This window comes from Mustela lutreola, chromosome 7, assembly GCF_030435805.1.
Source record: "Mustela lutreola isolate mMusLut2 chromosome 7, mMusLut2.pri, whole genome shotgun sequence".
NCBI classification, from domain to species: Eukaryota; Metazoa; Chordata; class Mammalia; order Carnivora; family Mustelidae; genus Mustela; species Mustela lutreola.
The window spans coordinates 128,069,923-128,358,280 of record NC_081296.1 but is presented as its reverse complement, the minus strand read 5'-3'; the positions used below and the strand labels follow the sequence as shown (position 1 = coordinate 128,358,280).

The 288,358-nt window shown below is 35.0% G+C and overlaps 1 long non-coding RNA gene and 1 other non-coding gene across 3 annotated transcripts; both read left to right on the top strand.

The window, feature by feature from the left end:
- The first annotated feature begins 46,588 nt into the window (after window positions 1–46,588).
- On the top strand, window positions 46,589–46,752 carry LOC131837685 (U1 spliceosomal RNA). Its single transcript, XR_009356280.1, has one exon. It is a non-coding gene; the product is annotated as a U1 spliceosomal RNA (small nuclear RNA).
- Window positions 46,753–99,624: 52,872 nt separating this feature from the next.
- LOC131836794 (uncharacterized) lies at window positions 99,625–241,350 on the top strand. 2 transcript variants are annotated; one of them, XR_009355784.1, is made up of 4 exons: window positions 99,625–99,701; window positions 185,754–185,833; window positions 237,347–237,481; window positions 241,070–241,350. It is a non-coding gene; the product is annotated as an uncharacterized LOC131836794 (long non-coding RNA). The 2 variants fall into 2 exon arrangements; XR_009355783.1 differs by lacking the exon at window positions 185,754–185,833 and adding an exon at window positions 173,316–173,479 and having other exon boundaries at window positions 99,640–99,701.
- Window positions 241,351–288,358: the final 47,008 nt, after the last annotated feature.

Here is a 288,358-nt window from a genome sequence, read left to right as displayed (position 1 = left end):
CACCCCCCACACACACATTCTCCCATTACTTTTTTGTACCTTGTGCCTAGCAAAACAACTTTCACAATAGGAGAATGAGTGTTACATGAATTCTACACCAAACAAAACTTGCAAAATTGTGAGGAAAACATAAATAAAATATTTAAAAGGATACTGTACCATCCAGCAGGGGTAAATGTGTGGGGGTGGGAAAGGACCATGAGATATGAGCAGTTAAGAGGAAACTAATGCAGACATCCAAACACAAATCATGATGGTGTCACTTTTAGTTCTCTTACTTGAAAACTGATTAAGATTTGAGTCAATTCCAGGATATGTTGTGGATAAAGGTGACCACAATATGCTTTCCACTTCTCCCTTCAGAACATGGAGACCACTTTTGATGCCCTTGAATTTGAACTGGACTTGTACCTTGCTTTGATTACTAGAATGTGGTGAGGGGGTTCCTAGGTAGCACAGTCGGTTAAACATCTGCCTTTGGCTCAGGTCATGACTCTAGGGTGCTGGGACCCATCCTACATTGAGATCCTGGCTCATCAGGGAGTCTCTTTCTCCCTCTCCTCCCTGCTGGTGTGCTCTCTCTCTCTCAAATAAATGAATAAAATGCCTTAAAAAAATGGTGAAATAATTTTGGGTAGTTCTGAGCCTACCCCTCAAAAAAGCCTGTTCAACTTCAGTTCTAATCTTCTGGAAACATTGAAGCTACCACATGAAGAATCCCAGGCTAACCATCTTTAGGATAAGAGGGCTGCAAAAGGGCCTCCACAAAGAGTCAGCAATACCCAACAGGACGATGATGGCCAACTTGGACTACAGAGTCCCAGATGAGCTGCCAGATGCCAGTGCCCACCATGCCAGGCAAGATCAGCAGAAGAATAGCCCAGCTGAGCTCAGACTCATGGGCAAATAAATGTACTGCTATTTTAAACCCCTTAGTTTAGTGATTGCTTTGTTAGTGAGAAACAAAAGTTAACAGGCAGAAAGAAATGAACATGCAGACAAGGCATGGGGTATTTGGTTTGTTGGAGGAAATGCCTGTAACTGTTTTCTATAATAGAGTGTTTGCAGTTTCTCTGGAGGTACACAGTATGCCTACTGTAATGTTAAATGCATCACAGTCAAGCCATTGTGCCACAGTTAAGTTCTTCTTTGTGCAGTCTGCAAGTTGTAGCTTCTGTCTAAAAGGTTTGACCCTTTAATTTAAAATGATCACACTTGCTACTGGCGGGTGTGGGGCGGGACAGATATTAATGACACACATTTTACATTTCCTTTAATCTAAATTTTAATTGCATCAAAATAATATATGTACAAAAAATAGTATATGTACAAAAACCATTTTTCACTCTTCCTGGTATTAATTTCCACTTCTCAGAGACAGTCACCCTTGAGTTTTTTGCTCTTTTCTGGCTATTCACTTTCACATTTTCAAATAACATGCTTACAAATAATACATTTTTATTTTCAATTTTGGATATACCTCCTGATTTCTGACCATAGACGAAGAGGTTTTAGCTTACACATACATCCTGACTTTATCCACACATACTTCCCCTCTCCTCTTTTTCCCAATATGTTACTTTGTGTTTAATTAATATCCAGCATTAAATTATGATTATGCCATAAACATTCTTCAAAGTAAAACTATGCAATGTGCCCTTTTTAAAAAAATTGTCGTCCTTTTACTTTCTCCCAAGTTAATAATTGCTTCCATTATTCATTTTCTCAGTCTTCAATGTCTTCATTGCTAATGGATTATCAGAATTGCCTCTGCATTTGTAAAACTTGTCATAAAATGATAACACACATCTGGGAATCAACAAATTCAATATTTTTCCTTGCAGGAAAACAAACAAACAAATAAACTTGGCTTCTATTTCCTTGTTCAGTATGGGCTTGTTTTCTCTTGAGGCCTCACGGACAACAGATATCCTAGACTTTCAACTTAACAGGAATCCTGGGAATTTCTTTTCTTCTCTGCCATGTGGGACTCATTTTGCCTAGATCCCTGGTCTTTTTCTCTTTCTTGGATTAATGCCTTACTTTGTTGAGCCCAGTTTCCAGTAACTTAATCACAAAGGATGAATGCAAACAGCATGATCTTGATGTAGAAATCCCAAAGTTCCAGACACTCTGAAATCTGTGTGGATGGTAATATCTAGAGATGAGCAGTGCCCAGTTGGCACAGCTCTGTCAGCAGCTCTGACATTCAAGAAAATTGTTTGAGACACTGAGAGTATTTTAAATCTCTGCTCACATTTGATTGTTGCTTTTTATTGGTTTTGGTATTACGGAATGCAGATCGTTTTCCCTCAGAATTTTGAAAGTAATGCTTCAAAGTGATCCAACTTCTGGTGTTAATATTTTCTGAACTGAAAACCTGATATTTCTTTTTTTCTGCAAACATTTAGAAACTTTTACTCCCAATTTTTGAAGATTTCTAAGACTTTGAAGCTGGTACCTGACAGAAGTCACTTTTTATTTTTAACAGAGCTTCCTGTGGCCCTTTCTACTTGCATATGCCTGTTCTTTTGAGTATGAAAAATTATATTTATTTGTTTGAAAATAAATAAATTTTTCCTCTCAATTTTCCAAACTCTTTTACAAGTAGCCTTCTTAATCACATTCTGGGTTTATTCTCTAATTTGCACATCTTTGTCTTCAAATTTATATCTTTTTATATCTCCTAAATTATTGTTTTACAGGACTTTTTAAACTTGTTTTCTCACTGTCTAGTGTACTTTTTAAAAATTTCCACTGTCCTATTTTTAATTTCCAAGAGCTTATTCTTGTTATATTAATGTTCTTTTAAAAAACATTATGTTGCTCAGTTGATGAGATATTTTTATTACTTTCAGAATATTAATTATAGTATTTTTGTGTATTTTTCTGCTCCAGGCATTATCTCCATTTTTTTGAAGTTGCTTTACTTTGTAGGCTTGGCTTGTTTTCTTTCATCTTAGAAGCTTTCCATAAGCACCTCCTAATCCTTGGTCAGGTTTTATTTCCAAGAAAGAGGTCTCAAAAAATTAAAAGATAGATATGTGTGAACAGGTATGTCAATTGGTAGGAAGATAAGATTGCAAAAACATGACTTTTGTTTATTGGAGGATGCTCATATCTCTTGATCTATAGGTCTTTGACAAATCTCCGTCTATCTGAGTTTTGGGTGTGAATTGCAAGTTTACCTCTGTTTTACAAAGGCTTGAATCTCAGCTTTGAATCGTTTTCTAACCATTTCCTTATCTATTCTCCAATTTGCACATTTTATGATTATCTCCCAGTTACCAAATTATCCTTTCTCGTCCATTCTATCTATGCTTGTAGGCTTATGTTTTTTTTTTTTTTTTTTTAAGATTTTATTTATTTATTTGACAGAGAGAAATCACAAGTAGATGCAGAGGCAGGCAGAGAGAGAGGAAGGGAAGCAGGCTCCCCGCTGAGCAGAGAGCCCGATGCGGGACTTGATTCCAGGACCCTGAGATCATGACCTGAGCCGAAGGCAACGGCTTAACCCACTGAGCCACCCAGGTGCCCCTAGGCTTATGTTTTTAAAAGCACTGGGAGGTTCTGAGAGACTGGAGAATTACATATATGTTCAATCTATATATTTTACCAAACATGTTTTGATACTTCTATTTTTGGTCAGATGAATATATATTTTTTTTAAATACTGTCATCAGGCAATACATTCAAATGGCATAGAATTGAAAAGTTACAAATTAGAAAGTTTCTCATTTTCACTCCTGAATTAAATATTGGATTCCCCATTTCTGGAGTACCTGTGGTTTTCAGTTTTTTATATGATCTTTTGAGTTTATAAGGCATTCTACTGCCTTTGATTTTTTAGCATTGATCACGAAAATTGGAGAGCCTATCAAATCAGTACATGTAGAAGTGTTCCATTACATTATTCTAGCATTGAAGGCTGTACCATCCATTACATTATTCTAGCATTGAAGGCTGTACCATCATTTATATAAACATATATCTATCTATACATTGATGGATATTTCAGATATTTACAGTTTTTTGATATTAATCAAATAATCCTTCAAATATATTGCTGTAGAAATATCTATATCTATGTGGTAATAAACTGGAGTAGGAGAATATTTTAAAGCTGTGAATTTCCATGGATGTCATTCAAGTGAGATTAGTGATTCCAAAACCATTGTCAATATTGGAGTTACAAATCTTTTCAATTTCTGCTAATTTGATAGGCAAAAATTCACATTTCATTGTAGTTTATATTTGCATTTGATTTTTTAAGAAAGTGATTGAATAGCTTTTCATGTTTTAAAATCCATTGCTTTTTTCCTTTTCTATTAACTGTCATTCACTTTTCTTTTGTCTTTTTGTCTTTAATTTTAGACTTTTTTCTTGTTGATGACTGGGGATGTTTTATATATCAAAGAATTGTGATATGAGTTGCACATTATCCACCAAATTCATTGTCTTTCAACATTGTTTATGTAAATATATAGGCTTGGCAAAATTTTTTTTTTCATTTTGATATAGTTAAGTTTATCAGTCTTTTCATTATGGATTCTGGATTATTTTCTACTCTCTATATAAAAGGTTTCCTCACTCAAAAGGATTACATTTTTCTACATATTATTTGATCCATTATGCTGATTTTATTTCTTTTTGGAAATATTTCTAGGAGCACCTGGGTGGCTCAGTTGGTTAAACATCTGCTTTTGGCTCAGGTCATGATTCCAGGGTCGTAGGATCAAGGTCCCTTCTCCTGGAGTAGCCTGCTGCTCCTTTTCTCTCTGTTGATTCTCCTGCTTGTGCGCTTGAGCTCTCTCGAGCTCTCTCTCTCTTTCAAATAAAGACAATCTTAAAAAAAAAAAAAAAAAAAAAAAGGAAGTATTTTGGTGGGAGATACAAAATAGAAATTCAATTGTTATTGCCTATGGTTACCACTTTCCCTGAAACCATTTTGAATACCCCATCTTCTCTGCCACTGCCTTAAAATCTCATATGTGAGATATCACATACCGAATTCCCATATGTGTTTTGAAATATTTCTTAGACATCTTGTTTTGTTCCATTGTTCTGTTTGCTAATTTTTCAAGTGATGACATTTTGTTTGCATTATTTCTGCTTTTGATAAAAGTAAGAGTAATGTTACTTTATAAAAAGAAATTTTTGTTTGGATTTGTTTATACAAAATTTAATGGGGAGATTGTACTATGTGAACCATCATATACACACAATAGTTTCTGTTATCATTTAAGTTTTTCTTTGTGTTTTTTAATAGCATTATGCATTTTTCTTCATATACATACTGCATATTTCTTCTTAAGTTTATCACTAGCTCTTTTATTATTTCTGATTCTATTATAGGAGCATTTTAATTTTTCTCAGTGATTGTTGCTTATTCATCAAATCTAACTTTTTCTATGTATTAACTTTGTTTCAATCTACCAACTAAATTACATTATCATATATATTGCTTTGCCACAAATTATATATATTCTATTGTTGTTCTCTGGTTGCTAATTTTCCCAACAATCTTTTAACTTAACTCTTTGATCAAACTAAATTAATATTAAGAAAATTGGGATAATTGGAAAGCCTGACTTTAAGGACATTAAATTACTTAATGGTGAGAAAGTTCACAAACAGTTAACATAAAAAGAGATACATAGGTAGATACTTGACATAGATCTACTTTCTTTTATTACTACACATAACACTTTACCCTTTTGAATGTGTTGATGTGTTGTTTGTTTTTTTTCCCCCATTATCAATCCCAAAATACTTCCTCCATGTATCTTGAGAGAAGGATTTATATTTTCTTGTTCTTTATCTTCACACTTAACTCTTCAGCATTTAATTCTGTGCAAAACTCAATCATTCATGTGGTAGAGAGTATTCCTTTTTTAGTTAGGTGTTGGATTAGGTGAAAATTATAAGGACTGTGATTTGTTAATCTGTATAGTTTTTCTTTTTCTTTTCTGGTTCTTGTGTTGGTCAGCACTTAGTTCTGTTAACTCCACCCTTAGAGAAGAAGAGGTAAATCTTATCATTAGAGACACTGAAAGTGAGTATATATTGTGCCAGAGAGGAAATAATGAGAAATGGATTAGAAAATTTCATATTCTGAACATGCTTGATCTTAGTTGATAAAGATTAGGAATTTCCCTATGAAAATTACACTTATTCTTTATTAGGTGCATAAGGGAAGGAATGTGTGTCTTTTGTCAGTCTTTTGTCATTGATGCATCTTCACCACCTGGAATAAGTGTCTAGGACCCAATAGGAACTCAGTAAATACTACTTGTGACTGAATTTCTTTTCTAGCTATTGCATAGTGATCATGGTGCTCAATGGTGGTTGGAGATGCTTTTACAATAAATCATGTGCTGTAGGGAGATCAGGGCTATGAGTCTGAGAGAAAAGAAAATTCAGAATAAAACTGGGTAAATTAAGTTTGGTTTATCATCAGCCTTAAGGTTTATCTGTTATTTGGGAAACTCCATCTTCGGAAGGTAGCTGAAGCAGGCCATACCTACTCGAGACAGTATCAGAAAGCAGAGTGAGATGCTAAGGAGGAAAACTTTATCAGAAAAAGAAAATAGTAATTTCCAGGTGAAATGTTCTTGTAAGTACTATCCCAGGCATCATACTGGGCCAGCATATGTGTTGAACATCTCCACCGAATACCTTAAAGTCTCTGAGAAAAATGATAACTATTAATGATATTATAAAAATAGTTATTATTGTTGTAGTCACCATTGTTGAGCATTTAACATATGACAGACAGTCCTAATCACTTTAAACACTTTACATAACCTTTACAAAACCCCTTGTGAATTATTATTCCCATTTTAATAGAAAAGAGATCTGAGACAAAGAGTATATAACTTGCTTGAGTCATAGTGAGTAAATGGCAGAACCATGACCCAAAGCCCAGGCTTTCTGATCTTCACTCATGCTCTTCAGCACTAAATAATTTGGCTCCACAAAAATAAATCCCTAATGAATGAACTGATGGTTTCCAGAGGGGAGGAGGATGGGAGATGAATGAAACAGGTGACGGGAATTAAGGAGTACACTTGTCATGATGAGTGGGGGGTGATGATGTATGAAATTGTTGAATCACTATATTGTGCACCTGAAACTACGATAACACTGGATGTTAACTAAATAGAATTTAAAAAAAAAAAAAAAACCTTAAAAAATACACTTCTGATAATTTTTCTTTTTTTCCTCAAGTTCGGTCAACTCAGAATAGTTTGACTTCACCTTGAATTACAAAATTTTCCCACAGGTTGAAAATTAAGCTTTCTGGTTTGTCAAGCTCTATCCTTTCCTCCTCCTCCCTCTTCTTCTTCTTCTTCTTCTTCTTCTCCGTCTTCTTCTTCTTCTTCTTCTTCTTCTTCTTCTTCTATTTTATTATATTTTGTATTTTTTGTATTTTATTGTATATTATTGTATTTTGTTTTATTTTTTATTTAAATTCAATTAGCCAACATATAGTATATCATTAATTTCAGATGTAGAGTTCCATCATAGTCCATCAGTTGGATAGAACACTCAGTGCTCATCACATCACATGCCCTCCTTAATGCCTATCACCCAGTTATCTCATCCCTCCTTCTGCAGCTCTCAGTTTGCTTCCCATAGTCAAGCTATCTTTCTTAAAAAGAACCCGTTGGCATTTTGGATCAATGGGAAGATGTTTTCAAAAAAGTGTTAGAACTATTGGAATTGATCAGTCATCCCCAGAAGTTTTAACTCTGGGATGCAAAGGCGTTTCAAGTCAAACAACTTAGGTCTCTATAAATAATGGAATGGTAGACATATCGTGGTATGGGAAAAGTCACCAGAATTGCATTGTGATTTCTGAGAAGAGGAGTTATTCAATCCATTAAAGAAAGCAGAAACATTTAAACATTCTGTGTGCTAGTCAGGATCCCAAAATTGCCTTTATTACTTATGAATTACTGGATCCTTAATATTTTTATATTTTTGTTAATCATCACCCTTCTATCTTTGAATTATTTTATTATCTCCATATGTGTATATAGTCTTACTACTCAAATTTTATTTTGTTTCCTTTTAAATAAACTTAATAATATTTCAGATTATGCTCTTCATCCCAAAATATCTGCTTAACACTAAGAATCTTGGGTTTTCATGATGAAAGAAAAAGTAGCTATTCAGTGCTTTTATGCATGCTGGTGACTTCTTTGATAAGCCCTTGACTATGTTACTGCTTTCCCTTATAATTGCAGATTAACACTTTCTAGGCATCAGTGACCTTTCTAATATCACTGATGCCTAGAAAGTGTTAATCTGCAATTATTCAAGTAAACACTATTTCTGGAATATTCAGCACTCCTATTTGGTAGTTTGACAATCTGTCTGTTGAAAAGGGAAGACAGTCTTTTGAGAAGACTATTTGTAGTAACTCGTAACATTGATTATCTATGTTTGCCAGTGCCTGGAAAAAGGGAAATCATTGTGATGATTCAGATTTCATATAAATATGTTGATAAATATGTTTGACAATGTTGAAATTTATTTTTCCCTGTACTTGAAAGAAAATTATCTGCCAACCCAAGAAAGAGGACAAGTGTCATATATGACAAACTAGTTCTTTATCTTTCTTTATTCCCATTCAAAGTTAATGTTTATACTTCTCTACAAGAAAACCTCCCTGTGCATACTCATAGCATCCTTCAGCCTCCCCAACACTCCTAAATGTCTCTGGAAATTTCCATGAGAAAGAGATTTGCCTTACTCCCAAGCACCAGAATGACTCTGACACTGAGCACATGTAGGGACGGTTGAGTCTCTGGATTCTCTGAGGAGTTTCCCATTTCTGATAAGTTATTCTCTTTACACATACACTAGATTCTCTCCCAGATAACAATCTGTGTGGGGAGGAAAAGAAGAAAAGGACAATTTGGATCTATAGGGATACTCTTCTAGCAGTATTCGATGCACCCAGACCTTGGAGAAGGGCTGAGACTGCATTAATTTGTGTCAAATGTGAATTATTGTCTTTCTATTTTATATTGTTCACATCTTTTGGTAACATAGTGGACAATATGTGCTCACAGTATTTATCACTGCACTTAACCCCCTCTGAAAGAAAACTCTAATACCCTTAGGGACAGGTTCCATTAACAAGATATCCAATATTCATCTTGCCCTAAGTGCAACCTCTAAAGATAAAGCCCTATTTAAAATAATCAATTTTTCTAATCACCCCACCCAGCAATGATTGGAAATGACTCCAAAGAGAAGAGGAGAAGGATAATCAACTTTGAAAGAAAGTCCTTTATATCTTAAATTTAGAAAAACGTTTTTTTTTTTTTCACACTCTCATCATTTCTATTTGCTGTACACATTGTAAGCAAACATATGCATCAGCAAACACCACTCATTGAATTGTGGATCATATCAAATCCTTCTATGCGGAATTGGTATTTGTAGAGCAAAAAGAAAAAAAAAGGGCGGGGGGGAAGACAAGTAAAAAACATTGAGTTATAAAAGGCAATTTATAATGTAGGTTAATATCCATTATTATTTTATTAATCAAGTCAATTTTATATTGAGAGAAGAGTTTTGAGTGTGTTCTCATTGTTGGACGCAGGTCAAAGAATGAAAATTGACTCTTGGTGTTACAAAGTTGAAAATGAAAAAAAGTTTAGAAAATGAACTAGTTGTCCTGACATTGCAAAAAGCCCAACAAGTCTGTATTCACAGTGAAATAAACAATGTTGGGGGCCTGGAAGAGCTCCATTTTTTGATGAAACGTGAATTACCTTAGTTTGTTATTCTTTATTGATCAAGAAACTTGGCAGTAATGGCATTCTGCTTCATTATGGTGTTGTGTCGCGAAAACCACAGCCAGAGCAACAACAATCAGAGGAATAATTCATGATTATAATAATTTCAATCTTTTCATGACACGTTGCCCTCTATTCTTTGAATTGATACTTATACAAATTGTGTGGTTTTGGCAAGGGAAAATAAGGATGTACCGATGGTCTTTTAGTGCTTCATAAAAAGTCTGTTTTTCCTTAGTTACATGGATATATGTGACATTTGCATTGCACTAGAGTCACTCCAGAGTGTATTAGAATCATATGCAGCAAATACTGGTAAATCTGAATTTCTGTCCTTTTGTATTCTATTTCAACATATCATACTAGCATGTCTTGTACTTTCTGAAATGCTAGGTCAATCTGTAATCTGGATTTACAGATTGGTATGGTGGACCCTAAGACAAAACTCTACTCCTTCAAAATCCTGGTCACTTTTCCAAAGAAAACTAATGTCTTCTCCCTGGACTTCTAGTCACTCATGGGGCTCCTCTCGACTCAAAGTCAACAACCTCCTTTTCTAATTTTATTGTGGGAGGATAAATAAAAGACAAACTCCTTGAGCATGTGGCAAATCTAATTTTATTTTTGTAGCTTCGCATCTCATAAAAGAGACTCTTTTCTTTTTTTTTTCCAGAAAATCTTGAGATTAAGTAAAACACAAGATACATTTGGAGTAACTAGTCCTGACCATTACAACTCTTTTTTTAAAAAAATTTTATTTACATATAATGTATTATTAGCCCCAGGGATACAGGTCTGTGAATCTACCTGTACACTTCATAGCACTCACCATAGCACATACCTTCCCCAGTGTCCATACCTCAACCACACTCTCCCTACCCTCCTCTCCCTGGCAACCCTCAGTTTGTTTCGTGAGATTAAGAGTCTCTTACAGTTTGTCTTTCTCCCCATCCATCTTGTTTCATATATTCCTTTCCTACTCCCCATGATGCCTCTCAACTTCCTCATATCAGGGAGAGCATATGATAATTGTCTTTCTCTGATTGACTTATTTTGCTAAGCATAATACCCTTTAGTTCCATCTATGCCATCACAAATGGCAAGATTTAATTTCTTTTGATGGCTGCAAAGTATTCCATTGTATATATATATATATATATATATATATATATATATATATATATATATATACCACTTCTTCTTTATCCATTCATCTGTTGATGGACATCTAGGTTCTCATAGTTTGGCTATTGTGGACATTGCTGCTATAAACATTCAGGTGCACATGCCACTTCGGATCACTACATTTGTATCTTTAGGGTAAATACCCAGTACTGTGATTGCTGGGTCATAGGGTAGCTCTATTTTCAACTTTTTGAGGAAACTCCATGCTGTTTCCCAGAGTGGCTGCACCAGCCTGCATTCCCACCAACAGTGTAGGAGGGTTCCCCTTTGCATCCTCGCCAGCATCTGTCCTTCCCTGACTTGTTAATTTTAGCCATTCTGACTGGTGTGAAGTAGTATCATTGTGGTTTTGATTTGTATTTCCCTGATGGCAAGTGACATGGAGCACTTTTTCAGTGTCTATTAGCCATCTGAATGTCTTCTTTGCAGAAATGTCTGTTCATGTTCTCTGCCCATTTCTTGATTGGATCATTTGTCCTTTGGGTGTTGAGTTTGATAAGCTTTAATAGATTTTGGATACTAGCCCTTTATCTGGTATGTTGTTTGCAAATATCTTCTCCTATTCTGTCAGCTGTCTTTTGATTTTGATAGCTGTTTACTTTGCTATGCAAAAGCTTTGATCTTGAGGAAGTCCCAATAGTTCATTTTTGCCCTTGCTTCCCTTACCTTTGGCGATGTTTTTTAGGAAGAAGCTGCTGTGGCTGAGGTTGAAAAGGTTGCTGCCTCTGTTCTCCTCAAGGATTTTGATGAATTCCTTTCTCACATTGAGATCCTTCATCCATTTTGAGTCTATTTTCATGTGTGGTGTAAGGAAATAGTCCAGTTTCATTCTTCTGCATGGGGCTGTCCAATTTTCCCAACACCATTTGTTGAAGAGATTGTCTTTTTTCCACTGAACATTCTTTGTCAAAGATTAGTTGAACATAGAGTTGAGGTCTATTTCTGGGCTTTCTATTCTGTTTCATTGATCTATGTGTCTGTTTTTGTGCCAGTACCATACTGTCTTGATGATGGCAGCTTTGTAATAGAGCTTGAAGTCTGGAGTTGTGATGCCACCACCTTTGGCTTTCTTTTTCAATATTTCTTGGCTACTCAAGGTCTTTTCTGGTTCCATATAAATTTTTAGGATTATTTGTTCCATTTCTTTGAAAAAAAAGAAAAAAGGATGGTATTTTGATAGGGATTGCATTAAATGTGTAGATTGCTTTCAGTAGCATAGCTATTTTCACAATATTGGTCTTTCAATCCTTTAGCATGGAACATTTTTCCATTTTTTTGTGTCTTCCTTAATTTCTTTCATGCGTACTTTACAGTTTTCTGAGTATAGATTCTTTGCCTCCTTGGTTAGGTTTATTCCTAGATATTTTATGGTTTGGGGTGCAATTGTAAATGGGATTGTCTCCTTAATTCTCTTTCTTCTGTCTTGTTGTTGCTGTATAGAAATGCAACTGACTTCTGTGCATTGAGTTTATATCCTGACATTTTAGTGAATTTCTGTACAAGTTCTAGAACAAAGAATGATAATTTGACTTCTTCTTTGCCTATCTGGATGCCTTTAATTTCTTTTTGTTGTCTTATTGCTGAGGCTAGGACTTCTAGTACTATGTTGAATAGCACTGGTTATAATGGACATCCCTTCTGTGTTCCTGACCTTAGCGGAAAATTTCTCAGTTTTTCTCCGTTGAGAATGATATTTGCTGTGGGTTTTTCATAGATGGCTTTGATGATATTGAGGTATGTGTTCTCCATCCCTACACTTTGAAGAGTTTTAATCAGGAAGGAATGCTGTACTTTGTCAAATGCTTTTTCAGCATCTATTGAGAGTATCATGTGGTTCTTGTTCTTTCTTTTATTAATGTATTGTATCACATTGATTGATTTGCAGATGTTGAACCAACCTTGCCACCCTGGAATATATTCCACTTGGTCGTGGTGAATAATCCTTTTAATATACTGTTGAATCCTATTGGTTAGCATTTTGGTGAGAATTTTCGCATCTGTGTTCATCAAGGATATTCGTCTGTAATTCTCTTTTTTGATGGTATCTTTGTCTGGTTTTTTGGATCAAGGTAATGCTGGCCTCATAAATGAGTTTGGAAGTTTTCCTTCCATTTCTATTTTTTGGAACAGCTTCAGGAGAATAGGAATTAATTCTTCTTTAACTGTTTGGTAGAATTCCTCTGGGAAGCCGTCTTGCCCTGGGCTCTTGTTTGTTGGGAGATTTGTGATGACTGTTTCAATCTCCCTATTGGTTATGGGTCTGTTCAGATTTTCTATTTCTTCCTGGTTCAGTTGTGGTAGTTTATATGTCTGTAGGAATGCATCCATTTCTTCCAGGTTGTCAAATAGGTTGGCATAGTGTTGCTCATAATATGTTCTTATAATTGTTTGTATTTCTTTGGTGTTGGTTGTGATCTCTCCTCTTTCATTCATGATTTTATTTATTTGGGTCCTTTCTCTTTTCTTTTTGTAAGTCTAGCCAAGGATTTATCAATCTTATTAATTCTTTCAAAGAACAAGTTCCTAGTTTCATTGATTTGTTCTAGTTTTTTGTTTGTTTGTTTTGTTTTGTTTTTTTGTTTTTGGTTTCTATCCATTGATTTCTGCTCTGATCTTTACTATTTCTCTTCTCCTGCTAAATTTAGGCTTTCTTTGCTGTTTTTTTTTTTTTTTTCTCCAGCTCTTTTAGGTGTAGGGTTAGGTTGTGTATTTGAGACTGTTGATCTGTAAAGTCTCCGAGGAGAGTGACCCCTCCCAGCCTCATAGATTAACTTTTATAGAGCAAAAGACTGGCCACACATAGGTGGCCAATGAGATTGTAACATTGCATAGTCATTTTAGGCCACATGCAGGTGGCCTATTGAATTACAATTTACTCGATAGTAGCTGTTTGAACTAACCTATTACTCTGGTCAGAATTGGCACTCAAGTTTGGTGCCTGTAGGCGGGGTTTACATTCTTTGGTGGTTAGGGAGATAATATGTGTGCTTTTACTGATTGGATGTCTCCACCTGGCCTGACTTGTCCTTATATTCTGGGCTCCGTTATTAGGAACTGGCCAGCCATATTTTACTGGTTTCCCAGACTTGCTTCTGCATAAGTTTCTCTCGGGGGGAGGTCAATTTAAGTTTACTGCACAAGAAACAAAATGGATATTTAACCAAGATGGAGTTTCTCTGGCTAAGTAGGTCCTTACAGAGACCTTTCTTGTTTCTTGAGAAAGGCTTGTATACCATATATTTTCCATTCAGGACTATCTTTGCTGTGTCCCACAGATTTTGAATGCTATGTTTTCATTATCATTTGTTTCCATGATTTTTTTTCAATTCTTCTTTAATTTCCTGGTTGACCCATTCATTCTTTAGAAGGATGCTCTTTAGCCTCCATATTTTTGGGTTCTTTCCAAATTTCTTCTTGTGATTGAGTTCTAGCTTCAGAACATTGTGGTCTGAAAATATGCAGGAAATGATCCCAATCCTTTGATACCAGTTGAGACCTGATTTGTGATCCAGGATGTGATCTATTCTGGAGAATGTTTCATGCACACTAGAGAAGAATGTGTATTCTGTTGCTTTGCGATGGAATGTTCTGTATATATCTGTGATGTCCATCTGGTCCAGTGTGTCATTTAAGGCCTTTATTTACTTATTAATTTTTTGCTTGTATTATCTGTCCATTACAGTGGGGAGGGTGGTTAAGATCCCCTACTATTATTGTAGTATTGTTGATGCATTTCTTTGATTTTGTTATTAATTGGTTTATATAATTGGCTGCTCCCATGTTAGGGGCATAGATATTTAAAATTGGGTTTTGTTTTTTATCCATTCTAAGACCCTGTGTCTTTTAATTGGGGCCTTTAGCCCATTTAAATTCAGGATAACTATTGATAGATATGAATCTAGTGCTACTGCATTGCCTGTAAGGTGAATATTACTGAATATTGTCTCTCTTCCTTTCTGTTCTACTACATTTAGACTCTCTCTTTGCTTAGAGGACCCCTTTCAATATTTCCTGTAGAGCTGGTTTGGTGTTTACAAATTCTTTTAGTTTTTGTTTGTCCTGGAAGCTTTTTATCTCTCCCTCTATTTTCAGTGATAGCCTAGCTGGATATAGTATTCTGGGCTGCATGTTTTTCTCATTTAGTGCTCTAAATATTTCATGCCAGTTCTTTCTGGCCTGCCAGGTCTCTGTGGATAAGTCTGCTGCCAATCTAATATTTTTACCATTGTATATTACAGACTTCTTGTCCCAGGCTGCTTTCAGGATTTTCTCTTTGTCATTAAGACTTGTAAGTTTTACATTAGATGATGGGGTGTGGGCCTATTCTTACTGATTTTGAGGGGGGTTCTCTATGCCTCCTGTATTTTGACGCTTGTTCCCTTTGCCATATTAGGGAAATTCTCTATAATAATTCACTCCAATATATCTTCTGCTGCCCTCTTTACAAGAAACTGCCTTTGGTATTGCCTTTTTTTTTTTTTTTTTTTTTTTTTTTGGTGAGGATTTCTGCCTTGTTATTTTATCCAGATAAGAATGTATGAAGGAGAGAATAAAATAACAAAAGGGCAGAAAAGACCCCAGAAAAATGCGTGTTAACTAAATCAGAAGAGACCCCAAATTGTAGGGTGAAGAATGAGGGTATAAAGAAGCTTAAAAAAATTAAAAAGAAAAAATAAGAAAAAAATAGATGTTAGACTGGTGAATAGAATAGAACCACCCACTTAATTTTGGAAGTACTTTGGTCTCTTAGAAGAAACTAGTTACCAAAATTTTAAAGAAAGAAAAAAAAAAAGACAAGAAAAAATACACACACACACACACACACATACACACACACACGTAAGGATAAACACGATGAAGGGATGGAATATGACTGTAAAGTTGAAAATTAAAAAAAAATTTAAAAAAAAGGAATTGATAAAATAAGTTGGTGGTGAAAAGAAAGAAAAAATAAAGTGGAGAAAATTTTCTCAGGCTGGAGACTAGAACAAAGCCCTGTGCTAGATTTAGGGTATATTTTGAACTATTAGAAGAAGTTGTATCCCAAAAATTTTTAGAAGAAATAACCCTATGTGTAAATGAAAAATAAATTAGATACCAAGAAGGATAAAATATGACTATAATAATAAAGTTTCAAAACTTTTTTTTTTTAAATGAAAGGTATTGTTAAGATAAACTAGTTAAAAAAATTTAAAGAGGAAATAGTAAAAGTTAAAAAATAGAATAAGAAAAAAATAAAATTAAAAAAATCAACTTTGCAAGATTAAAGAATCACTGGGAGAAAGCCATGAATTCCATGTTTTGCTTTCTCCTCCTCTGGAATTCTGCTATTCTCCTTGATAAGTGAGCTTGGTCTTGGTTGGATTTCTTGCTGATCTTCTTGGGGAGGGGCCTGTTGTAGTGATTCTCAAGTCTCTTTGACTGAGGCGGAATTGCACTGCTCTTGCCAAGGGCCGGGCTAAGTAATCTGCTTGGTTTGCTCTCAGGAGTTTTTTTTTTCCCTGATCACTTTCCATAAAATTCTGGAGGATGGGGTTGAAAATGGCGGCCTCCCAGTCTCCAGCCCAGAGGAGCTGAGAGCTCAGGGCCCCACTCCTCAATGCTCCGTCAGAGAAAAGCTCTCAATCACTCCCATCTCCCTGGCCTCCAGCCACACACCAAGCTCACCCGTCTTGTTACCAGCATCTCTGTCTCTGGCACACAGCCCCACCCAGAGTATCCAAACCCAGCAGATCACTGCTGCTCTTCCAGGGAGGTATCCCTGGATCTGCCACTTGTGGGAACCCTGCTCAAAGAACAGTGGTCTGATTGTGCCCCAGATCACAGTTTAAGGTAACCCTGAGTTGAGAGCTCACTCCTTGGCTCTGTCTCTGTAGCCGGCTTCCCCACTCTAATACCTGTGAGCTCTGTAATACTCAGACACCCCCAATCCTTTGCTGACCCCGTGGGACCTGAGACCATGCTGTCCCAGCTAGAGCTTCATCCCGGCTAGTCTCTAGAGTGATGTCCCTCAGTGGAGTGATGTTGTTCTCCATTGCTCCTCTGCTTGCCAGGAGCTGGTCCCTCCCCTGGGGTCTATCTTCCTGTCGTTTTGGATTCACTTCTCCGCAGGTCTTACCTTTCAAAAAGTGGTCAATTTTCTGTTTCTATAATTGCTGCTTTTCTTCTCTTTGATCTCCTGTTGGATTTGTAAGTGTTTGCAATGGTTTGATAAACTATCTAACTGATCTCCTGCTACCTGATGTCATCTCAGCCTGTTACTCCTCCGCCATCTTCAAAAACTGATATTGATCATTATAACTCTTATCAAGTGATTTTCAGTATAATTGTGCATGTATTTTTTTGGTTGTTGTTTACCAGTGATGTGTTTCATTATTTCTTTATTTACCTGGGTTTTGTTTGGTAACAATTGTACAGTTAGACCAAAATGTAACTAACTGTTACTGTCTAACTCTGGTTAACCAAATAACTTAGTGTTAGGCATTGTTAGTTCCATGGAGGTAGGTTGAGGGAAAGGATTTTTCTTTTTTTCTGTTGTAACTTTCCTTATCTCATTTTTTTTTTTATGATTACCTGTGAAGTTATCTACACTCTTTCAAGAAGGAGGGATATGTATTCTGAAGGTGTTATATCATAGGTTAATCCAGGGTTATATATTTCAGACCCTCAACTTTTAAGTTGCATTGAATTTCTGTTTAGGGTGATCAAGGTCCATCCAGATGGATGTTAGCTACAGATGGACATTGGAGAGGGATATAGGCAGACACCTGCCCCCTGCTAGGTCCTTATTTAGTTTGAATATGAAAAGAGAGAAAAAGTGTCATCAAGAGCCATGTAAAGAAAATTGTGTTACTTGTATCAGTTGAATGGCCTTATCTAGGGTCAATCTATGAGCTGAACACTGTAACAGTCCCTTATTCTCATTCTAGACATTTAAGGATGTCAATGGAGACAAGAGAATGGACTATGTGGCCTGTGTATTTCATGTACAATTCTCTCATTTTTGGATTTTCAAAAGCAATAGCATCAGTTGGATACATACAATTTTCTCATGTGGGTATAGAGGCTGAGAAGTCTCAAGATCTTCAGTTAGCAAGCTGGAGACCCAGGAAAGGTGATGGCATAGTTCTAATCTGTGCCTGAAGGCTGAAGATCTGTGTCCCAGCTGGAAGACAATCAGGGCAGAGAGCTGATTCTCCCATACTCTGCCTTTTGTTCTATTCAGGTTTCAAATGGTATCTTAGTCTATGTGGGCTGCTATAATAAATTACCATAGACTGGGTAGCTTATAAGGAACAGAAATTTTATTTCTCAGAGTTTTGGATGTTGTGAAATATAAAATCAAAGCTCCTATAGATTTGGTGTTTGATGACAGCCTTATTACTGGTTCATAAATGGCTGCTTTTAATTGTCTTCTTAAATGGCAGAAGAGCACAGGAGTCTGCAGAGATCATTAAAAAGGCATTCATTCTGGGGCGCCTGGGTGGCTCAATGGGTTAAAGCCTCTGCCTTCAGCTCGGGTCATGATCTTGGGGTCCTGGGATCGAGCCCCATATCAGGCTCTCTGCTCGGTGGGGAGTCTGCTTCCCTTCCTCTCTCTCTGCCTGCCTCTCTGCCTACGTTTGATCTCTGTCTGTCAAATAAATAAATAATTTTTTTTTTTAAAAAGCATTCATTCCAAGGGCCCACCTCAAAATATCAAATAGGTTTCAACGTATTACTCGAATTAGGGGGAGGACAAACATTCAGTCTATAGAAGTGGATAGATGATGCCCACCTGCATTGGGCAGTGCAATCTGCTTTACTCAGTTTATTGATTGAAATATTAATTTCAGGGGTGCCTAAGTAGCTCAGTCCAGCAAGCATCTGCGTTCAGCTCAGGTCATGATTGAGCCCCATGTTGGGCTCTCTGCTCATCAGAGAGTCTGCTTCTCCTCTCCTTCTGCCTGCCACTCTGCCTACTTGTACTCTCTCTATCTCTGTCAAGTAAATAGATTTTTTAAAAAATCTTTAAAAAAAGAAATATTAATTTCATTCATAAATACACTCATAGACATACCCAATAAGATGTTTAACCAAGTATCTGGAAAATCTGTATCTCAGTCAAGTTGACACATAAAATTAGCCATAGTGATGGGAATAATCACGGTCAGGGTTAAGGTCTTTTAAAATGGCTTGTTTAACCTAACATCTTCAAGGTCACTTCTCTTTGGAAGATCCATGTACATTGCTATGGAAAGCAATTTGTCTCAGATGAATTAAATTCACCACACATTTGTTCTGCTCCTGCATTTACAGGATACAGTGTTAAACTGTACGAGAAACGGAAGGGACACACTTTAGAGTTTATAATATGGCATTGAAAGACAAATGTCACCTAATCAGAGTGAGAGGCAAAATATAATGAGATGTAGGGTAGGTGTAAACTGTTTCCAAAGGAAGACAAAGAGAGGAGAAATTATGTCTACTGAATCAAAGGCTATATTAAGGTAAGGTCTGAATAGCCTGGATTTGGAGGATAAAAACAAGAGCTTAAAATGGTTATTTTATATTATAATAACTAATCCACTTTGAAATAAATTTGTGCTGAAGCCCAATAAATTCACTGGATAAGTAACAGTGAACTGTGGCCAAAGGCAGGCAAGGATCAGGATCCTATCATGGGATTTTCTATCCTACCAAGGAAGACACTTGGGGAACTATTTTGATGTAATCCTGAAGGAATTCTCTGGTTATCCATAGTAAAGGTATTTCTTATCTCCCAGTCAGTTCCAGCCATAAATGTGGTTATTTAGAATGTGTGGTGCTCACTGAATACCATTGACCAAGGAAAGACTGTAAGTATAAGAAGAGTCTTGAAATGTAATTATCGACTGTTGCTCTATAGAAAGTGTTCTCTGTGAGCATCTGTGTGGTTCAATCAGTTAAGCATCATACTCTTGGGTTTGGCTCAGGTCATGATCTCATGGGTTGTGAAATCATGCCCTGTGTGGTGATCTGGACTCAGCAGAGAGTCTACTTGAAGATTCCCTCCCTCTTTCCCAGCCCCCATTCTCGCTTTTTAAATAAATAAATAAATATTTTAAAGAAAGTGTTCTTTGTACTGTACAGAATTAATGTTATTTTCTAAAGAATTAAACCTGGAATAATGGTACAATGAGCCTGTTGGTTACCACATAGATCTGTGATAAGTTGTAAAATATTTATTCAGAAAACAATTTTTATAACTAGCTTTCATATTAAGTGGAAAATTATTGCACATTCTTCCTATTTTGTAGATTATGATAGCATAAGACTGCCTCAATCAATACTTTTGTAGTTATTAATATTTAATTTTTATTGATCCTGCCTCATAATTTTGATCCTTTATGATTAATGATTATAGTAAATATGTACAGGATGGCAGAAGAAGATATAAAAGTAAGTTTTTAGCAGAGTAATAAAGACAAGGAATAAACAAGATATAGATGTTCTTCATCATAAATGAAGTCTAAAAGGGGAAGCAAAATTTTTCTACTAAAATACTTAACAATGGATATCATTTATTTAGTATCTATTATATACTAGGTTTTGTGCTTGGCACTTCAACACTAGAACTACAGTATTATTTACCAAATTCGTGAGGAAGAATCTGGGGCTGGGAGAAAAATTGTTGCCTTTTCCTATTTATACAGACAACCAGTGATGGAGCTGATACTCACATGCAAGTTCAATCTCTCTTCACTTGTTCCAAAAGTCATATTCTTTTCAATACATACTGGTCCCATATAGGAAAGACAACACCAGTCTTATATCTTTTATCATTGAAATATTTCTGGCCTTCCTTCACCCCACTGACACGCTTTCTCTGTCTTTGCTTTGGTCTGAACTGATCCTTTCCTATTACAGTAATAATCTCTGAATTGATTTTTCTTACTCTTATTTTCCATTTATGCCAGTTATCAATTTATCACCTTTCCACTTCAAATTCACCCTTGTTTTCCTTCTCCTGGCCATTTAGATATTCCCTTCTTTGTTCCAACATTTGCATTCCTTTTCAACAGCATAAACCGATCACGTTTGGTCAGAGAGATGATTTACTTTCCAGGACCTGGAGGAAATCTTTTTGGCTTTTAGAGTTTGAAGAATTCGGTAAATTCCAAATGGGAATTTATACATCAGAACTGGCCAATGGTCCATTCAGTCAGGCATCCTGCTTCCTACTGAGTCTAATGATCGGTATTTTGGGAGAAAGTGACAAACTCACCATGATGTACCTAATTGAGAGACATAGCATTGCCAAGGAAATTTCTTCCTAAATCTGATAGCTTGTTGGTTTACGCATGGTGCCTGAGGCCTGATAACTATTTATCTCTATATTACCGTTACAGAGAAACTCTTATATTTTCCTAAGAACACATTATTAAATTTCTCATAAGTATCTAATCCTTAATTGAATCTTATTAACCTCTTCTGATTAACAACCCACTGTAGAATGAACATGTAATCACATTCTGCATTTTAACTTCACTTAAAAACTTCCTGCCAAATGTACATAAAATAGCTGTATCTCTCTACATTATGGGTTTCTTAATACTACTCTCTCTCTCTCTCTCTCTCTCTATATATATATATATGTGTGTGTGTGTGTGTGTGTGTGTGTGTGTGTACACATATACATATACACATACCCCTGGAAGTCAACAACAAAAAAATACTCTGTAATTAAAATACAGAATGTATTCAGGTTATTAAGATACAGGAAGAGAAAGTTCAATGCATGACTTGTGAATGTTTCAAGTGCACTCTGTATTATTTGCTTAAACCTTTCAGGAACCCCATATTTCTTTAGTAGAAGAAAATTGCCACTGAACTAGACTACATTAATATGAAATATGTTTAACAATGTCCTTGCTTGGAAACTACTAACAACGTATTAACAGTTTTCCAGGACACGGTGGACAGTGTATTTTATTTTTTTGACAACAGGGCTGCAAACCACTTTATGCAACTCTGTACAGCACTGTTAAGCTGTTGGTGGAGGGACTGTAAGTAAACAATCTATGTCATCAAAGGACTCAGCGCATTGTCATCACCTATTAGAATTTGAGCAATGAAAGCAAGGTCAAAATCTTGCATTAGTACTTTGTGCTTCTGTAGGTTAACTGCTACTCGAGCTTGGAGAATTAGCATTTGTATTTGTTGGTGGACTAATTAAGGGGAGTGATATGCCAAAATAATTCTCTCTTTATCATTTTTTATACTTGTATTTTTTCATAGTATGCTTGGGTTAGTGGAGAGAAGGGCTCGAAGAACTATGAATTCCTTCATGATTCTGATTCTTTTTTTCTTTTTTTTTTTTTGCAAAGGCAGCTGAACCTATTTTGAGTGAGAAGCTGTAAACTATTCCTAAGAAATAATAAATATTCAGTCATATGCTACAGGCTGATTCTCTGCATGGTAACATGTCAACTATCCAATATTTTGTTTATTAATATGACCTACAAGACTAAATGAGGGTTAATTTAAACATTATAAAATGAGCATCTTAAGTGTGGGTCTTCCAAGTGGATGCCCTGGATTTGAGTAGTTGACCTAGGTTGTCATTGCTATATGGCATCAGGCAAGCTACAAATCTTCTATTAGCCTACTTCTCATAAGTGCTATTTGATGGTTAGAAATCTAATAGCACTTTCTAAATCAGTGTTCCTATTATTATTACTGTTTTTAAAATTAATTTTCTAAATGGCATCGTTAACATGTATCAGTAAATTACGTAGACATAACTTAAGCTAGTTAATTTTGAGAACGAGTATGAACTGTGAGTTGTTTAGAAATAAAAAGGAAAGAAAGAAAATCTTGATAATAACACTATGTTGTACTTAATCAAGTTTCTTTAGGGAAATGATCTGGAATTCTTTTGTACTGTTACCAGGGAGCACTAGCCTCATAAAAAGGTTTCCACCATGTCCCTTCTTCTATACATGGGCATAACACTTCTACTCGAATGGCTTTGGAGCTTCAGGTTTCTGAGAGTGTCCTCATCAAATTATTTCTAAGTGCTTATCATTATCTTTATGCCCAGAATGCATATGTATAGATCTCCTAGTAAGTTTAAACAGGTTGACTAGAATTTTTTTTTTATTCAAACTTTTATTTATGAGGCAAATCTGCCATACAGCCACTGCTCCATGTATCTGAAGAGAAACACAGAAATCCACAAATGTGAAAACTCTCAGAGTCAACAAAATTTTAAAGTTTAAACTCAGAATGCACAGGCATAATTAGCATAAGGGCCCTTGGATGCATACTGCCATCTAGGTAAACAGAATCTCCAGGGTTGAGGATAGAATCTGGCATAAAACCAACACTCTTTGATTATTTCCTTGAAAGCACACACACACACACACACCCCACATATATACCACATCATTATACATACCACATCATTATATATCATGTTTTTAGAGGATAATTTCTTGACCGATATATTTACTAATATTTTAAATGTTAAATGTGATTTGAAAAATTATTCAATCATTGGAAATTTGAAGATAAGGAAATCTAAAAAAATCACCCACAACACAGTTGACTTAAAGATTTCAATGTTATTTATACTTCAGAGTATTTTCCCTCAGGGCTATTATTATTTGCATTGAACAATTTTTTTTTGTAATGTCTGCAATATTTCATACATAACTTTCATATTCCCTTTTCTATCATTGAAACATATGCACATTTATAATAAAATTTTGGAAACAATATTATATTCTGTTTGGTGAATGGACGTTGAAATGTGTGTTCTCTGGGTTTTGCTTTATAAATAAAGTTGAGGGACACCTTGGTGGATCAGTCCATTAACCATCTGACTTCAGCTCAGGTCATGATACCAGGGTCCTGGAATCTAGCCCCACATCAGGCTCCCTGCTCAGCAGGTAGCGTGCTACTCCCTTGCTCCTCCTGCTTACAGTTTCTTGCTCTCTCTCTGAAAAATAAAGTCTTTGAAAAAAAAAAAAAAAGTTGAGGTACATCTGGGTGGCTAATTTGGTTAGGCATCTGCCTTTGACTCAGGTCATGATCCCAGAACCCTGGGATCTGGCTCATTTCTCAGTGGAGAGCCTGTTTCTTCCTCTCCTTCTTTCTCTGCCTGCCATTCCTCCTGCCTGTGCTCTGTCAAATAAATAAATAAATAAAATATTTAAAAGAATAAATGAAAATTAAAAATAAGGTTGAACTTAGATCTTCAGGAAAAAAAAAAAAAGTTTTTTTTTTCTCCATTGCATTTATTTTCATAAACTTGGGTTCCAGAAATGTAATTTCTGATAAAAAGTAAGAACAATTTAAGTTTTTGATACATTAACTTTTAAAAGCTATTCTTTTTTTGTACCATCATTTCTTAAATATTGCAGCCCTGGAGGGGTGAGTCTTTGTTGAGTTTGGGTAACTCAGTCACAATCATTTGAATATTATAATATTTGAACACTTTTCATGTATTGTATTTCTATTATTTTTCTTCTTCAGGAAATTACATATTTTCTTATTATCCTCAGTGTTTTTCTTATCGCTACTTCTTAGTTTTTCTACATTAAAGGTATTAACCCTCAGCTACTTGTGTTGCAAATACATTTCTCTAGTTTTATTCTTTTTGTAATAATTTTTGGCATGTAGACAATCTTGATCATTATGGAATGAAACCTGATCTTTTGAAATAAAATCTGTGATTTGAAAATTATATTTTATATGCTTATCAATCATTTTTCTCTAGAGTCTACAATAGATATATTTGGGAAAAATTACATATTTTCTTCAAGCTTCATATGATTTAAGTCGTATTCAATTCTTTAATCCATATGAAATTATAATATATGATGAGCCAAATTGTTTTATTTTTCATGTTGTTGCTCCCTTTTGTTGTGGTCCTTTTCCAGTGGTCACTCTTTTAAGTTTATTTATTTAAGTAATGTCTACACTGAACATGGGGCTCCAAATCACAACCTCGAGATCAAGAATACTACACTCTTCCAATTAACCCATCCAGTGCCCCTTCAGTGGTCACTTTTTAAAACTTGGATATTGGGGCACCTGGGTGGCTTAGTGGGTTAAAACCTCTGCCTTCAGCTCAGGTCATGATTCCAGGGTCCTGGGATCGAGCTCCTCATTGGACTTTCTGCTCAGCAGGGAGCCTGCTTTCCCCTCTCTCTATCTGCCTCTCTGCCTACTTGTGATCCATGAGGAGCTCGATCCCAGGAATGTAGATGCCACATAATTCCATTTCTTAGGTAGGCATCTCCGGGTTGTCATGATGGCTGATGTTCAGTCACAGGTTAGTGAGAACTATTTGGAAATGTCAGTGTTAGCAAAGAAAAAGAAATGTATAATTGAAAATTTGCCCAGAGGTTTCAGTGAGGCTAACTCTTCTGAGGTCTGCAAAAGGCAGCATGCCAAGTCCCAGCGCTGTCTAAGCAATCAGATAAACACACATGTTTGCGTGTGACAGTGACCACTGACAGATGACCTATGAGAGCCTGTCAGAAAATATGTCTCGATTAGCAGTCAACTGGATGCTCTCCTTTGCTTTGTGCAGTGGACTGATTTTTGTTTGGTAACAAAACACACTTCCTTGTTTTACTGGTGTGCAGCCACAGTTTGGGCCTATTTATTTCACATTCTCATCAGTTTCTTTTTAAGGTGCAATAATACTTGAAGGCTTTATTTAGACCCCTAAGTTAAACAATTTATATAATAAACCTGTGAATCACATGACTAAAGACTAAAGACTAAATCACATGACTTACTACCATGTAAGAAATAATTATCAGGATTCTAATGTTAGGAGTTTTCTATTTATTTTTCTTTCATTTTATTCTTATCATTGAAATGATAAGAATTTTTCTTATAGGAAATATTTCTAAGGCTATCTTTATTCCCTGATCATGGTGACTATCAGAAGGGACAGCATAACCATGAGAATAAAAAAGAACAAAGAGTCCTTAGGCATAACTTGTAGCCAGTGCTTTGAAATTACCCAGCTGGGTGCTTTCTGCCTAGTTTACAGGTTTAATATTCAGTGATATGAGAATTAAATGATCACTAGAGGTCTGTTTTCTCCTCCTTAATCCAATAATATGTTTTTTTCTGAAACAACATTCAGCATTTCTAAAAAGATCATTCTGTATACCAAATATAATAGCTTTATGGAAGAGAAATCTACAATTCCTAGTAACCTAATTTTGGGGGTATTATGTGGGTTAGTTCTTAGACTTAAGTATTTTTGTGTGTTTGAAATACTTGATGTATAATAGATGTCCTTCAAAGAAACAAATTTCAAGCATTAGATATTTTAATCTATCTTTATTAGATATCTTTTATTTATCTATTTCATCTATCTTTTTTCTTCTCCTTTTCCTATGTAAGTAAAACACAATAATGTAAGAGTGAAAAGTATTAAAATTTGTTAACATGAATTTCATAGTTAGGAACAAGTCTTCTGAAACATCTGCATCTGACTATGATAATTAGAATCATAGTCATGAATCATCCAGTCATTGAGCCTATATCCTGTTATTATAGAATCATAGGTATGGATTATCCAATCATTAAGCCATTTATATTATTACCATTATCTAATCATGGATAGCACTTTTTAATAATGTAGCTCTCTGAAGGCATCAGCATATGTTCAAGGAGCCAACACTCAAGGGCACAAGATACTAGAATGGTGAGACATGCACAGCAGGGAGCCTGCTTCCTCCTCTCTCTCTGCCTGCCTCTCTGCCTACTTGTGATCTCTCTCTGTCAAATAAATAAATAAAATCTTTAAAAAAAAAAAAAAAAGATTCTCACTCTCCCTCTGCCACTACCTTGCTCTCTCTCTTAAAAAAAAAAAAAAAAAAAGGAATTGAAAGGTAATGTCATTTATAGTTGAATCCAAACAAATACTCAATAATAATTCTACTGAAAATCATGTGGTGTACAGAAAACTGCAACAATTTTTGAGACTAATTAAAAAGACTCAAATAAGTGAAGATATTTACAAGTCTTGATGGGAGGTTTCCATATTGTAAATATGTCAATTCCTAAATGATCTCTGTAATTCCAATCAACATTGCAATAATTTCTCTTGACAAGCTGATTTCAATAATTATACAGAAATTCAGAGAGCCAGTGAAGCAAAGACAAAGTTAGAGAATTTACAGTACCAAGTATCAAGACTTATTTAGAAACAGAAATCACGATAATATGGTATTGGCCCAAGGAGAGAAAGACTCATGAATCCAAATACAGAGTTTAGAGAAATGAGAACACATACGTACTTACTCCATATGTGAGAGATGTCACTTCATTGCAATGAAAATAGAATGGCCTGATAAATGGTGCTGGGACAACTGAATCATCATCATCATCATGGTTCCGATCTTAAACTTTTCACAAAGTGAACTGAAGATAGCTCTTTAACTCACATGAAAAAAAAAATGCAAAATTTCCCAACTTCTAGAAGAGAACATTAGAAAATGTATTCATAACTTTCAATGGACAAATATTTCTTAGACCGAACATGAAAAGAACTGGCTATCAAGGAAAAGATTGGAAGTTCTCGCTAAAAATTTAAAAACTTCTTGTTTATCAAAGAGCAATGTTGAAAAGATCAGAACACTTGCCCTGGAATAGGAGAAAATATTTGTAATGCAAGTGTCTGTCAAAGGATATGTGTGAATAAAGATATCATTAGTCATTAAGGAAAAAATAAAGAAATAATTCAGAGTCAAGGACTAAAAGGTCACTCCACAAATAAGTATTTTCAAATATCCAATAAATATTTGAATGTGTTCAACTTTGTTATTCTGCAAATGCAAATTAAAAGCACAAGGATATATTCCCACATTTGCCAAATTACATAATAGAATAGCAAAACTGCAAAATAAAATAAAATACTTAAAAACACCATGTATGGGGTGCCTGGGTGGGGCAGTTGGTTAAAGCCTCTGTCTTTGGCTCAGGTCATGATCCCAGGGTCCTGGGATTGGGCCCCACATAGGGCTCTCTGCTCAGAAGGGGATCTGCTTCCTCCTCTCTCTCAGCCTCTCCCTCTGCCTACTTGTGATCTCTGTCTGTCAAATAAATTAAAAAAAAAAAAAAAAAACCTTTAACAAAACAAAACAAAACAAAACAAAACACTATGTATAAGGTGCCTGGGTAGTTCAGTCAGTTAAGCATCTGCCTTCATCTCAGGTCATGATTTTAGGGTCCTTGAATGGAGCCCCTTGTTGGGTTCCCTTCTCAGCGAGGATTCTGATCCTCTCTTCCCTCTGCCCACCCACTCATTTTCCCTCTCTCTTAAATAGATACATAAAAAACCTCAAAAAGACCCACAAGAAACAAACAAACAAACAACGCCATGTATTGGTGAAGATGCATCTCTTACAACAGGAACTCTTATAAAATATTACTTAGAAATTCTAGTTGGTACAACCATTTCGATAAGTTGTTTTTTGCTCTACATTTTAATATGCATACCCCATGACACAATAAGTACACTTCTATGTAGGTGTTCAACATAGGTACATAAATATATCACTGATGGATCTGCAGTGAGAAGCATTATTGATAAATATTCGATGGGGAAAGAATGCAAGTGTATGCTATGAGTAGAACAGGTGATAGAATTTGAGGCACACTCATTCCATATATAAATCATATTATGAAATTAGAGTCAACTACAGCAATAATATGCACAAATCTCACAGACACAAATCTGAGTGAAAAAAAAAAAGTGAGAGAATGCATGCTCTGTGATTTCTGTCATGTAAAAATGAAATGGGCAAAACAAATCAATGGTTCTAGAAGTCAGAATGATGTTTGTTTTTCAGAAGATAACACCTGGGATGGGCCCAAGGCAGGCAGTCTTCTGGAAAGCTGCTAATATTTTATTTCTCAATCTGGTAGTGGTTACATAAATGTGCTTACTTTTCAATAATTATCAACAATAGTATGATTTGTGGGCCTTTCTCTATATGTGTTATATTTCAAAAATAAAATAAAATGGTAAATATTCTTCCTGGAGCAAAAAGATCACATTATGAAGAGTAATCAGTGTTGTTCTCTATAAGCTTGAAAAGCAGTGGGATTGGGTATTTCTAATCCCTAGTAACGAATTACAAAATGGAAAATTATCTTGCTGTGCTTCATTGGGAATTTGTGGATAACCAGAAGGTTGGAATTGAGCTAATGTCCTGAAAAATTGAAACTGTTTAGCTGTAGAGATTCAGCCTGAAGGAAGTTAAATAGCTTAGCCAGAATTTTTAAAAAGATATTTGGCCATTTTTGGGGTAGACGTATGATCAGTTCAAGGAGATGGAGGACATTATTTGGAGAAAGAGGGAGAAGTAAATCGTAGGTAAAGGAAACCGCATTGGCAGTAGAATTATGCTTTATAATCAAACTGAAATTATAACCATTTTCTCTTCTGGGTATAAGTAAGGAAGAGAAAGTAATAATTAATAACTTTATAAATTTACACCAGAAACTCTGCTTCATAATTGATGTCCCTCCCTATTCTTGAACTTAAATCTATTCAGAAATCTATTTCTTGAACTTAAATCTGTTCAGAAAAATAGGAAACATACACAATCTCACTCACAGATTATGTTATGCAATACTCATATTTCACTTCTCCATTCATCAGTTACACGATACACTGATACACTGAACCAGAAAATGAATAACAGAAAGTCTTATACAAGCAGAAGAGATGTCAGCACTAAACTTAATTAATTTGCTCATAGGAAAGTACCTCTGGATCTAACTCATGTCCTGAGTCTTTATTATTTTCAGTTATCTGCTTTCCGTAAAATTATGACCCCAGGGTTGAATGTTCTAATATATTAGAATGCCAGTTTTTTTTGCTTATGCAAGAACTTTATTTTAGACATTGAAAAGTGGCCTCGGTCATTCTTTTTGACATGAAAGACTTTGGTTCTTTTGCCACTTCTGTCCTTCTTCCCTATGCCTGAAAACACAACCCACTTCACACTGTCATTCAGCCACAAATTCCTCCCAATCTCTTCTCCCATCTTGCTCACTGTGGCGGAAAGACTTTTGCTCCAATATTGTAGTAGTACCTCTGAATTAGGTAGATCTTTCCATAAAAGAAAGATGAAATTAAGGCCATCTCTCCTACGTTGGTGGGAAGGGAAATTAAAATTGTTGGACAGAAAAGCTTCCCTGAGGTAGTGGCTCTGAGTGATCTGGCCAGGGAAGATGAACCCTGCAGCAGCACACTGGACAAGGGCCGTTGACACAATTATGCTGAGAGCAGGCAGAACTATTGGGAACAACAGCAGAACAAAGTAGGGAAAGCCAGTAGGGCTAATACTTTCTATAAAATGATTATGCTTGTTAATCATTCACTATATAGTAAATTCATGTTTTTATTGTAGCTTTGAAATGTTTATACCTTTTCATATTAGAAATGTATTAACTTATTGCCTCATTGAATTTGTTTCATGAATAATTTGCTTTATGAATTACAAACATAGAACACTTTATATTTATATATTGTAATGATATAAAGATGTTTTCACATTACAATACAAAAAGATATAAAGATGTGAAAATATTTGTATTTATATAAATATATAAATAAAGCATCAATATTTTGATGTGATACAAAATAGATACATATATGTATATATGTATATATATTTGATAGACGTGTGAGTGTGTGTGTGTATACTTGATAGGTCACATAGGTGGATAGATGAATGCAGATGAATGCAGGTTACTACAAAATACAGAATATTTAAAGCAAAAAAAGAGAAGATAGAGGCAGATTCAACAGAGGCAGTGAAAAGCAATGGTGAATCCAACAGTGATAGAGGAGAAGGAAAATACATCAAAATGAAACATAAGAAATAAAATTGAAGCCATTTGCTTAAGGGCAAATATGATCTCCTAAAGACATCACCATAGCCTAGAAAAATTTTGACATTCATAGTGATGAGCCTAATAAATATGGAAAATATTTATTGCACTTTTTTAAAGGAGGCATCAAATACTATAGTTCTGGGTTTGCAATATATATATTTATAGTTCTGGGTTTTCAATATGTCAAGAAAACTTGCCTCATTAAAATGTGATTTGTAAAGCAATTTTCTAAATATTAAAAAAAATGCATTCATCTATGTCTCACTTTTAAAACTATCCCCTGGTGGAAATTCATTGAGTTTTTCTATTTAAATAGAAGAGGCTTCCTTTTGTTAATGCACTTTTGTTAATTGCACGCTTAATGAAGCTCTGTGGGAGGCCCACCATGAAAAAGGCAGCATGTTATTCCTCAAGGAAATGTTTCTCAAGTTTCTATTGACATGTGTCCCCAGATGAACCTTCCTGCTTCTACCAGGTCTCTAATATTGTGGAGACTTGGAGAAATCCAACAGAAGTAATACCTCTCCGTTTTAAGATATAAAAAATATAGAAATAAGTGAAGTTGCTGCTTCATATTGATTACCAACTAAAGGAGATTTTATGAAGTAGCAGAATATTAGTGATTTTGTGTCTTAATCTAAATATTATAAATAGTTTTATGTTATTTACTATTATATTTTTATTAGGATTGGACCCATGAGGACTTCTATTGGCTAGAGAAGTGTCAGCAAAGTACACAGAATTATAGCACCAATTAAATGATAAGCTTCACATAACTTCTTTAGATAAATCTGTAACCATGCAGATTCTCAGTATTATCTGGAAAGATGAGTAGAAATTGATGAGCACATGTATTTTTCACTAGTCACTTGAGATACTAGTTAATGTATAACTGCAACATTGTTAACAAAGTAATAAGAAGTAATGTCTAATACATTTTTAAAAATTTTTTAAGATTTTTAATTTATTTATTTGAGAGAGAGAGTGTGGGAGCAACAGCAGGGGTAGGGGCAGAGGGAGAAGGAAAAACAGACTCCCTGTTGAGCAGGGAGCCCCACTACAACTCAGGGCTAGATCCCAGGACCCCAGGATCATGACCTGATTGAATACAGACCCAACTGAGCCACCCAGATGCCCCATCTAATACCTTTTTATTAACTGGGGGAGGAGAATAGTGTGATTTTGTGACATATTTCAATTCTATAATGCACATACTAAAAACTTTATTGTTATGTTATGAGTAATAACTCAAATTGGCATTATAAAACAATGATTTGGAGGGGTACCTATGTGGTTCAATCGGTTAAGCAACTGCCTTTGGCTCCCTTCTTAATCCCAGGATGGATCACAATCCCAAAATCTTGGGATCCAACTGCATCTGGCTCACTGCTCAGCGTGGTCTGCTTCTCCCTCTCCCTCTGCATCTTCCCCTGCTTGTGATTTCACTCTCTCTACCCCCATCAAATAAATGAATAAACTCTTAAAAAAAATGATTTGGGGGCGCCTGGGTGGCTCAGTGGGTTAAAGCTTCTGCCTTCGGCTCGGGTCGTGATCCCAGGGTCCTGGGATCGAGCCCCACATCGGGCTCTCTGCTCCGCAGGGAGCCTGCTTCCTCCTCTCTCTCTGCCTGCCTCTCTGCCTACCTTTGATCTCTGTCTGTTAAATAAATAAAATCTTTAAAAAAATATATTAAAAAAAAAGATTTGGAGAATTACTTTAATGAGTAACTTGTAATTATCACATCCTTAATTATGACTCCTAGTGTGTTTAACAATGACCTTTTCCCTAAACTTATTCAGCATACCAACTGAAAATGTCCTTAAACTCCTAATTCTCTTGCTAATTTTTTTTACTAAAAAAAAAAAAAGAAAGAAAGAAAAATAGTGAATTCTAGCCAAGCCAATTTCACAGGTATTAGATTTCAATTAGTGGAGGCCTGACGTGTGCGTTTTCGCTCAAGAGAATGTAGTTAAAAATAGTAAAAATTCTACTGTATAAATATCAAACATTTCAAACAATTCAAACATATCAACAATTCAAAAGAACAGTAATGATAGGTGAGTGAGTACAGACTATTAAAGTGTTTAGCTGCCCTTTGAGATAGTACTTGGGTATAGAATTGCTATAAGGGCCCCTCTTGAAATGTCAGTAAAGGAAGGACTGGATGCATTTCGGTAGGAATCACCTGGTTTTTAAGACTTCGTAATTACTGTTTCTATGTGTTCACTGATCTCCAACTTGTTTGATGGGTGCAACTGTTCAAAACAAAACTAAAGTCGAGCAGAGATACAAGGTTCTGTCGATTGATGGAGTTCAGGTTGGTTCTCTCTTTAGAAGTAATATAAAGTTGCTCTGCTAAGTGGGACTCTTTCACATGAACTTTGCAGGTGGAGTGAGCTGAGAAGCAAAGGACATCCAGTTATCTATGGAGTACTCATCCCCATAGCCCCACAGCTCCAGCTTACAGCTTTGTGTTTTTATGATAACATAAATTATAGTTTTAATATAATTAATATATTAAATTTATTTACAATTTAAATTTATTTAAAATTTAATATAATATAATATAATTAAAACTACATTAGTAAAGCACTGCTATGGGCTCTCCCATTTTGATAAGATACTTTATTATTCCAAATTTATTGCTACCACTAGTTAGGCACTTCCAAACTAGAAACCTGTGCTCCCTATTTTTCTCATTTGGGTCTTCTAATTTTATTTGCGTGTGTAACATCTGCTTAGTTCAGAGCAGTGAACAAGCTATTAAGACTTTGCTGATAATGGGAGCTTCAAGATTTTTTATTTACATATGTCTCAGTCTAAAATATACACTCTTGGGACATGCATACACATTAATACAAATGTGCACCAGCAAGAGTTTTACTTCTAATCCATGTAGATGCTTCATAATTATTTTTAACACTTATCACTACCAGTAATTTGCTTTTTGCTTATTATCTTGTTCCTCAAATGTAATGTAAATATCGTGGGAGAGAGTCATAGAATGGGTTTCTTACAGATTCTGAGATGAAGGGTGACTTGTCGATTTACTTGGAAGTATTTTTGAGAGATTGACCACTAAAAAAGTTGGGAAGACAAGACTGAATCCAGGGCAAAACTGACAGGAAAAGCAGTAGCAACTGGGATTTAGCAGGTCTTATGAGCTTTAGAGCTGAGATGACCTTTCAGAGTGGTCATTCCTCCTGGGAGCAGACTGGAGGGTGAGAAGAAGGAAAGGTAACCTTGGGTCAAGAATTTCCTTTGGACAAGAACAATTCCCAAGGACAGATGCAGTTGTGAGCCAGTAGCATCAGATGTGGCTGACAAGTAGGACACATCTTTTATCTGACCTGGCACAATTTAATGACAGGGGGTTTGGGCTTTATTTGCATTGCTCCTTCCCATATTCCCAAAGCTTAGCATAGTGCCTAGCACATAACATGTGTTTAGTGAATAACTGCTAAAAGAAAATAAATTTTTTATCACAATCTTGTAACTTATATGTTATTAGAGCTACAAAATCCTGACGAAATCAGTTATAAATAACAGACCAGACTGAGAAGGAAGAAAAATTGTCTTAGTGTTCTCCCAATGAATTTAAAGCATAGATATAACATTTTGTTGAATATAAAACAAAATAATTGTAGCATTTTTCTGACATATAATCGAGGAACACTTTGGTAAATATTAATATTATATCTAAGGAGCTCTCAGTGTTAAATGGGAAAATATAGGATAGGTTAGACTATTTGAAATTTTGTAGATCTCAATCAGTGTCTGTGAATCTGGTAAGTTCAGAAATAGATATACCAATATATTCTAGCATACTTCAAATAAAAGTGTGTTAGGGAACTTCAGTTACATAACAATTACATATGAAACTTTTAGTATCTTAATTTATTATTCAGAAAATTGTGGTGGTTTTGATTAAATCTACTAAAAAACTTGGTGCTCATTTCTATAAATACATGATAAAACTGGAATAATATAGAAAAGCACATCATTGCCCAAGGGCATGCACAGAATATAAATATGTGGAGCACTAAATGCATATAATTATAGAGGAGCAAAAATATCAGGCTGGTCAGTTTCTCCTGGTAGCCTTTAATGCCATAAGAGAATGGAAGATCAATGAGATATTAAGGGAAAATTTGTATCAGCCATGAAATAGATAGTGAGACAAGATTTTCTACAGTTATCTGTAGGGTGTTCTGTAGCTATTAGAAATCAAGGAAAATTTTCCCCATGATCTCCTTGTGAGAGCACTATTTAAGATAAACTACAGGTAATACAGGGGTGTCCGGAGGAGTGAAATATAGGACTGACATTGGACATTTGAAAAATGTTTAAGCATAAAGCTAACATTAAAACAAATGTAAAATTAGATTGTAAAACAGAATATAAATGTAGATGCTATGACAATGTAAAAACAGCAGAGCACAATTTAGAAAACAAAGATGTAAAGAACTCATGAGTAAGTTCAGCATTTGTCTTTTCTTTAATTGCAGACAAGTCAAGTGATAGATTCATAAACATTAGAAGTACTTAAAAAGATAGGGACAGCTACGTGGCCTAGTTGGTTAAGGATCTGACTTTTGGTTTTGGCTGAGGTCATCATAGTCTTGTGGTCCTGGAATCAGTGTGCTTGGCACAGAGTCTGCTTGTCCCTCTGCTCCTCCCCCTGCTTGGCAATCTCTCTCTCAAATAAACAAATAAAACCTAAATAAACAAATGAATAAATGTACTTTAGAAAAATAAACGCTGAGGAAAAAGGATGACTGACTTTCTATATAATAGAATATATTATTATTATATTTTTATAATACTGTATAAAATTTAATTTTTTAAGTACAGAATAAATACAAGTATTCCTATAAACTGTAGTGATTACACACACATACAACCAGCAGACACAGACATGGCAGTGAAAACCATTTTGTTTGTTAAAAATATAAAAGCCAACATTATAACCCAGAATCATTTGACAGAACTAATATGAACTACATCTGCCATATGAAAATTATAAATTGAAGACATACATTAAAAGAAAAGATTTATGAAATGGTACATAAACCCCAAATTTAGGTTAAAAATCTAGGATATAGTAAAGAAATGCAGATAAAATAGTGATTGAGGAAATTTGAAAATAAAAAGAGAAGTAAAGGTGTATTAGACAAATGCCTACAAAAAAGAGATTACAACTAATGAATCATTGAACACTATATAAAAAACCGATGATGTACTATATGTTGTCTAACTGAACATAATAAAAAAAAAGAAATGTCCAGTTTACATGTTATCCCAGACTTTTGCATAATTATGTACTAGATAACATCAACATGCATAAAGCAAATATTAAAGGTAAACTTGGAATACAGAGAAACTCACTAGTAACAGGAAGCGTTAATTTTCTCAGTTTGTGAAGGATTACCTGTGTAAAAGAATAAAATAATCAGCACTAATGATGTGTAACTACTCTGAAAATCATAAAAATAAAAAAATAACTTCTCAGGTACTCATGGAATATTCAGACATTAACAATACATTATTTTGCAATAAACTAATCAGACTGCCCAAAGAAATTGTGCAAATTAATAACAAAACTAGAAACAAAATGGTCCTTTCACAAAGAAATTAATATGATAATACACTCTATGGTAAATGACTATTTAATGAAAAAATATAAATATAAAGATCAGCTTTTCAAGAAAATCAAAATAATTAAAATTGCATTACTCAGAACTAATGGGACTCAGCAAAATTAGTGCTCTGGGGGAAAATTCATAGTCATGAAAAGTACATTAATCTAAAAGTAAAGAAAAAAAACTTTCCATACAAAAAAAAGTTAGACTAAAAATAGCCAAAAACATAAAGATAATATGAAGAAAATAATGAAAAAATATATGAAAAATATTTTAAAAGAAGAAAAATTGATAGAATTATAAGTAGAAACAAAAATTTGCTCTTTGAATAAAAATAAAATAAAAACACCAAACCTAACCTATATAAGAATAATGTAAAATCAAAAAATGCAAAATAATAAAAAAGGGGAGGAAAAAAAACACAATTTAATTTATTTGTTCTCTGTTTATAGATCTGATTTTGTTTTTCTGTTTGATTATTTTTTTGTTTTGCATTTTAGATTTCATATATAAATGAAATCATATGGCATTTGTCTTTCTCTGTTTAATTTATTTCACTTAGCATAATACCCTCTAAGTCCATCCATGTTGTTGCAAATGGCAAGAACTCATCTCTTTTTATACTGTATACTATTCCATATACATATACTACACCTTCTTTATCCATTCATGTATCAATGGACACTTAAGTTGCTTCCATATCTTGACTATTATAAATAATACTAGAGTAAACATAAAGGTGCATATCTTTTCAAATTAATATTTCAATTTTCTTTGGATAAGAACCTAATACTTAAATCATATGTTATTGCTATATTTAATTTTTTGAGGAGCTTCCATACTGTTTTCCACAGTTGCTGTACCAATTTACATTTCCACCAACAGTGCACAAGGATTCCTTTTCTCATTCTTATAAACACTTTTTCTTTCCTGTCCTACTGATTCTAGCCATTCTGACAGGTATGAGGTGATATCCTATAGTTGTGATTTGCAGTTCTCTGATGGTTGGTGATGTTATTTATTACTTCTAATGGTTTTTTAGTTGAGTCTGTGGGGTTTTCTATATACAGTGTCATGTCATCTGCAAATAGTGACAGTTTAACTTCTTTCCTACCAATATGGATGACTTTATTTCTTTTTCTTGTCTGATTGCTAAGACTAGGTTTTCCAGCACTATGTGGAATAAATAGGTAAGAGTGAACATCTTTGTCTTGTTCCTCATCTTAGAGGCAAAGTTCTCAGTTTTTCACTATTGAGTATAAAGTTAGTTTTGTTTTTCTCATTTATTGCTTTTATTATGTTGAGGTATGTTTCCTTTAGACCCCTTTTATGAGAGTTTCTATCATGATTGAATGTTGAACTTTGCCAAATGCTTTTTCTGCATCTACTAACATGATCATATTACTTTCATCCTTCATTTCATTGATGTAGTATATGGCATTGATCTATTCATAAATATCAAAACTGATAATTGCCAGAGAAAAGGGGGGTTGTAAGGATGGGAGAAAGGTGGAGGGATGGGAGAGATAAAGGCTTCTACTTATGGAATGAATAAGTCATGGGATGAAAGTTACAGTGTTCGGAATATAGCCAGTGTTATTATAATAGCATTGTATGGTGACAGATGATAGCTACAATTGTGGTGAGCCAAGCATAATGTATACAGATGTTAAATCACTACATTGTACACTAGAAGCTAATGTAACATTGTGTGTGGACTATCCCCAGATTTAAAAAAATAATAATAACCATAAAAGTTAAAAGAAGGCTACATTGAACAATGCAAATAAACTTGGAAAAATGGTTCAAAAGGATAAGGTAAGGAGATTAAGAGTACTGAGTAATGTAAAAAGAAAAACAAAAAGTTGATTTTAGGAAGCTATACATTACCAAATTTGACCTCATAAGAGATTAAAAGTCTAAAAAACAAAACTTCTAAATTGGTCGTGGAGAGTGTGTTAAAAAATAATTAAAGAGAAAGAATTTATATGATGCAAATTTTATTTAACACTTCATGAAGTGAATAGTTTCCTTTTGTAGAACTGTAAAGTGGATGGAAGGCAAGAAGTTTTAATAAAATAAACAATAAAGAACAAGGAAGCAAAACATAGAAAACGTGTGATTGGCTGAGGTCACACTGTCAAACTTGTTTGGGGTGACAAGGCCAGAGTTAGCTGACTGAATATACTGTTTCTGTTAAGCAGAATGTTTACAGGGATACAAAGCTTATTAAGGTTTTATTTTGCTAATGTGACACCCCATGCAGAGGTGACTCCATCTTGGGCCTAGAAATGTATTTCAACAGGTATTATTAAAGATCTAGTCTTAAGCAAATACTACCACAGCCAAATCTTTTACAAGAAATTTTTATCAAACATTTAAACAGAAGATGATTCTCATGTTATTTAAACTATTTCAGAACATAGAAAAAAGAAGGAAAACCTCCAAACTCTATGTATGAGGCAAGTATAACATTGATTCCAGCATTTAGCATACAAAAATTAGAATAATTTTCACTTATCACTAGTAGAAAAAATCATAAAGAAAAGTAGTGGGAAAATCCTGTTGAACAGGAAAATAAAAATACTTGACTAATGTGGCTTATCCCAGGAATACTAGCATATATCAACATTAGGACAATAAAATGGCAAAGGACAAAATGCAATAATCATTATTAATTTAAAAATAATCAGTTTTTAAATAAGAATAGATGGATATTTATTAACATGAAAAAAACATTCCTACTTCAAGCACAAAACCAAGAACATGCTTAATGTAGAACAAACTTGATCAAATCCCACTAGAGTCAGAAACAAGAAATGGATGACCAAGCTGACCACTAGTATTAAACATTGGTGGCACATATATTAGACAGGAAAAAGAAAAAATAAAGTATAAACATTGAAAAAAAATAGGTAAAACTATCTCTATTTACAAATGATATAATTGTATGGTAAGATAATTAACTGAGTAGCAGGCCATAAAATTACCATATAGAAACAAATTGAATATATTTTAAAAAGCTAGTAGAGTGATATAATAAATCCATTTATAACAGAAATAAATAATTATTAAAAAGTAAACATCTGGAAATAAACTTAATATGGAAGAATTTTTTTTTTTTTTTACAAAGACTTTACTGAAGAAGAAAGAACAAGAAAAAAAAAGAAAAAAGCTTGAATAAATGGAAAGATATATTACATTTTTATTTAAAAAAAAACAAAATCATAAAAATGTCATTGTACTTTGTAAGTATAATGGAACACAATTAAAAACACTATTTTTGCCTGTTATTTGGAAAAAACAGTTCTGAACCTCAAATAGAAAAATTAAAAGACTGGAATTCTGTAGAATTTGGAAACTGTCATTGCTGTTCTTATAAAAAGAAAAGAAAACAAAAAAAAACAACTGTCCAAAATGAAAATCAAACACTTTCTATTAGAAATCTGAACAGCCTCATCGATCCACAGAGTCACAGCTGAAATCTGCTTAACTTTGGGCAGAAACTTCTGGGGCCAAAAACTGGTGGGAAAACTCAAATGGTAATTTTGATGAATTTCTAGAAGTTGAATGTGGAGAGAGAGAAATTTCTCATGGTTACTGTCTTAGAAGAACCCCTATACTATCATAAACTTTTCTTCCTAAATTCCCACCAGGTTCTCATGGGCACAATCTGAAAACATCCCCTCAGATGTTTCCTTGTTGCTGGCAGGGAAAAGGGAAGAGCAAAAAATTTGAAATATATCCAAAACTTTCTCCACAACAAAGGCCTATACTATAGGAGAAAATAACTTGTCAGAACTCTGTTCAAGAGCCATGGGCAAAGGACATTCTTCTCTTCCATGCCCATTAATCTCCAGTCTGCCAAAGGGGAAGGGGAGACATTATACAAGAAAAACACTCATGGAAGTAGTAGATCAGAGACCAAGGTCTATTAAGACTGGGATTATATCATAAGATTACAGAATGCTTCCCCTCCACCATGTCTTACCACTATGCCATCTAGTCTGCAGTATAGTAGTGTATTATATCTGATTAGGTGGCTTAAATAAATTTGTTTTCTCACAGTTCTGGAGACTGGGTAGTCCAAAATAAAGGTGATGGCCAATTGGTTCCTGGTAACTTACTTCCTGGCTTTGGATGGCTATCTTCTTGCTGTGTACTTACATAACAGAAATAAAGGTCTCCTTTATTTCCTTTATTTCTTCCTCTATTTCGGTCTGAGGTCTCCCATTTCTTTTCTTATAAAGACAGTAGTCCTGTTAGATGAGGCTCCATCCTTAATGACCTCATTTAATCTTAATTCCTTACTCTAAATAAAGTCACATTAGGTCAGACAGCATATGAATCTCAGCAGAAACAATCCAGTCCATAGCAGTAGAGCTCAAATTCAAGAGGAAAGACAACAACAAAGGTAGTAGAGGAATTTAAAGTCTCTGATATTTATAACTACAAAGCCCAACTCCTGCCCAGATTTACATAAAACCTCAAACTAGATTATTTACCTCAATTTGTATTACCTGATACAATATATCCACCTAAGAAAATTGCAAGATAAGAAAACTATGGAACAACATTCCTTATGAATATTGATTTAAAATCCCTTCACAAAATATCGGCAAATTGAATTTAACAATGTAGAACAAAAACAATAGATGGTTGCCAACTGGGGTTTATTCCACATATTCAAGGCTGGTTCAACATTTAAAATTCAATTAATAGAATACATCAAGAAAATCCATATGATCATATCAATGTGGAAAAACATATTAAAAAATTACAAATTTTTCATGATTAAAAACTCTCAACAAATTAAGAATGAAGGGGAACTTCCTCAATTTAGCAATAAACTTTTATTAAAATTTATAGCTCACTTTAGACTTAAACTTTAGAGACCAGGCACTTCTCTAAGACTGGGAAAAAGATAGGGATGTCCCCTCTCACCACTCCTATTTGAAACTCTAACAAAGGTCTAGATAATGCAAAACAACAACAACACAATCTGGAATTAAAAAAAATAATATATCTCTTTTTATCAAGATGAAACCAATATCTCTGTAAAAAAAAAATCAAAGATTCAATAAAAAAGTAAATACTGGAGATAAGTGACTAGAGATTCTCTACCAACAGTGAACAACTGGTACCTAAAGAACAAATTTTAGCACCTAAAGAATTAAATACTTAGGTATAAACCTGGGGGCCCCGGGTGGCTCAGTTGGTTAAACAGCTGCCTTTGGCTCAGGTCATGATTTCTGGGTCCTGGGATCCAGACTTGAGTAAGGAATCCCTGCTCAGCAGAGAGTCAGCTTCCCTCTGCTTGTACTCTCTCTCTCACTCTCTCTCAAATAAATAAATAAATAAATAGCCATTCTGACTGGTGTGAGGTGATATCTCATTGTGGTTTTGATTGTATCATGCTTAGCGAAATAAGTCAAGCAGAGAAAGACAACTATCATATGATCTCCCTGATATGAGGAAGTGGTGATGCAACATGGAGGCTTAAGTGGGTAGAAGAATAAATGAAACAAGATGGGATTGGGAGGGAGACAAACCATAAGTGACTCTTAATCTCACAAAACAAACTGAGGGTTGCCGGGGGGAGGGGGTTGGGGAGAAGGGGGTGGGATTATGGACATTGGGGAGGGTATGTGATTTGGTGAGTGCTGTGAAGTGTGTAAACCTGGTGATTCACAGACCTGGGGATAAAAATATATGTTTATAAAAAATATATGTTATAAAAAATAAAAAATTAAAAAAAAAAAATAAAAATAAATAAATAAATAAATAAATAAAATCTTTAAAAATATTTAGGTATAAGCCTAACAAATATATATACAGGCTCTATACATGGAAAACTACAAAACACTGATGAAAAATAAAATTAAATGATTTAAATAAATAGATAATCCATGTTAATAGATTGTGATACTTAATAATTGTTAAGATGCCAATTTTTCTCAACACAACTTTTTATATAGATTCTACAAAATCCCAATGAAAACCCAGCAAGTTATTTTGTGGCACAAACACATTCCAAAGTGTATTTGAAGATCAAAAACCAAGAATATCTAATCTACTATACTGAAGACGAAGAACAAAGTTTAAGGACGTACACTAGCAAATTTCAAATCTTTTTATAAAGCTACAGTAATTGAGATATAATGGTGCTGGTGAAGAGAGAAATGGATGGATCAATATGACAGAATGGAGAGTCCAGAAATAGGCACAGCAATAATCAACTGATGTTTGACAAAGGAGTAATGGCAATGTGGTGGAAAACGGATATTACATATTGTTAGAACAACAGGATATGCATATTCAAAAATAAATTCATAAAATGAATTTATATTACATCCATTTTTTATATCATTCACAAAAATTTACTCACAATGGACCATAGATCTAAAATGCAAATGCAAACTGTAGAATTTCTAGAAAAAAACATGAGAAGAAATTTTAAATGACCTCGTGTTTGATAATGAGTTTTTAAATACATCAATGGTACTATCCATGAAAGAAAAAAAAGATAAATTTAATTAGAAGTTGAATACCTGCTATATAAGTTTTTGTTAAGAGAATGAAAAGACATATCACAGACTCTAATACATAGCTCATAAAGAAATTGTAATTAAAGTATAAGAATAATCCTAAAAACTCAACATTATGAAAATAAGCCACTCAATTAAAAATGGAACCACAAAATCTGAATGGATACTTTATCAAAGTAGATATGCTAATACATATAAGTATATAAGTTATGTTCAATATCAACTGACATTAAGGATTTGCAAATCAAAACAACAGTGAGATACAATTACATACCTATTAAAATAACTAAAATATGAAAAAAAAGGACAATATAAACTGCTTGGAAAAGACATGAAATAAGTTAACAGGAAACTCTCACTCATTTTTGGTAGAAATTGAAATTGTACAGCAATTTCTTATAAAGCTAAATACCATCTCACTATATGAGATATCAGTCATGCTTCTCTGATGTACCCAACTGATTTGAAAACATATTTCCACAGAAAAATCTATACGTGAATGTTTATAGGAGCTTTATTCATTATTACCAAAAACTGGAAGGAACCATGATGTCCTTCAATAGGTGAATGGATAAACTAACTGTGAAACATCCATATAATGGAGTATTATTCAGCAATAAAAAGAAATGGGCTATCAAGCCATAAAAGGATGCAGATGGATTTTAAATGCATATTGCTAAGTGAAAGAAATCAGTCTGAAAAAGCTTTAAACTGTATAATCCCAATTACATGATCTTCTGGAAAAGCCCATAATGTAGAGTTTTGCTGAGGGTTCGATGGGTTGGAAGGGAAGGTTTTAGAGGGGCTATTATAATGGAATGAAACAATTCTCTGTGACACTATAGTGATGAATACAAAATATTAAGAATTTGTATTTCACAAATTAGAGTAAACTTTACAAAATAGAGTAAATGTTAAGGTGTGCAAATTAAAACAAAACTTTACAAAATAGAGTAAATGTTAAGGTGTGCAAATTAAAATGAATGTATTTAGGAGGTGGGGATAGTTTATTGATTGAATATAGAATGTGATGAAGATTCTAAATGTACTTCAAGTTTCATGAAAGAATTTCGCTGAAAGAGCTGGGGAATTACATACTAAATTGAGAAATGGAATCTGTAAGTCTAATGGCAAAAGGAACTATACATAGCGCCATACTCTACTCAATACATTTGTTTCTCACAGAAGAGCATGACTCCCTACTCTTTAAATTTGGGCAGCCCACAGTGCTTCCTTCCAAAAATTATAGTATTAAAGGGGAATATAAAAGGAATAACTTAACAGGAGGAAAACCTCAAAAATACTGCCTCAAGCAGGGTGATCAAGGTTAAAATAAACAGTGATTAATTATGCTGATAGTATGTATTCTTAATACAATGTGATGAGAATTGCACTTTATCTCTGTGTTCTTCCTCCACAAAATATATTACTACAGTCTAATCATCAGAAAAACGTTAGACTAATCCTAATTGAGAGATGTACTAAAATACCCTCAAAACTGTCAAGGTCATCAAAAATAAGAAAAGCATATGAAATGCTCACCACCAAGAGGAAATTAAGGAGACATGACTAATAATTATAATATGATATACTAGGTGGGATCCTGGAAAATAAAAACAGGGTAATAGGAAAAACTGAGGAAATCTGAATAAAGTAAAGACTTTAGTAATAATAATAATAGATAATTAAATTTGACAAATGTTTCACAGTAATATGAGATATGAATAACAGTGACAATTGGTTAGAGGTCATACAGGAACTTTCTGTACTTACTTTTTTGTACTTTCCAAAGAATTCATAAATCTAAAACTCTTTTAAAATAAAAAAAGATTATCAAATTGAGATGTAAACTAATGAATTGCCAGACAGTTTGATGATGCCCTGTGTCCAGTATAATATTAAAACATATGAAAAGGGGCGCCTGGGTGGCTCAGTGGATTAAGCCTCTGCCTTAGTTCAGGTCATGATCCCAGGGTCCTGGGATCCAGCTTAGCGTAGGGCTCTCTACTCAGCAGGGACCCTGCTCCCCCCGACCCTGCCTGCCTCTCTGCCTACTTGTGATCTCTGTCTGTCAAATAAATAAATAAAATCTTTAAAAAAAAAAAGCACATGAAAAATTTTAATTATTAAAACAATGTTTTCTTTTCCATGTTAATAGAACAGTTGAACACAGAAAGAAAGCCTAACATTCAATTATATTGGACAATATGGAATATTAAAAAGGAGAACTCTGAAAAAAAAAAAAAAGGAGAACTCTGGAATCATTGATGAAAGGCAGAACTCAATAATATTTAATGCTGTACTTATCTGGTAGCCATGTGGAAAAGTAATGAAGTTAGATTCATACCTCGCAATGTACAGGGTAAGTTTCCAAAAGGATCAGAATTTAAATGTATAAATGAAATCATACATGTGTCAGAAAAAGAATATGCAAAATAATTTATTAGCTTTACAAATGGAAAGTTCTTTAGTTCTCAAAACTCAGTCGTGAAAGATAGGACTGATAATTTTTCTACATAAAATGAAATATTTCAGGGGCGCCTGGATGGCTCAGTGGGTTGAAGTCTCTGCCTTCGGCTCAGGTCATGATCCAGGGTCCTGGGATCAAGCCCCACATCTGGCTCCCTGCTCAGCAGGGAGCCTGCCTCCCTCTCTCTCTCTCTCTGCCTGCCTTTGCCTACGTGTGTTCTCTGTCAAAAAAATAAATAAAATCTTTAAAAAAAAATGAAATATTTTATACATGACAAAAAAGTTAAAGTATACGTAATAAAAGAACAACAAGAAAGGGAAATAATATTTGCAATTCATTAAAAACTCCCTAATATAAAGAGTATTTAGAAATTGTTGAGAAAAAGACTACCTCCTAAAGAGAAAAATTGAAAGACAAAAGACAAAAGACTTTTAGCCATATTTAAATATCATTAGGTTCTCTCATTTTACAAGAAAGACCAAGAGAGAGAAATGGAAATAAAAACAACATTGAGAACATTTCCACATCAGACAGGCAAAAGTTCAACAATTTAACAATCAGGGGCACCTGGGTGGCTCAGTGGGTTTAGCCTCTGCCTTTGGCTCAGGTCATCATCTCAGGGTCCTGAGACCCAGCTCCGCATCAGGCTCTCTGCTCATCGAGGAGACTGCTTCCCCCTCTTTCTCTGCCTGCCTCTCTGCCTTCTTGTGATATCTGTCAAATAAATAAATAAAATTATTTTTAAAAAATTCTTAAAAAAAGAATTTAACAATCAATTTTGTTAGTGAAGTTATGAAGAAATAAAGATTCTCTTGTATTACTATGGAGTGCATTAATTTGTACGGCTCCCATTTAGTGTAATGTATCAATATCTTTCATATTTACAAATGCATATACTAGACCCAGCAAACTTCACTTACAAGAATTTGTCATACAGATTTATTCACCTAGATAAGCAATCTTTTTACAGCGGTAGCCATCATAATCTTGTTTGTAAGAGCAAAAGATTTTAAAAAATATCTTTTAATACTTACCTGGCAGGGGAGATACCATGATCACGAAGGTGGTTTTCCCAGGGCGAGGCTTATCCATTGCACTCCGGATGTGCTGACCCCTGCGATTTCCCCAAATGTGGGAAACTCGACTGCATAATTTGTGGTAGTGGGGGACTGCATTCGTGCTTTCCCCTGAAAAAAAAAAAAAAAAAACTTTTAATAATGATTCAATTAAATAACTTCTAACATATCTATGTAATGGAATATTAGACAGCTATAAAGAATGAGAAGTTCTCTCTACACTAATATGAAATGTACAGTTATCTTGACTGATAAGTGAGAAAGGAAAGTACAAAATAAGCATTTTGCCATTTTAGGAGAATATGGTCAAAATTTCATATATAGGCATAAATAAACTCTGTAAGATGTAAAGAAGAGATGAATATTCACTAAGGGAAGAATTGATGGGAAGAAATGGGAACTGAAATATATATCTGTGTGTTTGTGTCTGTATAATTTTTAATAATTAAATGTGTGTCATTTTAAAAAAGTTATTTGACTTCTTTTTACCAATTCTATCAAAAGGACTGAAATGGTTTTTACCAATTCTATCAAAATGACCAAAATCACGCACTTAAGTCCAAACTACTCCTTGTCAATGTCAAAAGAAAACAGGAGTTAATGTTGAAATCACCAATATTAACAATATAACAAAACAAAACAGTGTTTACTATTATATAAAATTTTCTAGTGGATCTCATCTTAGAGCTATGGTTAAGGTAAAGTTGTTGTTCTTGAAGGCAAACATTATCACAAGATACACTTACTGATCTCCTACTAAATAAATATCTTACATTTTCATTTGCAATAATTCTCTTAATTAATTTAGGATGAGTATTTACTCCCCCTGCCCCAATGAAAACATTTTCTAATGTTAAATGAATAATGTTTTATTGTTGAAGAAAATGTTTACAATATAGAAAGGATAGTGCTTACAGCTTGCAGCATAAGTTTAGTGTACTTTGGTTTAAAAAAAATATATGGTATTTAAACTCAAATTTCTAAATCTGTTTTTATTTAAAACTTGTCAAATGTCTTAATTGTATGACGTTATCAAGTCACTTTTATTTCAATTTTTCTCAGTGGGTTGTGGCAAAGATTAGATGACATTGTGTGCATAAGAGCATTTTGTAAATTTTAAGGCACCAGATACTAAATTTTATGCTAGGATTCTCCAAACAATGAGTGGACTTTCTTTTAAAAAGTTCACCTTTGGCTTATTAGTACAGGAATTAATCACACCTTTAGCCTTGACGTTAGTTGTTATTAGATGCTGCTGACACGTCTGAGGAACAATCATATAAAAAAGATTTCAAAATGTGTGGGAGGACTAATAAGTGTGGAGGGCAGAACCATGGAAAGAGGAAATAAAAACTAAAGATGAAGAGAAAAGGGAAGAAGGCATAGAGTGACAAGAATCTATAATTTCAGGGCTCAGAACAGAGTTACTGGTATAGATTTCCAACTGGGGATTTTACATTTTAAATCCATTTAAATATTTGTTCATTGTAGTTATGCAGATCATTACAGTAACTTTCCAAAATTTGGTGGAAAAAATGTGAAAATTAATGAACTTTTAAGGGTGTCCTGAGATATACACAATGTTATTAGTAGAAACAGCAATGCATAGTCATAGTTTATGTTTGTATCCTGGTAAGTTGATTTAACTCTTTCTGATAGTACTATCTTACAAGATTGTAAAATGATACTTCAGGCTAGCGTAATATTTGTGCCTTACTATTTTCATGGCTTCTTTTCTATTCAATGTATTGATCCAACTCTATGGTTACATCATTTCTACTCCCTTTCTTCTTTATACACAGGATAGATGTTTTTTCCCACATTTGCAATTTGGTTTCTTTGACTTTGTCCCAGTTTCTGAATTGTTGACTGTCTTCTTAGGGGTTAGTTACTTCAGAAAATGAATAAAGAGACTGTAACTGCATGAGTTTTTTTTTTAGGGTAGATAAGACTTTTATAGGATTTAGAATTAAAATAATGAAGTATTTTTATTTTATTTTATTTTATTTTATTTTATTTTATTTTATTTTTTCAGTGTTCCAAGATACAATGATAAATTCTTAGGTACATACATGATATTATCACAGTAGAGACAAAAGAGAGCAAGAGTTGGTACATCAGTACTTCCCTCAGCGGATTCACAACGTTTTCACTAGTTTGGATTTAATCCAAATTGATCTTGGCGTACTTTTCATCAACTCAACTAGGCAAGTTCCTGGTAAACAGAGAAAAGCTAGAAATACTGAAGATGAAAGGGTTTCCGTATGTCTGGCCTAACCTTGGACAATGTCACTCCTAACAACAACAGATGGTGTTATTCCCTCTGAAGTCCTGTTTGTTGATGTTATAAATGACTAAATATTGGGATTTGGGGGGAAGTGCTGACAAAAACTATGCTAGATCATCTCACAAGATGGCATTAACTTGCATTCCTGGTAACTGTAAAGGCAGGTATTCTTGCTGCATTATAATTGCATGACTTTCCTTATAATCCAATATCCCAGGGCATTTCAAATATACATGAGAAAAATGGGAAGTTAGCATTTAGCAAATTGTAAAAGATTATCATATCAGCAAGATGTAGAGTCACTGATTTTTTTTTTTTCTGTGTACAATAAAACATGAAATGGTCTTTAAACTTCAAAAACACAGAAGTCAAGAAGGAAGAATTTTAAACTAGGACTCAGAAGAAAAGAAGTCAACTGGCCAGAAAAACTCTCTAGAAGCCTTTTGCTTGGGCCTGGTAGTTTCTGGGTTGGGTGTTAATTAGCATCAAATGAGGACAGTTAGAAACTGAGTGAGCAGAGACTGAACATACCTCTTTTGGGGAAGTTGTCATGTTCAGGAAGGTCTCTCAGTGACCGTTGGCCATTGACTGTTGTCAAATGTCAGTCATAGCAAATATCTTACTGATAATTATCATATGTTAGAATTCAAAGAAAATTTATGGGCTATAATTATGGCCTGTAATGATATAAATACGGTTTTATCTATGTAAATATAATAATGAAGAAACTGAGTGCCAGGAAAGATGAATGGATCTCTCCATATAATGTTATGCCTGAGCATTTGATAATAAGTGAATAGCTAAGTATGCCTACAACTTAAATTTCCTTATTCCTAGTTAAATAATTTTTTTTTTCAACTCTATCCTTATTTATACTATAAGGGTTGTTCTAGTACTAATTGTAGTGATTGTGAGTATTTCCATGAAAAAACTAGCACTTGAATTCGGCAAATTCTGCAATATGAATTATCTCATCCACAACCACTGAGGATTTAATGAATAGCTGCTTTCATTAGAATCCCAGTGAATCTAATTCAGAAACTGAGGAAATAAAAAAAAAAAACTAATATATATTATGTGCGTATATATATATATATCACAGTATGTGAGAGACATCACACATAAAACTATAAAATGTTATTCCATTTTCATAATAGTCCTGTATTTAAGTTTTTGTACTCATATTTTTATGCTCAAAGGAAACAAAGTTCAGAGAAGAAAAATAACTTATCCAAGTCACATAACATGTAAATAATGAAGTGAATTTGAATCTACCTTATTGTTAACTTTCCATCTGAGCAAGCAAATAATTTGTCCAAGGTTAAGCTGTAAGCATCAAAATGAGGTTTCAAATATAGGATTTCAGATTCTGTATCACTTGCATTTTCCATAGCATTGCACTTTAGACTTTTTCCAGAAGTTCCTCAGCATTTTTTATGAGGAGAAACTATTTTTCAATTTCTAAAACCTTGAAGTTCTGAGTGAGGTATACTTCTTGCCAATATGGATATTTGTGATGAGTCTCAGAAATGGGAATTTGGTAACATTAATCAGCTTGAAGGTCTACCCAATATAAAACTTAGATCTCTTTTTAAGATTTCTGTTGTTTGGTTAAGAGTTTTTATTATATGTACTCTCATGTACATTAAAATGACATACATATATATGTATCATATGTGCGTGTGCGTGTGTGTATCTACCTCTCATCTACCTTTTACCTATTGTCAATTTAAATCTAGTGGGTTGATATAGGATAAAAATATAAATACAACCACATTTCTTCATTTATTTTTAAAGATTTTATTTGAGAGAGAGACCATGAGCAGGGAAGGAGCAGAGGAAGAAGAACAGGGTGAAGCAGACTTCCTGCAGGGCAGAGAGCCCAGTGCAGGGCTGGATCCCAAGACCCTGAGATCATGACCTGAGCCAAAGTCAGATGTTTAACTGACTGAGCCACCCAGGAACCCTTCAAGGTCACTTTCCTGAAAAGGATGATCAAAAAATAGTCCCCAACATAAAGCACAATATATTGTGTGCCCCAGAATTAACAGGGCCACATCAGGTACATGGAGCAGAAACCTCTAGGCAGGAGTGATTTTTGGGGTCAGGTAAATCGAAGCTTCCTGTTTCCAGAGCTCTCTTTCTGAGTTTATTCACGGATGGGTGTATGGTAAAGATAAAAGATTTGTCTCAATCCTCTAAGCTTTCTGATATTTAGAGGCAAAGTAGGAGGAAAATAGTAAAAGAAAGAAGATTAGGACGTAAGTAAGGGAAAAACCAGAATGTGGACTTTTGGTAATCATGTGGGAAAAAAGTGCAGATTTTAAGAAGTAAAAAGTGGACACTGAGTGTTATATGTAACTGAGAAATGACTAAATTTTACTCTGGAAACCAATATTACACTATATGTTAACTAACTAGAATTTAAATAAGAACTTGAAACAGAAGGAAAGAAGGAAGGAAGGAAAGAAGAAAGGAGGGATGAAAGGAAGGAAGATACTAATACTGTTGACAGATGAATGAAAAAACCAAGTCAGAGTTGGCAATTATCCCTGCCATACTGAATATGAGACAGTAGGTTGATTTTAAATTCCACCTACTGTTGAGGAACAGATTCAATAATCCAACGCCAGTCTTCGTTGTGTTTGGTTCAATGACTGGATGGAGCTTGCACCAAAAACCTTTGGAGCTGGGAAGGAGTGAGGCAGAGAAAGCCTAGGAAGCAGAATCATTTCATCTATGCCCTGAAACTCCTGGTGTACTGTTACTGGCAAAGCAGTCACCTGATAAATATTTGTTGATTGATTACAACATCAATAGAATCAGGGAATTTGCATATGAGAATAGGGCTAAATATTTCATAGGACTCATTTGGAAAAATGAAGGGTAAATGATGTGATTAAAGTCTATGAAATTTTGGAGGATCTGAATTGAGTGAATGCAAATGTCCTCATTAAATGCTTGATTATTAAAATGTTGAGGATCTCCTTAAACTTGAAAGAGACAATTGTGAATAAATGAAGGTAATAAGACTAATGATAAAAAGGTTAATACACCTTTGGATCAAAAGTGGCAGGGTAAGCTGGATGTATAGGAAGGCTTGAGGAGAATTGAGATTAAGTTGATGAATGAAATATCCAGAGAGGAATTTAATATAATTTAATTCCATACACATTGGGAGACAATCCTATACCTACTTGAGTCTGACATTATGGTACAAAACAACATCCTTCTATAAATTCCTCCTCATTTTCCCTCTTAGGAGCTTAATGATGTTCTGAAATGATAGTGGTTCTGTCATTTCTCACACATTTTCATTGAAGGACAACTATTTAGAAGGAGAGCATGATTATTCAAGGACTTTGTAACGAAGAATATTTCTCCTCTGTTTGGGAAGACTGTTGTTAGATTCAAGGGCACAGCTTTGGAGTGTCCTTAGCCCCAAATCAACTGAACCGAGCTGGAGATGAATGAAGTAAGAGACATTATAGCCAAATAGCTTTTATCCACAGATGGAGGAAGAATATAGATTTTCCTCCTGGGTGAATGATTTGAATTCCACTAGGTAAAGCATCTTTGATGAAGAGAGGCAGTAGATTATTTCTATTGCTGATCTAAATCTGTGTCCAACTTACACCACCAGCTGAATGTATCTCCTCCCAATAAAATTCAGTTCATTTTGAAATTGTTTTGCATACAAAATACCCAACAACTTGTTGAACAAGTATTTTACAGAGTTGACTTTTTTTTTTTTTTGATAGAAATGATTCAATTATATATTAGTTATCAGGAAATGGCATAAAATAGTATTTCATATTCTGTTTAGTATTTTCTTTCATTAAAATTAATTTCTGTATTTTTACCTTGTAAATCACCAAGGAACAAGAGAATCCAGTTTCCAAATATCTTTTGGTTTTTATGTATTCATTTTTTAAAATATTTTATTTATTTGAGAGAAAGAAAGTGAGAGAGAATGAGCAGGGGAAGGGACAGAGGAAAAGGGAGAAGCAGAGTCCCTGCCGATCAGGAATCCTAATAAGGGGTCTGTTCCTGGGACTGTGGGATCATGACCAAGCCAAAGGCAGCCCCTTAACTAACTGAGCCACTCATGGACCTGTATGTATGTATTTTATATAGGTAATTTAACACATGACTCTTTGAGATATTTAATAGCTGAGTAGATATAAACGATGTCCATATTAAAAACCCCTCTTGCTAAAAAGCATTTCTTTCTTTCTTTCTTTCTTATTTATTTATTTATTTATTTATTTGGTCAAAGTTGTTTCATCCAAATCCCCTTTTAGAGCCCAGGTACTTTTACAAAAAATATGATTAAAATACAAAAACCTCAGTCCCAGGGTCCTGGAAGCTAGCCCCATGTTGGGCTTCCTCCTTGGTTGGAGCTTGCTTCTCCTTCTCCCTCTCCCTCTCTCTCCCCCTCCTGCTCTGTCTGCTTGTCCTCTCCAACAGATAAATAAATAAAATATTTGGAAAAAAAACTACAAAACTCCAGTTGGTTTGCAATTCTAAAAAAAAAAAAAAAAAATTAAGACTGTAGTTCTGAACCAATATGTGTGAATAGCTTCTATTCTCTAAAACTATCTACAGGAATAGATTCTTGCAACGGGGGTTAATTGCTAGTATTTTATTTGACCTGACAGGACAACCAATGTTTCTACAGTCCAGTGTCAATGTGCCAGCACCCCCTGGTGGGCACTGTTAAAAATAAAATTTAGTTCTACTGATAAGAAAGGTTAAAGGTGTTCACTGGTATTCGGTTTATTGTGCGGGAGTGCCTTTGGACAATTCAGACAGCTTTATGTTTCTGACTGAATACTGTCAAAAGAGTACTATGTAACTACAAAAACCCAATTTAGAATGACACCAGCTCCCATTGCCCTGAAATATCTTCCTATCTAAAGAGTTTACATGTGCATTTTTGTCTGTGTGTGTGTGTGCGCATGTGTGTGTGTGTGTATAAAGTAATATGAGTTATACATCATGTGTGCTTGCTCAGCAGCATTTTTTATTTAGGTTTGTGCTATGTATTCTTGCACTTACAGCCAAGGTTTTGACTCTATCCCAGAGTTATTGTGGTATAGAAAAAAGCATGGATTTCTACATGAGACTGATTTTATTTGACCTTTAATTCTCTCAAATATTAGCATTGTGATTTAGAGAAAATTACTTAGCCTTTTGAACCTAATTTTCTTCATCTGTAAAACAAAAGTAGAAATACACACTGATTGTTACAAAGTGGAAATGGTCAAGCCTCGCCCAGATAGTTTAGGGAAATTTTTCCTAGAGTCCTTCTGTGGCATCTGTTCTTAACAATACACATCTTTAAATGCATAAACAAGTACACCTTTTTATCACTGAACATCAACAGTGATGCAAAAAAACTAAAGAGTTTTAAGCATCAAAATACATTATAGATGGTGCTTTTTGTGAAACTAAACACAAAGTAAACAACTGGAGATTTATCTTGATAGGAATAAATTTTTTTTTCTGTATTATCCTAGGTACCTGACATAAGTTAATTATTGATAATTTTATAATAAATATTTATCAATTGATTGATATAATGTGCAGGAGCTCTAAAGATAGTCAAGTCAAGAGCTAGAGCCTATTAGTGAAATGACATTAAACTTGGCAGGTTTATATAAATGCTTTTCTGTGAAATTATTTATAGATGTGAAAAAAATCCTTTTAATATTCACTCCCAAAATATTAGACTATCTCTATATGTATGACTAGTTCTTCAAATTTTGTCTGAATTAACAGGTGGTTTTAAATGGTGAAGTAAAATGAAAAGGAAAACAATAAAGGAAAATGAAAGAAAATTTAAGAATACTAGGCAAGTTGTTTCCTGATAGCAAGTTTTTGAGAAGGATTGTTGAATGCCCCAAAAAGTTGGAAAAGAAGGATTGTAAGGCACAAAATACTCAAAGAATGCAAAGTGCAAAAAGAACATACAAAAAGCAATCTCCATTTTTTTGCAATTATGCTCTGTGATATCTGGAAACTATCTGGAACTGTTGTTTTGGTGAATGCACTTCAGAATTTCTTGGTTTCATGCTTTAGAAACAATCTGGTTTATGGTTCGTTGAACAAAGTAGATCTTCTCTGACCACAATGGTCTGTGGTGAAGGCTTTCACCAATGGATTCCAATGCTCATTTCCATTGGCTATGTTCTTAATTTACCATATGTGGCATGGTATATTTACATATACTTTAATGCTTCAATATTCTCCTCACAGCTAGATGGGAACTTCCTCTAGGCATGGACATACTTTTTCCTTTTAATGCCATGTGTTACAGATAACCAGGTCAGATTTTTCCAATAAGTTTGCAATTATCGTAAGGCTTAGTTTCTCAAACATTTGTGGCCATAAAACCACTCAGAATGGTGTGAAAGAATACAAATTACTCGAATTTACCCCCCAGAAAACTGACTCATAATTTTCCTTTGAAAGTGCTTAGAAATCTGTATTTATAAGAAACAACCAAATTTATTCTTATAGTTATTTAAACATGGGCCTATTCAATTGATTTGATTCAGAACAAATTTACTTAAAGGGAATGTAAGCACAGACAACTCAATTTAAAACATCAAAACAAATACTAGATAGAGGTTGCTTAACAAACAAATAGTGAAATTATAGTGGTTATTTCTTTCCTATAAATTTAAACATCCTTGTTCATTCTTTAGGATAATGAGATGAGCTTTTTTTTTTTTTTTTCTGTTTGAGCTAGGTTTTATGTAGGAAATGACAACTGATACCTTAATAATTTGTCTTTCTTTCTCTTATCTCCTTTTATTTTTGGCTGAGAGAACACTTCCTGCTGGAATGAGAAATCATTAAAATATCAGCAGTTTTGAATTTGTTAAATTTAGGTATGTAGATAACATGATTCTGTAAAAATAAATAGATAGTAGATAGATAGATGATAATGGATGGTAGACAGATAAATAGATAGGTAGATAAAGACAAAGTCTATTACCAAACGGCTGAGATTTCAATTGTTGTGTCACAATAATACCACAAATGTAGTGGCTTGAAATGAAAAAAAAAAAAAAAAAAAATCTCACAGATTCCTTGGGTCAGAATTCCAGCAGATTTTTAACTGGGTCTTCCACTAAGCATCTTATAAACTAGAAATCAAGGTGTCAGCCAACTGACTGGAGTCCTGGCTAAGGAAAAATATATCTTTAAGCCCCCTCTGGTTGTTGACAGAATTTGATTCTCTGTGGTAATAGTCTATGATCCCCACTATTTTGCTGGCTATCAACCAAGGAGCACTCTCAGCTCCTACAAGCCACTCACAGGACCGTGCCATGTGATCTTCACCATCTCAACAACAAAGAATTTCTTTTACATCATTACTTCTTATTTTTCAACTATCTCTGGTTCCCTTTTACTACCAGATGGAGAAATATCTGCTTTTGTAGGGCTCATATGATTACATCCATCTCACTCAAATAATCTCTTCTCTGTATCATAAAGTCAGTTGATTTGGGACTTGAACTATATCTGCAAAATTTCTTTACAGAAATTACGCAGAGTAGGGTTTGATTGAGAATGGACATCTTGGGATGCCATTTTAGAGCTCTATCAAAGCAGCTAACACTTGGAGCATTTTTTCCATAGGCAGAGGACTTAAAAATATGTAACAAAATCTAGCCCTAGAGTTTTACTGGACTTCCACAGTTTGTGTGAGTCAGAATAAAAGACGCAGTAGTTCTAAAGAACAGTTAAGTCTCATAGTGCCACGTTGGATGAAGGAATGCTTCTGCACAGAGGTATGTAACCTATTTATCAAGAATTCCTTTGAGGATCTAATGAACAATTAGAACTTATTCCCCACTTCCACAAATGTATACAGAGATTTCAGGGGTTTTTTGTATGCCAAATTAAAAGTTTCTGACCTAAGTAAAAGTGAATGGAAAGAGAACATAATTGGAGCAGTTTCGGAAAAGAAAGGAGGAATTAGATGAAAATGGAGAAAAAATATACAAAACAGAGTAGGTCTTTATGTGGTTTCAGGTAACAATTTATGGTGCAGGACCAGAAATTGCATGTTACTCTTTCAGTACATGATGGATTTAAAGATGAGTCAAGTAAAAATGTGCAGTAGTTTACGGGGCACCTGACTGGCTCAATCAGTTAAGCGTCTGCCTGCCGCTCAGGTCATGATCTCAGGGTCCTGGGATCGAGCCCTACATTGGGCTCCCTGCTCAGTGAGGACCCTTTGCCTTCTCCCTCTGATGTTTCTCCTGTTTGTGCTTGCTCTATGTCAAATAAATAAATAAAAATATTTTTAAAAAAAAAGTGCAGTGATTTGGAAGATTTTATTGACAATTTAAGTCGACCTTCTCTCATACAAGTGAAAGTTTCACTTTCTGTATACAAAACATGAGATCTACTTTCTGAAACTTCAGCGATAATTGAATGATTAAATGTCTAGCATGCTCTTTGGCTCATTGAAAGTGCTTTGCAAATGTGTATCTCCTTTTATTTTCCCAGGAGACTAAGTGCTGGTTAGGGCTAGTCCTGGAATTTTATGATGGTTACATCTTTGCTTTGAGTTTAATACCTCTCTCCAGAGGTTGTCAATTTAATACCTCCAAGATATGTCTCACTAATTACCAACAAGAGTCATACCTTATTTTGAAGTAGTCTCTTTTCATTCTTTAAAAGCTATGAGAAAGTAGAAAACATCATATGTAGGACTAGGTACAGGAGAAGGCAGAAATCATAACCAAGAGTTGTAACAATAATATACCTGGGTGGCTCAGATGAAGGGCTTTGAGGGCACATGTTACCTACTTTACAATTGAGCTCAGGACCTTCCTTATATGCTTTCGTCTATGTGCAAATATGGACATGGTTTAGTTAGTCTTTTTCTCAACTGTAATTTGTATTCTTCTTTTAGTAATTTCAAATGCATGTATTTTACCTACTTCCTTCATTAAAAAAATAAGCAGACAGGCATGTAAGTTATATCTTTGGGAATTGGGGTTTAGAAAATGTTGATCAACTAATGTTAACATAAGACTGGATTCACTAGAGATGCAGGTTGTACTGAAACATATATTTTAATCTAGCTCTCTTAGAAAACTTTTTTTTCTAGCAATGATGAAAAAGAAATCCCTATAATAAAACAAAACAAAACATTGGCTTCCAAAGACCATGATAATCAGATTGCCAATTTCAAATAACTGAGTTACCCCTCAGGACAAATCTTGTACCCAGATACATTTGTACTCATAATTTTTCTTTTAAAGGAGAAAACAAAAGACTGAATATAGCCTAACAAGAGACTAGTTATGGAGGGATAAAAATGAATTAAGTCTTCCTTTGTTTGCAAATGACTTTATGTGTCCATAAAGAGAAACTCTTTCTTTTCTGTTTCTACCTTACCAGTTAACATGTAGCTGTAATTCCTCACACCCTCACGACCCAAAATAATCATGATACCTTGGAAAGTACCTGAACCAGACATAAAAGACAGCTTGCTCATCGGACAGAATCACAGGATCTGGTTCTCTGTTTGTAAAACACTTAAGCTCTAAGTGCTGAATTTTCTCATGATGACCAAATAAAATAAAATAAAATATCACGTGGAATGAAGGCATGGGATTATGCTGGAGAAGTAGATCAAATATCCTCAGTGGATAGCTAGTGCTTGCCACCTCCAAGATCTATGTAGGAAGCTTTTATTTCTTTCTCCCAAGACATAAAATGGCAGGCCCAGGATGTGTGTTAATGTGCAACAGTGATTACCTTACTTCATTGCTCTGTGGCAAATGCATGCCTGGTTTGTGGAAAGTTGAAAATTAAATACAGGCATCAGAAAGATGAGGGTAAAAGGGATTTGTTAGGTGTTTGCACTGAGATACTAAAGAACTCCCATTAAGTTACATGTTGTAATAATTAAAACATTGCTTTGAATTGGTTTCAAAACTTAAGCAGATCCAGAGAAACTAGAAGGGGAATTAGGAACTAATTACATTAAAGTACTGAAGATCAAATTCTCATGGGCTGGTAGCTTCATGTTATTGTTTCTTTAAAACAGGAAGGCAAATATTATAAGGAAATATCAAAGGATGCTTTTCTAGGGCTCTGCATTATTCAACAGTATTAAGTATTTTTGTAATAGAGTTTAATTGAGTTAACTTATCTTGATTTTAATAATACATACTGCACCCACCGTGAAGTTTGCTGCTCCTCTTAACAACAAAATGCCGAAAGACATTTATTTAAAACATCATTTCAGAAGTGTAAAGGCTGGATTTCAAAACAGTATTTTCCAACTCCAAAAGAAAGATGATATTTATATATGATGAGTAAAATTTAATCAGGAAGCATTTAGTTTTAGCCTTTTATTTTCTTCTTCTTCCTGAAGAATAACACTGATACTTGATCAGATCAAACATGTTAGTGACCCCATGCTTCAAAATGAAATGAAATTTCAGTTAATTTCCTTGTGCTTTTGGAGCCCCCTGCTGTCCTCCCACACTGGAAAGGAAGAGAGGGTGAATGAGACTAGGATGACTCCCGTGCTGTGCTGAGCACCACCTTACCACTTATCTTGTGGTTTATTTCATTTTAAAAAATTGTATGTGCTCTACCATGCTGTGGAATTTCTTCCATCTTGTGGATTTTTATTCTTTCTCTAAAAGGTTGATCTGATTTTGTCACATAAGAGAGCAAGGCTCAAGGGTATTTTCCAGAACAATCCAATCCTATAGCAAAGACGACAATTTGCCTCCAGGCTTTCACCTAAAGTAATATGATGGAGAAAGGCTCCAGCTGCTTGCTGCATTGAACAGAAACTCATTAACATGTTGAACAGAATCTACATTTCTTATGGGCTCCAAGCTAGTGACTGAGCATGTCAGGGATATTATAGCAAGCTTGTTCTTGGAAAACTTAATACACCCCAGATGGCTGAGTAGATCTTGAGTAGATCAAAACTCCTTGATGACCTTGCCACACCTTTCAAGAGACTAGAACATTTAAAACATCTCTCCTTCCTTCTCTTCATTCAAGGTTAGACCGACACTGTGGTGTGACAATTGTCCCAATACTCCATGGCTCCTTTTTTATATTCTTTTTTTATTTTATTTTATTTTATTTTATTTTATTTTATTTTATTATTCTGTTCATTTCATTTTCTTCTTGAAGTTTTCTCCAAACAAAGCCATTGCATGCTTAATGTGACCTTAAAGTCTTCCTCACAGAAATTGGACTATCATGATCTTTTATTTAAGGTTATATAATAATATAATTTATAAGGCAAAGAGAAGGAAAACAGGAGTATTTTCAGGATTTTTTTTATAGAATCACAAAATATTTACAGAATTGTATATTTGTACAAACAAAAATGGATCTAATTATGGGAAGAAGCTTGAGAAAGTTCAGTTGTATCTTAGAGTGCCAGATCCCTATTGTGACAGCTTATTTAAAATTATGAATGATTCTTCTCCTACTTAGTGGACTTTATTAAGTTGCTTATCTCTAGCTCAGCAAACGAAAGGCAACAAAACCCAACAAAAGAGATAAAAGCATCCCCATCTAATAGGCTCTATTGACATTATTCTCTTCTTCATACAGAGAAAAAAAATTTTCAGAGTAATGTGGAAAATATGTTTTTCTGCTGAATACTATGCAAAATAGTGAGGAACAGAAAAAAAAAACTTGTCAAACTTATTATAAAGGTAGAACCCATTTATAAATAAAATTGCATAATTATAAATCCCAAGATTTACTTAAATAAACTGACTTAAAATATCACGTAACTCAGATTGAGTATGACAAGACTCTCTGGTTTTGTTTGTTTTTTGCTTTTGTTTTTTAATGGATAGTTTTGTTAACTCAAGTTAAAATAGTTAAAGGATACTCACCCAGAGACACATGTAATTTTGGCATGCATTACTTTGTGTATAACTTTTAATTATTCTGTTTTTAAATATACAAAATTTAGATATATTTAAAATTAAATTTGGGTCAAATTTTAGTGGAACATGAATTTATACCTTACAACTAGGAAATCACTGAACTATTCATATGCATGAATATATATGAAGATACATATATTTGCCATACATATAGCAAACATATATAACAAATATTTATGATATTTTTGATAGCATATTTTCTGTTAGAGAACTGTGATCTAGGCATATGCTCCTAGAGAGAGATAAAAATATATCCTAAAAATCAATTAAAAGGGGAAATGGAAAGAGTAACAGTAATTCAAATAGGTGTTTGTATTTTGCCAAATAATTTTTTCTTTAGATTAAATTGACACTGAATATTTATTATATACATTTACCAAGCCAAAGTTTGATAGATCTTTCCTTATGTCACTGAATTAACTTGATTTCATGTTACTGTGAAAACAGTTCTGACTCACTTTTAGTGCTTTGCAAAGTGGTATTCTCTTTTTCAGACTAGTTCTCTACACACAGAAAAGACAGATAGCAGAGTCTGACCTTGACTTCCCAAGTGTATATTTTTTTAATTAGGACATTTTTCCATACTTAATAATTATTTCAATATTGAATTTTATACCTAGCATATACACACACATACACACACTGCTACTGACTGGTTTTGATCAATGTCTGCTTGTGGTTGGGAAAATGTATGCATCATTAACAATGCTTCCCACTCCAAACATACTACATTTGTGGTTGCAGGAACTATTTGAAGAATCTGTTGTAATTTGCTCTTGTCTTTCTCTGTTTGGTGTGAAATCGTTACCCAGAAAGAACTAATCTATATTGAGGTCAAGTCTATCTCTAATAGGGAAGTCTGCCCTGTTACAATGTAGGGCATGCCAACCACTGGAGTAGAAAGGGCTGGCAGGATTGTTCCATTATTGTTGATCTTAATCCATCATTTAAACTGCAGTAGGATTTATTGAGAGATTAGACAAAGTCATACAAAACAAATTTGCTAAAGTATAGCATGGGGAGATAGAAATGGGCATTGGTGGGAAGGGCAAAAATAACATGACACTGTCACATTTTGATGAAATAAAATATGATTAAAACTCTTAATTCTTTTTTTTTTTTTTTTTTTTTGGGGGAGGGCATGTGATTTGGTGAGTGCTGTGAAGTGTGTAAACCTGGTGATTCACAGACCTGTACCCCTGGGGATAAAAATATATGTTTATAAAAAATAAAAAAATTAAAAAAAAAAAAACTCTTAATTCTTTATTTGTTAAACTACACATCCAGTGGATGCACAATGAAAGATGCAGTGTTGATCTTGTGTTACAATTATGTTTTTGAGTCTTCTGAACTTCTTAGTTAATAGATGGACATTGAAAGCACTGCTATTTATTGGTGCTTTTTGGCAATGACTCTATGCTGTTTCTACCTTCTAAACCCTCACAAATGTACTGTGAAGATTTACATTCATAACAAGTATGGAACCCTGGAGGGAGAGTTGTAGCTATGAAATTTACCTCTCAAACCCATAACACATCTTTGGCAAGGAAATAAGTTACATTAAGGTTCCCCCCAGACCCTCCTCACCTTTGAGAAAAATAATGTCCTTAATTCTACCAAAGCACTAGAAAAGCTAGGACAAGTCCAAGAATCTGCCAGGAGGGGAAAACTACCAGGTGTTTAAATGGCAAACATCCATGGGATACAGTTGAATACATAAAGATGAATGGGGATGAAACATTTAGTTTGAAATGAATTCAAGTGAAAATTAAGCCAGACTATGACTGAAATATAATTTAATCTGTTCATTTTGCTCTAGTTAACCCCCACATATAAAAATATGCACTGAGAAAACAGGAACATGGTATAATATATATTGTAAAAACATATGGTAAGTATCCAAAGAGAAGTGTCAACCTCAAAACCAAGCAAACATAGTGCTCCCACTGGACACAAATTAAACCTGGGAAGCCTGTTAAATCCATAGCCAGGAAAAATATGACATATATTATAGGAAATAGGAAAGATAAACCAAATTGGGAAAGATAAAACAAAGTTGCCAAACCTCACAAGACATTATACCAATGCAGGTCCCTTTTTTCACAGATAGGTAATCATGTCTGTAATGGAGAACTACAAACTAAGGATTGGCATGGAATAAAATACACTATAGCTTTTCTTTCTTTGTTTTTGTTTTCCTTTATTTTTGTAAGGAAACAAATTATGAATAGAAGCATAGTTGGAGGTGAGATGGAATAAAAGGATGAATCCTTTCAGAGATGATGCCTGTAGGGTGTTTTTTTTTGTTTTTTTTGTTTTTTTGGTCTCTAGTGGCAAATTATTGGAGGGGTTAATTATGTTGGATTTTCTGAGATTTGTAATTTCAAATATTTTCCTCTATGTCAGAATTTCAGATTTGGTGCATAGAAAATTTAGTATTTACTACTTTTTGAGATCATATATATGCATGTATATATGTATTGTATATAATTATAATATATACATAAATATAAATAAGGACAGAGAGAGGAGGAGAGAGACTTCTTTATTTTAAGAGGTTAACTCCAGCAAGAGTTGAGTTAATTTGAATTTGAAATCTTTTTTTTTTTTTTTAAGATTTTATTTATTTGACAGAGAGAGACACAACGAGAGAGGGAACACAAACTGGGGGAGTGGGAGAGGGAGACTCGGGTTTCCCGCCAAGCAGGGAGCCCAATGCGGGGCTCAATTCCCGACTCTGGGATCATGACCTGAGCTGAAGGCAGACACTTCATGCTTGAGCCACCCAGGTGCCCCTTGAATTTGATATCTTGAGCATAAGGTGGTCTAGCAAGCAGAATCCATTCCTCTTTTATGGGACTTCAGTGTTTCTTAAGAATTTCCAACTGATTGGATAAGGCCCACCCATATTATGTACAACAGTCTACTTTACTCAATGTCCACTGATCTCAATGTTGTTCACATCTAAAAACAACAACAGCACAGCAATATCTTTACAACAAAAGCTGGGTTGGTATTTCACCAAATCACTGGATACCAGAGCCTAGCCAAACTGATGCATAAAGATGACCATCCCAGTTGCCTAAGGATCAGATTTAACATTGTAAGTGGGATAATCTAGAAAACTAAACATTGTTGTAAACTTGTCACCTTTTTAAAAAAAATTTTTTTAAAGATTTTATTTATTTATTTGACAGAGAGATAGAGAGATCACAAGTAAGCAGAGCAGCAGGCAGAGGGAGAGGGGGAAGCAAACTCTTCACTGAGCAGAGAGCCCGATGTGGGGCTCGAACCCAGGACACTGGGATCATGACCTGAGCCAAAGGCAGCCACTTAACCAACTGAGCCACCCAGGCGCCCCAGCTTGTCACCCTTAATCCATAAGGTGTATATAGAAAGAATAGGTGTGTGTAGCAGAAAGAGTTAATATTTGGCAAGTATGTAGGCAATTCCCTACTTACATGGCTCAACTCATGACTTTTCAATGTTACAGTTATATGACTTATGTGAAAGTCATACACATTCAATACAAACTGTACTTTGAGTTTTGAGTTTTGATTTTTTTCTTGGACTTGTGATATGTGATACAATACCCTCATGATTCTGGGCAGTGCCAATGAGCCACAGCTTCCAGTTAGCCACATGATCCTGAGGATAAACAACACTACATTTACATCCATCTACACCTGTGTGGCCATTCTGATTTTTGCTTTCAGTATAGTATTCACTAAATATTATATGAGCTATTCAATACTTTAATATAAATTGGGCTTTGTTAGAAGATTTTGCACAACTGTGACTAGTGTAAATGTTCTGAACACATTTAAGGTAGGCTAGTTTAAGATATGGTGTTCAATAGGTTAGGAGTATTTAATGCATTTCCAACTTACAATGGATTCATCAGGACATAACTCCTCATGAGATCTGTATTTGTTCCTTGTGTTACCAAATTTCACAAGCAGTGATACCAAATTTCACTACCAAAACAGGCCAGTAGACTGTCTCTGTCTCATCTAGATTGAAGTCATTAGGAACTTGTGTGTGTTCTCCATTTCTTTGCTATTACAAGAAGGAGGAAGAGTGTTTCACGTGTGAGTAAACCTACATTTTTTTTTAAGGTAGCCAGATATCAAGGATTTTCTGTTGTATCACCTTGGTTAAGATGGTGGCATACATTTTTTATAAAAATAATCCATTTTTTATTGTAAAAGACATGTTCTTTGTTGAAATTAAAAACAAAAATCAAGAAATATTAAGAAGGAAATTAAGATCAGAGGAACATTAGTTAAATTTCACTGCATCTTTTGATATTTGAATCAACATATTAAATTAAAAATTGTTATTCTTAAATATTACATAATCACAAAGATACAAATATAAAACTAGAAAATATACACATGCATATAAGTTGTATCCTTACATTTAAAGACATAAGATTGCTCATTACCCTTAATATCATATTAAAATTCTTCAGAAGTAAAATTAGATGATCATGATAGGTATTCATAGGAAAATCTAAACCCCAATTATTTTAGATTTATGTGGTTTCCAACATTATTGTAATTATAAAATTATCCTAAAAAACAGTTATCATTGACATGATCCTATTACCAATTTACCCTTAATATCCAGAATATCACCATTGCTCATTTTAGTCAGCTTTCTAATCTTATAATTAGGAATGCTACACACACATCTCCTGACTTCAAAGTATTATTTAAAAATGTGAACAATTATTGGGATGCCTGGGTGGCTCAGTGGGTTAAGCCGCTGCCTTCGGCTCAGGTCATGATTCCAGGGTCCTGGGATCGAGTCCCACATCGGGTTCTCTGCTCAGCAGGGGGTCTGCTTCCCTTCCTCTCTCTCTGCCTGCCTCTCTGCCTACTTGTGATTTCTGTCTGTCAAATAAATAAATAAAATCTTTTAAAAAAAATGTGAACAATTATATACAGTTGTATTCTACATTTGCAAAAACTGATACAGTAGTTTTATGTTTGATAACATGTAATGGTTTTCAAAACATTTTATGACTGAATATAAAACATTATTGTACAAGTTCAGTATTAGTAATATATTTTTAAAACTTAAACATGAAAAGTCTACTTTATATATATTGATAGCCAGACTTTATATATTGAAGAAACTTTTACAATTGTAATGGAAGAGAGAAAGCTAAGCTTTTACCTGTGATTTAGTTTCTGCCTTTTAGCTAGAAAAACAAAACAATAGAGAAAAAATACCTTTCAAAGTGGATTGGTAAAAATTATATTATACAAATTGATGACACATTCATTTTCCTATGGTATCAAATAGGCTTCACCACCTCACACTTTCCATGTATTTCTGTGATTTTCAGGAGTTATTTTTCTTCAGGGGTGCCTGGGTGGCACATCAGGTAAACATGTGACTCTTGGTTTCAGCTCAGGTCATGGCCTCAGGATCTCAAGATGGAGGCGCAGGGTCTGGCTCTACTCTCAAGGCAGAGTCTGCTTAAGACTCTCACTGTCCTTCTCCTACCTCCTTCTTTCTCTCTCCCTTCAATAAATAAATAAATAAATAAATGAAAATAAGTTATTTTTCTTTATTTTCAAATATCCTGTGATTGATGACAGAATTTCTTGTCTTCAAAAATTGACATATTGGAATTTTACAAATTGCATTCTAAGATCTCATTTAGACTTCAAACATTTTGCATCGTATTTCATTTCAAAATCCAAAAATGTTATTGTTTTGAGAAAAATTTTAATTTCCAGAATTTTGAAATCATTATGAAAATTTCTCCTTTAGTTATTATATTACTAAAAATGTGACCGATTTATAGTAGGTTTTCATGTGCACATATTTCTTTAGAAAAAGTGTTCATTTTTTTTAATATAATTTTTTATTTTTTTATAAACATATATTTTTATCCCCAGGGGTACAGGTCTGTGAATCACCAGGTTTACACACTTCACAGCACTCACCAAAACACATACCCTCCCCAATGTCCATAATCCCACCCCCTTCTCCCAACCCCCCTCCCCCCAACAATGGGATTGGAGGGAGACAAACCAAAAGTGTTCATTTTTAAAGCTATTCATATTTAACAGTATGTATGTCAGTATTTTTTAAACTGTTTCAAATACAAATATAATTAAAAATTATATGGACTCTGAAAAACCACCTGAGGGTCTTGAAGGGGTGGGGATGGGAGGTTGGAGGAACAAGGTGGTGGGTATTAGGGAGGGCACATTAATTTCTTCTGAAAAGAAATTTTAAAAACTTTTAATAGTTATTAAAAATCTTAAAAGTTAAAAAAAGTTTTAAAAGTTAAAAATAATTAAAAGTTAAAAAATCATAATTGTGTTTTTCTATCTGTGAAACACTTTGTAAAATACGGTTCAATGAAACAAAGTTGTTTAAATACATCCTTAAAAAATGATTCCATGATCTCTTGTGCCACAATTTAAAATTTCAGCATGTAAATATCACTGGCTCTTTTCCAAGCAATGACAATTCACTTTAGTAATAAAGCTTTTGCTTGGATGGTTAAAACCTCCTGTTTGACATAATAAGAAATTTAAGATGAAAATTAAATAATTAGAGGGACCAGTATTAAATTTAAAAATTAAATGAAATTCTCCAGTTAAACTCAAATTTAATTATTAAAACTAAATTCATCATGAGGATACAGAAAGTTGTCAGACAAAAACTGCACACAGCTGAATTTGTAGCTGAACAAAGTGTCATATTTACTTTAAGTTTAGTTATTTGGATTCTGTATACCTAACATATGTGGCATATATAAACAGTATGTTTCAAAGTATGTGACCTGGTATTGCCAGTTGTAAATGTAAGTACAGATTTATTGTCATCAGATGTATTCTATCTAATATCCAACTTAGGTAAATTTAAGATCTCTTCATATTTATTACAATATTCTTAAAATATAAACAAACTAAGTGTTCTATACTTTATCTACGCAACAATTTAGTTATAAATGGAATATCAAAATGATTTAGGTAAATGAACTTTTAGAGTGAAAATAAAGTAATTCCATGTGGTACATATTTGTCCTTTACCTTGAAAATTTCAATAAATAAGCTCAATAAATAAAACTAAATAAATAAACAAAAGCTCAATAAATAAGCACTATGATCATCACAGAGCCTGATGTTTTTTCTCAGGCCCTGGATATTTGTATTAATATTCCCTCAATTTCACTATTAAATCATGAGAGAAGTAAATAGGAGATTTTGGTTGTCTTTGAAAGCTCAATAAGTAGATTTCAAAATGGCCATAAGGCAAATCTTCAAACTATACACAATAATTTCACCAATAAATCATGCTTCTAAATATTTTAACTATCTGGAGTATTCCTTTTATGACACATCTCTTTTCAGATAGCTATAACTTGTGCATACATTAACACTAAAAAGAATTATATCCAATTTTGTAACTAATTAGATATTTACTGTCTTTGGCTACTGACTAAGAAAGTACAGGCATCTGAAAGTGCTAGAAGCAAGAACCCCTTGAAGGTCACCCTGGAGATCTGTGTCATGGAGATGTAGCATGCGTACGCCCTAGTACACGTGGTGGAAAAACATGTGTTTAATTTTCCCAAGAAAAGGCTATTGAAATAAATTATATTTTGCCAGGTGAGTGATATGTTGACACTTCATAAGTAGCTGAATAGAGATGGAGAGAGAAGAACGTGATAGAGAGAGATGTTCAGTGAATGGGCTCAGATGAAGGTGCCTCATTCATGTGCCTGTTTTAACCTTGAGCATGTAGCTTGCCCAGCTTCCTATACAGATAGGACTCTAAAACCTATGAGATGATAGATGGAGAAGTAATCTAATACATGTGACTCAAAGGTGCATTCTGTTTAAATAACCCTAATGCAGTCTGACATATCCTTTAAAACAAATGAGAAAGAGTAAGATAATGAAATTCCTGATTGTAGTTATAATGTATTTCTCTATTCAACTAACTATTCTTTCTTTTTTTTCTAAGATTTTTTTTATTAACATATAATGTATTATTTGTTTCCAGGGTGCAGGTCTGTGATTCATCAGTCTTACACAATTTACAGCATTCACTATAGCACATACCCTCCCCAATGTCCATCACCCTGCCACCCCAACCCTCCCACTTCCTCTGCCCAGCAACCCTCAGTTTGTTTCCTGAAACCAAGAGTCTCTTAAGATTTGTCTCCCTCTCTTGTTCTGTCTTGTTTCATTTTTCCCAGTAATGCAAATGCTGGGTCATAGGGTAGCTCTGTTTTTAACTTTTTGAGGGAACTCCATACTTCAAAGTGGCTGCCCCCCAGCTTATATTCCCACCAATAATTTGGGAGCGTTCCCCTTTATCTGCAACCTCGCCAACACCTGTCATTTCTTGACTTAATTTTAGCCATTCTGACTGGTGTGAGATGGTATCTTACCCTATGACTATTTCAGGTCATGGTCTCCTCGACTTTTCTCAATAGAGCATGGTTCTATTTGAGTTTGCTGTTGTGGGAAGAGTTTTGGTTCTTAATGCATCCCATTGCTTCTTAAATAAAACCAACCTATGACATAAAGAGCTGCTTTTATCATTAAAACAAGCGAAAGACAAAGAAAAGAAAGAAAGTAGGCAAAGAGAAAGGAAAGAAGGAAAGAAAGCGAGAAAGAAGAGAAAAGAAAAGCAGAAATCATGGAATCATGATCTATGGAACTAATACCGGGAAAAGTGTCCTAAGATAAGGCACAAACATCATTGCCTTTCATTGCGCTTGAGCACTGTTTTAACATCCCAAACTAATCTGAGAAACAAAATATAAAAAACAATATAGGCACACAAACACACATTTACAGACTTTGACGAAGGGGGAAAAAAAAACTGACTCTGAAACAGATGTTTCTTTTCCCCCTTTTGAACAAACATTTTACTGAAATTCTTCACACCAGATTTTACTAATTAATCTAGAGAAGGGAGTGACGGGTGCTGCTGGTGCTAATCACAGGAAACAGAAACCAAACTGCAGTCCATTTTTCCTGCCTTTGATAGCAGCATCTGGCTCCTTGGCAGGCTCCCTCAACCTTTGCGTTGACATCCTAGGAGCTGCCTCAATTCTGTCAGTTTCCTGGGATGTCGCCGTTGGGCTGAAGCTCACCACAATCATTTTATTTCATTGTTAATCACGACGGATCTCGAGGAAATTCTTTCTTCTGTTTCTGGAATCATAGAAATAGTGTATATAAATTCAACCCAACCATGTGTTTCTGAGATGTCATCCTGAGATATCCATAGATGTGTTTTACTTCTCAAGGCTGAATTTCATCTTAGATATGTATTGAATTTTAGCCTAGAAGGAATGGCCAAATGGAGGAGAGTCAAATACTTCTCAAAGCAAATCAATAAATTATTTAGAGGATCATAAGAGTGTATTAGAAACCCATTGATATAAAACCAAGCTGAAAATGTTTGAAGGAAAGTGAGAAAGTGCTCCTAAATTAAGTCTCTCCTGAATTGCTTTGCTAAGGAAAAAGAGGACAACCTCAAAGTGGAATCAAAGCCAATGGATCAAGAATTAAAAATCTAGTACAGAGGAGGAAAAGGAACATAAAATGGATTTCTCTTCATAATTTCAAAATTCTTGTTATAATTAAATTTATTATACTGATGGAATTTCAGAATCTTTCAAGTGGGATGCTATGCATAGCAAATTAAGCTGTAAGATATTAGTAGCGATCTTCTTGAAAAGCTTGTGTTTGCTATGTATTTTATAGCAGATATTTAATTTACATAATTGATTTAGAAGTCCTGCTCATGCTCTCTGGTAAGAAAAGTAGTATGACTTAGAGGGTAATTAGTTACTAAGGATCTGAATATTCTCACATCAATGAAGGTTTTAGTTCTAACTTCAAAATGTAGAAATGCTTTTTAAATAACTTATTTTTTCCTTTTTAAGAATAAAATACATGTATTTCATGTTATAAAATATTCACACTATATTTTAAAACCTAAAAATGGAATATCCTTCATTTTCTTTGCCTCACACAATCCCTTCCAAAAAGACGTCTCCAATTTTGACTGGTCAAAATCCTTTCTATGCATTTAAAAGTGTGCATTTTACACAAATGACTTATTTTTTAAAACATGCATAGTTTCATAATATGTATGTTCTGAAACTTTATTTTTTGCTGAATGATATATTCTGGAAATATTTCAATGTCATTTCACAAAGACTTTATTGTTTTTAATGGTTGTGTCATATTCTGTATAATGAAGATCCCAAAATATATAATATACAATTCCCCTCTTGAAGGGTCTTAGGTTATATCAATATTTCAAAGTTATGGGACAATATCACAATAAGCTTCATATTTATATTATTTTGCACATGTGAAAATATTTATCAAGGATAATATTGTAGAAAAGAAATTTCTGAACTTAAAGATAGAGTCATCTAAATTTTTGGTGGCTTATTAGCCCTTTCTAATATACACTCCATCAACAACAGAGAACAGTTCTTATTTTCTCACATAATTTTTCAACCATTTGAATTTTTTGTTCATCTAATGAGAGACCTCACTGTGATTTTTAATACATGTCTTCCTGATTATAAACAAAGACATAAAAATTTAAATTTTTGTCATTTGTGTTTATTTGACTGTGAATTGACTAATTAAATCATACTCATTTTTATTATTAGAATATATGTAATTTTCTTAGTTGTATAGTTTGTATATTGTTTCTCTGCATATTAATTCTTTGTTTATTAAATGTGGTACAAATTACTTTTCCAACTATAATTTATATCTTAATGTTTTAGAAGTTCAATTTATCATAATAAAATTAAATATTTTGGCATGATCAAATCTGTTTATTCCTTTGTGGCTTTTTTTTTTTAAGATTTATTTACTTATTTGACAGAGAGAGTGAGAGACACAAGCAGGAAGAGCAGTAGAGGGAGAAAGAGAAGTAGGGAGCAGGGATGGGCAGGGAGCCCGATGCAGGGCTCCATCCCAGGACCCTGGAATCATGACCTGAGCTTGAGGTAGTCTCTTAACCAACTGAACCACGGTGCCCCTCCTCTGTTGCTTTTGATTTTGGTTCTTTTTAGGAAGAAGTTTTATAATTCAAAGTTATGTAAACTTTTATTTTACATTTTTCTTTAATAGTTGTTTTGGTTTTTAGTTCTTTAAACCATTTTGGTGTTTGTTGCTGTGTATGACATGAGGTATGATTCTAACTAAATTTTTTCTTCATTATAGCCAATATTTACAATAATTGTTGACTAGCTAATAATTTCTCAAATTATTTTTGAGGTTCTCCCATATCTTAAATTAAATCGCCTTAAACAAGCTGAGCGTTTTACTTTATTCTGTTTCATTTTTTGACTTTTGTATTACTGTACCTCAAAACCATAATTTTGTAAAAATGCCTAGTTCATTGGGACTGCTTGCATGGCCCAGTCAGTTAAACCTCTGCCTTTGGCTCAGGTCATGATCTCAGGGTCCTGGGATTAAGCTCCACATTAGGCGGGTTACTCAGCGAGGAGTCTGCTTTTCTCTCTCCCTCTAATCATGCACTTTCTCTCTCTCTCAGTTGTTTACTCACTCTCTCAAATAAATGAATAGGATTTTTAAAAAGTACCTAGTTCATAAGTGATTTAAGTAAAACATTGTTTTTAACCATAAATAATTATCCATTTTTACCTCATGTTTTTTAAATAGTCTCCACACCCAATGTGGAACCCAGTGCAGGATTTGAACTCACAACCCTGAGGTCAAGACCTGAGCTGAAATCAAGAGTTGGATGCTTAACCGAGTCACCCAGCTGACTTATTTTTTTATGTTAAAATAAGAAGAAAAATAAGTAGGCTTATAAAATGTCTTATATTTTTTATATCTTTAAAAAATTATTTTGATAGAAATATTATTTCAACCAAAATGGTAAAATTAGAGATGGTGCAGTAGAAGTTGGCAAATTCAAATCAGTATAGCTTTCTTTTTCCTTATGCTGAATCATTTCTAGCAAGCCAAGGAAAGCATGTATATATTCTGAATGAGTCTGAACACTTTGAATGTCAATCTATTGGCTTTCTGGTATTTTCTGTTCAAGTGGACATAGTTTCCTTAATTGCCATATTTAAAGCTAAATACACTGAGAAGTTTATGAGTCTTTTGTGCACAATTTATAAATTAACTGTTGAGACAGACAACTATTGTCATTTCATCAATGATGAAATTTCTCTAAGGGTAACTCTTGGCTAAGAAGAAACTTCAGTGGATGTTATTCATGTGTTTAAGTATGCCAGAGAGAGATCCAAAATACATCCCTACTTATCACACCCCATTAATAGTAAAAAGAAAACAAACCATTTAAATAGATTTCCTTATTTTTCTTAGAGTAACTGTTTGGAGTAATATATATTTATTGGGATAATTTGATTACATCAGTCAAAACTAAACAAGACTAGTCGTCTTGGGGGTATTTTTATTTATTTATTTTTCATTCATTGATTCGTTCCTTTGAAACACATTACCCGAACATCTAATATGAATGAAAATGTAATCAGGTAGTTATCAGGATTGAGACAACTATGCATATTTGTATGGAGAAGAAAATGCTCCTAAAGAGGTCACTACTGAATGTTAGAATATATTTCTTGGGGTGTAAAAATGGCTTGGAACACTTAAACTCTCAACATAAACTTTTGCTCCAGTAGCCCAAAGGAAGTCCTCTGGAAAAGCTCCCAATTATTAATGCCATTAGAGAAAAATAATGAGCAGTTAGGACGAGGGCATATAAATTGATTATGGGATAATGGGGTATAAAGGGATCTGCCCAGAGAACAGATAGTGTGTGTCACACCCAGAAGTATAACTTTATGTATAGGAATACCTTGTTTTTATTGCATTTGACTTTATTATGTTCTGCATATATTACATTTTTTTAAATATATTAAAAGTTTGTAGCAACTCATGTATAGCCAATCTAAAGGCACCATTTTTTCAACAGAATTTGCTCACTTTGTGTCTCTGCATCACAGTTCAGTAATTCTCACAATGTTTCTAACTTCTTTATTGTTATTTTTTATGGTGACCTGTGATCAGTGATTATTGATGTTACTATTGTAGTTGTTTTGGGACATCATGAGCTGTAGCCTTAATATAAGGCAGCAAATTTAATTGATAATTGTGGTATGTGTTCTGACTGCTCCACAGACTGACCATTCCACCTCCTCTTCTCAGGCCTCCCTATTCCCCAAAAAACAACAATATTGCAATTAAGCCAGTCAATAGCCCTACAATGGTCTTTACGTATAAAAGTGAGAGGGAGAGTTACATGCCTCTCGTTTTAAGTCAAAAGCTAGGAATGATTAAGCTCAGTGAGGAAATCAGGTTGAAAGCCTAGATAGACCAAAGCTAGGTCTCTGGTGCCAGTTAGCCAAGCTATGGTTGCAAAGGAAAAGATTTTGAAGGAAATTAAAAGAACTGCTCCAGTGAACACATGAATGATAATAAAGCAAAACAGTCTTATTATGGATATGTTGAAAATTTTAGTGGTCTGGATAAATCAAACCAGCCATAATATTCCCTTAAACCAAAACCTAGTTCAGAGAAAGTCCTCAATTGCCTTTATTTCTATGAAGGCTGAGAGAGGTGAGGAAGCTGCAGAAGAAAAGTTTAAAGGTGGCCGAGGTTGGTTCATGAAGTTTAAAGAAAGAAGCTGTTTCCATAATATAAAAATGCAAAGTGAAGTAGAACATGCTGTTGTAGAAACTGCAGCAAGTTCTCCAGAAGATCGAGTTAAGATATTTAATGAAGGTGGCTACACCAAACAACAGATTTTCAATGAGATGAAACAGTCTTCTATTAAAAAAAGATGCCAGCAAGGATTTTCATAGCTAGAGAGAAGTCAATGATTGGTTTTAATGATTCAAAGGATGGCCTGACCCTCTAATTAGGGACTAATGCTGTTGGTGACTTTAAGGTGAAGCCAATGATCAATGCCCATTCCAAAAATCCCAGGACCTTCAAGAATTCTGCTAAATATACCATGCCTGTGTATTATTCTATAAATAGAACAAGAAAGGCTTGATGACAGCACCTCTGTTTATAACAGAGTTTACTGAATATTTTAAGCACACAGTTGAGAATGACTGCTCAGGAAAAAAACAAAACAAAACAAAACAAAAACAAAAAACAAAAAACAAAAACAAAACAAAAAACACCAAAAAACAAGAAACAAAAAACAAAAAAACAAAAACAGATTTCTTTCAAAATATTACTTCTCACTGTCATTGCAGCTGATCAGCTGAGAGCACTGATGGAAATGTAAAATGAGATTAATGTTGTTCTCATGCCTAACACAATGTCCATTCTGTACCCCTTGGGTAAAGAGTAATTTCAACTTTCAAGTCTCCTAATTTAAGAAATACAATGGTAGCTACAGCTGCCATTGTACTGATGGATCTGAGCAGAGCAAATTGAAACTTTCTGGAAAGGATTCACCATTCTAGATGCAATTAAGAACATCTATGATTCATGGCAAGAGGTCAAAATATTAACATTAACAGAAGTTTGGGAGATGTTGATTCCAGCCCACTTGACTTTGAGGGGGTCAAGACTTCAGTGGACAAAGTGCCTGTTGAAGTGGTAGAAATAGTAAGAGAACTAGAATTAGTAGTGGAGCCTGAAGATGGGTGTGAATTGCTGAAATCTCGCGATGAAACTCTAATGGATGAGGAGTTGCTTCTTGTGGATGAGTACAGAAAGTGGTTTCTTGGGATGGAACCTACTCCTAGAGAAGAATTTGTGAGACTGTTGAAATAACAACCAAGATTTAGAATATTACATAAACATAGTTGATAAAGCATTTTCAGAGTCTGAAATGATTGACCCCAACTTTGAAAGAAGTCCTACTATGTGTAAAATGCTATCAAACAGTATGGCATGCTATAGAGAAATCATTTATGAAAGGAAAAGTCAATCAATGTGGTAACTTCATCTCTGTCTTATTTTAATAAAGTGCCACAACCACCCTAGCCTCCAATGACCACCATGCTGATCAGTCAGCAACTGTCAACATTGAAGCAAGATCCTCCTCCAGCAAGATTACCAGTCACTGAAAGGTCAGATGGTGGCTAGCACTTTTTGACAATAAAGCATTTTTTAAATTAAGGTATGTACATTGTTTTTTAGACATAATGTTATTGCACACTTAATAGACTACAATGTAATGTGAACAAAAGTTTCATATGCATGAGGAAACCAAAAAGAATATTTGGCTCAATATTTATTGCAATATTTGCTTAGTCAGTGATCTGGAAGTGAATGCACAATATCTCCAACTTATGTCTGTCTTGCAGAGAGACACATAGAGGTAAATCCTTTAATGCGCCTCTGTATTACTTTCCTATTGTTGAAAAAAATTATTTTGAATGCAGTGGCTTAAACAACACATATTTATTATTTTTACAATTCTAGATATCAGAAGTGTGAAATGGGAGTCACTGGGCTGCAACCAAGGTGTTGGAAGGGCTGCCTTCTTCCTTGTGGGTTTAGGGGAGAATGTATTTCCTTTCTTTTTCCATTTTCTAGAACCTGTCTGCATTCCTCGGCTTTAAGGCTCCTCCCTCTACCCCTGACATCAGCAATTGCGTCTCTCTGACTTGCAGTTCCATCCCCACAGGATCCTTTTCCTCTCTGTTCCCTTCAGCACATCACCTTCTCTGATTCTGATTCAGCTGCTTTGTTCTTTCACTGACAGAGTCTCTGGTGATTATAGTGGTTATATCTGTAAAATCAGAATAATCGCCCCATGTTTACTTCAAGATCCTTAATTTACATCTGCATAATCCCTTTGCCCATGCAAGGTAACAAATTCCTGGACCCCTGAGATTAAAGTTTGCACATCTCTGGAAGGCCACTTTCTGCTTGGACAGAAGTATTCTACTTTCTGATTACTTCAGCCAAAGTCAATTTCAGTTGTTGGCGATGAAGAACCATAAATAAAACACTAGTGTTTCTAAAAGTGTGTTCAATGTACCCAAAGACTGCCTCGTATCTCCCGAATGGGATTGTTTGAAAGTGGATCAATGAATTGCATTTTTTTGGACAGGTAATTATGATGCACAGTAAATATCTGAGTCCATGATTTTAATGTTACACTTACAAAAGAATAAATTTTAAGTGTTCTTATCTTTCAAGAATGTCCCTATGATTTTATTTCTTAAAGTAAAAAGGTTTAGGAAAAAAAGCCTTGGCTTTGGAACTAGACTTCAGTTTAGATTTTGGGTCTCATACTTTTCAGGCATAACTCTTCAGAGCTCTATCCATTCACACTCAAGACTGACCAAATCCTGTTCCATCTAACAATAATTTTATCAACCACATACAGAGCAGTATCATTGATCCCAATAGACTAATAAAAAGGTGGAAAAGACACTTCTATAGCAAGTAATAGTGTTTAGAACATGATAGGTATACAAGAAAAAGTTGCCCTGTTAAAATGCAGCACAATGAGTGTATCCATAAAAAAATAATTCCCACATTAATTTAAGGCACTGCTTAATATTCCTTTTACTGTTCCCAGGACTTTGTATTTTCCAATTCTTCTTTAGTCAGCACAGAGCTGTAGAGATTATTTTAACCCCTCCTTCCTGTCCAGATGTCCTTTCTCTCCACAGTTTTACTTCCACAACTTCCGGAAGCCGCCTCTGCTGCCTGTTGATTTTTGTTCAGGGTTTTTGATTAAGAGGTTGTGGCATGTTAATCTCTGTAATGCATTTCTCTGTGGACTTTTCCAGACAGCCCCTCTTTCATCTGGACCTCCTTTAGCCTTCAAAGGCACCGTTCAGGGCCAAATCTGAGGTAGGTTTAAGGTCTGGAGTAAATCATACTGGGAGGCCCCTTCTTTTTGGTTAAATGGAGAAAAGGGAAGTGATAAGGCATAGGAAGGGTTCCCTAGGCTTGAGAAACACAAAGGCAAAGGGATCAATATTCCAGGTGTCCCACCTCTGGGTCCTTTAAAATTTGTGAGATGATTGTTTATATTCACTATTGTGCTTTTTGATATTCAGCACAGAATAATTGTCAAATATTTCAATAAATAACCAACTTATATTGCAGTCTTTCTGATGGCATTTTTAGAAAACTGTCAGTAATTTTCACATTTTAATCCAAAAATTATTTCACAGTAAACCTTAAATTATTACCACTACTAAAAACTAACATATGCATTTATAGTTGACATCAGATGAGCTTATTTTTATAAAGAGTAACTATATTAGCATTGGAGGAAAAAGACTCAATCACAGCGCAATAATATAGCCAGCAAAATAAATAAAACATCTGGTCAAACAGCTGTATTTTGATGTATATAAGCCATAAGATTGAATTGACTAATTTTTATGAATGATTTTTCTCTACTTACTTAAAAATATTGATCATAATTCCATTTTCTTTGGAAAATTGATTTTCTTTTTTTCTTTGGAATACATGTGTATATAAATTTCAGCATCTGTGTCTATATTAGGGAAGGGGAATAAAGATACCCTGGCAGGTGGGTCACTGCAGTCTAGAATTTTCAGGTCCGATTTAGATCACAGAATATCAGTTATCCCACAGAAATTCACTCACCTACACTTTTTATAAAATACTTAATAAATCTCTTGAATAATAGATAACTAAAGTCCATCTCTGTTCCTCCAAAACCAAGTAATCTAACAAACTTTTCTTAAAGAAGATTTTGTGTGTGTGTGTGTGTGTGTGTGTGTGTGCGTGTGTGTGTGTGTTTGTCAGAGAGAGAGAGTATAAGCAGGGACAGCAGCAAGCAGAAGGAAAGGGAGAGGGAGAAGCAGGCTCCCCACTGAGCAGAGAGCCTGATGTGGGACTTGATCCCAGAACCCTACAATCATGACCTATACTGAGGACAGATGTTTAACCAACTGAGCCACCCAGTGCCCCCATCTAAACAAACTTCTAAATTATCAGGCTCCCCTCATTTCCTTAACTATGACCACCTTGGTATTAAGTGATGCTCTTTTGGTCAACATGTACAGAACTATCTATTTTGTATTCTCTAATTAACTACTTCCATTTTTCTTAACCCTATGTATAGATGAAATGCCCACAAAGTGGTAACAGTGATTTTAAAATCTATCTCTCAGTGTCTTATGTTGTGGAGAAATGACACAAATTCTTAGTTTCCACTTATAAAAGGATAAGAGCTACCTTTTCTAACTTCTCTTTCTAAAATTTTTGTTTAATTGAAAATAAAGCTGGTAGGCTAATGTAAGCATACAATGGAGATATGAAGATTTATTATCTATAAATATAAAATTGACAGTTGCTCATGCTTTGAATATTCTCTTTCCTTAGACAAGCTCCCCTTCTTCATTGTTCTGGAATATATGAGAACCAAGATGTTATTTTTAAAACCCAATAACTTCTTTCCTCAACCTGATGTTTATTTGCTCCCTCTTAATTGCTAAATATTAAGCATCTGCCATATGCCCAACATGATATGGGAGAAACAAACAAGAAAAAAAGGTCACAAACTAGTTTCTTGCTCTTGGGGAATAAATAAATAAATAAATGAATGAATAAATAAATAACTTACTTTCTTTCTTATCCACGAACTCCTTCAGAAATTACTAACAATTTGTATCACAAACTAGTAAAAAACTTACTCCAGACAGGATAGAGAGATGTTACCATTCCTCTTTTCTTTAATGTAACACCTTCAAGGTCTGTAAGAGCTTATAATCTGCCACTTTCCTGAAACACAAATTTAAATCCTGAGCTGCCCGGCAAAGGTGGGAAGGATTCACTTTCCCAGTAAATATGAGCAGAGGGTATAATGTGAATGGTGTATATTAGCAAAAGAGAGGTTTAGAGAAGAGAAAGAACATCTTCCAACTTATATTTCTCTATATTGAAACGGACCGGAATAGTTGGGCGGGCAGTAGTTACCATATCCCTTCCCAGTAAAGCTGGGAGAACAGCATTATATAAAGTGCCACCCTAATGAAAGGAGAGGGTTCAGACCATCAGCTAAGATACAGCTGGTTTGCTGTTTTCAAGTGAATATAGCAGGCGATGATGAGGGAGGAAAGGGGTAGTGGCCTGCAGAGTACCAGTCCTCAGGGGAGAGGATCGAGTATGAGGAAGATTCAACAAGGCTACTAGAGGGAAGACATCTGCATCTCATATGTTTCTGTTTTCCTAGAATTGCTGCCTTTAAGGGGGATGTGTGTATTTCAAGTTATATTTTAGCATGTAATTTCATCTAAAAATACAGTACACGGTTGATATCTATGGAGTCAGGAGTTGACATAGATGTCAAGGGTCTACTAGATTCTATACCTGTGTTTCAAACAGCAAGTCAGTACACCCCACCCATCAGTTTTATTGACATGAAATCCATTGCTTTTACTGTGTAAAATTTACACAGACATGCATGGCTTTCTGCCACAAGCTCAGTTTTAGGGGACAGAAACAAATTTGTCAGCACGTTTAGAATGAAAGAATAAATACAAAATGCCTCGCTCCTAACATGATGCTAAAAAAAGGAAATGTGAAATAAAAAGTGAAATATGAAAATACGTTGTAACTATAGTTGGCAAAGAAAAAGATTAAAATGTTGAAAAAAAATAACAGCATCCTCAAGATTTGAGATCTAAGTGGCGAATCCTGGGTTTCCAAGTGGAGGAAGTGGCCTTCGTGTTCACAGCAAATAACTGGGCTTTCTGTTATTTGTTGAGCAAATTACTGGGAGCTGAAAAATAACAGGCATGCAAAATCACCTTACAGCTGACTTGTTCTGCAAAGTTCAGTGGATGTAAGGGGTGAAAGCTGTGCCTGGCAAGGAATAAGAGAAATTCAGCAGGTAAAAAAAAAAAAAAAAAAAAAAAAAAAAAGGAAAGAAAGAAAAAAAAAAAAAAAGGCTACCACCCACTGCTGCTTATTAAATAAGTATTACAATATTGGCAATGGCACCTGGGTTTTACTCAAAGTCAGAGAGAGAAAATGGAATCTTGGCAGATTAAAGCAATAGTCGTGCTGAAAATGTAAACACACATACGGAGATACACATGCACACACACATACTATATAATTTTTTTCATTTGTTTCTTTTCAGGCAAATTAGAGTGTGGACTTCCCAGCTAATTAGCCTTATCCTGACTCCCAGAGAGCCGACTACCTTCTCAATAACTTACAGGTGACTTATTATTTTTTTTTTCCTGCCAGTTCTGCTCTGTGTTTAAATCAGAAGGGCAGATAACCCATTTGTATCAAATTATGCATGACAGTTTGGGGAGTGGGTTATATACTTCTATGAAAGGCACAAAAACCCCAAGCTGTTGCATTTCATTACCCATACCACTCTTTGTTCCGGAGGCAAAGGCTTTTGTAGTTTTTCAAGATAATTTCTTGCAATTCTGTTTGCCTCATTGTGAAGAATTCAGAGAGCTGTAAGGGGATTGGAAAAAATATGCCTCCCATATAGCCTGTAGGTTCCTTGAATTTGGAGGAACAGAGGAAAGCAGAAGACAAAACAATAACAGCAAAAACCAAACCAAACCAAACAAAAACAAAAACCACAATAAGTGAAACCCACTACAGTCATTCTGCCAATGGTGGAATTATCTTTTTCTTCACAATTAGCAGTTCCTTTTACTATGATGTGAGGCTATAGATAGATGTGATCAACTAGTGTCATTGACATCTCCTTATTTCAGATATGTATGCATTAATTCCTTTGTTTCTGGGCATCAGACCAACTAGGTTGGGGAGATGGGGAGGAAAGCAGCCAGTTCATGGCAGACAGTACAGGCTATATGGTAATATACACAGCGTCTAGTAGAGCCAGAGTATTGTTTCCAAAGAGAAGTTTGTGCCTGAGAAAGCATAGCTTGCCGCATAATCTTAAAACCTTCATACTGCCTTCATTCAGCAATTTAATCTGTTGTAGAATAGTCTGGTTTGTAAGGGTCAAGGAGAAGGGCTGCTTATGTTTTGACCAAAACCAGCTGCAGATACCTTTCTGGTCTTTGGACATACCCACAGTTGACAACCTTTTGGTCGCCTGGTTAATGTAACAAATGTACTTACCTGGATATGGTTACATATTGGCTCCAAAGTCAACTAGCCATGACATAACAATAGGAGGTAGAAGAGGCAGCAATGAGTTCTCTACCTTCCAGTAATGTCCTGATATCCCAGATCACTTGATCTCTAGAAACTTCTGAACAGGAAGCTCCTCTATTTTCATGGAATTTACCTCCCACCATCTTGAGAGTGACTAAGATATCTGCTTCTTGTTCTCTGAGGCTAATTAACATGTACTTTCAGTGATGTGTATTTGGAGGCAGTTCTATGGACTGTGAAGTGGTCAGGTTCTCTGCAACTAAATTGTGTCTCAGAGCCTCGGGACTGAGAGGATCCTGAGGCAAAACAATAAAAGTATGTGTTCCTTCAAAATTACAGCAAAGTAGATGGAGAGAAAAGAGCACACTTTAGATCAATAAGTGCATGCCAGGTATTGAGGTTTTAGTCATTTGCAGCTTCAGCTCCAATTGAAGTCTTTATCTGATTGTGTTCATTGATAGTCCTCCGCTAGTCCCCCAGATTTATCTACTTCTGCATCCACTGAGTTGGAGAACTAGAAGGGTTGCGACCAGAATCACTGCTTTTGCAAATTTCACATCTTTGATAGTGGTGGTGGTAATGACCGTGATTCCAGTAGGAATGCTATTATTCCTCTTTATGTTGACATAGAAGTTCCAGAGACTTCTATATGATCTTTCCTATGAAAACAGCCTTGTGGTCCACAGAATGCTGAAGTAGAAGTCTGTCAATTGCAAAGGACATATTTCAGAGATGCATTCAAGAACTGGGAAAGTAAATGTGAATATTTGGATCATACAGGCTCTATTATGTTAGAGACAAATATTTAAATCTCATTTATTACTATCCCTTTTAAGTTGTGTCTCTGGATCACAGCGAGTCTCTATGTACCTAGCAATTAGAAGCTCAGAGCTACAGGAAGATAAAAAAAAATCCACAATTTTCTGAGTCACTTCCCTCCCTTGCTTTTGAAGATTTAAAGAACTAGCAGTATTTGCAATTGTAGCAGTACCATCCTCAAGATCATCAGGCTTCTTTATTTAAGAGTCTGTGAGTTCGTGAAATAATTTAAGAATAGAAATTAGGGTGAGATGTCATAAGTCCTGACCATAGTTGGTTATAAAAATCAAGTAGGATGTGAGTAGGATGCCCCTGTTTTTGCTCTTCAGCCTCTATGATCAGTTAAGCACTGTCAACTACCCTTCCAATTACTATGGCAGAATGCTGCTCTCAAGATCCCCACACTTAGTGGCCCTCTGAAAGTTATACTGTCTATGGCCTCTGCAACTATGCTTACTGTCTTCTCATTCCCATTCTATTGGGAGAACATCTCAACTGCCCCTTCTCCCACTAGCTACTAATATATATATTTTTTTCTTTCTTTCTTTTTTTTTTTTTTCTAAGAAATGCTTACACTCCCCTCCCCAGTGTGTTTCAAACGGTCTTGGAGTAAGGGTATCTACTAGGTCCTTTGTGAGTCAGAGTTTGCTTGGGTGGAGACATGAACAAGAAAATTTCACTCATTTATTTAAATCTGTATAGATTTTGAATTCCTTTCTTTGGAATCTACCAAAGTTTTTATCATCTTAGTGCCGTCATGGGCACTGCACAGTCTGGGTTTTAGCTTCTAATTCAACACATGGGATCTAGACTTTTGGTAAGTTCCCCCATGTAGCTAAATCAGCTTAATCTGAAAATTACTGTTTTGTTTTGTTTTTTGGGTTTTTGTTGTTGTTGTTGTTGTTGTTTTTTCTCCTTCATTAAGTACTCCCATGATCTATTTCAGGTACTCATCACTACGTAGTAAATTACATTAACTATCTAATGTAATCTAATGTTAAATTACATTAACTAACTAAACTAGGAGCTGTTTCTAGTTATAGAAATGGAGACCAAGGATAAGAAAGGGAGAAGGGTCCAGGAAGAAAATTCCTTTTGTGTTGCAGAACAATTCCATCAGCTGAAGAAGGCACAAATATCTTCAAGGAAGGCAGAGGTTCTCTGGGAGACAAAGGCAGTTTAGGGGTGATTGGGCATTGCTGTATTGCAAAGCCAAGGATTGTGCCCGATCGGTCTGCTTCAGGATCCCATTCTTTTCTGGTTAATGTCTTCACTTTCACAAAAGAAATTAAGAGAGACAGAATTTGACTCATTTCAGAATGCAACAACTCTTAGGCTTGAATGTGGCATTTTAGTGGTGCAGCTGCTAAAAATTAGTTTCTTGATCATGAGTTCTAGAAAATTCCCAGGTTTTAGTTATTATTCTCTTACCCAGTATTCAAGGATTGCAGCATGCCATGATCTCTTTCTCTCTCTCTCTCTTTTTATTTAAGTGTGCAGTGCTCTCCCCAGCAACCACTCCACATTTAATTCTCCATATTTCATGTTCTTCCTACTTTTCCTATAGCAGTGACCACATTTTCTTTCCTTAAAGCCAACCCTCAATGAGCACTTCACTTCACACATTTCACACATTTCTCCACCAATGAGAACTTAACTTACTCTTCCACCTAATATCTCTGCTCTGAATATTAAATTAATTCTGACTTAGGGAGATAAATAATACCAGATTATCTGATTTCCCTGAAAGTTCCTTACCTGCAACTCACACCCTGTGCTGATTTCTATACCAGTTTGGGTCCTATAACGACGAAATCAGAAACAGACTCATGCTAATTTAAACAGAAAAGGGTTTTAAGTGTAGAACTTAGGTCACAGAATCCCTTTGAAGATTGAAGAGCAAATATCAGAAATTGAGAAAGAAACTAGAGATGTTGGATTTAGGATGACCAGCTCATCCTGGTTTGCCTGGGACTCTCCTAGTTTTAGCCCTGAAACTCCCACGTCTGAGGAAATCCCTCAGTCCTGGGCCAACAAGAAAGAGTGATCACCCTACCTGGAGGGCTGCAGTAACCCCTCAAATCATGCCACAGGAGCAGCCTGGTTATTGTTATACTGACACTAGATTTTGTAAACTATCCGTGATTCTACTGGGACCACGACCTTGAAATTATCCCGCTACCAAAATTCTAAATAGTCCTGTTGAGTCTTTTTTTTTTTTTTTCTTTCTTTCTTTCTTTCTTTCTTTCTTTCTTTCTTTCTTTTTTTTTTTTTTTTTTTTTTGTTTTTTTTTTTGTCAACTGGCTATAGATTCAACATTCATGTCCAGATCATCTGTTTTCATCTCTTATCTGACCCTACTAACTGTCAAAGGTCAGCTTTTGCAGGATTTGGGGCTTCACTTGGAGGCTTAGCTCTCAGATTCCATTAGGACTTTTATGAGGCTAGGAAGACAAAGAAAAAAAAAAAGGAAACAAATTGCATTAGAACACTAAGTAAACAATAAGATGGGTCAAAGAGGGGAAACCAAAATAATGCTGGTGTCATTAAAAAAACTTATGTCAGAAGGTGATAAGGAAAAAAGCATCAAAATTTGAGGAAGTTTTACACATCAGTTTGTTGCGCAGCTGTGGGAGCTGACAATATATTTATATTACATGTGATAATGAACACAAGGATGGACTGACCGAGTTTTACCACCCAAAGCAAATTCCTCAAAGGATCAGAATATGAGGTGCTCCAACCTAGATCCTTGACATCTTAGGTCCACTCGTCTTGCCAGCATTTGGTAATGTTATTTTCAATGAATATTGCTTAAATATTTAAGGAAAAGTAGAATACAAAATTAAAATTAAATCAGAAATAAGATAGCCTATGCCATTTTTTGAAACATGGAATCTGAATTCTGATTAGATGGTGTTAGAGGCAAGCATACAGAATTGCCAATCAGCTTGAAAATACTCTCGTCTCAGTTTCATCGAGATCTGTCTCCACCAAATTGTATATGTATGTTTTCACTTCTTTGACTCTCCTTTGTCACATGGTTCTAGAAGAATGGACAAGAAAAAAATATATATAAACAAAATTGAAAGCCTTTTTGTTCTTTCACAACTTCTAATTAGTTTTTGTGGAGTTATTATGCTACTGGTCAGACTGAATGAATTGTGGATTATAAGCAATAACCTCATTAAATGGCTTACTTTAAAATGTGCACTTCATAAACTGAAATATGATAATGACTGTGACACAAAGAGTATCTTCAAAAACTCAGAAAAAATACATTTACCCCATTTTCACATATTCCATTTCTAAGACATTTTTGTTGTTGACTTCAGGGGAAAATAGTGTGAATATAGCAACAAACATGTCATGCAACGTTGTAATGAAAATAAAATCTATAGCTATATGTGTCAGTCTTTAAATTCCAAAAGTGGGCATTTTTTTAAAAATTGCATTAAGGAGCAATATAATCCTTATTCAATTTTAATGAAATAACCTTCTTCATTCATGAAATCAGAAGGCATATTAATAGAACAAAGATGACCTAATGACTTTAAATCTTACACTTTCCTACTTGGTGAATTTTGTAATGAGAGTCTGATAATCCCAGCTTAACATTTTCAAACATAGAGTCCAGGTCAGAAAATATTGCTCTATAATCTTTTCAAACATTCATGTAGATGTTTATTAGATCTTTTAGTTGTCATGGCCACTGTGTTCTCTGATGCTGACCTCCAGCTTATATCTGAGAGATGTAGGTGAGATTTTGTTACAAATTGGCTTCAACCTTTGCCTGGGAGGACCAAAGATGTTTATAAATAGATGTTCTATACGGGCCTCCTGCATTGAGCTCCAGAAGAATGTGCATTTATTATCTCACTCACTGTGTGTGTTATTAAATGAAATACTGGAGAGAAGTGTAAGACATCAAGTATATGGTGGAGCCATTAATAGGCCAACAGCACAGGCCACATTTCCTTTTCATCAAATCTGACAGTTTTAGTGTCTACAATATCATGGCCTACTTTAAAAGAGTTGCACCTATTCAGGCTGAATTAAAGGTTACAAGTATCAAAGTTAACCTATCAACTGGTAAATACCCATCATCAATCAACCAATTAATATGTTATACCTATCTGGACACATCAGCTTTCACTGAGCGTTCCCCCTTTTTAACTGAGGAATCAATATAGCTCCTCGTTGTGGTAAAAATACTAAAGTGGAAGGGAAAAAAATGATCGACTAAATGTTTTTGACCCATAAATCCTAAGAGCTGTTACTAAACTAATTTTAAAACATTCAGTATAACAATGGTTCAGTGTTTACTAGATGATATTTCAGATCAATTTTGTGAGTTTATCTTGTTTTCTGGGAAAATTCAGATCCATTTTACTTTCATGTGAAAATAATAATCTATTTTACAATGATTATGTGGACAATCACTTAAAAATAAAATATAGCTATGAAAAATAATTGTTAGCATCTGTTTTACTTTAACAGACTTAGCATGAGGAAAAAATAAAGCAAATTGGTCATAGGGAAACTGTAGTTCTTGAGATCAGAGTAAAACATATAGATTAATTTCCTTTCCATTAACTTATATTTTGATACCTTATTTTCAGTGAAAACCTTCTATTGGAACATGTTGGAGACAGTCTTCATCAACTTTGAAAGTTTTATGAGCATTCTTATTTTACACCAAAAATCCAATAACGTGTTCCCTAAATCCTAATGCACCATTTAGTCTCTTATTTTAAAGCGTTGGTTATATTCCCATTCTCCTGGCATATAACTTTGTATTGGTAGACAGTATTGGCAAGAAGATGTTAGGAGGTAAGAATGACCTCGGGTTAAGAGCAAGCGAGAAAACAGGAACTTTAGTCCTACAACCATAAGGAACTGAATTCTGCCAACAATAGTGAAATTGAAAGGGTGTTGTGAACCTCAAATGGATTCATCATCCTGGCCAATTTCAGCATAGTGAGACAGAACAGAGGACTCAACTAACCAGTGAACCAGGCTCCTGACCCATAGTAAATTATGAAATAATACATTTGTGTGGTTATATGCTGCAAAGATTGTGGCAATTTATTATGCAATTTAGAAAGCTACTACAAAATATACACTGCTCCATGTCTCATGTATACATTTATTACTTATTAGAACACTGTTGGCCTAGATCAATGCAATAATAATTGTACCAAGACACTAAGACAAATGCAGTAGTAGTGACTGTTTTATTTGACTGTCATATACATACCATAGTTGTACACATATTTGCTATTATGTTGTTATGAATACATGGCAAAATACATTTTTAACATCTTGTTACTTTGAATAATAACTTTCAACTATTAAGATATATGGCATATAGACTTCCATTTGTTCTCTATCTCTGTATCCTGCCAATGTTACTGGTGGGCATGTGCAGTATCCTATCCTAATATTCACATTATTCTTCAGTGTTTCTAAGTAGGGTTAGAAGCTCTGTCCTCTGTGCTTCTTCACAACACAGTTTAAACACCCTGATATAATATGAATCATGTATAGTTATAATTTGTCCATTAGTTGGTCTTTTGAACTCTTTTAGAACTTTATCTCAGTATCTTTATACTGAGACTTTATCTCAGCTTTCCAATCAATAATACCAAGCACAGTGCTTAACACCTGATAGATGTTTCATAGATGCATATTTAAATAAAAAGATGACTAAAACTGACATAAAATGTTTAGTTTTATCTTTTTTTTAGTTTTATCTTGACTGTCAATCTATCACCCATTTTCTACTCCCAAATGCCCCAAAACACACATTTTTTTTAAAGATTTTATTTTTTATTTGACAGACAAAGATCACAAGTAGGCAGAGAGGCAGGCAGAGAGAGGAGGAAGCAGGCTCTCCAAGGAGCAGAGAGCCCAATGCGGGGCTCGATTCCAGGACCCTGGGATGATGACCTGAGCCAAAGGCAGAGGCTTTAACCCACAGAGCCACCCAGGTGCCCCAACACACATTTAAAATAGATGTAATTATCTGTCTTAATAAAGGGCTGAACCTTTATTTGTTTGCCAAACATGCTGAATATTTACATCAGATGGTCCAAACCATTGTTGTCACCCTGGAATTTGGTTGCCTGGTATTAAAGAAAATATTTATCTCTATTCCTTGAAAATTGACAGATAATTAGCCTTTGTTAAGTTTAATTAATTTTCCATAAAATTAAAATTGAGTCTTTGATTGTGCTATGAATGCTTTCTTGTCAGAAAGAAAAGTTAGAGATGGATATTAACTAACTTATTGAATGACCGTATAAAATTGCATTGTGTTGACCAAACTGGTTTTGACTAAGCCACTATTGTTCACTGTGACATAATATATATGTGTTCATGAACATATATATATATATAAGGAAAACCACAGTCAACAGAAATCTGCCCTCCCTAAACTGGGGTATACTAAGCTATCCATCAAGAATTGGGCACAATTCCATTATCCTAAGTAATCTAGACCCAGAGTCAACCGTTAAAAAGCAGAGAGAAATAAATACCACTTGGGATAGCAATGGAAAAGATTTTTCCTTTTTTGTCTCAGAGAAATTTGTTTGTGGCATTTTCACATCAAGAATCTCAAATGAACTTGACAAATATTTAACATTGCTTAGAGCTCACATAAATGCTTGCACTAATTGAGGTTACAAATTATTCTTAACTATTATTAACATTTGTTGTGGTTAATAATAATAGCCATTTATAACAGTAAAATGTCAACAATGAAACCAAAGGTATAATGAGGAAAATAAAGATCGCTCATGAAACACATGGCATTGTCATGGCTAGAAACATGGGTATAAGAACTTTTCTGGCTGGGTCCAACACTGACCTCAAACAAATAATTTAAACTCTTAGTTTCCTCAACATTTAATTAAAAAAAAGGCACACAGAATTATATTATCTTAAGGATTTAGAACATGGCCTTATACAACAATTACTCAGTATGATGTTGATGTTATTGGAATTTAAAAAGAAACGATTTTTCTTGAATTTAAATCAACAAAAGCTTTTTATTTAAAAAATTTAAAGATTTTTATATATTTATGACAGAGAGAAATAGTGAGAGAGGGAACACAAGCATAGGGTAGGGCTGGAGAGGGAGAGAGGGTTCCTGTCAAGCAGTGAGCCTGATGCGGGACTCAATCCCAGGAAGGAGGCTGAGATCAGGACCTGGGCCAAAGGCAGACGTTTAACAACTGAGCCACCCAGGCGCCCCCAATAAAAACTTTTTAGACTGTTATTATCATCATTATTATTGTCAAAAATCCAAAAATAACTATAAATTAAACTATTTACAAAAATAACTATAAATTAAACAGCATTACTAGGTTCTTAAAATGGCTTGATATTGACTTTTCTACCAATGGTGACATGGAGAATTAATTACATTTAATTACTAGAAAGATAGAAAAATCATATTTCTGAACATCTGATATATAAGTCTAAATTTCAAACCTGACAAACATTTATCCCCGTTAATTATCTCACCAGCCATGATTAAAATATCTCTCTTTGATATCTCATGGATGTCATAAAAACTTGCTAATGCGTTACAAATATAATAAAAATGTATTGAAATGTGACGTTACAATTATTGCAAAATACACAGATTATTTTCATGGAGTTGATGTTAGAAGACACATAGGGGTACACACAGAGAAATCATTGAAATAGATATTTTTTGCTTTTTAAAAGTGTAATTGAAATACAATGTTACATTAGTTTCAGGTGTAAAACATAGTGATTTGACAAGTCTATACATTATGCTATGCTCACCACAGTTTAGCTACCATCTGTTACTATATGACACTAAGACAATATCATCAACTATATTCCCATCAACCTTTTATCCCCATGGCTTATTCATTTCATAGATGGAAATCTGTATCTCCAACTACCCTTCTCCCGATTCCCTCTTGTAGACATCAGTTTATTGTCTGTATTTACGGGTCTATGTCTGCTGTTGGCTGGTTTATTCATTTGTTTTGCTGTTTAGATTTTATATATAAATAAAATCATCGAGTATTGTTTTTCTCTGTTTAACTTGTTTAACTTAGCCTAATATATTCAAGATATATCCATGTTGTCACAAATGCACAATCTCATCCTTTTATTGGCTGGGTAGTATTTTATTACACACACACACACACACACCCCACTTCTTCTTTATCCATTCATCTATTGATAGACATTTGCGTTGCTTCTATATCTTGGTGTTTGTAAACAATGCTTCAATAAATGTAGGGTGCATAAAGCTTTTCAGATTAATATTTTCATTTTCTTTGAGTAAATACCTAGCAGTGAGATCTGTACTATACAGTATTTTTATTTTTAATTTTTGGGGGAATATCCATATTGTTTTCCACAGTGGCTGGACCAATTTACATTCCTACCAACAGTACCTAAGAGGTTGTTTTCCTCCTCATCTTTGCCAGCACTTGTTATTTCCAGTATTTTTTATTCTAGCAATTCTGAGAGGTGTAAGGTGATATCTCATTTTGATTTTGATTTGTATTACACTGGTGATTAGTGATGTTGAACATCTTTTCATGTATCTCTTGACCACTTATATGTCTTCTTTGTAAAAAGTGTCTATTCAGGTCCTCGGCCAATTTTTTTTTTTTTTTTTTGTAATGGGATTATTTCCTTTTTTGGCATTGAATTGCCTAAATTATTTTTATATTTTGGATATTAACTCCTTATTGGATAATATCATTCACAAATATCTTCTCCCAACCTTTAAATTTTATTGATGATTTTCTTAAGTGAAAAAACTTTATTTTTTTGTGTAATTCTAATAGTTTGTTTTTGTTTTTCTTTTCCTTGCCTGAGAAACAGCCAATACCACAGAAATATAAAGGTTTATAAGAGAATACTATGAAAAATTATTTGCCAACAAATTGGACAAACTAGAAAAAACAGATGAATTCCTAGAAACATACAATCTTCCAAAACTGAATCAGGAAGAAACAGAAAATCAAATAGGCCAATTACTGGTAACAAAATTAAAATGGTAATTTAAAAATCTCCCAACAATGAAAAGTCCAGGAGCAGATGAATTTTTAGCTGAATTCTACCAAACCTTTAAAGAACTAATGCCTGTTGTCCTAAAATATTACAAAATTATAAGAAGTAGGAAAATTTCCAAATTCATTCTATGAAATCACCATTACCCTGAAACCTAAACCAGACAAAGACACTACCAAAAGAAAGAGAGAGAGAAAGAGAAAACTACAGGCTTATATCCCTGATGAGCACTATATGCAAGAGCTTAACAAAATATTAGGAAATTATAATTGATAATACATTAAAATATTAAAGGGAATGCTAGACATCAGCAAAATTGAGGATGACTGACTTATTTTTCATAAAATAGGGGCAGGAATTGTTATCTTAGGTAAGAAACATATTACTTGAAGTATCATTCATGTTATTATTAATAATAGCTGACTTTTAGTGAATGATTATAATGTACCAAGCATAATAAACATTTTATGTAGATAACATACAATAAAAATAGTTATCTTTGTGTAGTGATATTATGTATATTTTTTTCTTGCATAACGTATGATTTTAGAATGAATATGAATTATTTGGTTAAAAAGTTTCTACAGTCATTCTAACACTTAATACATGACACTTCTGAGTTGTAATTCATATGACCCTTTTCTCTGTGACACAACACTAAATACCTGTTGTAATTTCAACCCCAGATGGTATCATTCACTGGTGTTTAAAAGGAGCTCTCTTCATAAATTCTGTAAAGTACATAAAGATCCTTTCATAAGAGATATGGTTATGTGTTACTCTCTTTGATAAGTGTGAATGCACACATTTGTTTTTGTTGGGAAACAAACATTTTTCAAGGATGTGTGAATTCATAATTTATTATGTGGATGAATGATGTTTGTACATTATATTCTTTTTCTTTCTAAAATTTACTGAAGGACAAAAAGTAAATTCCAACTCTTAAATCATTTGTGAGAACTAGAATACAAAATTATGGCATCTTTAAATGGTGCTTCTTACTTAGGGAAAAAAGAAAAATGGAAGTGAAAATGTATTCCTGAGAAGTTCAATACAGTGATAAAATAATTCCTAACATGGAAGTTCACCAGTCTGGTGATGAAGAGGTTGGAGAATAAGGTTACAAAAAAGAAAATAAAAGCTGAGAAAAAAAATCTTACTAGTAAAAATGCATTGGAAATGACTTATAAAAAGAACCTTAGGATCAGGACATCCATTTACCCACTAAATTGATTTACACTGAAAACTAGATTCCTGTGGATCCTTAAGTATGTATCTGTGTCCCAAAAGGCTTTTAAATCTGTAGTACTATAAATATGGCACAGATAATTTGGAGCCAGTAATTTACTTATTTATTTTACAACATAGAGAAATAAAAAGGAATAATTAAAATATAATATATACCTGTAAGAAGTGTTTCATATCATTAGTCTGTAGAAGTGTTGTTTCATTAAAAAGCTCATCTATTGATAGTGGTAGGAAAGAAAGGTCAATTTAACACAATAAATCCTAGAAATATATACATAGTAGAAAACATATTTTGGGAATATTTTATTTATAAAATTTTATGTAATCTATGTAAATATAAATATATAGTATATATAATTCATACCATGTACCTTTTAAAGATAAATTATTTAAATACATATGTGTACATTATATGTCTATATATATGTAAATACATGAATATGTATGCATAGGTATATATGCATATTTGATAAAGTAATAATTTAAATATAACACTACTAAATAAAATATGAGCATGTCCTAATTTTAAAAAGAGGTAAAATGTCCTGAATTCTGTTTTCAGCTTAAATAGCTAATTCTCAGGGACAAAGTCCAAGAACATTCAATTATAAGCATGCCCTGGCATTCTTTAGCAACTCACCTCACTTGATTTTCTTCAAAGTTACGGTCACTACCTAAAAGGCTTCTTTTCTAGGTGTATGGGTGGCTCAGTCAGTTGAGTGTCTGCCTTTATCTCAGGTCATGATCCCAGGGTCCTGGGATGGAGCCCTGTATCAGGCTCCCTGGTTGATGAGGAGACTGCTTCTCCCTCTCCCTCTGCCTGCTGCTCTACCTACTTGTGCTCTTTCTATCTCTCTGTCAAATAAATAAATAAAATCTTTTTAAAAATAAGTAAACAAAAGGCTTCTTTTCTTCATTTATTGGTTGACTTGCTTATTTTCTGTCTACCTCCAACTAAAATGTGAGCTTCCTCAGAGTGTTTTTCCTCAGCAAATCATCAGCTCCCAGGATAGGACTAGGATCATAGTGGATGCTTTATAAATATTAGTTGAATGCATAAATACTCAGATTGAATATCAATGTATAAACTATCATTTGCAAGCCTGTATTCCCTGTGTCATTTTTAAAAAATCCTTAAGGCATATTTAAGAAATCTTTAATTACTCAACCCTTTTATCATTAGAGAAAATATTAATGAGAATATTGTGCTACTTGAATTATTTCCCACCCTACCATAAGGGATGAGTTGGTATTGTGTCCCATTCATTTTAAGCATAAGAGAGGATTTTCAAATAGATCCATTCAAAAGTTTAATATGTGTCCTTTGGAGGATGGAGACAATGGAGAAAGAAATTTAAAGAGTGAGAGGCTGGCTGAAGGCTGGCTGTGGTAATAAAGAGTGGACTTCGGTTTGGGAGGAACTGAATGATTCAATGATAATCTGCCTGAGATCCTGTTTGGATTATACCTGGAATTATGTATTTAAGGAAGACCATTCCTGGTTGTAAAGCTTACAAAAAGTGAAGAAGTCGAGTCTGGGTCTGTAGGAGGTGAGATGAGAGAGGTGGCTATATCCAAATTATGTAGGGATATGCAAAGATTTGATTTTTACATTGACTATTGGAGGATTTTGAACAGATGAGTAACATGATCCAAACTGTTAGATCGCCCTGGTTCTACGCTGAGAACAGAATAATAAGAAAAGGGGTGGAAGGAAAAGACTAATATAATAACTTGTTCAAGAGACACTTGTGATATCTTGTCCAGGGTGGTAACCACTACTGTCATGTTTCACCTGGATTATTACAAGTATTTCAGGCTCCCTTTAGTTGTCCCGCCTACACTCCTCTCCTAAACCAAAGAGGTTGGGTGGGAATGCAAAACAGGAGAAAGGGGACATTGGGATGGCTCAGTCAGTTAAGCATCTACCTTCTGCTTGGGTCATGGTCCTGGGGTCCTGGAATCCAGTCCCATATCAGGCTCCCTGCTCAGCGGGGAGTCTTATAACTCTCCCACCTGCTCATGCTTTCTCACTATCTTTCTCCCTCTCAAATGAATAAATAAAATCTTAAATAGATAGATTTATTAAAACACACACACACAGACAGGAGAAAGAATGAAGAAGCCAGTCACAGAGTTCTAGCCCAAGCAGAACCACACTGCCTTAAGTAGGTAGACAGCCCAAAGCACAGCCACAGTGGGGGCAGGAAAGAGCCTCAATTTATTTATTATTTTTAAAAGATTTTATTTATTTATTTATTTGTTTGTTTGTTTGTTTATTTATTTCAGAGAGAGAGAAGAAGAAGCAGAGGGAGAGAGAAACAACAGCTGCCACACTGAACACAAAGCCAAACACCACCATAGATCCCCTGATCCTGAGATCGTTACCTGAGCAGAAACCAGGAGTCCACAGCTTAACTGACTGAGGCACTGAGACACCCCAAAAGAGCTTCACGTTAAAAGAAGTTGGATTAGTTTGATTATTACATTGGATTATTACATTGGATAATTATTAACTGAGCTGAGACTGTTGTGAGTATAACTGACCAGATGCCTTTGTATTTCCTGAGAACAATATTTCATCTAGTGTGGTGTGTGTGTGTGTGTGTTTGTGTTTCCACCCATTCTAACACTGGCTAAATGGGGTTTATATGTGCATAGTGCTGTTTTTCCTTAAAAATATGATAACAACTATCTATATGGAAGAATTAAGTGTTCTAGGAAGCCCTGTAGCAATGCAACCTTGTTTTTCTTTGTATTACTATAACCCCGAATATAAGTATAATATTAGGTAAGTAGAGTAAAATGAGTAAAATCTATTGATCTAGATGAGGAACATGAGATTACCCGCTGAGTTTTGCCAGTTCTTATCTGGCCACATTGTATTTTAGATCTAAGTTTATATTCTCTGTAAGTGGCAGTTCATATATACATTACAAATATTTTTCAGAGAAAGAATATAGAACAAAATATATGTAAACTACCCAGTTCAGTAACTGAAAATTAAATAGATGATTAATAAACATTATTCATGGGGCGCCTGGATGGCTCAGTCATTAAGCATCTGCCTTTGGCTCAGGTCATGATCCCAGGGTCCTGGGATCCAGCCCGGTGTCAGGCTCCCTGCTCCGTGGATAGCCTGCTTCCCCTCTCTCACTCCCCTGCTTGTGTTCCCTCTCTTGCTGTGTCTCTCTCTGTCAAATAAATGAATAGTATCTTTAAAATTAAAAAAATATATATTAATTTAATATTAAATATAACAAAACAGCAAAAAAACCCTCATTGCTTTTTTTTTTTTTTTTCTTTTCTATTTGGACCTCAGATGCAATTGTTTGACATAATTATACTCTCATTTCATGGAAAATTATCATCGCTGGTGTGTGCAAGGCCCATCTCCTGACTGATTGAATGTTTTATTTTCCTTTAACTGTGTTATTTCCTACTGTCATTCAGTATTTACTTTTCAAAAGCATTTTATATGTGTTATTTAGTTGGTATATCCTTTTATAAAGTGTCTATTGTTTGAGGCTGCATATGATTTTAATTTACACATATGGAATTATATTAGAGATTGCATCTCTTCCTTATTTTATTTCTCTGTAGCATTTCCTTCTTTAGATCTATCCATGTCACTTTATGAGGACTATGTGGTTCTTTGTTTCATTATCTTCTATAGTATGCATCTACTACAATTAACTAATATGCATCCCTGATAATAGACATGACATTGCTCCCAACATTCCATCCCCCCACAATAAAACAGTGGTTAACATGCATGCACACATCCCCCAAAGAACATACGTGAGCATTTCTCTGGGATATATGCCCAGGTATAAACAAATATTTAAATTGACCTATTGTTGCTGTTCCATACTTATCTAGAATGGCTGCAGCCACCAGAAATGCAGGAGGCAGGAGTGTTTTTGTATTCCAATAAACCCATCAACTTTACTCACTCAGTTTTCTGCAATCTGCCAGCTCCAGAAAGTGATACCTTCTTATTTGAATTTATACTTTTCTGTTTACTAATGTGATTTAGAATTCACTACTGTCTTGATGGTTTTAGTATTGTAAATGGCTTTAATATAAATTAATATATATTGGGATGCCTGGGTGACTCATTTGGTTAAGCGTCTGCCTTCGGTTCAGGTCGTGATCCCTGGGTCCTGGGATCGAGTTCTGAATTGGGCTCCCTACTCACTGGGGAGTCTGTTTCTCACTCTGCCCGCTCTGTCTGTTCTGCCTGCAACTCTCCCTGTATCTGCTCACTCTCTCTCTCTAATGAATAAGTAAAATCTTTTTAAAAGATAAAATTTAATAAATTATATATAATAAATATAAATACATAGTTATATTAATTAATATAAGTATAAAATTGCTTTTATCCTTGAAATATTAGTCCTTTTCTCATTGCGTTATTCTGTTGATAATTTGCAGGACTTCTTTGTATATTCCATATAGCCAGTTCTTAATGGTTTTGATATTGTAAATATTTCTCCCATTGGCCAAGAAGAGACTGTATGCAAGAGTGGTAAATAACATGGATTTTTTATTTAACTATCCATATGACCTTGGAAGAATTACTTTATCTCTTTAGTTGTTATTGTGCTGTATCCATCAGCAAAACAGGCATAATGATAGAAAAGGTTCTTGGCACACAGTAAGCCCTCTATAGGTATTAGCTCTTATAGTTCTTACCTCTATCCATGGTGTCCTTTGTTTGAAAAAAATCCTTTATTTTGAACTGTAATTGAATTCCCTATAGTTCAATGTTTTGTATGTTTTACTTAGAAAGCCCTTCCCCACTCATATCGGAAAGGTGTTATACTACATTGTCTTCTTTTAAATTTATCGTTTGACCCTTCACTTGTGAACCTTTAATCTGTCAGATCTATCAGGATTTCACCACTGAATATAGTATTATATGAGGATCTGGTTTTCTTTTTTTTCAGGCCGAGCCAGTTTTGACAACCTCAACTGCTAATCCCCATTGATTTGTGGGGCTGTTCAACAATTCATCTTTTGAAAATGTAACAAAAACAAACAAAAACTGTAAACTCAGAGTAGAACAGGAGCTTCTATGTTAGTGTTGAAATGAAGAATAAAACTTGAAATAACCATGGAAGAGCCTCTGGGTTTATGATACGAACCACTCTTAGAAATTAAGGATTTTGTGATCTGCATTTTCTGAATGTTTTATTTTAAATAATCATTTGACCCCAATAAAGTTATCTTTTCTCTTTTCAAAGAAGGCTTGATTAAACGCCAAATAAGTGGATGCATTTGGTTGCGCAATTGCTATTGAGAAGATAAGACTTTTTAAATTTTTTTTAAAGATTTTATTATTTGAGAGAGATATATACAGAGAGAGCACCAGCAGAGCGAGGGGAGAGAGAGAGGGACAGGGACAAGCAAAGTCCCTGCTGATCAGGGAGCCTGACTGGGGGCAGATCCTAGGACCTTGGGGTCATGACCTGAGGTGAAGTCAGATGCTCCACTGGCTAAGACACCCAGATGCCCTGACAATGCTTTACTTTTTAAGATTTCTTTGTCTTCTTTTCATATTTCACCCCAATATAATCTGATTCAGTTATTGGTGGACATTAATGGGATTTTATGTTATCAAGGAAAGATGAAATTCTCATTCATGATCACTAATTATCCTTTTGTGGGTAGAGGTAGACAAGAAAGGGAAATACCTTCAAGAAGTATGGGCTTGAAACATAAGCCTTTGGCGTATGAATCTCAGCTCATAACTCTTAATTTGCTTATTCACTTTGATACTCAGTTTTTTTTGTCTTTACTGATGGCATGTTGTGTCATTTAAATGAAAGAATACATCTCTCAAGTTTCTTGCCAACTGTTTGACAAGTCTATATATGTTAACCCCACCTCTTTCTCTTTCCTAAAAAAATTAAAGCTCCAATTTATTTTATAAAAATGAGATTTTAACTGCCTAACACTCTGTGTAGTATAAAAATTATTTTGTAGACTTGCACTCTTAGTTTTTTAAACCATCAAATAAGAATGGCAAAATTTGATTAACATGAAGACTTCAAATGTCTGCTTTTAATGGGAGACACGCTGAATCCAAGAAGAGAATCCCTTAAATTGTGTATTGAATACCAGACAAGCATTCACACATTGGTTTCTTGGGTGCCAGGTAATTAAAATGTGTAATTTGATCTTAATTAAATTACAGACTACCCAAAGGCCTTGATCAGTGACCTTAATGGCTTCCTCCACTCTGTGCAAAGAAAAATAAAATAGACTTTAAAAATCTAGCTATTGAATTCTCTTCCTTTTCTACGACACCATCCCACCCCAGTAGACATACACTTCTACTGAGTGCGGTGTCAACATACCTCAAATGCACCAATTAAAATCAGGGCTAACTCTCAACTGCCAGGCCTGTCCTTTTTTATCTTATTTTTATTTTTAACTTGGCACCAGGGAAGTCTGGGCAGCATCAGTTATATAATTCCTGTGCAACCCCAAGTTCCCACCAGCGTTGAGCTTGACCTTCAAAACACTCCCCAGGTATTGCTCTTTTTCTTTTGGCTTTTGTCTATCCTTACCCCTTTTTGCCTTCTCGCCTCTGGTTTTTGCTGCTTTTTATTTTGGTTGAAGTGTTTCTGATCAGCAGGAGAACTATCCTGGAGCTTTTCTATCTTGCAGAGTTAGTTAATGAGATTGTTGCGGACTTTAGATTCCAAAAGAGAGTTTTTCAATTTAGTGGGTGAGGTTAAAGTCAAAAGCAAGAGAATTTATGTATTTGTTGAATCTTCATGACTCAGTATAAAAGCAATGAACTTTAGAGTCAAACACCTGAAACTGAATGTAGCTCTACAAACTATTAATTGTATGATTATGTATTTCTCAGTTTCTTCAACAATAAAGTGAGGGTGCTTGACTATCCCACAAGACACATATAAAAACTAAACTAAAGCATACATATAGAAAAGGAATAGCCCATTTATTTTGCTTGGAATGACAATGAAACATAACACTTTAAATTCTTCACTTTTTAGAAGATGCTTTCACATTTATTTGCTCATTAAATCTTTCTTCTTACTATCCATAACTGTGTAATAATTTTAAGAACATAAAATACTGTTTTTTGCTCCCTCTTTAGTTTATCATTATTTTTTAGTAAGCCACATCTTTTAAATTGAATTTGGGTCTAGATTTTTACTTAGGATTAGTACAAGTATATATATTCTGAATTGTTGCAAGTTCAAATGGTATATTTATACTTCCTTAATGTCAGAATAAAATTAAAAAATTTAGTCATTTAAAGTAAAATTTTCTAAAGTTGTAAATGAGTAATTATATTTGTATAGGTAAATAATAAACTTGTAAGCAATATAAGAATGAAAATAAGTTAACTATTTTCATGGTCATACTCTTAGACTAAAGAATGTAGAAAGAATCAGGTGGTTTTAATTAAAACATATGAGATTGTTTTCCTCTTTTTAATCTAAAAAAAGAAATATATATCAATGTTGATGTTTTATTCAAAATGATCAAATATTTATTCAAAACCATGAGCTGTGCATTACTTTAAAATCCTATTTAATTATAGGGTGTAACTATCTTATTAGAATATTGATTTTTATCTTTGTGGCTCCTTACATTGGTTATGGACAGTGTTTCTCTGTCAAATATATGGCTTCTGGCTAGTAGAACTGGATATGCATACAATACTTTATATCAATTCTAATATTTGTGTTTTGAACACATTTCCCAGTTACTAAAATAACAATGCCATGTATTATGTCTCTAAATTTTGTATTTATCATTGTTTTCTTGGTTGTTTGTTATATATTACACATAAATGGATTTAGTTTGGATTTATTTTCACAATTTTTACTCTTTATCTTTAACATCAACTTTATTTTAGACTTCAAGAAATTCACAAAAATAAATTAGGTGCACACACAAATACAAATTCATAGTCCTTGCCTAGTTTAAGACACTTAAATTAGGGTAAGTTAAGGATGTATATTATAATTTCCAGAATAACCACTAAAATTTATGAGTATTTACTAGAAATCTAACAGAGTAATTAATATGAAATATAAAAAAAATAATGATCCAAAGAAGCTAGGAATGTAAAACAAATGAAAAATAAGATAAGAAAAATTAAATACCAAAGGCAAGTTAGAAGACCTAAATAAAACATGTGCCTCATTATTCAGGAATTTTGCCATTTTTTTAAATTGCCAAATGGAATTAAAAAAAAAAAGAGGGAGGAGTAAAACATCATCCTATCTATAAGAGATACATATTAGATACATAGCTTAAAAAAGGACTAGAAATAAAAGAACGGAAAAAGATAGAATGCAAACAACAGTATGCTTAAGAAAGTAGGACAACAATGTTTTGTTTTGTTTTGCTTTTTCTCTTTCAAGATTATATTTAAATTAAAGTTAAATTAACATGTATTATAGTATTGGTTTCAAGAGTATAACTTAATGATTGGTCATTGGTCATTTTCATAATACACCCAGTGCTTATCATAACAAGTGCCTTCCTTAATGTCCTTTACCTGTTGAGCTTGTCCTGTCACTTACCTCTCCTCCAGCCACCCTCAGTTTGTTCTCTACAGTTAAGAGGTTCTTATGGTTTATCTCCCCCTCTGTTTTTCTCTTATTTTATTTTCTCTTTCCTTCCCTTATTTTTCATCTTTTTTTTTCTTAAATTTCGCATATGAGTGAATCATAGGGTATTTGTCTTTCTCTGACTGGTTTTATTTCACTTGACATAGGACCCTCTAATTCTATAAACGTCATTGCAAATGGCAAGATTTTATTCTTTCTGATGGCTGAATAATATTCCATAGAATATCCATATCTATGTATTTTATATATATTTATGTATATTTTACATATATCTGTATCTATATCTATCTATATCTACCTATATGTCCTTACTCCTCATCATCTTTATCCATTCATCAGTCAATAGACATTTGGACTCTTTCCATAATTTGGCTATTGTTAATAATGCTGCTATAAACATTGGGTGCATGTGCCCCTTTGAGTTAATATTTTTGTATCCTTAGGATAAATATTTAGTGCAATTGCTGGGTAGTTCTATTTTTAAATTCTTGAGGAACCTCAATACTGTTTTCCAGATTGACTGCATCAAATTTCATTCCCACCTACAGTGTAAGAGGGTTCCCCTTTCTGCATATCCCTGCCAACATGTTATTTCCTGAGTTGTTAATTTTAGCCATTCTGACAGATGTGAGGTAGTATCTCACTGTGGTCTTGATTTGTATTTCCTTGATGATGAGTGGTGTTTACTATTTTTTCAGGTGTCTATTATTCCATTTGTATGACTTCTTTGGAGAAATGCCTGTCATGTCTTCTGTCCATTTCTTAACTGGATTATTTGGTTTTGGGTATTGAGTTTGATAAGTTCTTCCTTTTCTTTTCTTTTTTTTTTTTTTTTTTAAGATTTTATTTATTTATTTGACAGACAGAGACCACAAGTAGGTAGAGAGGCAGGCAGAGAGAGAGGGAGGAGGAAGCAGGCTCCCTGCTGAGCAGAGAGCCCAATGTGGGGCTCAATCCCAGGACACTGGGATCATGACCTGAGCCGAAGGCAGAGGCTTTAACCCCCTGAGCCACCCAGGTGCCCCAAGTTTGATAAGTTCTTAATATAGGGTATTAGCCCTTTACCTGATATGTCATTTTCAAATATCTTGTCCCATTCCATAAGTTGCCTTTTAGTTTTGTTGACTCTTTCCTTTGCTTTACAGAAGATTTTTATCTTGATTAAGTCCCAATAGTTCGTTTTTGCTTTTGTTTCTCTTGCTTCCTGAGATGTGTCTGGTAAGAAGTTCCTGCGGTCTAGATCAAAGAGGTTGTCGCCTGTGTTCTTCTCTAGGATTTTGATGGTTTCCTCTAACACATTAAGGTCTTTCATCCATTTTGAATTTATTTTTGTGTATGGTGCAAAAAGTGATCTAGTTTCATTCTTCTGCATGTCACTGTCCAGTTTTCCCAACATAATTTGTTGAAGATACTTTTTTCCATTAGATATTTTTCCTGCTTCATCAAAGATTAGTTGACCATATGTTGTGCATCCATTTCTGGGTTCTCTATTCTGTTCCATTAATCTATATGTCTGTTTTTGTGCCAGTACCATTTTGTCTTTTTTTTTTTTTTTAAAGATTTTATTTATTTATTTGAGAGAGAGACAGTGAGAGAGAGCATGAACGAGGAGAAGGTCAGAGAGCGAAGCAGACTCCCCATGGAGCTGGGAGCCCGATGCGGGACTCGATCCCGGGACTCCAGGATCATGACCTGAGCCGAAGGCAGTCGTCCAACCAACTGAGCCACCCAGGCGTCCCTTTTTTTTTTTTTTTTTTTTTTAAAGATTTTAGTACCATTTTGTCTTGATGATTACAGTTTTGTAATATAACTTGAGTCCAGGTGTCTCCAGCTTTTGTTTTCTTTTTCAACATTACTTTGGCTATTCAGGGTCTTTTCTGGGTCCATACAAATTTTAGGATGGTCTGCTCTAGCTCTGTGGAAAGTGCTGGTGTTACTTTGATAAGGATTACATTGAATGTATAGATAGCTTTGGATAGTATAGACATTTTAACAATATTTGTTCCTCCAACCCATGAGCAAGGAATGCTTTTCCATTTCTTTGTGTATTCCTCAATTTCTTTTAAAAGTGTTCTGTTGTTCTGAGTACAGATCTTTTACTTCTTTGGTTAGATTTATTCCTGGGTATCTTATGGCTTTTGATGTAATTATAAATGGGATTGACTCCTTGATTTCTTTTTCTGCTGCTTCATTATTGTTATATAGAAATCAGATTCCTGTACATTGATTTTATATCCTGCAACTTTACTTGTGGATCCATTCTAGCAATTACTGGTGGAGTTGTTCTGGTTTTCTGCATAGAGTATCATGGCGTCAGCAAAGAGTGAAAATTTGACTTCTTCCTTATTTATTTGTATACTTTTAATATCTCTTCTTTCTTTCTTTCTTTCTTTCTTTCTTAGAAAGAGAGAGTGATTCAGGGGGAGGGGCAGAGAGAGGGAGAGAGAGACTCTTAAGCAAGCTCCACACCCAGTGTAGAGCCCAATGTAAGGCTCAATCTCACAACCACAAGATCATGACCTGAGCCAAAATCAAGAGTTGGGCTCTTAACTGACTGAACCACCAGGTGCCCTGTCTTTTATTTCTTTTTGTTCTCTGATTTCTGAGACTAGAACTTTCAGTACTATGTTGAATGACAGTGGTGGGAGTGGACATTCCTGTCGTATTTGTGACTTTAGGGGAAAAGCTCTCAGTTTTTCTCCAATCAAGATGATATTAGCTGTGGGTCTTTCATATGTTCCTTCTGTCCCTACTTTGTTGAAGTTTTTTGTCAAGAAGGATGTTATATTTTGTCAAATGCTTTTTCTGCATCTATTGAGAGGATCATATGTTTCTTATCTTTTCTTTTACTAATGTGGTGCATCAGGTTGATTTATTCATGGATTGAACCACTTCTACAGCCCACTTGATCATAATGAATAATCCTTTTAATGTGCTTTTGGATTCAATTGGTATCTTGTTGAGAATTTTTGGATCCATGTTCATCAGGGATATTGGTTTGTAATTTTCCTTTTTAGTGGGGCCTTTCTTTGGTTTTGGAATCAAGGTAACCCTGGCCTAATGGAATGAATTTAGAGGCTTTCTTTCCATTTCTATTATGTTGGAACAGCTTCAGAAGAATAGGCATGAATTCTTCTTTAAATGTTTGATAGGAAAAAAAATAAAAATGAATGTTAGATAGAATTCCCCTGAGAACTCATCTGGCCCTGGACTCTTGTTTGTTGAGAGACTTTCGATTATTAATTCAATTCCTTTGCTATTTATTGGTCTGTTCAGATTTTCTGTTACTTCCTATTGCAGTTTTCATAATTTTTATTTTCCTAGGAATTTATCCATTTCTTCCAGATTGCCCAATTTACTGGCATATAACTGCTCATAATATTCTCTTATAATTGTTTGTATTTGTGGTGATAGTTGTGATCTCGCCTCTTTTTTCCATGATTTTACTTATTTGGGTCCTTTCTCTTTTCTTTTTGATAAGTCTGGTTAGGGGTTTATCAATTTTGTTAATTCTTTCAAAGAACTAGTTCCTAGTTCCATTGATCTATTCTCTTTTTTCTTTATTTCTATATAATTTATTTCTACTCTAATCTTATTTATTTCCTTTCTGCTGGTTCTAGGCTTTGTTTGCTGTTCCTTTTTCAGTTTGCTTAGGTGTAAGATTAAGTTGCATATTTGAGAATTTTCTTGCTTCTTGAAGAAGACCTGTATTGCTAAATACTTCCTTCTTATGAACACCTTTGCTGCATCTCAAAGGTTGTGAACTGTCATGTGTTGATTTTCATTTGCTTCTATGTAATTTTTTAATTTCTTCTTTAATTTCCTGATTAAGTCAATCATTCCTTAACTGGATGTTCTTTAACCTCCATGTATTTGTTGCCTTTCCTTTTTTTTTTTTTTTTTTTCGGTTGGCTTCAAGTTTCATTAATGTTGTGGTCTGAAAATATGCATGGTATAATCTCAATCTTTTCCTACATGTTGAGGCCTGATTTGTGACATATATCTGATCTATTCCAGAGAATGTTCTATGTGCACTCAAAAAAAAAAAAATGTGTATTCTGATGCTTTAGGATGAAATGCTCTGAATATATCTGTTAAATATATCTGGTCCAGTGTGTCATTCAAGTCCATTGTCCCTTGTTGATCTTCTGCTTAGATAATCTGTTCATTGCTGTAAGCGAGGTATTAAAATCCCATACTATTATAGTATATTATCATCAATGAGTTTCTTCTGTTTGGTATTAATTGACTTATATATTTTGGGGCTCCCAAGATGATGACATAAATATTTACAATTCTCAGAACTTCTTGTTGGATAGAGCACTTTATTAAAATATAGTACCCTTCTTCATGTCTTATTATAGTCTTTGTTTTAAAATCATGTTTATTGTATATAAGCATGGCTACTCTGGCTTTCTTTTGATGTACATTAGCATGATATTTGGCTCTCCACCCCCTGACTTTCAATCTGGAGGTGTCTTTGGATCTAAAATGAGTCTCTTGTAAGCAGCATATCTATGGGTCTCGTGTTTTTTTTTGTTTTGTTTTTGTTTCTGTTTTTGTTTAATCTATTTTGATATCCCATGACTTTTGATTGGAACATTTAGTCCATTTATTTTCAGAGTCATTATCTATAGAGATGAATGTAGTGCCATTGTATTCTTTATAAAGTCACCGTTCCTGTAGATTATCTCTGTTCCTTTCTAGTTTTTCTTTTCTTTTCTTTTCTTTTTTTTTTTTTTTTGCTTTTGGTCTCTCTTTCCTGCTCAAAGGTTCCCCTTCAATAGTTCTTGTGGAGCTGGTTTTAGTGTTCATGAACCCTTTTAGTTTTTGCTTGTCTTGGAAATGCTTGATCCCTCCTTCTATATATACCTCTATCTCATCTATTTATCAATCCAAGAACCTTGAGGGATATAGTTTTCATGGCTGCATATTTTTCCCATTTATCATATTGAATATATCATATCACTCTCTTCTGGCCAATTAAGTTTCTGTGAACAAGACTGCTACTAACTTTATGTGTCTATCCTTGTAGGTTAAGAATTTTGTCCTTACTTACTTTCAGAATTATCTCCTTATCTTTGCATTTTGCAAGTTTCACTATGATATATATGTCTTAGTGTTGACCTGTTTTTGTTGATTTTGAGGGGAGTGCTCTGTACCTCTTGGACTTGAATGCCTGTTTATTTCTCCAGATTATGGAAGTTCTCAGCTATATATTTTTTCAAATAAACCTTCTGCCCCTTTTCTCTGCTCTTCTTCTGACACACACATAATACAGACATTATTACATTTTGTGGAATCGCTGAGTTCCCTAAGTCTATATTCATAATCTAGTAGTTTTCTTTCCCCTTTCTTTTCAGCTTCATTATTTTCAATAATTTTATCTTATATATCACCTATCCAATCCTTTGATTGTTCTGTCCTCATTGTGATAATATCCAGTCAGTTTTGCATCTCAGAGTGTTTTTTTTTTTGTTTTTTTGTTTTTTTTTTTTTTTTTTTGGCCTGGCTAATTTTTTTAAGCCTTCTATCTCTGTAGCAAAGGTTGCTTGGGGTCCTCTATGCTTCTTTCAAGCCTGGCTAGTTATTTTATGATTGTTGTTCTAAATTCTTATTCAGATATACTGCATATATCCGTTTTGAACAAATCCCTGTCTGTGATTTCTTCTCGATCTTTCTGGCCCTGTTCATGTTAAGACAAGAAGGACTGCAGGCAAAAAAAAGTGAACACTTAATAACAGTAAAAGGATCAATATATTCTGGAAGTATAACTACTATAATTATATATGAGCCTAATGAAAATCCCTCAAAAATAATGAAGTCCAAATTGTCAAAACTGAATAAAAATGTATAAAGACTCACAATTATAGTTGGAGACTAATTACCATCATTTAAAAATGAAAAGATTAACTAGAAAAATAATCAGTAAGGATATAAAAGATATAAATGACACCACAAACTCCCTTAACTTAATTTGCATTTATAGAAAATCACACTCAATAACTGTAAAAAAGAACATTTCTTTCAAGCCCATATAGAAATTCAGTAAGAGAGACCATGTGATGGGCTATAAAACAAGTCTTAATAAATTTCATTTCAAAAGCTCAAAATTTTAGAGTATGTTTTCTGATCACAATAAAATTATATCAGAAACCACAAAATACATTGAAAAGAACCAAATATGTGGAAATTAGTTAACTCATTTCTAAACAACATGAAGGCAATTAGCAAACAATTTTTAACTGAATGATAATGAAAGCACAATACATCAAAACTAGTCTGATGCAGCTAAAATGGAGCTTTAGAAGAAAATGTATGATTTCAAATTCTTACATTCAGACAATTAATTCTATAAAATTGAAAATCCAAGTTTTCATTTTGGAAGTGAGAATAAAGAAGAACAAATTAAACTCAGGTGAAAGGAAGAAAGTAACCAATAAGGAGCTGAAGTAAATGGAACAGGAAGAAAAGCATGCAATAGAAAAATACAATAAAAATAAAGGTGATTTTTTGAAATATTTAAAAATATATGTGTGAAATTCTAACTAGACTGTTCAAGAAAGGGGAAGAACACCAAATACCAACATTCAGAATGAAGAAGATATACCACTACATACCCATAGTCATTAAAATTAATTAGTAATACTATAAATAGATTTGCATGATGAATTTGACAACACAGACAGAATGAATAATTGCTGGAAAGACACACTTAACCAAAACTCACATGAGAAGAAATAGAAAATACCAAGAACTTTTATATTAGTTTTCCATTGCTGGTATAACAAATCACAACAAACTTGGCAACTTAAAACAACATAAATGCATTATCTTATATTTTTGGAAGTCAGAAATCCAAAATGAGATTCACCGAACTGAAACTAAGGTGTCAGTAGAGGTGTCATTCTTCAAGAATCTCTAGGGAAGAAACATTTTCCTTCTTTCAAAGGACACATGAATTCTTCAGTTCATGCCCTTTCATCTGTCCTCTAAGTCAGCAATGAGCAGTTGAATTTTTTTTTTTTCCAATTGCTTCATTCTGAGTATGTTTTTTCTATCTTCCTCTTCTATGTTTAGGACTCTGATTATTTCATTTGGTCTAAACAGATAATAAGGATAATCTTGCCACTTTAAAGTCAGCTGGTTAGTAATTGTTATCTTAATTCTCCTTTGTAAAGTAACATAGTCACATGTTTAAGAACTTAAGATGTAGACATCTTTGAGAGGCCATTATTCTGTCTATCAGCTTAATTTAGACTCAAATATTTTCAAGGAGAAATTCATTAAATATTTAAGGGAGAAATAATAGCAAACTTACAAAAAAATCACTTAGAATAAGGGAATATTTCCCAACCTATTTTATGAGATCAGTGTTCTCATACCAAGACTGTATTAAGACAAGAAAAGCATACTACATGCCAAAATTTCTCATAAACGTAGATATATAAATCCTTATCAAATTTTTAGCAAAAGATATCCAACACTACATGGAAGGAATTACACATTATGACCAATTGGGATTTACTTCAGGAATTCTAGTTTGCTCTATATTTGAAAATCAGTTAGTGCATGTTAAAAATTTAATAGACTAACACAGGAAAAAAAAAGGAGCATGTCAGTAAGTGAAGAAAAGCATTTAACAGTGTTCATTTATGATAAAAATTTTTAGTAAACTAAAATAGATAAGAAATTCCTCAACTTCATAAAAAGCTTATATACAAGTAATATATTTATCAATAAAAGACTAAAGATTCTCCTTCTGCCCACCCCCACCACGACTGAGAACAAGGCAAGGATCCTGTCTCTTCTTTTTTATTCAAAATTGTGCTGGTGGTACTGGTAATTGTCGTAAGAAAAAAAAAGGAGAAGTCATTTAGATTTAGAGAAAGAAGTAAAACCTTTATTCAAAGATAGCATAAGTGATCCTCTTAAGTAGCCTAAGAAATCTTTAAACAAAAACTATTAGACAGTAAGTTTAGTAAGATTGAAAGGCATACAGTTACTATTCAAAAATAAGTATCTTTAGGTATAATAACAAACAATTGTAAAAGAAATAAAAAAGTATGAAAGTATAATTCCAAATAAAATGATATCAAAATATGAAATACTTAGGGAAAAATTAAAATATATATGCACAAGAACTGTACACTGAAAATGATAAGCTCTACTGATGGACATTAAATACATAAATGAACTTCAAGACTTACTGTGTTCTTGGGATAGAGAACTCTGTATTGTTAGGATGAAAATTTTTCCTAAATTGAATGATATATTAAATGTAATCCCAGTTAAAATCGTGATATTTTTTGTTCATTTGTAAACATTAATAGGTTGATTTTAAGAATATATAATAGTGCAAAAGGTGTAAAACAGTCAAAATGATTTTTAAAAAGGAGAACCAAATTGGAGGATGTGTTCTACCTGCTATCAAGATTTACTATAGATCTAAATGTAAGATTTAAAACTATAAACGTTTTAGGACAGAACATAGGAGAAAAAAATCTTTGTAATCTTAAGAAGGTTTGTGTATACTTAGATAAAACACAAATAAAGACAAGAGTATCAATAAAATGGACTTAAAATAAAAGTTAGACTTGGAATTATAATATTAGAGAACAAAAGGCTACCCAAAGAATGAGGAAAAAAATATAACACATACATCTGATAAAGAACTTTTCCAGAATTATAAATCAATATATATAACTCAGTGATAAAATGAAAAGTAATCTAGTAAAAATGGGCAAAAGGTTTAAATAGACACTTAACAAAAGAAGATATATAAATGGCCCCCAAACACATATAAAGATGCTTACACCTGTAGTCATCAGGAAAATACAAATTGAAGTCAAATTAGTTACCAATTAGTAACTCATTACAAGGGCATGAATATATATTTTTTAAAGGTAGTATTAGGGATAGCAACACGGAATCCTCATATGTTTCTGGTGGAAATGTTATATGGTAGTTTATCTTTCCTCAATTTCACTCCTAATTATTTACCAAAGGGAAATGAATATGTGTACACAGAGGCTTCTACTTGAATGTTTATAGAAACTTTATTCTTAACAGCCCCAAAAGGAAACAATAAAAGGTCTATAAGCAGGTGGATGGATAAAGAAACATTAAAATATGCATACAATGGAATACTCATCGGTTACCTCAAGGATCAAACTACTGATGCACTCAATAATATGAATAAGTACTTTCTTAAAAATGTATGGTGAGTGAACAATGCTAGCCTCAAAAGATACCCATATCTTGAGATCATTTATATGCATTTCTGGATAGAGCAAAAGCATAAGCGACAGAAAGCTAGTTAATGGTTTAACTGAGCCTCATGGTTATGGGAAGGACTGTCTGAAAAGCAACAGACCAAAAATTCTGGAGAAAAGAAAATCCTCTGTGTCTTGAATGGGATGAAGATTTCATGTTTATAGGCATTTCTCAAAATTATTAATTTGTACATTTTCAGTGGTCTTAGTTTGTTGTGCATAGATTATGTCTTTTTAAAGTTGATTTAAAAATAGCAATTTCCTCTAGGAAGTGGAGTCAGGTGTGAAGTCACACGCAATTTGAGGCTGAAGTTGTTTTCTAAGTGATCCCACTGCTATTGTTTTTTATGTGATATGCCACTTGGAGTCATGCGATATGGTCACCCTGGGTGGAGAACTGTCATGGGCTTCCATATTTACCAATATTTTTGTATATCATTTGAATTTTATAACCATATGAGTTATATTTTCAAAAATAAAGCATAAATTCCATTGTACATATACAGAAACAATGTGGAACATGATAAAGGGCTACAAGTGTCATCCTTAAGGATAAAGTTAGATTCAGTGAGATTGCCAAATCTATTAGATCACCGAAGAGGAGACAGACTTTTTCAACAGTCACAGTAGAGGTTTTCATTTTTGTAATTTTCTTTTTTAGATTGCTTCTTATCTTGATAAAAGCAGAAAATTTTCTTTTTAAAATTATGTGAACTCTATAGGATAACTATTTTTGGCAACAATTTGAAGAAATGAAATCTAGGTGAAAATCTATTCTATTACAAGCTCAAAAATAACAGTTACTTTTTAGAAAAAAAATAAAAATGGATGATTTCTATTTTAGAAAATACCTACCTAAATATTTGGAGATGGAGAACAGTGGGTGTAGCAGGCTTCACTTGTAAAAGAAAAATAGATACATGATTCTTCTTCATAATAAATAAGTAGGCATTAAGGATAAGAGAAGAGAGTGGGTGGAGTAAAGAAGTTGGGAAAGTCAAACAAAGAATAATTTTCATAGCTGGCCCAACTGGCTTTGAACGGGGCAGTCATATAAGATGGTGAGGTGATCTGTAAGTGGAATTATTTTAATATACGCAGAGCTCAAAGTCAGAGGCATATAAGAAAAATATAAACTTCTCACCTAGTATCCCCAGGCAAAGCACATAGAATATGTGACTCCCATCTCAATAGCTGTGAATAAAGCAAAATTTATGTGAAGCTCAAAGGACTGCATGTATTTGATGACATGTTGAATACAAAAAGAATGCAGATTTGTAATCTCTGCTCTGGCACACATATTTGTGTATTTTCTCAAGTCCCTTTCCTCTCTCGGTTTCTGATTCCTTTGTGACATAATAAATTTAAATCACAGTCTTCAAGATACGTTACATTTGGATATTTTTTATACCCTCTTGATATGCATGCCACTAAATTTATCTTAACTGTTTTTGAAATTCCTTTCATTTTATACACACACACGCACACACACACACACACATACATATATATATATATATATCCTTCAGTTTTGAAAAGGGCAAAGTGTTTGGGTTTTTAGGATCTTTCTTGCTTTGTTTTAATTGGTTTTATTTCAAGTTCAGTAAATACCCACAGATAGCCTTTGACATTTTGAGTACATGCTGGGGCTACAATGATGACCAGGTTCATGTCTTCATGAACCATTTTCCTATGGGAAAGACAGATGTAATTCAAATTTCAAGTTGCCTAATTTTTTAATTCTTTTACAAGAATATTCATAGGAATTAAGAAAATGTCGCAGCTTACCCCCCCCCCAAAAAAAAGAAAGAAAGAAAAAAAGAAAAAGAAAGGAAAGAAAATCTCATAGTCAATTAGAAAAATTAAGGTTAACTTTTGAATATTTGAAAATCAAATTATCATAAACCCTATGTTGCCAACATTTCCTCTTTACAGATATAATAAAATGGTGGAGGAAAGGGGTAGAGAGGAAAACCTACTCTCTCAGCAAGATAAGACAGTGGGTAATGTCCTCTGCCCTATTGTGGCCATGCCTTTGAATTATGCTGGTATTCCCTTCCACTGAAGGCAGTTTAACTAAAAGAACAAATAGAACCAGCATATGGTCTGCCTAATTATCACTGGAAAAACTGAAGCTCATTAAATCTTTGGTAATATATGATTAAGAAAATCTACACAAAAGTAAAAGGAACCTGTTACTTCCTGTTATATAAATGCAAAATGTAATAACTACTCTGCAACCAACATAACTAAAATAATATTTAACTTCATAATCAAACCTCTTTTTATTTTTGGATTATTTTGATTCACGAAAAAAGTCATGGTAATAATTCATGTATTCCTACCCGCTGTTTCTTCCCTCTGCATATTTCTTTCTTTGCCAATTTGAATACCTTTTATTTCTTTTTGTTGTCTGATTGCTGTTGCTAGAAATTCTAGTACTATGTTGAAAAACAGTGGCGAGAGTGGACATCCTTGTCATGTTCCTGATTTCAGAGGGAAGGCTGTCAGCTTTTTCCCATGGAGGATGATATATGTTGTGAGTTTTTCATAGATGGATTTTATGAAGTTGAGGAATATTCCCTCTATCCTTATCCTTTGAAGGGTTTTAATCAGGAATGGATGCAGGAAAAAATATACAGTGGAAAAAAGACAGCCTCTTCAATAAATGGTGCTGGGGAAATTGGACAGCTATGTATAGAATAATGAGACTCGACCATTTTCTTAAATCATACACAAAAATAAACTCAAAATGGATAAAAGACCTCAATGTGAGGCAGGAATCTATCCAAATCCTAGAGAAGAACATAGGGAGTAACCTCTTTGTCTTCGGCCACAGCAACTTCTTTCAAGATGTGGCCCCAAAGGCAAAGAAAACAAATGCAAAAATTAACATTTGGGTCTTCAAGAAGATCAAAAGCTTCTGCACAGCAAAGGAAACAGTCAACAAAACAAAGAGACAACCCAGAGAATGGGAAGACATATTTGTAAATGACAGTACAGACAAAGGGCTGATATCCAAGATCTATAAAGAACTCCTCAAACTCAACACTCACAAAACAGATAATCACATCAAAAAATGGGCAGAAGACATGAACAGACACTTCTCCAAATAAGACATACAAACAGCTAACAAACACATGAAAAACATTTTCATCATCATTAGCCATCAGGGAGATTCAAATCAAAACCACATTGAGAGGGTCCCTGGGTGGCTCAGTTGGTTAGGCAACTGCCTTCAGCTCAGGTCATGATCCCACGGTCCTGGGATCAAGTCCCGCATCTGGATCCCTGCTCCATGGGGAGTCTGCTTCTCCCTCTGACCTTCCCCCCTCTCATGCTCTCTCTCACTGTCTCTCTCATAAATAAATGGATAAAATCTAAAAAAAAAAAAAAAAAATAAAAACACATTGAGATACCACCTTACAGCAGTTAGAAAAGCCAAAATCAACAAAACAGTAAACAACAAGTGTTGAAGAGGATATGGAGAAAGGGGAACCCTCTTGCTCTGTTGGTGGGAATGCAAGTTGGGGCAGCCACTTTGGAAAACAGTGGGGACATTCCTTAAGAAATTAAAAATAGAGCTACCCTATGACCCTGCAATTGCACTAGTGAGTATTTACATCAAAGATACAGATATAGTGACAAGAAGGGCCATCTGAACACCAATGTTCATAGAAGCAAGGGCTATGGTCGCCAAACTGTGGAAAGAACCAAGATGCCCTTCAATGGACCAATGGATAAAGAAGATATGGAACATAGATACTATGCTCCATCAGAAAGGATGAATACCCAACTTTTGTATCAACATGGATGATATTGGAGGAGATTATGCTGAGTGAAGTAAGTCAAACAGAGAGTCAATTATCATATGGTTTCACTTGGAATATAACATAAGGAATAAGGAGGATATTGGGAGATGGGGAGGAGAAGTGAGCTGAGGGAAATTGGAGGGGGACAAAAACCAGGAGAGACTGTGGACTCTGAGAAACAAACTGAAGGTTTTGGAAGGGATGGAGGTGGGGGGTTGGGTGAACCTGGTGGTGGGTATTAAGGAGGGCATGTATTGCTTGGAGTGCTGGGTGCGGTGCATAAACAATGAATTTTGGAACATACACACACACAAATTAAATTAAATTTATTTATTTATTTATTTTTATAATTTTTTTAAAAGATTTTATTTATTTGACAGAGAGAGAGATCACAAGTAGGCAGAGAGGCAGGCAGAGAGAGAGGGAGAAGTAGGCTCCCCACCAAGCAGAGAGCCTGATGTGGGGCTCGATCCCAGGACCCTGAGATCATGACCTGAGCCAAAGGCAGAGGCTTAACCCACTGAGCCGCCCAGGTGCCCCTAAATTAAATTTAATTTAAAAAAAGACACAACATTTTATTGTGCATCTTTTGTAACTGTAACAGCATGTGGTTTGATGAGTTTGTTACTTGTCTGGAAAATTTTTCAGTATCCGTCAATACTTCCTTATATTTTTTAATATTATTAATTCTGAAATATTTTAAGTACAAGGCAATATGATAAGACACCAGTTACTGTAAGATTCAAATAGAGTTTCTCCTTTTACTACCTGTGTGACCAAAAGCAAATTACTTAGGTTTTCATGGCTTTGTTCCTCATCCATAAAAGAGAGAGGATAATAGTTCTTTCCTCATCAATTTATTATGAAAAATTCAGTAAACTGATATAAATAAAGCCCTTACAAAGGTGCCTAGCAAAAGGCAAGAGGTCACAAATGTTACTGTATTGGGGTTTGAAATAAGAAGTTTGTTATCAGGAACATGAACAACATAGAATGCAGAAACCATGATTCTAATTTACAAGTGAATCCTGTGGTGACTCACATTCATGTTCTATGGCTGTGTCCACTCAAGTCTTTCCTCTGACAGCAAGGTGTTGTGAGTGCTCTGGGCAGAGGTGAATCTGTTGCTCTTCCTGTGCAACTGTCTGATTTATCAGCTCTTCCACTCTCACTCAAGTCACATGAGGTGTTCACACTCTGCTTTAACACAGCATCTGCTTATAAGAACTTTACTGCTCAGCCTGCATATCTTTATAAAATCCCTTTTTTATGGTCTCTGTTTCCTGTGCTGTTTTACTGGACACATTTCACTCCATTTTCTGAAGAAGGTGATTTATTTTTCTTTTACAATGATCTTTTCCGGTCCTGCTGTGTGTCTCATTCCTTTTTCTATGGCATAATTTCCTGTACTTGTACTTTAAATAGTACCTCTGACATATGTGCCCTGCGTACTTTCTGCAGATGCCCATTGTGACATTTGCTCCATGTCACTGGTTACATCATCTCATCATTCAACAAATACTTATTAAATAACACTGTACTCCAGGACTTGTCCCTGCATTTTGAGTTTAGTGCTGAGAGAAAGAAGACAAATATCAAGTTAAAAAATGCATAAACATGTACTGAAGGGAAAAATATGGGACCATAGGAAATTATAATGGAGAAATATAATTTAGGTAGAGTTGAGTGTGGTCAAGGGTGGATGTTCTCAGAGGTATGGGTTGAAGTGTCTCTGACATCAGGAGTTAACTTATAATGTCAGAGAAGTTAATGGATATAAATTTGAAGATTTTAAAGATGATGCTTACTACTACGTAATTGAATGAGATGACTGTGAGAGGTGTAAAATGAGGAAAGTGACAAGAGCTTAGCTCTGATGATTTCCAATATTTAAAATTTGGGTGGAGAAGATAGAAAATAGATGTATACATAGCTGAGGCATATTTTCTTCCACGAGTCATAAAAGAAGCCCTCCCAGGAAATAGTTAGTTATCAGTCTTGTATCTACTGAGAACACTAGTTGGGTGAGGAGAGAAAGGGGGCATATAGGAGTAGATTTCATTGATGGCCTTTGCAAGAAGTTTTAATGGAGAAGTGGAGATGGATGCCAGAAAACACATCAGAGTTGGGAAAGAAAAATTTAAAAAATAGGTTTAAAAAGGTATGGAAGGGAATGGCAGGTGCCACCTTCATAGCTCCTCTTCTTCCTGCAAAATTAAACCTTGAAATTTAGCAAAACCCATGTTTACTTGGAATATAGCAACTTCTCCATCCCCCTCTTCACCTTAGTAACTGACATCTGGCACTTGAATTATAAAAGGATGTGTTTGATGGGCAGGAAGTCTTCTTAAAAGAGTGCTACCAAACACCCATTGGTGTCTTCTGACTTTGTCCTGTCTTCCTTCCTGTGTCCTGGACTAAAGTACAATGGCTGAAAGCTTCAGCTGCTATTTTTAGCCACGGTGCTGAAAGCTACACCCTGTTGATGTTACTACAGTAACATACAGTAAATTGGAAGGACCCAATTTGTTACCAAATAACTGAGCTGCAGTACCAGTTCCAGATTAACAGCTTTCAGATTTCATTTCAAAAGATAGAAGGAAATTTCTGATAAACCTAAGTTTTCTAGCCTAGAAACCTGAGCTTAATTACAACTGAAAGAAGATACCTAGCTGTAAAGAGGAAAAAAGAAATTGTAGATACAATTTTTCAATGTATTTAAATACACAAAGAAATCATTAGGGTAAGAGTTCAAAGATAAAGAGGAGTGCATTCCTTAAAATAAATACGCAAATAAATGACAGGTGATAGTGATAATACAGGTTATTATTGGAGATAACCACATGTATTCTAACTAGAAAAAAAAAAGGTGAATAAAAATACATTTAATACAATGGATAGATAGATGACAGATGGTAGATAGATGATAGATGATAGATAAATAGATGATAGGAAGGACATAGAATCCAGAGAAAGGATCGAGGAGTTGTCTTAGGAAAAGATAGAGATCATTCCTTGAGGGCAATGGAAGAAGTAAATATGAGTTCAGAAATAAGCAGAATTGTAAATTTGATGGTTGGAAAACAAGGGAGTTCTAATTTGCTAGCTTTTAATTTTTTTTTTAGTGAAGATATTTAGCTGATTGGTACAGAGCAAGAGAAATTTGATGAGAGTGAACTAGGCATGAAAATGTTAGGGCAATTCCACTCTGAAGCATATACACAGAAGAAATTCTTACAAGTGAGCAAAGAAAAATGAAAAGAATTTTCAATGAAAATCACTGTTAACTCCCTGATTTATGAATTTCTGATAGGATTATCTTCTCAAAATATTCTCCAATTGCAGGGTCATAGGGAAGCTCTATTTTTAATTTCTTAAGGAATGTCCCCACTGTTTTTCAAAGTGGCTGCCCCAACTTGCATTCCCACCAACAGTGCAAGAGGGTTCCCCTTTCTCCATATCCTCTTCAACACTTGCTGCTTACTGTATTGTTGATTTTGGCCATTCTAACTGGTGCAAGGTGGTATCTCAATGTGGTTTTGATTTGAATCTCCCTGATGGCTAGTGATGATGAGCATTTTTTTCATGTGTCTGTTAGCCATTTGTATGTCTTATTTGGAGAAGTGTCTGTTCATGTCTTCTGCCCATTTTTTGACACGATTATTTGTTTTGTGTGTCTTGAGTTTGGGAATTATTCCAAAGATACAGATGTGTGAAAAGAAGGGCCATCTGAATCTGAACAATCATCACAGCAATGGCCACGGTTGCCAAACTGTGGAAAGAACAAAGATGCCCTTCAATGGACGAATGGATAAAGATATGGTCCATATATACTATGGAGTACTATGCCTCCATCAGAAAGGATGAATATCCAACTTTTGTATCAACATGGACAGGACTGGAAGAGATTATGCTGAGTGGTCAAGCAGAGAGAGTCAATTATCATATGGTTTTGCTTACTTGTGGAGCATAAGGAATAACATGGAGGACATGGGGAGATGGAGAGAAGTGAGGTCGGGAAATTGGAAGGGGAGATGAGCTATGAGAGACTGTGGACTCTGAGAAAAAAACAGTTTTGGAGGGGAGGGGGGTGTGACATTGGGTGAGTCTGGTGGTGGGTATTATGGAAGGCATGTCTTGCATAGAGCACTAGGTGTGGTGCATAAACAATGAATTCTGGAACACTAAAAAGAAGTTTAAGAAAATAAAATGTTTTAAAAAAAAGAAAAATAAAACATATTTAGTAATATGGTAATATATGTATATATATTCTCCACAGCTTGTGAAAAAATTTTTGTTTTCTGTTAGGAAATAGATCAAGTTAAAGGAAAGTCTAAATTCTGGTTAATCAATGCCCCCAAGAAATGGAAGTTTGCCTTTGTTGTATTACTGGTAACTCTGCTTTCCAAACAGTGTCAATGGGCCAATCACTTCCTGGAATAGCAGAGACAAAAAGAAGATGACTATTGTGTACTTTTGTTTACTTCTTCTTGCTATTACATATAGATTACATGGACCAAAGGAAACCCTTATATTACATTTTGAATGAGTTCTAAAATACTAGAAAAATGATATTTTTTCAGATAAAATTAATTATATTGTCCCAAATATAAAGATATTGAAAAATTAGAAAACAATCTTATATTCAGAGATTAGGAAAGTATCTTGTAACCTCTTTATGTGATCTTTGATAATGAGAAAAATGTAATGAATATCTTGGCTGCCTTTCCATTGATAATACTACATAATGGTAAGTGGCTCATTGGCTGAGATAGCGGTTTCTGTTTCCCTTGAATTGAATCACTCCTTAGACCACAAACAGTAATTTCAACAACCCATGTAATATCAAGAATTTTAACTCATAAGAAAGATCAGGGAAAATGAAATAGGTTGATCACAATTTTCTCTGTTAAGCCCTTAATAAATATATACTATGAACAGGTGCTTCAATTTTGTTTAGGTTCAATTTATTTTCAGTAGGAATAGTATTACCTTAGTATTTATGATTACTGAAAATAAAAGAATATTAAGTAGAGTATGGAAAAATATCAAATAATTAGTCACTTAGAGCAGATTCTTTGGTACCTACACTATTTAAATTGCTAGGATTTTAGAAGGAAAACTAAGATAAAAAGATAAGTTAATATCTCAGAAGGGTTCACCCTGAAGTTTTCAATCTATCATGACTAAGTTTTTCAGAATATCATTAAAGTGGTCTTCATCTTTGTAGGCCCTGAAATTTAGTTCTGTCAGTTCAATCAAGGGTGATAAGTTCTGGACAATTAAGTTAGCCATATCATCCCAGTGAGATACTCTTTAATAGAACACTGAATAATATTTTATAAGCTATACAGAGTTCACTAAATTGTTACCACCATACAAAAAGGCAGATATTGGTAACCATGATGTGTGTTGTGTGGCTTACATACTGATTTTCTGAAAGAATCCTTTTTTTTTTTTTTTTTTTTCACATGTGAGCAGTTACATGTTAACAGTTCTGGTAAATATCATCAAGTCAATGTCCATTTATGGTAATGCCTCTACATCATCTCTTACACTAATGTCCTAACCTGTTAGATATGATATCTGAATCAGCTTCCAACTCATTCATATACTTATTTTTTGAGTATTTTCTTTATGCAAATCACTGCTTTAGGCTCTGGGGACTGTGAAAAATTGGACAGCAATATCACATAAAATGAGGGATGCTTCATTGACAATTTTTTTTCCCCAAACTACAAAACAGAATAGATTTCCTTGCATAGAAATAGTTGAGAGAGTTTTTCCATTAAGTCATTCAACAATTAATGTTGAGGACCTACTATAGCCCAAACAGTGTATTAAATCTTGAGGAAACAAAACAGGATAAGGTATGGCAATTGGGAAGAATATTTATTTTTTTTCTTTACAGAGATCTTATAAATCAATGTACTTAGAGTATGGTGGCTTGACCATTTTTTGGTATTCAATATTGGTTGAATAAATTAATGAATCTCCAAATGTCAGTCATACTGAATCTTGTTCTAAAGATAAGATTTTTGTTTAAACCTAAGGATATGGTCCAATAGTTGTGCCTTTGAAAAAAAATTGCAATACCTCTGTAAATCAGTTAGCTAGTGCCTGGCATTTACTAGAAACTCCTGCTCATGTCCTTCTTTTTCAGATATAATAGAAATAATCTGTATATATTTAACACAATGAACCTGGCTAAGAATAGGTAAAGATGGGAAAGGGAGGGTCTTGTAATATATTTTAGAAATACAAAATGTATGTAAATGTCTCATGTAATTTCAATGCTGTATTATTCTTGTCATTTATTGACTGGCACCCGAAACTCCAGCCTTATGGTTTGCCTTCCCCCACATACCATTTGTTCTTCAGTTATAGAAAACCACTGGAATCCTTGTGTACACCATATTCTTTGTCCTTCTGTGCTCTTCTATGTTATTACATCTGTTTGGGGAACGTATTTATTGGTAAAAGTTATTATTATAGACAATGGGATCTACCCTAGCTAAACAAAAATATATATAAAAAATGTGGGAGACACAGAATTATTGGAAAAGCTAAAGAATAGATTTAAGGCTGGTCTTCCAGAAAATTCTTCAAAGGATTTCACAGATCTGGCCATCAGGGAGTCATTGCTTCTGATCCATGAGGAGAGTTGCAGAATGGAAGGCTGAGTGCCATAGCAGCTGGCTCAAATTCTCCTTGTCTCTCTTCAGTTATGGGCCAGAATCATGGAGATACAACTTCTGCTTCTCTTTCCCTAGACTTTCAGTGGCAAAGTGGCACTTAAGACATCTTGAAGGAAGAACCTAAATCCCATCCCATCCAGAACCTGAACTGCAAGAGAGTCTGCAATTATAGTTCTTGCTTCCCAGAAGCAAGAAACCTTTGAAAGCATTTGGCATAGGTGTTAGTAAGCCAATTTAAAATATATCTTACAAACTCACACTTTCAATGAGTTTCTTATAATGCAGTTCTCTCATTTATCATTTAGATTATGCATGTTTCTATAAGAGATTTAATAAAAGGTCATTGTGAGTTTTTTTTTAAGATTTTTATTTTATTTATTTGACAGACAGAGATCACAAATAGGCAGAGAGGCAGGCAGAGAGAAAGGGGGAAGAAGGCTCCTTGCTGAGCAGAGAGCCTGTCCCAGGACCCTGAGATCATGACCTGAGCCAAAGGTCGAGGCTTAACTCACTGAGCCACCCAAGCACCCCAGTCATTGTGATTTTTAATTATTTATCTCCCATGACACGTAGAATCAGTGAAAGTTCACTCAAGAAAGGAAAAATCACTCATTATTCCAAATAGAAAATAGAAATACGATGCATTAAAAAGCACTTGCACAACTGTGAAAGGGCCAGGGCAGCAAAGGCCAAGGAGGTTGCTGCTGGAGTCATGCAGTCATTAAAACAGGAATTGCCAGAATTTCAGAGGAAACTTTGGGTATGATCTCAGCTGCCTGCTGTAGAGAATGATAAAGCTGACAATGAGTCTGCAGGGAAGCCTCTATAAAGCTCAGGAATCCCAGAGATGTTGCCTCCATACATCTTAGTTTCTTACCATTCTGGGTCAGCAGGTTCAGAAAAGCTTACCTGACATTCTCCCTAAGACTCACCTCTTCCTTCAGCTTCAGCCAGAGAATAATGTCCCCTCTTCCCCTCCACCTTTCAACTGCTGTTTATTAGCATAATCACAATAATACTGGAGAGAAGTACTAGAAAATAAATTGCTAGCTTCCCCCTTAGAATGAATGATGAATGTAAAGGAAGACAGATATCATTCTGAGTTAATAACAAATGATATGTTATAGTCCACCCATTTAATAAATCAAGCATTTCCTTCAACCAAATTAAACTGGTAAAGCAATCATGACAATGATTTTGTTCTTTCCTTTGATATGATGAAACTGTCTTTATTCCTCTGAAGAAGTGATTATTATTTTCCCAAAAAGAGTGTCCCTTTGTGGAGATGGTCATTCCTTTCCTAACTCAATCACAATCTTCTTTAATAACCTGCAATAATTTATTACATTTATAGCTATAATTATAAAGTTGTCAATTTTAATTACGAATTTAAACACATACATTGAGCAAAACTTGCTTAAAAGAAGAGAAAGAAAGTAAAAACTATTGACTAATGTGTGATGCAATGTAGCAAGAAAAAAATATGCATATCTCTGTTTTCCTGATTATTGAAACTAATTCTGGGGTCATAGTTGTTATTACTTCCTTCTTCAATTAGCTGTTCTCTGTCCCTTTTTCTCAATACCTCTACTATTTGTGGTTATTTTAACCTCATAAATTGGCTTAAGTTTTTTTCTAGAAAATTCTGAACCATTTTTGGTTCTAAGAATATTTAGTTCTTTCATTAACATTTACTACTTGTGATCAAAGTATTAAAAGGCACCCTAGAGATTTCCCTCAGATACAGATATACTCTTTTATTCTTCTATCAGGATCAATCATTCTCAAAAGTCTGAGGAACCTAAAGTAGTCAGGTGACAGGTTCAAGTTCAAAATCACTGTAACCATTATGTTGTCCCCTTGTAGAAGCATTCCACTTTTGTGCAGTAAGCCTTCTAACTAACAGGATCCAGAGTAGCTGAAACATGTAGCAACACCTTTTGGTTTGGGGGCCTCTGTATTCTGGTAATGGACCACCTAGAAAACCCAGAATAATTTTTCTATGTCAGTATTCTTCATTTAATCACATCCACAAATTGTCTTTTGCCATATAAAGTAACACTCACAGGTTCCAGGGTTAGGAAGTAGACATATTTGGAGGCCACTGTTCAGTATTCCCCATCATGTTAGTACCAAGTGATGGTAGTAGCCAGCTTTGGAGAAAAGAAATATATGTTTTTGAACCCATGAATAATATCCATCTCTGCTATTAATATAACTTTATGAGCTCATTATGCAAGCATGGAGTGGGGGTGGGCTGACAGCAGGAAAAGTAACTAACATACATAGAATGAGGTCTCTTGCCACCATTTACTACAATGGATGTCTTTGGTGATGGTTATTGTGGAGAATCAAAATAGGACACAAAGTCCTCACACTGAATTCTTATTATAGAATGTCCGTTCACATATATCTTCCCCAGAGCTTCTTGTTACTAACATTTCATCTTGCTTTTGCCACTGATAATACAAACATTATTCACTATCATGAATCAGTGAAATTCATCTCTGGCTGTCTCTCCTTTTCACTGATCCAAAGAGAGGGGACAGCAGGTCATGCTTCATAAACTTCTCCCAGTTGCTTCTCTTCTCTAGTGTATTCTATGAAGTTGAAGTAGACAACTTTTGGGTGATACCAGAATATTATCTGTATTTTTAAAGTTTTGTTTCTCTTCAATTAGCCAATTTATCATAAGGAACTCCCCAAGAATCCATTAGGTATGGATTGAAGGACATATGACAATTTTGCTCATTTAAGAACTATCAGAATCTAAGACAATTGCTTAAACAATTTACTTGTACCTTGGTCTCTGATGAAACCCACATATAAAGGCCTATCTATTCATTAGTTGCCTATAACTCCCAGTTAAATAGTACATCAAAAACTAATGATGTACTACATGCTGACTAATAAATAATAAAATAATATGATAATTTAAAAAAGGAATTACCAATAAAGAAAATTTTAAATTGTTCAAACTATAAAAAAGACATATCTATGAAATTATCAATCAATTAGTAAATAGATATACCATGATGGTTATATGATTGTATATGCCATTTTTACTTTAGTGATGGAGTTCTGTTGCCATATTTAAATTTATAGCTTAGTGGGCCAGATTACACTCCACTCATCATGGACAGTTCAGTTTCCATAATTGCTTGGTGTCTCTTAGACAAACAGTCTTAACCAGGACCCAGTAATAAGCCAGTTGCTATTTATCAAAAATTATTGCAATATACTTTCTTCAAGGAAAAGAGTGTACTCACTATTGTGGCTTGACAGAAACATCAGTATCTGCTGGTACTTGAACATTAGTGAGTCAGCTGGGTTATAAGTTCTAGATAAAACTCATTTGTACTGATCCTGGACCTGCTTCAGTCTTCCCTTTGTTCTCATAGGGCATTTGGATACTCAGCACACCAAAATGGAGTATTTTTGCCCATCAGATATACTTCAAAAACATCAAACATTGTGTCTATGTATATTGATTATAGATTTTGAAAAGTACATCTTACCCCTCACTTTAAAGAATATATCTTATCATGCCCCATATCAACACATATCTGGAAGCTTTACAAATGACAAGACATTTAATTTGTTTTAGTCCATCTCCCATGTCTGGCACCTGTGTCTTATAGAAACCATCTAGGGGTGCCTGGTTGGCTCAGTGGGTTAAAGCCTCTGTCGTCGGCTCAGGTCATGATCCCAGGGTCCTGGGATTGAGTCCTGCATCGGGGTGTCTGCTCAGCAGGAAGCCTGCTTCCCTCTCTCTCTGCCTACCTCTTTGCCTACTTGTGATCTCTGTCTGTCAAATAAATAAAATCTTAAAAAACAAAACAAAACAAACAAACAAACAAACAAACAAAACCTATAGTCTCATAAAAAAAAATCTAAGATTTAGATATAATTTAGGATGCAGAGGAAGAAATAGAATAAAGAGCATATGATATCTATAATACTATAACCTACAGGCATACATTTTTGGTAACTGAAGTGATCATATTTTATTTATGTATGTATTTATTTTATTTACCATATATCTTTGGTTTTTGTCCAGTTTCTGGCTCACAGCTCCCCAAACCCTCAGAATTTCCTTAGTGTTAAAGGTAACAAAGGTGTCTTTTGTTATATTAATGAATGTGGTTTTTGGACTCCAACCAAGAGCAAATATTGGTTGTCAGGAGGACCAACCATGTAATTGAAGGGATGGAAATTTCAGTCTCATTCCTGAACTCCAGGGAGGGGAGAGAAGTTGCAGGTTGAATCAGCCAATGGTCAATGTTGTAGTCAGTCATGACTGCAATGAAGCATCCATAGACACCCATAATTTTGGAGTTTCCAGGTTGGTGAACATTTGGAGATGGAATAAGACTGGTGCACCTCAAGAGGGCATGGAAACTTCATATTCTTTCCCCTTTTCTCATTCTTTGTATCTCTTCATATGGCTGTTGACTCACATCCTTTATCATATTCTTTAATACACTGGTAAACTTAAATGTTTCCCTGAATTCTGAGGACAACACTAACAAATTAATCAGACCTAAGGGAGGAGGTTGTTGGAACCTCCAATGTATAGCTGGTTTGTCAGAAGCACAGGTAAGAGTTTGGAGCTCACAGCTGTCCTCTGATGCTGGAGTAGGGGATAATGGGAGACAGTCTTGTAGGACTGAATGCTTAACCTATAGAATGTGATGATATTTTGGTGTAAATAGTGTCAGAATTGAGTTGAATTCTTAGCCACTCTACTGGCGTCCAAGGATTTCTTCGTGTCTTATGTGGAGCAATACCACCTGCCATGTTAGAATTGAGTCCGGGAACACTTAAAGAATACCAAGTTGTCAATAGACAATCTATGGTTCAACCATAAATTCTTAAGGAATGAGACATTCTTTTAAGTGTGTTCTCAGACTTGGGGTGCTTGGGTGGCTCAGTTGTTAAGCATCTGCCTTTGGCTCAGGTCATGATCTCAGGGTCCTGAGATTGAGCCCCACATTAGGCTCCATACTCAATGGGAAGCCTGCTTCTCCCTCTCCACTCCCCCTGCTTGTGTTCTTTCTCTCACTGTGTCTCTTTATGTCAAATAAATTTAAAAAAAAAAAATCTTTAAAAATAAATAAATAAATAATGTGTTCTGAGACTTGAGTACAAGAGTGAATAAATGAAGGATGAATTAGTGAATGAATGGATGAATAATTTCCTAGGTCAATTTGTTTATAGTGGGACTTAAGCTTTATTCTTGAAAAGAAGAATGACTCATTTTTCTAGATTGCCTTTATAAGAAGTGGTATGCAACTTTGGAGACAATGACTTTATCCCAGTGTTTACCAGTGTAACAATTAAATAACTCAAATCCATGACACCTCAAGGCCTATGAGAAAGCCAAGATGATTTTACTGCCACTTTGACATTTTGTCAATGTCTGTGAATACAAGGCACTTAGGTCAGCAGTGGAGTTACAGATTCACTGTCTAAATCAAGGGATTTCATGTTCAATTAATTTGATGAACCACTGAACCTGAACTCAATTCTTGTTACCTTACCATGTTTGGACTGGCTTTAAGCATCTGGGGCTGCATTTAATATATATCTAACTTTCATGATCATGCTAAATTTCTGGAAATTTCTGGAATTTGAGACCTGCTATTTCTCAGTTTCTCACTAAACTATTTGTTCTGCCTTCCATTTTGTTTCTTTAATACATACTCTTGAGAAGTTAGTTGGATTAAAGCAGCATATTTTTTCTGAGATGTCAGTTTCTTCTTTCCTATTTATTTATTTGTTTATTCAAAAATATTTGTGGAGAATATGCTATGTATCAGGCATTATTATAAGTAGTTATGAGAACCAACAAACTTCTTTCTATCAGAAAATTTATATTTCAGTGAGAAGTGGTAACACATAAATAAATGAATAATTGAAAATGCTAAAAATAACATATCAGATAGTTATATATCCTGTGAAGAGATTTAATTTAGGTAGTGGGACAAGGAGCAGCCTTATACGAGTTATTCAGAAAAATCTCTATAGAGCAATACATTTGGCAAGGAATCTGAATGAAACAAAGGGCAAAAATGTAAATATTGGAGGAGAAGGAGCATTCAGAGGAACCAGCTAACCCAGGGTTTGGCAAACTTTTTCTAGAAAAGGTCACATATTCTAGGCTTTGTGGAACAGGATATCATGACAACTACACTCTCTTGTTGTAGCACAAAATAAGCCACAACAAAAATACAAATGAAGGAAAGTCACTTTGTTCCAATAGAACTTTATTTACAAAATCAGGTTGTAGGCTAGATTTGGCTTTCAGACTGTAGTTTTCCAATTCCCATGCTAATACAAGGACCCTAAATTGTAACTGCACAAACTAGACATGTTAGAAGAACTCAAAGAGTGGCCTGATTGTACCCTTATGGATAGGGTGAAGGGTGTTATGAAATAAAGCAAGAGCTGTAATCAGCATCAGCATCATATTAAAAAAAAAATAAAGAGGTTGGGTCATATTTTAAGCTTATAATAAATTATAAATTTGGCAACATATTCCTGCTGTATATATATCCATACATCATTTTGTATATTTAGTGTGCCCTCACAATCTGATTTTGGGCTTGAACAGCTTTTATGTACTGGGACTAGTTTTCATTTCTGTTTTTAGGATAGATTTTCTTTCATAAAAGTTCAAGTTCATTCAGGCTTCTTCATAAAGAATAGGTTGTAAAGTGACAAGAAAGAGGATAGGATGGCTTATTAAAACCATGCTAGTAGTACAGAAAGACTTGTTGATGTCAGAGGGACAGTGAAGGTTCTAGACATGTTTTGGGACTGGTTTCAACAGATCATCTATCATGTGGGATTGAATGTGGGGAGTGAGGAAACAAGAGAAGTCTGGAATCACATGTCAATATTATAATTAAGATGGTAGAATGGTGATATTGGACTGTGAGATGGGAAACGTCTGAGAATCAATTATCTCTGAAGTGAATGACAATCAAGAGGTTTGTTCTGGCTCATTTCAGTTTAAGGATCAACATGATACCTAGAACGAAAGAGATTTCTAGTTTCATGGCTAATTAAATCTTCCTGCTTAAGCAATCAAACCCATGCATTTTAGGTCTTTACTTAAAGTTGCCAAATTGAGTCTAATACCTAGAATTGCTAGGAAAATACTGTTAAGACATAACAAGAGGGACAGTGAAGAGAGACCGATGCAGAGGTAGAACAATGAGAAAGCCCTTTTAGAATGGATAGGATAAAGTTTCTGGTCACTGTAAATCAGGTTTCACTTCTATTTGGGGCAATATTTATCTACCTCGGAACACCTACTATATCTTAACTGCGTGGATCATCAAGGAATGAAAATTTTCTCTCCTTCTAAAAGTGCTAGGGTGGAAAAACTACTGCATTAGGAGTTGAGAAAGAGCTAAAATTGTGGTGTCATCACTAACTGGTTCTGTGATCTTAGACAGCCATAAAGTCTCTCCTCTCAATTTTCCTCTCTCTCTATAGTACAATTAAACGATTTTTATGCAAAGGCCTTTTGAGAGGATTTAATTGTTTTAGATTAGTTTCACTTTTGTTAGTGTTTATGATCAATTACTATAAAATTATGGTCTTGAGAGGTCTTCACAATCAGGCTTATGTACACACTACAAAATACAACTCTACCACTGTCCTTCTTTCTTACTGTCCTTTAGCCACGGAAGTTTGGGAATTTTTTTTTTTTCCTGCATCTAGAACATACCATATCACCCTTATCTGAGACTTTGCATTTACCCGACTTCATTTTCACAAGGCCTAATCCTCCCTGATCTATAAGATGGCAGCCTAAATGTCATCTACTAAATGTCATCTACCTCACTAGAACACTGAATTTCAGGATTTTTATTTTTTTCATAGCACTTAAAATTTAGTTTAAGTTATTTAATCTATTTATTGTTACTATCTTTCTTCCCTACTAGAACATAAGCTTCATGAGACCAGGGACATTTATCATTTTTTTTAATCAAAAACCAAGCATAGCACAAAGTCTGATGCAAGGTAGAAACTTAGTAACTGCTAGATTGTAAGATAATTGATTAATTAGCTCACTTTTAATACAGAACTTGGCACTCTAAATAATAGTTAATATTATTGTTATTTTATTATGGTCTCATTTTGAGAAAGGATTTCTGAATTCCTCAGTAGTCATCTGCTTTCAATAGACTGCCAAAGAAAAATCTCTCAAGTAAGCTTTTATGAATTTTTCCAACTTATCCAAAAATGGCCCCAATGGAACTGCCTTCCTCTTTAATAGAACCAATTAGTCTAACAAGCTTGGGTTTGACTGCAAGGTGTTCCAGTTTCAACCACTTCTACAATTAAGCTGCCTTAGATATCTAGGCCTTGATTTGTATTTTTCTGTCACAGAAATTTGTCCTGTAGTCTCTTATATAACTACAGAACAAATTTCCACTCATTTACTCTATTTTTATTTTTCTCCCTGTCTTCCTCCTTTCTCCCTTTCCTCCCTCTCTCTCTCTCTTTTTTCCCCTTCTTTTCATTATTCTTTCCATTTCCCCGGCTCTTTTGTCTTCCTACATTTAATCAACTAATCAGGCATTGCTCTTAATTCTGGAGGTAGAATCACAAACATGACAGAAAACCCTGCTCTAAGGGAGCTCACACTCAAACACGGAAGACAGGCAATAAATAAGAACAGATAAGAGAGGGATTTGTGTAGCTCTATTCATGAGGAACATTCCAGTCCAAGGGGACAAGAAATGCAAATGCCCTGAGACAGCAATATGCTTAACATGTTTACAATGAATAAGGATATCAGCCTTATAAGTATGGAAGTTGTTGGAAATTACATTTGAAGATTAGCCCAAAGTAAGACCATTAAAGCCCCTAAAGTTTACTCTAAATATACAGAAAAAAAGATTGAAAAGTTTTGTCAAGATAATGGTTTAACTTGATTTACATTCTGACACGTTTGCTCTGTTTTGTGTGAACCACAGAATGTAGGGGGTCAAAGGTGGTAGCAGGGAAACTAGAAGATGATGGTTTGGAATGTAGTATAATCATAAAATAGTGAGTCTTGGGATCTATTTGCAAGGTGAGGATAATAGAGTTTGCTTGTGGTTTAGTTACAGTGTATGAAAAAGAAAAATCAAGCTTGATTCTACAGTTTGTTTTCTAAGCAGTGCTGTAAATAGTAATGCTATTTATTTGGAAAGGGAAGAATTAATTAGGATAGAAAATCGAATTCAGTGTTGACATGTTAAGTTGGAGATGTATTAAAGGTTTATAGTTCTATATGAATCCAGAGTTCAGAAGAAAGATGGGAATCAGCTATAAAATTTAAGAGTCATCTGCATAGTGATGATGATGTTAAAATCCATGGCTTGAATAAGGTCATGAAGGGTGTAAGTATACTCGGGGAAAAGGCTATAATATTGATTTAGGAGTGATCCCAAATCAGGAAAGAAAATGATACTGAATAAAAGAGTCTGAGATAAGAAGCCATTGAGATTAGAGGAAAACCAAGAGTGGCTTTATGTTACGGTAAGGGAATAAATATGGAAGGTGAGTGAACCAGGAGAGACCACTTTCTGAAAAGATTTCTTTCTCCCTAGGTTCTATATAACCATGCTCCCCTCCTCCTCCTACACAATTACTATGGCTAATTGACCTTGTGGTAAATTCCATGTTCATACCAAAGTGATCTGTTGACAAATGCGTAAGAATATGACAACTTTATCTGACATAGGTTCTCATCACACCTCACATAAGAACATAAGATACCATTTCGGACGAGTGGATGTATTACCTCCTCTGTAAATTGAAGATAGTATTTATTTACTTTTGGAACTAATCCTATGTTAGTCCAATAACATGATGCACCTTAAAACTCTTTGAACGTTATGCAGTACTCTATTAATGCCAGTTTTCTTTGCTATCATTTGTAAAAGAAGCCAATGGTAGTGAAAAAAGACAAAGAGAAGGAAAGATAGAGTTTGGTTTGTTTCCTTTTCGATTTGGCATGAATCACTGGGTGTACTTAGTTTCTATTCCTTTTCTTTAACATGAGTTTTCAACTTTGCTACTCATAAGTTTAAGTCTTATAAAGTGTTTCCTGCTGAAATGCCATGCTGACTGTTATTCAGCAGCAAATAAATATTGCTGTCCTCACTAATTTGAAACAGTATGAGTTTTAAACCTCTAGCTGTGGGAGATTTATTAAGATTACAGTTTTCATCACCATCCCTTCAAGTCCATCAAGATAGGTCAAAGCTGTATAATTTAAAAAAAAAAAAAAAAAAACTAACAGTGATTTCCATTCTTTTTAGACTATGCTTTCTGAGCCAGCAATATTGTTAGAAACACAGGCTTGAAGTAAATGAAACAGATATCTACAAATCCTTGTAAATAGTTTAATCTGACCTCTGATTTTGGAGGTAAGAAATTTTGTTGAGTATTTCTTTTAAGCACAACTATGAACACAAAGCATTCCTTGGTAAAAAAAAAAAAAAAAAAAAATTAAAAAATTAAAAAAGCATACATTTTATATACTAACTTATTTTTATACTTTCTTTTCAAATAGTTTTTTTATAATAATTAAGTTAAAATGAAAACATGTAAAAAAAAAGAAAACATTTAATCTTGCTATTCACTCTGAAATGGTGAATATTGGTAAGAAACTCTTATTTAATCTTGTAATTTTCTAAGTACCATTTCAATAAATTGCCTAATTGTATTTATTGATTTAGAGTAAGTGGCCTCTAACAAATGATTAAATGGTAAATGGAACCATTTTGTTCTGAGTTCATTAATACTTAGGCAAACTGAAGTTTGAGAATATTTTAATAATTATGATGGTCAATGCATAGAAATAGCTTGAGGAAAAATTTGAGAATGTTTCAAGAAATACAATTTATGGAAGAATAGTCAGCATTTGAAATGACTCTTTTCTTGTTGGATAGATTTGTTGTTGTTGTTGGATAGATTTAAATTAACGCTCAAGTGAGAGTTAGTATATTGCCTAATAGACCAGTCATGACCATGAAATTTTGAGAACAAATTGTATCATTATATAACAAATCCAATTTTAAAGGCATTAACTGAGTCATTTTTTTCTAAGAAACTACAACGAATATTTTTATAAGGAAAAAAATGACTCCTCTTTAGCTAATGACCAATTAAACATTATAGTAACTCTTGCTATACATAAGTTTTCACTCAATATTTTTTCAGTGAATAAATATATCTATTATATAAGTTCAAGTTTTCAGATTAGAATAATTTACTTTTAGTGATTTTGCATATTTATGCATAGCAATGAGTACTAGATTTTAAGAAAATAACATTATGTATTTTTTTTTTGAGATTTTATTTATTTATTTGACAGACTGGGATCACAAGTAGGCAGAGAGGCAGGCAGAGAGAGACAGGGAAGCAGGCTCCCTGCTGAGCAGAGAGCCTGATGTGGGGCTGGATCCCAGGACCCCGAGATCATGACCAGAGCCGAAGGCAGAGGCTTTAACCCACTGAGCCACCCAGGTGCCCCTAATGATTTCTTAATTCAAAAAATGTACTAGATAATTCTTGTAGAACATTAAAAAAAATGTATCCAAACCAACCAAAACTCTCAGTAAGCTAATAAGTAGGCTTTAAAACAGACACCTAAAGCTATATCTTTTCTTTAAGTAATGATAGTACTTGAATGCAACTTACAATATGAATATTTTGTGTATGGCTTAAAATAATAGTGAGTAGAATAATAAATATTTTGCTACTGCACATATATGATGACTTCATCTTTATGCTGGAAAGTCCTCTTCTGGATTTTATAGCTCCATCCTATTATTCTTGTTCCCCATCCTGACTTTTCACCCACCTTTTCTTTTTCATTTTTCTTTTTTTAAAATTTTTATTTTTTTTTTAATTTCTTTTCAGTGTACCAAAACTAATTGTTTATGTACCACACCCAGTGCTCCATGCAATACATGCCCTCCATAATACCCACCACGAGGCTCACCCAACCTCCCACTCCCTCCCCTCCAAAACTCTAAGTTTGTTTCTTAGAGTCCACAGTCTCTTGTGGTTCTTTTTAAGAAGAATATATTCATTCTTCTAGTTCTGAGTGAAGATATACCTGCTAACCCCTTGTAATCCTCTCACTATGCCCCCTTTTTATTTCTAGCATTTGAAAGAGATAAATTTCTGCCACAACTATGTAGCTGTCAGGATAGGGCAGGAAGTGTTCCCGGGGATTCCAACAGGCCTGTGGGAGCCAGGTGTGTATAAAGACTTCAAATAATTAACTGGATCCCTCAAGTCTTTTTGAAAATGAACCACCTTCCTTTGTTGCTTTATTGCATCTTCTTTTCTGTCAAAAGTTTAAATTGTGGTCCCCTTACCCAAGTTTCCTTCTTCACCTGCTACCTAGTATAGAATGTTCCAAGTATAAAGTGCATTGAACCAAAGGATTAAATATGAATTATTAAACCCACATTTACTACCTCATAACCTTAGATAGGTTTGCCTTTAGTCTCATCTCATTATATGATATTACTACTGCCTCACTATATGTTGTTACTCCATTAGATATTACTTCCTCATTATGTGGTTTTACTACATTTATTGTGAAAATTTATATTAAAGATCCTATCTGTTTGTTAGTGGATGTTAGCTGGTAGATGTTAGGGGAACATAAATAGGTGTTGGTGATTACATATGCAAATGAAGTTGGCTACATTTGAAAAGAAAATGTTGCAATTTTTGATGAGTTTCTAATTATTTATCTTGCAGAATTTTAGGTCACTTTAAACATTGATTTATTCATTGAGCATTTCCCATGTGTCTAATACTTAAAACATTGTGCTAAATATCATGGCAAATGGGACTCAGATTGGTGAAATAGTTGTGAGACCTTGTTTCCTCTCAGTGGTTCAGCTTTACCTCTTCTTTGCTCCCACAGCTTTTGTGCTTAGTTCTGTTTCCTTAATAAATAACAATTTTATTTATTTTATTATTTTATTTTATTTTATCTTTGCAGTGTTCCAAGTTTCATTGTTTATGCACCATACCCAGCGCTCCATGCAATATGTGCCCTCCTTAATACCCATGACCAAGCTCACCTAACCCCCCAACCCCCTCCCCTTCAAAATCTTCAGTTTGCTTCTCAGAGTCCACAATCTCTCATGATTCCTCTCCCCCTCTGATTTCACCCAATTCACTTGTCCCTTCCTTCTCCTAATGTCCTCCATAGTATTCCTTATCCTCCATAAGTAAGTGTAATGCAGTGATAATTGACTCTCTCTGCTTGACTTATTTCAGTCAGCATAATCTCCTCCAGTCCTATCCATGTTGATACAAAAGTTGGGTATTAAAAAAAAAATGGGTATTCATCCTTTCTGATGGAGGCATAAAATTCCATTGTATATATGGACCATAACTTTATCCATCCATCTGTTAAAGGGCATCTTGGTTCTTTCCACAGTTTGGCTATTGTGACCATTGGTGCTATGAACATTGGGGTACATCTGGCTTTTCTTTTCACTATATCTGTATGTTTGGGGTAAATACCCAGTAGTTCAATTGCAGGATCATAGGGTAGCTCTATTTTTAATTTCTTAAGGAATCTCCACACTCCGTTCCAAAGTGGCTGCACCAACTTGCATTCCCACCAGCAGTTTAAGATGGCTTCCCTTTCTCCACATTCTTTGAACACTTTTAGCTAAGGGACTTATTTATTTAACCCCATATTTTAGCAAGTAACACATTCTCAAGAAGTATTTATTAAAAGAAGGAATGGTTGAATAAAGCAGAAAGAGTTCAAGAGGGTTACTGACCTAACAATGGATGTGAATGGATGCTCAAGCAGAGCTGGTGTGACTAAAGATTTCTTGCCCAGAATGCCTGACACTTTTTCTCTGCCATGAGTTTTGTCATCCAATCCCATGAATCATGAATTGAACATCTTCTTTTAAAATAAAGGTATCTGAGAGGGAATTAAAGGCTATTGTTCATGCATTATTGTTATAAGCTAATGATTTTGTGTGCATTGATTCTCCAAGCCCTAGGCTCCAAAAGTATTTTTTGTAATTAAAATAAAATCAGTTTGTTTTCCTCCCACATCTAACTAAGCTTAGCTGCACCAATTCAATGGGAGTCTAGGGAGGAGATTAAGACTCATTTGAGGTCCTTGAAGGAATTGTATACACTTTTCAGTGAGCTTGAGTGAGGAACTACGTTTGACTGATTAAAGCTAATTGAAAATATTTTGTGAAATATATTTTGCCATCCTGCCTTGAGAATCTAATTACCAATAAGAACATTGAATACATGAAAAACAAAAATATAATCCAGATTTCTACTTACTCCAGATTGTTTGAACAGGTCTTTTCTGTAATTTTATTTTTTTCCCTCATGCAGCGATAAAGGTATATTAGATGATTAGGTGATTAGGGCAATATATGTTACATGATAATTAATTGCAAAAAGGAAAATCAGTGGTTAATAAAATAGTCTATTGCCTAACAACTGCTGAAGAGTTTCACATTATTTCCTTTAGTTCTTACCAAATCCTTATGAAATTAGTAATACTATCACATTATTTTATATACAAGGAAAGGGACCTGGAAGGAAGAGAGAAAGTCAATAAATGTTAGAGTCACAATTTGAAACCAGGTCCCTCAGTGTACTTCAACATTGTTGCATTGCACTGAACCCATATTTATCTATCCATCAAGAATCAGTGGGTCCTGTCTTTGTGCCTTGCACAGTGCCTAAGTAGAGTTGTGGGCAATGCAAACATTTTTGTTCTTGTCTTACAGAGTTTAGATCCCAATGCAGGGAGAGAAGTTACACCAATAAACTCACAAATATGTACTTAGAGGTTACCATCTATTATTTGAAGTAAAAAGGTGGGTATGATGAGAGAAAAAGGGATTCAACTTAATTTAAATAATGTAGTGATGATTGGAGTGGTCAAGAAAAGCTACCTGGGTAGGTCTAATGGAGGCAGGGTTTATGTGAGGTCTTGAAGGATGCATACGATGTAGACAGACTAAAGAAAAGGGTTTGTGAAAAGACAAATACTTTAAAGGTCCGTGAGAGCAAATGAGGTTGGTTCTTTCCAGAAACTGTGAGATTAGTCAGGGTGGGCTCTGTGTGTGCTTGATCATTGAGCTGGATGTAGCATCAAAGTCAAAGGGCTTTAGAGATCTGCCTGAACTTGTCTGCCAAGCCCTTCTCTGGATGTCCTTATACCATAAAGTTAAAGCAGCTGAAGCTGACTCACTCCCATCTTGCCTCCCTTTGGTAGGAAATGATATTTATCTAAATTTCCTGGAATTTTTCTCTTATAGACATTTTCAGAGTTTTCCAGGGGCTTTTCTGACAATAGTTTTCTCATAGCTTGAAAATAAACAGATAAACTCTAATTTGAGTTCCACCCAGTAGTTTCATTATCTACTAAGCTTTAGGAAAATGTCTATTTCATGGATTAGAGTCTGTGGAATATGTGTTTATATTTCATGGAATATACTCCATGGAAAAATCAAATTGGAAAGCACTGCATAGTACACCTCTGAGATCATGGTCTCCAGTAATACATAAAAACAAACAAATAAAAACTGATCAAAGTTGCACCAAAAATAATGTTTAATTTTCTTCAATGCAGCATTTCTCTAAGTCTTTTGGCCATGGAAAACTTTTCTGTTGCTGTTGAGAATTTTTAAGAACTTTACCTTAGAACTTCAAATAATTTTAAGAACTCATAGTTTGGGAAAAGCAGCTTCAATTCCATCACATAAACTTTAATGCATAGAACTCTCTTTAAGGAAGGCTTTTTACTTCTTAAATTAACACTAGACAAAATCAGATATGAGTAAGCAACTAATAATTCAACCACATTGATGTTTTGTTGGCACATATATCAATTTACATGGCACTGAAGCTATTCATGGATTTAATCTCACCTCTTTTGTATGATTTAAACTGACCCACCTATTAATCAATTTGGGGAAACCAATCATATTGGGGGGGAAATTTGTACATGTATTTCATTTCAAAGTCTCTCTTAAAAATAGATCCTAAATACAATGATCAAAAATATGACCTTATATCTTCTTAATATCCACCATCAATGTATATTTTTGAATTAGTATTCTCTCCTACAACTTATCTAACATTTTGAGGAATTAATAATTTTTTAATAAATCAACCTAAATTTTCTTTTTTCCAATATGTAAATTAATTCCAATTCTTAATTGTCTTCTTAATACAATTTTCTTCTCTTTATCCATGTGTACACATGTGAAATATAGTTATTAATATATCTCAATTTTAGTTTTAAAGGTTCCTTCCTTACAAAGTCATGGAGTTTGGGGATCAAATGAACTTGGTAATACTTGCTTTGCTTTGTTCATTATATCTTGAGGTGCCCCCTAGGTTGCCCTGGACTTCATACACTCCATGCTGGGATCATCTGTTCTTTTTTCTAATTTGAGTTTTCAAGCTCTTTTTTTTCCGCCTCTTAAATTTGTTTTAAAATAATATCACCATTATTTGAGGTACATGGAGAAATGGTAGTTTTTGATGCATTTTCTCTTTACTTCTGTCAGACTTAATTATGTATTATATCATAAATCTTTTTCTAGTCCATGTTTGGCTAAAACAATATTGTTGAGACAGGGACAATGATACTCAAGAATGTTTCAGAACACCTCCTAATACTTTGAAATAATGTAGGTGTAAATCTGGAGCCCCAGAGTAACTTGCCTACTATCATCCAGCACAAAGAGGCAAAGCCTCTGGTTTTTCTGGTCCAAGTATGTACTCATGCTTCTGTACCACAAAATCTCACTTCATTAATAAAATACTAACGATGACTGGCTTGGTAGTAACCCATGCAAATGTTAGCTGCCGTGATTTTCCAGATGTTTCTTTAATAATCTAATTAGCACCCCAGTGGATAAATGTTCTGCAGTAGGAATATGTTTATAAGAGAGAACAGTTAGCTTTTATTTAACAAAGATGAAAATGATACCATTGTTATGAACAGATATTAGCAAATAGCTAAATATGAAAAATTGTGTTTAGAGGCACAATGCACTTGGATTAGCAAGTCTATGCTTTTTATTTAGCTGATTTTTTTTCCTATTTGGTAAAGGTTAACATACTGACTTCTAACAAGATGTGCATGTGCCTGTGTGTTTGTAAGACAGATAAAATTATTATCAGATAGCAATCTTTAATGATAAAATATGTAGAACTTTTAAATTTGGCTTATTCCCTTAAAGAAAGACAAAGAAAGAGATATCCTCAGATAAATCCATATCTAAAATAACACCTTGGGCGCCTGGGTGGCTCAGTTGGTTGGGCAACTGCCTTTGGCTAGGGTCACGGTCCTGGGGTCCCAGGGTCAAGTCCCACATCAGGCTCCCAGCTCCATGGAGAGTCTGCTACTCCTTATGACCTTCTCACCTCTCATGCTCTCTCTCACTGTCTCTCTCTCAAATAAATAGATAAAATCTTTTAAAAAAAAAGTTGTTAAAATAACACCTTAATTTATACTAATCCCTTTTTAACCTCTTCAGTCAATAATGATACACACAGTTTATTGATTTGTATTTTTACTCAATATATATTGGTGGGGTGATTTATTTATTTATTTTTTAGGTCAGGTTCTATTCTATGCACTGGGGACAAGGCTTAAATCAGATTGAAATGGCCCTTGCCCTCATGAAGTCTTTTGAAGACAAACAATAAACTTGTAAACAATTTACAGATTGTGAACAGTGTTATAAAACTGCTATACTGGAGAGTAAAGTGTGCAGGTTGACATTTAAGCTGAGTCCTGAAGAACGAGAATGAACTAGTCATGCAAAAATCTCACTGAAAATGGTTCTACTCAGAAGGAATGGCAGGTGCAAAGCCCTAGGTCAGGAAATATCTTGGCATGTTTAAAGAACATTAAAAACAGACACAGAAAAAAAAAAAAAAAAACCACCATCCACAACATCTTGGACTATAGTGAGCAAGAACAGAATTAGTAATAAATAAGATTAAAAAATGGCACCACAGATCCTTTGGATCTGGTAGGCTGTAACAAAAGATATTGGTTTTATTTTATGTGCACAGGGTACATCAGAATTTTTTTAAGCATAAAAATGATATAATCTGACTTATGACTTGTACGTATAAATCTGAATGAAATATAGAAAGCTGATAATAGGAAGTGTGGCATAAGTAGTAGTTGAAGCCAAATATTCCATTTTTCATATATCTTGGAGTTGAATGCAGCCGTGCCATGTCACTGGTTGGCTTAGTCAGCAAAAACCCCCACGGACAGGTCACCAGTCCCTCACATCCTGCACCACAGCAATGGAGGAGGCTAAATTTTCCAGATACTATTTCTATTAGATAGTCCCAGCCAGCCTGGACCCTTAAATGACTGTATGCAGCTGAGTCCCCCAAAATTTTATAAGAAGCATGTAACAGGAGCATGAAATGAATACTAGCTGGTTTAAGCCACTGCAATTTTGGAATTGTTTGTGACCACAGCATAACCAAACTTATTATGGGTAATACAGAGAGCAATGTGGGAAGAGGAAGCAAGATGAATATTGTACTAGTTTGCATGAGAAGCAATGTTGTAGTGTACAGATATCAAACTGAAATAGATTTAAATTCCATTATGTAGGTAAAACAGACAAAACCAGTGGACATATTGGATGTTCTGAATGTCTTCTAAGTGAAGTTAGTCTATTTTATCAATTGTCTGTTGGAACCTGAAACCCATTCCCACACTGATCTCTAACGTCTCTGTAGCAAGAGCTAGAAACGTGGAACCTACATTCTCTAGACTCTCTCAGAAGCAGGGTTCCACTTTATGCCCTGCAAACGGAAAATTCTTGTAAAGATTTGATAGGATGAGAAGAGTGGAGAGTTGCCTTAGCTTCAGTGTGGAGGTGTGAACACTTTGGAAGATGCTAAACAGAAGATTTTTGCTAATAGATTCCAAGCATCAACATGTGAATCAACCTATTTGATACTGAGAGCCTTGTTTGAGGTTGACAGTGATCTCTGCTTATCAGGATTTCTGGAAAGGCAAGAGCAATTTCCTTGATTTTCTCTGTCCCCACTCACCCAATAATTTCAAATGCTTCTAATTCATTGTATTAAAATCCCTTCTTAATGGAAATACCTACAGTTGTTTCTGTTTTCCACACAAACTGTTCATTACCCAGTATGATATAACATATCTATTTTCTAATAAATCACCTTAGTAATCAGGAAACCGAGGCTCAGAAAGTTAAGGGCATTGTTTAAGATCTTTTCGTTATAATTGGTGTAACTGGCCCATAAAGCCAGTCCATAACTTGTGATTCATAATTTGTGCTCCTTCTATGATAGCATGTCTCTCTAAATCTTAATATTCTTGCCTACAAAATGGAATTTTAAACAATCCCCTTGTAGTCTCTGAGTTTATGATTGACACTATCACAATTTATGCATTCTTATTCCAACAATGAAATTTCTGCTTATAAGGAAATGATACCTACTGGTGCATCTCGGCACATTTTTATTTTCCATCTGATTTCCATTTTCACATAAAGCTACCAAATCAGATTTCATAATTTGAAGCTCTTTGAATTTTCTGGTTTAGCTTACAGGTAAATGATACTATGCAGAATTGCTGTTATGAATCCAATAACACCACAGTGAGAAATGAGAAAATAGACATTATTGAAGAAGTGAGGAAAAGGTTTTAAAAAACTGATTTTTGAGTTAAACGCCTTTCATCACAGAGAGAGAGACATTAACGAAATGCCTAAGATAAGCAGAATGTTGCAGCTGTAGGTTTTTGGTTTCTCTTTTCTTTTCTTTTTTTTTTTTCAAAGATATTTTTGTTTTTCTCAAATGTCCTGGGAACACGTATGTTTTTTAACTTCTCAAAATTAACTTTAGTCTTTCTTTTTCATAGTCAGGGGTGTCCTTTTCATTTCAGACAAGTCTTAGGTATAAATAGAATGGACAAGTACTTGGTTAGAAATAGTTGATTAGGAGAAGTAAAGATAAGCAGACACACATACACTTAGACCCTATAAGTAAATTGCATGTGAATCATATATAGAGGACAGTTCACCATGTTTTAGGTTTCACTGAGTAGCACTTTCAAAAGAACAGAGAGGTCCTAAAAATCACAGAGAGGTCCTAAAACTCAAGTGAAATTATTCAAATATCATTCTGTTCTGCTCAGACTACCACAACAAAATATTGCAGATAGGGTGGCTTACACAATTTAATTTCTCACATTCTGGAGGCTAGAAGTCCAAGGTCAAGGTACCTTGCAACGTTGGTTTCAGGAAGGCCTCTCTTCCTGGCTTGAGATGGTCACCTTTTCACTGTGCCCCAACTGGCCTTTTCTCTACGCACACAGAGACAGAGACATTTTTGTCATCTCTTCTTAAGAGGACACTAGTCCTATTGAATCAGAGCTCCACCCTTAGGAGAGTATATAACCTTCATTAACTCCTTAAGGGCTCTATTTCCAAATATAGTCATCTTGGGGTTTAGGACTTCAACATGTGAATTTGAGGGGAAACACAGTTCAGTCCAAAGCCTATACATAACAAGGATTCAATAAATACATGTAGAAAGGAATTTGAGACTAATAAATTATAGATAGAAATTGTGATTTGTATCATCATCTCAATTTCCAAGTGGCTATTACAAAATACTGGCCTAAAATATGGATAGAAATACCTCTTCAGTTACAAAGTCAGAGGACCCAAGAGAAAATACAATTGTGATGCTTTGACAGAAACTTGGTCAATATTTTTTCTTATATTTTTATTCACTGAATTTGTGAATGAGGCTACTATGTGATTTTTATCTTCTATTGGGTCCATTCTCATGGCTGATTTTAAGTATAATTAAATAAAACAAAAATAAAAACAAAACAAACAAGCAAAACCCAAAAGCGATTATATTGGTCTTCAATACCCCTGCTCTCTGGAGAAAAGAAGTAGTCCTAAGCTTAGAAGTGAAGGGCACTAAGAAAGGATAAAAGCCTAGATCAGTCTATGTAAAATTAAAATGTTCTGTCAATAATAATCCATTTTAAAAACTGTACCACGTACTGAGGAAAAACAGCTAACCAAAAATATATAATACTTAAAATGCAGAAAATTCACAAGGAAGGAAACATAAAAATATTCCTCCTTACTAATAATCAAGAAGACACAATTCATATCATTTCTCACCTGAAATAGTAGTACAAAATGCAGACAGCTTGTCAGTGAAAAAGATGCTCTCATATATTGTCAGAGTGGGTGCAAATAAGAACACTGACTCAGAAAAATATGATGACAATATTTATTGGAATCTTTAAGTTTTATCCCCATTGATCTAGTTTTGTTAATCTTGAGAAGAAATTACAAGTAAAACTATAAATATTTTGGAAAAGCCCAAATCGTGACCCCCAAGGATATCATATCCCAATTCCTGGAACTTGTAAATATTGCCTTATGTGATAAAGATTTTTCAGGGGTGATGAAATTATGGATCTTGAGATCGGAGTATTATCCTGGAATATCCAGCAGGCCCTACATCTTACCACCAGCATCTTTATAAGAGTGAGACAGAGGGAGACACACATACACACACACATGTACAAGCACATGCACACATGGGGTCGCGGAGTGGCCACAAAGCAGAGAAAGACTTGAAGATGTTCACCTTGAAGTCTGCAGTAATATGGCATTACTGGGGAATGCTGGCTGGCAGACCACGCAACACAAGCTGGAAGAGGGAAGGTATGGATCTTGTCTTAGAACCTTCAGAAGGAGCACAACTCTGACAGCACTTTGAATCTGACCCAGTGATACTGATTTTGGATCTCTGACTCCCAGGACTGTGAGAGGATGAATTTCTGTTGCTTTAAGCTGAGAAGTTTATGGTACTCTATTACTCAGAAAACTAGTACATGTAGATTAAAAAGAAGAAGTTAAAAAAAAAAAAAAAACAGTTCATTGCAACATCATTTACAACTGATGGGAACTCAAATTCCAAAACTATAAATCAGCCATGGTACATTTATCCAATTGAATATTATTCTACTTTTAAAAGGAATAGCTATAATTTTAGACAAATTTTCCAAAATTAGTGATGAAATGGACAAAAAGTTATGTAATTGTAATTATGACTATAAAAATAAATGAAACACCCTTTATTTCAATATTGAACACTTAACAAGATGGAAATTAATCATGGGTTAGTATGACCCTCTCTGGCCTAATTCTAGAGATACTGCAGAAGTTAAAGGAACGTGTATGAGTCTACAAGTCACTGAGAAAAGCAAGGGATAAGGGAAATATCAAACAAGTGACAATTGTTACCTCCCACCAGAAGGAGTGATTCCAGAATGACAATCTCCTTCATGGTTCACAGGTATTGGGGATACCAAGAAAGATATGATTCACACAGGCACCTGATGGAACAATGCTTTACTCACATAGAACAAGACAGAGCATAATCAGCATCAGGAGTGAACACAGGTCACCCACAGACAGTGGGTCTAACCCCACAGCCATGGCAGGGAGATGCTCTGCACATCCCCTTCTTATACTGCAGGTGCAGGATCATGCTCCCTCCCTGCCAGGAGCAGAGAGAACACTGAGTTGGACAGGTGTCATATAATACACACACTTAAGCAGAACAAAGAAAGGGCGGCCTAGAACACAGGACAGTATTCCCAAGCAAGGTGATAGGCACAGCACAGAGTATAAGGGCTCCCTCTCTCCCTATAAGGAAATATTCCCCTCTGCTCTAGGTAACACTCTACATACTGGTATATTTAGGCAGAAATGTAATGAATCTACAATGGACTTTGAAATGATCTCAACAGAAGATAGTTTAATGGACAGATAGATGAATAGATGGACAGAAACTATCAATGGTTGAATCTGAATAACAGATATAAGGACAATCAACGTAAAGTCTTAAGCTTCGCACTAATTACTGTTTGAAATCCTTATCATTAAATGTTGAGTGAAAAAAGGGAATACAGGGGTGCCTGGGTGGCTCAGGGGGTTAAGCCTCTGCCTTTGGCTCAGGTCATGATCCCAGGGTCCTGGGATGGAGCCCTGCATTGGGCTCTCTGCTCTGCGGGGGGCCTGCTTCCTCCTCTCTCTCTCTCTACCTGCCTCTCTGTCTTCTTGTGATCTCTCGCTGTCAAATAAATAAATAAAATCTTTAAAAATAAATAAATAAATAGAAAATAAAGAAAATCTGTATATAAGTGTCCCTGTGTAGTTCAAGCTCATATTGTTCAAGGGTCAACAGCATTAAAAACATACTCAAAAGGCACATCATATTATGCTGCAATATTAGGAACATATGTAAAACAATTCAGAGTGGTCACTTATTTGGGGGACAGGAACGATAGAGGTGAATGGAAATGGTAAGGGGAAAATATATGAATTTCTTTGCAGAGATTGGAGATGATCAAGGCCAATGAACCAAGGAGTGCAATTAGATCAATTCTTTGTGCTGAGGTCCAAAATACTGAATATTGTTTTGAAAGCCAGTGAGAGACAATGTTGTAAAAAGCAAGTATCACATGTTCCCTTCCATATTATATAACCGACTCACATGTGAGAAAGGACGGTTGACCCACATTACTCTAACATAAAATGGCTGCATTTTGTTGTCAACTCCATATTCCAGGAACCAGCTATCTGTATAATGGTTCAATTCTAGTTCTACATAAAAACATTTGAGTCTCCAGGTACCACCCATATTAAAAAGCATTACAAAAGGAAATATGGTTCCGCTGAGGAAGTCAGAAGATCAATATGTATCCTGATACTGTCTTGTGACTTGTGTGCAATCGCTTCAACACCTGCTTCTGAAATGTCTTCAGGTGTAGAGTGGGAGGGATAAAACTGAATACTTTCTCCAAGTCTTTTTTTCTAGCTGCATCATTTTCTGGAAAGATGTTAGAATGGAATAAGTGCAAAATCTCTGAGGTCTGGTAGTTTCTAATTCTAGTTCTGCAACATGCTCGTGAGGTAAACATGGGCAAGTCTCTGAATTTTACACAGCATGTTTCCTCTCCTGTAAAATAATAAAGAAAGCATTCAGGCCAGGACAATTGTGAGGATTAAAATAACAGCATAGGTAAGGCACTTGACAAGGGATTCATCATCTCGTATGGTTTCAACAAGTGTTTTTGCTAATAAAAATTTCAGTCTAGTTTTTCTCTGTGAGTAGTTTTCACAGATCATCAAAAACACATATTAGCCTTTTAACTTAGGTCTGATTTGAACATGCCTTGGAGAACTTGATAAATACTTGGTATTAGCAGTTCATTAGATATCATTTTTCTCCTGCTTCCCATAAGTGGAACTCTTGTTCTGATTCACCTGACAGATGCTGAACTCCCAAAGAAAAGCTTGTTAAACATTTAGCCAACTGGAGCATTTTTGTAATTTCAACGGCAAATGTACCAATCAAATAAGCATTTGTTGAGTAAGGAGCTCAAGGCATGTGTTAGTAGTCACTGTCACGGGAGTCCTGGAACAATCTTACTGCCAAAACTAACTCGGTCTGTCCCAAACTGCTGTTCAATCCTCCCACGTTTCCTTTGCTCTTAATTTTTTTTCTTTTACATTTTTCTTAATTTAGTTTTAAAATGCAAGAACCATTTTATCAATGGTGAGCTTTATGTAGTTCCCCCCCAAGTCCCGGTGTTGCTGGAGTGCTGACTGGAAACTGACAGCTAGGCGGTGCAAATCAAAACTTTTTTGGTTACATTTTGGATTTTCTTATTAAGTAGCTAGGTAGACCTCAGTCTATCACTCATCCTCTGTAGGTTTAAAGATCTCTGTCCCCATCTTTGAACAGCAGGTCCATTGTGATCGTGCCCTGAAAATAGAATCTTTGTTTCTGAACTGATACTTCTGTGCAAAAATATAAGGGTCATATTTATGTCCATTTCTCCCTGCCCTTATAGCATTGTAAGTCACAATTGATGAAGGCACAACACTCCGTGATCTGATGTAATTCACTGTGAAACCACTATCCATTTTTGACACTTAAGCTCTGCTTGCCAATTTGCAAGTCTGCTTACAGACTGTCCAACCATGGGGTCAAGCAATTATTCTGTGGGCCATTGTGAATTCTCTGATGTGGTTGCTCTCTATGTGATTTGATTAAGAGGGTGGCCTGAGGCCATATCCACACACTTCTTAACAATGAACAATTAGGTAGAGAGTGTTTGAGCATGAATGCTGTGATTTTAAGGAACTGAGACGGTCCTTCTGTCCTTTTCTTAACCTTCTAAATGTTGATACTCCAAATCAAGTTAACAGGTAGAAAAAAGCATTTTATTCCCCGGTTAGAGGTTAGATTTAAAAGCAAATGCCTGGGGTTAACTGAAACCATTTAGCTAAGTTACTTCTTGTGCTGGGTTTGACAGTGTCTCTCTTTCTCTCTCTCTGTCTGTCTCTCTCTCTCTCTCTCTCTCTCACACACACACACACACACACACACACACACACACACAGATATACTGCTAAATCATATCATTCCTGGAATTCAGAATGTGACCTTATTTGGAAATAAATTAATTGAAGTTTAATTAGTTCAGTAAGGTGAAATCATAGAGCTAAGGTGGATCCTTAATCCACTATGACTCGTGCTTTAAGATGAGAAGAGACACACAGGCATACAGGGAAAATGCCCAAGTGACAAGAGGCAGAGTTACTGGCAACAACTGCAGCTAACAGAAAGGCAGGGGACAGAGTCTCTGCTGAAGCTTTCAGTGAGATGGACCCCTGCTGACACCTTGATTTAGGTTAGATTTCTGACATCCAGAACTGTGAAACAACACACTTACGTTGTTTTAAACACCCATCCTGTGGTCATTTGTTATGGCAGCCCTAAGATGCTAATGCAGTATATTATATTTTGGAATTTTCATAACATAAAGACACTGAACTCTAGGGTGAAGAAATAGATGAATGTAGTCAAAAGTAGCATTTTATGCCATTCCTCAGGAACTTACCAAAACATTTTAAAACTGGAAAGATTGTCCACAGAAACTCTAAGAATGAGATTTGAGCTTTCCCCTCCTTATATCTTTATTATCTCTGCTTCTTCCCTTTTTTGTGTGAACTTCATTAGCCTTCATTCACACACTTTGAAGGTCATTATGTGCCACGTTTTAAAAACTACATTATTTCTGTCTCTAATTCTTTGAGCTATCAAACATAATTGTCCCCATGGTCTCATTGATTAGTAAAACCCTGCAAAACAAAATAATATCTCTGTTTATAAATTAACGTCCGTCGATGAGTATAAAAGAACAGCTGAAATTACAGTGTGCATGACATTTTGAAGCAGCCATTTTGATGTAGACAGTTTCAGGAAAGCAAAAAGTTAAAGCTTCCCTTAATTAGTCTTTAGGATATTTTAATTTGCACAGCGCACAAATTCATCCCCATCCTGAGTCTTTTCCCATCTGGATTTCTGGCAACCAGCCATTATCCTCAGCCAAACAGTAACACGGGTTTGGACTCAGGACTGGGTGAGCGATGAGGTTCTTGTTGGGTGGCCAGTCATGGATAGAGTCTGAGAGAAATGAGCGTCAGAGATAGGATGAAGCCAAGGAACAGCAGCCCAGTGTTTCAGTTTTACACACTTTTAAATTTATTTCTCAGGAAGCACACAGATTGTGTTTTGTTTGTTAACACAATCACACAGTCCTATAATAGGGAGAAAAAAGAACATTTTCATTGGATATTTAAAAAATTGCTTTAGGGGCGCCTGGGTGGCTCAGTGGGTTAAGCCGCTGCCTTCCGCTCAGGTCATGATCTCAGGGTCCTGGGATCGAGTCCCACATCGGGCTCTCTGCTCGGCGGGGAGCCTGCTTCCTCCTCTCTCTCTCTCTGCCTGCCTCTCTGCCTACTTGTGATCTCTCTCTGTCAAATAAATAAAGAAAATCTTTAAAAAAAATTGCTTTATTCTTCCTATCTTAATGGAGGTTTACTGTTTAGGATTTTGTTTGTTCATTTTCCTTGTTCTTTCTATTTACTTTGCTCATGTTTTCAAGTTACTGTTTACTCTGTGTTCTTTTATCCACGTACTTCCTTTTCTGACTTAAAGCAAGCACACATTTCTTTACCATTATGTGAAAGCAAGATGCCTTCCATCCCTTTCAGTAAAAATGCTCTATATTTCCTCCTACTGTTCTCTCCAGACTCATTAAAATAAAAACTTTAAAATATTTTTACTCTCCCCATTTCTCCTTCCCACTTATTCTTCAGTCCCTATGAATCAAAAGGATTTGAATCATGGGAAATTACCAATATTTAGGCTTTTTAAAAATGGAAATTGTATACAGATCAACATGTATTCATGTTCTGGTCCCCCAGGAGTTGCTTCTTCATAGCTTCTCTGTTCTTCATCCTTCTCTATATGGAGCTTTTTGCCCTTCATGATATTTTATAGAATTCATTCTTAAATATTTTCTTCAGGTCAGATATATAGGTCATGCATTGCATGAATCTTTACAAATACTGTATTTTTTTTTTCACCCTGACAAGTAAATGATATCTTGGCTTGAAATGAAATGCTTGGGTAATAGTTCTTTTTTCTTAGGCTTTCTCTGAAGACTTTTAAATTGCTATTGTTTTATTTTACTTTGTTTTTAATTATTGAAATTTAGACAAGGATTTGCATGGAGCTTTTTTTTCTGAAAGGAAAAAAAAGCTTCTAAGCTATGTGTTCTATTTTTAGTTATTTTTATTTCATAGTTGTTTGGGAATAACTTCTCAGTCTACCCATTTTTTTTTCTTCTATTTCTGATTCACTTCTAAGTAATTGGAGGTTCCTTGTATCTGTATTATTGGGTTTTTGCCTTTTACTTCATAGTTTTTGTCTCTTTTTGAATTTTGGTTCGGTTTAAGCTTTTTTTTGGTAATATTTGATATTCCAAGCCACTCCAAAAATGAACCCCTTTCATTTAGTTAATTTGTTGAATTCTATAGTTTATTTACTTTTATTTATTTTAAGATTTATGTATTTATTTGAGAGGGAGAGAAATGAATAGGAGGGACAGAAGAAGAGGGAGAGAAGAGTTCACGCTGAGCTCAGAACCCAAGGTGGGGAGCAGAGCCTGAGGTGGGGCTAAATCTCACCACCCTGAGATCAGGACCTGAGCCAAATACAAGATTCCCATGCTTAACCAACTGGTTAAGCCACCCAGGCACCCTGATAGATAGTTTAAAAATACTGTGTGTTGGGGGACCTGGGTGTCTCAGTCGGTTAAGCATCTGCCTTAGGCTCAGGTCATGATCCCTGAGTTCTGGGATGGACCCTGCCTTGGTCTCTGGCTCAGCAAGGGAGTCTCTTCTCCCTTCTCCCAAACCACCCCCACCACTCACCCACCCCACCCTGCTCCAAGGTTCATGCACTCTCTCTGGCTCTCTCCTTCAAATAAATAAATAAATAAAATCTTAAAAAATTTTTAAAAAAATACTGTGTGTTTAGTTTCAAAAAGACTTTTTAGAGCTGTAATGGAACCACTTTATTTTCATGTTTTTTATATTCTTTTTTGTTTCTATTGTTGTTATGTATCTCCTTCAGTTGTTTATTTTCCCCATAGAGAACAGATTCTTCTTAACTTATTCTGAGTTGACAACTTTCTGGTTCCCGGATCCCCATAGCAACAAATAAATGTTCTTTCCCTCTCTCCTTAAGGCTCCACCATGCCTGCCATCTCTCAAGAGAATAGAGTGGACCCTGGGCCAGCATTGGACAGCCTTGACTTGAGTTCTCAAGTCTCTATTGAAGCACTAGGAAAGGCTTGTCTGTGTCTCATTTCCAAGCAATAGTGCTATAAACATCATTCTACCTGACATTTTTCCCCACAAGTTCTGAAGGGAGGGATGTTAGTGGCTCCTCCACCCTGGGGTGGTCATTCCTTTCCAAAGAAGTTTATAAATCCCAAGAAATCAAGCTCTTTCTGGGATCCATCCTCTTATATTTGTTTTAAGGTTCTCTGGCAAGAGTCCTCAGACTCTCTTCCTGAGCAGAGGGGAACACTAGCAAGACCCATGTTCTGTTCACAATTTCCCAGCCCTGTCTTCCCAGCATATCCACCATCTTCTTGGCCAGACAGAGAACCAATGTTTGGACAGGAATTGGGAACAGGAGCTGCAGGGGGAAAAAAGTCAAGTCCTGTTTTTTGGGTTTTTTTGTTTGTTTTGGAATTCATGCAATATTTTCCTTACCAAATGTTTCTGATATGTCACCCCATTTAATTAACCACTCTCCAATATACTTTTTTGTGTAATAGACTAATTATTAGTACAAATAGATATATTCCCATGTGCTATATGGTTGCCTCTCTGAGGTAAAAGACAAACTCATTTTTTTTTTCCTCTTGTATTTATCGAGGTCAAATAATCATTGCCAGTGCAATCCAGATGTTCAATAAATACTGTTTGATTTGATAAAATCATTTTAGAAAGTCAGAAAAGACATACATCCAGAGTTTAATAGTGCTTTAAAAGAGGAATATTACTTCTGTATTCTTTGAATATTTTATAAGCATGTTTTACGTATTTTAACTTAAAAAGACACACACATACACAAAAGAGTAAAAGTAATGACCAAAGCCTTTCAAGTTCAATTCACTGGATTCCTGTATATTTAACTTTCTAGACCTTGAGTTATACTGAACATATGTAGAATGAAGGAAGGAAAAAGAAGAGAAAGAAAGGAGGGAGGAAGAGAGGGAGAAAGGGAGAAAAAAATAGAAGGTGCTACAGATAAATTAATTTTCTCTGATTTGCTTTATGATATAGCCACAAACAAGAAATTCACTTTTGTGATATTTTCATGACCCAGTTACAAAACCATATTTAAGTGAGATGTCTTAGAATTTGAAATATTTGTATAGTTACTAAAAGATCACAATTTCACTTGTTCTCATGGAAATGTTATCCAAAAAAAAAAAAAAAATCTATAGTACATCCATAAAAGGAGTCAATGGTTTCTCCAAAGCATCTTTGGTAGGCGTCTTGAGTATTTAGTAACCATCTCTAATAGCTTGCTTCTTAGTTGCATAATAGTGTTATTATTTGGGAGCTGTGTATGTTGCATATGATGTAGATCAGTTTAACAGTTAATGTCCTAGCTACATGACGTGGGTTTGAAGACACAGCCTAGTATTGAAAGCAAAATTAAAATGGAGAATTTGAGCAAGAATGGAATATTTGCAAAGTTTTGCAGTGTGAGTCATAATTTCTGTGTTTTGCTAATAGTCAAAGGTAAGGCTTTGAATGAGTGAGATGAAGTCTTTCACTTGAAGAATCTGCCCAAGCATGTAGGTGTTCTGCAGTTGGGCCATAGATGAAGGTTAGGGTTTATCTCTGTATTAGAACAGAAGAGAAAGCAAGTGTGTTTTTCCTCTGTTGACTGAATGCTTGGCTTTCCCTTCAAAACATGAATAGACTGTATTCACATGATGTTGAGCTTTGGTTGAAACAGTGTCTATAAAGCATTATCCCTATCCATGCTAGATTTTATCTAAGACTCCATCAAAAGGAACCCATGCCAAGCTAAAAGTGCTATAAAATGGAAATTTTCCCATGCTCGTAAGAGAGAAAATACCCGATTATGAATTCTTCTAATATTTCTGTACCATTTAGTGTGATCTCAGAATAAAGAGCTTGTAAGAACAATGAGAATGTAAAGCTTTGTCTTACTTCAGATTCCACCCAGTGACACATATTTGGCTGAGATAACGTTTCACAAACATTTCTGTCTCTTGACATCATTATTTCATTTTTTCCTAGTCATTTTTGCTAATGCATAAAACTCTAAGATTTCTGTTATTAAGGTGATTCATTATGTTTTAATGTAGAAATTAGCTGAGAAATCTCGAGAGCTTGGTTCTTGTGTACATAACTGCTACTTAAGTGCAAATTTATTAGTATTTTTCATGAATACAGATGTCAGTGCTTCTAGTGACACATGTGTTAATATTTGTGATGTGTGTGTATGCGTGTTAGCTTTAACCATGTTTATGTTGTTATGGGTGAGAGTGAGGAAATGGATGTCAGTGGTTGGGACTGTGATGGGTAATTCACTGTGATAAGTGAAGGAGGTTACTGATGGATGTGACTGCAACCTGACCATGAGCTGGACCTCAGGAATCACAAACTCATCATCCCTTTCCCTTTCTTCACAATATACCCTCTGCCCAACTGAACAGTATATATGAATGAACCCAATAAAACCTTTATATAAACTTTTAAGATTCTGGTGGACCAGTGCAGAAAGAGACTCATCTTGCAAGTAGACCAACATCGCTCCTTCCAAGACAAGCCTCACATGCAAATTCCCATGTTTATTAAACCTGCCACCAATCTGGAGTGGTCTCTTTCTTCAATCTCTTTGCCCTCTGTGTATGAAGCCAATTTTCAAACCAATAGCAATGTAGTTAAATGTAGTTCATATAGTGAAGTTTATCAAACTATATTCCTCCCGTGTGATCAATTAGCTAACATTTCCCATTTTACTACATAAAATGGACCATCAAAAACTGTCTAATGTTATAAGAATTTTAATTTAATCAACTAAGAATTAACTAATTAGTTTAGTGCACATATGTCTAGAACAAAACAACTGGAAAGTTTTTCTCTTAGATATTTTTTATACATGATCCCTTGAAATCTAGGTATTTGATTTATTAACAAGTAGCATGTTTGAAATCTCTACCTAAAATTAGAATCTACAGAATTAATGGAAGTTTTGCCAAATCTTGAACAAAGCTGGCGCTGACACTGGGAGTTACGGTCTTCACAAACAGATTTCTAAACCCTACCCGGATAAAATGAGTAATAAACTTTTTTCAAAATCTCAATCTGTAAGAGAATTAAATTTACTAGTTATGAAGAATTCTTTGATGATAAGAGTGAATAAATAATGATAAAAATACAGGATTTTTGATAGATAAGATTCTGCCTGTCTACGAGGAAAACAGTCATAGCTAATTGTTAAGACATAGTCTAGGTTGAGTCTCTGCAACCTTTCCAATGCAGACAGATAATAAAAGTTACTAATAGTTTTTTTTTTTGTACACCCGAATAAAGATGAAAATAATAAATAAGTTGGAATAAATTGAAAAGGAATATAATAAACAAAATATAGACACTTTATTTCCATTTTCTCTTTGTCCTTGACTTGTCCTTATCTATTCTGAACAAAGTATCACAGAGACCTGTTAAACTCTGGAATGTTTAGTGCAGAGATAGGCACAGAATCTCTGCCTGTGGAGACCCTAAGGCTCCCATTTTTTCAACGAAGTTTAGCTGTAATTGCATCTGCTGGCGGTAGGAAGGGGCACCATCTGGGTTTCTCTCCGCCCTTCCTCCCTATACCTCCCTCTCCGCCTCCCTTCTTCCCTCTGTCCTTCCTCCTTCTCTCCCTCTTTTCTTTTCTTCCTTCCTTTCTTTTTTTTCTTCCTTCCTTGGTATTCTCATTCCATTAGTCTTGAATAAAAATCTATGGCTTTATTTATTTGTACATCAAATTTAGAATAATGTAAGTAGTCTTATTTTAATGTCTGCCGCCTTCCTATAGAAATCGTGTAGATACTCAAATGGCCTCATAAAGAATCTGAAAAGGGGAAATTAAACAGCTTTCAGAGTTTGCCTCCTGCTTTCCTTATCACTATTTTCAGAAACATCCTTACCCACCTTCATCATTGTCTTCCAAGGCCTAGAAAACTTCTATGTTACTATGTTCACTTCTTTCATTTCAAGCTAAAAATAATCCCTCTTCTTACCCCAAAGAGGCTTTGCAAATATTTTTAAGACATTTATCTCTTACCCTTATTTGTTTGTTCACTTTTATTGTTATATATATATGCTTGTTTTACTTCTCTTCTTAAATTAGGGCTCACAGATTTAAATACCATCAGGTGCCAGGCTGAACATGAATGAGGGATCCAGTGTGGATGATAGGGAATAGTGAGGACTATGGAACCTGAAGAAGACAAGTTCACCCTAAATCAAAGTGTACTAAAATGCTATCCTAACAAAACTCTGCCAAACTTGATCTTAGCCTGTAAATGACTAAAATAGATTGTGTGACTCTCCTCTACCATAATAGGCCCAATATGTTGTCAACTTTATACAAAGTATAGTTATGCATTATTAGCTAACCCAACAATGTGTTAATTGTCTGAATCAGCAAAATACTGCAGTCTCAGGTATTTCTCTGTCCTTTGGTTCTACCACATTATTTGTCTCACATTTCAATTCTTGGTTTATAGGACTGTCTTCCCCAAGTTGAGCAAGTATAAGAAGAGATTAGGGGGAAGATCAAGACATAGTTGTGTTTGTTTCCACAATGCAGTGTGTGCTCTAGAATCTGGTATGGAGGCATAGACATTTGGTAATTGCCTAGAAAAATGAAGTCAGAATTCAGGTTGAATTCTGGAAGAACTGTTAGGGAGCATGGTTTTGTGAGCTTCTGATCTTGTACTAGATAGTAGGAAAATATTAATAAAGTTGACTCTTGAGCAACATGTGTTTGAACTATGTGGGTCCACATATACAGAGAAATGCATATATAAAAATACAGTAGTGGGGCACCTGGGTGGCTCAGTCATTGGGCATCTGCCTTCAGCTCATGTCATGATCCCAGGGTCCTGGGTTTGAGCCCCACATTGGGCTCCCTGCTCAACATGAAGCCTGCTTGTCCCTCTCCAACTCCCTCTACCTATGTTCCTTCTCTTGCTGTGTCTCTTTCTGTCAAATAAATAAAATCTTTAAAATAAATAAAATAAAAATACAGTAGAATTCTATAAATATATTTTCTCTTCTTTAGGATTTTCTTGATAACATTCTTTTCTCTAAATTACTTTACTGTAAGTACACAATATATATTACATAGAAAATATGTCTTAATTGACTGTTATCATTAAGGCTTCTGATCAACAGTAGACTATTAGTAGTTAAGTTTTGGGGCAGTCAAAAGTGATGGCTTTTCAACTATGTGAAGTCTTGGAAGCCCTAACTGCCATGTTGTTCAAGGGCCGAATGTACATAGATATATAGTTCTAGAATTTTCTTTATACAGATCAGAATGTATTGATGAAAGGATGAAAAATGAATGATCTATATAAAATTTTATTTTTCAATTTAATATTTGTATATATCTGAGGGAGGGACTTTACTTATGTAGACCTACATCTCTCTATCTTAAAAGAATAAAAATTTGGCAGGGGTAAATGAGGTCATAAATCCTTTTTAACCTAGAAGCCAAATGAGAATCACTGGTAATATGTTTTTTGAGAACATGGGAAAAATAAAAACAAAAGCAAAAACCAACTGTTTGTTGCTAGAAGAATTTTAATGAACACAAACACAGGTATTTTTTTATGTTTTTTTCTTCTTTCTTCTGAAATAAATTCAAACTTATAAAAAGTTTATAAAACAATAAAAATTATCCCAAATATCCTTCACACATATTCTCCTAATGTAACCATTTATAGCATTTGCTTTTCTTCTCCTTCTCTCCTTCCCTTCCTCCCTCCCTCTCTCTTTTTCTCTCTTATTCATTTAATTATCATAACTCTTTAGCCAACTTTACTTTGGAAGTGTCTTTCTGTTTTTGTTTTTAAAGAGTATAGGTCTGTTATTTTAAACAGTGTCCCCAAGTTGGGGTTAGTCCACTATTTGCTCAGGATTATATTCAATCTATGTTCTTTTGGGGCAGAAATACCAGAGAAGTTGTGTCCTGTCTTTCTTCGTACATCACGTTAGAAGGCACATGGCTCTCATTTGTTCTGAGTTTCATTTATGGTTAATTTTGATCACTTGAGCAAGGTATTGTCTTCCAGGTTTCTCTTCTGTAAAGTTCCTCTTTCTTGCTTTGCAGTTAATAAATACCTTGTGAAGGTATTTTGAGATCATGCAATCATCTTATTTATCATCATACTTTTTGTCGGTAGCCTTACCATAATAGTAGTCTTACCATTAGAGGTTTGATGTCAATTTTTTTATGTATTACTCAGAACACGTGAAATATATGGTCACATACCAGGTTTATCTCGACCATGAGAATACTTCTGCAATCAGAAAGCTAAAGTCTTACTGATGAACTTCCACCATAACTTTAGAAGGTCAAGGAGCCTATGGATAATTCTGTTTTGACTATTACAACAGGCTGAAGAATATTTGAAGGTATAACTAATAGTCCTTTGGGAATTTTGCTTAATAGTCTTTAGACAACTGTGCCACCATATTTTTCAAAATTATTTTTTAAAGAATTATACTTGTGGAATTATTTATCCATTTGTTTTTGATTTTTTGTTTTGTTTTGTTACTGATTATCTTTGGGCTTATCAGCATAAAAGATAGGATAAAACAAATAGATGTAGGAGCGCCTGGGTGGCTCAGTGGGTTAAGTCTCTGCCTTTGGCTCAGGTCATGATCTTGGGGTCCTGGGATCAAGCCCCGCTCAAGCCCTGCCTCTGCTCAGCAGGGAGTCTGCTTTCCCCTCTCTCTCTGCCTGCCTCTCTGCCTACTTGTGATCTCAGTCTGTCAAATAAATAAAACCTTAAAAAAAAATAGATGTGTAGATACCTTTTCTTTTTTCTTATTTTTAATTAGATTCCATTTTTAGAGGATATAAGCACATTTTTACCCTTTTATCTTTGATACAATCTTTGTAAGGTTACATTGCATCCTGTCAATGTTGTTGCCATGAATTTTGATAAATAAAGATACAAATCTGTACATTATTTTGATTTATCAAAAAATAAAATAATATGAGCTAATACTTGATCTACTGGCCACTGGCAAAGATTATATTTTTCCTTCTTTATTTATTTACTTATTTATTTTTTAGTTAACTACTCATTTAAACATTAAATGACACTTCTTGTCTCTCTTAAATACTTTATTAGTGAGGTACAGTTAAGGATAGCCGGAATATTTATAATGCAGGAGGCAGATTGCTTTGAATCATAAGATGTTGTGAACATCAAAGAGTCTGAATAACAACACAAATGATCCCTCAAAAATATGGACAAGTATAATCAAATAAGATTTGAATTAAAAATAAAAAACTATTATGGTGATGTTATAAAATCACTGGAAATTGTATTCCTACTGTAAAGTCATCTGCCTGATATAAACTTATGGCAGCAGAACACAGTGATGAAAACATGTATCCTTCAGATGAAATTGCTGATATTTAACTAGTTGAAACTTGACCGTGATTGATAAAGTTGATGTCAGGTTTATTTTCAGTTGTATTGTTTAGTATTCATAATGATATTATGGTCTTCAGTTTTCTTTGATGGCTGAATTTTTATTATTTATTTCCTCCACAGAAGTGAACAGTACCATATCTTTGAAAGATTTGCGAATACTATTTTTATATGAATTTAAACTAGGACACAGTGCAGCCACAGCAAGTAGAAACATCAATTCTGTCTTTGGAAAAGGCTCTGTTAGTGAAAGGACTATCCGGTGGTGGTTCGAAAAATTTCGTTCTGGGGATCTGAGTCTGAAAAATGAGCCTCGAGGGAGACCCAGATCTGTTTTAAATGAAGATCAATTGAGAGCCATGGTGGAAGCTAACCCCAAAACAGCAAGCCTCGCAGCAGACTTAGGAGTTTCTGCTACAACAATTTCTCGACACCTGGCTGCAATAGGAAAGGTGAAAAAGTTGGACAAATGGGTAGGTAACACCAGCTGATGGAGGATCACAAACTGAGATGATTAGAGATGTGCTCATACCTTAAGATTTGAAAGAGCAGAGGCCTATTTTAGAGAATATCATAAACTTTGACAAAAAATGAAAGTGGTCTGGATGATGGTTGGATGTTGGAGAAGTTACCAAGTGTGTTAAAACCATCATTGCAACCAAAAAGAAGGTTCTGGTAACTGTATGGTGGTCTGCAAAGAGAGTATTCTATTACTTTTAACTCAGGCAAAACCTAACAGTAGCATCTTATTGTAAAGAAGTTGAAATTATGTATCATTTGTCATCATTTTAAACTCTAAGAAACAGAGCACTCTCTAATAGAGAACAGTAATCGAAGGATTTGAATAAATTTTAACAATGAAAAAAAAAATAAAAAAATAAAAAAATAAAAAACTATTCTTTTTTTTAAGAGCATGTGTAACATTCACCAAGATAAACAGGTTGAGACCCATATTGAGCTCCAGACTCAGTGGGGAGTCTGCTTAAGATTCTGTCTCTCCCTCTTCCCCATTACCACCCCCACGCTCCTTCTCTCTCTTTCTCAATAAATAAATCTTAAAAAAAAATTAAAAAAAAATAATAAAAAAATAAAAAAAAACTGAATTACCTGAGACCTGATTATCCAGGAAACTGAATAAAAGTCAATATACTTCTCACAAAGCAGATGAGAAGACATTTATGTTTATAAAGTGACAGAAAAGTTAAAAAAATAGTTTAATTGTTAGCAAGAAACTATTCATCAAACAATATTTATATAAATATTATTTGGGAAAGTTTTATTCTAGATCTAGCTTACTTATATCATCTTCCTGCATTTGACATGATTTCTCCAGATTTTTAACATAGCTGTTTATTAATAACAGTAATAATGGTCGATATTATTTTGAAGATCTATTTGAAGAACAGTTTTTTTGTTTTTTTGTTTTATGTGTCACAGTCGGAATCACTTTTTAGGAAATTTAATTTAATATTTCTTATGTTAGTCTGGTTTCTCCAAAGAAACAGGACCACTGGGGTGGACAGATAGATGATAGGTAGGTAGACAGGTAGATAAACAGATAGATAGACAGATTATAGACCTACTCTAAGGAGTTGAGAAATACTTTTTCCTTACTCAAACTTTTATTCTATTTAGGCCTTGAACTGATTAGTGAGGGGTCTGCTTTACTCTATCAATTCAAATGTTAATCCCATTCAGAAACTCCTTCACAGACACCCTCGGGGCACCCCATAGCCAGTTGACACATAAAATTAACCATCACATTTGTGTGTTTAACATTATTTTGGTACCTGAAAGAGAAAATATTTGGGGGTATGTGAAATTTGAAGTGTTTGTTCAATATTAAGATGACAATATTTTACAGGTTTTCCAAAAGAAGGTTACAACTTGGAAGATAATTTCTGCTGGAGCTTAAAATTTTCTGGTCATTTCTCCAAAAGTAATGGCAGATATTCTAAGATGTATTGGGGATTGTTACAGGAGATCGTAAAGACAGAGATGAAGTAGTCTAAATACGGGTCTTTGAGTTAGCACATTTAATGCATAGGGTATGTACAACCCAAGGCTTCTGTGCAAACAAGGGAATTTGGGAAAAGTTTTGATGACAAAGAATCCCGGTTTCCAGTATCACAGAGTCAGAGTGAGAGCATGTATACTATGCAGTACAGAGGAGTGCAGAACTTTAACTCCCGGAGTTGGCATGCAGAACAATCCTGAGAACAAACTCAACAGTCTGGTTGGTTAGAAAAAACAAACAAACAAAAAAAGATGGAATAGTCCTAGATTTTGTGTTTTAGTCCTGAATTTTCAAACAATATGGTATGATTTGGCTTCCATACTATCAGAGGTCTTTCCCTATTTTCTTATGCTAAAACGACTTGAAACTGTTGTTTTAAATGTTAACTGCGGCAAAAGGATTTAGGAAAAGTTGTCTTTGTGGCAATTTGTCATAGAAACTAACAAGGAAATATAAGTGGCTCTTCTGTAATAAAGAAAAAAGGGATAAAAAGTCACTGGTTAGCATGTAAAAAGAAAGAAAATATATTTTCATTTTGATGTGTATTTCACTAAGGCCTAGATTGATTTTAAAGACAATATAGATAGAGAAACTAATATATATCTTCTATATACATTTTTATTAAGCTGTAGATATATGACACATTTTATTGAATTGCACCTTAAATATGAACAGCTCATTATATATGTCAATTAGACCTTAATAAAGGTGTTAAAAACAGTAAACCAAATCAGATATCTGTATGGAAGGCATCATGATGTCTTCAAGTAGTGACTGTCCACTTACATTGGATTGCATCAGTGGGTTGTATCAGTTAACCAAGGAACTCATAATATTTTCACTGTCTTTCCACTGAGTTAACTTATCATTGCTAGCTGAACAGTTTGTATTTAACATAGCCATAATCATAGCAATATTTTTTGATGTTGTGTCTATGGTTAGCTGTCCACACAGTCTGACACTAAAGAGAATTTCTGGCAATAAGCACAATTTCTAGGCTTCATTGGCAATACCAAAATTGGAAAATAAGATATACAGAATGAAGGTAGGGAGAGGGGCACCTGTGTGTCTCAGGTGGTTGAATGTTGGACATTCGGTTTCAGCTCAGGTCATGACCTCAGGGTCTTGAGGTCAAGCTCTGCCTTGAACATTTTGCCTGGTTTCATGCTCAGCTCAGAATCTGTTTCTCTCTCTCTCCCTCTCCCAGCTCCCCTTGCTCTCTCCCTCTTTAAATAAACAAAAGAAAAATCTTAAGAATAAAGGTAAAGAGAGTATGCTAAAATCCAGTAACCTTGTCCATGGAATCAAAGAAAGGATTTATTATTATTATTATTATTTTAATGTCCAGGTCTTACTTTTTTTTTCACTCCCTTTAAAAAGGGATATCAGGGTATGTTCAAACATTTATCTTTCAAACTTTTTTTTTTTTTAAAGATTTTATTTATTTATTTGACAGAGATCACAAGCAGGCAGAGCGGCAGGCAGAGAGAGAGAGAGGAGGAAGCAGGCTCCCTGCCGAGGAGAGAGCGCGATGTGGGACTTGATCCCAGGACCCTGAGATCATGACCTGAGTCGAAGGCAGAGGCCCAACCCTCTGAGCCACCCAGGCGCCCCTCTTTCAAACTTTAAAGAAACAAAATACATTGGATTTTTAAAGAGTAAGATTTATTGCACCATGTCTGATTCATCAGAAAGAAAGAAAAAGTCATTTCTATTCTATTATGCTTTACAGTTTATAGGTATGTTCACATATATAGCTTTATTTAAGTCTCCTTAGGACCTAAGGCACTGATATTCTAATTTTTTAATCAAGTAGCTGAAACTTGGAGAAGTGAGTGATTCATGGTCAAGATACTAAACCAGATGAAACTAACAACTTCAACTCATTTCCTTGATGCAAGGAAACTGTCAAAAATATGGTCCTGCATTCCCGTCCTAATGAGAAATTCTTAGAAGTTCAGTTTTAGGGAAGTTCTTAAAAAGTTGGAATATTTAGTGGAGAGGGACAGCGGCTTATCTTCATTGACCTGGTTTATTCATCCATAAAAATCATTGAAGGCAGAAGAGAAATAGGCTTGCAATGCAAAATAAAACGTGAGCACTCTGGTTTAGCACAAATGCAAGCCCTAAGTACTAAGAATACTGAATGGCAAACGGCCAACAAGAACTGCCAACTCAACATCTTCAGCAAATGGAATGAAATTCAGAAGTCTGCTCACAACCTGTGTGAATATTACACCAGGGAGCATTCTAATATCGAGGGTCTCTTTGAATGTAACTATCCACTGAGATTTTAAGATCTCCTTGAGGAAGGTTTCTGGAGAAGAAAACATTGTCATTGTCTATTTCAAGACTCAAAGAAAGTAAGAAAAACAAGTGAAAAAGCTGAGATGTTTAAAATCTTACTAAATATACAGGTAAGAAAGGACAGAAATGATTTTGCTAAATCCTTTGATGAATGATATGTATGGGGTTTCTGACACATTGGTCTTCAGATATAACCAATAAGATGTCTCTGGTAGCAACAAACTTTATTATTTCAAGATGGGCAACAATCTCCTTTTAAATCTATTTTTGGGGAATTATTTTCTTTGATGATTAATTGGATTAAAACAGATTTGTTAGGAGACTTTTTGTTTTAAGATTTTATTTATTTATTTGAGAGAGAGAGAGCAGGAGAGGAAGCAGAAAGCAAAGGAAGAGGAAGAAGCTGACTCCCGCTGAACAGGGAGCCCATGCAGGCCATCCTAGGACCCCAAGGTCATGACCTGAGCCAAAGGCATCCACTTACCCAGCTGAGACACCCATTGCCCCGCTAGGAGACTTTTGTAAAACTTTGTCCCTGTTCTCCTCCTCGTTATTATTACAATTACCATTTTTAATAACTAACAGCATTTATTATGTTCAGTATAAGGTTTTCTTTCTTTATTGGAAACAGGAACTAGCTCAAGAAAAAAAAAAGAAAGAATGAGGGGGAAAAATTACGAGCACACACACACATATATAATTTACAGACGTAATTGGCATCGATGTGAGTACTGTATTTCAATTTTAGTTTCTTGGCTGTCTAAAACTATTTGACAATAGAAGATAAACAAATATACTATAAGTTAACTGTATGTTCATTAAAGTACTAAAAATAATTTCATTAAAAATAACTAACTTATGGAGCACCTGGGTGCCTCAGTGGGTTAAAGCCTCTGCCTTTGACTCAGGTCACAATCCCAGGGTCCTGGGATCAAGCCCCAGAACAGGCTATCTGCTCAGCGGGGAGCCTGCTTCCCACTCTCTCTCTCTCTCTCTGCCTGCTTCTTTGCCTGCTTGTGATCTCTGTCAAATAAATAAATAAAATCTTAAAACAACAACAGCAACAACAACAAAACTAAGTGATTTCTTCATCTCAGTTCACCCTAACTAAAGATCTTAGAAGAAAACATTAGAAACCTTAAAAAGTTAAGTAAATTAAATAAATTAAATGCAAATTTATTCAGTCAGCCTTAAGACTAATCGGAAAGACATACTGATATTGTTTTATTTGTAAGTGAATTCACTTTATAAGACACATACCTGTTCTGGAAACCATTTCTGCTGTTGAAATGGCTTAAAAAATGTTCTCAATCAATTATCTGTAACAATGCACTAAAAGACAATTTGTGATTACTTAGCATTTTTAAACCATGGTTTTCTATTAAATAATTAGCAGTGATATCCTAAATCTAACTTCCTGAAAAATTTTCACCTGTGTTAAAAGGTTATCATGCACATACTTTGTGACTAAAAATAACAAGAGCTTCTCAAATTGACACAGTGTTAATATTATTAAATTCACAGTTTCCATCCACGTGTCATTGCTTTCCTCCATTCAATCCTAATTTACTTTTCTTTCTCTTCTCTTCTTTCATAGCCCTCTTTCCTTTCTTTCCTCACTTACTGAGTACCAATGAAGGGCTTGACAAGATGAAATTAGATTTTAGAAAATCAAAAACGGAAGAGGTATACTTTGCTTTTTGAAAAGTATGATCCATGCAAATAAACAACTATGATATGATTTGATAAATATGATATGATATGTAAACAATTACAATATGATTTGACAAAGACATCTATTGAAAAATGAGACCTAGAAAGGAACGACTAACTATTCCTATAGGGATATGGTGAAACAGATCCCTCCTAGAATGGTGTTTACTATGAACCTCGAAGTATGACTAGACATTTTCCAAGCTACAAGGGATATAGAGGAAAAAGGATCCCAGCCAGAGTGTGGAAGAAATAATGTGGTGCAAATGAACTAACACTGAAAGAAAATTGTGATTTTCTTTGGAAAAGGTAATTGATTCAGTCTAATTTTAGGGAAATCTTTTCTTCAGGTTGGAACGGATTATGTCTGATCTCTCCAAGCCACACACATTTAATAACAAAAATCTGGGGAGTCTCTTAGCTTGGGTTGCTATAACAAATTACCACAGATGGAATGTCTTAAACAACAGAAATGTATTTCTCACAGTTCTAGAGGCCTTGAAGTCTGAGAGATCAGGGTACCAGCATGATCTGTGAGCGCCCTCTTCCTGCTTTGTAACGGCCATCTTCTTGTTTTGTCCTCACATGCAGAGTGATCATCCCTCTGGTGTCTCTTCTTTCAAGAGTCCAGTTCCATCATGACAGCTCCATTCTCATGACCTAACTCCTTCCTAGACCCTCCACCTCTAAATGCCATCATCATGGAGATTAGGGCATCAAGATAGTATTTGGGAGGGACTCAAGCATTCCATCCATAGCAGGAGAGTACCTTCCTATTTCTGTAGAACAAAAAATTATTTTTATTTATGTATTTATTTATTCATTTCTTAAAATTTTATTTATTTACTTGAGAGAGAGAGAAAGTGAGAGAGAACATGAGAGGGGAGAAGGTCAGAGGGAAAAGCAGACTCCCCACAGAGCTGGGAGACCAATGCAGGAATTGATCCCAGGACCCTGGGATCATGACCTGAACCGAAGGCAGTTGCTTAACCAACTGAGCCACCCAGGTGCCCAATAAATTGTTTTTAAATGATATAAAGATAAAATGAAACAAAATATGTGCTATTTTAAAACCGATACCTTCTACTTCAGTCAACATCTAAGGTGGATTATTTAGCTTCCAGAGCAAGTTTCAGTCAACTACAGCTCTTGGGCCAAACCTGGACTGCTGTCTGTTTTTGTAAATAGTTTTATTGGACACAGTCATAACTATTTATGTAGAGATGTATGTATTGTCCATGGCTACTCTTGTGCTATAACAACAGAGTCAGTTTGTAGAGACAGAGATAATGTAAATGTAAATGTAAAATGTAAAATGTAAAATGTTTACTATTTGACCCTTTATGAATGAAGTTTGCTAATCCATGCATTAGATCTGAAGTAATAATCCCATCTCAGATTTTCTAATTTACCTCATATGTGTCTGTTGGGAAATTTTATACACACACACACACACACACACACACACACGACATATGTAGGACCTGGTTCTCCCTCTGCATCTCTCTCTCTCTCTCTCTGTCTCTTATGAATAAATAAAAACTAAATGCTTAAAATATATATTTAATAATATTTAAGTTATATGTATAATAAAATAATTATTAATAATGTAATGTATGTTCTATTGGGAAGTATGTATGTTTTATATATAATAAAATAAGTATAAATGATATAATTTATACATATATAAATATGTATTCATACATATGTATCTACCCATCTAATTATACACATACATACACACATAACACCGAGCAGTACTTTAAGGGGCACCTAGGTGGCTCAGTTGATAAGGGTCCAAGACTTGGTTTCAGCTTAGATCTGATCTTGGGGTCTTGGGATCCAGCCCCATGTCAAGCTTCCCCACTCAGTGCAGAGTTTGCTTAACTTTCTCTCTCTCTCTTCATCTGCTCCTCTCCACTTCGAATGCTTGCTCTCTTTCTCTCTCTCACTGAAATAAATAATTAAATCTTTAAAAAAAAAATAACTGAGTATTTTAAATTACTAGGCTTAAATGATCCTTTACAGTTCCTTTTTTTATATAAGAACTAATTATATTTAAATATGTTTCAATTAGTTTTTTTTTTTTTTTTTTTTTTTTTTTTTTTTAAAGATTTTATTAATTTATTTGACAGAGAGAAAGATCACAAGTAGGCGGAGAGTCAGGCAGAGAGAGAGGAGGAAGCAGGCTCCCGCTGAGCAAAGAGCCCGATGCGGGGCTCGATCCCAGGACACTGAGATCATGACCCGAGCCGAAGGCAGCGGCTTAATCCACTGAGCCACCCAGGCGCCCCTCAATTAGTTTATAAAAATAAAATGTGGTATAATTAATCTTCTTTCCCTGTGTCCCCTGCTGAACTTATTTTTTATTAAATATTTGTCATTCCTTTGTCAGTCTTGCCCATTCTGTTCCTTAATATTATATTGCATTGTGACTTAGCATTTGGAATGTGGTCATAGTCAAGTTTGTTTCTCACAGGTTAGTTATCGGACGCTGCTAACTATACTTCATCTTTCTCTAACCCAAGCCTCTCCTATCTGAGGTAATTCAACCAAGACTTGTATCAATTGCCAAGTATTTGTGGAACATAGAATATCAGTTGTATCTCAACAATTACTGACATTCATGTAGAAGTATATTAAAACATTTGTCCTTCTTCCTTCTCTCTTTCCCACCAACCCTTTTTTTCTTTCTTTGCTTTTTTTCCCTTCCTTCCTTCCTTCGTTCCTTTCTTCATTTCTTTCTCTTTCACTAAGTTTAATTTTCATGGATTTAATGCAATTGATTTTTGTACTAAAAAATATCCCCACCATATATCAAGGCAAAAGGAAACAAATACATGGTGCATGTTTTCTGAATGAATGCACACTTGCTTTAAACAACAGTGGGTCCATAGAATCAGCATTCACTAAAACTGAATTTATTTCAAGGGATATTAGGTTGTTGGCATTTATTAAAATGTTAAAGGGAAGAGTAGTTTAGGTAGTGGTTGATGCTGGCATTTTCATGGGAGAAAAATGGGTTGAGGATAAACATTGGAGGTATCCAAGCTAGAGAAATCAGCTTGAAGACTTAAAGGCATAGGATAAATCCTGCTTTACTGACTCATTGGTTTTAAAGGCATTATGGAAGAGAAAGAACATACCTGTGTAGTATGAAGTGCCAAAGAAAACACATATTTAAGGTAAAGCACATGTATATATTATATATAAAATTAATAAGATTATCAATATTAGAACCCTACATTTCAGTTTCATGTTTTGAAGTGAAAGAGGATTATTCAATGTTTATTAATTTTACTTTTAAAGTTTAAAAGTCATAGAACCAAGTTTGAGTTGTATGAGTCATACAACCAAGGATATGTGCCTTAAGTCCGTAGGTAAGGGGTCTCAGGTATGGATTAGAATGGGGATAGTTTCCCTGTGGGTGATAAGGACTGGCAGTGGTCCAAAAGTCCCCTTTGTTCAGCCAGGGTCAGTGAACAGAGCATTGGACCCAGCAGGGTGTCCAGTTGCCACTGTTTTCTGAGACTGCTGGGTCCAGTCCTTCAGTCTTGTTTTCTCTGGAGGCTCCCTGAGTCAGAGACCAAAGCCTGGGGCCCTTTAAGGCTACATATATTTACACGTGATACTAACATTCCCTTTAATGTTGAAAGATAATCAGGCCTTACTGTTTCAAATAAGTCTGGGGAGTCATCAGCACTATAGAACTAACAGTACTTCAAATAATTTGAAAAGGAATCTTTACAGAAAGTTCTAAGAGCATTTTCAAATTATATAGCATTCTAGACCAAACTGGAAACAGCAACTGTGTACAGTTAATTCCAAGAGGAGACCCCTTACCTGAATCCAGCAATGGGATAAACATGTACCTCGAAATAATTAGAGTGTTTTGATCAGTTGCTTGAGATTTAAATTATATGTTATCCCATTTGTATTGTTGGCCTACAGGTAATAACAGAAATTGAAAATGAGGCCACCCTCTCAAGTCTCATCACTAATTGAAAGTTTTTTCTCATTATTTTGGCTTTATTTTGTGTTTCGTCTCTGGACTCCATCAGAAGTTGCTATAGACACGCCCCAGGTCACATTGTCATGTTTGAAACTGCAGGGCCCCTCTGGTTAGAATGCAGCCTTCCTTCTAAAGGTAGAGTTCAACTCTTTTTGTCTTCTTTGCAGCAAATTAAATTGCTGGCACTTACAAGCTTTTGGAGAGCAGGTCCCTCATCATTAAAATGTGTATTTCGGACCACCTTTAATTCACCTCTGCTCTCCACCTTTGCAAATTTTCCCATCCACCAACCTGAATGCAAAGATTAATTCTCTGCCATGTTTTCGTTTCATGTCATCTAACAAACTATGTTTATGTTTACTTTATAACTTAGGAAGGGAAGCTATTTTTCTTCATCATTTTCATTTGCATTATCATTATGTCATCATCACCTGGGAGATAAAAAGTCTTCCTAGCACTGACTCGTGTCTGGGGTTAACCTAAGAATCTATAGGAAATGCACATGTAAGGTCATAGAATTCTTTCCTTTGCAAATATGTCCAGCTTTACATCTCCTAACAAGAATTTTATTTTATTTCTGCCCCCACTGGCTGAAAGTAGACATTTATTTCAAGAAAGCTGTTCGTGCTCTGAAACTCTGCTTTGGTCATTGTCCTCAACAAATTATTTTTAAAATCTTCTAAGAGGGTGAATTTTTGTCTTTAATTTGTATTTCATTACGGGTCCCTTCAGGCAATAGAGAGATGAAATCAGAGATAGGTCCCTGGCTTCAAATTCCTGGGGCTCAGTCCCAGTTGCTCTATGTACTAGCTATGTGATCGTGACACTCCCCAGTTCAATTTTCTCACCTACAAAATGGAAACATTAAGAACAGTTAACTCAGTGAAGTTGTAGAGAGTAATAACAGAGTGAATGGTGCCTAATCAAAGTAAATACATGTTAGCTGTTATCATTCCAAGTCAAGTTAGGTAACACATGGCAGGCTCGGTAACAATAAGATTGAATAACAGATATTTTTATTTTTTGAATTATCTTGTAAATTAGAGGAATTTCTTAACAGTAACATCCAAAATGAGTTATATAATTGGAACAAATACATGAACTTCCAAGATTATTGTCCTTAATAGATAGCATGGATTATAATTAACATATAGGTTATAGATAATGAAATATAATGTATGTATATATGTATATGTGTATTTATATATGTATGGGTATATACACATATGTATGTATATATCTACACATGTACATGTGTATATACACGTGTGTATATGCATGTAGGTATATGTATGTATGTAAATGTGTGTATACATTTATATGTGTATATATAAAATATATATATAAATTTTTTTTAACCTTCTAGTTACAACTTCTCATTGCTTGAGAGGCTGCTTTGCCCTCTTAGAGTTGCTAATCTAGAAGGATTTAAACAGGTTTGAAATGTTTAATGAAGGAGTTGGGTGCCTGCACTTGATTAATGATAAAAGTATGTGCATCTTTAGAAGCCAGAGAGGAGTCATCTTCACAAGAGAACATTTGACTCTTGAAGGTTTCATAAATTTATTTAATAGCAGTTCTAGATAGTGCTTTTACATTCCATTTTATCATAAATTTTGCTGTAGTGTGTTATTTCTCTCTGGACACCTTGACAGCTGAGTACAAAGTTCTACTCTTTCTAATGGGTATTCATAGGGCAGTTTTCTTTAACACATCCTGGTTCTAACACCATTGGCATCGTTTCCTGGTATTTTAAAAGTTCTTTGGTCAAGAGGTTGCTTATTATTTGCTTAACTCCCTGAGAACTATGCACTTAAATCATAAAATCCCTCTCCACTAAACAGGGCCTCACATTACCACCTTTGCCAAAGGCCAGGAAGGATTTATCATGGTGCTGCATCATGCATTTGGATATGAACTGACATAGATCTATAATATGGTTTAGTGGAAGTAGTTGATGTTTTCTGAATGATAGCTCTTGACCTGAGAAGCTCAGAAGTAATGAAAGTGGGATAAATTTGCATGATTTGTGCCATAAGCAATATTTATAATGTAAGAAGGCTTTAAAGATTAATACATTCCCAAGGCAACACATGAAAGAGACAGGAAAGGTTATTCGATGATCATTTAAGTGCACTATTTATTTGCAATGCTTTCATCTGAAAGATTTTCTCCATTTTCCCCCTTTCCCCCATTAATTTAGTATACAAAGGGGACATTGATAACTCCCTAATTTTAAAATATTCTCTGTAAACTTAACTCTTTTAATCAAGGAGAGGAGGCACAGTACTGCTTGAAGAAATAGTTGATTGATTGTCTCTCATTAGTTAAGTGGCCTAAAGTATTTTTTAAGTTCTTATATCATTAACTCCTTATTTTGAGAATCAAATAGCTTAAAGTATTTTTCACAAAATAGTTACATTATTGCTTTATCTAATTATCAATTTGTAGAAGAAAAATTGATGTGTAAAGTCCCTAAGAAAGTATATAATTACAAAGTTTGAGAATTCAAGTCTGAGGTTGACAACACACTTAAAGATAGTCCTCAGCCTAATTTCTTCTGAATTACTTGTCATGAACTTTTACCTTTCTATCTCAAAATATGGAAAGTTTTCAAAATGACTTCATACTCCTTATTTTTCTCCATCTTAAAAATTAAATGCATCTTGGTGCAGTGCTAAAATGAAAAGATCGGTAGGAAGAATCACAAAAGAAAATGTTCAAGAAAATTTAAGGGTTAACTTAAGCTTTAATATCTACATACATTGTATTTTTAATTCCTTTGGAAAATATGTTGTGACAGTATAGTTGTGTCTACTCATTTCGAAAACAGTTGAAACTAATTGAAAAGCAGAGTTCTGTCAGTCAAACACTAGATTTTCTTCAAAGTCTCAAATTGTATTCAATGAATATACAGAATAAGATGTTTATTCTAGAAATGTGGACAGAAGTTGAGCAGCCAATAAAAAGATTCCCTGCCACATGGGCTCGCACCCATGCCCTGCTTCCCATCGCAAGCTCTGTGTAGGAGATTTATTTTCTCATTCTCTTTTTGGTAGATTAGATCTCAATGAGAAAAGAGTTGGAAATATTATGACTTGGTAATATTCCTCCGAGGGAAAAATAAGTTTATTCTCTCTTATCTCATGTCTCATGGAGCGTGATCTAATAATGCTTCCATTTACAAATGAGAGAAATTATTTAGGAAATTTAGTAAAGGTAAGACAATAAATAAGTAGGACCAAAACTAGAGGTCTCTTGCTCTTTAATTTTTTCCTGACATCTTTAACAGTAATTTTCTGTGAGATAAGCTGCAAAATTTTGAAGAGTAATTTAGAGAAAATATTTCTATTTTCCTCTTAGAGGCACACAAAACATAAAAATGGCAGTTGTTTAAGAATGATCACTTGGATCCATTCTCGAGTTTTGAAGAACAGTAAGGTTTGTATTTACACTGTAAATATTATATATAAATATATATGCATATATATATATGTATATAATTAAGTTATTATAGCAAATTAAATGGATCCAGATAAATTACTTCCTAAGCATTATGGTCTTGACTTAAAATCAAATGACTATTCTTCCCCAAATGGTCTCTGTTCCATCCTAATAGCTTTGAAGGATAAGCCTGCTTACTTCCACTTTGAAGATCTATTTTCAGTTTAGTACCATAGACTCACTGGAAAGATCTCTCTGTTTTGCTAGCCTAAACTGAAGAGGAAAATTCACATTCTCTTTACATTGTTTCCCTCACACCTGATAGGATGATTGCAGGCTATACGATCAATCAGTTCTAAAGCTATAGACTTTAGCTGTATATTGGGTACACCAATGCCCTCTTGAAGCATAACTGTGTATATCTTTGTAAAACAAGGATAATCCTGTTCTCGTGTTACAGAATTATTGCTAGGGTTTGAATAATAAAATGCACAATAAAATCTTTGACACATTGTGAGTGGTAAAATGTTTAATATTACATTATTACTTGTTTAACATCTTCTAATGTTCTGCAAGCAAACATGGCGTGGGTTATATTGCAAGGTGGAGTTGGAAAATACATCAAAATAGTAATAAAATCTTATCATACTGCCTGTGGCATGAGTTTCCCTCCTTTTCAGAATATTCTTTTTTAAAAGATTTTATTTATTTTTGAGAGAGAGAGAGCACACATGAGTGGTGGGGGGGGGAGGCAGAGGGAGAAACATTTCCCACTGAGCAGGGATTGGAGGACCCTGGGATCATAACCTGAACTGAAGGCAGATGCTTAACCCACTGTGCCACCCAGGTACCCTCAGAATATTCTTGACTCGTATTTCCCTATTAATTTACCATTAACTGGTTGCTTGTTACCATAATTATGTATAGGTCCAATTACTCCAACTCTGCTGCAAGCATCTTGAGGGAAGTTGTCTGGACTTTTAATTCAATCTAAATATACACTCTATGTAATAATTTATAATCCATAAAATGTATTTTTTAAAGATTATTTATTTATTTGACAGACAGAGATCATTAGCAGACAGAGAGGCAGGTAGAGAGAGAGTGGGGTAAGCAGGCTCCCTGCTGTGCAGAGAGCTCGATCCCGGGATCCCGGGATCATGACCTGAGCTGAAGGCAGAGGCTTTAACTGAGCCACCCAGGCGCCCCCATAAAATGTATTTTGAATCCAAAAGAAATTCAAGAAGTGTTTCTTTGAAAGAATAGGCCATGTACCTAAGGTCAGATGATCGTATTTCCATTTGTGTTTCTTAGTCTCTGCAAGCTACCTTTTCTTAGGAAAATCATTTAAGCACAAGGAGCAGTTTACCCTCATCTATACAATTGTGGTAATGCTACCTTCCTACCACTTAGAATGATGTGAATTATACAAGATAATGCAGATGAAAGTACTCTAAACTTTAAGCATGTGTCAAGTTAAGAAGTTAAAGCCCTAAGTTGGAAATGAGAATGAGAGTTGGCTCTTATTATGATGTCTCAATGCATAATACTATAATATTTAGTTGCATCTATGTACTCGAAATGACAATGTGATTTTGAGAATGCCCTCAAATATAGTAATTTGCAGATGGATATGATCTGCTTATAAACAAGAGCACTCTTAGGAGTATTCTGTGTCTCCTAAAATCTGTTGTTGTATATCATGCTGACATATGAATAAATGTAAAGAAAATAATTAAGGAAAAAAAAAATCACTGGCACAAATGTCATGTTGCCAGGATCATTCATCCTCCTTCCGTGGATGAAGAGATAAGCTCGGAGAACTGAAGTGGGATGAGAATAATTTTTATTATTTCTTCTCACTCCCAGACTGAACTTTCACCCTTCTGAAAGAACAGTCTTGAAATTCAACCTCCCTTCTCAGGCTTTAATAAACATAGACAAGGTTTATTTCTATTTCTTTCAGAAACTGGAGTGAGAAATGTTGAAATGCCACATGAAAGGCCTTGCTTAGAGGGTTTCCAGCTGAGACTGGAGATTGAAGTGGCGAACATTCTCACAAGGGATCCAGGCCTTCAGGATATTTCCAAACAAACCTTGTGGCCCCTCGGGGACAAGGGTAAACTTACGGTGAGTATCTGAGGCTCTCTCTGGTAGACCCAGCTCCTTTCCAAGTTGTCTCACAAAAATGGTGGTAATGAAGAGCATTAGACAAGTTTTCTTGATATTTTGCATTTCCTACATTACTTACATTATTTTCTCTGCTTTAAGTAGGAAAGAAAAGGCTATTTTTCACTTAATGTCAAATGTTAACTACATTGTGGAAGATCCAGCTTCTTCTTCTTCCTTCTTCTTTTTTTTTTTTTTTCCATTTTTAAAAATTTTTTCAATGACCTCTCCTCAGGAAGAGGTTGATGGAAAATGAAGCGTTACCTGGCTTAATAGGTTTCAATCTCCTGCACAGGCAGCTTCAGTGATATTTTGGAGTCTGTTAAAAGGGACTCAAAATTGCACAGTAGGAAGGAACTCCCAAATAACTCCTTGAAGCTCTGTTTTCTAGATTATCAAAAAAGAAAAATAGGAAAAATGCATAATGTATTATTTTCTTTGGTGGTTGTTCTGTTGATGTAAGATATGCTCTTCTTTACTAGAAAATTACAAGGAATACCTATAGCATGTCCAAGTAAATGGCCTTAAATAATAAATGAGATTTAAATAAAAGCATAACTATTGAAATAATAGGAGAATACAGTTTTTAGTTTAAAAAGTAAGATATTGTATTACTCCACTTTCATTTCCTATATCTTGACTCAGTCCAGTGCAAAACTCGGGGGAAAAACAGGGTTTTCCCTTGTGATGTCTGTTTTAGAATAAGAAACAGAGAATTTATACATAAAAATAATTTTGTTGATTAGTATTTGTCTTTGAGTTGTACTAAAAATAGAGATGTTCTAGAAGCATACATACACTGCATCAAAAACTAATGATGTATTTTATGGTGGCTAACATAACACAATAAAAAAAAGAAGCATAAAAACACTGATTTTTATATGGATACTCACTATATAATTTCTAATTAAATCTTGTCTTTTGAATGATTGTTCTTTGGGCACCTGGCTAGCTCAGTCGGTTAAGCATCAGCTTTTGGCTCAGGTCAAGATCCCAGGGTCTTAAGATTGAGTCCTGCATCAGGCTCTCTGCATGAAGCCTATTTCTTCCTCTCTCTCTGACTGCAGTTCCCCCTGCTTGTGCTCTCTCTCTCGCTCTCTCTGTCAAATAGATAGATAGGTAGATAGATAGATAGATGATACATAGATAAAATCTTTTAAAAAAAGAAAGAAAAAAAAGAAATATTGTTCTCTTCCTATGATATGTTGAGTTGATTTTAAAGCAGATTCTCAATTACACTTCTGTAGCACCAAATGCGTACTACAATGTCTGAACCACATCCTGCTGTTACTTTGGCCAACACCATGAGTAAAAGGACAGAGAAGGGTGTCACAGTTGTTCATATGTATAATATTCATTATGATACAAAATTATCTTCTTGTTTTAAACTTTTCTTTTAGTCTTCCCAACACGGCTCATAACAGGTTTGGTGAACGGATAGACTGGACAAGGGGAGTGGTTTGTTGAATGTGCTCGTACAAGCAAAAAGCAAATTTATTTTTATGACTTCTTGCTTAACCCCATCCTCTTCACTCACTCTTTGACCCCATATGATCACCATTCTCACCCCATCTGTTGCAATATCAATTCTCATATCTTTTCCTATTACTTCATTTAACAAAATGTCAGTACCGCTAGGGTAACCAACAGCCCAGGTTTGCCAGGACTGAGGAATTTCCAGAGATGTAGGACTCTCTATGCTGAAACCCAGAATGACTAACAGGGATGATTTGTCAACCTAAATGAACGGCCTAGAAATCATGAGACTCCAAACTTCTTCAGCTCTTACTCAGACTTAAAATTCTGCTGTGCAAGAGGCTCCTGTGGTCAGATTTTGCACTATTTCTCATCTTGCTTTTCTACTCTTCTTTGTCCACTCACAAAGCTGCACTTGGCTGCTCCAGGTTTGATTTTGGAAACGGACAGTAAGGTCAGCCAAGATGGGTACAGGCAAAATCTATATCAGTAACCTCTGAGAGGATCCTGCCTTTTCTTAACATGCTTGAAATCAATTTCATCAGATTCAACAGAGAGATCTCTCTCATTTATTCTTCCTAACTCTCCTCTGCAGAATGTCAAGGATTTGGGATGAGTTTGCTTTATTTTGTCTTTCAGTAGTTAATTACCGTGATATGGAAATGCCATACAAATGAACTTTGTATTAGCCACAAGCTATGCTGGCCTAATGTGAGTTTTCCATAAGACCTCAAAAACAGAGGATGGCAAATTGAGATCTATTATTGAAACTGTTGGAATTATTTTCTTGATAAGTTTACAAGAATAATGTGAAGACCTTGTATTTTGGGGGGAAGAGGAGAGAATGGGGTATGATTAGGGAAAATTGTGGGTTCCCAGATACAGTTCTTCCATTACCAAACAAGGGATGATCTGAGGTAATGATTGTATATACTGCCTTTCACTGGTTGAAAAAGAAATGTTAGTGACTGACAAATAATAGTAAGCCTTTCCTTCTGACCCAGTATAAATTGCCTGTGAGGTTTGTCAGTTCTCTGGATTTGTAGACAATCCAGGAAACTCACTGACCATGGAAAGACTCATATTTTAAAATACTATCAAAGGCGTACACGCTTTACTGTCAGGATAAAAGCTCTCTAGAATGGCAAATATTCAAGTCCCAGGTTTCTGAGGGTCTCTTCATTCTTTTCTCCACATTTATTCCCCACCCTTCTAAACTGATTCAGGATTTTAGATGTCCTATTAATTGTTTAACCACTCTGGCTTTACAAATTCACAGTACTTCCAAAAATAGTCTGTGTTCATGCTTGGATATGAATCTTTTTGAGAAATCAGGATACTTCCTATAGTGAGTGAGGGAGATCTAAGATAAATCTTAGATAAATCTAAGCTCCCTCCATGAAATGGAAAAACAAGGCTAGATCTCAACTTATTATATTGACTGTGTTTATGCCTAAATTGATTTCAGCCCAAGTTTTGACTAGTTTCTATCCTTATATAAATAATTGGAAATCATTACAAAATGTTTTCTGCTACAGGAACTTAAATCACACTTTATAAAAATAGACAATATTTGGAAATAAGAATGTATACACTCTTAATCTGATTATTGCTTACCATTCAATTCTTATCACTTAATGTGGAGGTGTTTATCTTTGGTCAAAAAAATGGCCTAAACTCTGACCTATAAAATATGTCTAAAATAACTAGAGTGATCTTTTACTTTTTTTTTTCTGTAAACCAAGGCAGTTTTAAAATGAGTGGGATCATGAAAAATATTTAAAATCAAATATTTTTTGAATGTTTGGTGATCAAAATATAATTTTAATATATTAGCAGATCTATAAATTAGTCTTAATAAAATTTTAATTTCAGAAATAAAAATACCCATAACATAAATATTTATTTTTTAAAAAAGCAAGAAAGCTCATTATATTTATATTTATGTCATATATTACATGTATAGAATAATATATGCATATGTTATTTCATATATAATTACATATTGTTATATTAATATTATTTATGTATTTCTATTTTTATACTGATTTTCTCAATGTTTAAGAATAAGAAGACTAATTGTTCTTAGTCTGATTTCTACGATTTAAACAGTATCTTAATCATATCTTAATGACATTTTTAAGATATGTCATTCCAACATATCTTAATGACATTTTTAAAATTAATACATATCGATGTGATTTTTTAAAAATATTTTTGAAAATCATTTGCAATTTTCTTCAAAGTTGCACTTTATGGCTAGTAAATAAATATGAACACACACACACACATATACATAAACAAATAAGAAAATCTTCAGTTGATTCTTTTCTAGAGATCATAATATTTTAACTCATAAAATATTCACTCTGTAGGTGCTAGTGGGGAATATTGCTAAGTGGGGAATATTCTCCATTCTAAATTGTATTGAAGTCTAAACATTTTTTGGCTGAAATGTTTTTATGTTATTATGTTGCTTCAATTTAGACATTATTTTTTTTAAGATTTAATTAATTTATTTATTTGACAGATCACAAGTAGGTAGAGAGGCAGGCAGAGAGAGAGGAGGAAGCAGACTCCCTGCTGCGCAGAGAGCCCAATGCAGGGCTCCATCCCAGGACCCTGGAATCATGACCTGAGCTGAAGGCAGAGGCTTTAACTCACTGAGCCATTCAGGTGCCCCCAATTTAGACATTATTAATTCAATAATTATTTTTACAAGGAAAACTTGCCAAATTAATTGTTGCCATTTATTCTTTTGAATGTCTTGCCAAATACAGATACTGCAATATCTTTCTCAATTTCAATCTAAAGACAAGCGAAAGAACTTTTGGCTTTGGGCTGAGGAGGAGGCCAAGGTGCAACTCACTTTGGTGCTACTGAATCCAGGTTTATCTGACAGCACACCACCTAAGTTCGACCCCAACAAGATCAGAGTACTCCTGAGGTTAGTGGTGGGAAAGTCAGTGCCACCTCTGCCCTGGCCCCAAGATGGACCATCTGGGTCTATCTCCAAAAAAGCCTGGGGTGATGACACCACTAAGACAACCAGTGATTGGAGGGTATGAGGATTCCAGTGAAACTGACTGTTCAGAATAGATAAGCCCAGATTTAAGTGGTACCTTCTGCCTCTCCCATGATTTTCAAAGCCCTCAAGGAACTTCAAAGAGGCAGACACAGAAAAACATTAAGGACAGTGTAGCTATCATTTTTGACGAGATTGTAAACATTGCCCAACAAATGCAACACCAACCTTTCACCAGAGAATTCTCTGGAACCATTAAAGAGATGCTAGGGATTGTCCAATCTGTGAGCTGTAGTTTTGATGGCCACCACCTGCATGACATCATTGATGGCATAAGTAGTGGTACAATAGAGGGGTGCCTGGGTGGCTCAGTCATTAAGCATTTGCCTTCGGCTCAGGTCATGATTCCAGAGTCCTGGATTCAAGCCCTACATCAGGCTCCCTGTTCCTTGGGAAGCCTGCTTCTCCCTCTCCCATTCCCTCTGCTTGCATTCCCTCTCTTGCTGACTCTCTCTCTCTGTCGAATAAATAAATAAAATCTTTTTTTTTTAAATAAAAATCTTAAAAAAAAAAATAGTGGCACAATAGAAAACCCAACTAGTTGAGCACTCCAAAGGAAAATATTTCAATGAAGGGTTGTTTGACAACCAATAAATAAATGAATGAATTAATTAAAATTTAAAAATTGGGAAAAGGATGAGAAAATAATAATGTATTTTTGAAATACGTTTTGGTATTCAATGTCAGCTTCATCACCAAGATTTTCTGGTTTAGATATCTTAAGCTTATACATATGAAATAATTGTAAATATAGGCAAATATAGGTTAGTTATTAGAGCATCCCAGATTCCCTAGACACAGTTATAAATTATGTCTACACACAAAAAATCCATTCTTAAGTACATTTCTGCTCCAAAATTTCTTAAGTTTCATATACTCCATCATTATCAGACTAATTTTCTGAAATTTTTTACTTTAAATTAAATTTAAAATGCATATTTCACCTTAAAGCCAAAGAATTCTATCATGTATTGAAATTTTTAACTGACTTACATTTATGATAATGTTTTGTCATCAGCAAACTGATTTTCAAAAAAATCTAATTCTTCAGGAGTCAAGATGGCGGAGAAGTAGCAGGCCGAGATTACTTCAGCTAGCCGGAGATCAGCTAGATAGCTTATCTAAAGATTGCAAACACCTGCAAATCCATCGGCAGATCGAAGAGAAGAAGAACAGCAATTCTGGAAACAGAAAACAACCACTTTCTGAAAGGTAGGACCGGCGGAGAAGTGAATCCAAAGCGACAGGATGATAGACCCCGGGGGGAGGGGCCGGCTCCCGGCAAGCGGCGGAGCAACTGCGCACAAAATCAGGACTTTTAAAAGTCTGTTCCGCTGAGGGACATCGCTCCAGAGGCTACCCGGGGCAAAGCCCACACGGGGTCAGCGTGGCCTCAGGTCCCGCAGGGTCACAGAAGGATCGGGGATGTCTGAGTGTCGCAGAGCTTGCGGGTATTGTAATGGGAAAGCCGGCTACAGAGACAGAGCCGACAGTAAGCTCGCAGCTCGGGGTGACCTTGAACCGGTCGCAGGCTCGGTGAGCTCGGAGCGCGGCCGGAGGTCAGGCAGACGGGAGTAACTGGGCGCGGTTCTCTGAGCGCGCACTGAGGAGTGCGGCCCTGGGCTCTCGGCTCCTCCGGGCCGGAGACCAGGAGGCCGCCATTTGTATTCCCGTCCTCCGGAACTCTACGGAAAGCGCTTAGGGAACAAAAGCTCCTGAAAGCAAACCCAAGCGGATTACTCACCCTGGCCCCGGGTAAGGGCGGTGCGGATTACTCACCCCGGCCCCGGGTAAGGGCGGTGCAATGCCGCCTGGGGCAAAGACACTTGAGAATCACTACAACAGGCCCCTCCCCCAAAAGATCAACAAGAAATCCAGCCGAGACCAAGTTCACCTACCAAAGAGTGCGGTTTCAATACCAAGGAGAGGAGCAGAATTCTAGAGGAGGAGAAAGCAAAGCACGGAACTCATGGCTTTTGCCCTGTGATTTTTTTTAGTCTTGCGGTTAATTTAATTTTTTTCTTTTTCAGTTTTTGTTTTTTTTTCTCGCCTTCGGGTAAAATTTTTTTTTTTAACTGTTACCTTTTTCTTTTTTAACAATTTTTTACTACTTTATCTAATACATATATTTTTTCTTTTTTATATTTTTCTTAGGTGTTTTCTTTTTTTAAAAATTCTTTTCTTTTTTTTTTCTTTCTTTTTCCTTTTTTTTTTTTTTTTCTTCTTCCTTTTTGAACCTCTTTTTATCCCCTTTCTCCCCCCTCACGATTTGGGATCTCTTCTAATTTGGTTAAAGCATATTTTCCTGGGGTTGTTGCCACCCTTTTAGTATTTTACTTGCCCCCTCATATACTCTTCTCTGGACAAAATGACAAGACGGAAAAATTCAACACAAAAAAAAGAACAAGAGGCAGTACCGAAGGCTAGGGACCTAATCAATACAGACATTGGTAATATGTCAGATCTAGACTTCAGAATGACAATTCTCAAGGTTCTAGCCGGGCTCGAAAAAGGCATGGAAGATATTAGAGAAACCCTCTCAAGAGATATAAAAGCCCTTTCTGGAGAAATAAAAGAACTAAAATCTAACCAAGTTGAAATCAAAAAAGCTATTAATGAGGTGCAATCAAAAATGGAGGCTCTCACTGCTAGGATAAATGAGGCAGAAGAAAAAATTAGTGATATAGAAGACCAAATGACAGAGAATAAAGAAGCTGAGCAAAAGAGGGACAAACAGATACTGGACCACGAGGGGAGAATTCGAGAGATAAGTGACACCATAAGACGAAACAACATTAGAATAATTGGGATTCCAGAAGAAGAAGAAAGAGAGAGGGGAGCAGAAGGTATACTAGAGAGAATTATTGGGGAGAATTTCCCCAATATGGCAAAGGGAACGAGCATCAAAATTCAGGAGGTTCAGAGAACACCCCTCAAAATCAATAAGAATAGGCCCACACCCCGTCACCTAATAGTAAAATTTACAAGTCTCAGTGACAAAGAGAAAATCCTGAAAGCAGCCCGGGAAAAGAAGTCTGTAACATACAATGGTAAAAATATTAGATTGGCAGCTGACTTATCCACAGAGAACTGGCAGGCCAGAAAGACCTGGCATGATATTTTCAGAGCACTAAATGAGAAAAACATGCAGCCCAGAATACTATATCCAGCTAGGCTATCATTGAAAATAGAAGGAGAGATTAAAAGCTTTCAGGACAAACAACAACTGAAAGAATTTGCAAACACCAAACCAGCTCTACAGGAAATCTTGAAAGGGGTCCTCTAAGCAAAGAGAGAGCCTACAAGTGGTAGATCAGAAAGGAACAGAGACCATATACAGTAACAGTCACCTTACAGGCAAAACAATGGCACTAAATTCATATCTCTCAATAGTTACCCTGAATGTTAATGGGCTAAATGCCCCTGTCAAAAGACACAGGGTATCAGAATGGATAAAAAAACAAAACCCATCTATATGTTGCCTCCAAGAAACTCATTTTAAACCTGAAGACACCCCCAGATTTAAAGTGAGGGGGTGGAAAAGAATTTACCATGCTAATGGACATCAGAAGAAAGCAAGAGTGGCAATCCTTATATCAGATCAATTAGATTTTAAGCCAAAGACTATAATAAGAGATGAGGAAGGACACTATATCATACTCAAAGGGTCTGTCCAACAAGAAGATTTAACAATTTTAAATATCTATGCCCCCAATGTGGGAGCAGCCAACTATATAAACCAATTAATAACAAAATCAAAGAAACACATCAACAATAATACAATAATAGTAGGGGACTTTAACACTCCCCTCACTGAAATGGACAGATCATCCAAGCAAAAGATCAGCAAGGAAATAAAGGCCTTAAAGGACACACTGGACCAGATGGACATTACAGATATATTCAGAACATTTCATCCCAAAGCAACAGAATACACATTCTTCTCTAGTGCACATGGAACATTCTCCAGAATAGATCACATCCTGGGTCCTAAATCAGGACTCAACCGGTATCAAAAGATTGGGATCATTCCCTGCATATTTTCAGACCACAATGCTCTAAAGCTAGAACTCAGCCACAAAAGGAAGTTTGAAAAGAACCAAAATACATGGAGACTAAACAGTATCCTTCTAAAGAATGAATGGGTCAACCGGGAAATTAAAGAAGAATTGAAAAAAATCATGGAAACAAATGATAATGAAAATACAACGGTTCAAAATCTGTGGGACACAACAAAGGCAGTCCTGAGAGGAAAATATATAGTGGTACAAGCCTTTCTCAAGAAACAAGAAAGGTCTCAGGTACACAATCTAACCCTACACCTAAAGGAGCTGGAGAAAGAACAAGAAAGAAACCCTAAGCCTAGCAGGAGAAGAGAAATCATAAAGATCAGAGCAGAAATCAATGAAATAGAAACCAAAAAAAACAATAGAACAAATCAACGAAAGTAGGAGCTGGTTCTTTGAAAGAATTAATAAAATTGATAAACCCCTGGCCAGACTTATCAAAAAGAAAAGAGAAAGGACCCAAATAAATAAAATCATGAATGAAAGAGGAGAGATCACAACTAACACCAAAGAAATACAAACTATTATAAGAACATACTATGAGCAACTCTACGGCAATAAATTTGACAATCTGGAAGAAATGGATGCATTCCTAGAAACATATAAACTACCACAACTGAACCAGGAAGAAATAGAAAGCCTGAACAGACCCATAACCAGTAAGGAGATTGAAACAGTCATTAAAAATCTCCAAACAAACAAAAGCCCAGGGCCAGATGGCTTCCCGGGGGAATTCTACCAAACATTTAAAGAAGAACTAATTCCTATTCTCCTAAAACTGTTCCAAAAAATAGAAATGGAAGGAAAACTTCCAAACTCATTTTATGAGACCAGCATCACCTTGATCCCCAAACCAGACAAGGATCCCACCAAAAAAGAGAGCTACAGACCAATATCCTTGATGAACACAGATGCGAAAATACTCAACAAAATACTAGCCAATAGGATTCAACAGTACATTAAAAAGATTATTCACCACGACCAAGTGGGATTTATTCCAGGGCTGCAAGGTTGGTTCAACATCCGCAAATCAGTCAATGTGATACAACACATCAATAAAAGTAAGAACAAGAACCATATGATACTCTCAATAGATGCTGAAAAAGCATTTGACAAAGTACAGCTTCCCTTCCTGATCAATACTCTTCAAAGTGTAGGGATAGAGGGCACATACCTCAATATCATCAAAGCCATCTATGAAAAACCCACCGCAAATATCATTCTCAATGGAGAAAAACTGAAAGCTTTTCCACTAAGGTCAGGAACACGGCAGGGATGTCCATTATCACCACTGCTATTCAACATAGTACTAGAGGTCCTAGCCTCAGCAATCAGACAACAAAAGGAAATTAAAGGCATCTGAATCAGCAAAGAAGAAGTCAAATTATCACTCTTCGCAGATGATATGATACTATATGTGGAAAACCCAAAAGACTCCACTCCAAAACTGCTAGAACTTATACAGGAATTCAGTAAAGTGGCAGGATATAAAAACAATGCACAGAAATCAGTTGCATTTCTCTACACCATCAGCAAGACAGAAGAAAGGGAAATTAAGGAGTCCATCCCATTTACAATTGCACCCAAAACATAAGATACCTAGGAATAAACCTAACCAAAGAGACACAGAATCTATACTCAGAAAACTATAAAGTACTCATGAAAGAAATTGAGGAAGACACAAAGAAATGGAAAAATGTTCCATGCTCCTGGATTGGAAGAATAAATATTGTGAAAATGTCTATGCTACCTAAAGCAATCTACACATTTAATGCAATTCCTATCAAAGTACCATCCATCTTTTTCAAAGAAATGGAACAAATAATTCTAAAATTTATATGGAACCAGAAAAGACCTCGAATAACTAAAGGGATATTGAAAAAGAAAGCCAACGTTGGTGGCATCACAATCCCGGACTTCAAGCTCTATTACAAAGCTGTCATCATCAAGACAGCATGGTACTGGCACAAAAACAGACCCATAGATCAATGGAACAAAATAGAGAGCCCAGAAATAGACTCTCAACTCTATGGTCAACTAATCTTCGACAAAGCAGGAAAGAATGTCCAATGGAAAAAAGACAGCCTCTTCAATAAATGGTGCTGGGAAAATTGGACAGCCACATGCAGAAAAATGAAATTGGACCATTTCCTTACACCACACACAAAAATAGACTCAAAATGGATGAAGGACCTCAATGTGCGAAAGGAATCCATCAAAATCCTTGAGGAGAACACAGGCAGCAACCTCTTCGACCTCAGCCGCAGCAACATCTTCCTAGGAACAACGCCAAAGGCAAGGGAAGCAAGGGCAAAAATGAACTATTGGGATTTCATCAAGATCAAAAGCTTTTGCACAGCAAAGGAAACAGTTCACAAAATCAAAAGACAACTGACAGAATGGGAGAAGATATTTGCAAACGACATATCAGATAAAGGACTAGTGTCCAGAATCTATAAAGAACTTAGCAAACTCAACACCCAAAGAACAAATAATCCAATCAAGAAATGGGCAGAGGACATGAACAGACATTTCTGCAAAGAAGACATCCAGATGGCCAACAGACACATGAAAAAGTGCTCCATATCACTCGGCATCAGGGAAATACAAATCAAAACCACAATGCGATATCACCTCACACCAGTCAGAATGGCTAAAATCAACAAGTCAGGAAATGACAGATGCTGGCGAGGATGCGGAGAAAGGGGAACTCTCCTACACTGTTGGTGGGAATGCAAGCTGGTGCAACCTCTCTGGAAAACAGCATGGAGGTTCCTCAAAATGTTGAAAATAGCACTGCCCTATGACCCAGCAATTGCACTATTGGGTATTTACCCTAAAGATACAAACGTAGTGATCCAAAAAGGGGCACGTGTACTCGAATGTTTATAGCAGCAATGTCCACAATAGCCAAACTATGGAAAGAACCTAGATGTCCATCAACAGATGAATGGATCAAGAAGATGTGGTATATATACACAATGGAATACTATGCAGCCATCAAAAGAAATGAAATCTTGCCATTTGCGACAACATGGATGGAACTAGAGCGTATCATGCTTAGCGAAATAAGTCAAGCGGAGAAAGACAACTATCATATGATCTCCCTGATATGAGGAAGTGGTGATGCAACATGGGGGCTTAAGTGGGTACGAGAAGAATAAATGAAAGAAGATGGGATTGGGAGGGAGACAAACCATAAGTGACTCTTAATCTCACAAAACAAACTGAGGGTTGTTGGGGGGAGGGGGTTTGGGAGAAGGGGGTGGTATTATGGACATTGGGGAGGGTATGTGTTTTGGTGAGTGCTGTGAAGTGTGTAATCCTGGTGATTCACAAACCTGTACCCCTGGGGATAAAAATATATGTTTATAAAAAATAAAAAATTATATTAAAAAAAAATCTAATTCTTCCATTAATAGAATTTAAAAATATGACCATTACAAATTAATTAATTTTCTACTCAAATCATCTCATAGAGTGGCATAAATACATCTATTTGCAAAGTTCTTCTGTTAATGATCTAACACATTAACAAATACATGTATGTGTGTGTATATATATATATATATATATTTTTTTTTTTAACTTTCTTGTACATTCACAGGAAAGCTTGAAGTGGAAAATAAGAGAAATTAATTTAGAACAGTTGCTTGATCTAAATGAAATGTCAAGCTTCACCGGATGGTATGTAAATGCACTTTCCACAGCTAAACATGTTCAATAACTGTGCTTGTCATAGTCTCTTTTAAACATAGTTTCTTTTAGTTATCTATTGCTGCATAACACATTTTCTCAAAATTTAAGTTCAAACAACTCAGTTTTTGAAAGCTGAAAATCTAGAAACAGATCAACTGGATGGTTCTGGCTCTGATCTCTCATAAGGTTGCAATCAAGCTGTTGGCAGAGACTGTAGTTCCTTCAAGACTCACCTTGGGCTGGAGAATTTGCTACCAACCTCACTTGCATGGTAGCTGGCATGCCACAGTTCCTGTCTGGCTCTTGGCCAGAGGCTTAGTCTCTCCCATGTGGGCCTCTTCATAGCAGCTGTTTTCCCCAGAGCAGAGAGAGAGAGAGAGAGAGAGAGAAGGTGCTCAAGATGACAATCAGTCCTTTCTAAGCTCACGTTGACTGCAATATGCCCTTACTTTTGCTATTTACCATACTGACCAACCTTTGTGTGGAGAAGACTAGATACATGATAGAAATAGCAGGAGGCAGAGATCACCGGGAGCCTTCCTGGAGGCATGACCATTCTGCATTTCAAGTACTAGATAACCCCACAACCTCACGGAGTATGGGAAAGGTTAACTGACATTTGCACAGAAACCAACTCACCATCAACTTTCCAGAGAAGTTGAAATTTGGCGCCTAATTTTTCCTCAAATATTTTTGCTTTCTTGAATTTGTTGTGATCAAAAGAGTTCTTGTAAAAATAACATGTGTTAGTGCACAATAAAATAAATAGCTTTGGAATGATGTCATGTAAAAAGTGCTAAAATTAGCACCACAGCAACTGTATTCAGACAGCTCTCTCCGGTTGACAGCAGAACAGCTAAGACTGTATTTCCATACATATCTTGGAGAAAACAGGTCTGTAATTATCCATATTTACCACCATCCCATGAACAGTGACCAAGCAAACTTGCGTACACAGCAGCCTTCGACACGGACAGTGATGTAAGTAGCCAGTGAAGTGGCCAGTCAGGGTGAAGAAACAATTTCAACCCTGCCTCTCCTAAGAAAACACAAGAGTTAACTCTCCCTCACCGCTGCTCTCTGAGCACACTAGTTCTTTTATTCAAGTGTTATGCATCCTGTCCTTAAAAAGGAAATTAGTATTTTGGAGAAAGGGTGGAGAAAAAAATGGGTGGATATAGCTAATCATCCTTTCGATATAAAAGCCCGTTAAAGTGAAAAATGCACTTAATGCATGCGAGTCTCCCAAATTATTAATGGAGACCATGTGAGACACTGGGAGTATTACCAAGCCCATCTTAATTCATTATGGTGAAATAATAACCAAAATACAATAATGCAATAATAATGCCTTCTTTAAAAATAAAAATCCAGAACAGATGCTAAACTGAATGGTATCCCAGGCCAATAGAAACAAACACAGCCTGTCCTGGCAAAGTGAGTGCACTGTCACTGATCACCTTAATAACTTTATATGTAGGCTAAGGAATGTGGGTGGAATGTAGGTTACCATACATATGATGAAAATAGCATTTCCAAGCATTTCATGGTGGTAAAAATCTGTCATCAGTACTATTCCTGGGAAATACATTGTCACAAACTGGAAGTTATGGGAAAAGTGGCAAATATTTGGGGCTGGTGGTGTCCTAATTGTCTTATCACTTTCTTGTGAAAATACAAAAGAATCAGTCCTATTATACTATTGTTTGTGTCAGAAATAGAGATATTTTCATACTGTGAGAGAATGCTGTTAATAAGGGTGTAAATATTGGGTTAGTGGAAAGATGGTAAACAATTTGAACAAACATCAAGTAATAAAGGGCCGTTTGGGCAAATGTTAATTACATACCTATTTCTAATAATTTAAAAAGTGTTTAATAAGCCTGGAGTCATTTCGAGTCATTTCCATAAGCATCTTTGTATGTCCCCAAAGAGAAATTAAGATCAAGGAAAAGGATTCCTACTGCATACTCTTTCAAGTCAGGAGACTTGAGATGAGCACCCCCTACCATTTTACACCTTATTCAGTCAAGGAATTAGTGCATTTCCTCAATCTAATGGCTCATGAGTTTTAAAAGTTGGCTGTTTAAAAAGTATCATTATGAGGGGCGCCTGGGTGGCTCAGTGGATTAAAGCCTCTGCCTTTGGCTCAGGTCATGAGCGGGTCCTGGGATGGAGCCTTGAATAAGGCTCTCTGCTCGGCGGGGAGCCTGCTTCCTCCCTCTCTCTCTGCCTGCCTCTCTGCCTACTTGTGATCTCTGCCTGTTAAATAAATAAATAAAATCTTTAAAAAGAATAAAAAATAAAAAGTATCATTATGAAAAATTCCAGGCACTGAGAAAACCTATGTACCTACCATTTAAATTTAACAAATGCAGAAATTTTGTCATGGGAATTGGCATGTTGTTAGCCTTTTCAGTATTACTAGCTATTAAAAATTGGACTCTAGTTTATATTGAAGCAATATAGTCTTACTTGGTCTTTCTAGAACTTGACTTTCTATTAGTTTATTTAGTATAATGTATTAATTTTAATTTACCTAATATTAGAAAAACGGATCACATACTAATACAGTTAAGGAACTATAGAATTTTCATTTTGTTTTAACTGATCATATCCTTTTAATGATTTTATTGACCTATTTATCTATTTATTTATGTGTAGATTCCTTATATGTGTTGTATAGTAATTATTTTTCCCAGAAACTTTTTAAATATCCTTTCCAAGTCTGTGACTTGTTTTCTAACATTGTACTACTATCTTTTGTCATCAAGAACTCTGCCATTTTAATGTGGTCCAATATGGCACTTTTGTTTTCTTATATGATTTGTGCTTTATGTGTTTTCCTTTTGAAATTCTTCCCTCTACTCTGAGGTCATAAAAATTAACTTTTATGTTATATTATGCAGATTTATCTTTTTTCTTTTCACAGATATATCTTTATTTAATTTGACATTTATCATGAATAAAAACTGACATTTTATCCAATAGAGAAACAATTTCCCATACATCACATTTTGTTTTCCCAGCTTACTTGAGAAAATATTGACATTTAGCATTATGTAAGTTTAAGGTATACAACATGCTGCTTTGGTGTATGTATATATTGTGAAATGATTACCACCATAAAATTAGTTAACAGATTCATTAGTTCACATATTTGCCTTTTGTATGTGTGCGGCAAGAACATCTAAGTTCTACTTTCCTCCCAACTTTTAAGTATACAATGTAACCATTAACTATAGTCACCACTCTGTACACTGGATCCTCCATACCTCTGGAATCAATTATGCTAGGTTGAAGCCAGTTTGCCAGGCTGTTACTGGATCTACAGTGGAGTAAGCAGTTGGCAATCTTGTTACGAGGGGCTTAGGCATGTGTGGGTCCTGTCTGGTCTCTGTAGGGGATGCAACTGCTCCAGGACTTTGGTCAGTAGGATGGCATTGGGACAAGTGTCCATTTCAAGGTCCAAAAGGAGGTACTCAGACAGTGAACCTATTACCGGATACATGGATGGGTGTGGCTCCCAGAGGGTCCTTGGGAGGAGCCCTGCCCTGTCACTGGGTGGGTTCCAAGGTGGGAGGAACTTTCCAGGTGGTGGCTGAGGGGGCTGGGACTGAGTCCAAGCACTGCTTCAAGGTCCACAACCAAGACTGAGGTCTGCATACCTGGCTCTGGAGGCATAAACAAGAATGTCTCCCACCAAGTTCCTGAAGCAAAAGGAGGGGCCCATTACCCACGGTTGGGAGGGGGTAGAGCCAAGTACAGTGCCCTTTCAGAATCTCTGGAGATTCAGATAGGACCCTGTGCTGACAGAACTGCAAGTGGACGGTAGTTGGGAGGGGCTACAGACTGGTTATAGGGCCATATCAGAATCTACAATTGGACCGAGATCGGTAGGCTTACCTTCAGGGGTTCCTGGACTGTGGCAAAGAGGGACTGGAGTTGAGTCACAGGTCACTTCAGTGTCCATGGCCAGGAACAGGTTCTATGTGCCTATTAACTGAGCCATGTTTGGATGTGACTCTCCTCAGGTCCCCTTGCATAACTGAGGTATGCTGGTGACAGGATCAAAGCCAAATGGGGATGTAACCAAGTCCTATCTGAACTACAAATCTCCCACCTGGATCCCACAAAGGCACTTTTGACCATGGGTGGCTGCCAAATTATTGCTGCTGAAGAGAATCTCTTAGTGTGCCATTTGGCTGACACTATTCCACACATCACATACTGATTCATCTATTTTTTTGTTAGCTGTTTGTATAGATATAGATATTTAGTGTATCAGCACCTGTTCTTATACCTACTTACATAATAACTGATATATGCTTGGTTCTGTGTTTGGAGTCTTTATTCTGTTTCACTGTCTATTCTGAACAGTGCTATGTTATATCAAGTGTCATATATCATAGAGACCTTGAGTTCTGGTAGGTTAAATGCCATGCCCTTATTTTTTTCTAAATGGTTTTTAGCGTCCTTAGCCCTTTATTTTGCTCAATTGCTTTAACAAACCCCAGTTGGAATATTGATTGGAATCACATTAAATTTATATGTTGGTTTGGAGAAAACTGTTATCTTTGCAAAGTTGATTATTTTCATCCATAAACACAATGATTTTCATTGATTACCTTATATAACACTATATTTTTTTGAGAGAAGACCTGTAATTCTTCAGTTATTTGTTACTAACTAATGTATAGATGTTTCCTCATTATAAAAGAGACTATTTTATCCATCTATCATCTATCTATCTATCTATCTATCATCTATCTATCTATCTATCTATCTATCTATCATCTATCTATCTGTCTATTGAGAAAGATAGTGTGTGTGCATGAGAGGAGAGGTTGGGAGGGGGCAAAGGCAAAGAGAGAGAGAACCCTAAGCAGGTTCCATGCCCAATATAGAGCCTGACACAGGGGGTGATTTCACAACCCTGAGATCATGACCTGGGCCCAAATCAAGAGTCAGACACTAACGAAACTGACCCGCCCACACACCCTGAAAAAGAGCCTACTTTAAATCACCTTTTTCTAATTTGTTTTAATTCAGTTTGTTTTTATATATTGATCTTGGAACCAACAACCTTGCCCAACTATATTATTAGTCATATTTTGTCTGTAAGTACTCATGGATGTTCAATGTCATTAATCTTGTCTTCTATAAGTACTAACAAGGCTGTTTCTTCCTGTTCCATTCTAATACTCCTTACTTGTTTTGTTTTTCTCTTTTTTTTCTTTTCCTTTCTTACCTCATTGGCTAGAATTTCAAATATAATGTTCATATAGTAGAAAATTGGCTTTTTCCTGACTTTTATGGAAATATTTCTAATATTTTACTAATAATATAATACTTTTCATATTGTTATGGTTATCTTTATCATGTTAAAATATTTCCTTATATTACAACTTACAAAATTATAAATTGATATTATATTTTATTGAGTGCTTTTCTGCATTGGAAGCAATGTTTTGTTGTTGTTGTTGTTTTAATCTTTAAGAATTTTATTACCATTACTAGCCTTTGTTTACTATCCCTTAGCATTTTAGGATTTTATATTATGCTTTTGAAATACTAATTTCAATATAATGCTAAACTCACACAAATTTGAAGAGACTTCCCTCTCTAGTTTTCTGGAGGAATTTGTGTATATTAGGGCTTAAATGGTCCTTTAAAAAGTCCCTATAAATCTTAGTTGGTTTATTAGATCTCTGATGCACTCATCTAAATATTTCCTATATACATGTTCAAATTTATTACAGACAGTCTCATTTGACTTTATGGTGTTGTGAAAGTGATACGCATTCAGAGTAAAACTTACTTAAATTTTTAATCTTTTCTTGGGATGGTGAGCGATATGCAGTATTAACCTCTTTCATGATGCTGGGCAGTGGCAGTGGGCCTCATGTCCCACTCAGCCACACAACCACAAAATTAAGCAACCAGTATACTGACAACCGTTCTGTACCCATATGACCATTCTGTTTTTCTGTACAGTATTTCAGTACAGTATTTAATAAGTTACATGAGATATCCAACACTTTACTATAAAATATGCTTTGTACTAGATGATTTTGCCCAACTGTAGACTAACGTAAGGGCTCTTAGCTTGCTTGAGGTTGGCTAGACTAATCTGTGATGTTCAGTAGGTTGGATTTATTAAAGGCATTTTCCACTTTATGATGTTTTCAATTTACAGTGCTTTTATTGGGACGGAGCTCCATGGTATGTCAAGAAAGATCTATAGTTACATCAACAGTAATGTTTTTCTGAATTGTCTAACGTACTGTTACCTAGAAATGATACTCTCACTCGTGTTACTTACATCCAGCTCTTTTTCTTTGTTGAATTTCCATAGCATTCTGTGAACTTTTTTCAACAAAATTTTATGAGCCATTTTATGTTTGTTTTTTTAGATATGTATGTTCATTGTGTTAATTTAACTTCCATTCTAGAATGATATTCTAGCTGGGATACTACATTCTAGACTTATATGACTGTATTTTATTATTAAATCTCTTATTGTAGATGTAAAATCAACCATTGCTTTATAAATATTTTTTTTCATCTCTTCTTTATTTGCTTTATCAAATATCCTGTCAGTACTTTAAATATCTCTTTTTATTATCTTCTGGACTCCATTATTAGTAAGAAGTCAGTGATGTTTGGAATGTTTCTAATGTTTCAATTTACACTTCTAATTTCAATATAAAAATATTATTAAAGAAAAGTTTCTTAAGAAGGTGAAATTTTGGTATTTTTGGCTATAGTTATGATCTTTATTTTCAAAAGTTCAACTGTTCAGTCTTTTTTTAACCACTTTTAACTCCTCTTGGACAAAGTGGTTTTTCTCTTTGCTCAAATTTTCAACACTTATCTGATGCAAATTTTCATCACACCTCAATTTAGTGTGTTTTTCTTTCATTCCTTCTTTCTTTTCTTCCTTCCTTCCTTCCTTCCTTCCTTCTCTCATTACTTTACATTATACATGTATCTTCTTATTTTTCTTTTAGATCATAATTTATACCAGAGTGGGGTCCTTTCATATGTAGACTATTAAAATACAAAAACAATGTAACACTTTATTTATTGGGAAATTTACTTTTTGTCATTAAAACATTTTGGCAAGTTAAAGCGACTTTAAGACTTGTTAAAATTAGATCAGTGATCCTATTAATGACCTCAGTACCTTTACCTTAACACTGATGGTTTGGAAGCTGTGGATTTACAGTTGTACATGCAGTAGATATTGAAAAAAAGAAAATGCATCTCAATGAAACATTTTTCTTTTTAACAGAATATTTTATTTTACTCTTTTAAATAGCTTTATTGGGGTATAACTGATATACAAATCGATATAATTAGTATATAATTGAGTGTAACTACACATGTTTAGTGTGTACAATTTCATGAGTTTGGACATATGCAAACATCTATGAAACCATCACAACAATTAAGGTAATAGAGGCATCCAACATCTCCCATAGTTTCCTTGTTTCCCTTTATTTTTGTTTCTTGGTTTTTTTTGTTTTTGTTTTTTTTTTTTTTGTGGTAAGAAGACATATCATGAGATTTTCCCTCTAAATAAATTTTGGAGTGCAAGATACCATGTTGTCAACTATAAACACTTTGATGTACAGCATATATCTCGAAGTTCTTCATCTAGCATAACTAAAATTTTAAACCCAATGAAGAACAATTTTTCTTTACTTTCCTCAGTAAAGTATTGCCAGTATTTCCTGGCAATGGCTTATATTCTCCACTTTATGAGATTTTAGAGATTTAATGTAGGTGGAATTTTGCAGTATTTGTCCTTTGTGACTGGCTTATTTTACTTAACAAATGTCCTCCATGTCCATGCATATGTTCACAAATTAAGGGATTTTCCCTTTTTTTTTTTTAAGACAGAAGGATATTCTTTTGTATTATATACCACATTTTCTTTATCCATTCACCCATCAGTGGACTTTTGTTTGCTCCCATAACTAGGCTATAAGTAATGCTGCAGTGAATATAAGAATGCTTATATTTCTTCCATATCCTGATTTCAGTTCTTTTAGATTGTACCGAGAAATGGGATCACCAGATCATAATATTTCTATCTCTATTTTTTTTTAATTTTTTTTAGCAACATTGTTCTGCCCACCTTCCTCACCCCATCTTCCCCAGAGATGACTACATATTTTTTTAAATAGATTTTATTTTTAAATAATCTCTACATTCAACATGGGGCCCAAACCCACAACCCTTGAGTCCAGGAGTCTGGCGGACTTCTACCGACTGAGCCAACCAGGTGCCCCGAGACTGCTATTTTTCTGCTTCTTGCTTTTCTGGTAGTAACTTCTGTATGTCTCAGAATACACTTATAGGGCCTCTGGGTGGCTCAGTCGTTGAGCGTCTGCTTTCTGCTAGGGTGGTGATCCCGGAGTCCTAGGATTGGACCTTGCATGTGGCTCTTGGCTCACTGTATTTCTTTCCACTAGAGCTGTACCATTTTATATTCTCACCAACAGTGAGAATAATGAGTACAAGGGTTCTAGTTTTTCCATAACCTGATCAACATTTGTTATTATTTTTTTAAATAATATCCATCATTTTTTAATAATATCCATTATTTTTTAATAATATCCATTCTAAGTTGTGTGATATGAGGTGATATCTCATTGTAGATTTGGTTTGCATTTCTATAATAATAAATGAACATCATTTCTTTTTTTTTTTTTTTAAGATTTTATTTATTTATTTGACAGAGGTCACAAGTAGGCAGAGAGGCAGGCAGAGAGAAAGGAAGGGAAGCAGGCTCTCAGAGAGCCTGATGTGGGACTCGATTCCAGGACCCTGAGATCATGACCTTAGCCAAAGGCAGTGGCTTAACCCACTGAGCCACCCAGGTGCCCTGAACATCATTTCTTATACCTGTAGTCCATTTGTATGTTTTTTTTCTGGAGAAATGTTTATGGTACCTTTGCCCATTTTTAAATTGCAGTATTATTATTATTTATATTATCTTGCTATTGAATTATGGGAGATTTTTATAGATTTTGCAAATAAACTTATCAGGTATATGGTTTAGAAATATTTTCTCCCATTTTGTAGGTTTCTTTTTCATTTTGTTGATGGTTTCCTTTGCTGTGAAAAGATTTTTCAGTTTGATGTAGTCCCACTTGTCAATGTTGTTTTTGTTGCCTGTGCCTCTGATATTATATTTAAGAAATCATTGCCAACACTAATGTCAAGAAAAATGTTCACTGTTTTCTTATCGGAGTTTTACCATTGTAGATCTTACATTTAAGTCTTCAAACTATTTAGAGTTGAATTTTTTATAGGAGAGAGGCCCAATTGTTTTTTTATTTTGTTTGTTTGTTTTGGGGGCCTTTTTTTTTTTAATCTATCCAATAGTTTACCGATACTGTTTGTCAATGAGAGTATCCTATCCATTCCTTAATATGCGTTCTTACTACCCTTGTCAAAGATCAGTTGAGCATATGTGCATAGTTCATTTTTGGCTCTCTATGTGGTTTCATTATGATTGCCAGCATTACCAACTACATTTGTTGGCAGACAGATAATGTATATTTATTTGCAATATGTTTTATGCATGATCATAATAAGTTTATTACTCCTATCAATATGAAATATAATTTTCTGTGACTCTTGCCTTTTCTCATTATTTGGATACAGATGTATAGAAATGAATATTTATATCTATTCTCCACCCACATCCTTCTCAATATCTTTGACATCCCTACTTGGAAGATGATAACCAAAGAGATACCCATAATGGTAAAAATATTGGTGCCCAAAGCCTCACCAACCTCCCATTATTCTGCTTGATCTCTCTCACAACCTGTCTTATTTTGGGTTGGTCTTAAATCCTCTAATTCGTTCTCTCTGCTCAATGATTCTGCTCTCTCTGGAGGCGTTCCCTCTTGCTGTCCTCTTCTCAGCCTTAGGGTCACCTCATTTTTCTCTCCTTCACCATTATTAGCTTGTCAGTACTTTATTGTTTCTTCGGTACACATCACTTCTTTTACTCTCTCATGATCTTATTGTTTTCTACTCCTATTGTGACTGTTTTGAGGTGACAAAAATTTTTTTACAATGACTCTGGTATGATAAGACTTCACCTGGATGTGTGTTTTCACATTTTCACAGATAACCTTCCACTCCACTTTCTCATTTTTTGAACTTGTCTCCAGACCAGCTACTGAAAATAAAATTGAATTAATGCAAGTAATGAAACAAATTTGCTTAGTTCTATGACAACAGGGTACTGTCCCAACTTTTAGCCAGAACCTGTCATAAAACCTACTTTCACAAAATATCTTTAGTGACAGCAGAGTGAAAAGATTGTAAGTTAGAGAAACGCAGGCATGAGATCTCAGGTGGTTGTTGAAGGACACTAGAAGTCACATAATAATGATCACTTAGATCAGGGTTTGGAAATGAAAAAATCTATCTGGAAAAAAATATGTAGCAGTTAATATCATAGTTTAGTAAATGGTTTCATGGAGAGTGGTAGAGAGAACAGATACCAAACTGTCTGTAATTCAAGTTTCTAGTGTGAGTAACACAGGAAGTGAAATCAAAAAGAGAAACAGTTTTAGTTTGAAGATTTGTAGAAATAAGTAGCAAACACCACTCTGCATTTTTGCATTCTAATTTGTAACTTGCAAATTTTATAGCTAAGTTCCTTGACAGAACAGGCTTTGACCTGGCTGTAGAAAGAACCTACTTAAGAACCAAATGCTCTATCTTCATATACACCAAAGGATCTTTTGCTGGAAAACATGAATGAGGAGGCTACGGAGAGTTTGGATTGCTGGCTCTAAGCCTCAGACCTCACAAAGACTCATGGGCCACCTACTTTAGACTATCCATTTTTGTATTTTAGGTGCTGTCTGATGTTCTCTCTAGTCAAAATGTTCAAAATGTTTTCTGAGTAAAGGAATAAAAAATGTTACTTTACCAGCAATGATCTCTTTGACAAAATGGAAAGAACTCAATCATTTCCAAAGTCCAGAATGTCACTTTTCTCTAAAGCTACATCTTCATCTCTGTTTTTCTTATTTTCTCCAACTTTCATATATAGTTTAATTCTTTTAGAGGCCTCTGTAAGGGATTCCAGAATAGTGACTGGCACTTTGTAAACTTTAAATAACATTTGGTTAATGAATAAGTAAATTAATAAAAAAAAAAAAGAGTGGATGTGTATTCTACCATTTTGAATGGACCCCTAAACAGCTACTCTCTAATTGCAGAAGTTATTTTTGTGTTTATTATTTTGATACTATTTATATTGGTATCATTAGCAACTTCCAAGGGCATATCTTCTTTTCAGGTTTTAATATTTTTTATTTGCGTATTTCAACAATTGTGCAGCCCAGTAATTAAAAGCATTTTAACAAAAAAGAGCATTCTGATGAAATTGCATGTTACAGATTGCGAGATACCTTGGACTGCCTTGCTTTTTTCTCTAGATTTCACTCTCATCCCACCCAGCTTCTTTGTTCACCAACATGCAAGTTCTTTTCTTTCCCTGCCAGCCAGACAGGCAGATGGGAGAGGCAGGAGTGGCCTTCCTTGTCAGTAGTCCTCGGTTCTTTGATGTGAAAAGGGGCAGCACAGTCATTTAAACTCAATCCAATCTCTCTGCATCCTACAAAGTTAAACAAGTAAAAGAAGTAAAATAAGAAGGCAGTGCCTGTGAAATGTACAGTGACTACTGGCGGCACACACCTCATTACAATTTCCCTGCTTGCTTCACCTGTTCTATTGCTTCTTCTGAAGGCACTGGATTTTTCTCTTGTGTTTCTGTCTTCAATTTTGACTTAGCACATTTCTCCATCTCAGGCATATTGGGTTTGTCCAACACGGATGCAGAGCAGACCGGAGCAAGGCAGGTGAGCCAAGCAGTCTGATTTGTGGTCTGTGCAGTAGCCATTGTCATGTCCAAAGGCAAATTTTAATGGATTTTCCCATATCCATGAAACATATAGTTATCTGACTCTGTATTCCCTAAGCCATCATTTTAAATGTTGAATGATAAGCTAAGTGTAAAACTATGACAGTTTATGTTTTGGAATGATTTTGTTAATTCTTACAGAATTTTATGAAGTGGGTATTCTATTTATTATCATTTTATGTATGAGGAAATTAAATATAAGATAAATTAAGTAAGTTAGCCTGTGAAAGAGACAAGATTTAAAGTCAGATCTGAGTACTTACAGATGGTCTTAACATTGTCATATTCTGGAGAAGCCCATCTTAAATGAGACTAACCCACTCAAAACTCTAACCTTACAATTCCTTAAATTTCTCCATGCCAGTGTTTCACTCCAGAACTGGGCATGATCTTTAAGAAAAACTTCACATTAGAATCCCAGTACTGCTTCTCTACCATAGTTTTTATCATTCTGACACTATCACACTCATCTCATCCACTCCGAGCTTCTGTAGAACTTCTCCATTCCTTGATGCCTTTTTCTTTAATCTGTCATCCATTTCCTGCCCTAATATATTTTCTTCCTCAGCCTTGAACAAGTAGTGACACTTTTAGTTGTAAGAACAGAAGCCAGACTCAAATTATTCAAGCAAAAGTTTATTTGTCACTCTTAGACTACAGAGCACAAAAAATAATTGACTCCAAATGACAGGATTTAGGTGTTCAACTGAGCTCGAATATGGCTCAGTTCAAGTACTAAATTATCTCATCAAAATATTGTGTCTCTCTCTCTCTATTTTACTTCTAAATCTTGATTTTTTTCTAGGTGTATGAGCTCCTGGCTAATATATATGCACACATATATAATCATACATATATACACAAATTTTTATTCTATCTTCCTTATTCCCAGCAAGTAAATGCAACCAACTTAGATTAATTTAAGGCCTTATTAAGTACAATTTTTTTTAAAATTTCTGATCAACCTTAAGTTTAAAGTTTTCTGAATGTATTCTCCCCCTTCCCCCTTCTTCTAGAATAACAGGCTGAAGTGTATTCTTTTGTCATTATTCCATTTGTAATTATTGTTACTTTCATTATTCCATTTCCTGTAGTACTTACCCATAATATCATGTGTGCTTGCTAGTGACTTATTTCCTTCACCTTAGATGTGTTCTCAGACTTGAAGACCACTCACCACACATGCATCTCTGTACTATGATACTGCTTCATCACCCTCTTTCCTTGCTCAGATGTGCTTTTAAAAAGTTAAGTCTTCACTAACACTCCCTGATTCTTTGCTTCTTATTTCCTTTTTCAGCTTATTGCATTATAGTTTCTGCCTCTACTCTATTGAAATTGTTTTGGCAGATATTGTCTATAATGTCCTTACTGCCAAATTCAATTGATAAATTTTAGTCCTTATCTTACTGGACATATGGGCTGGTTCTCTAATGCATCTTTTTGATTACTTGGCTATCATTAAAGCTCTCTTACCTTTTTTTTTTTTTTACTTTTCTGACGACTCCTTTCTGGTTTTCTTTATGAAATTCCTAAAGGTAGGTCTTTTCCAGGGTTCTCCCATTGGATCAACTATGTTTTATTCTAAATAACTGGAAGAGTTTACCTGAAGATCAAGCCCTGCTGGTCCCCTTGAATCTGGCTTTTTCATCCAATAACTATTTTTCCTTCTTCCCTTATTTATGTCCCACAAATACTTCAAATTCAACATACTGAAGCTCACAATTTCTCTAACTGGCATCCCTAGTGTTGTTGCTCCCCTTCAGATGAAGTAAAGGTTAATGATCATTGTAGTTACTATTATCATCATCATCACTTGATATTATTATATTTATATTTCTAGAATCCCTTTTAATACTGGGCACATAGTAGCTTTTAAAACAATAAACTGTATTAGTAAATAATGCATCCCCATCATTTAAACAAACTTCCATACAACTTTCTGAGAACATATCATCATTATTATTAGTTTAGTCTTCTTCCTAAACTAGACTAGCTTGAGAGATGAACTATAACTTACTATTAAATCTCTTGTTTCTTCACAGTACTTGCCCCTTTGTTGAGTTTAGTAAATGTTACTAAATAAAGCAAATGAAGATTTTCTGCCAATAAGCCTCAGATTTTGGTCTAATTGAAATAATTGAAATAGAACCTTCTTTAATTTTCTTCTTCTTCTTCTGCCTCTCCTCTCTTTCTTTTTCTCCTCCTCTTTCTCCTCCATTTTTCCTCCCCCTCCTCCTTCTCATTCTTCTCATTAACATTACTTACTGTGTTAATTTCTTAGAATTACTATAACAAAATACCATAGGCTTGGCAGTGTAAACAACAAAAATTTATTTTCCTCACAGTTTTAAAGGCCATGAGTTCAAGATTAAGGTACCAGCAGCACTGTTTCCTTTGAGGGCTCTATCCTTGGCTTTCAGAGGGCCAACCTCTTGCTGTACCTTTACATAGCTGTTCCTCGGTACATGCATATCTTTAATATTTCTCTAGATCTTCTAATCTCTTCCTAGAAGGGCATCATTCAAATTGGATTAGGACATACCCTAAAGTCCTCATTTTAAATTAATACCTCTTTAAAGCTCCTATCTCCAGTAAAAGTCACTTTCTGAGGTACTGGAGGTTAGGGCTCCAACAGATGAATTTTGCAGGAGTACATTTCTGTCCGTAATGCTCCCTCATTTGGTTATTTCATCTTTTCTCACTATGTAAAGTCATGAGATAGTGATCATGTTTTTATTTCTCGCCAGGATCAATCCCCTAAAATGCCATCATGACAACTCCATCCTTTCAGTGTTGCAGGACAAAGCCTTCTCATCTCAACACTTTCTGTTTCATCCTCTGTCTAGTCTATTAACAAACTGTTGACCTTTCCTTCAGAATATATCCAGATCTTGACCAACACTTCTCATTACTTCCTCTACAGTCACTGCACTACAGTCAACCAACTTCCATTTCCAGAAGTGTTGCAAAAACCACCTATCCACCCCTGGCTTGAACCTCCACCTATGTTCTAATTCTAACCATCTATAGCCTTCCACAGTAGAAGAGACAGAGTGACCAACTTTAAAACTAAATCAGATGATGTTTTTCTTGAATTCAAATATTTCTAGTAGCTTTCTATCTCACTCAGGGTAAAAATAGCAATGAAGAAGGTCATGGATCATTAAAAAATGATTGGATCCCCACACCACCACTATCTCTTTGACTCTTTCCTATGTGACTATATCATTCACTCACTCTCCTCAAGCCACACAGGCCTCATGGCTTTTCTTCTACCACATCAGGTATATCTCTATCTCAAGAACATTACACTTGCAGTTCCTTCTGCTGTGGAGTGCCCCTCCCCTAGGCATTCTCACGATTTATTCCTTAACCTTCTTCTGATGTTTACTCAAATATCCCCTTTTCAGTGAGGTTATCTATGACCTCCAAACACAAGATAACAGACCTCCCATGGTCTACTTCTTTTCTTGTTTTACTTTCTTCCTGTGTACTTGGGGGAATCTTTTATATTTTAAAGATTCATTTATTTTATATCTCATCTTCCCCACCCCAACGACATATACACCCACTAGAATCTGAGTTCTATAGGTAAAACAACCTATTTTTTTTTTTCATAATATAAAAGAAAAAAAATTTGCAATCACAGCCAGCAGTGGTAAAACATGTGGATTCTTGAGATTTGAGATATTATTCAGATATACTAAAGATGTTATTGTTTTCTATAGGCTAGGCTTTGCTCTCTATTAATGTTGTTGAAGATAGCTTGTTTCTGATTTCTAACTCCAAAACTTCCATTAGGTGTTCTGTAAATATTACATGTAAATGATGATCATAGTAACATCCAATCAAGAATAAGCCAAATGCTGCTATGTTTCCTAGTTTTCAGAAAGACGAAAATACAGTTATTTAAGGAAAACTGAACTTTAACTAGTTTCTGCACAGACTGTCAACATTGGAGCCTAATTACAAGCATTTATGTGTCATTACCAGCCTTTTTGGACCTTACCATCTGAGTCTAGCCTATTCACTGATTCACTATTCACTGATATCTCTGTCATGTTTCTACTCATTTGAAAGAATCCTCAGAAGAACTAAATACAGTGTTTGTGAAAGAAAAAAACAAGTTCAGCCATCAGGTCATCTTTCTATGGGGAATAGGCTATAATAAAAATGAATTACAGTCCAAGAATCCAGAGATGCAGAGTATCACATACTACTTCCTGGTCTTAAATTAGCTTAAGTTTTGACTCTCAATTCCCAACCTGCCTAGGAGCCATGAAAGGTAACCTTATTTTTACTGAAATTTCCTTTTCACTCCAGGATAGTGCAAATCCTCAGTGATCTGAAGGGTGGGGGCACCTAGAATTTCACTTAAGTCATTAATCATCTTTCTTTCCCATGTACCACAGAGACCCAGCTATTCCAGTGTTCCCTCAGGATGCTGGCTTTACTGCTCTGATGTCTTACATAGAGCCTAGGAATCACGGACAGGCCTGAACCCAAGTAAATAGCGCCCTTGATGTTTCTCCTCCCAAGACAGAAACAGAAAGATAATGGGACAAGGAGTATCACAGGCATTTGTTGATTTGGAAACCTCTCTTGAAAATGTTTCTACATCCTAGCTCCTTACACGACATTCAGCTTTATTTCTTCAATATCTTGAGGTTTTAAGAAAAATAGATGCCTTCATGGGAATTGTCTATAGACAACTTCTGCTTTCTGCATTGCTGCAAATCTCCCCTGGGGAAAGAAAATGCAGAAACTTACCCTGGCTTGAAGGAAAAGCAAAATGGGAAAACAAAGAGAGAAAAAATTCACACAAACATCTTTAAAATGTTATTGCCACCGATTTAATTATATTTGGAGTTACAGCATGTAAAATAGGAAGAGAACAAAAGCACCTAATAAGCAAATGAAATAAAGGTTTTAGGATTTCATCAGAAATAGTTGAAAAACCTAGGGGTAGTTATTCTTAAGAAAAGGAAACTATTATGTAGTCATTTTGTTCTCAGTTGCTCTGAAAAGAAGAGATGAAGAGAGGCATGTTTCAATTTAGCATGAAAAAGGAACATCAATGTTTGATGAATATGGAGAAAAAAAAATGGTTTTGTTCCCAGTTTCTCAATCTTTGGGCAAGTCAGATAACATATGAGTCTTAATTTTTTTAGTCTCTCTCTCTCTCTCTTTTTTTTCTTCTTCATTCACATATTCAATAAATGCTTATATAGTACTTTCTATGTGATTCAAAGTACTGTGTTCAGTTTTTTGTGCCAGTGAGCAGCAAAATTTAATATTTTGCTTTCATGGCATTTACTGTTTATTGATGGGGATAGAAATTAGTCAAATAGCAGTTTAACTTAATGGAGAATAACAGTAACAAGAGCTATGAAGGAAAATATTAAAAATGGAGTTGCAACGGAGGACTAAGACCAATTCTGTGAGGGCTGGAGACTATAGCTGAAGATGGTCTGGGGTGGAGGTGGTTTCATAGGTCATGTGGTATCTGGTGAAAGGAGTGAGGTGGGTAAAGTCTTTGAGCTGAGAAGAGGGTGTGCTACCCTCAAGGAACTGAAAGTCAGTGAAAAAAAGAAAACTAGAGGAAAGGAGAAGCCTGGGAAAGAAGACAGGGATGAAACCACATAGAGATACAAAGGATAAACAAAATGGGACCATGTACCTGAAGACTAATAATAAGCCAATGTAGTTTTATTGGTGACTACAGGATGGAGGCCTAAATTTTTTGAGGAGTCTCATATAGGTAGTTTCAGCACTGAAATAACATTTGAAAGTTATCCAAAAGACCATACCAATGGCAGCCATTTGTAATGATTACACTTGCTATAATATAAGCCATTGCATTCTTTGGTTGATAATTCCCATACTTTATTTAAACAGAAATTAAATTGTTATCTATTTGAAATGTCCCTCAAGTGAGTTTTGCTTTGGGAGAGGGTTTGAAATACTGGGGACATGTTCTAGTTTCATTCTTGTTCTAGTTTTATTAGCCCTACTTTTAGTCTAGTTCTATTTTTTTTTTTTTTTCCTTTTAATTCCTTGGTCTTCCATAGAAGCATGCTGAGGAGAATGACACTATGGCATTAGAAACAAGTTTCTGTAGTTTCACTATACCAGAAGCCTCTATTGTTATATCCCTCTTTATCTGACATAGTTGTTCAGGAGAAATTCATACTCTTAGATTAATGGAGAAAAGCTAACGGGTGGAAAAAGTTTCAGGAGACCTCCTGAGGTTTTATGCATTGAAGACCCAAGAGAATAAGTTTTAGTTAGGCATATAGTTCTTTAAAATGATGGGTTACTAGTTATCTATTTCCAATATGCTTCCATAAGTAATTATGGAAGCAGATTGGAGAGAATGAGTCCGGAAACTGTGATAGAGCTTCATAATCCCCATAATAACCTAAATCAATATGCAAATGATCTAGTAAAAATAGTTTTCTTGTGCCTTATATTTAGATTAAATATGGAGATTATGCCAATCTATAACAGGCCCACGCACATCATATATTACTTTGTTCTGGAAGATATTTGATGTCTGCTCAGACTTTCCAATACATGGCTCTCATTCCTAACAACCATAGGTGTTTTGGCTCAGAGTTAATTGATTAATATCTATGAACTTCCCCATAGGAATTTTTTGCATATTAAAGTTATCAGACATGGGGCACATAACCTCTTACCCTTCCTTAAAAAGGGATAAATTCTGCTATAACCTTTTTGCTCCAAATCTCCCTGTAGGATCAGACTCAAGGCTGACTTCAGCTGAAACTACATTCATTTGTGAATTCTCTGTGTATCCTGCCCAACTGCTTTTGCTCCTATAAAGCACCCCCTGAATCAATCATATAGACAGGAATCCCAGCCTCAAACTTCGCTTCTGGGAATTCTGACTCAAGACACATATTCTTTGAGAATTTCCTTCTTATATGAAGAAAAAATTAGTATTTTCAAACAATATGAGAACTTAAGTAAATTGCATTTTCTATGAAAATACACTCTATAATGAAACTATACATACATTTCTCTATATCTAAACTACAGATACATACATATGTAGATAAATATACATATATCCCAAACATTAAGAATTAAAATAATAATAATTTCTTTAGAAAAAAGAGTCTGTCTTTGATCTTTGTTGATTTTTTAAATTTTTTTTTAATTTTTTTTATTATTTTCTTTGCACAGAGAGAGAGATCACAAGTAGGCAGAGAGGCAGGCAGAGAGGGGGGGGGGAAGCAGGCTCCCCACTGAGCAGAGAGCCTGATGTGGGGCTCGATCCCAGGACCCTGGGATCATGACCTGAGCCAAAGGAAGAGGCTTTAACCCACTGAGCCTCCCAGGTGCCCCATGTTGATTACTTTCTGTGAATAAACTTAGTTTGATGTAGTCCCACTTGCTTTATTTTTATTTTTATTTTTATTTTGGCTTTGTTGCCTCCTGTGCTTTTGACATTATAGAAGTCTTAAGGGCCTCTGCATATGAGATCATGTCATCTGCAAACAGAAATAATTTCATATCATCCTTTCAATTTGGATATCTTTTTCTTTTCTCTCTCTTTCTCTCTCTCTTTCTCTTTTTCTAATTGCTTTGACTGGGACTTTTAGTACTATACTGACTAGAGGAAACAATCAACAAAGAACACTTTTCTCATGAATGGGTACTGAATTTTATTAAATCCTTTCCCACAAAATTTATGAAGTTCATGTGATTTTTCTTCTTAACTTGTTCATACGATGGATTACACTAATGGAACAATTCTTTTGGAATTTCCTTTTTGTGTCTGTAGTATTTTAGTGTGGAGCTGAATTTTCTCAAGCTGCCATAATGAAAGACCACAAAATGGGAAAATTAAAAAGAAAGATGTCTCACTGTTTGGGAAGCTAAAATTCCAAATACAAGGTGTATGCATGGTTGATTCCCTCTAAGGACAGAGTGGGAAGAATTTGTTCTAGGCTTTTCTCCTTGGCTTATAACCAGTCATCCTCTCCCTCTGTTCCTTCCGTTATCTACCCTCTATGGGTATGTGTGGCCAAATTTCCCCTTTTTATAAAGACAGCAGTCATATTCAGTTAGGGTTCCCACTAATAGCCCTATTTTAACTTTATTATCTCTGTAAGACCCTACCTCTAAACACATCACATTTTGAAGTATCGCAGGTAGGAATACCAACATTCTTTTTGGAGAGAGCACAATTCTACCCTTAATAATCACATTATGTAGGCTTTTCAGTGATTTCTGTAATACATAAATGTTACATATTATATATGTGTGATATAATACAATATAATATAATATAAATTACTATATTAAATCATATAATAATATTAATATATTATATATGTATTATATATATACAATACCCATAACTCCTAACAGTTCATAGATGTCATTATTTAGCATTTCAAGTAAACTGCAGATACCTTACCTCACTTTATATCCCTTAATAATAAAACTGTCTTAATTATTTCTTCCACATACATTTAGAACCTTATCAGAGTTATGATTTTGGTTTCAATCCTCAATGATAATTTAGAAAAATTAGGAAAAAAAGGAAAATCTGTTATATTGTCCCATATATTCGCTTACTACCTTCTTCTTTCCTTTCTGATATTCTAAGATTCTTTCTTTTATTATTTCCTTTCTGTTTAAAGAAACTTCTTTAACCGGTTCCTTACTGGTTCATCTATTTGTGACAAATCTCATATTCTTTTTCCTTTTTCTAAAAATATTGTGATTTCCTCTCTATTCCTAAGGATAATTTTCTGGGATTTAGGATTATGAGTTGATAGGATTTTGCTTTTAACAGCTGAAAAGCTTTGTACTTTTTTTTTTTTTTCCTAGCAGCCATGATTTCTGATGAGAAACCCACTGTCGATTTCAATTTATTTTTTCCATATAGATAAAATGTCTTTCTCATTGCCTTCAAGGATTGTTCTTTAGTTTCACAAGCTTGACTATAACTGTGTCTTGATGTGAATTTTTGGTGGTTTATGCTGTTTGTGGTTCCTTAACTTTTGAATCTGTAGGTTTATATCTTTTGCCAAGTTTGAGAAGTTTTCAATCATTTTTTCTTCTCTTCTGGCTCTTTTATGACCACATGTTAGATCTTTTGTTATAGTCTGACAGGTACCTGAGGCTCTGTTCATTGCTTTTTCAGACTATTTCCTCTCTGGTGTTCATATTGAGTAATTTCTGTTGTTTCATTTTCAAGTTCACTGATCATTTCCTCTATCCCTGCAATGCCGCTATTGAACCATTTCTTGAGATTTCTTTTTTAAACTTTATTTCAGTTGTAGTTTTTAGTTCTAACATTTCCATTTGGTACAAGATATATCTTTATTTTTTTTAAGATTTTATTCATTTGACAGAGAGAGAGAGATCACAAGTAGACAGAGAGGCAGGCAGAGGGAGAGGGGGAAACAGGATCCCTGTTGATGAAGTCCCTACACGGGGCTTCATCCCAGGACCCTGACACCATGACCTGAGCAGAAGGCAGAGGCTTAACCCACTGAGCCACCCAGGTGCCCCTATTTCTTAAGTGAGACTTCCTATTTATTTGCTAAAGCTTTCTTTAGCAAATACATACTTTTGCATACTTTTCCAAGTATGTAATTGCATGTTAACACATTTTTATAATGGCTGCTTTAAAATCTTTGTCAGATAGTTTAGATATCTGTGTCATCTCAATGTTGATATAGATTTTTTTGTTTTTTTTTAAGATTTTATTTATTTATTTGACAGACAGAGATCACAAATAGGCAGAGAGGCAGGCAGAGAGATAGGAGGAAGCAGGCTCCCTGCTGAGCAGAGAGCCCAATGCAGGGCTCAATCCCAGGACCCTGAGATCGTGACCTGAGCGAAGGCAGAGGCTTCAACCCACTGAGCTACAAAAGTGCACCCCACCCTTTTTTTTTTTGAAGATTTTATTTATTTATTTGACAAAGATAGAGTAAAAGCAGAGGGAACAGCAGAGAGAGAGGAAGAAATACCATGTCCCTGGGATTATGATCCAAGCTGAAGGCAGACTCTCAACCAACTGAGCCACCCAGGAGCCCCAATTAATTGTCTTTTTTTCAGTTTGAGATCTTACTAGTTCTTTGTATGATGAGAGTTTTTTTTTTTTTTTTTTTAATCAAAACCTGGACATTTTGGATAGTATATTGTACAACTCTAAATTTTAATAGGCAGGGCAAGAGAGGGGCACCACCTTGTAGGTTTCATGGAATTGTTTACAAATAAACAGATTAAAAATGGTAAGTACGTGAATAAATAAATATGTAGTGCTTTTCTGATGTTAAAATTATAACTTCTCTATTCTATTATTAAAAGTCAGTCCCTAAGTCCACCTTACAGTCTCACACTCAGAGGTAGGGAATTTATGCTCCACCTTCTCAAGGCAAGAATAACAAAGAATTTGTGGATTTATTTAAAGTCATCATATATAATGTTGATCAAAGAAGCCAGACACAAAAGAGTATACACGGTGTAATTCTACTTTTATAGCTTTTTTAAAGATAAAAATAATTTGTACTAGTTGTCAGAATAGCAATTATTGCTCAGGGCTGGTAGTGACTCAGAGATGATGAAAGAGGTGCTGATAACGTTCTATTTCTTGACTCCTAACTTGTGATGGTTGAATAAATAAGCTAAACTTATCTTTAAAAGTTATTTGGGCTATATGTATGCATTTTTCATTTAAATGTTTATCTGTAGATTCAACATATCATATTGAGTTAAAAAAATAGGGGAAAAAACTTGAACAGGGACTTTAAAGAAGGTGATCAAGAAGACAATACATAGAAAATTGACCACATTCATTAGTGATTAGAGAAAAGCAAATCGAACCACATGGATATATTTCAACTGAATGTAAAATCAGCTAGCTTAACTATAACTCCTGTATTTGGCTGGTGTGGATACAACTTGTTATAATGGAAAAAACATCTGGCATTACCTGCTAAAGCTGAATAGGTGTCTATGCTAATCTGACCAATCCCACATCTAAGTACAGTCATATTTATTTGTGTATCCATACTTACCAGAAGTACATGCTCAAATGATCATAGTAGCATCCTCTGCCATTGTCACAAACTGGAAACCACTCAAATATCTATCAGCACTTAAATGACTGAGTCATTCATGGTATAGACATAGAGAGTACACACTATAATAATGAAAATGAACTATACTCATAAACTTGCAGAAATCTCACAAACATAATACTGAGCTGTAGAAGCCAGTCGCAAAAGTGTCCAAACTGTCAAGATTAAAAATAGTTAAAACTAGGGGCACCTGGTTGGCTCAGTCGGTTAAGCATCTAATTCTTGATTTTGGTTCAAGTCATGATCTCAGGGTCATGAGATCAAGTCCTGCATTGGGCTCCACTCTCAATGGGAAGTCTTCTCGAGATTCTTTCCCTCTCCCTCTGTCTTTGCCTCTCCCCCGTAACCTCCTGCTCATGCACTCTCTCTTGATAGCTCTCAAATAAATAAATAAATAAATCTTTAAAAATAGTTAAAACTAATTTAAGATAGAATGAAGATAATAGTTACATTTGCAGCTAGGAATTATCCTGACCAGGGCACAAAATGTTTTTTTAGAGCTCTATATGTTCTATTTTTTTTCATCTTAGTGCTGGCTCTGTGAAGATGCTCACTTTCAGAACTTCTTGAAACCATACACTTATGATTTGTACATTTTTATGTCAGTATCTTATGTAGTAACTAAGGAAAATAAAAAATAAAATGTGGAGAATGCATCCTTATAACACCATTGCAGTATTGTAATATTCAGAAGTGGTTATCATGGGCAGAAGAAAATTTTAAAGATAGTGACATTCTCTTGACTAATTATACTTTTTTAAGAATTTGTTATTTTTACATACTACATACTTTACTGATAGAAATAAGTAGCAGAATGTCAGGAATATATACTGTGATTATACCTTCCTGTGGACAAAGAACCATATTCTTTAGAACTTTAATGATTTTTCTGGTGAATAGTCCTATATATTGTAGAAATTTAGTAGACAGAGAGGGCTTCTTATGTCTGAAATACTTTAATGATTAATTTTGATTCATTTTAAATAATAGAGACCAGTACAGTTTTTAGTCATAGAATATTAATAGGACTCATTGGCACACTGAAAATCTCCATAATATTGTCATTGAAAACCCCATCAATATCATCAAGAATATTGGGGTGATATGGCAAGCCAGGTGACATATTGAAGTCACTTTTTCCTTCTCTGCAGGAGTATACAGCATCAGTGCTCAGGGAGTATAGAATGGTTTGAATTAAGAAGTTTCAATGCTGGGAAGAGAATCCAAATCTGAAATTTCCAAATGACAGCTTAGACACAGAGTGCCAAATCTTATCCCTCTCATGCTGTGCTACTGAAAGCCAAGAAAAACTAAAACTCAACAAAGAGACTTTTCATGCTATCTCTGGTGATCCAAATCAAGAAATCTATTCAGGCTGGGGACCATTAAACCAAGAGCTGCTTGCTATGCCCTGAATTGGCCAATGCCAGACTCTACCACATCACATCCATATACATGTTAGATTAACTGGTTGTGCTTCACCACTCTTGATTTGAAAAAAGGGGCCAGAAGAAGAAGGTGCTAGTTTGACTTGCCGTATTTATGAGATCATAATATTTTCACTAACTGTGTGTGTGTAATTCAGTGAATGTGTTAACACTTGGAAACATCTGAACCACATTAAGGGATAAAGTACAGGCTCAGCATGGAATAAAATCTCCAATATTGCCAACATATCCAGATTATTTTGTTTAAAAAAAATCAATAACGTGCCTGAATAACTCTAAACATCTGGATATTTGTAAATACATGTAGGAACAACCTCATGTTTTGGCATCATGTACAATTGGTGACACTGATGGATTAATCCTGATCATTATTCCTTGGGAACATTGACCAAGAAACTGGAACATTGTGATTTCCTCATCATAACTTGAATTGTTATTGTACCTTATGTTTATTAGAATATTTTCACATGTACTGGTTTATTTGCCCTATTTGAAGCCCTTTATAATTAAACAGAACTTACTTTTTATTTGCTTTTTTTAAGCAAATAATGGATGAAATGTGGTTAAGTGGCCCTGCCTAGGTCATAGCTGGTTCCATGGAGAGGAGAACCCATTTTAATTGCATCTATTGATTTCTCTCTCCTGAAACTCTGATATCATGGAATTGAGAATAATGTATGGTGTGCATCCTTAGATTGAGATAAAAAACACAACAATCTATCTTGATACATCCTCACCTCTGGTGTGTACCATGATATTCCTTCTGAGATTAACACCATAAGGAATGGTCCATACACACCATTAGATAATAACTTTTCTGAAGACTTAGAATAAGAGAATTTTTGAGCAGACAGAAGCCTACTAGTCATTTCTTGAGACATGAGGAAACAGCTCAAAGACAGCTTTGGAACCTATTTGAAGTCACATAGTAAATTCAGAGCTGATACTAGAACCAGTCCAATGACTCAGACCAGCTATCTTTTCAGGACACTACCCATTAACTTCCTCAGCTGAAAACAAAAGGAAAGTAGTTCTAGATAAATAGAATGAGATGTTTCCTAAACAGTATCGCTGACTGTATTCATGTTGACACCTTCCCAAGGTTATTACAAACAATGTTACTCATATTTTGGAAAGTCTTGATATCTCTCTGTTTCAGTCCATCTGGACAGTATCCTTGCCATAGTAAAACTGGTTTGCCTTTCAGATAGGATGCAAGATCAGAAGTAGCTTATCTTAGAAATAGCATTTGTTGTAATAATTTGGGGATAAATGTTTTTTCTCTGTGATTCCTACCTGAAGCACTTCAATCTCAATCATCCAACATGATCTTTATTTTATAAACTTTCTACCTTTTCGATTTATGTAAACATTTTCACTTAAAATGAAATACCTCCATGAGGTATGAATTTGATTTTTGTGCATAAATAAGAATTGTATAAAGAAATATTTAAGCCTCAGGGGAAAACTGATGTGAAGAGCAAAATTACAAGAAATGAAAAGTGTTCCTGATTGCAAAGTAAAACTATATTTTATAGTGCTTTATCAAAACTATACTTGTTATAAATCAATGCTGAATTTTTCAGTATAGTTTATTACATATTATATACATACATATATCTTTATACCCACTCCTTCTCTACTCAGTTTAATTAGTTACTCTGATATTTATGGGTGAACATTATCAATCCAATACTAGTAATTGCATAATCTATAAAATAATATGACATGTTTTGGGGGCCATAAAATTAATTGATGTAAAATGAAAACATTTGTGAGGTTTAGCATGCATTTCTTAATGTAAGCACAGCCACTCCATGTTCTTCTTACTCTTTTCTAAAGTGCATTGGTTTATTTTTTTCCACATGAAGCCACACACTAATTCTGCTTTTCTATTAACCACAATGAAAGAAACTTTCCTGTAGAACTTTCATAAGATTCATGCAAGTGCAAGAAAATCACTGAATTATTATAAGGTGTTTTTTTTGTTGTTGTTTTTGTTTGCTTTTTTTTTTTTTACTTTCCCAGACGTGTCAAGTACAATTGAATATATATGTTTGTTTTATATAAGTATTCATTTTGTTTTAATTTATGGAGTTAATCCTTTCTTTTTTTTTTTTGCATTTTTTTTTAATTTTTTATTTTTTATAAATAAAATATATTTTTATCCCCAGGGGTACAGGTCTGTGAATCACCAGGTTTACACACTTCACAGCACTCACCAAATCACATACCCTCCCCAATGTCCATAATCCCACCCCCTTCTCCCAAACCCCCTCCCCCCGGCAACCCTCAGTTTGTTTTGTGAGATTAAGAGTCACTTATGGTTTGTCTCCCTCCCAATCCCATCTTGTTTCATTTATTCTTTTTCTACCCACTTAAGCCTCCATGTTGTATCACCACTTCCTCATATCAGGGAGATCATATGATAGTTGTCTTTCTCTGCTTGACTTATTTCGCTAAGCATGATACGCTCTAGTTCCATCCATGTTGTTGCAAATGGCAAGATTTCATTTCTTTTGATGGCTGCATAGTATTCCATTGTGTATATATACCACATCTTCTTGATCCATTCATCTGTTGATGGACATCTAGGTTCTTTCCATAGTTTGGCTATTGTGGACATTGCTGCTATAAACATTCGGGTGCATGTGCCCCTTTGGATCACTACATTTGTATCTTTAGGGTAAATACCCAATAGTGCAATTGCTGGGTCATAGGGCAGTTCTATTTTCAACATTTTGAGGAACCTCCATGCTGTTTTCCAGAGTGGCTGCACCAGCTTGCATTCCCACCAACAGTGTAGGAGGGTTCCCCTTTCTCCGCATCCTCGCCAGCATCTGTCATTTCCTGATTTGTTGATTTTAGCCATTCTGACTGGTGTGAGGTGATATCTCATTGTGGTTTTGATTTGTATTTCCCTGATGCCGAGTGATATGGAGCACTTTTTCATGTGTCTGTTCGCCATCTGGATGTCTTCTTTGCAGAAATGTCTGTTCATGTCCTCTGCCCATTTCTTGATTGGATTATTTGTTCTTTGGGTGTTGAGTTTGCTAAGTTCTTTATAGATTCTGGACACTAGTCCTTTATCTGATATGTCGTTTGCAAATATCTTCTCCCATTCTGTCAGTTGTCTTTTGATTTTGTTAACTGTTTCCTTTGCTGTGCAAAAGCTTTTGATCTTGATGAAATCCCAGTAGTTCATTTTTTCCCTTGCTTCCCTTGCCTTTTGCGTTGTTCCTAGGAAGATGTTGCTGCGGCAGAGGTCGAAGAGGTTGCTGCCCGTGTTCTCCTCAAGGATTTTGATGGATTCCTTTCGTACATTGAGGTCCTTCATCCATTTTGAGTCTATTTTTGTGTGTGGTGTAAGGGAATGGTCCAATTTCATTTTTCTGCATGTGGCTGTCCAATTTTCCCAGCACCATTTATTGAAAAGGCTGTCTTTTTTCCATTGGACATTCTTTCCTGCTTTGTCGAAGATTAGTTGACCATAGATTTGAGGGTCTATTTCTGGGCTCTCTATTCTGTTCCATTGATCTATGTGTCTGTTTTTGTGCCAGTACCATGCTGTCTTGATGATGACAGCTTTGTAATAGTGATACTATATGTGGAAAACCCAAAAGACTCCACTCCAAAACTGCTAGAACTTATACAGGAATTCAGTAAAGTGTCAGGATATAAAATCAATGCACAGAAATCAGTTGCATTTCTCTACACCAACAGCAAGACAGAAGAAAGAGATATTAAGGAGTCAATCCCATTTACAATTGCATCCAAAACCATAAGATACCTAGGAATAAACCTAACCAAAGAGACACAGAATCTATACTCAGAAAACTATAAAGTACTCATGAAAGAAACTGAGGAAGACACAAAGAAATGGAAAAATGTTCCATGCTCCTGGATTGGAAGAATAAATATTGTGAAAATGTCTATGCTACCTAAAGCAATCTACACATTTAATGCAATTCCTATCAAAGTACCATCCATCTTTTTCAAAGAAATGGAACAAATAATGCTAAAATTTATATGGAACCAGAAAAGACCTCGAATAGCCAAAGGGATATTGAAAAAGAAAGCCAACGTTGGTGGCATCACAATTCCGGACTTCAATTAATCCTTTCTTATATTTTGTTTTGAAATGTTTGGTTTTATGTCCTTAAATTTAATTTCATAACTGAACTGATCTTTTGAAAACAAATAATGCTATTTTTGTCTGCATCCTTATAGATGCCTATAATATGCATCTATATTACATTTTTCAAATGCACAAATTTATGGTTGCTATAGAACTACATGTATATAAACTAATGTTATTTTCTATGCTATCCTACTTGACTGAACTATCACACTTGTATAATTCTCATTGATAATTTCCAATTTCTGGCTATAGGTTTTCATTTCTTTAAATTTAACTTCATTTTTTTAGATTATGATCTTGGAACCATTCTTATTTTTAGCTAGTACTTATTTATTATTTTCTCCTATAGCTCATAAGATATTTATCATTTTGCACATTTTATTATTTTAAAAAATGTTTTTTAGATTGGTAATAAAAAGGGACTAAGAAGCTATGCTTTTTCTGCCACAGCATACTATATTTCAGGACATTAACTAATTTAAAACGTAGCATCTGATATTATTCTGGTAAAATACAGATCACAGTCTTTCTAAGTAACTTGGGCTGGTTGCTTATTGCTTCCCCATATGTGGAAGAGTTACTAATATTTAATTATCAGCAAATCAATAGGTGTTTGCATTCTTATTAACTGCTACAAAAAGCAATTACTGAGGTCTGTAAGTCTCTCCCACATAGGTCAACTTTTCTATTGGTGAGCTTATTTTTAAGCAAAGGTAAGCCAATGCAATATTCTTTTGCCTATCTACTTAAATACCTGTTAATTTCCATCAGAAGCTAGATTCACTGTGTGCTTAGAAAAGTAGAGGAGTTATTTAGATATCATGCATTAGCATTCTTTGTTACTGTAGTTGTCAGGAATAAGAAGTTGACTAATTTGATGCAGACTAGATTTTGCTTCTTGGAACAAAACATACAAACAAACACAAAAACAAAATGCAAAAACAAAAACAGAGCATCTAAATGTGATGGAACTTTTGGTGTATTTGTGGATTTTTAATATTGGCTGTTTACAAGTTCTTGTCAGCTTTTTAACTGCCTTCTTCCCCCCTCTGAATTTATAAGTAGCCAAGTTAGTACGTTAAAATTATAGCCAGAAATGTCTGCCATGATTCTTTTCATGTATATGCATTTATTTACCCTTGGGATTTAATTGGACTCAGAATTCTCATGGCTGTTCTGTAAAATAAAGGGGAGAATCAGTAAACCCTGAAATAGTTACCATGTAAGTGTTGGACCAAATGTCCTAAAATATAGATTACTCTGGTGGTTTCTGTAATAGAACATCCGATTTGGCCATTTTAAACATATTAAAAATTAATGAGTAGAATCTGTGTTTTATCAGTTGAAATACTCTTAGTGATTCATTAGTGGGGGTTGAATCATGCTATTACAAAATACTTAAAACATGGAAAATACATGAGAGTACTACACTGACACCTACCACCACAGAGAATAAACATGTCTCATCAAGTTGCTATATTTGTTTTAAGTCATTTTTGTTTAAACAGACAAACATTATTAATAGCCATTATTCAAATTATCCCAATTGTGTCTCCCTCTCCCAAGAGGTAACTATTACCTTCAAGTTGGTGAGTGTTCCTATGATTCATATTTTTATAGATAAGTATCTCCAACAACCTATGTATTTGCTGCTTTGAATATACTTGTAATTGATTTAGTAGTGTACATACATTTTGCCCATTGCTATTTTCAGTAAAAGCTCTGTTTTTTATGAATATATTCACACACACACACACACACACACATGCACACAGATCTAGTTAACATTTTAGAATTCCATGATGTGACTAAGCCATAATTTATTTATATACTTTCCAAATGATGTGTATTTATATTATTTGTCATTACCCATTGATGAAAACATGCAATTAATAGGGTATTTATTGGAATTAATTTTTTTTTATATTGAGATTTGTATATCTTTCTTGTTACCTGACTCAAAGAGTGGGCTTTCTTTCTTTCTTTCTTTCTTTTTTTTTTTTCACTCAGATTAAAACTAAAGCCACTCAGAATATTTCACCAGCTCTTATTGGGTGGGAAGAGGTGCTTGGTCATTTAAAAATAAGATAATCTTGGGCGCCTGGGTGGCTCAGTGGGTTAGGCCGCTGCCTTCAGCTCAGGTCATGATCTCAGGGTCCTGGGATCGAGTCCCACATCGGGCTCTCTGCTCAGCGGGGAGCCTGCTTCCTCCTCTCTCTCTGCCTGCCTCTCTGCCTGCTTGTGATCTCTCTCTGTCAAATAAATAAATAAAATCTTAAAAAAAAAAAAATAAGATAATCTTGATAGACCGAAAAGCATTTTGAAAACCCGAGTCTGAGCCTTATAGTTTCCTCCATAAGGAAAACCTTTTTAAGCCAGATTTACCCTGAAGCAGTTTCCTTCCAAGCCAGGGAGAGCTTTTTGCTTAAGAGGGTGTGCCATTCTCTTTCACCCAGCTTATGACCATCCTGTTTGTAAAGCTGATATAGGGAACATTGTTTATAGAATTCAGAAAAGGCATGCATAAGATGCGTTTGCATTCTGCATTCATTTGAGTTTTTCTGACCATCCCAATAGTCAATGCCTTGATTTGAAAAATGTAGACGATGCAGGTACCTAATACAACCACGATCTGACGTTAAATAGTAGAATAGAAACTTCTAATCGCCTTCATTTGGAAAGTTCCAACATATTGCACACATTTCTCCTGATGGTGCTATCCTTTCACTACAAGCACAGCTCAAGCCTTTGTGTGGGCCTTTTTCTACACTTTTTCTGTAATTTAGTATCAGAAGGTTCACTTGCACTTCGTGTTTCTTTTTCTCAAGCACATCTAAAAAATGATACCGTCTAAAATTAAATTGCCTTAATTTGTCTATTCTAGCAGTTCTACTCTGGGAGGAGATGCAGAGAGGGTCTGCCCATCGGAACCCAGGTTTTACATATTAATCTTCCATGTGTCGCTGACAGTATACTGCATGAAAATTAGGACTCCCATTTGAAGGGACATTATAGGGAACTCACTACATAGAATCCAGTTGATAATAGATGATATCTCCTATCTGACCCTGCTGCCTCCAGTTTTTTTGGGTTTTTTTCCGTCCCATCTCTTGCTTGCTGCCAGGATTCTCTTCAAAACAAAAATAGGATCATGCCAAGCCTTAGCTTAAAAATTATTTTTAATCCTCCAATTCATTAATTTTATTCTTATCTACAACAAAAGCTTAAATCCTTATTGCTTTCTCATTTTCTCCCCACCTCTCTTGACTCTAAATACCATTCAGAACTTGAAATTTTGAATTTCCCCTAAGGCCCTGCAGAGACTTGCTTTCTTACAACTTCTGTGCCTTTGGATATATTCTCTCTCCTATCTGGAATGTCCCTGAACTCTTCTCTCTGTCTAGCAACTCCCTTCTAATTATGCAATGTCCTGTGTGCATCTCCACTATCACAGGCAATAATACCTTTATTATGAAGGGTTCCTGGTGACTCTCTGCAGGTAGAATTACTTGCTCTCCACTTGCGTTTCCAAAATATTTGTTTTTCAAAAATATGTATGATAATGTTTTTGATATGTCTTTTTTTTAGACCCAAGTTTCTGAGCTCCAAAGATAGATTATTTAACAAAACACAATTTGAAAACATGAAACAACCATTATTATATTTCATCTATCTCCACAAAGTAGAGACATTCAATAGATATATGTTCCATATACATATCAAATCCCCATGTACAATGGGAATTTCATATGTACATGAAATACATATATATTTTATGTTCATTAAACCAATATTTGTAGACACATATCATGCTAGCTTGCATTCATTCTACTTGATGGAAATACAACTTTGAACTACTTCCCACCCTGCTACAAAGAACTGAAGTTCCCCCCTCAAATTATTGCCTGTGTTTTGGGTCTCTGAGTCATGGGTTACGTCTTTGACCAGAGGACACAGTAAAACTAAGTGGACTCTGCTGAAATGACTAATGACAAGCACTTCATTGAGACAGTACCTTAAACCACTACAGCGACAGTATTTCCATGAATAAGGTGTGACTGTATGAAGAAAACAGCTTGAATGGATAACATTTTGTGGGTAATAGTAACCTTGGAAACTTGGATCCCAGCCATTCAAGATCGAGCTCTTCTCCAGCTATTACATTTCACCTCACACTGTAATTTAGTGCTGCCCTTTACAGGATCTCCAAATACCACACAAACATTATATTTATGACAGCAGAGACTGTAGCTAACTTTCTCCAAACACTTGTACCATAGATCCTTCCCCTCCGGATTTTTTTTTTTTTTTTTTTTCCAAATCATGTTCCTTTGGACAGACTACAAAGACCTGATCACAGCTCCCTTGTCATTTTTCTCTTTTTGAGAAATATAACTTTAAACTAGTTTTGAATTATGTGAGAGGAGACAGTGTATATTTTCTACTTTAAAAGCAATTTGAGGTGGAGTTCTCTGGCACAAAGGCAATTCAAAAATAGCTGAAGCTTAAGAGTTGAAATCCCCCCTTGTCTGGTATATATTGAATAGAATTATTAGCAATCAGAGTTATTTTCAAATACTCAGTACAAAATTACAGAAGTGTTTAGCTTTATAATTATTTTGTAGGCAATGAAAGTGCCAGATTGAAGGCACTATTTGTTCTGTTAGAATTTTGAAGAGTGGCAAGCCATTGGTGTCATTTTAATTGTTTAAGTACTTTCAAATTAAAAGAAACAAGAATAGAAATTAAATATAAAAAATATGAAGTAAGGACATCTTGATACTTCACCCAGAATGTCTTTCCATTATCTTACTTGTAATTCATTACAATGCATCCCTTGGTGGGGGAGATATATTAGTGTGATATTAAGATCAGGAGCTTTGGACTCAGGAAACATTTAGTTCAAATCCTGTCTTCAATATTTTTCTATTTACCGTGGCAAGTTCCTTAAACTACAATGCTTACACAGTTTATTTATCTATAAAATATACGTATGTCAGTCATTATACTTACAGTTTAATGATCTTCACTGAGAACATTTTTCCATCCCAAACTTAATTTTCACTGGTTTTTAGAAGATAAAGTACCTTCCACATTGGAAATGAGATTCACAGGGAAGATTAGAAATATTTAGAAAATATTTTTAAAGATGCCATGTTTTCTATAAAGTAATAAATTAGTAATCAGGCTTTGAATTTACATACTATATGTGAAAAGAATTCACTGTAAAAACTTGTGTGCAGAATTCTTTCTAAAGTCCAATCTCAGAGACATAACAGTGTAACATATGTGGGTATCTTTGAATACATCTCTAAGATGCTGTGAGTTTGTAGGGGGCAAGACAAAATTACTCTATGCAAATGTCAAGGTGGCTATTTCCTGATAGATGGCATAAGAAGGAAAAATTAGCATTTAAAGTTCAGGTCATTTTTAATATGGGGAAGCATGATGCTGTATCACTCTGGGTAAAGCTGAAGTTATATGCATAAGATAAGGGAAATGATGGTTAATTAGAATTAAAAGCATACATATAGGGCACCTAGGTGGCTCAGTCAGTTAAGCATTGCCTTCTGCTCAGATAACAACCCCAGGGTCCTGGGATCAATTCCCACATGGGGCTCCCTACTCAGAGGAAAGTCTGTTTCTCCCTCACGCTCTGCCCCTCTTCCCTGCTTGTGCTCTCAATCTCTTTCTTTCTTTCAAATAAATAAATTAAATCTTTTTTTTTTTTTAAAGCACATATATTCTTATATAAAGGCAGTTGGACAGGTATCAGGTAAATGAATGGCTGCATTTCTAAATGGGTGGAAATGTCTTATCTTGATCTCCAAAGAAGCTACCAGAACGTTCCATGAAACTGGAAGATATAGTTGAGACTTATCCTCTGATGGCATACTCAAAATAGATTGTTTAAGGAAACATTTATTAATACCTTCAATCTATTTAGATTTCTTTTAATGGTCTACAATATAAGACCTAAAACATGTTTTTTTTTTTCAAGTTAGGAAAATGATTAGCATCAAATCATTTTCATATTTCATAAATCAAATTAGGAAAAATTAACATGATTTCAATATAAAAACACAAAATAGTTTCTTTTAAGTATGACATTGTGCTACTATTTGGATTTTTATGTCTTAATGTTAGACATCTGAAACTTGTGAAGACTTCAGTCCAATGATGTAACAAACCTGGAATTTAATATCACTGTGTGTCAGTTTAGTTTAGAGGAGTATAAGAAACATGACAGCAACAAGTTGAAGACAACTGAAACGTAGATAAAGTAGGCCTGGGAAACTTAAAATGGGAGACACTTGAATCCCTTAATCACTTTTTTTGGAAGGGAAACTGCCCACCAACTGTAGACATGCATCCTTGGACAGTCATGTTTTATATATAGGATATAAATTCAAGTTACCTGTGTGAGAAATAAACGTCTATAATGGTTGGGGGAAAAAATCTATGATGGTTAAATTATTATATATTTTTAGTTTCTATTGCATGAGTTTTTGTTGTTTCTTTATTGAGAATAACTTATATATGTTGAAACATATATCTAAATATGATTTAGCAATGTCCATAATCTAAGACAGTTTCTTTATGAACTTTTCTTGTCAATCATCTATGCTCCTTAGATATAGGCTCTGTTCTGGTTAATATCACCATAGCTTAGTTATTTATACTTTAAAAATTCATACAAATGAAGCCATATACCCCATATTCTTTTGAGTTGGATCCCTTCAGGGATATTATGTTAATGAGGTTCACCCATGTTGTCAGGGTAGAAGTAGTACACTCCTTTTTTATTTGTATATTACATTTAATTGGTGTATCAATTTGTTCATCCATGTTTTGTTTTTATGAACATTTGGATTCTTTTCTGTTTGGGGCCATTATAAACAGTTTCTGTGAGCATTCCTATACAAATATTTTTGGATATATTTGTTTAATTTCTCCAGGATAAATACCTAGTAGTGGAATTTCTGGGTCATAGGAAGGGTATATGTATGACTTTGGTGGTGGTGGTTGTTGTTCTTATTAAAAAATTGCCAAAATTTTATTCCAAACTTTTGTGTAATGTTCTACCCTTCCTAGTGATTTCTGAGATCTCCATTTGTTCCATATCTTCATCAAAATTTGGAATTAATATTTTTAATTTATCCATTCTAATGGGTGGAAAATGGTATCTCATTACTGTTTTAATTGCATTTTCCTTGTGGCTAATGATGCTGATCATCTTTTAAAGTGCTTAAGGGCTATTTTGTTTTGCACATAAGACTTATATGTGAAGTCTCTTTTAAAATTTCTGCCCATTTATTTTTATTGAGCATTATTGTTTAAAATTGAGTTTTAATTCTTTTTAAAATTTGAATATAAATTTTGTCAGAATGTGTATTGAAAATATCTTTCCAGAGTATGCCTCATCTTTTTTATCTTTTAAGTATGTTTATTCACTAATGAAAGATTCTCAAATAAAAGAACTAACTTATCAACTTTTTATGGTTTCCATTTTTTGAGTCATAAGAAAGTTTTTCATTAACACAAGACTGTAAATATATTCTCCTACAGTTTCTTCTAGAAATTTTATAGTTTTAGGCTTTACACTTATGTTCAATCTCAATTTGACAGTTATATATGGTGTATGAATTTGTTTCAAAACTCTTTTAAAAATAATTTCTTTGGGGGCACCTGGGTAGCTCAGTGGTTTAAGCCTCTGTCTTCAGCTCAGGTCATGATCTCAGGGTCCTGGGATAGAGCCCTGCATGAGGCTCTCTGCTCAGCAGGGAGCCTGTTCCCCCCCCCCCCCCCGCCTGACTCTTGTGATGTCTCTTTCAAATAAATAAATAAAATTTTTAAAAAATGTCTTTACTCCACTACATTTTTTACTCCCTCCCAAATATTAATTTATTTACCAACTAAGTATATATCAAATTCTGGATTCTCTGTTCCATTTCATTGATATAATGCCAATGCTATATGGTTTTAGTTACTATAGATTAAACAAAACTAAATTCATGTCCTAGTACTCTTTTCAGTGATTGTTTTGCTGTTCTAGTGTCCTTTTATTTCTAAAAGAGATTTCATTTGTCAATTTCTCCACACATACAAAAAACTTCTTATGATTTTAAATGAAGTTGTGTTCAATATATACATCAAATTCAGGAAAACTATCACCTCAACAATATGATTCTTTTAATTAGCATTGTCTTATTTAACTTTTCTATACATTGTTTTTTATAAAATTTTAACTACAATAGTCTTGCATTCTTTTAATAAAACTATCCCCAATTATTTTGAGCTTTTTGATATTAATTATGAATGGTAATTTTTTAAAAAATTTCCTATTGTTCATTACTGGTACCTAGAAAGAAAAGTATTATATATTTCCTTAATACCTGTAACTTTGTTAAAAATTCATATGTAAGTTACAATAGATTTTTGCATATATCATTGAATTTTAATGTAAGTATTCATGACAACTGTGCTTGAAGAGTTTGGACTTTTCCTTTCCAATGTTTATACTTTTGCTTTTATTGTTGTTTTCTTTTTGCTTTAGGGACATCAGATATGCTCTCTTGTATAAGGCTGAATAAAAATGGTGAAGGAAGAGATTCTTGTCTTCTCAAACTTAGGGGAGTTATGTTCAATGTTTTACCAGAGTGAGTGTTGCTAGGTGAAGGCTCTTTGTAGATAGGCTCTTTAGTAGATAGACAAAAATGTCTTTCCACTCTAGCTTGCTGAGAGCTTTTTTCATGAATGTGTGTTAAATTTTCCCAGTTTTCTGCATCTAACTAGATGATCATGTAATTTCACAATTTTGTATGTTAAATCATCTTTGCATTCCTAGGATAAATTCTACTTTCTTCTGATGTATTATCTAATTATGTGTTGATGGATTTGATTTGCAAATGTTTTCTGAATGATTTTGCATCAATGTACAGAAGGAATAATAATTTGTTATTTTATGTTTTCATAATTTCCTTGTCAGATTTTGATATGAATATTATTCTAACATCATAAAAAGATTTGGGGATATTTCTTCTTCATATTCTGATATGGTTTGACAATACCCAGGACACAGTCTGAGAAAGCTCTCACCTAGCAGAGATGGGACAATTTGAACACCAAATAGCATAATCATTGTAATAGACTGAAATCCATTACATGTGAGTTCAAAAATCATTGATCAATTTTAGAGCTAGGAAATTGTATTATAATTTTAGAACACTATTTTTTAAATTTTATTAACATATATTGTATTATTTGTTTCAGGGGTACAAGTCTGTGATTCATCAGTCTTAAACAATTCACAGCCCTAACCATAGCACATACCCACTCCTATCCCTCCCGTCCCCTCCAGCAACCCTCAGTTTGTTTCCTAAGATTAAGAGTCTCTTATGGTTTGTCTCCCTCTCTGGTTTCATCTTGTTTCATTTTCCCTCCCTTCCCCTAAGAGCTCTTGTCTTGTTTCTCAATTTCCTCATATCAGGGAGATCATATGATAATTGCCTTTTTCTGATTGACTTATTTTGCTTGGCATAATAACCTCTAGTGCCATCCATGTTGTTGCAAATGGCAAGATTCTGGGGTTTTTTTGATGGTTCCATTGTATATATGTATATACCATATCTTCTTTATCCATTCATCTGTTGATGGGCAGCTAGGCTCTTTCCAGAGTTTGGCTATTGTGGACATTGGAACATTATATTTTTTAAAGATTTATTTATTTGAGAGAGAGAAACCAAGTGAGAGAGCAAGAGAACACAAGGAGGGGGAGGAGCTGAGGGAGAAGCAGATTCCCCACTGAGCAGGGAGCCCAGTGTGGTACTTGATCCTGGCACCTCGGGATCATGACTTGAACTGAAGACAGACACTTAACTGACTGAACCACCCAGGCACCCAGAACATTATTCTTTTAAAAATGAAATAGGTATTTATCCAAAGAATACAAAAATACCAATTCAATGGAATGCATGCACCTCAATGTCTATAACAGCATTATCTATAATAGCCAAATTATGGAAATAGTCCAACTGTCCATCAACTGACGAATGACTAAGAAAGATGAAGCATGTGTGTATAGATAGACAGATGTAATAGATATACATCTCTTTATTATACATAGTGAAATATTACTCAGCCATAAAAAAGAATGAAATCTTGTTATTTCAAATGACATGGTTAGAGCTAGAGAGCACTAACTAAGCAAAATAAATCAGTCAAAGAAAGACAAATGTCATATGATTTCATTCACATGTGGAATTTAAGAAATAAAACAAAAGAGCAAAAAGAAAAATGAATGAGAGAGAGAAAGAAACAAACCAAGAAACAGACAATATTAACTATAGACAATAAACTGATGGTTACCAGAGGGAGGTGGATGGGGGGTTGGGTGAAACAGGTGATAAGGATTAAAGAGTGTACTTTTATACTCTTCTGTTTATTAGCTACAATGCTTCTTTCAAGATAAATTTCCTCTCAATTATTTGTTTAAATGAAGTATAATTCATGTGAAAAAGACAATTTAAATGCTTTATCTCCCCCACTCATGTGATTACACTCTCTCTAAAAAAAAAATTTAATAAAATTTAAAAAATAATAATAATAAAATAATACTAATAAAATGTCTTAGCAAATTTATCATCAGTAACAGCCAGATGATTAATGTTAACTAAAGGTTACTATGCATATATTTAAACTGATTTGGCAGCAAATTTGGTACAAAGTAGTTTGCTAAGAGCATGTGCATTTTTGAAATATTTTGAAAGTTATAAAAAGGTATGATTTTTTAATGCCACCTAATTTAATTCACTCAACTTCTTAATAATTCTGAACATTTAAAGACTGACTTTAATAAAGATCCAAAATTGACAAGTCACTTTAAAAAATAAAGAAAACAAAATCATGTATTGATATCTGCCTATTCTTCTCACATACTAGGTACCCTGTTCATTAAATTATTGCTTTTCCTTAGTATAGACAATGGAAATTTTTTTCCTTGTCTATTAATGGCTTGAACAAAAAAGATAGAAGAAAATAAAAAAGTCAAGGCATCCTGACTCACATAGTCATTATAAATACACAGTAAAATAAAATCATTTTGATGATGTATCTTGGAAAAGAAGGCAAAGTTACTATGATTACTGTATCTTTGATAGCTGAAAATCAATATAATAAATTACTTATTTTATATCCACATATAAACACATTAGATACATTCTGATCATTCCCCACATTCTTATAAATTTTTCTAATGAGAGTTGTTTATGTTCCTCTATAACCAAACACTTTCCAGATAGCTAGATTCTTTACTTTAGCACATAGTTAACTATAATCTTTTACAAGCCATAAATTTGCACCTAAATCATTTCTCATTTATAAAACTCTAGTCATATTCAAAGTTAATTGAAAACTTGAAATTTCCCCTAAAGCTCATACCATATAAAGGTCAGTAAAAAGGTAATAATAATTATTTTTAAAAAATGGATACAAGGTGAAGATCTTAATAAACCACCTTATTTAGAGCTGTTTTATTACAAATATATTTTAAAACTGTAAATTCACAGTAAACAAGTCTGATAATTTAAGGAAATCTCTAGAAAGAGCAAGAAACAGCTAGGTGCTTAACAAATATGTGGCTTTAAACTATTCAAGTTTATTAATGGTGACAGCAACTTTGGGATTCAAATGGACAAAAATTACAAAGAAAAAAGAAGCATGGAGAGAGAAAATATATTCTCATTTTGAATTAAATCAACTTAAATACAAAGAAGGCAGTTTCGTTCCTTCTTCTTATCAACTTGTTATTAATGAATTAGGATCTTACATGCAAATATCCTCGTCTGTGCGGACCTTGGAATGCACTAATATCTTCAAACCATTATTGGGTGTTAGGATTCCTTGAGTGAACCTGAGCCCTTACTTTTGGGTTTGCTCATGCAGTGAACATATAATTTACCTTCTAAATCCAAATATGCTTGAGAATGACACAAAGAACTTTCAATAATTGCACTGGGATAATAAGCATAAAAGGGAATTTCCCTGGGCAAATTGGAACATCTGCTTACCTGCCACATGACCCCTCTATCCTGAATCATTGAAGACCAGGGCCTGATCTCCAGTGCCAGAGCATGAGTGTGGGACCTAGGGCTAGGGGTGAGGTCTTTACTTATAAAATTGTCTGGATACCAGGAAATCGGTCAGGTGGTTACTAAAATGTGAAGTTTATAGAAAACAATGGAATCAAAAGAATCTCAGTAGAGCACACAGACAGATTCTTTAAATATCTCCTCCTGTTTTGGAGTTACTTACATAGCCCTAAACCCAAATCAGCTTGCATTCTCAGGGATATATGCTTACTTCTCTCCCCATCTCCTCTTCCTCACTTTGAAATCTTCCCCAAATGAGAAGAGGCTGGCATGAACATGAGACTGTTCCCTGAATTCTCTAACTGAATATGTTTCCCCTTCTGTTTCTCAGTCAACATGTTTCCTTTTATAGCCTTCTGAAAAATTTTGCCATACAATGGCAATATTCTGATAACTAGAATATCTTATAGTATCAATGAGACTTTCAAAACAAGACCCCATGCTTCTTGTAGTTCTGTCTGCACACAGTTTTGGTAGGTTTTTAGCAGAGTCTAATACCCAACACAGCCACTAGCACTATCTAGTGACTGTCATAAGCTTGCATATGACATGATAGAATGTCATAAGATAGGCAGCAGCCTGTGGAACAAGGTTATACTTTTACATTAATTTGGGGCACTTTTACATATAGCCTTGATTGGTGTTTATCACACACTGTTCTTTGTAATTAAAATTGTAAGATACACAGTCATCCACAACCCACTTTTTGGGGGGGAGGCAAGGAGAAACAGAGGGAGAGGAAGAGAGAAAATTTAAAGTAGGCTCTACACCTAACACGGACCCCGATGCAGGGCTTGATCTCATGACTCTGAAATTATGACCTGAGTTGAAATCAAGAATTGGATATTCAACTGACTGAGCCACCCAGGTGTTCCACTTTTTGTGTGGATCATGTCAGCCAAAACACAATCACTTTAACTCTGGTATATTTTTCTTCTTTCTCACCACCCCATGATCAATGACTAAAGAATATTTCTCTGCCTTAGGAGATTATGATAGTTGCTCCCTATCTGCCAACTATAAGTACTTACAGTTTTGTATTTCATCCTGTCCCCTACTGTTATCAGTTAAAGTTACTCACTAAAAGCTACCCTCCTGGCATTACAAATACTTTGGATGACCATTCGTTGATGTCAAAGAAATAAATTATAATCAGAGATAATCTGACAGTTACTTAATATAACTACATTTTTACTAAGTATATTAATACATTTCTCTCACACTATACACTCATAAAATTCAGGGAAAAAAAATCTGTCCTGATTTATGGATAGAAAATTGACTTCTGAATTTACTATCCGCTACCAATAAATAAAATGATTTTAAACCCCTGTTAATTTTTCACTCGCCTTACATTAGTTTTCGGTCAATTTAATCCATCCCAAGATATACACTTGCATAAACATGGCTCAGAAGAAATGAATCATTGAAATTAATTCCCTCACACACACAAAAAGGGAGCTCTGTAGACATGGCTCTGAATAACTACCCACCATTATCTTTCCCATGGAACTCATTTTTTTGGTTTCATTGTCTGTCCTTAAAAAAGCTGAGAATATCATTTGGAAAATTGCTGGTATCTTGGAAGATGGGAAATCTCAAAATGTGTTCTGAAGCCCAATGCTGTATAGCAAATGGAGTGAATAAAAAATGCAGATAGAATGAGTCTATATGTACAGCTTATTCACCTGCCCCTTTCAGCTATGTAACCCTTTGATTTGGGTGCTTTGATTTCATATGTTTATGTGTTAAGAAAATATTTATTAAGCCAGACAATGTGGATGGGATTGGACACAAAGATAAATTAAACATGCATTAGATATCCTTTATTACCCAACACCCAAATAATTGTGATTTCACTTGTCCCCAAAATTAATAGCATGAAATAAGGTGCTGCATGTACAGTTTAAGCTGCTATAAGGTTTCAGAAAATAGGGAGAGTTAAAAGTTATGAATTATCAGGACAGATTGTTTTCCCCCTGTTACCAGTGATAGAAGTGGGAACATTGATGGACATGATAAGATATCATCCAGATTCTCCAAATATACTTGCATAAATATGGAACAATTTTTTTTTTTTTTTTGCTTTCCAGTCAAACTTCTTTTTAGTTCTTAAAGAATTTAAACCAAGTTTGTTATGACAGAGGTAACATATGCAGAGTGACTGCAAAAGCCTTCTCTTGAGTTGCTTTGTTTTTTATATTCTTACCATTGTGAACTATTAATAAAGAAGAAAATATAACTTGAACAAACTTAATGGATGAGCTGCAAAATGTGTGTTGTTATGTTTCTTTATAAGGAATAATATATATATATATATATACACACACAAAAAAAGAGAAACATTCCTTACGGGGCATTTTTCAAAACTGCAATTAATCCCCCACAATTTCTTTCAAAAACAAGCTAGGGAGAGGATAAAATACAACATTTACAGAAATCCCTGTTATTTCTGCTATAATGGATTGCCATTTATTTTTTTATGATGCCCAGAATAATTGGGGGTTTGTTTGGAGATGGGGAAAGGAGGTAATAACTTTAGTACGAGAGAGGGAACCAAATAAAGGTTCTTCTTGTCTCTCCTTTACACAAGTTGTTTGGGCATTATGAAGACAAAACATAAACCTGAGATAACCAGGGGTGCCTGGGTGGCTCAGTGGGTTAAGCCTCTGCCTTCAGCTTGGGTCATGATCCCAGGGTCCTGGGATTGAGCCCTGCATCAGGCTCTCTGCTCAGTGGGGAGCCTGCTTCCCCCTCTCTCTCTGCCTGCCTCTCTGCCTCCTTGTGATCTCTGTCTGTCAAATAAATAAATAAAATCTTTAAAAAAAAAAAAAAAAAAAACCTGAGATAACCAAGTGTGGTTAACCTCTTTTTTTGCTTTGCACTGTTCCAACTCTGCTGTATTGAATTTGGTCCAGGGAGCAAGGGAATCTTCAAAAGCAGACCAATTCATAGCCTCGAGGACTTTTAAACTGAAGACATTTGATTAACCACAAAACAATGAAAATGGAGATAGTGGACTAATCTTTCTTTCTTTCTTTTTTTTCAAAGATTTTATTTATTTATTTGACAGAGAGGAATTACAAGTACACTGAGAGGCAGGCAGAGAGAGAGAGAAGGAAGCAGGCTCCCTGCTGAGCAGAGAGCCTGATGCGGGACTCGATCCTAGGACCCTGAGATCATGACCTGAGCCGAAGGCAGCAGCTTAACCCACTGAGCCACTCAGGCGCCCTGGACTAATCTTTCAATAAAAAATATCAGTGATCAAACTGAAAATCATACAGAAAATTTGCAGAACCATGGGATCCCCCAGTGAGGCTAGACTCTGTCTGAGATGATCATTTTGCAGGAGCTAATTTTATTTATTTATTTTTTTTCTACAGCAAGACTTTTAAAAACGGGTTCCATAGCTTAATTAATCCAGGCTCTGACAAGGAGTTCTTAAAAGTAGAAAATAAAAGTGGATTGCCAAGAAAAATTATCATTTAACTATGAGCTATGGTTTGGACCACTAAGGAGAGAAATAGCAAAATTAGAACAGAGGATGTCCAGAATGAATGTCAGTTTTAGGGCTCCTTTTAATTTATGTCACAGACACAGAGGAACAAGAATGGTATTTTTGTTATGTTTTGATCTTCTCCTGGCCAGATCCTTTTCTCAGGCTTGGCTGCTTAGGTAAAATGCATCAATGAAATCTGGGTATTAGATGATATTCCTTTATAGACCCTTCTCAGGTCTCTTAAGAAACTATTTCTGTTCTCAGAGGTTAAATCTTGAACAAGGAAATGAACTCTAGAACAATGGTATTTAGATTCCACCATATGTTGAGCACTTTATTAAGAATAAGGTAAGATCATTTGTGAGAAAAGTTAATTAAATACAAGATTTTTTTCCCTCAAATATATTTTAATTCATTGAAGACAGAATAAAAATACCACATGAAAAAATTAGAATTAGAATTTGTTGGTAAGTAAGAAATGCTGATTTAAACAATATTAGTGTATTGGAGAAACACTGTTTAGAACCATTATTACTCTATATTCTTTAATAAATGACCCAATACAAGATGGCACTTAATTGCATGAAAAAAAAAGTATGCCATGTCTTAACACAAGTGCTGCTTTATTTATGTTGAAATTTTTCAACTATCTGAAAACCCTATTTTATACAGGAATAGATAGGATATAATGCAAAGTAATGTTAATGAAACCTCTGTAACTTCTGTGTGTGTCTCCAGAAGGATAGGGCTACTGAATAGGCAGTATTATATGTTTAATGTGCTCTGAACTAGAAGTCAGAAAACTTTGGTTTGAGTTCTGATTTTATTGTTAACCAGTTAAAAGCCGATAGGCAAATTTAGTCACTGACACAGTTCTGGACCTTGTGGGGTGGCGGGGGAGGGAAATTGGACTATGTCATCTCAAAAATATATTTTTTTCCCCATATCCTCTGATCTATGCTCCCTATGCAATCTACTCTTTTAACAAACCCTGAGGAATACTTGCCAGGTTTATGCTACATGCCCTTCTTGGTGTGGGGAAAACAGCTATGAATCTGTCCAACAGCACCCTTGTTTTCATAGATAGAAAAAAAAAATGAGATTCTATGAGGAAGTGGTATGTATCATGAAGAAAAGAAAGTGTGGTGCTTAGCAAATAATGTCTGTGGCATTACTTTAAATGAACTAATCAGGAAAGACCATCCAAGGGGTCATCTTGGCAGTCATAGATGAATAACAGGAAAGATCTGGAGAGAAAGAATTCCCAGCAGAGAATCAGCAAGTGCAACAACTAGGGGGACTCTGCTGTCACAGTCAGAAGAACATATGGTTCTTGATCTTGGGGTTGTAAGTTCGAACGTTGGGGATAGATCCCACGTTAAAAAAAAAAAAAAAAAGAAAGAAAGAAAGAAAGAAAGAGAAAGAACTGAGAATTAAATAGAAAGGGGAAGACACCATAGTGAGCTTGGAACCCAATGGACTAGAGGGGATGACATGGAAGGGCAGATCTTGGTCTGCCCCATAAATCAGCATTCAGTGTGTGGAATTTAATCTTTGATGCTTGATAATGGCTTGTAGGGCTTCATAATTTTAAAAGATAACCCTGGCTGCTGGGTGAAAAAAAAAAAAAATTGGGAGGACATGTTAGACTGGGCTGCTAAAACAGAATTCTGTAATCTAGATGGCTTAAACAACAACAAAAATGTGTTTTTTTACAAGTCTGCTTTCAGAGTGATGGCCAGGTTGGCTTACTGTGAGAGGTCTCTTTCTGATTTGTAGATGACCCTCTTCTTCCTGCCTCCTCAGATAAGAGAAAGACAACTCTCTAATGTCTTACAAGGCCACTGATTCTACTCATGGTCTCCACCACCCGACCTAGTTACCCACTAAAATTTCCACCTCCTCACATCATACTGGGAGTTAGAATATCAATGTATAAATATGGTGTGGAAGGGGAACAAACATTCATCTATGAGAGAGAGGAAGGCGGAAGACAATTAGACCAGTCAGTAGTATTAGTACTACTAATAGTAGTATTAGGATAAAAGTGAGAGCTGATCAGGGAGGTAGTGAGGTGAATGGATCAGTTCACTGAGTTGCAAACGACCCAATCAATGTTTGCAAAGAGTTGACAAGAATTGCAATGATGATTTGACTTAGGGGTGAAGAAGAAAGGGAGGATAGGCTCCCAGCTTTTAGGCTTGAACAATTAAATAAAATGGGGCCACTGAACTTAATGGGGAAGAGTACAGGAGAAACAGGGCAAGAGTGCATTTAGAGGGTGGTTCTAGAGTTCTGTTCTAAACTGATTGATTTAGATTTGTTTTTAGACACCCCAGTGTAGATGGGTAAGTCAGGAATTAAGGAATTTTGAGCTGTTGGTAGGGGTTTGGGAATAACAGCTTGTTATGAAGCTTAGAAAAAAGAAAATGATAATAATTAATCTCTGGTAATAGATTTTCCATAAAGACAAGACTAATATGATAGTATAAAGGAAACTTAGTTGGATCTGGATGTTTCCAAAAGAAGCCAGCATACCTATGCTGGGGTTTTCTCTCAGGGAAAATCTGGTGCTAAGATTTTCATAGTCAGAAACTTAATATGTCTACACATGAGAACAAATTCCTTTCACAGGGAAACACAAACCAATTCTTCATGAAATTGAAATACAAAGCCAAATCATAATTTATTAATTAGTATACAGATCAGATAAATTTTAAGTGAAAATATCCATTATTTTCACAGTAGGAATTTCTACAGATGAAACCAAATTTTGCTTAGGACCCTTCTTATGCTAATGCTTTAAATGCTCTTGTTCTGATGCCAATCCTATTATAATTAGAATTTTCTACACTGAGAGGAACGTGTTATTTATGTTAATAAAATTGTCTTGAAGTAATCCGTCTCTAGAAAGAGTTTACCAATAGCACCATAGATACTTTGGTGAAGGTTTTCTTCCTTGAAGAACCTCTGAATTGTGCTTGAACGGATGTTATAGATAAATGCTTTTGCAAATCATGCTTGAAGGCTCCCTTTCCTGACCAATCTTTTTTTTTTTTTTTCCTGATTGACAAGTTATTTTCTCTGAATATATTAATGTACTCAGTGAGATCTCTTTGGTATTCTTAACAATTCTGTTATTTCAGATGTATTTATTTATATCTCGATTGTGTGTCAATGTAATAATTGAGATCCCTAGTTGCAATGCTATATCCCCTTTGTGCAAGTCTCTGGAGGAAAACTATAGGTGCCCTATAACATCACAAACCACTCAAACATCTTTCAGTAGCACTTAGTTGGCTGAATTTATTGAAATTACAAAAGACTAATTTTTTTTCTTCACTATATGAATGGAAAAAAGTAAAGTATGGTTGTGATAAATTTGAGTTACCCATATATTCAGTTAACCATATTTTCCCCAACCCCAAGAGACCAGTGCAACAATACTTGTATGGTATTTTTACTTATTTGAGTATTCAGGAGACATTATTTAAAAGTTGATTTCTTCCAATCTGTGAACCCCGAATTATTTCAAAGTAATTAAAATTCATCTAACAATTTATAGATTACCTTTGAAACTCAAAGCGATCCTGCTCTATCCTGCTCTGTGTGGCATTGCCCGGATTTAGAAATTCCTGTGTCCTAACATTTAATCTTGTGATACTGATAAGTGGGATATCTTGTTTGTTTGTTTGTTTGTTTTTCTTCTTTTTTTCCCCTCCGCCATGAGCCAGGTTTTTGCTAGATATTTTGTAAGGAATATCTCATTTAATCAGCATACAAATCTATAAAGTAGGTCTCCCTTCTGCCACAGAATCAGTTAAAGACTATATGATGGAGTATTCTGCCTAAGTCCTCAGAACTATGAAGAGAGATGGTGCAGGTTTTGCACAAAGGGAGGCTTTGTTCCTTTTTTATTTCATAGCCACTTAGCCATAGTGATTATGAAAACTTTACTGAAGTATAATTAACATAGTGTTACATTAGTTTCAACTGTACAATATAATGGCTAAACAATTCTTTACACCACTCAGTTCTCATCACAGTAAATACATTCTTAATCTGCTTTACTGAGTTCATCTATCCCCACCCATTTCCCCCTGGCAATTATAGATTTGTTATCTGTAGTTAAGAGTCTATTGCTTTGTCTTTTCTCATTCCTTTTTCTGTTCCTTTTTTATTTTAAGCTTTATTTGTTTATTTCAGAGAGAGAGAGCATGAAGAGGGGAGGGGAAGAGAGAGAGAATCTCAAGCAGACAGCGCTGAGTACAGAGCTGGTTGCAGAGCTTGAATGCATGACGCAGGAGATCATGAGCGGAAAACAAAAGTCGGAAGAGGGCTTGGTTCAACTGAGCCACCCCGGACACCCCTCTTTGCTTTGTTTCTTAAAGTCCACATATGAGTGAAATCATAGGTGTTTGTCTTTCTTTGTCTGACTTATTTCACTTGACATTATGCCTTGTAGGTCCATTCATGTTGTTGCATATGGCAAGATCTCATTCTTTTTTACAGCTGAATAATCAATCAATCAATCACATCTCTATATCCATTCATCTATGGGTAGATTTTGGGTTGCTTCAGTATCTTGGCTATTAAACATAATACTATAGTAAACACTGGGGTGCATATATCTTTTCAAATAAGCATTTTTATTTTCTTTGGGAAAATACCCTGTAGTAGAATGAGTGTATTAAATAGTAGTACTATTTTTAAATTTCTGAGGAAACTCCGTACTTTTCCACAGTGGCTGTACCAATTTGCATTCCAAACCAATAGTGCACAAGGATTCCTTTTTCTCCACATCCCTCCCCCAATATTTGCTATTTCTTATCTTTTAGATTTTAGCCATTCTGATTAAATGACATCTCATTGTAGTTTTGATTTGCATTTCCCTGATGATGAGTGATGTTGAGCATCTTTTCATGTGTCTGTCGGCCATCTGTATGTCTTTTTAAGAAAATGTCAATTTAGGTCCTTTTTTTTTTTTTTATATTGAGTTGCTTTTTCTTTTTTATTCAAATCAAATACATTCTTCATATATTTTGGATATTGATCCCTCATCAAATATAACATTTTCAGGGGCACCTGGGTGGCTCAGTGGGTTAAGCCGCTGCCTTCAGCTCAGGTCATGATCTCAGGGTCCTGGGATGGAGTCCCGCATCAGGCTCTTGCTCAGCAGGGAGCCTGCTTCCTCCCTCCTCTCTCTCTCTGCCTGCCTGCCTCTCTGCCTACTTGTAATCTCTCTCTGTCAAATAAATAAATAAAATCTTTAAAAAAATAATAATAACATTTTCAAATATTTTCTCCCATTTATTAGGTTACCTTGTCATTTAGTTAGTGGTTTCCTTCACCGTGCAGAAGCTTTTTATTTCGGTGTAGTCCCAATAGTTTAATTTTGCTTTGTTTCCATTGCCTGATAAGACATACCCAGAAAGATGTTTCTATGGCCAATGTCAAAGAAATTACTGCCAATCTAGGAGTTTTATGGTTTCAGGTCTCACATTTAGAACTATATTCCATTTTTAGTTTATTTCTATATATGATGTAAGAAAGTGGTTGAGTTTCATTCTTTTGCATGTAGCTTCCCACAATTATGGAAATTTTAATGCTCCAAGTGGTCTTCATTTTCATGAAACCTCCAAAACATGGTCATTTCTCCAAAGTTTGTTTTTTCTTTATTAGACAATTGTCCATTTTCATTTGTAACATTGACATTTTATACATTAAATAATATACTATGCATTTTATATAATGTACACAATAACATTACATATACACACGTGTGTGTGTGTGTGTGTGTGTGTACCTATAAAATCACATGAAGGAAGTGACATTGCTTTTAATAAAATGACTCAGAGCTAGCCAGTCAAGTTTGCTGATGAGGCCCTATAATCATTTCTGAAATCATTATCAGGTCTATACAATATTACTCAGTATAACTAGTAAAGTTTACAAGTGAAATGTATACTCTTTAGATATACCACTCGTGGGGGGGGGGCGCGCCTAGGTGGCTCAGGGAGTTAAATCCCCTGCCTTCGGCTCGGGTAATGATCTCAGGGTCCCGGGATCGAGCCCCATGTCCGGTTCTCTGCTCAGCGGGGAGCTTGCTTCCCCCTCTCTCTGCCTGCCTCTGATCTCTCTCTGTCAAATAAATAAAATCTTTAAAAAAAAAAAAAAAGATATACCACTCAGTAGCTGAGATCAGGATATGCTAATAAAGTCAAGAAAAAAACAGGCTTTGTGGATTACTTACTAATTTTGCCAGGAGTCCTGGAGTACTGAACTTCAACCTACCTTCATTTTATTTCTTTTTTTCAGAAAAACTACCCCAAGCATGAATCTTACAATAAGCATGATCTTCTCATGCATAGAATAGCAAAATATACAAAGGTTTTCATGTTTTTTGTTTTTCCCAGGAATCTATACAAGACATGGCATCTACTTTTTTGTTATATCATATATACTCATTGGTATTTCATTTACAAAGGAAAGCACTACATTAATTCTTATACAGTTTTCATTCAACCAGAATATGCTCTCAATATGATACATAATAATCTCAGAAGTCTGGATGATAAACTATTCCCCATTACCTTGTTTCTGATAAACTTTTACTTGTTTTGACCAACTCTACTGCTTCAGGGGTCTATTCTATTAAAGCCTCACAATGCCTTCTGGTCTTTTCTCTTTCCCTCCCCCCCCCTCCTCTCTTCTTTCTTCCCTTCCTCCCTGCCTTCCTCCCTCCCTCTCTCTCTCCCTCTCTCCCTTTCTTTCTTCTTTCCCTCTTTTTTTCTTTCTTTCTTTCTTCCTTCTTTGTAGTTCCTTCTGCCAAGTGATAAGAGGCAAACTTCATAGAACAAGACTTGAATTTTCCCCTGACACATCACCATGTTCTTTTGCAAAAGCTTTCTTCTCTGACTCGTGAAGTAATTTACTGCCATGAATACAGTTTTGTGCCCTTTGGTAAAGTCTGCCATCAAGAGTTTCTATCCCTCTTTTGTCAAGTCCTACTGTCCTATCTGAAAGTCCTCCTGACTTTTGCCCTCTTGGTGTATGACAGAGAAATTTCTGACTTTGTAATTAAAAGTTCTCATGGCAAATACAGTAACAAAATCCTTTCTGTGGCTGAAACAATGCTTTGTGTTCATTAAATTCTCTTTTCAACTACAGAGTGAGCTCTGGCTGCTATTTTGTGACATGATTCCACACTCACCTGATCTCTGACGATAAGACCAGTCATCAACACAATATGTGGTGCCTGTCCAGAAATTAGTCCTGGACAGAGCAACTTCAGGTAACTAACAAGTAAGTACTTTGAGGCACAAGGAAAATTAAGTTGTAATAAAGTTCTGAGTTCCATTATCAATTTCTATATTAAGTTATACTGCAGTGTTCTTATATATAAAATGGGGCTGGGACGCCTGGATGGCTCAGTTGGTTGAGTGGCTGCCTTTAGCTCAGGTCATGATCCCAGAGTTATGGGATGGAGTCCTGCATTGGACTACTTGCTTGGCAGGGAACCTGCTTCTCCCTCTGCCTCTGCCTGCCACTCCGCCTGCTTGTGCTCTCTCTCACTCTCTGACAAATAAATAAAACCTTTTAAAAAATAATAAAAAAAAAATAAAAAATAAAAAAATAATAATAATAAAAAATAAAATAAAATGGGGCTGAACTAGATCTTGCAAAGGCCCTTTCCTCATTTCTATGAGTCCATTTTTGTTTATGGTTTTTGGTTTTAGATTATATTATTATTATTACTAATTATTTTATGTTCAATTAGCCAACATATAATCTAGACTAGGAACTCCTTGTGCCTGTTCCTGTAATACCTTTTGTGTAGCTCTATAGTATCTATGGCAACACAATATTCTAATTATCTGTTTACTTATGAAATGCCACTCTTAATCCATGAGTTCACTGAGACCAAGGCCTTTGGAGACTAGCACATTATTATTTTTGAGTAAATAATTAATCTCTTAATAATTATATACCCAAAAGTTTGGGCTCCTAAACATAATTTACAACAAAATTACAGACAATTCTGTTTTGACCAGAATTCTCTTTCTTCTCTGAAATATCTGAAATGTGCTACAAAACTACAAGACCTTTACCAAAAGCAGATGTTGTGAAGTTGAATGAAGCCATCACTCAACCATGTGGAATGTCCAAAACTGTCATTTTTTGGCAACCATGTGTCTGTTCTGATATCTCGATTCAGAGAAAAGAACTTTTTTTTTTTTTTTTGCAGGACTGTATTATAAATAGTTTATTTAAATCTCAAAATTACAAAGACTATTTAAACTTATATTTGGGGTGCAACATGAATAATTACTTGTTCTATTACTCTATTTTTAGCTCTTATCAGATTGGCAAATAGTGTGTATTAGATCATATTAAGCTTTATTTAATATTATGAAAACTATTTTATAAGTTTCATGTGAGTATCATATATTTTTGGATGGTAAAACGTGTAAAGTTTGGGGATATTATTATTAGTGTTTTTAAATCCTATCTGAAGCCATACTTCTAAAATCCAACTGGCGCCAAGGTAGACTCATTAAAAAGTGTAATATAGTTTTACTAGTCACTGCCTTTTGCTTAAACAGTTCTATTCTTGACTACCCTTTAGCCCTGATACTTTATGAAACTGATGCTTTATGATTATATTTGAGGAAATACCAGATTTGGGGAGAATACTCCCACTTTTACCTGAATATACACCAAAATAACTCTCTCTTTATGTGAATATTCTATTTCAAGGAAAGAGCTGACAAATAATCATCTAAGTATACAGAAGATTCTGCCAAAAGAAATTTAATTTCTAACTACTGGCATAGTTGACAAATCCAGTTAGAGGCAGCAGGAGTGCCCATCACTCCCTGAGATACCCTACAACCAAGGAAATCGAAATAGGTGTTCATGCTGAACAGCTTGGCAAATGACAGCACTGGAACACAGACCCAGGGGTGTACCTTCATGAAAAAAGAATGAAGTCAGAAAGCTTTGTGAGGCTGTGGGGAGACTTGGAGACATGCTAGACAAAGTATTAGGGAATTAAAATAAGTTATTGAGAACATGATTAATCATCAAATTGCTTCCTTTCACTTTTGCTGCAGGCTGCTGTTTTCTTCTACCTTTCTACCTTTTTTTCCCAGTCTTTCTTTTCTACTTCTTCTAATAGCATACCCATTTACATCACAGAAATCCTTGAATTCAGAATAATAAGATGATCATCTCAACTCTGTAATTCTAAACTCCTCAAAATTGATGTCCTATTATTTTTTTTTTAAGATTTTATTTATTTGAGACAGTGAGACAGAGATAATGACAGAGGTAAGAAGAGAGAGCAGGAGTGTCAGGGAGGGGCAGAGGGAATGGGAGAGCAGGCTCCCTGCTGAGCAGAAAGCCCACCAGTGAGCTGATCCCTGGACAATGATCATAACCTGAACCAAAGGCAGAGGCTTAATGAACTGAGCCATCCAGGTGCTCCCAACTGATATCCTCTTTTTATAAAATAATAAGTGGTGTTTATGATGAACATGTGAACAAACTACTATATGTGATGTACTTCTCTTTCAGCTAAAACTCATTTGTTTATATCTAAACAATTAAAACATAAATCTTGTAAGGGAAAAAAACTTTCCTGAATCCATTTCCTGTCTTTCCATATCTAGTTCAACTGTAGCTGTTCACTGGCATTGATTAGAAAAATATAGAATGATGTTGAGTAACTCATGAATCTAGAATGCCATAGCACAAAATATTTTTGAACCCTAACATAAAATATTTTAATTTATTGCATTCTGTGTATAGTTTTGGCCAAATCCTAGAGTTTGAGATGTCTTTATAAAAGTACCCAAATTCTATGCAACACAATTAAAACCTGATCTTTCTTACTGTCAAAAGAATGAATATATATATATATATATATTTTTTTTTTTTTTCTCCCAAATGTATATCCAGTCTTCTTTTTTTTTACAGTCTTTATTTGCCTTCACCATTATGGAGGAGATGAATTCCAAATTCTTTGTAGGACCTATAAGACCCTCTATATTTTGGCTTCAGGATACTTTTTTAATATCTCTTTTTTACTTTCTTCCTGTAACCAAACTATCCTTAGTAAGGAGAAGTGCAACCAACCTGAATTTTGACTAGATATGAAACACTAGGTATTAACATCCATATTCAGGCAGAACCAAGGAAGATCCCAAATACTACCATAATAGATAGAATTAATTTCTAGTTTAAATAAACCAGAATTTTACCAAAATTAATATAGCAATTTTATCAATTTTTTAAATCTTTAAAATTTCACATTATCATACAATAACAATAATTTCTTAACACTTTCAGCTGCTGAATTATCCTGGTAGAAACTGGACTATACACTTTGCAATTCTTAATAGGTATTTGTTTTCCTCTGAGGTTGGAACAAGAATACTTTTTTTTTTTTTTTTTTTTTTTTTGTCTTCCCCACTGTGGGTTCTATGAATGGCTGTGGCTAAATCATTATTTCATCTTTCTGAGATGACTAACTGAGGTATAGATTTATCAGTCACTCATCTGCCAGATTGGAAAATATGATTCATGATGTTCAGGCCTTTTATTGATGTGATCCCCAAAATGAAGCTTTACAAATTGTGTGCCAAAATGCTTTTTAACATTTTTCCCATACATACCTAATATGATTGTCTCCATTCAGCATCTTGTTTTATTTCTCTTACTTTTTTTTTTTTTAATGAATTCCACTGTTGCATACAAACGTTGAAGGAAAAATGGTCCTGATATATAGGCTCAGAAATAGTTGGTTTTAAGGTAACAAAATAATGCATTAATGTTCACCTGCCTCAGTATTTATACTATGTACGTTGACTGCAATATTTTTATTAACAGATTGATAGCAGCACCATTAGAGAGAAATCAAGGAAAACCTACACTTTGGATCCCACCAGTCCTGGTTATTTAAAAGAAGCTGTTTTATCAGGGCGCCTGGGTGGCTCAGTGGGTTGAGCCTCTGCCTTCAGCTCAGGTCATGATCTCAGGGTTCTGGGATCGAGTCCCGCATTGGGCTCTCTGCTCTGCAGGGAGCCTGCTTCCTCCTTCCTCTCTCTCTGCTTGCCTCTCTGCCTACTTGTGATCTCTCTCTGTCAAATAAATAAAATCTTTAAAAAAAAAAAAAGAAGCTGTTTTATCTTCAGTTAACCATTAGTACTGAACAATATCAAGAGTGGGAAGTAGATTTACAATGTATATTTTAATTCTTTATTTTGTTCAAGAATCCTCTTCAAAAACAAATGAACAAAAAAATATATTCTTCCTTCTTTAAAAAAAAAAAAAAAGCTTATATTAGAACAAATGTGAATGAATCCTTCCTGAATGTCACAGTTCTTATTTGACTATGGCAGGAGAGGATTTTTTGAGAGTACCCACCCATCTTTTTACTCATGGTCATATATATGTACGTATGTATGTATACATACATATGTGTACATATATGTATATGTACATGTATATATATTTTTAAAAGGAATATATATATTATATATATATTAAAAGAAGGAAGAATATTTTTTGTTTGCTTGTTTTTTGTTTATATATATATAATCATGTTGTAAAAATTCAACAGAAAGATATGCACATATCTTTATATGCTAGTGATCAGTAAATCATTCATAGCCAATAACAGTGCCATGACACTTTTTGTATTGATTTTCTATTATTTAAATACTCCTTGCATCTGATTCATTCTCTTGTTAGTTCTGGCAAATCCAATAAGCAGCTATCTCTCAGCAAGGAAGTAAAGTAGAAAGAGAGTTGAATTCATCATTTACCTTAGTCAATTCGGACTGCCGTAACAAATGACAGATGTGGTGGATTAACCACAGAAATTTATTTTTCACAGTTCTGGATATTTAAAGTCTAAGCTCAAGGTGCCTGCTGGTTCAGTTCCTAATGAGAACCCTCTCCTGCTTTGCAGATAGCTGTCTTCTCATTTTATTCTCACATGGCAGAGACTGAAAATCTTTTCTTAGAAGGACACTAATTATATCATGGGGACCCCATCCTCTTGACCACATTTAAACCTAATTACCTCCAAAGGCCCTAGTTATAGAATTATGAAATGCATTTCTTCAATAATAAGACTTGAAAGTCAAAATAACTCCTCAATCCATAGGCTGCAGGATAAATATTGCATTACCAGACATGAAAATAATATTAGTTTCATTGTGCATCTCTATGAGAGATCTTGGATGACAAGGTGCACTGTCAATGAGCAGTAATATGAAAGAAGTCTCCCTCTCCCCCAGCAGTAGGTCTCACTGATGGGCTTAACATATTCAGTAAAGTGTGTTGTAAACAGAAGTGAAATAATCCTGATGGGTCCATAATCAAAGGAACGAGTCTTATTGATGCTAGAATAATGAACAACTGTATGGACACTAGAATTTCAATATAGTATAATCTCCATCAGTCTTTGCCTTAATTTAAAATTATTTAAATATATTTAACTCTAAAATGATATGTTTTTATTCCAAAATTATTGCATAGGAAGTAATTTCTGGTATAGTATTCACTACTTGTGTAGTTAATCATTGATCTTCAATTGTTAGATCACTTAATTTTTGCAGTGATAAGCACACATTCATATTTCAACTGACATTGCTTCAGTAAAATATTCCTAAAGAGAGTATATGCCTAATTATATCTATAATGGTAATATATATTTGAGTGTGATTTTAGATATTAACTCTAAAGCCAAAAGTGTTGCTAAAATTACATTGCTAGTACTTTTAGACTGTTTATTTTGAACTTAAAAATGCAATCATAGCATTATTGATCAGGTGCAAGTTCAGGTATGACAGAAATGACATTGATGTGGATATTTGACAGTCTCTTGCTCCAAAGCCTAAAGCCAATATCACACAACGGATTTTTGCCAAATACTAAAGGTGAAGCTTATTCACACTTTGGTATGTTATTACCACCTCCATAACATTTCATTAATACTTCACACTTTACCACTTTGGCAAATATAGTTTCCTGTCCCTTCTTTTACCTTTCCATTACCTCATCTTGTCTGATAAGTTTATCTTTCCAGTTGTAATTGAAACATCTACTCTTTTCAAGAAATCTACATTGAATATTATTTTCTCAACATCTCAACCATTATCATTTTATACATCACAGTTAGTTCAATTATTAACTTGTGTGACTATTTTAGAATAGATCAACACATGTCAAATAATAGTGATATGATGTCTACTTATAGGGTTTGAATGTAAAGAATATCAGGAAAAAATATTTACAGACTTCTGATTTAAAAGGGAAAATAAGCCCATGGATTGTCATACTTCAACCATAAGTTTGCAGTGAGATGCCTGGCTATGTGCTCACTTGCAATAGTGAGGAAACCTTGCTTGCTTCGAGCAGGTACGGGAATGGGCTCTTTGTTTGTCAGAGGCATTTACTGGGTTTCTGCAAAATAAGAAGACTGAGAGAGAATATTCATCCATAAAAGATTGCTGAGGAAGCCCCAAAGGAGGGGAAAGGTCCCTGTGGTGGAGTTGGAAGTGTTTTCATAGTATTGATTTATAGAGACCCCAGCGGCAGCACTGACTGCTGTGAAGAGTGGGAGTGGGTGTTTGAACACAGACCAGGGACAGGGTCTGCTGCCTGTGGTTCAGTTCTCACACCACTCCTTCATCCTGAGTTTGTCTTTACACTGAGAGTCTTGGTCACCTGACATTTAACCCCTGGGGCCTAAGAAAGGGACTGAACAACAAGAAAAATAACAAAATATTTGATGTTTCCAGAAATAGCTGGGATTTCTCCAGTTGCGTTGCCTCATTCTAGCACTTCCAAGAGGCCCTAGCCCTTCCCAGGCCTCGCAATACATAGTGATTCCTGACAGCCATCACCTTCTGCCCAGGACCAGTCCTGCTTGTAGCCAGCCCTCCCATTAGAGAGCCACCAGCTGTGGAAATGATCTTGACTCTATAGTAGCAGAATATACCCAACATCAGTCTCATCAGCCAAGGTTGTCATAGATAGATACAAAAGGACATCCGAGGAGCAACATCCATTTGAAGAAAATACACACAAACACACACACACACACATCAAGACTAGCACAGAAGACCACAAACACAGAGGAAAACAGGACAAATATAAGCTAAAAAATTTACTTATGTTCTGACAAATATCTTCAGAGGAGTATATTCAAACAATAAAACAAGATTAGATAAGTAAGAATTAGAAGGAATTAGAGATTAAAAAGTCTTCTGATGGGTAAAATTACGGGAAGAAGATAAATGGGCTGAAAGAGAAATTGAGGAACTCTCTGGAACGTAAAAGGAGTCATGGGGTAGTAAAACCCTAGTCAGGGAAATCCCAAAAAAAGTGAGGGAGGAGAAAATAAAAGGAAGAAAATAATCAAGGAAACATTAAAAAAAAATTTTACAGAGCTGAAGTAAGGCAAAACATATTCAGATCCAAAGGATCCAGTGAAGAACAAACAGAAGGAATGCTATCAGACTTACCTGCCCATAAAGGAGTTTTATAAACTGAGGCTACATATAGTGAAATCTATAGTAAAATTGTCTTAAGATAATTTACCTACAAAAGAAAAGAAATGGTAATGGGATCAGATTGTTTTGTCATTAAACTGGGAACTGGGGAAAAATGGAAAAATGGATAATTATTTAAAAACAAAATAACTATGAACTAAGGGAAATAATCTATTTTGAAGATAAAATGAATATTTTAGGTAGAGATAGACCAAAAAGGTTATTTGAAAAATGTCTTTCACACTTTGAAAAGTATCTTTGTAAAGTATGTTTTCCACACTTTTCTAATGTGTGTGTATTTTCCTTTCTGTACTTAAAAAGTGTCATTCGTGTGAAACTGTTTCTATACTTATTTGTGTCAAGAACTTTGTCAACACCCTTTCTGTCTCATCTACTAGGCATTTAGGAACATAGAATGATTTGGGATCACAAAATAAATTGAAAGGATTAGTGAACACCGAACTCAACTGATTTTGATATGACAGTAAAAAATAAAACAAACAAGCAAAAAAAAAAAAATGTTTTATTGATCTGCCCCTGAAGACCAAGCATTTTATTGATTTTTTTCTTTAATTTTTATGACAATCCTGTCAAAGGTTAGAGACATTTTCGATGTACAGATGGCAAAACCAAGATGCAGAGACTCTCAGTGACTTCTTCAAAGCTACAGGCTCCATGTGCCCTGTTTTATTTATTTATTTATTTGTCCACTTGCCCCATATTGCTGGTTTTACCTTTTGGGTTTGTAGCTGGGATTTAAGATCTGAAGGATTTACTTGTGAAAATTTCAGTCTCACTGTGGATACATCCCTCCTCAAAAAAAAAAAAAAAAAAAAAAAAAATCTGGGCTGAAGTAAACTAAAGGGTACACAACTTGCCACATGTGTTTCTTGAGATCATATGAGTCACCTGGAAGAGAAATCCCAGCAGCCCACCATGCACTAGGGAAATAAAAGATGGCACTACCCAGCCCCATACTGCATGTGTTACAAGTAAGTTATTAATAGATGGGACATCTTAAGGGATTTCAGTTGAGGTTGCTTATCTAGAACTTGCATGTCTTAGATGCCAAAAAAAGGGGGGGGCTCCTGGGGGACTCAGTGGGTTAAGCCGCTGCCTTCGGCTCAGGTCATGATCCCAGGGTCCTGGGATTCTGCCCCGCATCAGGCTCTCTGCTCAGCAGGGAGCCAGCTTCCTCCTCTCTCTCTGCCTGCCTCTCTGTCTACTTGTGATCTCTCTCTCTGTCAAATAAATAAATAAAATCTTTAAAAAAAAAAAAAGGAGGGGCGCCTGGGTGGCTCAGTGGGTTAAGCCGCTGCCTTCGGCTCAGGTCATGATCTCAGGGTCCTGGGATCGAGTCCCGCATCGGGCTCTCTGCTCGGCGGGGAGCCTGCTTCCCTCTCTCTCTCTCTCTCTCTGCCAGCCTCTCTGCCTACCTGTGATCTCTCTCTGTCATGCTTCCCTCTCTCTCTCTCTCTCTCTCTCTCTGCCAGCCTCTCTGCCTACCTGTGATCTCTCTCTGTCAAATGAATAAATAAAATCTTTAAAAAAAAAAAAAAAAAAAAAAAAAAAAAAAAGGAAATGCAATTTTATTGTCATACTTAATGTTTTGCATTTGCAGGCCACTATGCTGATTGCAAAGTCAGTTAAGTTTACTCAGAGTATACAAATTACCACAGGCTAGCGTTTTTTTTTTTTTTTTTTTTTAGAAGGATTTTTTTTTCATTGCTGTATTTGCATCAATTGGTGTGATGGGTCTCTATCAAAATAACTGAAAATTTTCAACCCTGCCTAGCAGCTCATATTCCTAGAGATGGAATGAGCTACATAGTTTGCAGACACCAGTGCAAAATGAAAATGTAGTTTCTCTTTTTGAAAACTATTAAGAATTTTAAGACAGTGGCAGCAGAGCATGAAACCAAGCATGGAAACTTTCTGAACAGGGGCTTCCCTGTAGCTGCACAAGTGCCATGCCTGTGAAATCTGCCCTGTCTTGGTAGGCAGCCTGGTGAGATCAATTGTTGAAATAGGCAACACAGTCTGAAAGCAAGAGTGTTGCTTCTCTGGACGCCAAACAACCTTCTTTATGCCCAAAGCTTCTATGCTTTATCAGATCTCCTTAGACTAAAATTTCTGAGTAGTCTCTCAGTCAAACTACTTTGGGTAATTCTATATAGCAGTAATCTTCCTTCTGGTATGAGGAATTGTCGATAATGTTTGAGATGTCTTTTAGTTGGGTTACCCAGTTATGCTCCATTCTTCTTCAGCCTTCTCCCTCTCCTTGTCCTGTATTATCAGTCACCATCTGTATTTATTGGCTTTCATGTTGCATGTCTATAAAGAGAGCTCCCAAATTATACAAATTTATTGCCCCCACAAACTTGGATCCACTTATTATTATTATTTATTATAGAGACATAGAAAACTTTAGAGAGACATGTATCCAGCTGGATCTCAATTCTTATTCTTATATTCTTTGCTGCCTTATGCCATTATTGCTTCACATGTAAAAATATGTATACAGAGACACAATACTGGTAAGTCACTTAGCAAAGTCGTACCATGCCTGAAAGCAAGTGCTAGCATCAGTCCATCATCTCTGACCATCAGTTCTGTGGTCCTCCATCCCCAATCTTGCCTGTCTATTCTATTAGTATAGTACATGAATATTGGGTAAGATCTAAAGGCAAAATTATATACAAAAGGCTGCTCTTAAAATTCTTCCGTTTTTTTTTACTGCAACCCTGGTTAAAATGCTTTTTCTATCTTTAAACTCATTCTCAGTGAAAGCAATGTAATGCAGTAAATTCCAATAATGCTATGATCCTCTTGATAGAAATGACATGGACGACAGGTCAGGACCATGAAATATTCTGGCAAATAACTGCCACATTAATATGATGATTTGGAAGAATAATTATAGCCATTAATTCCTGTATAGAACTTCTTCATGCTTGGAATATTCTAAATGCTAACATAAATAGATCTAAAAAATAGATATTCCTACTCTCTCCATTTTGCAGATGACTAAACTGAGACACTGGGAAATTAACTAATTGTTCCAGGTAATGTGCTAATAACTCTAATGTTGTACCACTTCCTTATTATTATAGATTCATAATTATTTTACTATGAAATAAGTCTTCAGTCCTCATGTAAACAAAATTGTTCTGCTCTTGGTTTGATTTAGAAGATTTTGGTATCCTTTCTATGTCTAAAATTAAATAGTGTTGGAGAAGAAAAGCTCAACTGTAAACCACGTTCAAATAATTCCCATTAACTGTCAACAATGTAATTATGTGTTATTTTTATGTAGCTCTTACAGGTTTTTTTTTTACTTTAAAAAATTAAATGATTGCATACAAAATGAGGAAATTTTGTTCTCATTTAATCCTTACTGTGAATATAGGCACAATGATTTCATTATTCTGAAGCTATTGATTGCTCTTGAAATGTCCTGCTTCATAATTAGGACATGCTATAATCAACCACATCCTAAATCTTTCCTTCAATAACTTTTTTTTTGCTTTATTTTTTAGTTGTCCCCCTTTCAATATAGTAGTGCCTCACAAAATTTGCGGCTTTTCAGGTAGAACATAGTTTATTTAAATATTCTGTGTTAGAGAAGCTTGACTCAAGGTGAAATGTGTTTGGTAATGTTCCCTTTAAGGATAGCCTTTTATACTGCTCATTCAGTCCTCAAAAACATTTCTCTGTTGGGTGACACTGCATAAATTAAACAGTGCTGATTTATGTTATAATTAGTTATATGGTACAGTATCTTAAAATAATTTCTCAAAAGAAAATTGCCTTTTCTTTTAGAGAAAAATTGGTTTAAATGTTTTTAATACTTAAAATCAGCTAGCTGAAAAAGTCAGTGATTAAAGGGTAAATGCCACATGCATATATCAAAGATACTGCTACAAAGTATAAGCCAATATGCTTAAGTTCCCTTGAAAACATGCTGTCTTAAAAAAAAAAAATCAGTTACTTTTCAAAACATTTAAAAAATCCTAAGAATGTTCTTTAGTTTTTTTAGGATATCTGTCTTTCCTTATTATGTTTCTAAAAATGAGGTACAAAAACATACAAACACATAGCCACAAATTCAATGAATTAAAGCATACATTTTCTAAGTCAAGCATCTACATTAAAGTTCTATGTATTTGGTAGAAATAACTGAGAGTTAACAATATTTTGCTCTGCAAACAACTTTTAAGAGTAATAAGATACAAGCTAAAAAATGGGAGGAAAGATTTATAAATCACATATCTGACAAAGTACTCCAATGCAAAATACATAGCGAGTGTCAACAGTAAGAAAATGGGGGGAAAAGGAAAGAAAAGAAAAAGACCTAAAAAGACCCTTTACCACTGAGGATATATAGATGAAAACTCAGCACATGAAGATATTTCAACATTGTTAACCATTCTAGAAATACAAATTAAAGACATGATGAGATTCACAAAGTGTATATTATTTGGTTAAAATTTAAAAAATAGACAATATTGACTGCTGGTATGATGTGTGATCTCATACATTGCTAGTGGGCATGTAAAATGGTACAGTTATTTGGCCATTTCCTAAGAAGCTAAACATGCAATTTAATAGGGAAATGTTTGACGTTTTCTTAGAAACCTAACATACAACCCAGCAATCACACTCCTGAGTATTTATTTACTCCAAAGAAGTGAAAATTCACATCCATACAAAACCTGGACATGAATGTTTTTGTAGTTTTATTTGTAATAGCCCCAAACTGGAAGCAAGCCAAATGTCCTTCAATGGGCTAAACAAGCTGTCATGTATTTATACAGTGGAGCAGAACTCACAGCAATAAAAAGAACAAACTATTGATAACTATGACTTGGTTGGATCTCAAGAAATTTCACTGAGTGAAACAGACAGAGAAGATTTACTACATGATTTCATTTATATAACAGTTTTTAATTAAAATTTTAGTGGTAGAGAATAGATCGGTGGTAAACAGGGGTTTGGTAGAGAAGGGTGTTCTGCAGGCATTTACAGGGATGGCATGAAGGTGCTTCATGGACCTCAGAAGGTCCATGGAAGGTGACGAAGGCAGGCCAGGTTCATATCCTGATTAAGTAGTGGTTACACAAATCCGCACATGTAATACATTTCTGATTTATAACCCAAATGAGTTTTCATTTGAAAATTGGTAAAATCGAAATTAGGTCCCTAGTAAAATCAATAACATTGTACAAATGGCTGTCTCTTAGTTTTGGCAATGTACTGTGGTTGTATGAGAATTATCATTGGGAGAAACTGGATGAAGGGTAACAGAAACCCACTCTGCTATTTTTTGGAATTTCTCGTGAGTCTGCAATTGTTTTAAAATATTTTTTAAATGAAATCAGGATATTTATTTACTATTCACCCATGCATTATGCACTTCAAATTACAAATTATAACCTACTAACTATAATAATAGTTTTCAAAACAGGGAAGACCTGACCAGTGCTGTCCTTAACATTTACTTTCTCCCTCTGTGAAAAAAAGTCTTTAAAAAACTTAATACACAATATTTAAAGTTAATATGAATATATATACACATATATAAGTTTAATATGTGTGTATACATATATATACATGTATGCATATGTGTGTGTGTGTGTGTGTGTGTGTATGAATTCTATAAACATCCTCATTTTAAGAAGGACTTTTAGGTTTGGAACTTTGTGGGTATTTGAACTGAACTGAAAGAAAATTATGTCTGGAATGGAAAAACTATTTTTAAATTATGATTTTACAATTGCCTTACTTTATGCTGACAAAACACATTTCTAGCAACTGTTGTCATATAGGTTCATCTTAGACAAAAGATAACCATATGTTATAATAGCATATATAATTTATTAATTTGAATACTACTCATTTTGCTTCACATGTGGTAGGCTAAAAAATTTCTCTCATATACCTTTGTTCCATTTTTTTCTTAACTGGTTTTATGGACTAGATTTCCCAGTATATAGCGGAGGAAGGATTAGATAGAGAGAGAAGGGTTCATTTCCACCTTAAGTTCTCCCATTTTCCTGAGACGGTTGATTTCCATAGTAAAATGCATTGTGTTGAATAGCTCTTTTGTAAAAAATCTATTATAATATATATATATATTTTCCAGAGAGAATAATTACCTAACAACAAGAACAGTGTGTTATAGAAAACTCACTATTATATATTCTGAAAGGAAACAGAACTTTTCAGAAGAGAGAGGAAATAAATCAACAGAGCACATGAAGCAATATGCTTTAGGACAAAGGAACTTCAATGAAAGAGACACTATGATGGTTGGTTTTTTGTTAAATGGACTGATGATTACAGTTGGGATAAAAGGCCAAATCATTATCAGAAATTTTAGGTAATTATTTTGATTTATTATTTCCTTTCATATTGAAGGCTGTATCTGACTTTGATGAGGTTTTTTTTTTTTTTTTTTTTTTTTTTAATTTGTGCTTCAAAAGATTGAGGGAGAAGTGGAAAAAAACTGCTTCAGAACAAGATGGCAGAAGATATTATCAAAGTAATTTTAAAACAAAGTATTAAGTAGAAAATTCATGATAATAATAGCATTCCTGACTATTAAAAAATTCCTGATATTAAATATTAAAATATAAGCTATGACTCATAATAGTTATTATGTCCTTGAATAAAACACTTTAGAACACTGTTTCAGCAAATATTTATTGATTCCCAGGAATTTTGCTGGATACTTGATGCTAAAACATAGATAAACATGGTCCCTTTCCTTGAAAAAAGTATATTTAAGTGAAAAGAAACACAATCCCCTTAACACATTGTAGTAGATATATATTAAGTCTTAGTGTATGTGATTTTATTTGGAAATAGGGTCTTTGCAGCTGTAACTAATTTAATGATCTCAAGATGATATTGTTGGACTTAGAGTGTGTCCTGAATCCAAGGACTGATGTCTTTATAAGAAAGAAGACACACAGAGAGAAAAAGGCCATGCAAAGATGGAGGCTGGGAAGCCATACTTCACATCTTTCTTATCTAGAGACAAGTAGACCAGTCCAAACATGTTCCTCTGGCAAAGGTATATATAGAAGAGTGTGAACAGAAATATTCAAATCCTCTCAAAGTCTAAGGATGGAAATGACCAACTGACTTTCCTGCTTGATTCTACTAGCCAAAATAAATCTAAGACAGGGAAAAATATACCCACCCTTTTAGTAGAGTAACTTCAAAGTTCCATGAAAAAGTCTATGAAACATTTTTCCATTTCTTTGTGTCTTCCTCAATTTCTTTCATGAGTACTTTATAGTTTTCTGAGTATAGATTCTTTGCCTCTTTGGTTAGGTTTATTCCTAGGTAACTTATGGTTTTGGGTGCAATTTTAAATGGGATTGACTCCTTAATTTCTCTTTCTTCTGTCTTGTTGTTGGTGTGGAGAAATGCAACTGATTTCTGTGCATTGATTTTATATCCTGACATTTTACTGAATTCCTATTTTAGCAGTTTTGGAGTGGAGTCTTTTGGGCTTTCCACATATAGTATCATATCATCTGCGAAGAATGTATCACTTGGCATCAGGGAAATACAAATTAAAACCACAATGAGAGGGGGCAACTGGGTGGCTCAGTGGGTTAAGGCCTCTGCCTTCGGCTCAGGTCATGATCCCAGGGTCCTGAGATCGAGCCCCACATCAGGCTCTCTGCTCTGCAGAGAGCTTGCTTCCTCACCTCTCTCTCTCTCTGCCTGCCTCTCTGCCTACTTGTGATCTCTGTCAAATAAATAAATAAAATCTTTAAAAAAACAAAAATAAAACAAAACAAAACAAAAAAAACACAATGAGATATCACCTCACACCAGTCAGAATGACTAAAATTAACAAGTCGGGAAATGACAGATGCTGGCGAGGATGTGGAGAAAGGGGCACCCTCCTACACTGTTAGTGGGAATGCAAGCTGGTGCAACCACTCTGGAAAACAGCATGGAGATTCCTCAAAATGTTGAAAATAGAACTACCCTATGACCCAGCAATTGCACTACTGGGTATTTACCCTAAAGATACAAACGTAGCGACCCGAAGGGGCACATGCACCCGAATGTTTATAGCAGCACTGTCTACAATAGCTAAACTATGGAAAGAACCTAGATGTCCATCAACAGATGAATGGATAAAGAAGATGTGGTGTATATACACAATGGAATACTGTGCAGCCATCAAAAGAAATGAAATCTTGCCATTTGCGATGATGTGGATGGAACTAGAGGGTATCATGCTTAGCGAAATAAGTCAAGCGGAGAAAGACAACTATCATTTGATCTCCCTGATATGAGGAAGTGGTAATGCAACAGGGGGGGGTTAAAGGGGTAGGAGAAGAATAAATGAAACAAGATGGGATTGGGAAGGAGACAAACCATAAGTGACTCTTAATCTCACAAAACAAACTGAGGGTTGCTGGGGGAGGGGGTGTGGGGGAAGGGGGGTGGGGTTATGGACATTGGGGAGGGTATGTGCTTTGGTGAGTGCTGTGAAGTGTGTAAACATGGTGATTCACATACCTGTACCCAGGGGGATAAAAATATATTATATGTTTATAAAAATTAAAAAGAAAAAAAAGTCTATCAATACAAGGATATTTGTTGAAACAGGCCAATAATGCAATTGACTATACTTGGTTTCAGGGCACAAAGCATTCCTGCATTTTCTGTTGTATTTCAGGACATTTTTTTCCCTCAGATTCTTGGCTGTTCTTTCTCATCTCCTAAATCTCTAATTAATGGATTGCTATTGGGCTCAGTTCATGAACCCCTTTCTTTTTCTATATAATGTTCTCATCTGGTTTCTGAGGTCATAAAGAATCAGATAATAAATACTCCATGATAGCAGGAATAAATATATATATATATATATTTATTACTGATGTGGTCCATGTGTATGTATAAACAGTTGGCACATATATGTTCTCATTCAGTAAAATATATTTTTGTGAAGAATGAATCTGTAAATCAGTATGATGATGATTTTGGAACCCCTGCCTTGACCTCTCCTTTGAACTCCAAATACATATTTCCAACTGTTTCTTTGAGAGCTCTACTCAAATGTCTTTAAGAATTTCAAATTAACCTTACAAATCTTTCCTGTTCTAATCTTCTACAGATGAATAAATGGCAAACTCGTCTTTCTACTTAGTCATACTAAAACCTTGAGGTCATCTTTGATTTTTCTCTTTCCATCATACCTGGTATTTATAGTGAATATATATGTACCTGTAACCACTTTGGAGTTGCTCTGGCAATTTTATAAAGTTAAATATGTTTATATTAGCTTTTTTCATATTAGTCTCAAAATTGAAACAACCCAAACATCCATTAACAAGAGACCAGATAGGCACGCCTGGGTGGCTCAGTGGGTTAAGCCGCTGCCTTCGGCTCAGGCCATGATCTCAGGGTCCTGGGATCGATTCCCGCATCGGGCTCTCTGCTCAGCAGGGAGCATGCTTCCTCCTCTCTCTCTGCCTGCCTCTCTGCCTACTTGTGATCTCTCTCTGTCAAATAAATAAATAAAATCTTAAAAAAAAAAAAAAAAAAAAAAAAAAAAACAAGAGACCAGATAAATAGTTTGGATATTTATTCAATGGACTACTACTCAGAAATAAAGGGCAGAAACAACTGATACATGCAACATTAATGAACCTCAAAAGCATTATTCTGAATTTAAAAAGCCAGGGTAAAAAAGAGTACATATTATTTCATCTATATGAATGTCAAGAAGTGGCATAACTCATTTATAGAGAAAGAAATCGGAACAGCAGTTGCCTGGAGGGGTCAGTGATGGACTGGGAAGAGTAATAATGAATATTTCCAAAATGATGCAAATATTTTATGTATGAATATAGTTGTTTATTTTACAAGTATAAACTATTTTCAAAATTCATTCAATTCTAACCTTAAGATGTATGATTTTACTGTATATATTTTATAATTTAGTAAAACAATAAATTACTATTTATAACATATATGTATTTAAATTATCAAAAAAAACTTTAAAATGAAATACCTAGAATAATAACCACCAAAGTTAATGAACATTTTTTGAACATTAATAACATTTTTTAGAAGTTCTACACATGTTCCAAAAATGTGCCATCTACCCTTTCCTCCTCAAAACAAACATTATATTGGAATGGGTTGATATTTCCCTTGCTTTTTAAATATTTTTAGCATATATACAAATCTATAATTCTATAAATTTGTCCTTACATAATATATTGCATAGAGTTGCATTTATAACTGTACAAAACCACATCACCCTATATCATACATAGGCATGATTTTGCAATTTGCTTTAAGTTTCTTTTGATGAGCAGTATTCTATTTTAATGGAATCAACTGCACCATTTTTTCTGTTACAGTTTAGTGTACTTTGGTTGTCCCTTGTTTAAAACTTTCAACTCTATCCTAAATATATGAAAGCGTTTTGAATACATATATATTTTTTAAGATTTGCCTTTCAGATTTAAGGCCTCTGACCATTTGGAATTGATTTTTATGTCTGGTATATGATAAGTACCTGATTTCATTCATTTGCTTTGGATAACCAATTATACTAGCACCAATTATTGTAAAGGTCACCTATTTCTCCTTTGAACTACAGTACTCTGTCATATATCAAGTCTCCATATATATGAAGTTCTGTTTCTGCAGTTTTACTCTGTTGTACTCTTTTACTCTTATACCCTTCTGCCGTTCTCAAATAGACCTGACTTCTAGAACTTTATAAGTATTCATAACTAACTGGAACACGTCCACTTTCCCCTGCCATGCTGTTCCTTCCCTTTTGTTTCTTACTTTAATTATCCTTTTTAACTATCCTTCTATTAACATTTTAGAACAGCTTATCAAGTTCCATTATTTTCAATTTTGATTAAAATTGTATTAACTGTACAGATCAAATTGCTAGCATTCATATCCTTGCCATACTGAATTTTCCTGTTCATGGTACATGCTTATGTTTTCTTATGCCTGGTTTAATGTAGAAATTAAGATTTTGTTGTTCTCTAAATACATTTGTCCAATTTCTTCCAGACCTGTTCATAGATACCTTATATATTGCTGTAATGTAAATATCTTTTTGTATTAGCTTTTATACTTTTTATTTGCTGGTACATAAAAATATAATTAATTTCTCAAAATTATTATAAAATAACATTAATTTGAATAATATTTGTAGCTACATTTAATTTTTTATGTAGTGAAAAATATCTTCCAGGAATAATTGAATGATGTGAGTCTTTTCCATTACATTTATTTCTTTTTCTTGTCTTACAGCACTAGCTAAGGATTCTAGTTTAGTGTTAAATAGAGGTAGTGACCTAGGAAATATTGTGTCCTCCTTCATTTCACAGGGAATTGTTCTACTATTACTAAATGTTTTTATTTTATCAAGTTAATATAGTATGCATCAATTCCTGGGCGACTAAGGTAATTTATCAATAACGGGTTGTCAATTTCTCTAGTGCTTTTTTATATCATGTTTTGGAAAGTTGATACAGCTTTTCAACTTAGTTTGCTAATATGGAAAATATCATAGTAGCATTTCTAATTTAAAATCAACTTTGGGGCACTGGGTGGCTTATTGGGTTAAGCATCCAACTCGGTTGTGGCTCAGGTCATGATTTCAGGGTTGTGCGATCAAGCCCCATGGCAGCTCCATGCTCAGTGCAGAGTCTGCTCTAGATTCTTTCTCCCTCTCCCTCCCTCTCTGCTCTTCCCCTGATCTCTCTCTCTCTCACACACTGCATGTACTCTCTCTCTCTCTCAAATAATTAAATAAATAAAATCTTTTAAAAAATCAACACTGCATTTTGTTTTTCTGGCATAAACCCATATTAATTATAAATTCTTTTTTTTTAATCATGTTATGTTAGTTAACATATAGTACATCATTAGTTTTTGATGTAATGTTCCATGATTCATTTTTTGCATATAACACCTAGTGCTCCATGTAATACATGACCTCCTTAATACCCATCACCAGGCCATCCTATACCCCCATGCCACTCCCTTCTAAAACTCTCCATTTATTTCCCAGAGTCCATAGTCTTTTTTTTTTTTTTTTTAATATGAGTCCATAGTCTTTAATGGTTCTTCTCCCACTCTGATTTCTCCCCTTTCATTTTTCCCTTCTCCTAATGTCTTCCATGCTATTCCTTATGTTTCACAAATAAGCGAAACTATATGATAATTGACTTTCTCTGTTTGACTAACTCGTCTTTCGAACTCTTGTATCAAACTGGTACCAAGCTTATTGATGTGTGTTTGGTTATATTCTCTCCTTTTTACTCTAACACAAATGGGTTTGTGTTAGATTAAAATCACGTGTTTGAATATTGCATATAACTACCTTATAAATATTTGACTCTAGAATTTTTATATTTAAATGATTTTAAACCATTTATTCAACTTATTTGATAATTATAGTACCATTAAATTATTTTACTTATCTTTCAGTCAGTATTTTTTTTTAAGATTTTATTTATTTATTTGACAGACAGATATCTCAAGTAAGCAGAAAGGTAGGCAGAGAGAGACAGGGGAAAGCAGGCTCCCTGCTGAGCAGAGAGCCCAATGCAGGGCTCCATCCCAGGACCCTGGAATCATGACCTGAGCCGAAGGCAGAGGCTTTAACCCACTGAGCCACCCAGGCACCCCTCAGTATTTTTAACTGACAGTTGTGTTTCTTTGTCCAAGATGATAGTTTGAATCTCAGAAATATAGGCAAAGACACAGAGGGTGTCTATGATACTTACTTTTATGCATCGACTTGATTAGGCTATGGTAGTCAATTACTTAATCAAACACTGATCTAGTTATCACTGTGGAGCTATTTTGTAGATGTGATTAAATTCTTTTTGAGTAATGGAAATCATTCTTGATTTCAGTGAACCTCACCCAATCAGTTGAAAGGCCATAAAAACAAAAATTATACATATTTATATATACAAAATAATACATATTTATTACATATTATACATTTTTTAATTTTTTATTTTTATATATAATATATATGATATATTTATATATACATATATAAATAAATAAATTATATATGTATATATAAATATAATATATACGTATATAAATATATAAAATATATTTTATATAAAACATTTTTATATTTTATATTTATTTTAATTTATTACATATTATACATTTATTACATATTATACATATTAAAACAATACATATTTATTAATACATATTTATATATACAAAATAAAAATCTGTTGAAAGGCCATAAGAACAAAATTTATGAGAAAGAAGAGAAACTGCATCATCAGCTCTTACCCAAGATTTCAAGCTTTCTGGACTGTTCTACTAACTATGGACTTGCCAGCCCCTATTATCACATACATCAGTTGCTTGAAGTCTCTCTATTCCTACTGGTTTTATTTCTCTGGAGAACTCTGACTGGGACTGTTTTAGTTAAGATCTCATTCCCTAGGCTCTTTTATCCTCTCACTTCTCTCAGAAGCTGCTCTAGGTCGTAACTCCAGACTGTATGAAGCAGCAGCCTTTTTTCCAGCTTTTCCTCCAAACTTTGTCTTCTGATCCATCATCTTTCTGTTGAGAAGCACTTTTCCTCCTCAATAGATTAGGGGAGCTAAAATCCTGGTCCCCATTGCCCCTTATAGAACCAATTAGAGTGGCATCTCTAGCTATAATCACGACTTCAGCTTTCAGATGTTGAATATATTTATCTTGATTATGAAGCTGGATATATCTTTCCAGTTTGGAGTAAAGTCTGTGCATCAAAGTATGCTACACCATCTTCCTGAATTTATTTATATTACCCACAGTTACATGTCTATACATTTAGGGGAAGTTTATTATTTTGCCCATTTTCAGAAATATAACCCTAAATGAGTAGGCTCTTCAGATTTTTCTTTCTATTATAAATGTTTAAAATGAAATAACAGTTTGAGGTGAAAGTTTGTAGTAATGGGACTTTTGAAGAATGAATTTTAGGAAATGGTTGACCAGTAAGAACAAAAAAACCATGCACTGTATTCATTGTGTTTTAACCATCTAGTTATTTCTAATGTCTTATATAGAGAGCATAATAGCATAGGCTGCCAACAGTGGAAACCAAACATTTAACTGAAGATATAAAATGTTTTGAAAATCCTCAGGGTTAACCCTGAATTTGTCTGTAAGCCTAGGTTCCACATTTGAAGAGAAGGAAATTATAAATATATCCAGTAGCATGACAACTTCTGTTGGACCTTTCATTTTCAGTTTGTTTCAAAGCATTCCTTTTAAATGTTACTGTGGGTTATGACAGAGGATGAAAGAGACACACATTCGGGCCTGACACAGGAATTAAACCCTCTGCAGGCAATCTACAGGAAGAATGGAACATAGAGATTGATTCTTAAGTTGGGAACAGCCACAGACTGCTATACACATGAGCACAAAGCCTGTAGTATGAGGATAGAGTGGGTTGGGTTTTCTGGCTCTGAAAATGATTTTCCGAAATACTATCCATCTATGAGTTTAGGCTTGTGGTCACTACATACAGTAGACTGAGATGGTAGACTGTCCACTCTAACTCACCAGTAAGTATTCGGTGCTAGGACAAAAACTCAATTATTGGTACTTGGTTTCCACTGGAGCCTTAAAAACAATATTATCTCTAATATATATGGAACCATATATTCCTAGAGGCATTCACATGAATAATATGGGAAAATGCCTGCTGAATGATATCAAAGTGTCAAAATTGGACATAGCCTTTGGGAAAACAGCCATGATTTATGATCTTAGGAAACGGGTCTATGTTTGTTTGTTTGCTGCTTGGATTTCTTAAGAAGATTAAGAATTCAGATATTTCTTATAAGTGTCAAATATCTAATGATTTGTTCAAACTGAAACTTTTCAAATACACTTGCTATTTTCAAATTTTAATGTATGAGTGCTTTCAACTTTACTGATTTTCAGTCTTTTTATAATCCAAGAGCAGCAGTCTTTACAAAATAAAAGGTATTGAAAATATGAGACTTATGAAAATTATTACTTCCATGTTATTTTCAATTAAATAAAAATTTTAAATACATATTACTTATATTATTGTTAACTACTTTTCAATACACAGAATGATTATTTTATAAGTCAGAGTGCATACAAGATGATTTTCTTGACCAATGAAGAAATTATGCTACCTCTCAATTAAAACATTAGTCATAAGCTACAGGGAAAAATTCAATCAAATAAAATCTAAGTATATAAAATGAAATCACTGTATTTAAAACTCTCAGGGGGTGATCAAATATGGAAACAAGTTGTTTCCTAACAGAGGTAATGTACTTAAAGTGGAATGTGCAAAATTTCCCATCTTTAAGGTTTAATATCCACGAGCTCCTTTCTGATAATATACTCCTGACCCTGAACAATCTGGCTTATGTGATTTTTGTAGTATCATTTTATTATTTTAAAGATTAAAATCATGTAGAAACAGAAGGGAAATAAATATGCAAGTTTATTTTAAATATGTTGTATCATCGTATGAATACATGTGCAGCTCTTAAAAGAGTCTGAGGTTCCACTTTTCAAGGTAACTCTAATCTACATTTCCATAGAAAATGAGTATCTATACCTTTGTAATGCATTTCTATGGTAACCATTTTATGCTTAAAATAAACTAATAAATCTCATAAGAAGATTGCCCTTCACAGGCTTTGGACAAATAACTGTGTCTTTTTATTTATCAATTCTGTAAGTTCTTCAATATGTATTATTCTGTTCTTTGCTCACTCAGAGCAGCTAGAGGGATCAAGATTGTCTGAGGTTCCATTTAGCAAGAAGTAACATGTAGCTAACAAGACAGGTTAGGTGAGTAAGTGATCCAACTAGGAAAGAACAGTTGTATTTCAGGATATACCAGTGCTAGGCACCAAGGCTTCTGTGACAGATGGAGATAAGTGATGAGGTTAGGCATGGATGCTAGAAATTCCAAGAAAATAGAAAGAATTCTTAGTCACTAATGACCCATAATTGCCATAGCTATGTTTTGTATTACTATATTGATTCATATGTGCAAGTAAATAAATTTATGTAAAAAATACATAAGGCACTTTCAGATTTTAACTATCAATTTTCCAAAAGCTTGGTACCAAGGTGCTATAGGGCAGCAATCCAACCTTGAACATTGTCCTGCATTTCTCCACCTCTCAGTGCCTCAATCATTCAATGTAAAATGAGGACAATAATCTTTTTCCTACTTCCCTGATGAGACTATTTAGAAAATAAAATAAAAGATTGAGACAGAGCCCTCCACTAACCAGTATGCTCTCTGGTAACAACTTCTGAAGTGTCTAGAACTTTCAGGGGACCTGAGTAGTTTTACCTTTTTCTCCAGTCTAGAGACATGTGTACCCTAAGTGCAAAATAATTCCTAGGATAGGGAAAGACATCAAAGCAAAAGACCTGTAACATTCAGAATTAATTGCCTCTGGTGATGAAGTTGTGCCTTATATAAAAAACTGAAAGCCAGTCTTGGCACATTTAAACATGTAACTAATGTCTCAATATATTGTGGGAGTCATTTCAGGGAGATAGCAACTCAGTCTTCTCCATTGTAAAAGAAATGTCCTTCACACCTCCGGAATCCATTTTTTAATTTGTTTAAAATATGGTTCTCCAATTCTTTAATGTCCTTCTCATTCAGGGATAAGGACTACGGTATTTGGATCAGAAAGCATGCACTGAATCCTCTGAGGGTCAGTAATAAAGAGTGTTGTGTCACTGAAACACTCTCAAGTGGAGTCCTGCATTGCCATGAAGCATATTTGACCCTCCTAGAACTACCCTGTTGTGAGGAGCCCAAGCCACACAGAGATGTGATGGGTAAGTGCTCCTGTCCGCTTCCTCAGCTAACCACAGACCCCACATCTTCCCTGGCCTGGTGCACAAGCATGTGAGCAAGAGAGCCTTTGCATTTTTTTGGTACCCAGTTGTTGAGTGACCCCCAGCCTTTGAGTCTGACCAGCTGAGGTCCCAAGTCTTGTAGAAGACAGAAAACTATTCCCCTCTACCCTAACCCACATATTCTGGGAGAATAATAAAATGGTTGCTTTTAGCTATGGTCATAGGATAACTGTTACCTAGCAAAAGTAACTGCTATAGAAATTTTGTTCCAGAAGTGAAGTGGTGACATCTCCAGACTGAACTGATACCCTAATAGGATGGGACTGTGGTCTGTGTATGTGTGTATGGCGGTGGACTATATTGCACGTAAGAGGAATGAAAATAACTTGTGATCAGAGGACTCAATGTAGTGCTTTCAAAACATAGACCAAAAACTCTTTTTTTTTTTTTAAGATTTTATTTATTTATTTATTTGACAGAGAGAGAGAAAGCACAAGCAGGGGGGAGTGGCAGGCAGAGGGAGAAGGAGAAAACTGGCTCCTGGAGGAGCAGGAGCTTGATGCAGGGCTCACTCCATCCCGGGATCCTGGGATCATGACCTGAGCCAAAGGCAGTCGCTTAACCAACTGAGCCACCCAGGCACCCCAAGCTCTTTAATGCTCTTATATTGGAGAGTTAGAATTCATGTTCCTTCCCATTAGTCAAGGCAGGCTATGACTAAAAAAATACATTCTTAAATTCTGGGTAATTTGTTAGACAGCCCTTTGACCTGGAATTTTCTTTACCCTTTTAATATCTACATATCAATTTTAAAAAATCTACTTATCAATTGAGGAATAGTTTATATAGCATAAAATGCACATATTTTCAGAGCACAGTTTGATGAGTTTTAACAATTCTATACACCTGTATAACCACTCCACGGAACAAAGTGGTCCTTTCCAATTTTTATTTTTTTCTTAACCCCTCTTCATCCAGGCAGTCACTGCTCTGAGTTCTATTAGCATAAGCTGGTTTATTTGCCAGAGATCCTCTTTAACTCCAAATCCACATTTGATAGAAACGCTTGTAACTAAGTGTAGCAAAGTGATTTCCTTTGTAGCCACTGCTAAAGAAATTAGTATACATGTGTGTCTTCTCTACCTCTCTTCTAATTGGGTATAAGATGGCAAGAGTTGAGGACTGGGACTCCCCATACAGGTGTGGGCCCCTGAATTTCACATTGGGCCATTGCCTGAGTGAGAAAGGAACTTTTATTACTCCCATTTACCATATTTTATTCATTATGGCATACACATTTTTCTCAACCAATGCACTATACATAACAGGCTCTTAGAATTTAGCATCCTCTTATTTAAAGAAACATAAGCATCAATAACTCTGCTACATAAACTACTGAGAAAACAAAAATCATCTTGTTGAGCAAGGAGTCTGAACAAGGAGAGCCAGTTAGCTAGATGAAGGAAGGCTTATTGATTTGTATAAAAGACCTGGCCCATTGGAATCACAATGCTCAAAGTCCATTGACTAAGATTTCCCACTGTCAGGGATCTGCATCACCTTCTGCCTCTGTGGTTGTCTTTTATATGCTCTTTTGGTTGTCTAGTCCCAATCTGGGTTGATATATTCTTTATTTAGACATTTCAATATACTCAGTTGAGTTTCACTCAGGTCTTGGCAGAGTTGGCTTGATGTTATTCATATGTTTATATCTATTATTCTAATTTGTTGATCAAAAAGTTTTAACTTTTAAAAAGTGATCTTATTTTCTTCTACATGGTTTCAAGAAGTTGCCACCATTGCCTTTCAAAACATAATCATTGGGAAAAATGATTAAGAACACCAAACTTGGGTGCATGGGTGGCTCAGTCATTAAACATCTGCCTTTGGCTCAGGTCATGATCCAGGGTCCTGGGATCAAGCCCTGCATCAGGCTCCCTGATTAGTGGGAAGCCTGCTTCTCCCTCTCCCACTCTCCCTGCCTGTATTCCCTCTTGCTTACTCTGTCTCTGTCAAATAAATAAACAAAATCTTTAAAATAAATAAAAATAAAAAATAACTTTTTTTTTCTTAATGTAATTGATAGCTAATCAATTATATACATCAGAATATAATTGATGGCTAATACTAATAACCACAAAGAAGATCTTAAGATCTTTAACACCTACTGTTAAATCATTATTGGGTCATCATTTCTTTTTATTTTACTGTGGCTCAATCTGAGTCTTACTACTAAGGTCAATAAGGAAAGATCAATAAGGAAAGGTCAATAAGAAAAATCGAAAACTGGGGCACCTGGGTGGCTCAGTGGCTTAAGCCTCTGCCTTCAGCTCAAGTCATGATCCCAGGGTCTTGGGATCAAGTTCCACATCGGGCTCTCTGCTCAGCAGGGAGCTTGCTTCCTCCTCTCTCTCTCTCTGTGCTTGCCTCTCTGCCTACTTGTGATCTCTCTCTGTCAAATAAATAAAATAAAATTTAAAAAAAGAAAAATCGAAAACATTTAGTCTCCATGCCAAAATATAAGACTTTAGTTAATAATTACTTCATTTGAATTTCTTTACCCATGTAAGTTTAAAACATTGTTTGAGAACTTTGTATTTTTCCTTTCTCCCAAAGACATGTTTGTTAATGTAAACTAACAGGATTTAAGAATAAGGTTTGGATTTAATTTACAAGGAGATAATCCTTAATGGCAAAAGGAATCTCTAAATTTTTAGGGCCAGTAAGAAATACATTGTGATTTTTAAAAATTTGTTATCATGAGTTATTAATATCATTGACAGCATGCTATTCAAAAACAATGTGTGTTCCCTTTTCCATTGCACAGAGTTGCCACTGCACATTTTAAACTGGGTGATCCAATAGCCCCACAAAAACAACATGTCCGAACCTTAATCTGGAAATATTAAAGTTCAAAATAAAATAATATTATAGTTGTAAAATCCCTAGGGTTAATTGCTTGAATTATTATGATGATTAAAAAAAATCATTTCACATTTGATATGTGAAATGCCAAAAATAATTATGATAATTCTTGCCCATTTTTCCCTCACCAAAAATTTATTTCAACAATGCTAAATCTACAAAACAGATACAAAAAGCGTACAATGAACCCCATATAGTTATTGTTTAGATTCATTGTTAATATTTTATCATATCTGTGCTATCACACATATATACACACCCACCTTTTTTGCTGAAACATTTAAAGAGTGAGTACATACAGACACCATGACATTTCATTCCTAAACATTTAGTATCACCCAAGAAAAGCATATAAACACATTCTAATACAAACACAACACAATTTACCATATTCAGAAAACACAATATGAATATGGAACTATTATCTAATATGTAACCAAATCTACCAATTTTCATAATAATTTGCATGGTAAGTTTTAAAAAGCAACCCAAGACGCAATCAAAGATCACCTCTTGCATTAAGTTTTCATGACTTCCTAGCTGCTTTTATCTAGGAATACTCCATCTAGTTGGTGTTCATGAAAGTATTATAAACGGTTTTAGTTATTTCAATAAATGTAATATCCATTTATATGATTATATTCTCCTGGTTAAACTCAAGCTCCACTCTCTTTGGCAATGGCTGGAAAGACTATACATAAGTGATGTATGTTATTCAGAACCTGAATCACAGGATACTAGTTTGTTTGTTTTTTTTGTTTGTTTGTTTATTTTTTTCCTTCTAGGTAAGGTGTTTATTTCTTCTTCAAGGTGCATCAAGTTGTCTTGCTATCCTGGGCTAAGGCTCTGGTATTTTCTGACCTCTCTAATGACTTAACAGCATGGGAGCTATACCCTCTCTCTTGAGTTCGGCTCTTCAGGAGTTCTGTCCACAGCAGGTGTGTCGCACTAGGCTTCCACCTTGGTTAGTCCTGCAGTCCACCCTGCCCTTCTAGCTGCTAGAGGCAGTTGAAGATGACTGCTAAGCTTTTCAGCCCCTGGGCTAAGGCAATGGGGTAAATCTAGAAGGAGGGTGGGGGTGATTCAGGCTCCATCTGTGGTGTCCTCGGGAATCTGATCCCTACTCCCAGGCTTGTTATGGAGCTCTTTTCAGTCCCAACTACCTTTTCCAGCAAGCAAATGTCTTGGGGCTAGACACTAAAGAAATTTCACATTTTGGAGTTTTTATCCTCTCTTGATATCAAACCAGTAATTCGTCATGTTTTATTAAATATTTCATGTTACTAAAATGTTCTTTTTTTTCACCTTTTGAAATTATCTTTGGAGGGCAATTTGATTCAAATCATTTAGGCTACCATTATTAAAAGAAGAAATATAACTAACTTTTCAGTCCTTTATTTTCAACTTTATATATATATTTTTTCAGTTTGTCATTTATCAGCTACAAATTGCTGATCTTTTTTTTCCTTTAGTGCCTTCTGTTATTCTCAGTTTTCTTCTATTTGAATTTTATAGTATCAATCCCCAATGTATAAGGACATCTAATTAATCATTTTAGCCTCTAGAATGAATGATAAATTCTATCTATATACTCTCTCCAAATGTAACATTATAACATAATATAATTAATTTCCTCTGTTTGCAAGTTACCAAAGTTGATTGCCATACTCCATTTTAGTTTGAGAAACCAATTCAGTGGATCACAACCAATAAAAAAGAAACAGAATTAAAAGTTTAGCATGTAGAACACACTGAAATTCCTTAAAATTTAATCATTTATATACATATACACATACACACACTCATATCTGCTATATAAACACTGAATATATGAAAAATATACAATATATGTATGTACATGTATAGCATGAGTCACAGTTTTTTAAAAGTTGGCTGAGTGAAATAAGTCAAGCAGAGAGAGTCAGTTATCATATGGTTTCACTTACTTGTGGAGCATAAAAAATAATACAGAGGACTTTGGGAGATGGGGAAGAGAGGTGAGTTGGGGGAAATCGGAGGGGGAGACAAACCATGAAAGACTGTGGACTCTGAGAAACAAACTGAGGGTTTTGGAGGGTGAGGGGGTGGGGGATTGGGTGTGCCTTGTGGTGGGTATTAAGGAGGGCACATATTGCAAGGAGCACTGGGTGAAGTGCATAAGCAATGAATTTTGGAACACACACACATACACACACATTAAATTAAATAAAAGAAAAATAGGAAATGCCTAGGGAAAAAAAAGTTGAAAAGTCAATGGTTCAGTCTTCTGCTTCTGTACTTTATTAACTTTTTATGTCTCTTGATTTTGAAGAAAATATGCTAAATTATTCCCTTTACATTTCTTTCATGTATATAATTGTGCCTTGCTTATTAAATTTTCCTTTTTCTTGGGGCACTTGGTTGGCTCAGTCAGTTGAAGGTCCAACTCTTGGTTTCAGCTCAGGTCATCATCTAATGGGTCATGGAATCAAGCCTCACATTTGGCTCTGGGCTCAGTGGGGAGTCTGCTAGAAGATTCCAGAGTTCTACACGCTTTTAACGTCAGTTTTCTGAAGTCATGTATTTCCCTACCATTTTGTTTCTATTCTCATGAGATAGTTTTTATTGAAAGGAATGAACAGTCCATGTTTGTTCACTGTCTTACCATCCTGACCAACATCACACATTTTAAAATCAATATAAGCTCCTGGAAAGAGCATACAGAATTGTCCTTTCAGCTTTTTCAATGCTTAATGAATTTTCATTAAAATTTTCAACTCAGGGGCGCCTGGGTGGCTCAGTGGGTTAAGCCGCTGCCTTCGGCTCAGGTCATGATCTCAGGGTCCTGGGATCGAGTCCCGCATCGGGCTCTCTGCTCGGCAGGGAGCCTGCTTCCCTCTCTCTCTCTCTCTCTCTGCCTGCCTATCCATCTACTTGTGATTTCTCTCTGTCAAATAAATAAATAAAATCTTTAAAAAAAAATTTCAACTCAGTGAAGTTTGGCTTTCTTCTTATTAACACTAAATTGTTCTTATTAATTTCATCACTGACCTCCATGTTTCTAAACCTAACATGTTTCACCTTTTTAGACCTCAACTGATAGCTCAAATTAGCTTATGCATCTGTCAACCATATAATTGTCAAATTTCACTCCTGGCTCAATTTCTGGAACCCCATTTACTTTGGGGCCATATTTGACATCCCTTAAACCTCTGCATCTCTCCCCTCTAATGTCTATTCTTTCTTAGCCTTTTATGTTGTTACTGGGGCTATGCATGGCTTATGCATAAGAGGTAGGTAATGGATATTAAATCTATCTTTAACTTAGAGAAGAGATTCTACTAAGTACCATACCATTTCTATTTACTTACTTCATCTTCTTACTGGAATATCCCACATACATTCCTAATTCAACATGTCCAAACCGAAAGTCGTCATGGATTTCCTAAACATGATGCCATTCCTGAGTATTATTTCTTGGAAAATTTAAGTTCATCAATTCAATGTCCTAAGAATTAAAATTCAGAGTCCTCCTAGTTTCTCATTGTATTTTATACTCTTCTCTAATTCTTCCAACCCATCATAACTCTTCTACGATTCTGTCTTCTTAACACCTCTGAAGTCTGTATCTCTTTTTCCATTCTTAAAATCTATTTCCTACATTGGTTGTGAATTAACTGCAATAGTCTTTCTTCTGGACTAATTTTATGGGAATTCAGCTCTCTCTAATATATCTTCAAATCTGACAATATAATCCTGATGACTATATTTAAAACATGGCTAATAGCTCCAAAGTATAAATTAAAATTTATATTTTATAAATATTTATATTAAAATATACAAATCACTTAAAAACCTGGCTTCTGTGGCTTCTGGGTGACTCAGTCATTGAGCATCTGCCTTCGATTTGGGTCATGATTCTAAGTTCCTGGGATCGAGCCCCACATCGGGCTCCCTGCTCAGCTGGAAGCCTGCTCCTCCTTCTCCCACTTCCCTTGCCTGTGTCCCCTTTCTCACTGTCTCTCCTTCTGTCAAATAAATAAATAAATCTTTAAAAAAAAAAAAAAAAAAGCTGGCTTCTATCTGCACAGTACACCCCACCCAATCACCTCTTTTCTTTATACTCCAGCATTACCAACATTTGTATGCCCCATGTCCTGCCATGGAACTATAGAACCACCATGTTTTTCACAGAGCATTCCCCCAACACTCTTTGGGATATCCTCACTTTGTTTTCCTTTGCCTTCTTTTGCTTGTTCAGATTTCACCTCAAATAGTATATTCCATGTTACATCTTCCCTGAATCCCAGAGAACCAGAGATACCGCTGCAGTGGTACTTTTCTGCATTTTATATCTGTAATAAGGTATATTGGGATAATCTCCCTGTCTGTTTATTTATAAATGCATAAGCTCTTTTAGGAGAAGTTTAATAATAGAAAATACTGCATGTGGTTTTGAAATTAAATTCCTGAAAAACAGATTTGAAATTCAATTCCTGGAAAACAGTAAGCACAACATAAGTTTTAGCTATAAATACTGCTATCTAGCCATAATGATTAATTCACAGATCTTGCTATTCTTGAAAAGTGACACAGCTTAAAAAAAAATACTACATACCCTCAACAAACACACATTGAATGTATGAATGTATATGGAAATATGTTGCATTCGTGTATCATGACATCAAGGTTATGAAATTATAGTGGCAGTGAAAGAATTATGTTCCTAATTCTCTGTCAAAAAATCAGTAGCTTTCACAGATATTGTTAGATCAGATATTATAGTAAGATATGCCAGAGATTATAGGTGTCTAAATTCCAGGAAAAATGGACTTTGGATCTAAAATAAGATCATTGTATAATATTAGCTCTGTATACCAACTAATTCCAAAGGCAGGGGTTATCCCTTCTTGTTAAGCCTATGCTGCAGTTGGACTATATTGTAGTACTCAAGGTCTCACTTATTTCAAAGCCTATGGGTATATAGGAGGCAGTCTCAGGAGTAAGTCTTGAATATTATATGTATATGAATTTTTGCTAAGATTATTTTTTGCATTTCTCTCTGTGAAGTTGTAACTTTGAAATTGTTATTACCATGACGAGGGGATCAAAATGGGTGACTTTACAATGAAGCTGTACATATATTCAGGTCACTGCTGTTTACTTTCTGAAATTACTAGAGGGGAAATCCACCAGAACCAGTGTCATCACCTCTCACGCATAGCTGGGAATATGAGTGGGTACTTACAGATGCACACCAACACAAACTTACACACAAGCTCATCCATCAATGATATAGATGAAACACATATAGAACTTCCGTCCTTCAAAGTTAAACCTGTTGAAAAACTTCCAGTGGACAGTCTAAACCTACAACCTTGAGCGGCCATGAAAAATTGGTGAGTGGGAAACTTTAGTTGTGAATCTGATAAAGTCATCCTTTGAGTCCATGTCAGGTGTATTTGTCTGTTTTTTGTTTTTGTTTTTGTTTTTGTTTTTGCTTTGTTTTGTTTTGTTTTTAGTATTTACAGTGGTTTTATGTCATTCCCAAATACTTGCAATTCTTAGACCAGACGGTTGCTGAAAAGGCCTATAAGAACTGAACAGTTTTCTTTCACAATGCCAGGAAATTGGGGCATCTGGGTGGCTCAGTTGGTTAAGCGACTGCCTTTGGCTCAGGTCATGATCCTGGAGTCCTGAAATCAAGTCCCTTGTGGGGCTCCCTGCTCAGAGGAGAGTCCTCTTCTCCCTCTGATCCTCCCCCCATCATGCTCTCTCTCTGTCTCTCTCTCATGCTCTCTCTCAAATTAATTATTATTTTTTTAATGCTAAAAAATTTTCTGGTTCAGAGATTTAATCAAACAACTATACATCGTTGACTATTTCATTCAGTTGTGTCCCTCCTAAAAAATACTATCTTTTTTTTTTTTTTTTTTTTTTTAAGAATGAGCACCAGTGGATGGGAAGAAGGGGCAGAGGAAGAATCTCAAACAGGCTCCATACCCGGCACAGAGCCCAACAGGGACCTGATCTTACCTCCCTGAAACCACAACCTGAGCAGAAATCAAGATTCAGATGTTTACCGACTGAGCCACTCAGGTGCCCTGAATGTGATCCTTCTTTATAGATAAAACCCAACATCAAACATCCAGTCTGCTATCTACTAATTACTAAGATTGGAATAACTGCCTTATTTTAAAGGACCATTAAAACATTTGTTTTTGTATTAAAAGCAAACTGAAACACCAAAATTTGTTCCAGTACTACTCATATGTAATTTCTCTATCTTTCTATGGCTTATTTTACTAATCATTTTTAGGAATGCTATGTATATTACAAGTCTTTCCTTTATACCATCTTGCATAAATTTTATATGACCCTGCTTGTTAGGTAAATCAGGTGTAGTTACCCCTATAGGGCTCAAGAAAGGGCAGAGTTTTTGATAAACAACAAAATAGGTGAAACTTGTCAGAAACCCAGTAAAGACAAGAAGGTACTTTTACTAAAATTCTATGCTTTTATCTACAATTAAGTGAATCCATATCTACTCCTGATTTTTAGAATAATAGATTTGGAGATATTTAAAATTTTTTCATTTTATTCTTTTCATTGTTTGTGTATCTTAGATTCATGGTGATTTTGGGAAGCCATTTTATATTTATCTCCATTATTTTGTTTGCCTGCTTTTTTTTTTAAAATTTATCTTATTCACAAACTGGTTTTATTTATTGACTTATTTATTTAGTCTCTTATTTTCAGAAGTTCATGATTGTTAGGAGACTTTTTGTTTGTTTTTTAACTGTCTAGGCAATGTATCTACAGCATAACTATTTCTGGGGATCAGAGAGGTAGAAGAAATAAGAACTAAGGATTCCCAAAACAATATGCTTCAAATTCATTTTGTTCTATTTTATTTATTTATTTATTCATTTTTCTGAACACTAACTTGGAAATGTAACAGATATTGTTGTTCTGGAATTAATACTATTCACTTCTCTGTTCAATTTCCTAAAATAAGTTCTCAGCAGATTTTTATTAAAGTGGTAAAAAATACACTCATAGCTTAGATTTTTCTTAGAATTACCTCCCAGGAAGATGGAAAATGGCAAACCAGAAATAAGGCTCCAGAATTTGTAGATATTTATAATGCATTAGCATCCATTTTTTATTGTTATTATCTGGTGTTTAATCCCATAGTTCTGATATAACAAAGATGTATGATATTTAGTAGTACACTAACATACTAAACATTGATTACTGAAAAGTATATATAGCCTTGGATATATAGCTAAAGTCAGCAAAATTTTAATGGCTTACAAGGGTTTGAATATGATGCCTGCAGAGCATGAAATATAGTTTATCCATTTTCTCTAAAGTCCCTAGACTCAATAAAGAGATGGTTTAAAAAATCAATAATCACCTTGGAAAACAACAAAAGGAATCCTTGAGGATAAGAAAACTTTAGAAAATCCTAAGAGACAGAAGGCAAGCAGGGCCAGAACCAAATAAGGAAAGTTCAGTTCAAGTGTACATAAGAAAATATTGCTGCCAAATACAGAAAAAAGAGACTTATCACTCCTGACAGATGGATCCCAGTTACAAAGTAACTGATGTGTAATTTTTAGGGTGATTAATTGAGGCTTCATAGAAAGTAAATATACAACCTTGGAACATCTCTCAACATGCACTGATATGGTTTTGTGCCACTGGGTGATGGTGGTTGAGTTTAGCTCCCAGTGTGAACAGTGGATCCTGGTAAGCAGGGCAGTGTATTTAATGAGTAATGAGTGCAAATAAGAGAAGGAAGTATTCATACTCAAAAGATAAGCAGGTGAAATAACTTGCCAACTGTCACATTCTTCCTACCAATGTCTCATGAAGACAAAGTACCAAATGATGAACAACCCTACATGTATACCTCTACCTCACAAACATCCTCTGGGCAACTGCCAAACATTTAAGGAAAACTGACACCAGGAAAAGTAAAAACACTCAATAAATGTAAGGCTACCCTAAGGAAAGGTGAGGAAACATAGTAAAAAGTGAAAAGATAGCACACCTTAACATTTCATTAACTTCATAGTCTCAGAAAAATGTGAAAGAACATGGGGTTCACACAAAAGAATCAACTAATGATCAAAAATCTGAATTATGAAAAATGAAAAAACAGAAAAAGAACCTAGAAGGATACGTTAGAAAATCTTTACAAACAGGGAGACACAAAATACAGTATCACAGGATAAGTAAAATAAAATTATGGAAGAGAATGAAGGACTGATCTAGAAATTCTAAAATTATCTGCCATTTCCAGGAGAAAATAAAGAAAACGGTAAGGAGAGAACATTTCCAACAAAATAAAGGAAGAGATTTCCTTGAACTGATGAAAGACATGAATTATCCAAAAGAGATTCTCTAGTGCCAAAAATAATGAAACAAACACACACAGACACACCTATTAAACCTATTGTAATAAAATGTAAAACTACCCAAGAGAGATAGAAAATCATAAAATTTCCAGACAGAGAAGGACAGGGGAAAAAAATCTCTACAAATGAATGAGACTCAGTTCTTAGGTGCTATAAACCATTTCACCTTAAAATCCACAAATTGAAGTTCTAATCCCAATGTGATGATATTTGAAGGTTAAGTTTTTGGCAAGTAATTATATTTAGAGAAGTCATCAGGGTGGGGCTCCCATGATGATATTAGTGTCCCTAGAAGATGTAATGTAACTGCTTGACAATTAGGTTTTTATTATTATTATTAAGCTTTTAAGCTTTATATTATATATTAATATTAAGCTTTTAAGCGGGGGCATCCATTTCAAAGAAATAGTCCTCTCTCCAATAAACACATTGCCAGTTACACAATTTGATACAGACCCAGGCTCACCATACCCATGAAACTGTCCTTTTAGAAAGCCTGCCTGACCTAAATAACTGACCTTTTGAGTGACTCTGCTTTCTCCTTCCTGTGCTCTAATTCCCACTCTTGTGTTTTAAATTGACCAATGGAGTGAACCAACAAAACCTAGGCACCCCACTCTTGACCCAATAAAAGTAGAACTCCAGGTCCATGGTCTCTGTCTCTCTCCCCACAACCTTGAAGTATGGCTTCAGGTGTGCCATGTATCCTCCATGATATAAACCTGAGTTATAAACCTTATCTTTTCAAAGTTCCCTGGTGGTTTTTGCTTAGCTGTGCCTTGAAATCATAATAAGAATCACCCGATCTGGTCCAGCTACAACATTCCCAGCTCCAGCTGAGAAAATGTCAGTGGCGGCTCAACACAAGTAGAACATGGGGCTGGCCAAATTTAGAGCATAGCTCCTGGTTGAGTTTGCCAACAGATTTAAATTTTTGAACAAGAACAGCTTTAAATCTATCTGCACTAACTACAGCCTTGATGATAGGAAGATGTTTCAGACATGGGAGGATTCTGAAATGTCACCTGCACAGATTCTACTTAAAAATGTGATTGGAAGTAGAGAGTGGTTATAGTTGCACATTATGAATTCAATGAATGCCACTGAATCACAGAGTTAAAATGGCACGGTTTATGTTACAATTGTTTTTTACCACAATAAGAAAAATGTTATTAGACAATTAATTCTAACAAGACAAAATATGAACCCAGAAGGAACAAGAGAAATGAAGGAAGCAATGGTGAATAGTCAGTAAGATAATTAAATACACTGGTCTCAAAATATCTAGAGTGATATAGCAACAGTTAAAGACTGAAGGAGATTTAATTACCATAATGTAAAACCATATCTAATAAAGATACAACAAACTTCCTATGTGCTGAAACATAGTAAACACACTATTTTTTAAGCAGATGAAAGATACTGGGCACCTGGGTAGCTTAGTCGGTTAAGTGTTTGCCTTTGGATCAGGTCATGACCCCAGGATCCTGGGATCCAGCCCCACATCTTGCTCCCTGATCAGTAGAGAGTCTCCTTCTTCCTCTGTCCCTCCGTGTTCTTGTGCTTTCTCTCTCTCACTCTCTCAAATAAATAAACAGATAAAGTATTAAAAAAAATACAAAAATAATCAGGTGTTGAACCACTTCATAGTTGATTTTATACTGGCTATGTTCAATGGCTATTATACAGTACACCTAAAGATCAATAATCATAAGTAGCTAAATATGTGTGTATGTGTTATACCAAGTTCTAGATAATTTTCAGTTTAAAGAAGAAATTCATTGAAAATTACAACTGTTTAAAAAAAAAAGAAGAAAATGTTTTATGCAGGCAAATACAATTTGTTGGAAATTTATGGCCCCTTGCTATAAATTGACAAAATAGTCTCAAAATAGAAAACCTGAATAGACAAAAACTATAGGATGCATTAAAACAGTAATAAAAATTCTACCTCTTAAAAGTAAGCAGACACAGATGTTTCAAGAATAAATGATATCAAGCTCTCAAGGAACAAATAACTCCTACCTTATAAAAACTGTTTAGAACACAGAAATAAGGTGGGAAGCTCTCCAAGTCATTTTGCAAGGCGTGCATAAAGACAACTTTACTAGTGTCTGGGGGCTTGAGCAGAGACCATGAAGCTGGAGAGCACTAGTTGCCAGACTATCACTACAGAGCATGCTGAGATACTGTGACACTCATGGAAGTTTTAGCTCATAGCCCAACTTGAAGCCTTCAAACTGCAGGCAAGTAGATTGATCAGATGTATTCCCTAGTAAGAATAACTCTGGAGAGAACTGATGGTATACTATGGAGCCCCAGCCCTTCCCTAGCAGAAAGAGCTTCCAGTGAGCTTTGAGAAGCTTGAGGTAAGCAGACTGAACATTGCAGAACTCAGAATACTGGAACCTGCTTCTGGAAATTAGTGGGAGAAGGACTTTTGTGTTTCTCTGTGTGTTGAATGGACCCAAGAGCTAGTGCCAAACCTTACCCAGGCTGAAACTAATCACTGTCTAGCAAGACGTCAAGAGAACTGAGGAACTGTAAGTGGAAGAGGCTGGGTAGGAAGAGCTAATGGAAAATAGAAGCTTCCAAGTCCTAAGAAGCCATTTAGAGGAAGACAGATGACATCCGTGTGGCTTATCAAATATTGTGCATCTCCAACAGACAACAAAAGCACAACACAAGAGACAAAAGCAGAACTCAGCCATCACACAGATGGTCCCCAAACCAGATAATGATGAGCAAAAGAGTCATTTCAGACTTTGTTCTTTTCCTCATATCCTTGCTACTTCCTAGGTCTGACTCTGAAGAGGCCCAAAAGAGAGGCCAATTGGAGGAAGTGGAGATAGAGAAAAGAGAAGAGCAGGAGAAACTGGCCACATTCCCCTTCTCTCCTGTCTTGGCAACCAATAATGGAGGATAGCTTTGATTGAGGCTGGACTAGGCAAACAATCTGCTCCTAAATAATAATAGCTTGGAAAGTTAGGGGTTCTGTGCAACCATCACGTCTGATCATTTTTTAGTTCTGCTCCCACTGAGTTAGCTCCTTCAATACACTAATATTACAGTGTTAAACTAGTAACACTGTAAAGCGTGTTAGCAATACAAAATTAGGATAACACAATAAAAAGGAACAGTAAGAATATCTCTTAAATAAAATAATAATAAAGCAAATAGTAAAAGAGTAACTCATAGTAGCAAAGTAGGATGTATCCCCAGTAATAAAAAGATGTTACAATAACAAAATGCATATGTATATATACATATATATATGCATTCTACATACATACATTCTATACATATACATATAAGAATATAATTCTTTGTATTAATAAATCAAAGGGGAAAATATTATCCCAGTGCAAGCCCAATAAGTCTTACCTAAAGTTAAATAGTCATAATAAAACTAAATCCAAAAAAAAATAGCATAGAAACTATGAAGTAAGGGGGCATCCTGAATAGAAAACATCAGCTACATTGTTATTATCTAAAATTATTTATCAATGTAAGAAATAAGACACACTCAAATTTACCACAGTAACCACTCAGAAAAGTACTGGTGTTCCCAGCCAAATGAATCAGAGAAGAGACTGATGTGGTTTTAAAGACTAAAAAAAGGTATACAACTGGCATGTTTATTTCAGGTGGTATAATTGTCTCCCTAGGAAATCCAGGCAAATGAACAACAAATTAGCAAAGGGGCTAGTTAACAATTAGATCATAGAAATCAAAAACTATTTCTTAAATAAACCTACCAATCACAAAAAAGAACAGAAAAAAAAGGCTTTTACCAGGTGACAAGACTATAAAGTACCTAGGAGTTAGTACAAATACAATAAAAAAGGACACAACTTTTTATAATGTAACTGAAGGAAATTTTTTGAAAAACTGAATTAGTGGGGTAGGACTGTGGTCATGAAGGAGAAGATGATAACAGCAATTACAATGCTCTCGTTAATCAATTCCCAAATATTATTCATAAAACTTGACAAAGTGATTCAAAAATGCTTATGATGGTTGTCACTGTTTTTACTTGCCAAATGATTATGAGATTATAAGAGAATCAAAGGAAGAGGGAGACATCATCTTATCACATCCCTGACTATTTGTTATATAAATTCAGTCGCTGTGGTATTGTACAGAAATGGACGAGGAGATTAATTAACCAGAACAAGTGATTCAGAAATAGACTTATATGTATAGGAATTTGTACAGTGGATAAAGGGGGTTTCAAACTGGTGAAGAAATGGTGGATTTTTCTATAGATAGATAGATAGATAGCCAGGAAACCTTGATATTCACATGAAAACAATAAAATTATATTCTTACCCCCTTTACTCAAATTCCAGATAGAAAAAAATAAACATAAATAGCAAAACTGTAAATATATTTTTTAAATATGATAAAATATGTTTATGACTTTTAGGGAAAAGGTCTTTGTATATAAAACACATAAAACAAACATCATAAATTAAAGGAATCATAAATTCACCATTCTAAAAATTTTAAACTTCCGTAAGACAAAAGACAAATTAGCTAGAGTAAAGGTAAACAGTGTACTAGAAAAACACATTAATAATAAAATGACTCTCAGCTTTATTCTCTGGCATACAAAAAGACATCCCCCAAATCAAGAAAATACAAGCAAGCCAACAGAAAGATGAAAAGATGAATGATTTTTATGAACAGGCAATTTACTGAAAAGGATGTAAATATGTTGAGAACCTAAGAAAAAAAGACTGTAGTATCTAGATAAATGCAGATTAAAACCAGCAAAATACCACATTTCAAGTTGGAAAGTTTAAGCAGGCCTGCATGCTGCCCTTCTGCCCAATTTATTCAGCAATCGGGGTGAGTAGGGGAAATTTGGCGGAATATTTTTTCTTTTCTTTTCTTTTTTTTTTAATATTTCATTTATTTATTTGACAAACCGACCACAAGCAAGCAAAGAGGCAGGTAGAGAGAGAGGGAAAAGCAGGCTCCCCACTGAGCAGAGAGCCCGATGCAGGGCTCGATCCCAGGACCCTGAGATCATGACCTGAGCTGAAAGCAAAGGCTGAACCCACTGAGCCACCCAGGCGCCCCTGACAGAATCTTTTAAGATAAATCATAATGCTAAAAATGTTCCTGGCCTAAAAGCAGCCATTCATTTTTGAATAGTTACTTTCTAATGTGTACACAAGACACAAAACATCTATAAGAAACTAAACTGCCTCATAGTTTGTAATAGTGAAAGTTGAAAAAACAAAACAAACAAACTAACAAAAAACCTCTAAATACCCGGGATTGTGAAATTGTTTAATTTAACCGTAGTACATTCAGAGAACCATATACTGTATGGCACTTTAAAAGAATAAGATAGACCAACTTCTATTAGTTATATAGTAAGGAAAATATTTAATGTCCATAACAAAAAATACTTAAATAAAAAGTTACCCAATGATATTCTTTTATAAAGTTACATACATATATATGAACATGCATACAAAAAAAATATCTGAAGGGAGATACACCTAACAGATGATAGGTGATGATAAGTTTCCTTTAGGAGAGGAAGATTATGATGGTATGGGCATGGTATCTATTATACTTTATTTATACTTGTCTCTTATATTTTCATTTGCCATAAAAGTCAACTTGTTACATGATAGCCATAGTGAATCAAAAGAGAAAAATTATTTGATCACCTTGAGTGATTTCACCTATTTTTTTTCATATTCCATCCCTCTAACCTATCATTAAGACCTCTTCCACATACATGTGTATTGCACTTATAGATCACCTGATATCCCCCTGCAGGAGAAAAATATGTTTATGCTTTTGCATTCTTGTTGATGTGCACATGCGAGGATATATTTTACATTTTTCAAAGAAGTGGTCATGTGTGTAAGTTTTGTGATACTCGGCCATAAATGCGTCAGTTAACACACGACATTTTTTCCCTTCAGTGATGCTGATATACTCTGTCATCCATGTATCGATCTATTATTTATAACATTTCCAACTATTTACCAAAAAAAAAGTTTAAGCTTAGTGAGAACATAAACCATCATGGCCCCTCTAACATTCAGGGCATTCCATTCCTCTTTTTTTTTTTTTTTTAAAGATTTTATTTATTTTATTTGACAGACAGAGATTACAAGTAGGCAGAGAGGCAGACAGAGAGAGAGGGGAGGAAACAGGCTCCCCACTGAGCAAAGAGCCCGATGCAGGGCTCAATCCCAGGACCCGCTGAGCCACCCAGGCGCCCCCATTCCATTCCTCTTGTCCCTCCCACCTGCCCCTTGTGTTTTAGCCCAGAAATAGCAGTCTGTTGCCGTAGTTGGGAGCTGGCTGTGGCAGGCCATTCGTGGAGACCATGTACTTCTGCCCTCCAGAAAACGGAGTGCCACTGGCACTTAAATGTGAGAGATAATCCATAGCAGGTAAGTGGTATGTAGGCAGAGTTGACATTTTGCCCTTTAAAGCCTAACTTTGAGCAACATCCGGACGGTAGAGAGTTCAGCACTTGCTGTTTCCAAGGACCCATCATTTTAATGCCTAGTAGTTTGGGGCTGGTGATGAATCTGGGTGGGATTCCCTAGGATGGGAATGAAATATGCCACAAAAATAAATGTGAAGTCAAATGTGAACCTGTCCACCCCCCACCACCCGCCCAGTGCATAGGATTTTGGCAGTTCTCTTGTAAATTGGATTTAAAACTACAATCACGAGAATAGTATATTAATGCTGATCTAATGTGCAGGTGCGTACATGTGCAGATACATTTTACCCATCCAGTGAAAGATGAGATCTAAGAGATAACTCTGTGAAATGGCGTGATACATGAAGAACTCCGAACTCCAAGTTCGGTTTCTGGGGGGAATGATGAGAAGGGATAGATGAAAGGGTAGGCAGAGCCAGATGAAGGGAAGTCTTGTCTGCCAGGTTTCAGGTCTTGAGTTTTGTATTGAGATGATCAGTCTTTTGGGAGGAAGACTGCTAGGTACATAAAGACTTTCTAAGTGGTACCCCACAGAAATAGTCCTACAGGAATCCATTTCGAGATCCTCAAATTATAGGTCCTTAATTCCCATGTAGTCTGTTTCTAAAGCTGCCTAAGAGATTTAGATCATAATCCTATTAATCCTTCCCTCATTTCAGCAAAGAAAGGTATAACCTTAACCTTAGTTGTGGAACAAAGAGATCAAATATGTTGGTTTTGGAGAAACTCCTTTAATGATTCACGGATATGACTTAAACATATTGGTCTTCCTATTTTTCCTTGCACATTCTGAATTCAAAAGGTCTATGCATTAGGGGTAACTGAACTCAATTCTCTTAAACCTAATTAAATTTTTGTCTAAGATGACCAAATTTCTAAAGATACATTAAATAAAATCCAAGGATTAAAAAAAGTGCATAATTCTTTAAGATTGGATGTATAATATTCAATAGGTGTTTAAAACCCATTTCATCAAAGTATGAACTATTTATTCCAATTACAGTAAGTCCCTATTTCATCTTACAAAACATTTAGTATCTTTATGTACCATTAACCAAAAAAAATTCTAAAATTATGATGAAATATTAGTTTTTGGAAACAACTCTTTGAGGGAGAATGAAACCAAAATATTTTGAAGACTTCTGTTTTGGTCTTCAGTGAAAAATCATTAAGGCAGGAAAAGGGTACTGAGGTGACATGGTAATTGCAGTTAACCTTGCAGGGTTGTGAGGTGACAGAGGAAGATCTATTCTGATATACCAAGTTTTTTAAAGTACTGCAAAATCTAAGAGTAAACCAGATTGCTGCATCTGCTCCTCCTTCAGGAGCACACCCTTCCCTTAGTTGATTAAGTGGAATATTTCTGGAGTTTCTTCTCTCCCTCTGCTCTTCCCTTCCCCTACCCTGGTTCATGTTCTCATTTTTTCTCAAATAAATAAATAAAATTTTTAGGGGGGGCGGGAAGGAAGGCTGCTAGGTGGTTCAGTTGGTTAAGCAGCTTCCTTTGGCTTATGTCATGATCTCAGGGTGCTGGGACCGAGCCCATGTCGGGATCTCTGCTCAGTGGAAGACTGTTTTTCCCTCTCCCTCTGCCACATTCATGCTTTCTTTCTCTCTCCCAAAGAAATAAACAAAATCTAAAAAAAAAAAAAGAATATTTCTTAAGCTTCTGTGGTGAGGTAGGCAAGTATGAACATGGCAGATCTGTGACTTTCACAAGAAGATCATGTAAATCAAATTCATTGTTCTTAATTATTCTTTTTAAATTGGAGTATGTCAACTTTGGAAGTCTTGTGGAAAGTGAACTTTTTTTTTAATTAATTAATTTATTCTTAGAAAAACAGTATTCATTATTTTTTTTTACCACACCCAGTGCTCCATGCAATCCGTGCCCTCTATAATACCCACCACCTGGTACCCCAACCTCCCACCCCCCGCCACTTCAAACCCCTCATATTGTTTTTCAGAGTCCATAGTCTCTCATGGTTCACCTCCCCTTCTAATTTACCCCAACTCCCTTCTCCTCTCTAACACCCCTTGTCCTCCATGATATTTGTTATGCTCCACAAATAAGTGAAACCATATGATAATTGACTCTCTCTGCTTGACTTATTTCACTCAGCATAATCTCTTCCAGTCCCCTCCATGTTGCTACAAAAGTTGGGTATTCATCCTTTCTGATGGAGGCATAATACTCCATAGTGTATATGGACCACATCTTCCTTATCCATTTGTCCATTGAAGGGCATCTTGGTTCTTTCCATAGTTTGGCGACCATGGCCATTGCTGCTATAAATATTGGGGTACAGATGACCCTTCTTTTCATGACATCTGTATCTTTGGGGTAAATACCCAGGAGTGCAATGGCAGGGTCATAGGAAAGTTCTATTTTTAATTTCTTGAGGAATCTCCACACTGTTCTCCAAAGAGGCTGCACCAACTTGCATTCCCGCCAACAGTGTAAGAAGGTTCCCCTTTCTCCACATCCTCTCCAACACATGTTGTTTCCTGTTTTGTTAATTTTGGCCATTCTAACTGGTGTAAGGTGATATCTCAATGTGGTTTTAATTTGAATCTCCCTGAGGGCTAGTGATGATGAACATTTTTTCATGTGTCTGATAGCCATTTGTATGTCTTGATTGGAGAAGTGTCTGTCCATATCTTCTTCCCATTTTTTGATGTTTGCCTGTTTCATGTGTGTTGAGTTTGAGGAGTTCATTATAGATCCTGGATATCAACCTTTTCTCTGTACTGTCATTTGCAAATATCTTCTCCCATTCCGTGGGTTGCCTCTTTGTTTTTTTGACTGTTTCCTTTGCTGTGCAGAAGCTTTTGATTTGAACTTTTTATCCAATGCTTTTATAAAAAAAGGATATTCATTTTCTGGAAAGTGAGTACATTATTTTCAGGGTGAAAACAAGCTAACAAGCAAACAAAATTCCTGATCAAACGTAGGGTAAGAAAGAGAATCTTCCTTCCTTTCACTCTCTTGTCTGCTTTCCTTCCTTTTTTCCTCCTCCCTCTCTCTTCCTTCTAATTGCTGTCATTGTCTTCTCCTTCCTCTTCTTCTTTCTCTCTGTTTTCTCTTTCTCTCCTACAGTTATGTCTAAAAACAACTATGGATACCGGTTATCTTTTTGTAATTTCACATTCTGAGAACTTTTCCCTTCATTCAGTCTTCAGCGAGACCTCAGGACCTGACCTTTTTTGCTTACCCACATCTACCCACTGACCTTTGTCTCACATTTTCCCTTAAGCTCTTCTTTCCAGTTTATCTCTTCAGGCAAAGAAGAACGGCCGGGAGAAAGCTCAGGTGGCTCAGAGTCCCCAGTTGGAGCTCAACTCCAGACTGATGGGCCATGGACTGACCTCTGGAATGACTGACAATTACTTTCACCTCATTTTAATATTAAAATCTCTGCCCAAGGAGGAGCACAAGCTTCTTACTAGCATGCAATGTATGTAAAGACATATGTTTCCTTAAGGCCCATGCGTGACTCTAGGCCCTCCTCTACATAGGATGACAAGCTTTCCCTATCTAAATATTCATCCTAACCCTAAATAAAAGGGACCCATTTCCCTTTGCTTGGGGAGTCAAAGCTTTGAAATTTATTCCTCATGATCTCCTTGTTTGCTGCAAATAAAGTTTTTACTGTGCAGCAATTTATCTTTTATGGTTTCTACTTATGACTCACCAAAGAGCAGACTCATCTAGGTTTGGTTACAATCCCTCCTCTGCTGCATTGTGTGTTATACACTGATGAATTATTGAACACTACGTCTGAAGCTAATGATGTACTGTATGTTGGCTAATTGAATTTAAATTAAAAAAATTCCCCTACTGCCCACTTGCAGTATATGTAGGATATGTCTAGGAATTTAATGGCGATATTGCTAAAATCAAGTCTCTAGCTGCAAGTGTTAGGGCAGACAAACAGGGAGGCACAGCAGTTTTTCAGTAGCAGCTTCTCACTAGACACTGAGGTGCTTGTGGAGATCCACTCCACAACCTGCAGCAAGTGAGCTTTGTTAAAGAATTTTCAAAAGACAAAATTCCTGTCGGTTTTATTAGAACAACAACAAAAATGCCAGTTTTGAACCACAGCTTTTTGAGCAAACAATAAAAAAAAAAAAAGTGTTGTTTTAAAGCTAAAATTGGGAAGTGCTTCTGTGACCGATATCCTCTGGCATAAAAATGGAAAGGACATTTTTTTTTTTATTGGAAACAATTGCAAAATTGTCTGAAGGCAATTGAAAGAAGAATGGAAATACTAGCAACTCCGGTTTTGAAGAAGTAAACAGATACATGATGAAGGCGTGACTGCTTTAGAAAATCAATGTTGAGTCAAAAGTTTGGGGTCTATGTTTTCTGTTTCAGTTTGAGTCGCTACGAATGGTTCTTACTTCCTCAAAGTATTTTTATCATTTAACAGATTCCTTCCTTTCTCATTCCCTCTCTCTCGGGAAATGTATAATTATATACGAATCACTGGTCATCTCCTGCTGCTACATTTTATATTTATAAACCTAAATTTTTGCTTGAAATTCAAAATTTTGTTGAAAATTTTGTTCAGCATGAACAAGCAAATATATGAGATCAAAACTGACATTTTTGCCTTGATAAAAATAATCATCTTAAAACAAGTCAAAGACGGCTGACCTGGAGTTGCTGGCTGACTTACCTGCTATTTCTTTGGTATCATGTTGTGTACATAAAATACAACTTTCTAGAGATAATTTTAAATATATTTTAAATAAAATTATTTATTTATTGTCAATCAAAAGCAAGGTTCTTATTCAAGGTAAGAATCAAAAAAGCATAAGGCTTAGACAAATCCACAAAAAAGCTCTCCTAGCATGCTTAAATACTTGATTAATAAATATACCCATGTTGCATTTTGGGTGTCAAAGAGAAAAATGAATCTATCTGGCAGTACTTGTTCACCAAATGTAGACTCTATTAAAATCATGCTTTTGGGTGTTTAGGAAAAGATTCTGAAATATCATAAATAACTTGTGGGCAAATTATGTTTCCTTGTTTTGTACTTCAGGGGAAAAAAAAAAAAAAAAAAAAACATCAGCCATGCAAATACTCTTATTTCAGTAGCCTAGTATCATCAAATAGTTAACTCCAATGTTAATGCAAAATGTCAGTGTAAATTGTCAGGGTTGTAAGGTAGTATATTAATGCTCATAAAAAGCTTTTATTATGTAGCATACAATACTGCACTGTCAATTCAAAGGCTTATTCTAAAGGAAGATAATTCTGAATTATATTTTTGTCTCTGTGCTGTGACAGCCTAAACTGAATATGTTCTTTGCTTTTCATTCTAAAAATGAAACTTATGTCAGTTCATCCGAGGGAGAAGAATGGAAATGGAAAGCATCGCAGGGAATTTAGGATTATATTATAGTCTAAATTAAATATCCATTTTGCCTCTAATGTGAGCCATGGTTTCCTAGCTGCACAGAAGTGGAATTCAGCTAAAGCAGAAGCTAATTTCCCTTCTCTGTTCCTGGAATGCCAAAGGCAGAACATTCAGCACCACATCAGGCAATACTCCCATAAAGCTAATAGATTTAGCAGAATTGAAAAGTAATGTGACCCCTGGAATTGAAAAACTTGCTGGCAAAGTAGAAATATCATAACCCTGGGATTTCCTAGTGTTGGTTCTACAGCCAGCTCTTAGGAGTTTGGAGTTGCAAAGGACCACCTGGTGAGACACAGGCTTTTCAGAGTAAGAACCCAAAACTCATAAACTTTATCACTTGGGTTCACAGAATGGTCTCTGGGATGACAGATGACTGAGGAAGGGAAGCCAGTTAGGAGTGATGACCGTTGAAAATTCCAAGGTAAATGGGGAAGAAAGGTTGTATCTGATAATTTTTGTGTATGTTTATAGGATTTCTTTCTTGCTCTGTCCCTCTCTTTTCTCTTAGAAAATGTGTAATTAAATACAATGCTACTGTTGATCTCCTGCTCATTTTTATGTTCATAAGTATAATTTTTGTTTAACATTTAAACATTTATTGAATTACAAAGTCGCCATGAATAACCTAATACATGAGCTCAAAACTGACATTTTTGCTTTGAAAAAATTATTACCTTTAACTGAGTAGACCATTGCAGAAAGGTCACAAGTAGAGTCAGAGAATATGGGACAGAACAACATGACCCTACCAGTCATGGTAGAGGGAAGAGTCACCACATTTGGTAACTATAGGCTGTTATGAACAAGTATGGAAAGGGGCACCTGGATGGCTCAGTGGGTTAAAGCCTCTGCCTTCGGCTCAGGTCATGATCCCAGCGTCCTGGGATCGAGCCCCACATCGGGCTCTCTGCTCTGTGGGGAGCCTGCTTTCTCCTCTCTCTCTGCCTGCTTGTGATCTCTTGTCTGTCAAATAAATAAATAAAATCTTAAAAAAAAAAAAAAAGAACAAGTATGGAAAGATGCCTGATTTTCAGCTTTCCAAATTAGTAAATGAATTTAATAATTCTTATATAATGAATTAGTTATGAATGTGCATATCTACATATTATTTGTACTACAATACTCATATTTGACCACGAAGACTAACAGATTCTAGCTATGTGTCTGGGTATGTCAGAAGAAACAGAAGGAGATTATTAACTGTTGCAAAATAGTTATAAACCCATTAGAGAAGATAGATTATAACACAGCAAACCAAAATTACAATCTAAGTCAGCATTTTAGTTAATAAACTTCTGCTAGCCCAAAGGAAAATATCCTCTTTGACTTCACCTTCCTTTTTTTATTTTTTTTTAAAGATTTTATTTATTTATTTGACAGAAAGATCACAAGTAGGGAGAGCAGCAGGCAGAGAGAGGGGGTGAAGCAGGTTCCCTGCTGAGCAGAGAGCCCTATGTGGGGCTCATGCAGGGGGACTCCATCCCAGGACCCTGAGATCATGACCTGAGCCAAAAGTAGAGGCTCAACCCACTGAGACACCCAGGCACCCCAAGACTTCCTCTTCTTAAAGTAAGACTAGGAAATGTTTTTCCTAGCACTTTAGACATGCAACATCCAGTTGTAATGAAATACTTCTCTTTGTCTGACCCGGTAATTTAGTGAGCTCCAAGTTAGTGCACTTTTAATCATACAAGTTATATTATTCGGTAATTGAGTGCATGACTAAACTGTGATTATAGAAAACGTACTATGTTTTACAAGCAAACATTTCAGATTTTGTTGGTCAATATCAGGGGTGCTTGATTTAAAAAGATCGATGATCTAAATTTACTTCCCTAATAATAACTATTAGATCACAAATTGTTTTGATTGAAAAGCCCTGCTGCTATTCATATAGGAATTATAATTTTTGGCTATGTCTGTGACATTCTTGTGATAAATATCTGACTTTAGAGTAGCTAATTATTATGATGTTCCCGTGGGTAAATATAATTATAAGTACATATATATTTTAATCATTTATGGAGGAAGAAATGGATATTAGTAATAAAATAAGTGCTACAAGAAAATATTAGCATAATAATTAGAACAGGGAAATTAGACACCATTCAAATTATTAATGATCATTCTCTGATTTGTTTTATTAATGTTTTGGATCTATTACTAACTGTGCCTTAATCAGGATACCTTAAAAGTAAGTAATGTTGGAACACACACACACACACATACACACACACACATATGTATTCATACATACACAAAGATGCAAATACAACTTTTTCAAAACTAAATACATTTTTATCGAAACATAGAAAGAAAAGATTATACTACCTAATTTAGAATTTATGCTTTATTTGCATACTGTCATAGATGTTATTTTAAGAAATTTGTTACTGAGTTTTTGCCTTAAAATTAATAAAATAAAAGTGGAGAATTCTGTTGGTTATAGCTGTAGGGGTGGAAAAGTTTTTCTTTCTTCCCTTCTTGGTTTTTTTTTGGGGGGGGAGGTGGAGGGCTGGCCTAATAATTAAGTGTCATAAAACAGAGTAACAGAAGAAAAAGAAATTTAATTCATACATATGGAAACTCATAGAAATATGAGGCTCAAAGAAGTGACCAAAGAAAGCAGCTTTTATACCTTTTAAACAAAGAACCAATAGATTAATGAAGAATTATCAAGACAAAGAAGTTTGGGCTTGAGGTGGTAAATTAGTAAAGAAGTAACAAGGTTTGTTTATACAAATTTAACAGCCTTGAATGAGAAGGTTATCTCCTTCCCCACCTGGTATGGGAAGGTACCTTCTTTCACGTGGGAGACTTATTTCCTCTTTTCCGGGGGACAAAGGATGGTGAGAGTGTCCTTTTTGTATAGGCTGTTGCTTATGTAATTTTAATTCAAAATGATTGGTATGCTAAAGAGGTATGGGGGGGGGCAATCCTGAACCCCATCCTAGAGTAACTTATAAAGGTCAAAAGGGATGAAGTTTACTGTTCTCCATTGTAGAAAACTGGCAAGACCATTAAATAAAAAAAAAATTAAAACATTTTTCAAAAAGCTGCATTTACATGGTAAAACCATCCAAACACTGTGTTTAATTTATGCTCCATTAGGTATGTGGGTTTATATGGCTATCTATTACATTATTGAGACCAGGTCTAATAGCAGCTGCCATTTACAGTACCTAGGAGATACCGAGCAGTTTATTAAAGTGCTTATTTTCACTAATAGGAAATCTGATCACTAGCTCTTTTTCTAGTGTTATTAGGAAAGCAAAAATGCATTTTTTTCCTAGATGAGATTTAGAGGTAATTAATCTTTGTAGTAAATGTAGGTTTATCCTTATTGTATTAATATATCAAAAAGTAGGCTTTTAAAAAGTTGTTTAATAAAAGAAATCTACAGAAAGTGCAGAGAGGAATGTACACCTCACCAGGGATATGCCGCTAGG